Genomic DNA, 288,358 nt, shown 5'->3' on the forward strand with positions numbered 1-288,358 from the left:
TGTCCAGGCAAGTGAGTAGAGTAAAGATTCAGGGTGGATCTTGTTTTTACCCCAAAATTTCCCTACTTACACTCTTGTTTTACATGTCAAAAGCCTACCTGAGCAGAACTAGTTCAAGATAGGCCTTTTGTCCTCACTTCCCAACCTGGGGATGGTCTTAATGCTTAATAAAAATTGTGGTTCTTCTGGCAGGCAGCTAGGTCCACAAGACTGAAAGCTCAACAACCCTGAAAGCTCCCTAGCCACGCATGTTTTGCCTCTCAAGCTTGGCCTGTTTCATTTATTTATTTATTTTTGTTTTATTTGAGGGGGGTCACACCCAGCAGCACTCAGGGGTTACTACTGACTTTATGCTCAGAAATCACGCCTGCAGGCACAGGAGACCGACCATATGGGATGCCGGGATTCGAACCACCGACCTTCTGCATGCAGGGCAAATGCCTTACCTCCATGCTATCTCTCCGATCCCTTGGCCTGTTTTATTTTCTTCAGCAACCCAAATTTGTTTTTCTCAGGTTGGGATTATGGTATGTGTAGCCCAACAGGTGGTAGAATCCAACAGTTGGTTCAACTATTGCCAGTTCAAAGGGAACAAAACAGTGATCAAAAATAAAGTGATGAGCAGCGGGAGACCTGGAGAAATATCCCTCATGGACTCCACATGTGTGCATGTTAATGTATACATGTATGTTGTGTATATGGGGAGAGAGAGGAATGAACATCTACAGGTTATGAACATATAGACTTTCCTTCCATGGTGGGCCTGATTCTAACTACAGCGTTTATTTGAACTTCCTTAATGAAAACAACTACCCCTACTGTTCTCTGCATTTTCCAATAAAGAACTCATGATACAAAGAACTTGAGTAACTTGTCCACATACCTTGAAAGTTGCCAAAATGGGTTTTAAATATGAGAAGAAGAGAAGAAGGGCAGGTGACTAATAGTAAAACCACCTCTGTAAAGGTGAAAGGTGAGAGGTAGAGGTAGCCATGCTGAGGTAATGAAGAAAAAAACATACCAACAGCTTCAGGGACAGTTAAACACTACAGAAGTGGGTCAAAGCAAAACTGTTGAGGGGTTTAGCAGGCACCTGACCTGAGTTCAATCTCTACCACCCCAGATGGTCCCTAAGGCCTTCCAGGACTGATCTCTAAGCACAGAGCCAGAAGTAAGCCCTGACTACTTCTGGGTATGGCTCCTAAAAGAAACCATATATATATATATATATATATATATATATATATATATATATATATATATATCAACATTGGGCATTGGAAAGAAGCTATGGAGACCACTTTCCCATAATAAGATTCCCAACACTGTGAGTGCATGGACCCCACGGGTAGAAATTGGAGGACCAGCTTGCTCAGAGAACCGAGTTTTCATGCAGATAAGGACAACCAGACACAGAAGAGCCCTTCACTTTGTTTGGGAAGGGATGGACTTATGCAATGCAAAACTCAAAAAAAGTCTTTTCCATCCTAACAACCCTATTTCAATCAAGTCTGGGGCATCATCAGAATTTCTGTGTGTCCTTGGGGATGCAGATAAGGTAATGAATTATATATAGAGTCTTGAAGTACATTATACATTCTATATATTATATAAATGCATTGTAATAGGACAAGCTACCTAAATTTTCAGGCCCAGTATAAGATTAAAAAGCTGTCCAGAGCTTGTACATGGCCAATTTGGGTACATCCCCTAAATCCCATCTGGTCACCCAAGCACTGCAGGGATAAATTCCTGAGCTCAGAGCCAGGAGTAATCACTGAGCACTAAGGCCAAAGAGTAAAAAAATTATAAAATTATAAAAATTATAAAAATTCTTTGAAGTATAAAAGAGACTAAATTTGGTGATAAAGAGTGATAAAGATGTGGAGTGATCTTACAGATGGCACAGCTGTTGCCTTGTATGAATCAATCCAGGTTCAATCCTAGGCATTTCATATGTATCCCACCCCCTAAGTACTGCCAGGAGTAATTCCTGAGTGCAGAGCCAGGAGTAACCCCTAGGAATTACCAGGTGTGCCTCCCCCCCCTCAAAAAAAGAGTGGGAGACAGGAGAACCCTGACATGACTGAGCTAATGCCTGCAGGGGTGTGGCCTATGCATGTGATAATGAAGACTTGCTGGCATGTTTGAGGCTCATTATGGCAAATGGTAGATAAAGTCTAGCTGGGCACTTCTATTGTTCTGCTCCAAACTCTTGTACAGATTACAGTATTGCCATTAGCAATGGGAGGATTTCTGCAGGAAGGGGGCTAAGCATGATCCTTTGAGATGCTCTTCAAGTCAGTAATAGCATGATGCATGCATGTGCCAACCCTGGTGCATCTGGGACAGAGGATGTTCCCTGCAGCTGATGACTAGGAAAGAATAGGTCCCAGGCTGATGACCAAAGACACTCCAATTCTATTCTAACTATGCTTATATAGGAGAAAAGAAACTGGGATACATCCAGGATGGCAGGGCCTAGAACACCAGTGATGGACAGACAGGGACATGAAGAACCAGGAAGAAATTAAACAAACATTGGGGATTGGGAATGTTTGGGAGCAACACATAGGTCATAAAAATATCATTATCTCTCTTGACCAGAGTTCTCTGTGAAGGACGAGGGACGACCCAGAGCCACACCTGTGAGTGGCCTCTTATTATAGGGGATGTCACCCCTCTTTAAGCTATCCTGTCCTATCTCTGGAGTAGTGTGCCTCCAAGATTTCTGCATCAAGAAGAATCCATGGAGCAATGTCTCTACTACAGGGTCCCCTGAAAAGTTGTTCTGCAAGAGGTTCTGTCTGCCAAGTGGTTCAGAAACAGCTTCACAGGGGGACCCAACACATGAAGAGTGGTGGGATGTTTATAGACATTTGCACTCAGCCAATATGCATGCACTTCCGTCATGGCAGTGTTCACTGGGGACACACACTTTAGTTGTGCTGCCTATATCAGGCACAAGCCAATATTTGGTGATTGAGACACTCTTAGAGCTGCAGGGATCACAGTAAGTACATGTGGCAGCACTGGGGATACAACTCATAGCCTTTTGTTAGCAAGGAAAGCCCTTTGCCACCAAGATCTCACCCAAGCCCCAATATTCAGTTCTTGCTTAAGCCCAACTTGGGCTTGACTGGGCAGTGATTAGTGTTAACAAGAATCTGAAAAACAGAAGTCAAGATCAGGCATGAATGAGGCTTGAGGAACTGGTGGCTCAGTATTGTATTAATTATTAATTATATAGTCCTAGTGTAGTGGATGGTAAGACCTTTCTCAGCTCGGCCCAGCGCCTGCAGCCTCTTCAGGTCTGTAGGTAGCAGGGTAACCGAAGAAATGATCCACGCAGTCAGATGAAGCTTCAGGAGAAATCCAGCTTTATTACAAGGCTCTAATCACCATGTGCTTCTTTTTAACATGGCTTCTAAGCTAAGCAACGTCTTTCCTGCTGCTCTGCATCTATCCTGTGTCTGATCTCTCTCCCCTCTCTCCAAGCAACCCCTTCATGACCAACCACAGACCCCTCCCAGCTGGGGTGGGTCTCACCATCCAGGTGAGGTTAGCATATGGCATTGGGGAGAGCTAAATGCTCAGTACTGATTGGACACATAGCCTATAACCCATGTTGGACTCTAGACTGTGGGTGATAGTGACCTTCAGGCTCTCCTCACAAGTCTTGTGGTTAATTCTGCAAGCTGTAAACTTCATGTTTAACTCTGAAATACCCAAAGGTTCCATTGCAGTGGTTGTGGGTGGACTTTTTTTTTTTGGGAAACCAGTCAATTTCAGTGTTTTTGTTCCTTTCTGATGCTAAAAATACTCTAAAAATCTATAGCAAAGCCATTTTCATGGGCTTTATCTGTTCATCAAGAAACCACTAGCAGGAACTGTCCTTAACTTTCGTTTGTTTGTTTTCATTTGTTTGGGAGCCAGATCCAGTGATTCTCAAAAACCACTCCTGATTCAGTGTGCAGGGATCAGTCCTGATAGTGCTCAGGGTTGATCTGGTACCAGGGATCTAACCAGGCCACCCAGAGCCAAAGCCAGTAACTTGTCCGACCAATCTTAAATGCCACACCTGGTTTCCATTGTCATCAGGTTCCTAACACTTGAGAGATCTATGTACACATGTATGTGGACAATGCGGGAGGTGGGGTGTGGGTGAGGACGGTCCCAGAGGCTGAGCTCAGAGAACAGAAGAAGTCATACCCCCAACCCCAGCTCATTTCAATGCCTAAAGCAGCGCCCAAGTGCAACTGTACAGAGCCAGTGTGGAGAGGCCCAGAGTGGAGAGGGCTTGGCATGCACAGCCCTTAGCAGATGCCATCAGAGGCTGAGTTTGTTCCAGGGGGCGTGTGTTTGGAGAGGCTCAAGCCTCTGTGTGCAAACCCAGCCTGGCCGGCTCCCTCCCAGGGCCTCCAGGGGAAGTAGCAGGGAGAAGAACTGCCTGATTTACTGGGAGGAAGCCAAGAACAGCTCCCCAGACAACGGGCAGGGGGAAGGAGGGAGATGCCAGAGGGTGGGTCCGTGGCAATGGCAGCTCCTGGCAGAACATGTGATTACACCTTTCTGATTCTAACCACTGGGTGGATCCAGCAGCTTTGTCTGGCGGAGTCTCTTCCTCCCTTCCAGCCCTAGCCCGAGCTGAGTGCTGCAATTAGAGCCGAGCAGGGCAGAAATAGCTCTCTGGGTGCCGCGTTGTCCTAGGGGTTGGCATTAATCCAGATGAGATGGAAGAGGGTGGCCATGCCCCCTGCTGGCCACTCTCTCCAGGGTGCTGGTGATGTGGCTATTTATAGGCAGGCTCAGATCTCCGGTGATTACCTTTCAAATCTAGTGTGAGGCCTACTTTATGGAAATAACACCCGTTAGCTAATTGCTGGTTTCCTGGTGCATTTATTTTTTTTCTTCCATGTTCTCATCTCTAACCATCTCCCCATTCCCAGCCTCACTCTGTTTTGGTTCTTTTTCTAAGATCACTGGGAAGTAGCCCAGAGTCCCCTTTGGGGGTCTGTTGCAATGCCGACAGCTTCATGTGTGTTGGAGAAGGTGATTCTCTCAAGGGTGTCAAACTGGACCCTACAACCTTTGACCTCTGGACCATTGCTGGCTTATCTATTGTTTTGCTTAAAAGCCATCATAGCATCCCACGACACACTGCACCTTTGCCTCTCTGCCCTGGACACCACCTTAGATATCAAACAGCCAACCTGGTGACATTTCTCTATGACATCTCTCTGTCTATCCTGCTTTTGCTTAACCATTTCAGCAAGGATGAACTCTCCAATCTGGTGTCCCCCTGGCATCTGTCTGTCTAAACATTTCAGCAAAGATGTACTCCCCTTTCTTTGCCACTGCCTCATACTTGAAAACATTCTAATCCTTTTGGTTTGTTTGAAAACCACACCTGGCAATGCTCAGGGATCACTACTGGCTCTATGCTCAGAGACCATTCCTAGCAGGTTTCTAGTAGGGCTAAAAGTAGCTTGTGAGGTGTTTTGGGATAGAGCCAGGGTAGGTCACAAGTAAAGCAAACTCCCAACACCCTCATACTATCTCTCTAGCCCCAGATTTCTGACTCTCAGAAATCTCTCCTTTTGCTGTTATTTCTGGTTTTTTATTTGTTTGTTTGTTTGCTTGGGGACCATACCCAGAAATGCTCAGGAATTACTCCTGGATCTCTACTCAGGAAATACTCCTGGCAAAGCTTGGGGTCCATATGGATGGATGGATGCTGAGGATCCAGATCAGTTACTAAATGTAAGGCAAATACCATACCCTCTTTACTATCACTCCAACCCTGAAATCTCTCATTTTGAGCTGCACTTTGTCTCTGTGAATACAGGCACTTTAAAAAGGGTAAAAATAAGTTATATACCTTTCCCATGGGGAATGCTGTTGCCTTGTCAAGATAGCAAGTAAGGGTCAGGTCCATATTGGTTCCTGGTTCTTCCACAGCCCCCATGTCCTTCAACCCAGCAGGGGCCACTTGATCCCCAACCCTGGACTCGGTTTGTCTCCAGGATGCTCGGCCCAATCATGGCCTTAGGCACAGTGATTTAAGGAGCTCGAGCCCAACTGTGTGGGATTAAAAATCAATTTTTTCTCAATGTCAATCTGGATAATGTAGTTTTTTATTATATCTCTCTTCTGATTAAACCGGCTCCTACTTCTTTTGGTGATGATAATGGCTACATGGCTGTTCCAAGGGTTTGCCAAGAGCCCGAGAACAGGCAGCACATATGGCAGTCTCATCTCATCCTACCTTCTATTCTCTGAGTTAATGTTCAGATTCACGGCATGTGGATGAGGAGATAGAAGCCACAGATACGATGCATAATGACTTTCCAGGGCTCAACATGCCTGTACCCACAGGAGGTGAAGAGGCCTCCAGACCATTACACTCTGTCACTGCCCCATCCAGTCAATCTCCTGAAATGCCTCACTCTGGCTTTGCCTTGATTTCATGCCCTGTGTTCATCTCAGCACCTCCAGGAGAGCATACATCCTTCCTGGTTCCTAACATCCAGACCAAGTCCTATTGGACTCCCAGTCCTCCCCATGAGGGTGCCCCAGTTCTCTGTTTCTGACTCCCCAGCACGGTCTCTCTGCTAGTTCTCTTCCAGCCACTTTACCTATCTTTACTGTCCTCGACCACCTCCGTGCCCGGCTTGCTACTGGTGATAGTATTTTCACATTTTCTCCTCTTCATGACAAGAATGTTAGAGTTTCAAAGGAAGATCTTTCCTCATACTTCAGCTTTATTTTTTAAACCCAAGGATACTTGCTTGATCTATGGAAATCTCACTGGAAAACTTGGTTTTATCTCACACCTAAGAATATGGCTTGTATTGTGCCCAATCCCTCTACCTCCTGGACAGCTAGAAGGCAGGTATGTGTCAAATGTGATTCTCAGGAGGAAAAAATAAGAAATTCTGAGACTCTCCTAGAGGGAAGTCAGGTGTTCAGCTTTCCTTGGAGTCTATGAATCTGACCTATCAGTGATGGAGGGAGGGCCAGAGAGCTAATATAGGGAGAAGACACTGGCCTTGCATTCAGCTATCCCCATGTTATTTCCCAGTACCACAAAGGGTTCCCTAAACCCCATAAGGAGTGATTCCTGAGCACAAAGTCAGAAGTTAGCCCTGAGCATAGCAGAAGAAGGTAAGAAATAGAGTTGGAAAGATGGAAGGGACCCCCAGGGTGACACAGGTCAGTGCCTCTCTAAGGAAGCCTCATTCCAGGACCCTGCACATTTTCTCACAAGGATATATAAATCAGCTGCATCTGAAGGAAAGAAGAAGAGCCAATAAGCAGCAAACTCTCCCTGATTGTCTAGGTGCCCCCAATATCAGCTGGCCTGATTCTACATCTAGATTCCACTTGGTAGACAAAAAAAATATTTCTCTCTAGGATCTAATATTTTAAGGAACAAATAAAAAGTGACACCCAAAACATACAGCCCCCACATCAACCTCTGCCTAAGTTCCTCCTCCAGGCAGCCCCTGCACACCCGCCTCTCACCAGGACTGGCCTTGACCTTGGGTTCTTATAAGAGACGCTTGCCGTGGCATCCTGAATGACAGTGATAAAGGAAAAAAATTATTCGCGAGGGTGCCAATCACTGCAGCAGATCACTTGGGTGTGAGCATCCAGAAGGGGTGATTCGAAACTGTCTCTGACATTTAGAACGAGTGTTTACTTTGGTGGTAAATTTGATAGGGGTCACTTAGATGATCCCCATTAATCACCGGACTGAGAAATCCTAAAGATGGCAAAGTTCACAGGGTGGGAGGGGGGCAATTTTCAGGGACCCCTATAATAGTTGGGCCACGGAGCAGCCATGAAGAAGGAGTGCATTTTTCTGTTTATATGTCATTTTTAATTTAATTTTTGGTCTGGAGGGCCTCAAACAGCAGTGCTCAGGAGTTACTCCTGGCTTTGTGCTCAAGGATCAGGCTTGGAAGATCACTTGTGGTGCTGGGGATCGAACCCAGCACTACCGCGTACAGAGAAAGTTCCCTCCCTGATGTGCTATAGTCTCAATCCCTGGAGCATGCACTTGAGGCAGGAGAATGCAGCAGCTCTGTAGGACAGATACTTTCTAGAATCTCATTTTGGTGAGCAGATTTGTCCCTTTCTCTTTATTCCTTAAAGTGTGTGAGCTTAGAAATAAATCCCCCCTCCCTCCCTCTACAGTGAAGCAAAACAAAATTGGGAGCAGGTTCAAAGTAGAGTCAGAAAGGCAATTATGGAGCTGGCGGCAAGGGAGCCAATCCAGAGTAATTGGCAGTAGCCAGGGGCCCCTTGCCTCTGGCCTCAGCCCAGCCTATGGCAGGAGAGCAAAGCCTGGGTGGGCAGGACGGTGGCCAGCGGGTCATCAGGCTTTCCAGAGATTTGCTGATCTCCAGGGAAGGCCCTCAAGCAGGAAGCCCAGCTCACAGCTGATTTTTGTGAACAGGTTTTTCCCAAATCAGCAGCACACCGTCTGTCTGAGATACATCATCCCACTGGTTTCCTTTTTCTTTTCTTTTTTTTTTTAAATGACCCACTTTACTTTCCAGTGTAAATGTTGAGTACACCAATCTCAACCTTAGATAAGAATGGATCTAGTTATTTAAACCAAATTAAAGATCTCCAAGAAGAGTGAAAAGCCAGAGCAACCCATCATACTATATTCGGAGATATAGACACATCCAGTTTACAATTAGGAAGCAGATCCCAATTGAAAAGGCTTCCTCGCTTGGTGATTCTATCAGGAACTGCAAATGGGCTACTTTCTGCTGAGAAAAATTGACTGCCTGAGACTCCAGGGAGCCAGGAGTAGGGCCTGACCCATCTGGGCTGGTACTTGGCCCATCTGGCTGTGACTGGCTCAGAGGACAATCTTGTGATCCATGTCAGCCAATCAGTGAACTTCTTTGGGTATTTTAAGCTTAAATTGGGAGGATGTTTTTTTGTTTTTTGTTTTTTCCCTTGTATTGCAAAGATAGAACTCAGAGCTGCCCATGGCTATATCTCTTTCAAATAGAAAATCTGTAATGAAGACTAGAAATAGATATAAGCTGTGTTATAAGACTGAGAAAGGGAGTAATGGAGGGAGCGAGAAAGAGAGAACCGGAGTGGTTAAAAAAATTAAGTTCTAATGGTCTCCTTGGCCTTGGGTCTTGTCTCTGAGGTCAGTCTTGTCTTGCTTAAGCTGGCTTGTTTATTGAGTTAATGCATTCCCTAGTCTTCCTGGCATTTTCTCTTTCAGTTAACTTCTAAATCTTGGAATCCTCAATGTTGAGTCCCAAATCATTTTCCTGTCTTCATCTTTATGAGACCTTGGAGGTAACATCTGGTCCTGTGACTCCAAGTGACCATTTCTGCTGATATTGTCACTCAGGGATCAAGTCCTGACCTCTGTACCACATATCTGCTTACCTGTTTCCTGATGCTTCCAGGTTATCTGCTTGTCATTTTGAATGGGATAGTCCCAACATAGTCCTCCCCCAAGCCTTCCTCATCTCAGTAATGCTACTGCCAATTTCATTTTTTTTCAGTTATTTGGGTCAGGAATATAAGCATCCTCCTTGACTCATCTCTGTCTTACACCTCCAACATCCAATTCATCATCAAATCCTGCTGCTCTGCTTCTGACATAAATCTCCGGTTTGTCTTCTTCTTTTCATCACTTTTCTCAGCCTGGTCTCTCACAACAGTTCCCTAAATGACTGTCTTGCTTTTGCTCTTGACCATCCCTAATGCATTCTCCATCTGCACACGACACACAGAAAGTGCTCTTTATCTGAATGATATAATGTCACCTGCATGCCTAATGTCCTTGAGTAACTTCCATAATAGCTCCTAGAAGCCAAACTTCTTATCATACACTACAAGTCTCTGATCTGGCTCTAGTCCAGTTCTCCAGCTTATCTCCTTAATTAGGACTCATGTTTTGGGGGCTGTCAAACTTGTTCTCTGCCTCAGGGCCCTTGCACTTGCTTATCTCTACCCAGAATACCTCCATGGCTGTTTCCTTTTTATCACTTGACTATCCAGATCTAAGTTATATCTTATTCTTTGGCAACAATTCCTATGCTGTGTTATTTAAGTATCTTATCGTGATCTGATATGATCTTCTTTTTCATTCTTTAGATTCATCTTATTTTTTCTAGAATGCCTGCATCATAAAACCCTTGGTCTTATCTTTACACTACGTTGGCACTGAAAAAATTTTCCTGGCCAAGTGCACTCAATGAGTGTTTGCTGAATAAAAAAAAAAAAAAGAATATATATTTAAGAGTTTGGCTTCTGGCCCTGAGAAATAGCACAGCGGCGTTTGCCTTGCAAGCAGTCGATCCAGCACCAAAGGTGATTGGTTCGAATCCCGGTGTTCCATATGGTCCTCTGTGCCTGCCAGGAGCTATTTCTGAGCAGACAGCCAGGAGTAACCCCTGAGAACTGCCGGGTGTGGCCCAAAAACCAAAAAAAAAAAAAAAAAGAGTTTGGCTTCTCTCCTTTGCTAGTGTATTTTGAGATGCAATGTGCCCTCATAATGGGGCAGCAAAATCAATGATAGTAAGTTTAATAGGCATGGAACTTAATTGGTTGCAAAGCTGTAGTGGTTAGCAAGAACAATGATATTATTTATTGAGCATATACTACCAACCAGGTACAGAATTCCATTTTACATTGGTCTGATGTATTTCTCACAGAAACCTAAGATAGGTATCTTAATACTTTCAGTACTGAAAACTGAGACCCAGAGAGATTATAGGACTTGTTCAAGATTACCCAGCAGGTAAAATCGGTGAGTCTTAAACTTGAACTTGGGAGTTTTGACACCACTGTCAGTATTTACTCATGACATCACACTACCTCTCTAAGTAAATATAATAAAAGGGTATGAAAGACAAATATTTAACCAAGTCAACTCCTCACTTCTTATCCACTATGAGCTTTCAAAGATCTCTTGGTTGATAGAAATTTCACTGCTGAAACAATAGAATAAAACATGAGACAAAAAGCCCGTCACTGGGAAAATCTATGAAAATTAGTTTAACAAATAAAACATCAGAAGTCTAAAGTTCGGGCCTGGAGAGATAACACAGCGGCGTTTGCCTTGCAAGTAGCCGATCCAGGACCAAAGGTGGTTGGTTCGAATCCCGGTGTCCCATATGGTTCCCCGTGCCTGCCAGGAACTATTTCTGAGCAGATAGCCAGGAGTAACTCCTGAGCATCTCTGGGTGTGGCCCAAAAACAAAAAAAAAACAAAAAACAAAAAAAAAGAAGTCTAAAGTTCCTTACTAGACTCACATTTTGCTAGGGTGCAACTTTAGTTCTGCCTCAAAGGGAGCTGTGTCCCCTGTAGCAGGAACCCTGAGGTTCCTGGGGGGAGACATGTTTGTTCAGAGTCTTCCTCTTCTGCCATCTTGAGCCAACTCTGCAAGCCAGAGAAACTTTAGAAGAGATGAAATAACTTCTCCCTAGGCTGCTCCTGTGAGGCTGATATAGTGCAATTTGAGTAAGAAAGATTGTATTGTACACATATGAGTTGGCTCTACAGATAGTAGATACAGATAGTCTTCCCATCCAAGGAGCTTTTAATTTGGGGGTGAAGAGGCAATTGATTAATTGATAGAGGTAGAAGAAGAGCAGAGAGAAAGAAACGGAAACCAAGCTAGAGAAGAGAGCGTTTTAAGAAGTCAAGAAAAGATGGAAGGAGAAAAGAGAGAGAACTGGAAGAAAGGAACTAGTGGAGGAAGAGGGATGGAAAGAGAAAGGAGAAAAAGAGAGTGAATTGGGTATTCTTGACCTTGTCTGTATGAGTTGAAGTCTGTTGTGTATGTAAACATTTCCATGGGATTATTATGTTACTGACCCTACCCTGATCGGTGATTGTGCCCTACCCGAGAGTGTGACCTGGCATTCTGCTCCCACCATTGGGTGGTATCTGATCCCACCATTGGGTGGTACCTGATTCTGGGGCATAAAAGCAAGGGTCTGTGGAAGGCGAGGGGCTTTTTTCCTGTGGCCTATTCTTAGGCCTTTCGGCTTCGGCCTCTTTACGGAATAAAGAGCTGTTTTCTTCGGAAGCCTGACTGCCTTTTGGCTTTCTTCCTGCCACATTCACCTCAGAACCGCCGGCTGAACAGGGTAACAGATGCGTGGTCCGAGCTGGAGGAGAAAGGCCTCATCCTTCATCCCTCCATCAGTCAACCTCATCAGGGGCCGATTTGCAACAGAAGTCTGGGCTGATAACTGGGGTCCCTCTGCACCCTGGGATCTGTGTCCATCCCCTCTCAGGCTGCTGCCATCTTCACTGCAGCTCCCAAACTCTCAGCCTTGCCACACATTCTCGTGTCTGCTAACATGGGTGCAGCCCCTGCACTCCCTTTCCTGCTGCCAAGGTTCGAGGTCCTGGAGAATGACTGTCCCAGTGCCCAGCACATGATGGCTAATTGCCTTCCCAGCCAGGGAGACCCATCGGCCTGCTGCTGCTCTGGCATGATTTGGAATCTCGATGTTTCTCCTCAGCTCTGTCTCCCCTCAAGGTGTCCATTAGTTTATAATGGTCGCTCTTCATCACCGTCTCATTTATCCATGATCGGCTTCCTCAGGATTACTCTCACCTTTGAAACATTTCATGAGACCCTTTTTCCTTAACTCTCCTCCAAATATTAACTCAGCTAGGATTTTTGCCAAAATTATTTTCTCCCGGGCCGGGCAGTGGCGCTGGAGGTAAGGTGCCTGCCTTGCCTGCGCTAGCCTAGGACGGACCGCGGTTCGATCCCCCGGCGTCCCATATGGTCCCCCAAGAAGCCAGGAGCAACTTCTGAGCGCATAGCCAGGAGTAACCCCTGAGCGGCACAGGGTGTGGCCCAAAAACCAAAAAAAAAAAATTATTTTCTCCCAGCAGTCTTAACTCACACAGCCAGTTTTTCCTTCCTTCCTTCCTTCCTTCCTTCCTTCCTTCCTTCCTTCCTTCCTTCCTTCCTTCCTTCCTTCCTTCCTTCCTTCTTTCCTTCCTTCCTTCCTTTCTTCCTTCCTTCCTTCCTTCCTTCCTTCCTTCCTTCCTTCCTTCTTTCCTTCCTTCCTTCCTTTCTTCCTTCCTTCCTTCCTTCCTTCCTTCCTTCCTTCCTTCCTTCCTTCCTTCCTTCCTTCCTTCCTTCCTTCTTTCCTTCCTTCCTTCCTTCCTTCCTTCCTTCCTTCCTTCCTTCCTTCCTTCCTTCCTTCCTTCCTTCTTTGCTTCTTTTCTTTCTTCCTTCCTTTCTTTTATGTTTGTTTCTTTCATTCTTTTTTGGGGGGTTACATAATTCATCTCCATTTCTAGGACAGATGTTTCCTTCTCTTCTTATTAATTATCACAGATACCCAAATCAAACCGAAATATAAACTAACTTACTCTCTCTTCCTTATCAATAAGAATGAAAAAGGACAGCTATGGGCCCTTTCTGCTATGAGGAAAATCCCTGGGTAGAAAATAAAAATAAAAATAAAGACACTGAAATTACCCATTTATTTAATTACAAGGCACTTGCTTTCACAAGCCACATTTCCACTGCTGAGAAGATTCTGATTTGGCAACAAAAGGCAAAAAGCTATTTCGAGTGAGAGCGCCAAGGAGTCCGCGTTAGCAATGGCGGGCGAGAAGAGAGCCTGCAGGGAGACTTCAATGGCTTCTCCCTTGGTGGGAGGAACAACCAGGAGGTGGGGCCCAGGCAGAGAGGAGAGTGACACAGAGAGATGGATAAAGTACAGACAGGAAGATCAAGAGACAGAACAAAATGTTAGAAAGTGAGAGAGTCACACAAAGAAACTTAATCACAGAACCAGGGACGGAACCCAGAGCCCAGAAGGAGATGTGAGAAGAGATGATGGAAGAGACGAAAGGGCAAGGAGTAAAGGAAGAGACCAGGACAACTAGGGTTCACCTTGAATCCTCAAGGTCATTCACTAGCTGTCTTCTGTAACTGGGAAACCATGGCAGCCATTGAGAGCATTGCTTTCAGACTGTGACCGGCAGCTTCTGAATGTATACAGTGCCATTTGCCTTGGCAAAATTCAGAGCTGGAGAGAATAGGGAGTGGTAGTTGTTTGATAGTCTCCTACTGGAATAAAGTTTTATTTAAATAGGAATGTGGGGCCAGTGATGTAACTCAAGTGGTAGAGTACATGTCTGCTATGTGGGAGCCCCCAAGCTGGATCTCTATTTTCCCAGTACAGGGTGTGGCCTCGTAGCAGCTGAGTGATCCACTGGATCCAACATCAATGCATGTAAAGATGGAAATATATAGCAAACATGTATTCTCATTGCAAGATGAATGACTCAATGAAACATAAATGGAATCAAGATTGAAAGCTTTGGAATGGTCCAAAGTCCAACTGAGGTGAAAAAGCCAAATGAACATTAGTTTTGATTAGTTTTTATTTACTTATTATTGGCTTGAGGGCACACCCGAAGTGCTGAGGGTTTACTCCTGGCTCTGTGCTCAGGGAACATTCCTGGCAGGGTTTGCGGGACTATATGGGTTGCCAGGAATCAAACCCATGTCAGCCATATACAACACAAGTACCTTACAGTTGTGTTTTCAGTAGCATATGCCCCATACATTTACCACCATTTATCCATTTATTTTTACTGTGCCTTCTCCCCTAGACTTCCATATTGAATTTCTCAGACATCAATGTGTAAACATATAGACCTGGGCCCGGAATCAGCTATCCTGTTCTACCTCGAGCTGCTGTGAGTCTCTGATGATCACCTAAAATACCGTGGTTTAAATCTGATAATCTGGCATTACAGGATTTACTAGATTGTACAATGATTAAGGCACTTGTTTTACACATGGCTGACTCAGGTTTGATTCTAGGCACCCCACATTTCCCCTAAGCCCATCAGGAGTGACCCCCAAATGCAGGGCTAGGAGTAAGGCCTGAGCCCCACTAGGTGTAACCTCTCCAAAAATAATATCTGGAATGATTGTGTTAGAGTATGGAGAACCTCAAAGTTAGCTGGGATGGAATATCTCCTAACTCATGTGAAAGGTTCCTGTATATTCTGCTCAGGTATTGCCTATATGTATCAAGAGAAAACTCTGGCTAACATCATGGTTGCCAAGGAGGCTTGGCTGAAAAGTGTGTATTGAGGATGAATGTGTGCTCATTAGAAAAGTGCATGTCTAGCTAATTCAGTGTTGCTGGAAGCATGGGAGGAGAGATGGTGACCTATTTGAGACTTCAGGGCCTGGAAGACTGAACCTTATTTCAGAACCAGCTCAAGATGTGTGACTCTGACCTCTTCTTTTGCAGGCCTGTTCAGAGAGAAACTTGAAGAATGCTGCAGAGCTCACCAAAAGTAACCAGGTAAGCTTCAACCTCCTGGCTTCTGTGGAACTCGTGTTGTGTCTAAATGTGTTTCATTTCATGCTGGTGGAAGTCTAGAGGGAAATCAGAAAAGGCAAGTTTTGTTCATTTCCATGCATGTTAATATTGTACCTACTGGATGCCAGTCACTTGACACAAGGAGTTAATTAATGTATTATTATTTCTGTGAACACAAATTTCATAGATTCACCAGTAAAACTCTTGTGCTTCTGCATAGAGCTCTCTTTATTTCATCCTGAAAATCATATTCCAGTCAACTCTGTTCACTTTGCTACTGGACATCTCTGGAATGTTCTTTTATTTCCTTCTCTGTATGTTGTCATATATGTTCATTACATTACCAACAAGGAGCACAAAATTTGGCACAATTCTTATGGTATATTTGCAAGATGGTTAAGTTAAGAGGAGTTATATATAGTTAAATAGTAGTTCACTGGGTTGGTTCAAGAAAGGGGTCATGAGATATTTATTTTAATCTCTGAGGAGAGAGTTGGCCATTTCTTGATCTCAGTCGTGTCTGAGTTTTTCTAAGAATATCACTCTAGGTCATCACCTGATTCTTATTTTCAGCTTCTAAGCTACAAGGTGTTAGCTCCTAGATATAATATTGACCCCTTCCAGGATATTTGACATTAAAACTTGGTTCTGGAAGGTAAAAAGTATTCAAAGACTCAACAAATGAAGAGCAATGATAATAAACATGTGCTCAGAGCCTCAAAATTTTCACAAAGCTTCCCAGGTATTATTTGATTCTTACAATAAATTGAGATCTGAGAAGCTTAACAAACTGATCCACATTCTGCAGACAGAAGGAACAAAGACAGAAAACTAGGAAACCTTTGAAATCCAAATCATCCTTGGCCTTTTCTTCCCTAGCACTATGATTCCTTATGACTGTTAGAGAAATTGTAGGCACCAAACAAAAGTGTGAGCAGTTTGGGCATTGGGATGCATCTTCCCAGTACCAACCAAACTATTCCGTGGGGCTGATATCCTCATCTGCCTACCAGGAATCTTCCCTCAGAGAAAGATATGGCCACAACCCCACTTGAAAACCCCTTGGTGAAGTCCAGCCTGTGTTCAGTGAGGGAAGGAGGGTTCTGTGGCAGTCTTCTATCCTAGGGTCAGTCATGACATGACCAGAAGTTACAGGCAGAGAAAAAACAATGGCCATGTCAGACTTCCAGCCTAATTCAAAAAGAGGGGGTAATGCTGAATACTGATGGTTCAGAAACATGGGCATGGTTCTGGCAGTCTGTATGCATGAGAGGAGGGTGGATCCCCTTCAGGATGGCAATGCTCATATACTGAATGTCTTCAAACAAAGACTGGCAATGAGAACAGGAGAGATAGCTGAAGATGTAGTCTGGACTTGGAACTGCAGTCTAGAGGAGGCAGACTTGAATTCAAGTGGCAAGGGCCAGTGATTTCAGGGTAACCCTGATTTCCACATGCAAACTTCCAGGGAAGGAACGTAGGTAAGAGTACGCATGGTGAGGAGTAGTTTGATAAATATAAACCTCACAGTATGGCTCTGAAAGGGCGCTGCTCCCAGTATGACCTGTTAGCCAGCAGACGAGACAACAAAGGGGTTGAAAAGCTGAACCAGAGAAAAGGAAACCATTTCCATTGGTGACTGAGTTCCACACATTGGCTGCCTTATGCCTTTTCCCATGTTTTCTGCTAAGCCTGGCCCAGCTGACATATATCTCTCATTTCTAGCCATTCCTAGGTCCAACACTACTTATTTTTCTCTTCATCAGCTCCCCAGATGGACAAGGCAAGAAGCCTGCTGTCATTCAGCCTTCCCCCGCCTTGGGAAAGAAACTGCCATTGATTACAGACCCACCAAATTAAAGCTTCGGGAGACTTAAGTGAGCAATTATTATCAGCCTCAGAATTCAGGAAATTGTTTATCAGGCATCCTCTTGTGGTTACTGTGACAGCCTCCTGTGGTGCTCTCTCAGCTGTGCTGTGGAGCTGTGGGGCTCCTCCTCCTGGCAGTTGAATGGGTCCCTGAGTTTTCTGTATTTGCAGCCAAGATGGCATCCCTTCTTATGAGCCAGGAAGGACACCTTCATCCAGGCTCCTGGCTTAAGGCAGTCCTTAATGACATCAGTGTAAATGAAAATGTGCAGATGAGAGAATAGTTGATTGCAATCTCCTCCTTCAAAATGCACTCCCTGAATGGAATTCCTTAGTAATTCTGGGTAATGGTGGGACTATCCACGGGACTATCAAGTTCCCCCTAAACTATGGCTATACATGGACTAGATGGTGTATTTAATATGAGTATTCTTGTGGCATCTGTAGCCAAGTTTTTGAGTTTCCCTGGATGCACGCTTAGTGCATTCAAGCCTGGCCCTGAAGGTTGACTCCTTTGAGTACTCATGAGGTCCAATCACCATCAGATGGCCTGATTGGTGTGTCTGCTTTATTTCCAGTCTGATGGGTGTCCATTTTCTCAGGTGTTCATGGAATGTCACAGAATGCTCTAGAAGTGAAAAGTCACTTAGCTCAGCTAAGTGGGGCCCAGGTAAGACCTGCTACAGTGATTTTGGAAAAACACAGGGCAAGGTAAATGGGGGAAAGGTATTCCCAGAAAAGGAGCAATGAGTGTGAGAAAGAAGATATGAGGATGTTTTAGGTAACCCTGAGTAGAAATCTCTCAGGAGACTAGCTTGGAGAGAAGCTAGGAAAGTAGACAGGAAGCAGAAACTAAGGCACAGTTGGGAAGCAAGAATTCAGAGGACTGGAACCAGGAAGCAAGCTCAGCATATGGGCTCTATGTGAAGCTATAATTTGCAGCAGGAGCTGGGAAGAAGAACAGGGAGGGCATGAGGTATTCTGAGCCAGAATCCAAGCAGAAAATGGGTCTCACTGTGGAAAGGCACTTTTTAGAGCAAGAGAAATTTAGATATAGGTAATGAGGAAGGAACCAGCTCTAACTGAAATAGACAGAGAAAGAAAAGCCAGCTGGGGAGAGAGGGCTGTTGACAAACCAGAGTCTATGTGTCCTGCCAAGAACTACTGGGACTCAGAAAGGGAGGCTGAGCCATCAAAAGGCTGACTCAATTGAAATGCCCTTAAAATTTCTCAAGTCCAAATTCACATACAAATTAGCCCTTTTATTTTGTACTCAGGAACTTCTTGTCCCCAGCCTTCCTTGCCCACAAGCTCTTCTTCTGAATCTTGCTATACTAAGCCCTTCTCTCTCCCTTTCACATGCAACCTGAGAGACATCTATCTATGCTGGCTCTGGAACACCCTGTCTTGTTCTTCCTAGAGTTCCAAGCCCAGAAGCCTAAAACAAGATACAAACTTCTAGAAATCTTTCCTCAGAACTCCTTCCAACATTCCACCCTTGTTTGTTTGTGAAGGGAGGTACATAAGCTTCCATGCAGTGATCATCTGGCTCAATGGTAATCAACCTGACCTAGCTAGTTAAATGCTCAGGCTCAAAGTTTCTTGGCACTGTGCAATGAAATAGAATGAACTTGGAGCCCATGCATACCATACATGCTACCATATTTTCTGGCATATAAGACAACTGGGAGTATAAGACGACTCCCTAATTTTGCAGTTAAAACATAGATTTAGGCCTATATTCGCTGTATCAGACAGAATGTCCCTGTGCTGCAACTGTATGTACCACAGTGAGCCAATCACAACAAGCAAAGGTTCAAAGGTTATACTGTCATAGACGTCCTCTCTGACTCTGGCCAATCTGAGCTGGCTTTTTACAGTGTAGATTCAGGTCCAGAACATTGTCTAATTTGCATGCATAAAGAGCGTGCTTGGATTGGCTGAGTTAAAGAGGTGGTCCGAGCAGCCTTGCAGTGATTGGTGCAGGATCGAGTTGGAAAATTCGTTTTGTGGCAATATTCAGACAATTTTCATTTAGTGGCATATTGAAACATTTTTCGGGATATACTCAACGTATAAGACTTTTCAGTTGGCTTCTTTTTGTTTCAAAAGTCGTCTTATACGCCGGAAAATACGGTATTTCCCTAGCCCCCAGATCCTCTCCTTTTTACTTGATTTTTCCATCAACTCTAGTGAGAAGCACAGGATAAGCAGTTTACTAAATAGATTACCTTATTGTTTCTGATCCAGGAAAACAATAAAAGCTTAGCTTGTGGGCAAGGACTTTGTCTTATATATCTTTCTCTAGCTTGTGAATTATAGCAGGAGAGTAAAGATCCCCAGTACAATTGGATGTCTAATTAGCATTTGCAATACAATTATTAGAGCCCTACCCAGCCAAGTACAACCAGAGGCAAGTTGGAGCCACCAGGTATGGATAAAACAAGCAGATGGAAAAAAATCGAACTTGGGGATGTTTTTCAAATTCCAAGAGAATCATTTGGAATGTGGTATTTAGAGAGCTGTCATGTGGCTAAGGAATTTAAATTTTTTTCTTTCTTGTTTAGATATCAAGGTATCAATGCAGGACAGTTGGATAAAAGTTACAGGGAGAGATATTTGGTCTAATGGGAAGATGCTTTTTCAGAGCTATCCAGAGAGATGGAGCAGGGGTCATGAGACATGCACAGAGAAAGTTCTGGAACAAGAGAAGGGGTTTCAGAGGGTGGGCTTTTATTATTAAACTCTGTGATGAGGATGACAGTATTTCCTTCACAAAACTGATATCAGGGATAAATGAAATAATGTGTCAAGTGTTTAGCAGAATCCATTAATTGTAGTTCTCATTATTTTGAAATGACTTAATATAATCAGGACATTTACACACCATATGAGTAGGCATCAAGTTAGATATCTCTGAAGTCACACCCATCCCCAAATATTTATAATTGAAAGGTAATGCTTGCTTATTGGTAAACTTGATCTTTTAGAGATGCTATCTCTTCAGTGGAGGCCTGAATAGCTTCCATGTCCTAATGAATTTCAACTGTCATTTTGCAGTAGAGGATGGTAGGAAAAGGCAAGAATCACCAGAAATACCCAGGATCAAATAGAACTGATTTGTAGACAGGAGCAGAGGGTTGCTAAAATTTGGTTACAGGCAAAAAAAAAAAAAAAAAAAAAGAATTAAGTTGATTAAGTCAAAAACAGAGGAATGCAGACTGGCCAGATATAGATTTCAGAGCATCTAGAAATGAACTTACAGGTGGCCAATGATGAAAATCAGGAAAGCTGATCTAATAGAGTTAGCATTGATCACTAGGAATATTTTATTGTGTAGACTTTTAAATGGTTTATTTGGGGTGTTGTGGGGGAGAGCTGTTGGGCCATATCCAACTACTCAGAATACTCAGGGCTTACTCCTGGCTTTACAGTCAGGGCTCACTACTGGAAGAACTTGTGGGGCCATATGTGGTGCCATGAACCAAGCCTGGATTCACTATAAGCAAAACAAGCTCCCTGCCTGCTGTGCTACCTCTCTGGCCCAACAAAAATGTCTTGGGCTCTGGGAGATGCATGTGGTCACCAGCATGGTAGGGAGGGAGGCAGTAGAGAAGGTTGTGGCAAGTTGAACTTTGGCAGACATATCAAGAAATATAGCCATGCGTCCCATTCATTTTGGCTGTAAACTTGTTATAAATCCATACAATTTAATTTTTAAAGACACAGAGAAGAATGGGCCTGAAGGCCTCCCAGACTTACTCCTTCAACAAGATGGGCTCTTGGTTCCCCTTGTGTTGAGAGGTACTTTCCCATGACTGTGAAGAGGTCATGGTTTTCTTGATGCCCAGCTTCTGTCTTTCTTCTTCACAGGCAGTCACAGCCCTGTGCCTTTCTACAGGGGTTCCTGCATGGCTCTGGGGGCCCCGCCTCCTCCTCATCCCTCTGTTATTGCTTCTAGCTGTGGGGCTGTCCTCACTTCCCCCAGCCTGACCTTCATCTACTTTTGCATTGTAGAAGAGCAATGATCTTTAGAAAGGGTGTGACCGTGGACACTCTGAGACTGCAACTGGTGATATCCCATAAGTGGAATGGAACAGAGCTGTCACCATGATGATGATACAGAGATTACACAGTCCTGCTGTCCTTAGTCCAGCTCTCCCCCACATCCCCACAGGTCTCCCCTAGTCTCAAACCTACATACATGCCAGCCCCCCCCTCCAGCTCTGTAGAGCCATGTAGAATCTTGAAGTGTCCCTAAGCATTCTTGGGCACCGTGGTGAAAAGGGAGCTTGCTCCAGGAAGAGGGGACCTTGTTAACAGCATGTGCTTCCTTCCCCCCCTTCTTTCACTCTTTCTTTGAAGTGGAATCATTCTGTTGTCAGCGTCAGGAGGGTGAGCCCATTTGACTGAAGCGGTAATTTGACAAGACACATCTTCCCTGTCACTCAAACCCTGCACGGCATGCTTGGCATTGGCAGGCACCCGCTGCCACCTCCATCTCGGCTTTGTGCAACTCTCTGCCTTCCCCTGGAGATCCGCCTTCTTACAGATGAGGAAAGGAGAGAACCCACTTCATCTCAGGGGTCAGGAGGGCACACGCTCAAATCAGCAATGAGCCAGGGAGCTCCAGGGGCCCACTGGGATTTGGGGGCAAGGAGTGGAAGAGAAGGGGGTAGAACAGAATGTGTTCCTGAGGTTCCTTAAGCAAGTGGATGGCAGGATGTGAACAAAAGGCTGACATGGTGAGGGGTTAAAGCTGCTCTGAGACCCACCTGATGAATTCCTGTACTTGGACAATGGACCTTGATTTCTGCCCTAGGACTAGGGACAACACCACACCACAGGCTAAATGTGTGTCTAGAACTCCCAGTAGATCCAGGTTCTGTCCCTGTCACCACATGGTCACTGAGCTGCATTGTGTGGTCCCTCAAACTCAACCAAAAATCTTCTGCCCCAAGGAAAACTGTGAAGCTTTTGGGCCCTTAATGCTGACTGCTGAGACCTGGTCCCTTGCCCCTTACCCCCTGCCCCAGTTTGTCAAATTCCTGCCACTCTGGGAAACAGGCTTCTGCCCACATAGGGATGCTTTCTTACAAATCTGCTGATGAATATGAATTTAAAAAATTAAAACAATCCCTGGGGCCGGAGAGGTGGCCCTAGACTTGCAAGCGCTAGCGTAGGACAGACTGCAGTTTGATCCCCCGGTGTCCCATATGGTCCCCCCAAGCCAGGGACAATTTCTGAGTGCATAGCCAGGAGTAACCCCTGAGCATCAAATGGGTGTGGCCCAATACCAAAAAACAAAACAAAAAAAATTTAGAACAATCCCAATCCATGCTTAGCAATCCTCATGGGCAAGGCCTAAGACTTGGCCTATGAAGGAGATGGAGCAATCCTTCTTCAACTGTTACTGGCAAATCTCCTTTGTCTTCCCACCAGCACCTCAACCTGAGAGGTCCACCGATATAGTGTCGGTGGTGTGGTGTGGGTAGAGGGCTGTTTGGAACTGTGCACGCTCACAAGGGAAGGAAGAAACAGGAAGGGGTCTTGTATGTAGATGCTTGTTTGGAACAGTCACCCCTGCTCCATCTCTGTAAGTCCTGAGTCAACACACAGACAAAATCATCATGGCACCAATCCTCACAGGTTGCTCTCTGGGAGCCAGAGCTCCAACCTGCAGAATTCAGGATTCTGCTTGCTGGGGAGACATGCAAGATTTTTCTGGGTGTTTTCTCCTTCCAGGGGACTTAACAGTTCTGGTTCTCACTAACCTCCCTCAGGCTGGCCCTTGCCTATTCTCATGGGAAGAACCAGCTTCTGTCTCTTCTTGGCCCCTTGTGGAAAGGTGAATCTCTGTGCTGTGTCTGATGCTTCCAGAGTCCCCAGTGCAGGAATGGATGGTGGTTCAGAGCATTGCCTTAGATCAACCTCTTCCCAGTAGCTGCATTGCTGCCTCAAGGCCCAGGCTGTTCCATAAACTGGGCCAAGGTTGCAGAACCTCCAGCTAGGTCTAGGAGGGAAGATAGAGCCCAGATGACACAGACAATTTCATAGCCTGTTCTCTGGGTGAAGGGGCAGAGGCTGAACTTTGGAATCTGTTCATTTGGTGGACCCAAGATTGCTCCCAGACAGGGTCTCACCTGTGTAAGGTGAGTGCTCTGCCACTGAGTCACTCACAGTTTCTTGGATATGGGCAGTAGAATTCAGACACATACACAAAACAGCCTCTGGGTCTCTTCTGGAACTTGTCAGAGGTTTTATAGAAAGAGCAGAACATACTCAGCTGGCCCCACCTCAGATTACCATGTAAGCCTCTTTCACTGTCACACAGATCCTGGCATCCAGGGGCTATATCATGAATTGGATTGGGTCTTATAGTTGTCAGCAGTCCTTGATGTCATTAGCCATTTCTCATTTTATTTGGGGGCCATAGCAAGTGGTGCTTAGGGTTTTCTCTGGGTTCAGAGCTCAGGGGATCCTATGAGGTTTCAGAGATATAACCCGGGTAGGCCACATGCAAAGCAAGTGACTTACCCACCTTATCTACTGCAGGGTCTCTCCAGCCCTCAGCCCTTGTCTTAGCACATAGTGCTTCCCCCACTGGAGAACAGGGAGTGCTCATCTTAATTAGAGATGCTGGCTGCCCCCCCCCCCCCCATGACCTTGGCATTCACTAGTCTCCTTGCAGGACCCAGAGAGGTTTCTAACTCTCCCACCCCCTTGCTCCCTTCTTTTTCTTTTTACTTTCTTTTTTTTTTTTTCCTTAAATGTGCCCGTTGACAGTGTCATCTCTCAACTTGATAAACTTGTCAGAGGGAGCTCCAGGAAAGTGTGACATGGAGGTAGGAGTGATTGCTGAGTGTGCAGGGAGCAGAGGCCTGGCATTTGGGGAGGCTCCGGGACATTAGCCTGAGGGTAGGCAGCTGCTGTGGAGTGTTGCTGGCTCCTGGGCAGCAGACACCATCCCCCCCTGCTTGTGCAGGCTAGCTATCTGGGGTGGCGGGGGTGGCACAGGGTGGAAGGAAGCAAAGGGAGATCTTGGTTGGGAATGTGAAGGGAGATGTGGGTGGACAGAGCCACCGGGTGGGTAGATGTGTTCATGTGTGTTTGTGCTGGGGTCATGGGAGATGTGCTGTTAGCAGGTGCTCATGTCAGTGGGGAGGATGAAGGGCTAAATCGGGCTTCTCCAAGAACTCAGCAGTCACATGGATGTTTCCTCTTCCCAATTTCTTCTTGAAAGATCACCTCAGACACCCACCTATAGAACATGCTGGATACTTCCAGACTCACTCAGCACAGACAGTGAGAAAGCTGCTGTGAATTGTGTTGCAGAGGTTTCGGGGTGTAGCCAATTGATTCCTAAGGCCCCTGATGCCAACAGGGCAAAGTTAGAATTGGCAAATGCAGGAAATTGAAGCACCTCACTTTTGCCTGACCTGATTTCCTAGGGGCCAGGAAGAAACCTCATTAAATGGGGAATAGAATAAAAAAAAATCTGAATCTGAACAACTCGCTCTGCTCAATCTCCCTCAACCTCCATGTCCTGCCTGGACAGTGGGAGCTGGCAGTACAGAGGACCTGCCCCACTCTTCTGACTTCTGAATAAGTGTCCATGTGCCGTCCTAGGACTCTGTTAAGCCAGTGTCTTTCATCAAACGAGTGAAAGATATTTGTAAGAGGTGGAGAGATAGTACATGGGGTAGCAAGGTGCTTGCCATGTAGGTGACTGACCCCAGTTAGATCACTGGCACCACATATGATAATCCCCCAAATAACATGGGGAGAGCAGAGCAAGAAGAAGCTCTGAGTGATCCAAGAATAAAAGACACTTGTCAATCGCAAAGCTGTCAAAAAACAGAATGCTTGTTCCATCTCTTCCACTAGGATAGAAACTTCCACCCTTATTCCGGATCCTCTCATTGTACTAAGAACACACCCATCTTTGTTTTTCTCTCTGGCGGGAACAGACTGGCCCCTTGTTTAATGGAACCCCTGGTCTCTTTCCTGTAATACTGAACAGTGTCATGGATTCCTGCACTCGTGCTAGTGAGTGACTAGAACACATCTCTAGTGTTGCCTTGAGACCTCAAGGCCAAGCAATGCACCTCACCTGGGAAGTGCGATCACCGCTCAGTGGTGCCTCTGCCGAGAGTGTGATATTTATGTTATAAAATAGGATTGAGATCTAAAAATAAGGGAACTTGTCAGAGCTCAGGATTCACAATACCAGTGTGAATGACAGCACTGACAGCTACTGTGAGCAACCTGCCTTGTGTCCACATTTCCAAACTGGGAGGGAGGTCAAATGGACAAATTAGGTCCTTGCCAATAAACAAGGAATGCCACAACCATCTATCCATTTTACCTTTTTGGTATAAAAATGCTGCATCTGGGAAGTATAGTGTTACCAGCTACACCAAACTCACTGGCATGAGACTGCTCATTAGATCAATATATTAAAAAAAATTGATGGATCTCATATAAGCCCAATATTATCCCAAGATATCTGTCTTCCCATTGCACTTTTGTTGGGTCTGATCATCAATGTGGTGCCATTGGAAACTATAGGCAGGAAGCAGAGACCACCAGCCTTGTACCAGCTGTTTCTCAGTTCCCTAGACTGCAAAAATTAGAGGATCTACAAGAGGCCTTGGAAGGTCCCGAGCAGCTTTGACAGGTCTGAGTTTCCACATAACATCAGTCCACTGGTCTTCGTGACTGTGGAAAGTCCATGGCAGCCATGTTGGGTGTGGTAGCCTTTGTCTGGGAAGTTGGCACACAGAACAGATAACAACAGAGTTTAGTCTGGCCATGCTCTTCTTTTCCCTCAGGACTTTTCTTCTGAGGGAGTTAAATTGGACTGGTCAGTTTTGCTCATTCTCTTTTGTGTTTTTTTTTTATCCACATCTCCAGCAGAGATGTAGTTTTTCATTTATTTTCACGGCAGGTTTCAATCCTCCCCACCCTCCAGGTCCCCCTAAACAATATCCTCTACCCTTGTACCTCACTTAAAAAAAAAAAAAAAAAAACTTCCAATTGGCTTTACCTCCTTCAGTGTTTACATTTTTTTTTCTTGTGCCAGTCTCTGAAACCTAAATTTGGGGGTCAGCCCTCTTTGGTGGTTTCTCTTTACCACAAAGAAATCTCGGAGCTTTTTTCCATTTCAAAGTGCATGGGTTTTCCCCCCACCCAAAGGCTCTCACAGAGAAAGTGTTTCTGTCCCCCACCCCTTAGCAAAAAAAATGTATGTTTGTCCCCAGGAAAGAAGAGGTATTTTTTTTCCTGTGGAAATCTTCCTCATGCTGGTTCTAAAGCCACTCACATCTCTGTGTGAACCCTGTTCCCGCCCTGGTCTTTGTGAGGGAGAAGTGAAATCCGCACAAAAGTAGAAAGCAGAGAGATTGCTCCACCAGGCCGCCTGGCCGAGGCCTTCTGAGGGCTGCCGTAAGCCTGCAGACAGCTGTGCAGCTGGTACAGTAACAGGGCCCATTCCAGACGTGCTGGGACTCGCCAGCCAACAGGCTCCACCAACAGGCCAAATCAGCCCCAGATAATCAACAGAGAAGAAGTTAGGAATTTTATTTAATGTTTTAAACATGCATGGCAAGTCCTGAGAATCTGTATGATTTGGGGCTGGAAGGATGAGCCAGGGACAGAGGGATCATATTGACAAGAGGGATCACATTTACTTCTCTCCTTTCTTGATACTCTTGCTGTGAGTGTGCTCAGAGTACTTGTCTAGAGGTAATTAAAAAGTGCTTAGGGACTAGAGAGATAGTACAGTGGGTAGGGCACTTGCGTTGCATGCAGCCAACACCTGTTCAATCCCCTACATTAGTCTGGTTCCCTGAACATAGAGCCAGGAATAAGTCCTGAGCTGTACCCGCCAGTCAAAAGAAACTAGTTTATCTCACCTGAGTAGTCTGAGTTAGTGTCTGCATGCAAAGTTTGCCCAGAACTTTAAACTTCAGGAAGCCTGAATCTTTCTGATGTACAGGTTTTGTTGGTTTCTCGTTCTGTTTTCGTTTGTTTTTTTGCTTTTTGGGCCACACCTGGTGACGCTCAGGGGTTACTCCTGGCTATGCACTCAGAAATCACTCCTGATTTGGGGGACCATATGGGATGCCCATTGAACCACGGTCTGTCCTAGGTTAGCTGCCTGCAAGACAAACAAACGCCCTATCACTTGCGCCACTACTCTGGCCCTTGATGTACAGTGCTCAGGAAGGCTCCGGGAAACTCTCAGACATTTTCGGAGATCAGTTAGCCTCGGGTGACCTGGATTTTTCATGGACTCTGTTAGAAATCAAGGAGCCCTTTGGATTTTGTACAGTTCAGGCATTTAAAGGAAAACATGGGCTAATGGGCCACTGGGGGTTGGGGGGAGTAGAAGAACAGAAGAGCAGATGGCACAGTGTTCTGGGTGTCTCTTGAGTAACTCAAACCTTGGCAACTTTATTTTAAGTTGGTTTTCTCAGGGCCCTCGGGGCAGCCACCGAGGAGGACTGGCTGGCGGCCGCAACTCGGCACACACGTCCCTACAGCATTTTCCGTGCAAAGGCAGGTGGCTTCAGATCGACTGCAGGTTACGAAATGGAAAAAGCTCATTGTCGTGTGGGACTTTGCAGGGATCCAGGAGTAAATAATACTCTTCCTCTAGCTTTAGCCTGGTGCTATCTTAATTGCGATCTCTGGTGAGATTTGGAGTTATGCGTTTTTAACAAGCAAACCATAAAATAAGGTTTAATCTCCCCGGAGCCCCGGAGTTAATTTATCTGTCCACAGGCTAAGATCTTTTTAAAGGTTAAGAATGCTCCGGTTTCCTTTTGCGTGTCTCGGGCAGCTGGGATGCCTGCGGATGTCTCCTACAGGCTGGCGGCTAGAATCTGGCTTTCATCAGCACTAAAGACCCACCCTTAGGAACCCCTGCTATCCCCTGAGATCAAGGTGTGGAGCCCAGTAATCGCCAACTGTCTCTCATCCTGAGGCAGTGGGATTGCTATTCATCAGATCCTGGTCTATGACAGCACCCAGTCTGGACACTTTCTGGAAAAAGTAGGGGTGGAGTCTTTTTTTCTGCAGGTAGGAATGAGTGAAGGAGATGTGACTCTGCAGTTTCTTGGTGAGAAGACTGGCGAAAGGCTAGATCATCTGGTCTATCTACCAGGCATCTCGCTAAGGGTTCTTGAAGGACATTTGTGGAAGAGTCATGCCCAAATTAGTTGTTTGACTGCCTTTTCTCTCTAGATATTCATTCGCCCAGATGGAATTTTATGCTGCCTATATAAAAGCAAGTGTTTGGAGGTCAGGCCTTGGAGGAGAGGGATGAGTGATCTAAGCATGTGGAAATGTGTTCTCGGCTTCTGGCCGGGCAGGAGAAAATCATGACCAAGTTAAAGTAGGAGTAAGAAGCCCATTGCCTTGACGCCGCATCTTGCAGAGTAGATATGCCCAGTCCCTGGTTACTCAGCTCTGCCCGGAGCACTACCTTCCTCAAACCATCTATCCATCATCCTCTCTATCCAGAGATTTTTGTATTCTGGTTTTTTTTTTGTTTGTTTGTTTGCTTTTGGTTTTTGGGCCACACTCGGCGATGCTCAGGGGTTACTCCTGGCTGTCTGCTCAGAAATAGCTCCTGGCAGGCACGGGGGACCATATGGGACACCAGGATTCAAACCAACTACCTTTGGTCCTGGATTGGCTGCTTGCAAGGCAAACACCGCTGTGCTATCTCTCCGGGCCCTTGTATTCTTGATTTTAGTCACCATGATTTACAATAGCACTAATGTTTGGGTTCCATGTCTTCGACATTGCATCCCTCCCCAGAATGTCCACTTCCTTTCATCACTGATCAGGGTCCTCCCCCAACCTGTTTATGCCATTCCCATGTCACAGTCAGCTCAGATCTGTAAACCAGTTCTCAGTTTCTGTTGCCTTTGGCCATTTGTTATTCTCTTCCTATATTTTTTATATTCCACATATAAGAGATTATTCTGTATCTTTCTCTCTCCTTGACTGACCTTTCTTAGTGTGATATTATTATCCAGAATCCATCCATGCAACAGAAAATGGCACAACCCCATCTTTTCTCATAGCCGAGTAATTTTCCACGTGTTTATGGGCCAGTTTTTCTATCCAGTCCACTCTTCCTGGACACTTGGCCTATTTCCAGGTTTGGCTAGTGGCTAGTACTTGAACAGTGCTGCAGTAAAAATAGTGCAAATGTCTGAATAGGGTTTGGGGGCCTCTAGAATACGCTCCCAGAGTGGAATTGCTAAGTCACAAGGGAGCTCAGTTCTTTTGGAGTGTCTGCCCACCTTTCCCCTCAAACAGTTCAGAAACTGTTGTGAGACTTTTGTCAGATCTCTCCATTTGGAATCAAGCCTGGTGCTCTGGACAGTGTAGCTGCTTCTCAGAGAGTATAGTAGGCACCTCCTGCAGGAGTTCTAGGCCCAAGTGACTGCTCCTAACCAACTAGGAACCTTGGAACCCCTTGTCTCCCCACCCCCAACTCCAGCCAGTGCCTGGCATCTAGAAGGAGCCATTTTCTGAGCAATGCAGAAAGTACCAGCAATGAGACCAGTGTCTACAAGAAAGCCCAGTACCTTCCCCGCCCCTTCCGGTCTCTGTCACACCCCCCTCCAACTTTAGTTCAATTTCCTGAGTCTGTTTTCCCAAGGCAGGCCTCCAGTTCCTTCCTGAAACAGTCTCTGGCCACTGTAGTATTGGAGGGAGCCTGCAGCCTTCCTGTAAAGAGCCCCTTCTTCAAATGTCTCTTCCCTTTGCTTTGTTTCTGGAGCTATTGGGGAGCATACCCTGAGACTACAGGAGAAACAGCGATAATTCAAGAGCTGGCACGTGGCCAGCGCATCTGCCAGCAAGAGGTGGTAACAAAGACTATGACTGGTCTGTGATGGACCTTGGGGAAAACTTAGTGGTAAGTTCTGCAGAGAAACCAGAGGCTTCTGCCCTCTGTCAGGTCGTCCTCCTGAGATGATGTTTCTGGGCAGGGAAGGACCTAGAATAGACTCTTATTCTCACCCTATCCCTATCCGGAGAGAGCTTGAAAGCGGGATGCTGGGAAGGAGGGAAGTAGAGATCAGAACAGCAAGTGGGGGCTGAAAACCCTACTAGATCTTGCCAGGTCCTGGGAAGATAGTCCAGAGGTTAAGGCATTTGCCAGTTCATCCCTGGCACCCTCATATGGTCCCTTAGCACAGAATCAGAAATAGCCCCTATGGTTCAGACACGCTCCCATCCCAAAGGTTTCCCCAGACAAGTGAGAGTTTGGGGGCACAGAACTGACTTTCTCTGCCATCTCTCTGTGGCTGGTCATGCTCCACCTCCTCCTCCTTCCTTCTAATCCTCTCCTCAATGCTCATGGCTACTGCAAAAACAGAATCACAGTCTCGAGGTGATGAAGGCCATGAAACTATCCTTGGAAATTAGAATAGAGCAACCCATTATCCACCCACTGCTCTTTCACACAAAGGAGATCAAAGCTTGTTGTCATGAAAAAAAATTTTTTTTTCAATCTGCTGGGTTGGGGAAAATAGCTAGAAAGGCGAGGGTATGCGCCTGGCATTTGCCAAGCATCCCTGTGCTGCATGGATTCATGGGGGAACCCTGTGCGGCTCCAGTGGCCCCCAGTACTGCTGGGAGCCCCCCCCCCAAATCTGTACAAAGCTCATTGCCAAAGTCTCCAGTGAAGCTGATTAGTCTCCAAAGGGGTTGCTGGTCCCCTTATCCTGAAAGAAGTGGCCCCAGCACCCCTCAGATCCTTTCTGACACCAACAGCTCGAGCCCCTATTCCCCTTCCATACTCCACAGCCCACAAACCTGCTTGCACCTGAGTTGGAGGATATGAAATGCTTTCTCCTGCCTCCATTATCAGAGAGTTTTATTCTGACTGAAGTGAATGAACAATGCAAGGAGATACTCAGAGCTCTGGCGAAGGATGAACGGTTTTTCCTGTCCACAGAGCCGCACTTCAAAGTGTCCTGTGAAAATGTTCCACTTTAATTAGGGGAGGAAATTGCTGTGAAACGTAATTAATATAAAAAAAATAATTTCTATTCTGGAAACACAAGGAAGGGTGGCTTCTGAGCCGGGCTGGAGCTGATACTGACGATGTCCCTGGGACCAGCTCTGGTCCCCAGGCCATGGGGTGTGGTAAGGTCCAGGAGGAACCCAAAGGACACAGCAGGCTCCAGAGATCCCTGGGCCAGCCCTAACTCTATCTTTTGCCTGCAACCAGGTGAGGGTCTGGGATGGTTTCCGGGAGATGGCAGAAGAGAAACCTTTCTTCTTCTCTGGGAAGTGTTTGCAGAGAGAGGTGTGGAGAAGTTGGTTTCATCATTCACTTTCCTGGGGTCTTCATGGAAATACTCAGCTCCCATGCAAACGTTATCATGTTGTTGACCCTCCTGCCCACTGTTCTGGAAAGACTTCAGGGCTTAGGCATGAGACAGCCCGACTATTGCCCTCCGCACTGAACCCTGCCGGCCCCTTCTGCCTGCACCACGACAAAGTCCCTCTGCTCTCCCCACTCCACTCACTTCAGGCTCTCACCTTCTCACGGTTCTTCCCCCAGCCCATTCATACCCCTCCTTTGCCCAGACCCCTTTCCAGGCTTGCAATCCTGAGAACAGGCTCAAACGAGGGCCGCCTCGGTGCCCATTCTAGGTCCTTCCCCTTCACCACCGCTTTGTCCTTCAGCCTTGGCCTCACATCTTTCCCTGAAGCCTTATGCTGGCCCCCAACTGCCTCACTCCTGGGCCTCTCTCGTGTCTAGCTTTTGGTTGATAGTTTTGTTATTTATTCTGGGAAGATATCTGAGATTTCTGAGTTTATATACCACCACCACCACCGAGTTAAAGTCCCTGGTTAGGTGTGCACCTTAAAAACTGCACTTCTTTGTAATACACATCAAAAAATAGAATCAATTAATTCTTTAAGCAAATAGTGGTTGATATTTATCTTTACTCCTGTACTGTCACCCAGGCAGAAGCACAGACCAACTCTGCCTTAACACTGCTCTGAGCTGCCTGCTATTCCCAGCTACATGGGTCATTACATCACCTCACAAGTCACCAGACTCCAGTTATTAGCCCATTTTAAAGATGCAGAATATTTCTTTCTCTCTCTCTCTCTCTCTCTCTCTCTCTCTCTCTCTCTCTGTCTCTCTCTCACACACACACATACATACTAATGCACATGTCACACATCACACAGGATGTGGTAGTTAGTCTGGTTCTTTGGGCCTGTTTCATGAAATGTGCTGTTCTTTCAGGAAGGACATGTTGTTTATTAAAGAAGGGAGGAAGGAGTAGCAAGGAAGAAATAAAGGAATTATGGAATAAGAGTGGAGGAAAAATGAAAGAAAAAGAGAGAAAGAAAGAAGAAAGAAAGAAAGAAAGAAGAAAGAAAGAAAGAAAGAAAGAAAGAAAGAAAGAAAGAAAGAAAGAAAGAAAGAAAGAAAGAAAGAAAGAAAGAAAGAAAGAAAGAAAGAAAGAAAGAAAAAAGAGAAAGAAAAAGAAAGAAGGAAGGAAGGAAGGAGAGAGAGAAAGAAAGAAAGAAAGAAAGAAAGAGAGAGAGAGAGAAAGAAAGAAAGAAAGAAAGAAAGAAAGAAAGAAAGAAAGAAAGAAAGAAAGAAAGAGAAAGAAAGAGAGAAAGAGAGAGAGAGAGGGAGGGAGGGAGGGAGGGAGGGAGGGAGGAAGGGAGGGAGGAAGGGAGGAAGGGAGGAAGGGAGGAAGGAAGGAAGGAAGGAAGGAAGGAAGGAAGGAAGGAAGGAAGGAAGGAAGGAAGGAAGGAAGGAAGGAAGGAAGGAAGGAAGGAAGGAAGGACTCTTAGGAACTGCAGGTACCAGCTTGTCAGGAGACTCTGCTGCAAAGTCAAAGAATTTCATATGAGTATGGCATGGTGCTGATGGGGTAGAGTCAGAGGACCCTCATGAAGACCCTCAGAAGCCTCAGGCTGGTCTTGCAGAGTGACAAAAGGCAGTGGTTTAATGGGAAGGGGTGCTGCCAGGAATGGACCTGCAGGGTGGGCCCGAGCCTGCCGGTGGCTGAGCGGGCCCAAGGCTGAAGGACAGGCCTATAATTGACAGTATCTCTGTTGTCCTCCCGGAGCCAGGCCTGGAGCCAGAGGTCTCCCTGCCACAGCCAAGAAAAGCCTCTTAATTCCCGCGCGGAGCGCAAGACCGTCTGTTATCAGCCGCAGATGGGAGCCGGCGCCTCCCACTCCCTTGTGCTCACTGGGAACAGGCTTGGCAGGTGCACAAAACGGACAAGATGACAAGTGCTGTTAAACAGCTGCACGCAGGTGGTGGTAACACATGCTCCGGACCTTCGTTCCTTGGGCCCTGGGAGCTGCAGTGCACCAGGCGGGCCCTCCTCTCTCTCCCCTTGCAGGGGACTTGCTGCAGGATCCTTGGATGTCCTTTGGGGCTTGCCCAAAGCCTCGATTCTGCCACTCTTCCTGGAAGGGAGATAGACCTTTGCAGAAAAGCACCTTGGGTTGATTTCAAAACCAGCTTGCCACCCACTTGCCCACTCATAGTCTTTTATCTCTCGGTGGTTTCTCAAGTGTCCTGCACACTTGGATAGGCAATAAATGAGGTGAAACTTGCAGCCTCCCCAAAACACCAGACTGATGCCTTTAGGTTTCTTGTAAGAAGGAAGGGGAGAAGAGCAGTTTCTCCAGCCTCTTTCTCCACCCTCTAGGCATCAGGGCTTAAAGAAGGCAGTTTATGCCTTCCCCAACTCTGCTCACCCCATCTTGGAGGGCCTGGGTCTAGCAGAGATGGGTCCAGCAGGTCCTTGCCCTGCTTGGGAGGGAGTCCCCCAATTGCCAAGCCTCGGACTCCTGTGTTCTTACCTGGGGCTGGTGTCTTGGCAGCCTTTGCTTCCCTCACCCTTCCCCAAAGAAAAGAACTTCCACAGCGACTGGCTCCTTCCTTTCAAAGGAGCCGGAATCCTGTCAGCAGCTGCATATGCTCATGCTCCCAGCTGTAGGACTTACTATAATTTCATACAGTTCTGTCGGCAGATATTGAAAAGGCATCTGGAAAAATTGATAGCATATCAAGGCAACGAATTCATAAAAGTCTTTTTTTTTTAAATGTCCAGCCAGAGGTACCAGCGTGTGGTCCTTGCAGGCACTCATTCCAGGGCCCCAAAGGGCCTTTTCCTGATCTTAGAGCGCCCCCTTGGGAAAGGCAGGCTCTATTGCATCTGGCCATAGGCTTCTGAGCACCTGTGAGCTGGTGGTATGGGAAAGGTGATGGGGAGAGACAGGAGTGGAGGGGGAGCAGCGCAGGGTGGGAAAAAAATCAGCCTCTCAGAACCCCGGAGACACACAATCTAAGTATCTTCGTGTCTGTGTCTGACGCTCATCAAACTACTGAATATTCGTCCACAGAATCAAGGCCCTCCTCCCATTTACCAGAAAAGACATAGACCAAAGGATGCCCCAGGTAGCCATGAACTAAGGCCATGAACTCCTGCCCTCTAGAGTCACATCTTGCTCTTTGAGCCCAGAAAATAGAATAGAGCTTCTAAACTTGCACCCTGCTCTGCTCGGCCTGGGACAGCGTGTGTGAATTCTTTGTCACAGCTTCAAGAAGGAGACGTGATTCTATTCTGGGGAGACATGCAGGAGGACCCGGGGTGAGTTCTCCCTATCTGAAGTCAGGGCAGCTTGGAAGAAGAAAGTTCTCGGGGTGAGTGAGCAGTGGCTGGGATGGAGGCACGACCTCACCGTGGGGTGTGGAGCCAGTGGTTTCAGGCTCCTGGGCATTAGGAAAGTAAGTTCCCCAGAATAACTTTGCAGAATAGGAATAAGGACGTCTCTTTGAAAGGGTCTTAGAAACAAGCTCTAGCCTCCTAGCTGTCTTTAGTATGAGCTCGCCGGATGTGGCAGTAGAGATGGCAGGTGAGAGTGTTTGGAGGCCACCAGCAGGATCCTGAGCCCAGGGATGGCTCTTGGTTTTGTTCTGGGGGAACACCCCGTGATGTTCAGTGTTCACTACTGGTAAATTGTTGCAAGTCAGCCCCTGAAGAGGTTGACTGATGGAGGGATGGAGGATGAGGTCTTTCCCCTTCAATTCAGAGCACGCGTCTGCCACCCCGTCCAGCCGAGGGTTCTGAGGTGAAACGGCGGGTAAACAGCTCGCAGACAGTCAGGCTTGTGGAAATATTAGCTTTATTCAGTGGACAAGACTGAAGTCCAAAGACTCAGCACCAGTTCCAGCCAAAAACCTCTCGCCTTCCACAGAACCTTGTTTTTATCCCCCAGAATCAGGTACCACCCAATGGTGGGATCAGATACCACCCAATGGTGGAAGCAGAATCAGGTATCACCCTAGGGTGGGGGCAGAATGCCAGGTCACACCCTAGGATAGGGCACAATCACCGATCAGGGTAGGGTCAGTAACATAATAATCCCCTAAAATATTTACATACACAACAATAAATTTGTAGGACTATATGGGGTATGGGGCACTGAACCCAGCTGGGTTGTGTGCAAGCCAAATACCCTCCTCTCTGTACTATCTAGCCTCTCCTGGAGCCCCTTTGGAAGGGATCTGGGCAGGACAGAGGCAGAGGTGCACTGTGTGTGTTAAGACAGCTTGGCCAACATTTCCTTCCCTGGGGATGTTGCATGTGGGATTAATGCTGGTTCCCCTCTTTCATCTTTCAGGAAGTGCCTCAGAGGATTCACGATTCCCTTCCTCATGACTCTGTACCCCAGGGCCATTCCAGGCCACATCAAATTCACTTTGAATACTAGAGGTTACTGGATCTCTTGAAGGCTGGGAGGACAAAGAGGGCAGGTGTAGACTTCAGTGATGCTGTGAGGAAAAAGCAGGTATGATCTGGAGTTGATCTGGAGAAGGGAGCCTGGGGCCTCACTTTTGCTCCTCAAAGTGATGAACCCCTGTTTCTTTTCAGTGATGACCTTCATGAGCTAAATTAATCACCAGAGGAGTAGGGTAGAAAAGGCAGGGTTTTTTTCTGTACAGAGAGAGATTGGGGTACTTCTTCATAAGCCTTTACTGGGAAGTCAGGCCTAAGTTTAGTCAATTTTTTTTATTCTCTGCTGGGCCCAGAACCAAGGTGGCCCAAATCTCATTCGCATAAAACAGTGGTCACTCTGGAGGTGGAGTCATAACACAGTGAGTAGGGCATTTACCTTTTGTGTGGCTGACCTGGGTTCGATCCCCAGCATCTCATATGGTACCTGCAGCTGGTCAAAAGCAATTTCTGAAAGCAAAGCCAGGAGTAACCCCAGGTGTGGCAGCCAAACAAAACAAAATAACAACAAAAATACAGAGGCTACTCTGTTAGTGCCAAATGGGCATCTGGGCCCTTTAAAGAAGAAAATGCTGGACTGGAGCGATAGCATAGCAAGTAGGGCATTTATCTTGCATGTAGCAGACACAGGATCAATCCCCAGCATCCTACATGTTCCCCTGAGCACTGCCAGGTGTGATTCTGAGTGCAGAGCCAGGAATAATCCCTGAGTACCGCTAGGCATAGCCCAAAAACATAAAATAAAAAATAATTCAATAAAGAAGAAACTTATTTAAAGTTCTGGACACATGAAAATTTGTCACATATTCAATTGTCAAAAGCAAAACAATGAGTCTTGGGGATTGACAGCCAAGTACTGACTCTCAGTCAACGTCTCCTAAATAAAATTCCACATGAGAAATTCCTTTTAGAAGTAGGTTCTGTGGTGTTGTAAGCCATTGATCAATCAATTTTCTAAAAATAGTTAGACCTAGAATTTGTTTTAAATTTTATTTTATTTGATGGTAGGGGGATTGGGCCTTTCCGACTGTGCTCAGTCAGGGCTTATTCCTGGCTCTGTGCTCAGGGTTTACTCCTGCCGGTGCTTAGAGAACCATATATGATACTAAGAATCAAACATGAGTCACTATCATGCAAGACAAGTGGCTTACATCTGTATTGTCTCTCTGGCCCTAGGATTTACTATTATTATTATTATTATTATTTATTATTATTATTCTTTTGTTTTGGGGGCCACACCCAGTGACGCTCAGGGGTTATTCCTGGCTATGTGCTCAGAAATTGCTCCTTGTTACTCCACCCTGGATTTACGTGTAGCGACCTGAGACCCACCCATTTCTGGGAGGGGTCTTGGATACCGGATAATAGGTGTGACTTTACCTGCAAAGCCCGGCCCATTCCTGGGAGGGGTCTTGGAATAGGTAGATAAACCCGGAAGCCAAGGAATTAGGGGGCTTTTGCCTTTTGGCCCTGCTGGGCTCTCGGAGGGAGATGGCTGAAAAAGGATAAGACGCAGGGCAAGCCTAGAATGGCTGTATGCTTGAAAGGTTATGAGATAGGCCACACACACGTGGTGGCTAGGGCCTAAATAAAGATGATTCTTCCTGAAGCCTGCCTGTGAGTGAGTGATTTCACCTGGGCGACTCGCCGGCTGCATGGGGGTTGCTGAGCCACGTGGCCTGGGATGGCAGACAGAGAAATCCACCTCCATCCATCGCCATCCAGCCCCATCGTTAATTATTTAATACAACAGCTCCTGGCTTGAGGGACCATATGGGATGCCGGGGGATCAAACACTGTCCGTCCTAGGCTAGTGTGGGCAAGGCAGACACCTTATTGGCTTGCGCCACCACCACTCTGGCCCCCCTAGGATTTATTTTTTATCCTCCCAAGAATAGGAGACAATGGCAAAGCATCCTTATATCTTCCAGGTGATAACAGTCATGGAGAAATGCCACATTGCCCTTCTTGACTTGCCTGCCAGGAAGCTCCGTTCAGATTGACTTTTCATCACAATAAAGGGGTTCATTCTTTCTATGGCTAAAGGTTTATTAGCTCCCTAGTTCCTCAATCCTAAAAACTATTACTCTTAGGTGTCCTTTAGTTCAGCTGCTCAAGGCATTATTGGAAGGAGACAGCTGGTCTGAGAACCATCCGACACAGAAGACAATGTCACACACATTTATGGGCACAACTCCGAATATGCCAGACAAAGGGTTCATGGTGAGGAGTGGGAGGCCAGGACCCCATTAATATTTCCTTCAGAAAGAAGGGACAGCCATCTGCATTTGCCCCCCACGGCCACCCTCAGACGACACAGGGATGGAGGCCTCTTCTTGTCTCTTCTCATTTAATTGGTGAGAGAAAGTGGTGCCACTCATCAGTGCTCTAAGTTGGAGGGATTTAATTAGATCTAATGACCAGATAAATGGAGAATTCCGAGGAAGGACCTTTGAGGACTGAGCAGTGTGAAGAGGATTATGTTGTTGTATTTCTCGGCACTTGTCACTGTGGGGAGGAGGCCCCTGGCAGAGACCTACAGACATAGTTGGCTTAGGGGCTGGAAGAGGCTGAGGGGCACCACAGATTGTAAAAGAGACAGTGTCCAACACAAAAGCGAGTCAGCACTGGGGTGAGGGGCAGAGGGGATGTTCCATGGATATTTCCATGCACTGCCACTTTGTCTTCTCCTTGATCTGTTCTCTAGAGTTCTGTCTCCATCACCTCACGGAAACCCCTTCCCAGCCAGGGGCTCAGATGCACATCCTCAGGGGCCTGTCATTCAGTGTGAGATGCCTAGGGTTCTCTCCCCTCCAATACCACTGGGGAGATTCTGGCCCCAGAGGTAAAAGAGAGTGCATGGGTAGAGAGGGAATGCTACCAGTTGGGGACTGTACCAGTTTCTGACTCATTCCCCAATGCTGGTGAAAGAATTCTTCCCTGGAGAGAGCTTCGTACCTAGTGAGAAGAGGAAACATCAGTGACTTTATCCATGTCTACCCGGAATTTGGACAGAACCTCACCTCTGTGATACTGCTGATTTCTTTTCATGTTAGGGCCTGGTGTCTTGCATGACCTCCCAAAACACACAGAGTAGGAGATTATCCTCAAAGGTATCCATCCTTTCACCTATCCAGGAGAAAACTGAAAGCTGTGAGGGAAATGAACAACTGACCAAATTTCAGTCATTCTTGGAGATTTGACTCTTAATTTTTCCTTCTAGTGCCAAACATGACATCAGGCCCAGACACTAGCCACAGCACAACCCTGTCTAGGTTTCTTCCTAACCCGAGCCTGATCTGCTGAGACTTCGGTCTTAAACCTACGTTAACTTGCCTATGAAATAAGTTGGCTGGGGCAGAGTTTTGTAAAGATGGAAGCAGCCGCTGCTTTCCTCCCCCCCCCCCACTCCCCAGAGATCTAGTAATGCAGAAATTTGTGGGGAGCTTGGAGTCCTCCCCTCTTCCTTCTACCCCCCCAAGTCCTGCACTCAGTGATAAACAGCAGTAATGTGAATGTTAACTCTCTTTCTATGGCTTTCTACCCCTGGAGATGGATTTACATATGTGCTAAATGTATTTCACCAGTACCTAGAGCAGTATTTTATTTTAATGCCACTGGGTACCTGGTCTCAGCTCAGCCATTAAGAAAGCATTCCACACATGCCTGCACACACATACACTCACATGCACATGCACAATTCACCATAATTCTGGGAATGCGGCTGTAGCAGAAGACAGATGGGCACAACCCTGGCAGAAGGGCCCCTGCTTTCCAAGCATCTTGCTCTAATTCTCTGTAATGTTCTTCTGGATGCTCACAAGGTACCTTTCAGGATTCTCTCACCCCTTCACTCTTGGGGATGCCAATGAAAGAAAAGGTTAGGGTCCAAATGATTCAAATCATGGACTATGTTCTCTGTCTTTGAAGGTACAAATATGCTCACATGGGAGCCTTGTCCGCCAGCCCACTAGCTCCTGTGGCGTAGAAATCCTTCTTCCTGGCATAATAATTGTTAACTTTCAGCCAGTAATTACTGCTCATTTTGAACGGCTGGGACTTGGAGAGCATGGCCCGCGTACACTCGGGCTTTCTGATGAACAGATGATGTAAACTTCTGGTACCAGTAGAAAAAAAAGGATAATCTGGAACATGCTTGTATGGTCAGGGAACCTGGTGGCCACTCTGGCAGTTTGTTGCCCAGGCCTCGAGGATTGTAAAGGCCACCAGGGCCTGAAGTGCTGGGAGTAGCAGTGAGGTCTGGGACCAAATCTCTGGGCCTTCCCTATTGCCAGGCCCAGCTCTGCATTTTGAGCTTTCTTCATTATGCCTTTTATGGTTGTCTCAATAACATTTTCTTCTCTCCAGCTCACTTCATTATAAATACGTGTTAATCAAATATTTATGCTGCCAGTAGGCTTCTACCAATACCCCAAGTAGCAGTAAAGTTTGGGCATTGACAGCACTGAGGGGTGGATACCCATGTCCCCAACCCCCTTCTCTATGGACCCCATTAACACAGCACTACTATCCATGCATTATATTCCAAGAACTTATACTGAGGGTTTTTAAGTCAATTTTACCATTGAATTCTCATAGTAATTCTGAATTTGTTCTATGATAATACCCATTCTACCAATGAGAAAAATTGAGACTTAGGAAATGAATAAGCACCCACAGCCACTGGATTAGTTTATATCAGGCAGAAGGAAAGTGTAAGCCAAGTCCTTCTGAATCTCCACTACTCAAGACCACACAGACTGCTGAGCAATGTGTTGAGGCATATGCAGTGCTGGGGTACAGAGAGAGAAATGAGGAGTACCATGGAAGGAAGTTTGCCAGTTATTTTGAACAGTTGTACTGTGGGGGAGCATAGTAGTGGAAGAAAACATAGCCCATTCTTTCCTTCCCATTCTTCCACCCATTCACTCATAACTTCATTCAAACATTTAAGCAACTGTTCTGTGCTGGACTCAGGAAGTAGAAAATTAAGTAGCCTGTGGTCTCTCTACTCAGCAAACCCATAGTTCAGAGGGTGAGGGAGGTATCATGGAACTGAATGACCACAGGGGCCACCACTTGCAAGATGAGAGAGCTATTGACAGATATTCCAGGAGGCACATCTGGGCTGGTAGTAACTGGAAATGATAGGAACTAAGGCCATGGAATTTTATTTTAGTTGGGGGGGGGACTGACTATGAATATTGTTTGTGTGACCTTGAACCAATTCCATTCTTTAGAGCTCTACTCTCCTTATTAACAAAAGCATCAGTTAAATACTGTCACCAAATTCAAATGGTTGGGGAGTAATTTAACCCTAGACATGTATAGAAAAGCACATCATTTATCCTGATGGTAAGATCTGCTGATATGCCAATACAGTGGTGATTTCTATAGAGAACTCTGAAGTCGAGAACTCTGAAGTCTCTTGGAAATAAAAGAAAAACCAAGACAAACTATGTGCCAAACTGTGGCTAAGTCCAAATAGAGTAGAAGAAAGACAAGTTACTGCTAGCACTCTCTGAGAAATACTTTCATGCACAAGATGAAAATTAGTCCATTTTTAAAATTTGCTTTGGAGCCACAACTGGTTCTGTGCTCAGGGGCCATGCCCCGCAGTGCTCAAAGGACTTTGGTGGTGCCATGATGTGTCACAGCCACATAAAGCAAGTGACTTAACCTCTGTACTCTCTCGCCAGACTCCAAATCACCTGGTAAAGAAGGACTTGAAAAAGCATAGAGGAAAAGTGGTTGGGAGGAAGAATGAAGGAAAGGCAAGAGGATGGGAAAACCTAGGAAATATTGAAGTAGGCAAGACAAGGTTTGGAGCAAAGGAGGGAGATGGGAGGAGAGCAAGAAACTGAGGGGCTAAGGTTTTTCAGAGGACCAGCCAGTAAATCCCAGTGTCTGGAGCCAGAGAAAAAGATTTCAGGCTGGGTTGGGAACCTCCAGGGTCATACCTTACAGTGCTTGGAGGGACACCTGGGATGCATCCTACAATGCTTGGGGGACCAGGCGGGGCTGAGTCGCCTGACACATGCTAGGCATATGCTCTACCCTCTATACTATCTCCCAGTCCCCCAAACTGATCATTGTGAACAAACATGTATAGATCTAAGAGAGGCTACATGGTAGAGTGAGGCGCTCATGAACTTGGCCTAGAGAAAGGCTCCTGAAGGTAGAGATTCGAAGGATAATGAAGGACTGTCTTGGGGCCAGAGAGATAGCATGGAGGTAAAGCATTTGCCTTGCATACAGAAGGTCGGTGGTTCGAATCCCGGCATCCCATATGGTCCCCCGAGCCTGCCAGGAGCGATTTCTGAGCATAGAGCCAGGAGTAACCCCTGAGTGCTGCCGGGTGTGTCTCAAAAACCAAAAAAAAGGACTGGCTCAAGATGAACTCTGGAAAACTCTTACTTCGAGGAAGGCCAGAGGAAAGTCCAAGAAGACAGTGGAGGAACAATTTCTACCATGTCCCAGGGAAAAATCACTTCATCTTGTACAAGAACATCCCCAGGACCAGAAGGTGCCTACAAAGACCATTAGCGTGGAGGGTTTGCCAGGAAAAGAGAGGGGGGATTAGAAGGTAGGGAAGGATCAACCTGGAGCTGCGAGGGAAACAGAGACTGGAGAACATGGGGGTGGGCCAGGTGTCTCCATATGCAAGAGAAAGAGAAGATCCAGAGAACCTTCTGGAAGCAAAAATCTCAGAGGAGATAAGGGTCGGACATTCATGCGGAGCAGTTACCTTCAAAAAGAGAAAAGAAACCATTTCCTTTGAGAATGAAGGGGGGATCCACACCAGAGCCAGCTTTTATGTGGTGAGCAGGAGGGCGGCGCGGGCACTTCACAGTCTGGCTTTCATCTCCTGCTGGCCTGACGGGAGTGAGAAGGAAGCGGCCTTGGTTTGCATTGCGGAATCTTCACATTGTTATTACCGCCCTCCCGGCCCATCCTGGCTGAATGCGGGGGAAGCTGCCTCCTGAGATGAGGACAGCAGGGAGGAGTCGGGGTTTTCAGGGAAGAAAAGACATTACAACAGCCTCCCTGGTCTCCAAGTGATTCCAAAGGGTACCTTTTGCCAATGTGTTTTCAAATTTCCAAGCCTGTAGAAAAAAATCTCAGAAACTAGTATAATGACCATGGAGAGGCCTGTCACCCAGATCCACTAATTGCTGTCCTGCAGCTTTCTCTCTCTGCCTGTGATGTACATGGGCACACACGCCTCCTGCCCTGCCCTCCCTCCTCTCTCTCCTCCATCCCCCCTGCCTTCTGCCTTCTTCCCACCCTTCTGTCCTCCCTCTCTCCCTCCTTCCTTCCATCCTTCCTTCCCTTCTTTCCTACCTTCCTCCCTCCCTTCCTCTTTCCTTCTCTCCTTTCTCCCTCCCTTCCATCCTCGCTCCCTTCATATATCCGATTTCCTCCCCTTCTCCCTCTCCATTTTTTTTTTTTTTTTGGTTTTTGGGTCACACCTGCTCAGGGGTTTGGCTGTACGCTCAGAAATCGCTCCAGGGGACCATATGGGATGCCGGGATTCGAACCACCGTTCTTCTGCATGCAAAGCAAACACCCTACCTCCATATTTCTTCCATCCTTCTTTCTTTCCTTCCTCTCTTCCACCTCCCTCTTTAAGCCTATGTTCTTTCTCTTTGATGTGTAGAGTTGGTGATCATATCTACACATAGTATAGTTATAACTTCACAGCACCTAATAATAATCATTTATGGTATATACCCACAGCTAATACAACATTACATGTGATTTATATCTTGGTAACAAACAAAAATAAAAGTTGATGCCTACAGATATTTTGAAAGAGAGTTGCAGGTATCACATCTAAGCATATCTGCCCATGTATTTCCTAAGAACAAGGACTTGCTCCATTTGAATTCCAAGGCCATTGTTATAGAATAGATAACCCCAATGCACAAGTTACTATTAACATTTGGTATACTTTATTTAGGGCATGTGAAAGTTTCCCAATGATTCTTAAACTTAGGTTATAGCTTCCTCTTCTCCTATTTATGATCCATGCAGAGATTCACACAGCATTTGAGGTCTATCTTTTATCTGTGTGAGAAAAGAGAGAGAGAGAAACAGAGGCAGAAAGTGAATGTCTGCTGAACAGCGTTTGGACTCCTGACTCTTTAATGAGATCCATTTGTTCTCCTTTCCTTCCCTCCACCTTTCCTCCATTATCTTGTTTGCATGGTAGGGGTGAAAATCACAACACTATAGTAAGGAGAACTACTGGGTTGGTGAACATCTACTTTGTTTGAGTAATTATTATCATGTGTAAATGTATCAGGGTAGTAGCATGGTGGGGATTCAGAGTATGAAGAGGAAGGGGATGGAGCCTGGCATAGAAAGAAAATGACCATTTTAGATAGTAAAGAACCAATAAAGAGAATAATTAGAAATATGATTTGCTAATGGAAAAATATTAATTTGACTCCTATACTAGATTGAAAAGCTGATTTACCACATATTCAATAACAAGTAAAGCTATGCGAAGTTAATTTGAACTAAATTTTCAACACAAATATGCTCAATCTACAAGTTGCATAGCCAAAACTTCTCCCAGATTTAATTATTTAGAGTTGGTCTTGATGATGGGGTGTTTATTTATGGACCAAATCCAATTAAAGAATAAAGGCTCACTTAGCAAATTCTAATAGTGATTTAAGATATAAGAGCCTGAGAAACTAAATCTCCAAACTAGGTGTGACCTTAGTCATTTATTTGAAGGGATTCTTATTATCATATCTGTTTTGACTAGAATTCCAGAATCTATGTTTGTCTCAATATTTGAAGATTAATAGAAATGCTGGATTTATTCCTGTTGAGATGCACAAGTTAAACAAAATATCAGCATAAGGTAGAGCTGGGGACAGAACCCAGGGCCTCCTACATGCAAAGCAATAATTCAACCATTGACCTCCATGCCCATTTTCAATTCTCTGTCTTTGGTTGGAATTACAGGAACTCTTTCATGAGTTAGATCAAGTGTTCCAATAGCAACCAAATATGTCTGATGGAATATATGGAAGTGAAAAATTAATATTTATATACAATGAGTTTATTTGCTACAAGAGAATTTTTTTAGAACGGGGGGGGGGGTAAGGGACAAGGTTGCAAGAGATAATAGAAGTTTATTATCAAAGTGAAAAGCAAAAACACTTTTGTCCCAAACCTTCATTTCGCAGATGCCAAAATTGCCTGAATGAGACCCCAAGTTCATAAAGTTCCTTAACAGGAGCAAGAAGTATCAACTCTTCTTTTTTTTTGGTTTTTGGGCCACACCTGGCAGTGCTCAGGGGTTACTCCTGGCTGTCTGCTCAGAAATAGCTCCTGGCAGGCACGGGGGACCATATGGGACACCGGGATTCGAACCAACCACCTTTGGTCCTGGATCAGCTGCTTGCAAGGCAAACACCCTGTGCTATCTCTCCGGGCCTTCAACTCTTCTTTCTAACATAGCCAAGATTGGCTGAGAAGTAATTTTAGTGCTATGCCCATTTCCTGAGTTCCTAGTAATAGCGAATTGCAAGCAGGGAAACGAGAAAGGATTCTGATGTTGATTAACTCAAGGGGGTGACCGGAGTCCAAGCATGGATGGATTGTAGCATGAGTTAGGAGGTACAATCAGTAGCCTTCACTTACTGGGGGACATTTGCATGGAGGCATGAACAGGGGGCAGAGGAAAAATGGCATCGAGAGTGACATCCAGAATGAAGTCTGTTTCTCCACAGCAGCTCTGTCAAAAGGCAAGGCACGGTGGGATGGAAATAGTGCTGGAGGCAAGTACCAGTACATGACCTCCAACAGCCAAGAAGACCAAGTCTAGGCTTCCCTTGGGCTCTAAGGTCTGCCTGAAGCAGGGACCGGCAGGTTGAAGGAATACTGGGCCCTCCTGAGCCGCCTCTGCTCTAGGCAGACACCAGGGGTCAGTGCTTCCCTGGCATCTCTACCAGGAACCTGCAGGTTCATTACCAAGAGAATTTCCGGTACCCCACATGGCAGATTCATTTATGATAGCAGCATTTACAAGCAGTAATTATGGTGTATGGAAAATAATTATTCCCTCCTAAAATTGCTCTTTTAATTTTCTCTTATTTGTCCCACAGCAATTGTTAAGTAAGCCTCATTGCCTTGCAGTCTGCTTAGAGATGGGCATGAAACCACTCGGTGTCAGGCCCCTCCTGGCCTTACAGATGAGCTATAGGACAGAATGTCAGGGGGTCTCAGAACTCATTGGGCCAGCCCCCTCTCCGGAACAGCTCACAAAGATGCAAAGAAGAAACTCCCTTCACCCATGCCAGCACCATTCTGTGCTTCCAAAATCCACCTGGAGGGCCTAGCATTTCTCCAATGAAACCTATATCCTGCACTCCCAACCCCCGCCAATTGATCCAGCTTCTCCATCCTTAATACCCCCGGGGTTCCCTAAGAAAATTTTGTGGAAGGCCAACCTGGCTACTCAGGCTTTACTCCTGGTAGAATCACATCTGGTGGGGCTCAGAGGACCCTACCCTATGAGTGCCATCCCCTCCCCACCATTTTTTTAAACACATAAACTGCTGCTCTACTTCATTATCTATAGGCCAGTCTGTTCATGTGAGATTGTATTTACTTTGAAGATGAGAGACCTCCCCTCTATGTCACTAGTTTCTCATATTTCTGCACATGGAATGACTTCTTATATTCTTGTGAATCAAATGAATGAGTAAGTTTAAGAAGGATTGGATAGAAGGCATATGTGGCATCATCGAGTCAAATGCTGTCTCACTGACTTTATAAAAGAAGGAAAAGCTTTTAGTGAGATCTGTTGTACAGAAATGTAGGAGTCAGTCTCAGTCTGACTAAGTTAGTCCCTTCTTTTCAGAGACTTTTATCTAGGCACAGGAGGAGCTGAAAGTTCTCTCTTGTCCATGTCTTGAAAAATGGGAAATGCATTTCAGGATAAGCAGAGTGGGACTTCTGTCTTTCTCTTCCTTATAATCAAGTTCTAATCCCTGTTTGCTTCCAGAAGGCAAAAGGTCAGCAGGAACTTAAAGGGACATGGGAGTGAGTTTTTGCTTGGGGTTTCTTTGCAAATGGAGTTTTTTATGTATTTATTGTCTGTGCAAACAGCTACTACAAGCCAAGTGCTGTAAAGTTCTCTGTTGCTGTCAAGCTCAATTTATCAATGGAGTCACTTCATATTTTCCTTGTAGGATCATGTCGAGTCCCTTTGGCACCATTGTCTTAAAGTTAGATGATGGAATCAGGAATAAAACAGCATGAAAGCTACAATGGAGATGTTTGGCAGGTGAAGCATCCTAAGGAGAGCCCCGTGTGGTATTTCGATGAAGATTCCTTAGGGAGGCGATGGACCTTTGTGTTGAGGAGTTGGCAGGAGGTTGAATTGTTGGGTGCTCTGAATGTCAGGCAGAGAAATGTAGGCTGATGAGACAACTACTCATTATAGTTCCTAGTGCTGGTCATTGGGAAAATAGCTGATTTCTGCTTTTCTCTCTAACCACCGTTTAACTCTCCCTCTTCTAAAAAAGGTCACCAAAAAAGAAATGAAGCTTTTCCTTTATGTTGATTTCTGAATGACTCAGCTCTCCCTGCCTCTTCCAAAGAAAGAAAGGGAAGAAGTAGGATTGAGGGGCTGCACCCCAAAGCTAACTGCAGATTTCTAGGGTGATGTGGCCCCTTTGCAGAAGCACTTCATTGCAAAGGGAGGCACAAACTGGGAGATTCTAACCTCACCTCTTGAGAGAATAGATTTCTTGAGGATCAGGTTCCAGGGGAGAGGGGCAGGGATGAGAAACAACCCAAACCTTCCCCGTTCGAAGCATTGACATTTAATAAAGTGATTAGGCAGTGATATTAGATCATTTCTCAAGCTATCGTGCAGTGATTAATGTGAGTGGATGGAGGCCAGACTCTGTGAGGAGAGAAGGATGTTTGTTTGATTAAAAGTGTGTTTTTGGAGGGGGGCTGAAATTTCAGGGAAGCACTATCAGTACTTAGTTGGTCTTGGTCTCAGAATGGCCTTAACACTTTAACACCCCTCCTTTAGAGTGGGAGCATGAGAGGAAGAAGGAGATACTAGTACCCAGGTCATTTAATCAGGCTCAGCGATTTTTGGACTTTTTTCTATCAATGATCCCCTAGAACTGACTCAAATGCCAACAGGATTTCTGGATTTCTTCATCTTTCCTTGCACCCCAGGGATGGAGAGAACTCTCGGTGTCAAGCAGCCTTGTAGCTAAAGCCCTTTCTGCAGCCCTGTGCTGCTGAGAATGGAGAAGAGCCTGTAGCCTGGAGAGAGTTTATTCGGTAGATGGGTAGGTGGTGCCTGCAGTTGATCCCAGTCCAGTCCCCGGGACTACAGAAAAGAGGAAAATGAACAGCAGGTTCAGAATCAGCAGATGGAGAGATATTGAGGACCAAATTTGCAGCCCGCTGCCCCCAGGAGGGCACCTGATGAGAGAGCCACACCCCTATGTATTAACTCACTTCCTTTCACCACAACCCTGGACGTGAGTGCTGAAAATAAGAACGAACCAAGGTCCAAAGATAGTAAGTAACTGACCCAATATTATTGTAAAACAGGATCTGTATTATTTATCATTTAAAAACAAGGTCTGTGTGGGGCCAGAACCATAACACAGTGGGTAGGCTAACCCAGATTTGATCCCTGCCATCCCATATGTCTCCTGAGTCTGCCAGGTGTAGTTTCTGAGCATAGAGCCAGAAAAAATGCCCTAGGTGTAAACCCCCCCCCCAAAAAAAAAGACAGAGTCTTTAGGAAAACAATATATTGTTTATAGGTAATATAAATTATCTATAATTATATTATTTGTGTGTAATATGTATGATCTATAAATAGTACACATAACGTTTCTAGATTACAAGTAGCTAATCTTATTATCTTTTCCACATGCATTAATTTATTTAATCCTCACAACAACCTTAGTAATTTTTTAAGCTTATTACACTGTTTTGAAGATCATTGCTGTTTTACAGATTAAAGTGGGGCTCAGAGAACTAAGGTGTATTGCCCAATGTCAGAGCTAATGAGTCCAGTCAGAGGCACCTGAGTTCCTTGGGGCTTTGGAGAAGAAAAAAAATACAAAATAAGAGTAAATATTTATCTTGGATAAAAATTATCATAGAAAAGTTCACATTTTCAAAGTTTATATATAACTAACATAAAAGTCAGAAAATATTATTCTGTTAACTGCCTGACACATTTCTATCTTTCTCTTCTATTTTTTTAAGTTGGTCACTCTCTGTAGATACATGTGTTTTATTGTACCAAAGAGGACCTCCTAAAGAAAACAATATATATGTGTACTTGTACAGGAATTGAGTCTCACACTATTAATGGGAACTGACTAAGAATTCTAAGTGGTTAGTCCTTCACACTCCTGCTGCCAATTACAGGGTCAGTGGGGAGGTAGATGGAAAGAGGTGATGGCCAAAGACCCAGGGTGCACTGAAACCAATTTAGGAGTAGAGTGGAAATCCCATGAGATTAAAAACGAATATTGTATCTATTCTTTTGCTCCCTCTGCTATGGTAAGAAACCGGGACATTATAGATAATTCTTGACACAACATGTCTGGAGCAACTTGCCCCTTGAAGCTCATCACACATACCTTCCCAGGTGTTACCACAGGCCCATGGGCAGGTGGAGGCCTGGAAGGCTGCAGACATGGTGGATTCAGCAGATTCATGTTCACCTACTGAATGGCCCATGAGAATTCCCCATTGGCTCCTCCTCCTCAGATACACATGAAGAAATATCTTATGACATACTTTGTCCTATTGAAGCTGGCAAATGTCAAAGCAATATTCTATTTTTCATTAATGTTGGTTATATGGTCAATAAGTGGCAAATGTCAAAGCAATATCCCTTTTCCGTTGATGTTGGTTATATGGTCAATAAGTGGCAAATGTGTTGAGTGGGTTGTTGCATCAGACCTTTAGTTATAGCATCAGTTTGAGTTCTCTCTGGCTCGATTAGGTTTTAAAGTTTTTCTTGCTGTATAGTTCAAAATGTTTCACCCAAAATATGGCCACTGCATAGTTAAATTTTCAGTAGGTGCTTCCTCACTTCCTCTTTGATTACCTCTTTATATAAAATTGGGTTAGAAAAATTATAAAGATAGAACAGAAGTTACAGTGCACACCTCTCAGAACCACAAGATGTGAGCAGCAATGCATTTTCTGGCACTTGCATGTATCACTAATCAACATGACCCTATTCTTGGAGTTTCCCCCAGAGGTCTTTTGAGCACCATTTTGGTGACCCTTAAAAATATAGGGTGAAAGAAGCCATCTTAACTATTTGGATATATATGGACATGTATATCCAGTAGAATACTATTCAGCTATAAAAATATGAAATCTTGTCATTTGCAACAGCATAATGGAACTATAGGCAACTGGGCTATGTGAAATAAGTCAGAAAAAAAAGACAATTGCCAGATAATCTTATTAACTGATGGACTATGATGATATAAAGCCCGGGAAATGTAAAAATAGCCTAAAACCAGTCTCTGGGTTTAGAACACAAACTTGACATTGCCAGAATGGATGGAGAATAGAGGCAGAAAGAGAGGAAAGAGTGCCAGTGGGGGAGGGATTTGGGTATTTTAGGGAGGACTGCGTTAAAAATAACATTATCTTAATATATATTTAATATAATATCAATGTTTATATTTCAATTTAAATATATATATATAAATATATAGTACACATGTACATATTTGTGTATTTACTAAAATATTTGTGTGTTCAATGCTAGGGCTTCACCATAGCCTTGGACAGGGCCTAAGGAGATGAAGTATACTGAAGTTTTCTTCTCTAACACTATCTCAGATGTGACTCCCTAGCTCAAGCTCCTGCCCTGCATTCTGACTCACCAAGTAAAGAATCAGGATGAGAATTCAGGTATGACTCAAATCCAGGTGATTAAGGTATGCTATTAGGAATAACTATATATTCCAGTCTTCATGGCATTATATATTTTGGTAGGTCATTCACATCCCTTAAAATATCTTGCATTTTGCTTGAGCTAAAATTTTCCCCTTGAACTTCACCTCATAATCCTAATGTTACCAGAGAAAGTTCGTGAACATGTGAAAAAAAAAAAAGTGTGGATCCTAGTTTTAAGCAGGAAGTTGGACCATGGATTTCAAACTACCTGTCATTAGAATTTTTGTATATATTCCTTTCTTCCCCAGCAGCAAGATTTTGTTTAAGTGAAAATCATCTATCTAATGTTTATTTGTTTGCCAATTCAGCCCAGTGCAGACTCATTCAATATGAATTTATCATCAACCAAAAACTCTACTGAATAGGAGCCAGAGAGATAGCATGGAGATAGGGCATTTGCCTTGCATACAGAAGGATGGTGGTTCGAGTCCTGGCATCCCAGATGGTCCCCCAAACCTGCCAGGAGCGATTTTTGAGCGTAGAGCCAGGAGTAACCCCTGAGCTCTGCTAGGTGTGACCCACCACCACCAAAAAAATATTTACTGAATAAAAGAAGCACTGTTAATTGTAAACTCAAGTAGGTTGCCTCCACTTCCCTGCTGGGTTAAGATATGGAAACTGAATCCTGAAGGCTTAGTTGCTGGAAAAGATACACTTCTACCAGAACTCATGGTAAACATGAGGAAAGAAGCATAATGGTGGCAACCATATCTTCTACTGTTATTTACTGCTCTCTGCCAGGTACTTTACCAAAAGTTTCTCATTAAAATCTAAAACCAGGAACTGGATCCATAGCATGGTGAGGAGGGCTTTTGCCTTGCATGCTGTTGACCTGCGTTCAATCCCTGACATTCCATATGGTCTCCAGTCTGGCCCAGAATAATTTATGAGCTCAGAGCCAGGAGTATCCCCTGAGCACTGCTGGGTGTGGCCCCAAACTAAAACAACAACAACAACAACAATAATTTAATATGGCCCAGTACCTACACCCAAATAAATATGGCATTTCTATTACTACATTGTTTTATTAGCACCATCCGGTGGCAGCAAGAGAAGGCTACTTTAATACTCAATATCAAAGATACTCAGAACTTCCCAGTAAATTTTTACTACCACTACTGGCCACCTTTAATCAAGAAATGTCTTCTTGTATCCCCCCTCCTCCCCAGCGGATCATGGTCTCCATCCACCCACATTAATTACTTTAAAATGGCCTGAGAACTTATTTAATGTCACTGCTTAATCACTTTATTAAATGCCACTGCTTCTGAGGTGAATGTTTGTTTTTCTCTCATTTCTGGCATGTTCCATAGAGCTCTAATCTCAAAATCTCAGCTCTTTTCCCAAAGAACACTTGTTTCCCTCCAAACACCTTATTTGTCCCTCTTGCCCACCCCCAAAAAAAACAAAAGATGTAAATTAAGGTATATCAGAAAACTCATCCTTACAGATATATCTCCCCTTTTCTCCTACCATCTAAAATCCTATCAGAAAGTTAAAGCTATTGGATTCAGAATGTCCTTCTCCAAATTCATTCTTTATAAAACTAATTAACTTTTATATCACGATTCTTTTCCCTTTTTTGTTTATTTTGGGGCTGGGGGTCACACCCACTGCTGCTCCGGGTTTACTCCTGGCTTTATGCTCAGGAATATTCCTGACAGAACTCAGAGCATAGTATGAAGTGCCTGGGGATTAATCTGGAACCTGCTGCATGAAAGGCAAGTGCTTTAACCCCTGTACTGTGTCTCTTGACCCTAGATCATAAACTTTTATATTTAATCTTAGTTCTCTGTTCCATGAACAGAAAGAGGCTCAGTCAAAGTCTAGAAACTTGAGGAATAAGACGTTACTGAGACAAAATGGGCTAAGAAGCCAAACAAAGCGATTTCCACCTCCCACAGACAAGTGAGCAAAGCAAGTAGTGAACTAAAACCCAATTTACATTGACAGGGAGTGTCTGGCCTATCCCAAGAGAAGCTGTGGAAGGATCCAGAGCTGTAGAGTCAATTCAAGAAGAGCTTTCTTAGAGGGAACTGGTGTTTTTCATTATAGCTTGTATCATCGAAGAGATACAGAAAAATCAAATTCTACTGAGTGTTCCCTAGATACCGGGAAGTCTAGTTATTGGGAATGAATCCTGGCTTCCTTGGAAACCATTACTGGCTTTCTAGGGATGGAAAAATGGACCCTTATTGTTCATGAATGTCAAAGGCAGTTGGTTGGTGATAGGTTTGCTATATAGCCTTATGTCTAGAAAGATTCCGAGACCTCAGGCACAGCTGGAAAGAATTGGAATGAATGAACTAGGTCTCTCGTGCACAAGAGAGGAGAAGGTTGTGCAAGAATTCCAAGCTACTGACATACAGGTTTCTCCCCCAGGGCTGCCATAAGGTCAAGATCAATTCAGGGAGCGGACACTTAGACTCCCCACCTTTTGCTTTTAAGTCTGTCACCCTGAAATCTCCAACCTTACTGAAAATTGAAACTGATGTTTATTTCAAAGGCATCTGAAAAGTTCTCTGTCATCGACAAAGATGAAAATGGAAAGTAAGAAAAGTGATTTACTTATTAAGTAAATGTCAGGCTCTTTAATGCACATTTCTGTGCAGGGGGTTATTTTATTGTTAAAACAGATTTTTGAAAGAGTCGTTAAAAATAAAGATTTCAGGATATTTTATTTTTCTGTTGACATCCATTTTAAAAGAAGACTTTCTGTAGGCAGAAATAGGACTGACTGTTGAGAGAACTATACTTCTGCTTAAGGACTGAGAAAAATGGAATGAGGTCACATTTTAGAATCACTAGACTAAGTATGAGACTCCAATGAAGTAGAAATATTTAGGCCTTGTTTTTAAAGCCAAGGGTTGTCTATCTTTTTTTTTTTTTTTTAGTAATTTGATACACAGCCTGAGTACAATGATGTATGATTTCACACACACCCTTTTACAAGGAGCATGTCTCTGAGAGCTGAGGGTAGGAACCAGACCCACCAGAATATGTGAGTTTGGATTCTTCAATCTTCTGTTTTGTGGTCTCCTTCCATGACCTTTGGAATGGAAGCAGCTTTGCATCCTCCATGAAATAAGAAATGGAATTCACCAAGGTTACAGAGGGCAAGAAATACATTATGGGCCCCCAAAATGAAAGGAAATCTTTAGCTAGGGCCAGGGAGGAAATGGTGTTGGGTTGATTGGAGCATTCCAGGTAGGGGAGTCTGGAGGGGAGGACTGTCTCTAGATGGAAGAAGCCAGTTGAGGTAGACACAGACCAGATGGATCATTCTTAACCCCACTCTTGAATGTAAGGAGGGGTGCATTTTGGAGGAAGTTGTCTTATCATAAAACGTGGGGGGTTCAAATAGGTAATATTTTTTTTATTGTAACCCACATGGCATTTGAGGAAAGTAATCAGTCCAGTAGGCTACTGGAATAGGGTGTGATGAGTTTTTGTGTGGAGGGTTTGGGGTTCACCCAGTCGTACTCAGGGCTCATTCCTGGTGTGAGGCTGGGGGGGACAATAGGTGATGATTGGGATCAAGCTGGAGTCCACTGTGTGCAGGGAAATCCCCTTAAGCCCTATGCCATCTCAGTCCTTACCAGAATAGTTCGATCTCTGTCTAGAATGTGTGTGTATGTGTGTGATAATGAGAGAAGAAAAGGAGGGAGGGAGGGAGGGAGGGAGGGAGGGAGGAAGGAAGGAAGGAAGGAAGGAAGGAAGGAAGGAAGGAAGGAAGGAAGGAAGGAAGGAAGGAAGGAAGGAAGGAAGCAGGGAGAGAGGGAGGGAGGGAAGGAAGGAAGGAAGGAAGGAAGGAAGGAAGGAAGGAAGGAAGGAAGGAAGGAAGGAAGGAAGGGAGGAAGGGAGGAAGGAAGGAAGGAAGCAAGCAGGGAGGGAGGGAGGGAGGGAGGGAGGGAAGGAAGGAAGGGAGGAAGGGAGGAAGGGAGGAAGGGAGGGAGGAAGGAAGGAAGGAAGGAAGAAAGGAAGGAAGGAAGGAAGGAAGGAAGGGTGAGAGGAGAGAGAGAGAAAGAGAGAGAGGGAAGCAGACTAGCTCTCTGCAAAGCTAATATCAAAAGATGGCATTTGGTTTCTGGGCCATGATTGGAGACATTGAAATGTTGGTCTTTGGCTGTGAATAGAGCTCACACACATCCAGTCGATGCAGGCTACCTGGGTGCTTATCGATTTATCAAGCTGACTTTCCAATAAAAATAGAGACAGAGGAGGAAATAACAGAAATGAAATCAGGCAGCAATTGTAACAAGAGAAAAGAAAAAGTATGCCTGGGACTTCAGATGAAAATCCTGAGATGGACATGGGACGCCCTGTAGAGCATGACCTGGCCCTGAATACTGAAGAGAGCTGTTGGCCCTATGACTGCCTCTGCCACATACACACATGCTGTTCATGTTTCCATTTAAGTAAGCCATCTCTTGAGCCCCTACTCTTTAGAGCAGGGGTCCTCAAACTTTTTAAACAGGGGGCCAGTTCACTGTCCCTCAGACCACTGGAGGGTCTGACTATAGTAAAAACAAAACTTATGAACGAATTCTTATGCACACTGCATATATCTTACTTTGCAATGAAGAAACAAAAGATACAAATACAATATACGTGGCCCGCGGGCCATAGTTTGAGGACCACTGCTTTAGAGCAATGCATCTATGAAGATCACCAGCTTCCCACCTTCAATGTTTCACTGAAACCTCAATGCAATGGCAAAATACAATAGTAGGTCCATGGTTTATTTGAACCAACAGTGCAGCTAATGTCTAAAATAGGTGCACCAGCTTCGAAATGCAAAAGAGCTTCTCCACCATTAACAAAGGGTTACATTTCTCATCCATGCCATTAACAAAGGACCGTTTCCAATCCATGCCACTAATAAAGGGCCACTTTCTGAACCTGCTCATTGACCCTGATAACCATGCCTATTGCATATGACTTATTCCTTGCCTTCCCAGAATCCAGAAATTCAGGAGTTAATCTATCTGCAGAGGCTTTTCAGGGTTCCTGGAGCAGGGGAGTTCTCCTGCTCCAGCACCAAGACCAGATTCTACTAGCATTGATCCTTAGCACATGTGCCAGTTACATCTCCCAAGGATTCTTGCTTCTTTGCATTGTCACAATTCACACAGCTCTGGGTATCTGGGAGGGAGACTTTTGGTGTCCACCAGGATCCTAGAAATGGTGGCCAGGCTCTCATGGCAACCATGAACAAACTAGAAAGTGTAGACACTTGTATAAAGTCTCATGAGTACTAAAATGAGCAGATCACCAGAATCCATCTGGCCTCCCAGGCTCAATTTGGTACCATTGGTGTTGACTTCATGAGGCTATGTGATATGACAGCTTCCAGGGCACTTTGCCTCAGGAAGGATTGGGGATGGGAAGGTGGGCACAAATGAATGGAGGGGATCTGTGGAAATAAAGTCAGGAGTACCCAGAATGTGGTTCATTTTGGAATATTATCTCCATTTAATTGGAGGCTTATTAAAACTCACCAAACCATAATTGGGACAATAGTATAGCAAGTAGGGTGCTTGCCTTGCCCAGGGTCAACCCAATCGATCCCCAGAGCCCCATATGATTCCCTGAGCCCTGCCAGGAGTAATCCCAACAAACCCACCACAAGAATCAACAGTGATCATGTTGTTAATAAAAATGAGATCCTGCACTTATAGCATTTACTTTGTGACTGGTAAATAGCAACTCATTCATGTACTTAATGACCATGATCATCCCCTTTTTACAGAGAACTGAGACATAAAGAGGCTATTTTAAACTTCAAGGACAGAGCTAAGATTCCAACTCAGTCATTATGGCACCTGGGTAGTGCTCTTAGCCGTGATAGTGTTCAGCCTCATGTTTGGGCCAAAGGATCATGTTCCGCCCAATTAAAGATGACATTGCAAAATGGGTTTCCTGATTTAGTTGACAGTAAGAATTTTAATACACAACATCTCAGTAATATAAGGCTGAAACATTGGGATAGGCAGCACATTTTGAATGTAATTGCTTTTCAATGGAAGCTAAGAGAATTTGGCACCACGGTCTATATTATTGATGTTAATTTGACATTCACAGTTGCCAAATGTTATTCATACGGTGGGGGGGTGTTGTTGGTTTGTTTTGTTGTTTTTTTTTGCATATTTGCTATCCCCTTTATCAGAGAACAGTGCAGACAGAAGCACCATTTACTGAGTGGCCACCTTTGAACAATTTTGAAACTTAATGTCATTTGAAATTTATGATCGTGATTTGAAGGACAACTTGTAGCTGTATCCCATGATAGAATTATATGTGGCCCAACTTTATTATATAATAAAATCGGGGTTTATTGTCTCATTTTATAGACGTGTTTTTACATTCATTTTACACTGATGATGCTCATTAGAAAACACCTTTAAGATCCCTTACCATTCTTGACATTGTTACTCTTTTCTCCTGAAAACACATTTATAGCTGACTTTACAATAACCTCTTGTTTTTATTCTGCTCACCAGAAAAAGGAAGTCTACTGCCTGGTCTAGAGTCAGCCCTGGGAGCTTTTCTCTTTTCTACATTTTCCTCTTACCATGCTTCGCACTATTCCCAGCTTTGCACGTAACCCATCTGTGGCCATTTGCAAATGTGTATCTTTAGTCTTTCCTTTGGAGGCTGGAACACTCTCTCAAAAAGGTTACTAGAGAACTTTAGTTGGATGTCTTAAAAGCTTCTTCTCCTTTTTTATTTTCCTCCCTTTCCTCATCCTCCCTTCTTTTTTTCTTTAGCCTCCCTTCTTTCTTTTCTTTATCCACCTTTATTCCTTCATTCCTTCTTCCTTTCTTTGTTTTTGTTTTTTTTTCTGTACAAGGTTGAAATACAGAGCTTCATTCATCTTCCATTCCTTGTATTCTGGTTCCTTCAAAACCAGCAGCAGAAAAACTTGAGCACCCTCCCACTGACTTCTGCTTTCATTTCTGCTGTCTCTGCTTTTCTTGATTTAGATGCTTTGGTCCTCAGAGATTCTGTGGACACCTACACAATCCAAGATAATCTTCCCCAAGTCATGACCCATAACTTAATCACCCCTGGAAACTTTCTTTTCCCATATTCACAATATAGTCATCTATATTCATCACGTGTGAACATGTTTTTTTACCATAGGTACTACATTCCATAATGTTAAGGTGTATAGTAGCCATGAATACCACATCACCAATACTAGCAACTGGACCATGAACATCTTTTGGGACTATTATTTAACCTCTTATGGTAACTTTCTTAGAAGACCTTCTTCAGTAAATCTTTTAGTTGGCAATTCTCATTCTCACACCAGCAAAGTCCTGGGTACCCTGTCTACTTAGCATTAAACCTACCAAACTGTATCTGAACTGTGTAGTCTATTGTATCCCATTTGAGTGAGGGTTTATGGGTCTTATTTCTTCTGTTCACTGCTCCATCACCAGTGCCAGCTAAGTAGCCAGAATGTAATTCGTTTTACTTGTGTGTGAGGGAGAGGTCATGCTCAGCAATGGAAGAGTGAGTAGGATGAAGGAAAAGGTAATAATGAGAAATAAATTCACATTGGCAAGGAAGAGTAGTACAGACATGAAATGGGAGAGACCATTAGAACAAAGCTATGCTGTATTAGCATGAGTGTGTAAGGATATATACATCTATACCATTATATAAGTACATGTATTCTAGTGTATATATACATTTATGTTATACAAAAGTACTATTATGAATATGTACATATACTGTTATATATGCACAAATATACAAATAGATAGATATGTACACCTATACTATATACATACATACTATATACACACATGTATACTATTATACATGTAAACCATTATATATACACATACTATTATACATGTACATATATACTATTCTATATACAGACTCTTAAATACACACATTTATACTAGTATGCATACTGTTAGTTCGCCACAGCTATGCTACTTTATGCATATGAATGCATATATATATATATATATGTATATATATATATATGCATGCCTGAGTGTGAGCCCTAACTGGTGTCTCTAAGTGAATCTAAGAACAGTGGCACAACAATGCAATGGCGATAATATATGTCTGGATCATGGCTTCTAAATACTCATGCTGATACTTGGAAAAATGGCTAATTCTAAAACCCGGGCCTGAAAAATTCCAAATGAGCTTGGGATATATTGTCCTAAAAAATAAGGAATAGCTCAAAGTATGAGGAATATATGTTAAAAGAACACAAATGTCTACAAGAAGTAGGACCCAAAATCTAGGACAATTTGATTATCTAAATAATATGATGAAGGAATAACATCCCTTAAATTAAATGGAAAACATGCACCTTAATCCAAATTAATGAATTAAAATTTTGATGACAAATGGAGTATATTCATAGTTCCAAAGTGTCTTCCCAAAATTGCCTTACAAATGTATAAATGGAGAAAGAGCCACGGCACAAGGGAAAAGTATGATAAGTATTACCTTAGCCATATAAGATGAGAAAGGATCAAAACAGTGAGCCAAAGAGATAGTATACGAATAAGCCTGAGCACTTTTGGATGTGACCCTAACAACAAAACAAATAGAAACCAAAGTCAGTGTCACCCAATGACTTGTAATAAGACTGTAGCATAATCTCTGTGATATTCCTGAAAAATATGAGGCTTGAATCTAATAATGGAGAAGCATGAAAAACGGTAAATTGAAAGACACAGTGCAGAGTATCTATAAATGAGGGTCAAGACTGAGAATACAGTATGCTTACCAAAATTATAGAAGATTGTTGATAGTAGAAGTTGCCAAATACAGATTTTTTTTCAAGGACCCAGCAATCAAGTGTTGAGGTCCATAGTCTGCTAACACCAGAGTTGAAAATAATCATTATAGCAGGGAGTTTGGGTATAAAACATAATACTTATGTATTTTTAGTAAATATAGGGATAGGATTTTAATTATCAAAAATATTATTATTAGAGTTTTGTCAGTAAACTAAAGAAGTGAAATTTTGCTTGTCATGCTGGAGAAATGAAAACAGGGATGGAATTCACAACCCACACATGCAGGACACATACTCTGATCACTGAGCTACATCCCAGCTCCTAAGCATGAATACAGAAGCAATACTTAGACTGGGCCTTATTGAATGGCTCATATAGAACATTCTTGTAAGATTAAATGACTAAGTATAACAGGCCAAAGAACGAAAGCCCTTGGGGCAATACTAAAATCTTTGTATAATGTTTATTTCTCTGTGGTTTCTTCTCAATTTGTCCTTATTATATCTAGATTTTGTGTGTGATTCTAAAATCTTCTTTTGAATTTTGAAGTCTTTTCTTTTGAATATTGAATATTTCTGATTGAATATTGAATTTGTGGCTTTATTCTTATTGGATATCAAAAGTTACCCAAGAAAAGGAGTGAGTGCATGCATGGAATTATGTAGTCTAAATTCAGGCCCCAGCACCATGGACTCCCAATCTATCAATGTGTGACCTCAGAACCCTAGCAGTATCACTGGACCCAGTCACTGAACCTCCTATCCAGTTGGCTGAGTATCAGTATGTCTGGGAAACCTCCTTGGGCTTGCTGAGCATTTGGGGGAAAGAACCTACCCTCCAAAAATATTACCAAATAATATTTTTCTTAACAAGCTTTTGGTCTAAGTAAAAATCACGAAAATGTTAATAGATTTTTTTATTATTTATTTTTTCCTTTTTATTATTGGTTAGCATTTTATAGATAAAAATATTTTTAAACACTTAATGAAGTTTTAAACACTTAATTTGCTTAATATACATCTATGAATTCAATAACTATTAAGATGGTAACATCATATTTACTATTCTGTGTTGCTTTATTTAAATTAAATAATATATATTTATTTGTTAAAAAAGAATAACTTCTTGAAGTTACTCAATTTTCCTTAATTATTATGCTGTCAATCTATATCCTCTTTTAATGTATACAAAAGGCCCAGTATTCCAGTAGTCCAGTTTTTGTCAGCAAAAGGGTCAATATATATACATATATATGCATATATATAATATACAGAAAGGCCAATATATGTGTGTGTGCATGCATGCACTCTTTAGTTTATTTTGTAGGACCACCCTTGACAATGCTGAAAGTTTACTTCTGATGCAGGAGTAAGGCTCAGGAATAACTGCTGGTTGACTCTTCAGAGCATCTGGGGAGCCTGGGACTAAATCTGGGTCAACAGTATACAAGGCAAGCATCCTACCTGATATACTATTACTTCAACCCAACAGAGCCCATCTTTTCATATTCATTCTGGTACTTATTTTGTTCTCTCAGTTGGTTTAGAGTTCAAGAGAAAAGACCCGGGAAGGGATGTAGTTTAATGCCTTGAGGTCATGAGATGAATTATTAGAACAGCAGGAAAAAAAAGATAAAGAAGAATGCAAAGAAGGACATATAGGGGTGTCATTTAGTAGAGCCCCTCAAAGCCAAGACTATGTCTGTTTAGAATTTCCCCCTGACCAAGTGCAACCACATGCTCATGACGTAATCCATGCAAGTCTCAGTTCTTTCATCCATGAGATGAAAATAAATGGACATTCTACTTGGAATCCACCCACAATCCTCATTGGAGAGTGTAATTCCTTTCTTACACATCATGGACTTCCTTCTTTTTTTTTTTTTTTTTAAATATGAACGCTTCAACGAATTTGCGTGTCATCCTTGCGCAGGGGCCATGCTAATCTTCTCTGTATTGTTCCAATTTTAGTATATGTGCTGCCGAAGCGAGCACGGACTTCCTTCTTTTCTCTGGTTTTTTAAATAAAATTATTTTGCCTACCCCCAAATGAGGGAAATAGAGACTATTTCAAGATTTGTCTGGCAGAGTGTAAAAGTAACTGGCAGAGTGACTGGTGTATATTAAGTACACAATGTTTGCCTATTATACTTCATTTATAATTCAATATTGAAATTATACTTCATCCTTTAATTGCTAGCATTGTGATATTTTGTACAGAACTGCATTGGCTATTTCCTTTTAGTTCCCTTCTTTCAGTACTGATATTGGCTAATGCCTCCTCCCCAGTCTTTACTGAATCCATGGAAAGAGGGATTTGAGGCATTAGGTGATATTGGGGAAGATGGGTCTGAGCATTAGCGATGTCAGTGGAGATGGGATTGGAGTATTACTGATATCAACAGAGATGAGTTTGGGGCATTAGCTGATATCACTGCTAAAAGAACCAGTTTAAGAAGAAAAGCACAGCAGTAAAATTCTAGGGTCAAGGATCGAATTTGGACTATTGTCAGGCACACAGAAAATAAGAGAAATCCAATGGCATAAGGAAGAAACAAGTTTTACAGTGCGTGTGTGTTCCCGGAGCAAGTGCAAGAGTCGGGTCAATCAATACCTTGCAAATTGCCTGCACTCAGAGGTTGGCGGGTTATCGCTTGCCGAGAGAAAGGAATAAGCAGGTTTTAAAAGCACGTTTCCCAGGTACTCTAACGGACACAGGCTGTGTCCACATTGGGCCGCTTAGCTAAAGATCAAACAGATAGAGGCCGATATTTGTAACAAAGGACGACTGATCTTCAAAACGGTGCTTAAGTTCCTTTCCTGGTGGAGAGGCAGAAATTTTTGCAAAACTTAGAAGGAAGCAGTCTGAATGGAGATGAAGAGGGTGCTAAAGAGGATGAAGTAGACTGTCATCACCATCTAATGGACTTTTGGTGTCTGTGCATTCCCAATGGCCTTAACTCTTCACAACAATCCACTGAGATGGAAGCAAGCCTTCAACTCATGCATTGTCCTAATGAGGGCACTGGTCTGAGGGGGACTAAGTGGGTAGCCTATAGTCCTAGAGCTGACAGTTTGGGCCAGTTTCTCTCTAAACTTGCTATCAGAAAGGAAGAATATTTTGAGAAGAGATAAAAGAAAGTTGAATCAGGCAGGTAGCTAGGAGATCTCAGGAAATTAGTTTTAGAGAAGGAGTCAAACTAAGATGAGTTCTAAAAAAGTTGTTCTATTACCAGCCTGGAAAATTGTCCAAAGGCATAAATACTGGACCCCTATAAAAAAAGAAATAATAAATAATAAATAAATAAATAAGAATTTCAAAGAAGACCACCAAAGTTCATTCCCAGTAACACCATAGCAGCAGATTCTTAATTTGCATAGCCAACCCCAAGTGGGGCAGTTTGGGGAAAATGCTGTAAAACCAACATTGTAAAAACAAATAGTCCACAGATCCAGGCTGGAGTCGCCACTGATATTCTCTTGGATTGTGTAATTCCTTTATTTCATGGGGTTCTCTGCCCTGTAGAGAGGCCCACGTTCTATTTTTCCTCCCTTTCAGTCTGCTTCTCTCTCCCATCCACTTCCACCCAGGCTCCTACTGCTCGCCACCCTGATATCCTTTTGTAGTGTCATTCCAGAAACTAGCTTCAAAATTCTTCTGCAGAAAAAAAAATGCAGTGATCAAAGGAACCTCTCATCAGAGGTGAATTTTTAACACATCTGATCAGCTGAATAGTCCAAGAGAAACTTTGGTTCTTTGGAAACAGAGTAGAGCTCAGGCTCTTGTGTGGAAGACTATTCTAAAGATGCTAAGTTACTTAAGTGGTAATGTTGTGCTAGAAAAAATACAAGGACAAATGCAATGAAAAGAGGGGCCTTGTTGGCAAAGAAATACTCTCAGTGGGGAAGGATATCCACCAGCATGATCAGGCCAGCAGTTTTATGCCAGGCAGAGATGAAATGATGTCACAGTTTATACATGTTCTAGTTGGTTTTCAGAAAAGTCTTGCACAAGGGTGGACAGCAAGCATATACAGCTGAAAAATATTGAGCACATGTTATATGTACAAAAAATGGCAGAGAAATGTCAGAGAGGTGTCATTTTTAATGCTGTGTTGAATAAGGAGGCTATAGGTTGCAGTGGTCTCTAGTACCTGTACACTGACCACTGCTATTTTTTTGCTCTTCAGCAATTATTTTTTTATAATAATGATTTTTATTTTGACCAAAGTGTATTATATATCTTTCACAGTAATATTTTAGGTCCATATTGACATTGAATCAGGGGAATTCCCACCACCAAACTTGTCCTCCCCTCCACCCCCGTTCCCAGCATGTATCCCATATTCTCCTCCCTTACCTTCCAGGCTGCTATATTTTATCTGCTGAAACATTCTTTTGCAATTACTTTATTTAACACCATGGTTACAAGATTGTTTGATAATACAACTGTGGGGTTTTTTGCAGTTACAAAGTTGTGTACATGATTGCATTTCAATCATATAACATCCAACACCCTTCACCAGTGCATATTTCCCACCACCAACAATGTCCCCAATTTCCCTCCTGCCCTCCCTCACTTCCTGCCCTCAGCTTCAGACATTTTTCTTCTCTGACACTTTCTCTTTCTCTCCCTGTCTCTGTCTTTCTCCCCCTAATTCTATTTTATTTCCTTTTAAACACTATTTTCTGATGAAGAATCATGCATATCACTTTATCACCTTTCAGCACCCAGTTTTTGTCCAGAGTGGACATTTCCAACTATTATTGTCATAGTTGTTCTATCGCTGCCCTAACTGCATTTCCCCACTGTTTGTTGCAAGCTTCCTACCATGGACTGATTCTCCTAACCCTCATCTCTATTGCCTCTCGATATTATTACCAAAACTATCTCTTTTTTTATTCCCCACAAATACATGTGATAATATTAATGCTCTATGACTCATTCCACTTAGCATAATACTTGCCATAACTATCCATGTATAAGTACATTTTATATTTCCTAACAGCTATATAATATTCCACTGTGTAGATGTACCACAGTTTATTTAATCTACTCACCTGCTCTAGGGTGCTTGGGTTGTTTTCAGATTCTGGCTATTGTGAATAGTGCTATGATTAATATAGGATGGCAGAGGACTTTTCATGGGACAGAAAGAAACATTCTCAAAGTTCTTCCTTGTCCCAAAATAGAGCAAGAGAATGCAAAAAAGCAGCTTCTACCAGGGAGAGGTTGATACCACCCACAGCCTCAGACCTGTCTCTTCTACCTTTTCTTGACATCAGACAGTTCTTTCTAATTGGGAAGTCATGGATAAGATGTTGAAGGCTCCTTATTGCTCCCTGTAACCCTACATAGAAGGGACCTCAGGCCCTATAGGAACAGGTGCCCGTTATGCTAGGAGCAGGTGTCCCAGAGAAGCTGAAGCCTCTTCCTGCCTCACCAGCATATTTGGGAGATGATGTCATTATGAGGCTAAATAAAGCAGTCTTTGTACCAACTTGCAAGATTTCCTATAGCTCAAGGTAGCTTGAAAGATGAAACCATTTGCTGCCAAGTGAATTATGAGCCACCCACCTGACGCTGGTAAAACATTCTCTGAACCATGACTGGTGTCAGTACAATGAGTGCTTTGAAAATGTCCTAAACGGATATATAATTCACAGTGCTCAGACACTGTGGAGAAACAAGATGAATTATGTTTGCCCTGAAATTTGCTCATTACGGAAGTACAGTGTTTGGAAGGTGCATCTATAGATACACAGGAGAGTTTTAATGTTCTCAGAATTGATTGTGTCAGTTTGTATCATATGAAGGGGTCTATGTGAGAAGAATGAATTGGGGGGGCAAAATATAAATGATAAAAAATTATCAAATTAAAGAAAACCTGAAAAAAATCTAAATATTTAAGAAAGAATTGGCATAGATAATGTCTTTCAGAAATGATAGAAAGTCAAATTGTGTATATGTGTGTGCATGTGGGTATGGTGTGTGTGTGATTCCTGGGCCACAACTAGTGATCTTTGGGTCTTCTTCTAGCTTGGGGGTCATTCCAATGGTGCTCATGGGTCACTCCCATACAGTACCAGGGATCCAACCTGGGCCTCCTGTATGCAAAGCATAGACTTCATTACTGAGCTCTCGTATAATATAAATATTCAAAGGGCTTTATTAGCGAAAGAAAACTTTAAGTGAGAAAGCAAATTACTAGCTGTAAAGCCAACTTCAAAAAGAAGAATGGGATGGGAGTGGGGAGAAAATAGCACAGGAGTTAGAGTGCATATTCAGCATATTGCTGCAGCATTGCTGGGTGTGACCCTGGAGATGCATGAGCACCATTGGATATGCTGCTTGCCCATTTGACTGTATATATCATATACACATATATGATATATATCAGACTCCTTAAAATATTTTCCTTGCCTAAGATAGAATTAGGGTTCTGTTTAGTGTCAACTAAAGTTCAGATGTTGGGACATGTTTAGTTTTTCAAGAAAATCACCAATTTTATAAGAGGAGAAAGACATGCACGATCAGATGAGGAACATGCAGTGAATATACATAATCATGCATGTGCATAAAAAGCAGACATGTCATCAGGAATATGCTAGTGAGAGGAAAGTTAACTAGGTCAAGGAGGGATTCATGGATCAATACTGTCAACAAGGGGTCCTTCTTAGTACAAGGGCCTCTCTTCTCATTCAGAAGGCCCAGTCTTGTGTCTTTTGTTGCTGATGGGAAGCACAAAGAAACAGTAGCCACCTCAAGCGTTATGGCTTTCCCACTTGGACCATCTTCTACCCACCAGGGAAGTGTTTAGGGTGGTTGGGACTCATCACGTCTGCAGGTAAGGGGCAAACACTTACTTTTTATTTGTTTGGGGGCTACAGTGGTGACACTTAGAGGTTACTCCTGGCTCTACACTCAGGAATCACTCCTGGAGGTGTCCACGGGACCATATGAGATACCAGGGATCAAACCCACATGCAAGGCAAGTGTCCTCCCCTCTATGCCATTGCTCTGACCCCGGGAGTGGGGGGGGCAGGCTTTTAGACAGATCGAGACCATAGAATCACCTGCAAAGTGTGGCACTATACTACCAGCCTCACAAGACAGCCATCAAACAGCATCTGATCACTTGAGCTACATGGCTAGAGTTTCTACCCCCAGTTTTCAGGAAGTTGAGTCTCAGGCAGGAAGGGACTTCGTTTTTTACAGGAAAAGGAAAGTTAGTACAATTTCTCTGTCCTGATGGCCCAGCTTTGTTATCTACTCTTGCCAAAAAGAATTTTAAGAAAGAAAAAGAAACACATTATGAGGAAGGCAGGGAAGGAAGAGAGGGAGAGCAGGAAGGAGGGAGAGAGAGGGGGGAGGGAGGGAGAGAGAGGAAAGAGAGAGAGAGATCCCAGCAAGTGAAAGAAGTACTGAGATGCAGGGATCACTCCATTTGATTTTGCAAAATTAGTTTTTTTTGGGGGCCACAACTGGCTTGGAGAACCATATGGGATGCCAGGGGATCATCCTACATTAGCACGTGCAAGGCAAACACCCTACTGCTTGCGCCACCATGCCAGCCCCCAAAGTTTGTTTTATTGGTTTTTCTCAAACAATTCTGTCCTGGATACTTAACATGCAGCTCATAATTGAGTGCTAGGGCACTGTCGATGGGAGAGGACCCAGTGGTTCTCTTTCCTGTTCTCATGAGGGTCTTTTGTTCCTGCCCTTTTCTCTTACTATTGGAATCTCTTCTACCTGTCCTCAGTCTTCAAGGAGGGGACCAGTCCTCCTGACCGCCGTGACTAGGCATAAGGGACTGGAAGCCAGATAACTTCTATTTTAGATCATATATTAGATTTATTAGTTCCTGAAACTCATTGCCAAAGGCTCCCAATCTGACAACCTTCCTTAGATCAAAGCCATAAGAGTGTAAAAATTTCCTGCCCTAAGAAGGATCATTATAGCCTCAGGATAGTTTGATTTTGCTTTGGTAACCTTAGAGTTCGTTTTAGAGAGGACAGAAGGGACACAATGTAGTAAATATTTTTGTTTGTTTGTTTTGTTTTTTGTTTTGGGCTACACCCAGTGACACTCAGGGGTTACTCCTGGCTATGTGCTCAGAAATCGCTCCTGACTTGGGGGACCATATGGGATGCTGGGGGATCGAACCGCAGTCCATCCTAGGCTAGCGCGGGCAAGGGGTAAGATGCCTTACCCCTTGCGCCACTGCTCCAACCCCCTCATTTGATAAGTAGTTCAATTCAAAGCCAATTCTTAAGCCCAGATGGTTATGTTTTTAAGGTACTTCTATAAAGCACCAAAGCACCAAATAAATCCTGATGTTATTTAAATTATCTAGAGTATATTTAAAAGAAATTAGAGAATGGACTGACATGAACTCATGCCTCTACTTGCTGGCTTAAATCTTCTTAGGTGTGTCACAAAAGATATTGTTGAAAGATACATATTCCTGGGAGGACTGTAAAACACAAATGCCCCCAAATCAAGAGGAATTCAGGAGGGATCTAAGATACATATGGGGCTGGATTCACAAGAGATGGCATTGTCCACAAAAAAAAGAATAAATAGGAAGAATGGAAATTAACTTCTTGGGAACTTCATGTTCCCAAGAAGGACATCTGGCCAAGCATCTAGGTGATTAAATATATTTTCAATGTCCAGGTGGATTGACTCCATAAGATAATGACACCCCTATGTCCACTTATCCCAAATGCAGCCAATATAACACTAAGTTCATGCTAAACCTAGTACCATGGAGCTAGGGAGATAGTATACGGGTTCAGGCACTTGCCTTACACATAACTTGACTCCCACTTTGATTGCTGGCACTGTATAACTAGGAATGATCCCTGAACACAAACACATTTAGAAGAAAGCCAGGTGTGACCAAAAAATTAAATTAATATTTTTATTATATATATAAGTCCTTTATTAAATTTTTTGCTTCAACTTAGGTTACAAATGTATTTTCAAACAGCAAGAGTTTAAATTTTTTTCTTTTTTTTTGATTTTTTTTTATTGTGACTGAAGTTCATTTACACAGAATTATTTACGATACATAGTGACAATGAATGAAGGGCATTCCCACCACCAATGTTATCCCTCCCTCCACTCTTGTTCCCAGCATGTCTCCCACATCTCCCTCCTATACCCCCCAGAATCCTACTGCAAATGGTCTCCGCCTTACAGCTTGTTATAGGTTGGGTATCTATTCTGTTTGGTGTTCCAGTCTGGTCATTTTTTATTTACACTACGTGTTCATATGACTGGTCCTGGTATCATTCTTTTTCCCCCTCAGTTTATGAGGCTGAATGATTCAAGTTATGCTATTCTGTTAGAGATAAAAAAGGTTAAGGGAAAGAGAAGAAAAAACTTGGTATCAACTATTAAAATAGAAAGAAAAAAATCACCGAATAATATCCACAAAAGTGAAAAAGAAGGAAAAAAGTGAAGAAAAAAGAGAAGTGAGATAATATCAAAAAACAAACAAAAAAATAAAGCAAAACCAAAACCAGAAAAAAGTGGTGCAGTGGCAGGGCTTGGGTGTTACCCCAACCTTTTTTTTTTTTTTTTTGTTTAGGCACAGTAAGTATTGGGGAAGGAAGGAAAATTCCCATGGCTTAAGAGATTCAGGGTTTCTCCACTCTTGAAGCATATTGTCATGGGAACAACCACTGGATCCATACCTTCTCATTGCCATATCCCAGGGTTTTGTGTGTGTGTGTGTGTGTGTGTGTGTGTGTGTGTGTGTGTGTGTGTGGTGTCCAGGAACCTTTCCCTCTTGGTTGTGGGATGATAAAATAAGACCACTGTAGCATGCAATCTTGGTATTTGCACAGGTCCTAGGAAAAGGCCTAGGATAGAGTCTTTAGGGTTCTAGAGGTACTGTTCCAACATTGTTGGTGTGTTCCATTTTTTGTATCATGTGCTCCATGTTTTTGCTCGTTCCCTAAGCCAAAGTCTGGGAAATTATGGTTCCAATGGTTCTGCTCAGTCTCTGTTGTCAGAATTGGGCCACTGCACTAAGAAATCTTGATTTTTGTAGAAGACCTGGGTTATAGCCTAGGGTAGGGTTTTCCTTGATGGTCTCAAGGTACGTTCTGCCCAGTCACGGTTGTCAGTCAGTTTTCTGTAGTTAGCGCTCTTATTTTTCATAGTTCAAAGGACGATACATCTTTTGATTTCCACTTAGTGTTAGGTGATGTGATAGGACCTCCTGGGTCTTAGGTAAAGTTGTCATTTCCCTCGCTGTCCTCATTGACATATTAACACTGGCACAAGTATATCTCCCAACAGAACTTAGTTCCTGGTGTTTCAGGGGGTGGTTTCAGTTCTACGTCTGGGATCTGGGATTTGAGAATGAACTAACACTGTCCAATCTCGTGGAGAACTAAGTTGTATCCACATGACATATGTCCAGGGATGGGAGGCACCCTTGTATAAAAAGTTGTGAATTCTTATCCTTAGAAGATAAGATCTTGAGTCCATGATTTTCCCGTATTTACTGTGCCTATACAAAAACATATGGTGTCCTTTTGTATTGCTGGTGCTATTCTGGGTAAGGATGACAGGCTACACAGTACAGTATCTGTGGTGTGGTCTGAGCTTTTTTCCCAGGCAAGACATTTTCTTAGATTTTGTACAAAACAGCACCAAAAACTGGTGAGGGTAGAGAAAAAAAAATATATATATATATTGAGAGAGAGAGAGAGAATATAGATGAAATTGAAATATAAAAAAAGAAAGGAAATTGAGAAAAATAAGGGAAAAAAAGGTATTTGAAGAAAGAAAGTAAAGGGGGGAGGCTATCTGTATGGTTTAGGAATACATATCTTAAGATACATTATTATAAAAGGTATTAAGCTTACATAGGCAATATAGGTCTCCCAATTAGGTCTCTGAGATATTCTTGTGGGGGAGAAATTAATAATAATTTTTTAATAATAAAAATTAAATAAATTAATTATAAATAAGTGGGACTGTGGGTTGCCCGGGGTAAAGCAATGTATTAAATGTCTGGTCAGCCCCTAAGAAGAAACTTGTGCTTTCCCAAATAGCTATCTCACCTCTTTGAAAGAAGCCTATTATGTCAATACTCTCAAGCACCTGAAGTGGGATTGTTGGACCCCCAAAACCCCAACATTCACTGAAAATAGAATAGAGAAATGTTTGTCCAAGACAAGCATGCAGCAAGGAGCACCTGACTTCATGGAAATTCTGACAAATAAACAAAAGCCCAGCACTGAGCGCCACATCCCAGCCCTAGGAAAACAGCTGATGAGAACAAAAAGAAAATTCTGGCTTGAATTTCTTTGTTGTCAAACTGCATGTGTTCATTAATTTAAAATAGCATCACGGCATGAAAAGAAAGGAAGAAAAAGGGACTTTATCCATACACATATTTCCCCCAATTTATGCCAAGTCCACGCAGAGAAAGTTGTGATGAGCTGCTGCCACCAGGAAGGGCTTCCCCCCCCCCCCACCCGGTGTGACCCGGAAGGAATTCTCAGCAGAGGGGAAATGTGCATGAAACTAACAAGGTCTAGTGGACACCTGGGTATGTCTGTCACTCTGGTGTAGCAAGGACATGTATATTTGGAACTCAGGAGGGGGATATCTCGAAGGCAGAAATCCTTCTTGGTGCCAAGAAGTGAAAATTCAGAGCGTACGATGTTTTTGTGATGTGAACTCTTGGTTCACTTACTGCGGTCAGTTGGTGTCTTCCTGTCAGCCCAGCAAAGAACATGGAAATGAGGAAAGGGATGCAGGGTTTTGTACTTCCCAAAGGAATTTTTTCCCTCATGCCTGACTCAAAACCTCTGTGAAATCATTTCCTCCTCAACCATGCCTAATTTAATTCCAGAATATGACATTTTATGGATTCAGGGATCCTTCTTTACCACTCTGCGCCTGCATATGTACATGAAGTCCACTACAAGTGTCCAGTTCTACCCTTTACTAAACAGTTATCCCCCTTTTTATCAATACAGTTGAAAGAGGTAAGAAAGAATATCAATCAATTAAAAAAGGGAATGAGCCTTAATCCCATATATACTAGGGGTGGAGAAGCCCTGTATCTCCTAGTACCAGTGGTTGGCAACCTTTTTTTTCAACTGAGCCAAATCTCGCCAAAATCACGATTGAAATTTATTTTGAGAGCCACACAGGGCGCGCACTGACAGAAGCTAGGAGCAGAGTCCTGACTCCTTGAGCGGCCGTCTGGCACACAAAAGAGCCAAATAAAAGTGTAAACAGCTGCAGGTTGCCGACCACTGTAACCTAGGCCAAAGGAATTCCCGCTATAATATCCCCAATAGTTACTGTTGCAAGTCAGCCCCTGAAGAGGTTGACTGATGGAGGGATGGAGGATGAGGCCTTTCTCTTCCAGCTCGAAGCACGCGTCTGCCACCCTGTCTAGCCGACGGTTCTGAGGTGAAACGACGGGTAAACAGCTCGCAGACAGTCAGGCTTGTAGAACTATTAGCGTTATTTGGTGGACAAGACTGAAGTCCAAAGACTCAGCCTCAGTTCCAGCAAAAAAGCCCCGGCCTTCCACAGACCCTTGTTTTTATCCCCCAGAATCAGGTACCACCCAATGGTGGGATCAGATACCACCCAATGGTGGAAGCAGAATCAGGTACTACCCTAGGGTGGGGGCAGAATGCCAGGTCACACCCTAGGGTAGGGCACAATCACCAATCAGTTTAGGGTGAGTAATATAGTAATCCCCTAAAATATTTACATACACAACAATGTTACTGTGTCTATGCAGGGGGGGGAAAGAAAATAAAGCACAAAATAATCATTTTACACACATATATATTTATTGACTGATCGATTTTTTTTGACATCTTTATTTTGGTGTAGATATTGAAGTTGATATCTCCAATTTTGTTTTATTTTATTTTATCTTTCTCTTTCTTTTTGCATTCCGGCATGGTTTGATTTCAGAACCGAGACTATTGTGTGGTGCCTGTCTTTATTGCTTTTATTGCACTGGATATTTAATTTGATATTTCTTTCTGTATTGTTGTGGTGTTTCAATTATCTTTTTCAACCTCTCAAAATGAGGTTGAAAGCCTCTAGAAGAGCTCCACCCATTTTCAGCTTATTTGATTTTTTTCTTATCTTTTTTACCCCATTCTATTGCTTTCTTTCCTTCAAACAAAACCACATAACTCGAATTATCTAGCTCCACCTCTCAAATAGAGGGGGAAACAAGGGAGGGTAACAGGACCAAACAGATATATGATCACTAATAGTAAGCCAGACAAAGAGGGGACCACCTACTCTAGCAGCCTGGGGGATGAAGATGGGGGATACGAGTTGCAGGAAGGGAACGGGGATGGAGGAGGACAAATTTGGTGATGGGTATTCCCCTGATTCAATGTTAATATGTACCTAAAATACTACTGTGAAAGATATGTAAGCCAATATGATCAAAATAAAAATAAAAAAAAATTAGTTAAAAAAAGAAAAAAAAGATTATTACAAATTAAAAAAAGGATGGGGTTGAGAATAATATGGCACTTAGAACTTTAATTGTTAAAGTTTTATAAAGACTAGTTGATGAATAGTTTGAACAACTGAAAACAAGATTTTTCTCAGTTCTAGAATCTAGAAGTTCAAGATCAAATTGGTGGTGGTCATTTCTTCTGAAGCTGCCTCTCCTCTCTGATGTGGCGCCTTGTCTGTCACATGGTCCCCCCCCCCCATCAGAATCCCAGTCTCTTCTTATAAGGAGAACAACCAGAACTGCTGAAAATAGACTCATTCAATGGATTTGAATAGAATCAAACTAGAGAAACAGTTCTAGAAACCCCAGAATTGATTCAGAAAAGACTTGGAATTGCCACCATCTGTGGGGTAGGGAGTGAGGCTGAAAATCCAGAAAGACGTTGTTTGAGCTCAGAGACAATTTTCTGGGAGAATCCCCACAATTCGATGGTCCATCTTTTTTTCCATATAGTTTTAAGAGGGGGTCCCCACACATGCATTAAGGAGGAAAGCCTGCTTTCACTGGTTTAAGTGTAAATGCTCACAGAAACATCAAGAATAATGTTTGCTGCGTTCCATGGCTTAGCCAAATGGTCATATAAAATGAACCAACAGTTGACCTGATAGGTTTGACATATTTAGAGTCTTAGTCTTCTAATGTAGACGGTAGGAAAAAATTGTGAAAGTACATTTAAAAGCCAACCAGTAATGATCAACACTATCTGGATAACAAATGAAAGTATGATCATTGTCTACACTAGGTGAGTCCATGTACAGACATGATGCCAGTATGGAGAGCGGTAAAATGATGCTCCCTTTCTGCTTCCCAAAATAGTCATATTTTAATCCTCAGATCTTGTGGCTCTGTTAATTTCTTCATGACAAAAGAACTTGTGATCAGTGATGATGTTAGGACTCGACAAATGGTTTAGGTGAGCATCATGCAATCACAAGATATTATAAGAGAGAGGGGTAGGCAGGCTAGTACTAGAACAGCCCCCAGAAAAGGCTCATACTAGAGAGGACACAGCAACACTGATTTTGGAGCATGGAGTCCCAAGAAGGGAGATTTGAGGTCTCACAATCTGGACAACACACACACACACACACACACACACACACACATATATATATATATATATATATATATATATATATATATGTACACACACACACACATATATATATATATATATATACACACACACAACCTCTGCCCCAGACTCTCAGGAAGGAAGTACCCTGCTTGCACCTTGACTTCAGGCCTTCAGAGTGCAAGGTAAGGAACTAGTGTTGATTTATGGCACTAGTATATGCAAATGGATTGCAGCAACAATAAGAAACAAATGTGCCTGGAAATACAAAATCCTGAGTAATGAGTTAGATAATATCTGTGAAAGCAGAAAGAACTGAATTGGAGAAGATACAGGCCAAGTGAAGCAAGGAGCCCAGGTGCTTGCAATATAGGTAACAGTGTAGGCAGGAAAAGAGGGAAATTAGCTTTATTGGGATGCTTAATATGAATTTTGGTTACAGATCATGACTAACTCTGGATATTCCTGGATAAATAAAAAAGTATATATTAATGGTTGTAGAGTTATAGTGGTAATGGGGAGTAGGATTTATTCAAATTCTTATTTGGGGGAAGAACATTCTCTGAATATTTGTCTATTCCATTGATCTGGGGGTCTGTCTTTATTCCAATACCATGTTCTTTTAGTGACTATGCTTTGTAGTACAATTTAAAATTGAGTAAGGTGATGCCACCCATCATCTTTTTCCTAAGAGTTGCTTTAGCTATTTGTGGGTGTTTATTGTTCCAAATGAGTTTCAGGAGTGTTTGACTCATTTCTTTAAAGAATGTCATAGGTATGCTTAGAGGAATTGCATGAAATCTGTACAAAGTAAATCTGTACAAAACTTTGAGAATATTGTCATTTTAATGATGTCAATCCTCCCAACCCATGAACAGGGTATATGTCTCCATTTCCTTGTGTCTTCTTATTTCTTAAAGTAGTATTTTGTAGTTTTCTTTGCAGAGGTCCTTCAGTTCTTTAGTTAAGTTGACTCCAAGGTATTTGAGTTTGTGTGGCACTAATGTGAATGGGGTTGTTTTCTTACTGTCCATTTTTTCCTCTATCATTATTGGTGTACAAGGCCATTTTTTTTTGTTTTGTTTTTCGGGCCACACCCATTTGATGCTCAGGGGTTACTCCTGGCTAAGCACTCAGAACTTGCCCCTGGCTTGGGGGTACCATATGGGACGCTGGGGGATCGAACCACAGTCCTTCCTTGGCTAGTGCTTACAAGGCAGACACCTTACCTCTAGTGCCACCTCGCTGGCTCTGAAGGCCATTAATTTTTGCATGTTAATTTTGTAGCTTGCCACTTTGCTATATGAATCTAGTTTTTCCAGTTTTATTTTGGTAAAGTCCTTAGGATTTTCTATATATAATATCATGTCATCTGCAAACAGTGAGCGCTTGACTTCTTTCTTTCCCATCTGGATGCCCTTGATACCTTTTTCTTGTATAACTGTTATGGCAAGTACTTCTAGTACTATGTTGAATAGGAGTGGTGAGAGGGGGCAACCTAGTCTTGCACCAGATTTTAGAGAAAAGGCTTTGAGTTTATCTCCAGTGAGAATAATATTTTCCATTGGCTTACGGTAAATAGCCTTGACTATATTTGAGAAAAGTTACTTCCATTTCCATCTTGTTGCGTTATTATCATGAATGGATGTTAAACTTTATCAAATGCTTTCTCTGCATCTATTGATATGATCATATGGTTTCTATTTTTCCTTTTGTTGATATGATGTATTGTGTTGATTGATTTATGTATGTTAAACCATCTTTGCATTCCTGGAATGAAGCCTGCTTGGTCATGATATATGGCCTTCTTGATGAGGCATGGAGCCTGTTTGCCAGTATTTTGTTGAGGATTTGCATCTCTGTTCATCAGGGATATTGATCTGTAGTTTTATTTTTGGGGCAGCATCTCTGTCTGGTTTTGGTATCAGAGTGATGTTAGCTTCATAAAAACTATTTGGGAGTGTTTTTGTTTTTCAACTTCCTGAAAGAGCTTGAAAAGGATTGGTAGTATTTCCTCTTGAGAGGTTTGAAAGAATTCATTAGTGAGTTTATCTGGACCTTGAGTTTTGTTTTTAGAATACTTTTGATTACCATTTTAATTTCCTCAATAGTGATGGGACTAATTAGATATGCTAGATCATCCTGATTCAACCATGGAAGATGATAGGAGTCCAAGAATTTATCCATTTCTCCAGGTTATCATGTTTTGTGGCACAGAGTTTTTCAAAGTAGTCTCTGATTACCCTTTGGATCTCTCTGTATTATCTGTAGTGATCTCCCCGAATTTATTCAAATTCTTGAGAAGTTCTGTTTTTAGTAAGGTTCAGTAAGTCTATGAAGAACCACCTCCCTCAAGTGCCAAGGAGGGAATAAATCTATAAACTCTAGGGTGAAGGAATTAATCAAAGGTACAAGAGAGAAACTATAAACCAGTTCTGGAGCAAAGTTGACTTTGGGAAAAGAACAGCATGAAGTGTACTTCCTATTTTTGTGTTGTGAGTTGGAAAATGTCTGGGTTAATTCTCTCCATCCCCATAGAAACCTCCCATTCTGAAATGAACCTGTACGAAGTCTATAATTAATCCCATGACAATATACTCCAAGGGTGGAGAAACCCTGTAGCTCTTAGGCCAAGAAAATTCAATTTCAAATGACCTCAATATTTACTGTGCCTGTGCAGGAGGGAAAAAAAGCACAAAACAATTTTTCTATTTTTCTCCTTTTATTTTATTTGTCTATCTAATTTTTGTTGATTTCTTTGTTTTGGCGTGGTTATTGAAGTTTTTGTCTCCATTTATATTTATATATTTCTTTTATTCCTTTCTTTTTTTTTTTTTTTTTTTTTGGTTTTTGGGCCACACCGGTAACGCTCAGGGGTTACTCCTGGCTATGCGCTCAGAAGTCGCTCCTGGCTTGGGGGACCATATGGGACGCCGGGGGATCGAACCGCGGTCCGTCTCCTAGGCTAGCGCAGGTAAGGCAGGCACCTTACCTCCAGCGCCACCGCCCGGCCCCTCTTTTCTTTCTTTATGTGCTCTGCCATGTTTTTATCTCAAGATCATGGCTTTTATGTGGTGCTTACCTTTATTGTTGGAGTGCTCACTAGATGTTTTATTTGACACTTCTTTTTGTACTGTTGGGGTGATTCACCTTTTTCCCCTTCATCTCTCAAACCGATGATGAGAGCCTCTAGAAGGACTCCGCCATATTTGATTTTTACCCTAGTTTATTACCTTTCTCTTCTTCAAACAAACCATGTAACTTGATCTATCTAGTCCCGCCTTCCAGTTACAGAAGGAAATAAGGGAGCTACCAAGACCAAACAGGTGTAAGACCATTAAGTAGCAACAATTCGGTGATGGGAATCCCCCTGATATTAAGTTAACATATACCTAAAATATTATTGTCAACAAGAGCTTGCTTTACATGCAAAAATTGGAGGTGGTGGGAGGACAACTTTGGTGGTGGGAATTCCCCTGATTCAATATCAATATGTACTTAAAATATTACTGTGAAAGATATGTAAACCACTTTGGTCAAAATAAAAATTATTATTAAAAAAAAAAAGAAACCTCCCATTCTGATCTGATGAGCCAGGAATAGTAGTTTGTAGTATCACTGGATAGTAAGAGGAAAATCCTGGGAAATTGGGGCCAGAGCCATATTACAGTGGGTAACATACCTGTTTTGCACACAATCAACCAGGGTTAAATCCTCAGACTCCCATATGGTGCCCTATCTGTAGGGATCTCTGTGTGAAGATCCAGGAATAAGCCCTGAGCATCTCTAGGTGTGTTCACCCCCAAAAAACAAACTCCTTGAAATGAGATGGGAAAAATTCCAGATGCTCTGTGAGTTTCCAATCAAATCTCTGGCTATCCCCAAACCTCACCTGTGCAGGGCAGATTTCTGGCTGCCTAGCAAAGGAAAAGATTAAAAGAACATTTTGAAAGCAAACTGAGAAACTGATACTCTGCATGAAAAGTCAACAATGATAAATGACAGCCAATTTCTTCTTGGAAATAATAGTGAACGGCAAATAAGAATAATATCTCTTGAATGCTTAGGGAAAGCAGCTGTCAACCTAGAATCCTCTGTGCTAGAAAATACCCTTTAGGAATGAAGGTAAAATCCAGCTCATGCAGATCAAACTAAGTACAAACATTTGTTGTCAGTACATGTGTTATGCAAGTAACATAGTAAACCAGCCCGCTAGGTGATTAGGATGCATGCTAGCTTGAAAGATGCTGATCCAGATGGTAACCAAGGGCCACGTTCAGGTTAGCAGAGATCTTTGTTTTTTTCCTTGCGCTGGAAGTTCTCTATTCACAGATTTAACATCTGATCGGGAACTGCTGCTGACTATGCTAGACATCCATTATTGTTTATGACTTGGGAGCCACACCTGACAGTGTGCTCAGGTATTGCTCTTGGCGAGCTAGGGGTCCATGTGGGGTACCAGAGACCTAATCTGTGTTGACTATGTGCCAAGCAAGCGCTTTACCTGCTGTACTATTTCTCCAAGACCTCCCATATTGCTAGGACGGACAAAACACCTTATGGAACCTGGACACAGGATTATAGTACAAATGCATGGCACGATATTTTTCTCTGACCTCTTTCTAAAACTTGGCTTTGTTGTAATCCCTGAGAATCCAGCGTTTTGAACATAGATTTATTAGGAAATAGCAGTTGGTGCAGGAAACATGATCTAGAGCTTATGCTAAAAGCATCTGTGATTCTTCTCATGGAATTTTCTTGGTTTAATTCTTCCTGCAAGTAGCTCAGCAGGCAGGCTGGTGGGCAGGCCAGGACAGAGGGATGGAAGAAGCAAATCAAGATTAGCTGGTTGCTCTCCAGGGGCAAGTAAGTCCTGAGATCCTGAGATGAGGATGAAGGGAAACATGTTGGAGGGCTTTGTCTGGAGGGCCTCATGGAGGACTGTGACATTCCTGCAGGAGCAGCTAAACTGAGTCACGAAGAGATGGTAAATGGGCGAGTAGCTATCTTCCTGAGTAGGGGTAATTAATACTTGTGTTTCCAAGATCTGTGTATGGCAAATCATTAATCAGATGATAAAACACTGGTGGAAAAGAGTGCAATGAGAGATGTTTACGTTCAGTATTTCAGAGGCAGATGCTAACATGAGCTATTGACTCTTTGCTTCTCTTGGAGCAGCAGTAAATGCAGTGATTTCCATTACAGTATATTGACGCTCTGTGGCTACACACTGGGCCTAACAGGGTGGAAGTGCCTTCACCCTGCACTTGACTCTAATTTAGAAGTGGGTGGTTATGACAGTATACAAGGCAAGATGGTGAGACAGTCATGGTCTGGTTTAGGGATCATAATAAGGAACAAAATCTCACATTTAAGCTTTGTCCTTTGCATGACCTTGATTTTGACTTTAACTCTTTGAACTTCAGGTCCTTCATCAGTTCATCAGTTGAGAAACAACTAGTCTCCACTCATAGAATATGATGGCTTTTGTCTTCTCCAATCAATGGGACATATTATTTGACTTTTTCCCCCAGAATAAATATCAGCAATTCTTTAGTCTCTGTTTTTTTTCTCATCTATAAAAAATTTAGTACTAAATTCTTCTATGACAGCTTGGAAGGTCTTATAATACCAGCCAGGACAATGTTTTGAACACAAGTGACTTAGTGTCAAACAGCAGACAGTATGAGCCTGGAGGAGTGCTATTGTGCCTGTGATTCTGCAAGAGCTTCCTTCTTTCTTACTTGCTTATCACAAGATTCAGTGCTTATCTTTACATTGGAAGAAAAACTCATAGTATTCTTTCTTTAAAATTATTTTTATTTAAAAAAAACATACCTTACAATGTTACTAATAGTTGACTTTTATGCATCTAATATTTCAACACCAATCTCTCCACCAGTGTCAACTCCCAACACCAGTACTCCCAAACTTCATCATCCCCCAAATCTAGCCTACCCCCTTAATAGACACATTATGAAGTTCAGTAATTGCAGCTTAGATCTCATGTTTTCAGCGTGTTTTGAGTCTGTACTCTGGATTTATAACATACCACTCTCATGTTTTCTATATTAATATTTGTTCTGGCTGTTTATATCGTTTTTGCTACTCTTGATTTCACAAAGCTAAGAAATATTTTGTTCTTTGGAACATAAAGGGTGTGATTTCATTAAAAAGCCATGTGTAAATCTGACTCCTTTATGAAGAGACTCATATTTGGGGATTTTTCAGACATCCTCAGAATTTTTAAATGTGTGAAAATAAGACTCCCTTCGTGTGGGTGTGCACATTTTCCTTCTGAATCCTTCAGGAAATTTTGTGATATAAGTTTTTCTTGAATTCTTCTCCTTTTGTGCAAATAGATTCTTTTGGTCTGCACCTCATTTTTCTAACTCTATGCTTTTCACACATGGAATCTTAGCATTTATGAGTGCTTCTCTCTCTTCCTCTCTTACTTCCTCCTACTCTCTTCCTTCCCCTTCTCCCCTTCTCTCCCTATCTTCCTTGCATTGCAAACTGTCCTCCTTTATCTCTTCCTTTCTTTTCTTTTCTTCTATCCCTTTCTCCTTCAATTTTTTTTCCAGGAGAAATTTGCAGTCCTTCTGTAAAGTTTCAGCATTCCCATGCATGGCTAGAATGTTACCATATCTGTACACAGGATACTATCTGATAGATTTCACAACTGATATCCAACAATTGCCTTTTTTCAAAATTTTGGTTTAAGACCAAACTTTCCGGTTTCCATTTGCTTGCCAAATAAGTATTTTAAAACAGCCCCTTCTTTCCTCTTTTTATGAGGTGACAAGACAGTGACCCAAAATAGATGTCTCAGCACACTCTGCTCAGCTATATGACTTTTTTGTTCAGGGTATCGGTGGTGGAGATTTTAGGTGATGCTCTATATTGTTTATGGTCCTACTGTTCATGGCCATGTCACCCACAAGCTGAGAGCAGAGCATGGATCCACTGTCTTTCCGGGCATCCCTGCTGAGCCATGGCACTTATTCCTGGAGCCGTGAGTCTTTTCAGGGATGTGTGATGAACAAAAAGGAGCAGAGGGACTACTCGGGCCCTGGGCTTAGAGTTAGTTAGCCCTGAAGTAACCTGGGCTTCATACAACTACTGCCTCTGGGAAAAACTTTCTCAGGGATGTCTCTCCCTCCTCTCCTGGACATGGGCTTGCCATTGTAGCACCTATGTGGTCCTTTCCCACAGAGGTTCCAGTCAGACTCTGGTCTGGGAAAGGGCTTCCTGCATGAGCTGCAGCCATGACAATTCCTGGGAACTGCATTGGCAAGTTCTGCTGACCTTGAAGTCTTGCTGGTAAACGTTAAGAACATGAATTTTCCCATAAATCATTTTGATTTTCCTTCTTGAAAAAAATCTCCTCTTTATTCTAAGAACAGCTCAAGTCCAGCTTTCTGACAGTCCTCTTCCTCTTTGATATATTTCTAGGGTACCTTTATTCTGTTCACCTTCTTCCTACTTCCGAGGTCCTTTTCCATGCTCCAACCCATTTCGGTTCTACAACGCACACAATATGATGAGGCAAAAATCATCTCTAAATAAATAGACATAAGTACCAAGCTCAGCAGGGGGGGAAGATGGACTTGGTTACCATTTTCCATCCCAAAAGGGACCCACCTAGGAAGCTCACAAAAAGCTCAGGAGTTAGCTAAGCAGATAGCCTCAGCTGAATCCTGCCATTCACAACCCTCCACCTCAGGATCAGCCCCCACCCCTATTCACAGAACCACTAAACCCCTGCCAGGGGTGAGAATTTCTGAGGGGATGGCGAGCCTGAGGTGACTGGTACCTGAAAGAGCAAGCCCAACCTGCTTTCACTACAGGGTACACTGTGTCTACTCACCTGCTCCCAAACTGGAAACCGTCTCTACTTTACCAGGGAAGGGGAGGAGAAGGGAGGTTTTAAAAGGGACTATAAGGGAGAAAAGGGAAGAGGAAGAAAGAGGAAAGGAAGGCAGGAAATCCTTTAACAGAACATCCCACCACTCTTAATATTCTTGGTGAGACCCCTGAAAAGAATAAGCACAGCCCTGCTCAAACCTGGATGTGTTAAAAATAGTCACATATTGGGGCTAGAGAGATATCATGGAGTAAGGCATTTGCCTTGCATGCAGAAGGACAGTGGTTCGAATTCCAGCATCCCATATGGTCCCCTGAGCTTGCCAGGAGCGATTTCTGAGCATAGAGCCAGGAGAAATCCCTGAGCAACAGTGACGAAAGAAAGGAAAGAAAGAAAGAAAGAAAGAAAGAAAGAAAGAAAGAAAGAAAGAAAGAAAGAAAGAAAGAAAGAAAGAAAGAAAGAAAGAAAGAAAGAAAGAAAGAAAGAAAGAAAGAAAGAAAGAAAGAAAGAAAGAAAGAAAGAAAGAAAGAAAGAGAGAGAGAGAAAGAAACAAAGAAAGAAAGAAAGAAAGAAAGAAAGAAAAAGAAAGAGAAAGAAAGAAAGAAAGAAAAAGAAAGAGAGAGAGAAAGAAAGAAAGAAAAAGAAAGAGAGAGAGAAAGAAAGAAAGAAAGAAAAAGAGAGAGAGAATGAAAGAAAGAAAGAAAGAAAGAAAGAAAGAAAGAAAGAAAGAAAGAAAGAAAGAAAGAAAGAAAGAAAGAAAGAAAGAAAGAAAGAAAGAAAGAAAGAAAGAAAGAAAGAAAGAAAGAAAGAAAGAAAGAAAGAAAGAAAGAGCGAAGGAAGGAAGGAACTTTATCTTGTCCTCTTTCTTTGCATCCTTGTTATCATAATTAAAAATTAAAAAATTTATAAAGAAAGAAAAAGAAAGAAAGAAAGAAAGAAAGAAAAAGAAAGAAAGAAAGAAAGAGAGAGAGAAAGAGAGAAAGAAAGAAGAAAAGAAAAAAGAATGGAGAGGGAGAAGGGGAGGAAATCGGACATATGAAGGAAAGGAGGATGGAAGGGAGGGAGAAAGGAGAGAAGGAAAGAGTAAGGGAGGGGAAGGAAGGAAAGTCCCATGTCCTGGGGCTAGAGCGATACTACAGCAGGACGGCTCTGGACTTGCACTCAGCCAACATGGGTTTGATCCCGGCATCCCATATGGTCCCCAGGAGAGACTCCTGAACAGAGAGATAAGAATAATCCCTGAGCTTCACCAGGTGTGGTGACCCTAAAATAAGTAGTCATATGTGAGTCACATCTATTTTCTAATTTTATAGCGCTATATATATATAAAGATAAGATTAACTGAACTTTACTCCTGACTATGCACACAGAATCTGTTTCCTAGGGCAGATATTTCTTTGTTTATATACAGTAATTTCTTTTTTTTTTTCGGGTCACACCCTTTTGATGCTCAGGGGTTACTCCTGGCTACACGCTCAGAAATTGCCCCTGGCTTGGGGGTTCCATATGGGACGCCGGGGGATTGAACCGAGGTCCTTTCCTTGGTTAGCGCTTGCAAGGCAGACACCTTACCTCTAGCGCCACCTCGCCAGCCCCTACAGTAATCTATTTAAGCACTATAGTTACAGAAATGTTCATAGTTGGGTTTCAGTCATAGAATGTATACCGCCCTTTACCAGTGCAACTTTCTCATCACCAATGTCCCCCTTTCCCTTCCTACACCCAATCCCTTGTCTATCTTTGGAGCAGGCAATTCACTTCTTTTTCTCTTTACTTTCTTTTCTTTCTGACACTGTGGTTTGCACTATTGTTAATGAGGGGGCACCATGTATATCACTTTTTTTCCCTTTCAGCACCCAGTTCTTGTCCAGAGTGATCAGTTCCAACTGTCATTGTCATGGAATATCATTCTCTACTCTAATTGCACTCACTGCTTCCTACCATGGAATAGTCCTCCTGGCCCTCATCTCCATTGTTTCTGAGCAGGGCTATTCTATGCCTATCCCTCTTCCTCTGATTCATCACACTCGGCATAATCATCTCCATAACCTTCTTTATAGGCCAGCCATGCTGACCCATCCCACCTCCTAAAAGAACTAGCAAAAGGCAGGGTCTCCACACCCAGGATTCCAGGGGTGTGTATCAGAGATTCTTTCCTCAGAGGAATAAGAACATAAACCATCAAGAAAAAGCCAGAGATTCTCTCACTGCTATCTAGTCTAGGGGGAGCAGCCATCTCAGTGGTGGGCTCATATGGACACATCTGAGGAGGAGAGAAGGATGACAATAAAACCAAGCAAGTGACTGGAAGTGGCACGTGAGTAGGAGCTGACAGAGGGGAATCATGGGGAAGTCTACAGGGCTCTGCACATGGTCCAAAGTACCTTGTAGAAAGGAAGAGGACAGTAGGCCTTGAACCCTAAAGGCTCAAGCTCCCAAGCCTCCTGTGCTGTCACAGGCATCCCTCATCAGGAAAGTTGCAGAGTCATTGGGGGGGGCAGAATGGGGCAAGGGATCCCTCACAGACTCTGCCCCAATGTGTCACATTCACTGTACTGCATTGCTTGGGTTTGCACACAGAAATGGGGGGTTCTCAGGGAGAGGGGTGGGGAATAGTAGTGTTATCCGAGGGCAGGGGAGATGCCTGCATCGTGGACTCTTTCTTCACATCTTCTTCAGAGAGGCCCCCAGCAGAGAGAGCAAGGCCAGCATGGGACTTGAGAAGAGACACGTGACACTTAGCCATGGCCTGAGACCTTGGTCCCCATGGCCACCAGAGCAGGCCAAGCCCCTGGGCCATGTAGTGGTATGAAATGAAAATGTTGTGAAGTAGATTTAGCTTCCATCCCTATAGTTAAAGCTCTAACTAGAAACACTAAAAACAGAAGCTTGACTATATTATCTATTGTAAACTAATAATAAAAAATATCAGAGCTCTGTGCTTACTAATGTAGGGGAGCAAGTTTCACTGTGAACCGGAAAGGCTGGGGCTGATTGCTTGTCTTTTCCCATAAAGACTCCATGGTCCGTTTCTTGAACCTCCATATAACTGATAAGCAAGGAGATAAACTTTCATTCCGGTATAACTACCTGCCAATTTAAAACAAATAATGAAAACTCCAGAGGGTGGGGAAAGGGCAAAGCATTTCCAAGCCAATGGCATTTTATTGTCCTTGAGCTTGCTTTTTACATAAATATATCATGTTATTTCAAATGTTCCAAATAGGATTTGTGACATATAGTGCTAGTCTGATGTACAGAGCATGTTTCACGGAAATTCTACCAAGTTTACCCTTCAAATCATGAATTTTAGATGACCTAGAGCAGAGAAGGATGCCAATAATGGATGTGTTTGTCTCCCTGAACCCAGGGGTGCTGGATGCTCACATTCTTTCTCACTTTATTTTGACTATTCACACAAACATAGAACTACAGTATTGAATTACAGATATCATCTAGGGTTAGCAGTGATTAATATTTTTCCTGTTTTCCACAGATTTTTCTTTTGTTTGTACTGAAGAATGTAGGGTAAATGTTAGGCCAATAGCATTTGACCTTCAAATATGTATATATGCCACATTTTTAAAACAATATCTTTATTTTTAGCACCATGCTTACAAACATGTTTGTAGTTGGGTTTCAGTTACAAAAATGAACACTTCCCCTTCACCAGTGTGACATTCCCACCACCAATGCCCACCAATTCACTCCTCCTCTAACCCACTTTTGGAAAATGACATTTCTGACATGAGGACATGCCATTGTCATTCTAAGATTTGCCATTATTATGTAATAAAATTACGGTAATTCTTTTACTTCTATCCAATGCCCCAGTTCATATTTAAAATTGATCAGTTGCCCCCTGAGGCATTGTTTACAAATTCAAATGAGGACCCAATAGGTGATCGCATATTCAAATTATTAAACTTACATATCTTTATTTCACACAGCTTTTGCTGAAGTATGATTCACATACACAAGCTACAACATGTAAGGACCACAATTGAGTTTGGTCACATGCCTATAGCTGAAGTCATGGGCACAATCAAGGTCATAAACATCCCCATCACCCCTCAGAGTTCACTTGTATCCCCTTGGGTTGGGTTGATTATGTTTTTGTATGTGTGGTAATAATACCCAATAGATCTACTGTCAGAATTTTTTTAAGTTATGCTACAGTATTATTAATGAAGATGCCTTTAGTCTCAATGTTATGTTTTCTTCTATGTACCTTATAGTTTCAGGACTGATAAGAATATCTTTAATACATTTTGATTTGACCTTGCTCATGGTGTTAAAGAGAGATCTGAGTTCACTTTTTTTTTAATGTGCTGACCAGTTGTCCCAACACCACTTTTGAAGAGTCTTTCTTTGCTTTATTTTGTGTTTCTTGTCCCTCAATAAAAGATTTATTTTTATGTCTGAGGGTTATTCTCTGAATACTCAAGTCTATTCCATTGATCTAAGGGTTTATCTTTATTTCAATACCAGGCTGTTTTAATGACTATTGCTTTATAATACAACTTAAAGTTGGGAAAGTGAGGCCTCCCATCTTCTTTTTCCTAAGGATTGTTTGAGCTATTTGTGGGCATTCATTGTTTCAAATGAATTTCAGGAGTGTTTTATCCTCTTCTTTGAAAAATGTCCTGGGTATCCTTAGAGGGATTGTATTAAATCTGTATTATGCTTCGGGGAGTATTGCCGTTTTCATTATGTTAATCCTCCCAATCCATGAACTGGGTATATGACTCCATTTCCTTGTGTCCTCTTTTATTTCTGGAAGCAGTGTTTTGTAGTTTTCCTTGTACAGGTTTTTCACCACTTAAGTTGACTTCAAGATACTTGAGTTTCTGAGGGACCATTGTAAATGGGATTTTTATTAGTTTCTGGGCCACTTCTGGCTACACTCAGAGATTACTCCTGGCTCTGTGCTCAGAAATTATTCTGGCCAGCTTGGGGGACCATATGGGATGCTAGGGATTGAACCCAATCAGCCATGTGTCAAGCAAATGCCCTTCAGGATTGGTTTTTTTTAATGTCTATTTTTTCTCTATCATTATTTGTATATAAAAAGTCCATGGATATTTTTGTGTTAATGTTCAGCCTGCCATTGATTTACAAATCTATTGTTTCTAGAAGCTTTTTGGTAGTGTCTTTAGGATTTTCTAAATATAGTATCAGGTCATCTGAAAACAGTGAGAGCTTGACCTGAAATTTGCGCAATACAGAAGTACAGTGTTTGGATGGCACATCTATAGATACACAGGAGAGTTATAATGTTCTCAGAATTTATTATGTCAGTTTGTATCATATGAAGGGTTCTATGTGAGAAGAATGAATTTTGGGGCAAAATATAAATGATAAAGTAATGATAAAATTAAAGAAAACTTGAAAAATCTAAATATTCAAGGAAGAATTGGCATAGATAGTATCTTTCACAAATGATAGAAACAGTCCAATTGTGTGTATGTGTGTATAAATGTGTATATAATTCCTGGGCCACACTAGTGATCTTTGGGTCTTGTATTACATTGAGTATGGTATGTTTAACTTGGTATGTTCAATCATGCTTGCAGCTCCAAAATGAATCCTACTTGGTCATGGTGTATGACCTATTTGATGAGACATTGGATCCTATTTGCTAGAATTTTGTGGAGAATCTTTGCATCTGGGTTCATCAAGGATATTTTTGTGGCATCTCTGTCTTATTTTGGTATTAGGGTGATATAAGCTTCATAAAACTATTTGTGAGTGTTTCTGTTTCTTCAATTTCCTAGAAAAGCCTGAGAAGGATTGGCTTTAGGTGCTGTTAAAAATAATTAACTAGTGAACCCATTTGGGCCTGGGCTTTTGTTTTTGGGAAGCCTTTTGATTACTATTTCAATTTCTTCAATATTATGTGTCTGTTAGGACATTCCAGATCATCTTAGTTCAACTTTGGGAGGTTATAGGAGTCCAAGAAGTTATTCATTTCTTTTAGGTTCTCTTGTTTTGTGACATAAAATTTCATTTAGGTTATTTATTCAATTTTTATGAGATTTAAACTTTTAAGCAATTGGGACTGGAGTGGTGGCACAAGCAGTTAGGCATCTGCCTTGCTTGCACTAGCCTGGGATGAACTGTGCGGTTTGATCCCCCAGAATCCCATATGGTCCCCCAAGCCAGGAGCAATTTCTGAGTGCATAGCAGGACTTATCCCTGAGTGTCACTGGGTGTGGCCCAAAAAATAAACAAAAAAATAAGTAATTAAGCCAACATATTGCCTATTGATTTGCTAACAATAAGATTCTTCAAGCCCAAAGTTATTGAAATCATTAGGAGTTTCATTAGTGACTGTTGTCACAAGGACCAACTAACACAGAAATATGGTGAACTCAAGTATCATGTACCTGCCCTGTCTGGGACACCACCAAATGACAATGGCCAAATACCAGTTTTCTCTGATCATGGAAGAGGGATCCTGGCAGGATTGTCCAGGAGATGGTTCAGGTCATCTTAGTAAGATCACCTGTCTCCTCTCCTCTTCCAACTCCATGTTCAATCATGCCCTGTTAGTAGTTTGAAACTAGACATGCAGGGGAAAATTTTTTAGAGAATTTAGATAATTTTTCTCTATTTCTTGACTATAATAGGAATTAATAGATATTTTGTGTGAGTTATTTATTTTTGTGTTGTAATCAATCTAACACTTACATAACTGTTGAATGTTGAAATTTTTAAGCAATAACTATATTTTTTTATTTGGTAAAAGACATGACATAAAATTTACCATTTTAACCATTTCAGGTAATACAAATTTATATCAAGCATATTCTCTTGTTCTTATCATCACCACTGTTGGTGGTGTCAGGTTCTGAGGTTAGAGACCCTGGTTTCTGTGCATATCCTATATCAAAGTCAAGATGATGTGGAACTTCATTTTAAAAAATATTTTGAAAAATCTCTCTGCCAATGTTTATTACCACCAATAGTATACAAATATCCTATGGGGACCAATCCCAGCTGTACAGGCTCAAAGCTGGGAGGCCAGAGAGTATTAAGAAATAAGAAAAATCATGGGGTGATGGTGCTCAGAGGTTACTCCTGGCTCTGAGCTCAGAAATCACTCCTGTCAGGGTTGGGAACAATATGGGATGCTGGAGAACAAGCCCAGGTCAGTAGTATGCAAGGTAAATGCCCACTCAGCTGTATATCACTCTGGCCCCTCATATTAGCAACTTTAGGGGTCTGGGGGAGACTTCACCTGGCAGTGCTCAGGGGTTACCTTTGGCTGTACAATTAGAAGTTACTCCTGGCAGACTCCAGGGACCATGTAGGATGCTGAGATCAATCCTGGGTTGATTACATGCAAGGCAAAAGCCCTATCCATTGTGCTATCACTCTGGTCCACATATTAACAAATTTAAAATATTCAGTAGCATTAAAAATAAAAGAATTGTTGTCAACAGATATCTATAAATTTATCTTGCAACACCAAATCTCTACACCATTAAACATGTTCCTGCTCCTACCCCAATCCTTGATAAGCATTTTCATCATTTCGACCACTTCTAGATACTTTTTGTTTTGTTTGTTTTGGGTAACATCCGCAGTGCTCAGGGGTTACTCCTGGCTCTTCGCTCAGAAATCGCTCCTGGCAGGCTCGGGGGACCATATGGGATGCCGGGATTCCAACCACCGTCTGTCTGCATTTAAGGCAAATGCCCTACCGATGAGCTATCTCTCTGGCCCCCACTTCTAGTTGCTTTTAAAGAATGGAGTCATATAATGTTTGTCCCTTAGTGTCTTTCTGACAGATATAAAGCATAATGTTCTTCTATAACAGGGAAAGAGAATTCCTTCTTTTTAAGACTATTTATCTTTGGTATGCCTATGCTACATTATTTGTTTGCTTGTGGTGGACATTCAAGTTGCTTCTATATGAGGAGCTTTTTTGTTTTAATTGGTTTGAGAACCACTACTAGAGCCTCTGTGCTCAGAGTTTACTCCTGGAAGTGCTCAAGGAACCTTAGCTGGTGCTTAGCTGGTATGTCAGGAAAGTTCCTTAGCCATTGTACTATCTCTCTGGTTCTTTATTTCCATTTCTTAGCTGTTGTGAAAAATATTGAAATGAATAAAAAAGTGTAATAAAAAGTGTATATATTTCTTTAAGATCCTGGTTTTGTTTAATTTTAATAGATTTTGGTTTGTGGAGTTTTTTATATAAAGCCAGCAGCAGGATTATTGGATCATATAATAATCCAATTTTTAATTTTTTTCTGGAGGAAGCTTCATTCTCATAGAGACAGTCTTTACATTCTTCCCAACAGTGCTTATGGAATCACCTTCCCTACATGCTCATCATGTTGGTGTTTTGCTATTTTCTTTCTTTTTCATGTTTTAACTTGCACAAAATTTTAGTTTTTATAATAATTTTTATTTTGACCAAAGTGAATTATAAATCATTCACAGTAAAATGTTGAATCAGGGGCATTTCCACCACCAATGTTGTCCTCCCTCTTCCCTGGTTCCCAACATGCATCCCATATCCTCCTCCTTTGCTCCCCAGGCTGCTAGTATAAGTGGTCCCCTCTGTTTCTAGCTTGTTGTAGATTGGGTATCGACCCTATTGTCGTTGGCTTTGGATTTGGTACCTAAGTCTGATCATTTTTTATTTCTACTCAATGTTCATACGACTGTTTGGTCTTGGTAACCTCCATTATTTCCCTCTCAGTTTGTGAGGCAGAACAAGATGGTTCAAGTTATGTGGTTCTGTTTGAAGGAAAGAAGAAAAAAGGGGGGGGGCAAAAATCAAACAAGCAAAAAAATGGGAGGAGTCCTTCTTGAGGCTATAAATATCTGTTTAAGAGAAGAAAGGGAAAAAGGAAGAAAAACATAGCAACAATACTATTAAAAAAATCTAACTAAAAACCCGAAAAGCACCACAACAGTAAACACAACAACCAAACAATAATCCCAGTCCCCCCCAAAAAAAAAAAAAAAAAAAAAAAAAAAACAGAGCTCAAAAACATAAATCAAAAACAAAGCAAACAAAACAGAAAAACAAAACCAAAAACAATAACAATAAAATTTAATTTGTCCACAGTAAATATTGGGGAGATTAGAAAGGGAATTCCCTTGGCCTAAGAGATACAGGGTTTCTCCACCCTTGAATATACTGTCATGGGCATAACTCCAGGTTCCTTACCTGTTCGTTTACTCTCCCCTAGGTCCTTTTGTGGTGTCTGGAAGCTATCCACTCAGTCATGGATGATGAGATCAGGCTTCTGTAACTAGAGGTCTTGGTATTTACACAGGTCATAGGATGGAGCCTAGGTTATTTTCTGTCCTTAGGAAAGTGATTGCTTTGATGGGTGTGAGATAGTACCTCATTGTAGCTTTGATTTTCATTTACCTAGTGATTAATGATGCTGAGAATATTTTCATGTGAATTGTCTATTTGTATAGTTCCTTTGGAGAAATAGCTACTCAAGCTACTTGTCTAGTTTGAATCAGGCAATTATGAATTGTACACATTCCTTATATCCTAGATACCAACCATTTGTCAAGTTCACCATACATAATTATTTTCTTCTGCACTGTAGTTTGTTTTTCACTATGTTGACATTATCTAAGATATGTATAAGTTTCTTTAAGGTTGGTCTTTATTTTATTTTGTTGCTGATGTCAGTGTCATAGCATTACTAAATACAATATCCTAAAGATTTTCTCCTGTTTCATTCTAAGTTTGATCATTTTAAAATTTAGGAATTTCTTCTGGTTAGACATTTAATTCACTTTTAAATAATTTTTGTACATGGTATATCATGTAAGTCCAGCTTCATTCTTTTGCTCTTGGATAATAAGTTTTTACCAAGTTTGTTCTTGAACAAGTTTGTTTTTACCAAGTTTGTTCTTGAACAAACAATACATTCCTCAGTAAGGCCTTAACACCCTCAGTGAAAACAATTAGGAGGGGTTATTTCTATATGTCCTATCCTCTTTCATTGGTTTATATCTTTATGACAGGAGGGGTTATTTCTATATGTCCTATCCTCTTTCATTGGTTTATATCTTTATGACAGTTCTATACCATTTTAATTATTGTTACTTTTTAATATCATTTTGAAGCCAGGCAGGCTGAGTTCCTCAATATTTTTTTGAAGATTGTTTTGGAGTGTGGAGGCTGGAGAAATAGTATAGTGGAGATGGCTTTTGCTTCCCACACTAACCCATGTTCAATCCCCACCACCCAATATGGTCCATGATGCCTTCCCAAAAGTGATCCTTGGGCACAGAGCCAGAAGTAAGATATGGTCCTCAAAAATAAAAAGCAAAAGCAACAAAAATGCTTTTCTTGAATATTCAAGATCCATTGAGATTTCCTACACAAGGCCCAATCCAAATGGATTAAAGACCTTGATATCAGACCCAAAACCATAAGGCATATAGAACAGCACATAGGTAAAATACTTCAAGATATTTAGATTAAAGGCATCTTCAAAGAAGTAGCATCTTTCTCTAAATACGTGGAAGTAGGAATAAACAAATGGAACTATATTAAGTGAAGAAGCTTCTGTACCTCAATGAAATAGTAAGTGATGAGGATACAAAGGCCACCCACAGAATGGGAGAAACTAGTCACCTAATACCTATCAGATAAGGGGCTAATGATCAAAGATATACAAGGTACTTAGGAACTTAACAAGAAAATCTAACCCCATCAAAAAATGGTAGAAGAAAAGAACAGACACTTCCTCATAAAAGAACTACAAATGGCCAAAAGGCACATGAAAAAAATGTTTCACATCACTAATCACAAATGCAAATCAGAACAACAATGAGGACCATCTCATGCCACAGAAACGGGCACAAATCACAAAGAACAGGAACAATTAGTGCTGGCAGGGATGTGGGGAGAAAGGAACTTTCATTCACCGCTGGTGGGAATGCCATCTAGTCCAGCCTTTATGAAAAACAATATGAAGATTCCTCAAAAAACTGGAAATTGAGCTCCCATATGATCCATATATATACATATATATATATGATATCCAGATATATATCCCACTCTTGGGGGATATACACAACTCAAAAATGTCTTATGCACATCAATATTCATCACAGTGCTATTTACAATAGCCAGACTCTGGAAACAACCAAGATGCTATTCAACAGATGAATGGCTAAAGAAACTGTGGTACATATACAAATAGTCTCACTCATCTATGGGTTTTAAGAAAAATAAAAGACATTACTGTAATAATACCCAGAGACAATAGAGAAGAGGGTTGGAAGGACCTGCTCACAATACAAAGCTGACCACAAGAGTGGTGAGTGAAGTTAGAGAAATAATTACACTGACAGCTATCATGACAATGAGTGGTGAAGGCAGTTAAACAAATTACACGAACAACTATCATGACAATGGTAGTTGGCGAGAGAAATAGAATGCCTGTCTTGAATACAGGCAGTGGGGTGGAGGAGGAGGAAGATGGAAGGCATGGGTGGTGGAAGGTTGCACTGGTGAAGGGAGGTGTTCTTTTATGTAACTGAAACCCAACTACAAATATGTTTGTAATCAGGGCGCTTAAATAAAAATATTATTTTAAAAAATTTAAAGAAACACCTGCCATTAAAATTTTGAAAAGATTGAATTGTTGGGGCTGGAGTGGTAGTGCAGGGTATAAGGCAGGGGTCTCAAACTCGCGGCCCGCGGGCTGTTTGCAGCCCTCCGTACAACATTTTGTGGCCCTGCCCTAGAGGAATCTTTTTTTGTTTTGTTTTGTTTTAGTTGTTTGGGTCACACCCCGCAATGTTCAAGGCTTATTACTGACTTTGCACTCAAGGATCACCCCGACTTTGCCTCCTGCGGCCCCCAGGTAAATTGAGTTTGAGACCCCTGGTGTAAAGCCTTGCACACGCTAGCCTAGGTAGGACCGTGGTTCGATTCCCGGCATCCCATATGGTCCCACAAGCCAGGAACGATTTCTGAGTGCATAGTCAGGAATAACACCTGAGTGTCACCAGGTATGGCCGAAAAACAAAACAAGACAAAGAAAAGATTGAATTGTAAATTTAATTTACATTGTAAATACAATTTACAATTTAATTGTAAAATTGCTATGGGTGGTACAAATATTTAAACTTTTACATTGAGTAGAATATTTTTCTACTTAATCTATCTTTGATGTTACAAGTAATTTTATCCTTTTTTAAAGCTATGGAAAATGTGATTATTTTTTTAAAATTTCCTTTCTATACTTGGTCATTGTTAGTGTATAGAGACACAATATCTGAGTGTTGATTTTTTGAACCCTAGAGTTTTGCTAAATCTGTTAGTCCAAATAAATTTTGTGATTTTGTGTGCATGTGCTTCTTTTTGTGTGTATGGAATCTTTTGATTTTCTAAATATAAGTTTAAACTATCTGGATACAGTTAATTCTACTGCTCACTTTACTATGTGTATGCCTTTCCCTCCTTAATTTCTCTGACTAGAACATCCGATGCTATATTTTAATACTAAGAGTGCTAAAAGTTCTTGTTTCTGATTGTAAAAGTAAAGCTTTAAGCATTTCCCTGTCAAATAGAATATTAGCTATTGATTTTTCACAGATGAATTTTTATTCTGAGGCAAATTATTTCTCTTTCTAGGATATTAAATGATTCTATTATTAAAAAGCATTATGTTTTGTCAAATGATTTTATGCATGGGTTAAAATGATCATGTGATCTGTCATTTTGTTAGTGGTGCATTATATTAATTTGTTATACATTAAACTACTTAATTTCCAAATATAAGTCTGACTTAGTCATAAATTGACTTAAAATATACTTGTTGAAATAGTTTTTTGTTTTGTTTTGTTTTTTTGTGGTTTTTGGGTCACACCCGGCAGTGCTCAGGGGTTATTCCTGGCTCCAGGCTCAGAAATTGCACCTGGCAGGCACGGGGGACCATATGAGACACCAGGATTTGAACCAATGACCTCCTGCATGAAAGGCAAATGCCTTACCTCCATGCTATCTCTCCGGCCCCTAAATAAACTTTATTATTATTTTTTGTTTTGTTTTTCAGACCACACTCGTTTGATGCTCAGGGGTTACTCCTGACTAAGTGCTCAGAAATTGCCCCTGGCTTGGGGGGACCATATGGGACGCCGGGGGATCGAACCGCTATCGCAATCTTTCCTTGGCTAGCGCTTGCAAGGCAGACACCTTACCTCTAGCGCCACCTCACCGGCCATTGAAATAGTTTTTAAGAATAAGATACTGGGCTAGAGCAATAACACAGCAGGGAGGGCATTGCCTTGCATATAGCTGACCCCATTTCGATCTCTGGCATCCTATATGATCTCCAGGCCTGCCAGGAGTAATTTCTGAGTGCAGAGCTAGGAGTAACCCCTGTGTGTTGCTGGGTGCGGACCAGAAACAAAAAAAGGAAAGAAAAAGAAAGGGAGGGAGGGGAAAAGGGAGGGAGGGAAGGGGGAAACAGGGAGGGAGGGAGAGAGGGAGGGAGGGAGGGAGGGAGGGAGAGAAGGAGGGAGAGAAGAAGGGAGGGAGAAAGGGAGATAAAAGAAAGATGAGTAGGATTCTTTTCTGTGACCAGAGTGTATACCCTCAGGGTCATGGCATAGAGGATTTTTAAAAATTAAGTACAGGTAGCCTGAAGACATTTGTTGCAAAACTTAGGAGCAATTTATGGGTTTGTTTTATTAGTTTTTAAAATTTGAGATAACAGTAGTTTGCATCATTGGTGCCATACATGTGTAATCTGTGGAAATGTTTCCTGGTCACAGGGCCATGAGAGGCCAGGGACTGAACTCAGGGCCCCAAACATGCAAAGCTCCTCCATGCCTCTTTTTCCCATTTTTAAATGAACTTATTATTTTCTTGTTCAGTTTTAAGAGTTCTTTATAACTTAGATTGGGGGGGGGGAATTCGGGCCACACCCATTTGATGCACAGGGGTTACTCCTGGCTAAGTGCTCAGAAGTTTCCCCTGGCTTGGGGAGACCATATAGGACACCAGGGGATTGAACCACGGTCCTTCCTTGGCTAGCGCTTGCAAGGCAGACACCTTACCTTTAGCGCCACCTCGCCGGCCCCTATAACGTAGATTTTTACCCCTTACATGTATGATGTGGAAATATTTCTCCCATACATTAGGATACCTTTTTGTTTCACAGGTAGATTATTTTATTGTGCAGAATTTTTTAAATTTCATGTGCCATTTATTTATTTTTTTATTTTGCACATTTTCAGCTGAGGTCTACTCAAAAATGTTGCCAAAGCCAATGTCATTGAGTGTTTTGTTTTGTTTTACTTTTTATTTTTATTTTTTTTTTTTGGTTTTTGGTTTTTGGGCCACACCCGGCAGTGCTCAGGGGTTACTCCTGGCTGTCTGCTCAGAAATAGCTCCTGGCAGGCATGGGGGACCATATGGGACACCGGGATTCGAACCCACCACCTTAGGTCCTGGATCGGCTGCTTGCAAGGCAAACACCATTGTGCTATCTCTCCGGGCCCTTGTTTTACTTTTGTATGTTCATTATGGTCTTACATTGCAATCTAATCCATTTCAAATTTTTGTTTTTAGTGTAAGATAGTAGTTGTTTTATTCTTATGTAAATTTTGTCATTTACTCAGCACCATTTTTTTAGAGAAAATGTCTCCAATATATGTTTTCATCTTCTTCATCAAACATTAACCGCCCATATGTAGACTTATTTCTGGGATCTCAGTTCAATTACGTTGAACCATATGTCTATTTTTGTTCCAGTATAATATTGTTTGGATTAGTGTATCTTTGTAATATGTTTGAAGCTGAAGCAGTTGAGGCTTTCCATTTTGGTTTTGGTTTTGGTTTTTACTCAGAATTTTTAGCTACATAGGGTTTCTTGCTTTATACAATTTTAGTATTGTTTATTCTAACTTATTCAATTTCACTGGAGTTTTTAAATAAGAATTACACTGAATCTATGATGCTTTGGTAGAATTGTTTATTTTTATTGGATGGGGGCACTGTCATTGATACCCAGCTAGTATCAAGGCTTGAACTCAATGAGATCAAGGCTAGTATCAAGGCTTGAACTCGACGAGTACAGGACTAGTGTTTAAATATTCAGTTTTGGGGACTAGAGAGACAGCATGGAGGTAGGGCATTTGCCTTGCATGCAGAGGATGGGGGTTCAAATCCAGGCATTCCATATGATCCCCCAAGCCTGCCAGGAGGGATTTCTGAGCGGAGAGCCAGGAGTAATCCCTGAGTGCTGCTGGGTGTGACCCAAAAACCAAAAATAAAATAAAATAATATTCTGTTTCATTCAGGCCAGTGGTGATTGGCAGTCAGTGGTCCTCAAAGCACTCCAGTTGGCAGTGGTTGGGAGACTCTGGGTTCTGGAATTCGAGCTCATATACTTATGCAGAGCATGTGCCTGTCTCCCTGGCCCTTACAATAGCTTCTCTTCTTCCTTCTTTCTTGTAGTTTAAATAACATGCTTACAGTAGTGTTAACTTCTATTGTTTTGGTGAAGTCAGTGCACCTTTCACCACCAGAAAGTGCTGAAGACTTTCCTCTACTGTTTCTGTATCACCCTCATCTGTCTCTTCCTGCCCTGCCCAGATCTGACTTCCCTTGGTTATGTTTTTATGTTCAAAGACCAAGAGTGTGTCCTCATTGGATAGTGTCCATTCCCTTATTTTGTCTTTCTATATAACACAGAGGATTATCCAATATTCATTCTTCTTTCCATGACTTATATCACATAACTTGATGTCTTCCAGTTCCATCCAACTTGCAGCAAATTCCAAAAGTTAATCCTTTCTTAAAACCTTATATTAGTATCCCATTGTGCCTATATACCAATCTGTTAGACATTTAGGTTGTTTCCATATATGATAGGCAATTTTAATAGTGTTCATTCTTCTAGTTTATGTACACATAAGATCTCTTTCTTTCAACAATATAAAGGTCTTTCACCTCCCTTAAGTTTATTCCTGGGTGCTTCATATGTAAATAACTGTATATGGAGTAGTTTGATTACTTAAATTGCTTCTATTATTTTATCAATGCAAGATAGAAGTTTGCAGGAAAGCAAGGCTCATGTGCACTGATATTTTTAGTCTGTCACCTTATTAGTAATTTTTAGTTGTAATCTCTAGGATTTTCTATATATATTAGTGCTCCATCCTCCAAACAGTGAGTTTTTATTACTACTTTTTATTACTGCATTTTATTACTATATATTGCTACTTTTATTACAGCTTGTCTAGTTTAAATCATTTATTTCTCTTTTAATATGAGTTGTTTTACGCTGTGCCTAATTTCTCTGACTAGAATGTCCAATACTACATTGAACAATAATAGCAAAAATATATTGTAATTTTGTCTTATGCCTAAGATACCTAATACCTTGGAAAAGCTGTTAGTCTCTTGTCATTGTACATGATTTTAGCTGTGAATTTGTCATAAAGGACTTCAACATATTTAGGAATGTAACTCCTGTCACAATTTTCCTGGTCATTTTTATTATAAATATTGAATATCTTCAAGTACTGTATAGATATGATTATATTTTTCTGTTGATGTATACTTCATTTTTTGTTTTGCATATGTTGGTACCATTGTTGCCTTCGTAAAACAAAACCCACCTATCAGATTGTATATTCATTTAATTCTTTTACTATATTGTTAAATTTGGTGTGCTGAGATTTTTGTTGGGGATTTTTAAATCTAAGTTTATTAAGGAATATTGGTCTGGAGTTTTTCATTTTTTAATGTCCTTGTCTGTTTTTGGCATGAAAATAATGTTGGATACATACAGTGAATTTGACTACATTTTCTCCTCAATTTTTTTGTTACAAGAGTTTGAGAATGATCAACTCCAGACATTTTTGAGTGTAGAACTCACTAGTGAAGCGTTTTTGATTCTGGGCTTTTGTTTTGGGAAGATTTTTGTTTTATAACTGAAATTCATTGCTTATAATTGGTCTACTTAAATATTTTAATTTCTCCCAGATTCAATCTCAGAGGGTTGTAGAACTCTAAGAATCTTTTCATATCTTGTATTTTTTCTAATGTATTGGTAGATATGATGCTTTTCACATGCTGTTGAATTTGACATTCTAGCATTTTGCTTATGACTTTGCATCAGTATTTATTAGGGATACTTGTCTACAGTCCACTTTTTTTGTGTTTTCTAGTGTGGGTATAGCTTTTCTATGAACTACTCCTGCTTCATAGAATAAGTTCCCTCCTCTTTGGAATGGTTTGAAAAGGACAGGTGTCTTATTTAAATGTTTGGTATAATTCACCAGTAAAATTATCTGGTCCTAGTCTTTTCTTTGTTGGGAGGTTGATTACTGCTTCAACATCTCCACTGAATAAAGTTATGTCTTTTCATATTTATTCTTGATTCAGTCATAGCAGATTGTATGTTTCTAGGAACTTATCATTTTTTCTAGCATGTCTAGCTTGATGAATGATTGTTTGTAGCAGTCTCAACAATCTTTTTTGTTCCTATAATGTCAGTTGTATTTCCAATTCTAACTTTAAGTGTTGGATTAGAAGAGTAAAAAAGAGCTTTATTTATTAGTATTTTTTTTGTCTTTTCAAAATAAACCAACTCTTCGTTTTATTGATTCTTTTCTTTGTTTTTGACTTGGGTTACAGCCAGTGATTCTCCTGGCTCTGCATTCAAGAATCACTCCTAGCTGTGAACTATATGAAAATCCAGGGACAAAACCTGGGTTAGTGGTGTGCAAAGCAAGCAGCTGCCTACTGCATTATGGCTCTGACCCAGTTTTCTTGATTCTTAATTTGGGGGTGGGGTGGGGTGGGATTTGGCCACACTCTTCAGTATAAAGGAGTTGTTACTCCTGGCTCTGCTCTTAGAAATCACTCTTGGTAGTGCTGAAGGACCATCCACTTTTTAAATTTTATTGTATTGAACCATTGTGATTTACAGAATTTTTCAGAGTTGAATTTTAGGTATTCACTAAATCAAGTTGACCACCAGTGTTGACCTTCCTCCACCAATGTTCCTAGAGTGCATCCTATATCATGACCACTGCCCCCTTATCCTGCCAGTATAACAAGCCCATTTTAAGTTTAGATTGCTATAACTTAGGTCTCTTGATTCTATTGTTGACTTTGAATTGGATATTTAGTTCTGTCCTTTTCTTCTCCACCAATGCACCTGAGACCACTTGGCACTGGACCCTATCTTTTCCTTTTTTCCTTCTTAATTTTATAGAAAATGCAGAAATATGAGGTAAAGCAAGATAATTCATGTCCAGGGTTCTATAAAAAAAAGTAGGAGCTTCTATCTAAAAGATAAAAAAAAAGGAGTGGCATTTTTTTGTATAGGCACAGCAAAAGTTGGAGAAAATAAAAAAAGAAAATCCTTGGTCTAAAAACAGGGTGTCCTAATCCATGAAGCATCCTGCCTTAAGACCAAATATAGGTTCTGGGCATACTAAATTGTCTAATCCCAAAGTCTTTTATCATGATCCCAGGAAAACTTCTCAATCACGGTTGTCATAGTCAGGCTTCTGTAATTAGAGATCTTGGGTTTCACACAGATTCTATATCAAAGTAAAGATGTCATGGAGCATCTTCTGATTTCATCTCACCATAAGATGGCGATGCACACACAATGATTATATCTAATACAGAGCAAAAGATGGGAACCACCTATAGATAGGACTAGACTATGGTCCACTTAGCATAGGATTAACTACACCTAATCCCTCACCTTATACAGGAATGTATGATGAGGCTGGTAACAGAGGAGTGGTGCATGAAGGGAAAAAAGTGTCTTATTATAAATTGCCCTTTTTTTAAGAAATACTATTAAGAGCAATGCCTCTTTAATTTCATCTTACACAGGAACAAAAAAATTTACTAAAAAGGCAAATAAAGAAGGCTGTGGAAGGCTTGGACCAAAGTAGTACATGATTGGAGATCTAAACCTGGACCCCCAGACATAGATTTAAAATGGTGAATTTACAGCATATTAAATATAATTAAAATCTTGCTCACAATTCAGGCTGAGCAGGATTCTAAAATCAAGTAAAGATTAACCACATTAAACATCAGTCTTAGGTCACGTAGTTAATATAGACAATCACAGAGTGCCATTGTTTAGAAACAGTAAGATTAAATCGGATTCTTGACGAGGTCAGCATGCTTAGAAAATTGTTAATAATGTGTTGAAATGAGGAACCTGTAAATTAATGTATTTTGATTTTTTGCCAATATCCTGCTTTTAGATGTATACATAACCTAGAAAAATAAATGCAGTTGCTCTGTAGCAGAGGCTCAAGCCAAAGCTCTTAGCCACTTTCCAGAAAAAAAAAAAAAAAGATGGCGATGCAGGGAAACCTGCCCTGAAAACAAGTTGTTGCTATTTCCAAGTCATCAAGGTGTCATATGAAGCTACTCTGAAGCAAGTCAGTGCCAGGGCAGCATTAGGGTCTTCCCTGGTAGAAGTTCTTCTATTCCTGGTGTTGGTGCAGAAAACTGTGCTGGCTCTAACTATGCTATCCAAGTTTTAGGGGTAAATGGCCAATATCCAATTGACTGAAGCCTATATCAAGTCAAATGACAAATGACAATGACTATAATAAATGTTCAGGGTTGAAAGGTTCTCCCCCCACAATATAAAATTTATGAGTTCCTATCCATATAGGCAAGAACTTCTTTCTATATATAAGATATCCCCATTTTAATGTGCCTATCCAAAAAAAAAAAAAAACAATGCCACATGATACTGCTATTGTGCATATGGGGGCTAAAATTAACAAGTTAAACAATCCCTATAACCTGTTTTTAACATAAACTCAGAATCCAAGAGAAACTTATCTACTGGAATTTCCTACTAAACAAATTCAAAAAAGGATGGGGAAAACTACTACATAAGAATATACACAATAGGAATTACACCTATAAAGAAAACACAACTAAAAAAATATGGGAAGAAAATATACATTTCCCTTTTAAGTATTTTGAAATAGTTTGGGAGGAGGATAAAATCCGGAGCACAGCTTTAGCCCTCGACCTGGTCTTGTGGAGTCTGAAAGTGTCTCCAGCAGTCACAGAGCTGGAAATGTACTCAAGCCAAGGGTCTCTCAAAAGCCGAATCTGGTGGTGAACAATGGTCCACAGAAAAGGGAGGTGGGAGAAAAGGGGCCACCAAGAGCAAATCAGCAGCTGCAGCAGCAGCAACACAACAGCTTCTTCCCAGGCCGAGGCAAGGTGGGCTGGAAGATTGTCCTTTCACTTTCAGAGCCAGCTAACATTTGAGTGGGGTGAGGGAAACGTTCCAGTTCCTGAGGAGTTAAGAACTGATTGTAAAAAGGGTTAAATGGAGGAAAATAACAAAGCAGTGGTGAGAGTGAAAGTAGAGAAAAGGATTTGTAAAGTGACAAGAGGAGGGGACTAAGGAAGGGTTATATATAACATGGGGAAGGATTATATACAACATAGACAGACACTATGTACATTACAGTCGGACATTAGACAGACATAGGTGTGGCCACCACACACTTTCAGACACACACAGAGACAGATAATACAGATCAATGTGTAGGTTGCACTTGAAAAACTGACCCAGTGGAACAGGTCAGAATGCTTAAAACATATAAAGCCATCAATTCAGATAGAAAGGTTTTCCATTTTCTAGGCAAATCATCATTGGTGAGGATAAACGGTACTGAAGACAAACTTCCTGGGTTAGATTATGCATAGAGAATTCTTAAACAATCATAATTTTTAAGTCCAGAATACTAAGCAATAATATAATGAGCACTGTAAAAGGAGTATACACAATGAAGTATTGTTTAATGGGTCTTGACATCCAGATTCCTTTCCTGAAAGCAAACTGAAAGCATGGACATTATGATATAATAGTAACCTTGCTTTAATTGAAATTAAATTGCAACAACATAATGAATGAGCACTGTAGCAAGAGTCGATGGCATGTAGCAAGAGTCTATTCCAATGTTATCTGTGTCCATAAACATTAGGTCATATTGGCAGGAATAATTAAACAGAAAATGAATAGATTAGAATATTTGTCAAGACACTATCATGAAGAATATTGTATTTTGAATCTAAAATAATATAGCACTGTAATGTAAAAAGAGGGCAACGATCTATATCTCCAGAAACTACTGAGAACAAAAATATTAATTAATATTATTTGTCTTTGGTATGCCATAGCAGTTTGTAACAGAAAGTATTGCTTTGCTTTAGGGACTTTCCCTAGACATTTTTAATACTTGCTAACTAACTTACACTCTAAACAGGTTTAGCCGGGATAACATTGGGCTATTGAACTTTACCAGGTATAGATCCCTTTCATATAAGCTTATCGTTTTTATTGCCCCCTTCCAAAAACCAAACCTTAGTAAGTTATTTACTTGTTATAAGCCCCTAGATTTAAAAAAAAAAACTGTTCTCTCAGGAAAAGGAAACTTGATAGGAATACTTGGCTTCTTGCTAAACTCTTAATTCACATCAGTATGACACATAGGGCTTAGCTAGAGAGGAACTACTTTGAGATGTGGAAACTTACCTTCCTTTTATTCTCTGGGCTCCTAACTCTAAGTATCTATTTATAGGTATGTAAACCACCTAGAGCCATGTGAATTGTTTTGAATATCAAACAGTGCACACATAAGTTTCTGTTAACAAGTGATGTGTTTTACTTTGCAAAGAAACAAAATGTGAGCATTTTACTTCATATCTGTGACTGGCATTATACTTCATTAAAAATCCTAATCTGGACATTAAACTTTGAACATTGTTCTCCCACATATACATTGTGTGATCTCTTATTTCTTCATATTTTGCTGCCCGTGCATTCACTCTCCTTGAGGGAACTCAAAGAAGTTCTCTAAAGCAACTGGACCCAAAAGCTAGTCTGCAGTATTTGGGTCTAATCTCAAGGTCTTTAATCCACTTTGAATTGACTTTTGTATAAGGTGTGAGATATACCTCAATCTTTAATTTCTTACACATGGTGATCCAATTGTCCCAAAACCATTTGTTGAAGAAACTGTCTGTTCCATTTCAAATTCTTGGCTCCTGTGTCAAAGATTAGTTGACCATATACTTGGGAAGGTTGTCACTGGATATTCTATTCTCACCCATTGGTCTGAAAAATCTTTCTTTGTTTCAATACCATGCTGTTTTGATCACTATGTCTTTGTAGTAGAGCTTCAAATTAGGTAATGAGATGCCTTCTAGTTTTTGTTTTTCAATGTTGATTTGGCTATCCTAGTTCTTTTATGGTTACACATGAACTTTATAATTTATTGTTCTAAATATTTAAAAACTGTCTGAATTTGAATAGGGATGGCATTAAATCTATATATGTAGTTTAGTTAAGATGGTCATTTGATGATATTTATTCTTCCAATTCATGAACATGAATGTTCTTTCATTTCCCTAGGTCTTCTTCAATTTCCTTCTGAAGTGTTTTTGAAGTTTTCTTAATATAGGTATCTTTCCTCCCTTATTAAGTTAATTCCAAGTACTTGATAGTTTTGGACCCTATTTTATATGAGATAGACACTTTGATATCTTTCTCCTCAGAGTTATTATTTGTATAAAGGAATGCAACTGTCATTGTGTATTGACTTTGTAGCCAGCCACTTTACTGTATGGTTTATTGTTTATAGGAGTTTTTTTGTTATTAGACCATTATTTATTTAAAATAATATCCTAAACCATTACAAAAATAAATCAAATATTGCTTCTATTTTTCAAGTGGCAGTCTTTATCATAGAAAATAGAAAGAACATTTTAAAAACTAAACATTACATTGAAGTTATACCAAATTTTAACAGTGACTCGTTTTCGTTTTACAAATTTTCAACCTTCATTGCAATGTACAGGTGTGCAACAAAAGTGTATGCATATAATCATAGACACCCATTTTTATATGGGAATGTTACTCATTAAATACACACAAACCCTAGCCAAGAAGGCTGTTGTGCTCTAAAAGTGACACCACTGGGCCAATTTTGTACAAAATACAAAAAACAGGGTATAATGAGAAACATTTCACATTTCATTTACCATTTCAGTTATAAGAAATAATTGCATCTTAAGAAGGAAAATCAGTTTAATTTTTCTAGATAAATATTAGGTCTTAGTCTACACTAAATTATGACAGGTTTAAAAAGCCTTAGTCAATAAAAATATAGTTAACCTCAAATATTCTCAATAAACTATATGAACTTCAGGATAAACATCATTGTTTTACATATAATTATTTTTAGTAGGAAGGGGGTTATTAATTTAGAGTAGATTCTCAAATTTTCTGTGGACTCCTTAGGGTCTTCAATGTATATCATCATGCCATCTGCAAATAGAGATAGTTTGACTTCCTGTTTTCCGATTTGGATTCCTTTGATTTCCTTCTCCTGTCTGATTGCTATTGCTATGACTTCTAATACTAGGTTGAATAAGAGTGGGGATGGTGGACCTCCTTTTCTAGTGCCTGACCTTAATGGAAATGCTTTCAGTTTTTCACCACTAAAAACAATGTTGGTTGTGAGATTTTTACTGTTACTATCTTGAGGAAGGTTCCTTGAACACCTATTTTGCTGAGGATTTTCATGATGAATGGTGTTGGATTTTGTCAAATTATTTCTCTACAGCAATTGATATGATAATGTTGTCTTATTCTTCCTTGTACTGATTTGGTGTATGATGTTGATAAATTTGAATATATTAAACCATCCTTGCATCTCTGGGATGAATCCCATGTGGTCATGATGTATAATCATTTTGATTTCTTGTTGGATTTGGTTTGCTAATATTTTGTTAAGGACTTTTGCATCCATGTTCATTAGTGATACTGGTCTGCAGTTTTCTTTCTTGGTGGTATCTTTGTCAGCTTTGGGAATGAGTGTGATATTAGCTTCAGAGAAAGTATTAAGAAAGATTCCCCTCTTTTTGATGTTTTGGAATAGTCTAAGGATCAATGGTAGTAACTCTTCTCTGTATGATTGATAAAATTCACCTGTAAACCCATCTGATCCTGGGCTTTTATTCTTGGGGAGTTTCTTAATTACTGTTTTAATTTTCTTACTTGTGATTGGCTGTTTAGGCTTTCTAATTCCTCTTCATTCAGTATCAGGAGATCATATTTTTCCAGAAATCTGTTCATTTCTTCTATGTTCTCTAGCTTAACTGAGTTCAATTGTTCATAATAAGCTCTCATGATGTCTTGGATTTCTTGGTGTTCTGTTGTATACTTTCCTCTTTCATTTCTGGTCTTATGTATTTGCGTATTTTCCCTTTTTTCCTTGTGAGTCTTGCCAGAGATTTGTTTGCCTATCTTGTTTATTTTTCAAAAATACCAGCTCCTGGTCTCAGTAATTCTTTGTATTGTTTTCTATATTGTTGATTTCCACTTGGATTTTTATAAGTCCTTTACTTCTGCTTGTGTTTGGGTTCCTTTGGTGTTAGTTTTCCAGATACTTAAGGCATACCTTTAGGTTGTTGGTTTTGTCTTTTTCTTCTTTCCTAATGTAGGCCTGTATTGCTATGAGTTTCTCCCTAATTATCGCTTTTGCTGAGTCTCATAGATTTTGGCAATCTGTTTCTTCACTACCATTCCTCTCCAGGAATCTCTTTATTTCTTCCTTGATTTCCTCATTTATTCAGCTGTTGTTCCATCTCCAAGTGTTAGATTTTCTCCACATCTTTTTCTTACAATCTTAATCTCTGTGGCATTGTTGTCTGATAGGGTGTTTGGTATAATTATTATATTTGGGACTTTATTTAATTTATACTTGTGTCCTAAAATGTGGTCTGTCCTAGAGAAGGTTTCATGTGTACTTGAAAGAATGTGTATTCAGCATTTTGAGGATAAAAGGCCCTATATAGATTCAATTGTCCTAGTTCTTCTAGTTTCTCATTTAGGGTTCTTATGTCTTTGCTAGTTGTGTTCTGCCTAGTGAATCTGTTTAGAAGAGATTATGGAAAACCGGCGGGCTTTCGCAGAAGCCAGCTGCCCTGTTTGGGACATCAGGCAGGGAAAAGCCACGAATCTGCACCTGCCCAGTGGAGTCCAACTGTGAGTGCTCCTTGTAAATGTTTCTCTACTGTCCTCTTGCGTGAAACTCTTGGGAGTGGGGCAAAAGACGCTCCAGAAATCTGCTCTCCCAGACGCCATTTCCAGGGCGGGTCTCCAGAACGTGAAAACCGGCGGGCTTTCGCAGAAGCCAGCTGCCCCGTTTGGGACATCAGGCAGGGAAAAGCCATGAATCTGCACCTGCCCAGTGGAGCCCAACTGTGAGTGCTCCTTGTAAATGTTTCTCTACTGTCCTCTTGCGTGAAACTCTTGGGAGTGGGGCAAAAGATGCTCCAGAAATCTGCTCTCCCAGACGCCATTTCCAGGGCGGGTCTCCAGAACGTGAAAACCGGTGGGCTTTCGCAGAAGCCAGCTGCCCCGTTTGGGACATCAGGCAGGGAAAAGCCACGAATCTGCACCTGCCCAGTGGAGCCCAACTGTGAGTGCTCCTTGTAAATGTTTCCCTACTGTCCTCTTGCGTGAAACTCTTGAGAGTGGGGCAAAAGACGCTCCAGCAGAGCACGGCCGCTCTGCTTCGCTACGCGGCCGTGCGCTCTTTCTAAGAAAAGAACACCATCGTAACAAGAAGAAAAAATCACACTAAGAACTGAGCTATAACACAGAAGCAAGCATTCCTCTTCGGACTGTCTTCTCCGTTGAATGCTTGGGCCTAAGATTTGATCCAGTGTGAGGCTTCACCCACGGAGGACTCCCCTCCCTTAGAGACAAGTCAGCCCATCCAGAAAGGGCGGAGCCAGAGAAGTGTGCTGCCTACATCATATAGCCAATGAATACCACCACAACACGTAGAAAAACCCAAAATACAAGTGTGACAATGGGGAAACAACGCAGGCCAGCATCAGACATAGAGAATGAAGAGGACAATTCTGATGACCAGATAATGGCCAACCAACTAATCAACCTCTCAGATAAGGACTTTAGACTAGCAATATGGAATATGTTCAAAGAACTCAAAGAAACCATGAATCGAGTTGAACAGAACACTAATAAGAACCAAGAAAATATGAAGACAGAAATCACAAAACTCCAAACTGAAATAACATATCAATTAACAGGCCTGAAAAAGTCAGTAAACGAAGTGAATGACAAAATGGATAAGCTCTGGGACAGGGTATCAGAAGTATTTCAAAGGAAATAGTGCCCAGGATACAAGAGCCACCCACTGAGTGGGAGAAACTATTCACCCAATACCCATCAGATAAGGGGCTAATCTCCAAAATATACAAGGCACTGACAGAACTTTACAAGAAAAAAAACATCTAATCCCATCAAAAAATGGGGAGAAGAAATGAACAGACATTTTGACAAAAAAGAAATACAAATGGCCAAAAGACACATGAAAAAGTGCTCCACATCACTAATCATCAGGGAGATGCAAATCAAAACAACGATGAGATACCACCTCACACCACAGAGAATGGCACACATCACAAAGAATGAGAATAAACTGTGTTGGCGGGGATGTGGAGAGAAAGGAACTCTTATCCACTGCTGGTGGGAATGCCGTCTAGTTCAACCTTTATGGAAAGCGATATGGAGATTCCTCCAAAAACTGGAAATTGAGCTCCCATATGATCCAGCTATACCACTCCTAGGAATATACCCTAAGAACACAAAAATACAGTACAAAAACCCCTTCCTTACACCCATATTCATTGCAGCACTATTTACCATAGCAAGACTCTGGAAACAACCAAGATGCCCTTCAACAGATGAATGGCTAAAGAAACTGTGGTACATATACACAATGGAATATTATGCAGCTGTCAGGAGAGATGAAGTCATGAAATTTTCCTATACATGGATGTACACGGAATCTATTATGTTGAGTGAAATAAGCCAGAGAGAGAGAGAGAAACACAGAATGGTCTCACTCATTTATGGGTTTTAAGAAAAATGAAAGACATTCTTGCAATAATAATTTTTAGACACAAAAGAGAAAAGAGCTGGAAGTTCCAGCTCACCACAGGAAGCTCACCACAAAGAGTGATGAGTTTAACTAGAGAAATAACTACATTCTGAACTTTCCTAATAATGAGAATGTATGAGGGAAATGGAGAGCCTGTTTAAAGTACAGGCAGGGGTTAGGTGGGGAGGAGGGAGACTTGGGACATTGGTGGTGGGAATGTTGCACTGGTGATGGGTGACGTTCTTTACATGACTGAAACCCAAACACAATCATGTATGTAATCAAGGTGTTTAAATAAAATTAAAAAAAAAGCTTTTATCAGTACCAAAATTCTATTTCATGTTTATCTTTTCAATAAACCTGTTCTTAACATCCAAAAAAAAAAAAAAAGAAGAGATTATGGCATGTTGAAATCTCCCACTACTATCACGTTTTCATCCATCTATTTCTCTAGGTTTATACATAAAAGCCTTACATATTTTTCTGATTCTACATTTGGTGCATAAATATTGATCAGAGTTAGTACTTCCTGGTCTATTGTTCCCCTAATCAATAAGAAGAGTCCATATTTGTCTTTAAGTATTTTCATGAGGTTGAATGCAATTTGGTCTGAGATATATATGGCTGACCCATTTTTTCCAGTGGTTTGTATAATTGTTTTCCATCCTTTTACTCTGAGCCTGTGTCTATCCTGAACTTTTAATTATATTTCCTGCAGGCAGCAGGTGTCCATTTTATTTCCTAATTCAACCACTACTCTTTTCTTTTTGATGGGAGATTTCAGTTTATTGACATTTAAGAAAACTATTAACAGAAAGAGCTTTTGTGCCATTCTATTGTGTTAGGGTTGTTGTTACAATTTGGTTTATGTGATTGATCTTTGAGTAATTCGTTTAGAGTCAGTTTGGTTAGTGTGAATATTGTGAGTTCTTTTTTTTTTTGCCCAAGAATGTTTTTTTGTTGTTTTTGTTTTTTCTTTTCTCTTTTTCCTCACTCGTATGCAAATAAGAATTTTGCTGGGTAGTGGACTCTAGCTTGAAAGATTCTTTCATTCAGCAGTTTGAATATGCTACTCCACTCTTTTCTTGCCTGGATTGTTTCAAATGGAAGATCTGGTTTAATTTTTAAGATCTTTCCTTAATTCTTTTTTTTTCTTTTTGTGGTTTTTGGGTCACATTCAGCAGTACTCAGGGGTTACTCTCAGATCTGCACTCAGAAATCACTTTTGAAGGCTCAGGGGGCCATATGGATGCTGGGGAGAGAAACCAGTTCCATCTCAGATCAGAAGCGTGTAAGGCAAATGCACTATTACTGTGCTATCACTCCAGCTCCCTTCTCTTTATTCTTGAGGTTTTCCTTCTCCCTTACTGTTATAAAGAGTTCATCTCTCTTTGTTTTCTGCCATCTGGATTGCTATATGTCTTAGTGTTGTTCTGTTAAGGTCTACTTTTTTTTTGGCACTCTTTTTGCCTCTTGGATTTGTACAGCAGCCTCTTTTCAGAGAATGGGAAAGTTCTCAGCTATTGTCTCCCTCTCTATTTGTTCTTCCCCTTTCCCTTTCTCCAACCCTTCTGGTTTTTCTATAATTCAGAGAGTATTTGTTTTGTCTTTGTCCATTAAATACCTTACAGTTTCTTCCAATGTTTTGTCTCTCCTTTCTTTTTCGACTTCCTTATCATTGCTGGCTTGTAATTTGTATTCAAGGTTTTTTATGTAAGTATCTACCTGTGTGATTCTGCTACTATGGCTTCCTAACATGTTTTTTGTTCCTTCAGTTCCATTTGTATGGATTATATAATCTTCTGAAATAATTCTTCTTTGAGTTGATTGAATTGTTCATCTATAGATTTCTTATTTTGCAAGCTAGTGAGTCCTTGATTTCTATTGTTAAAATATTAAGTGTTGATTTTAAGTTCTCATCTATAAGGCTCAAACATTTTGGTGGACTTGGAAGTTTGCCAGGATTTCTCTCCATATTACCAACTGCAGGTGTCTTCCTTAGTTTCCCCATTGTTCTTATCACTTGGTGGGTTGGAATTCAGGAATGTCAGGGTGTTTAAGAAAGTTATTTATTAAACAATTTGTATAAAAGGTGGCTAGAGGTATATGTACTTTAGAGGTCATTTTCCTAAACAAACAAGGTTATCTAAGTATGATAAAACATATTGCAAACAAATTCATTGGTTTGTTCAGCTGGGTTTTGAGCTGTATATTTTCTAAGAGAAAGACGCACTAGATTCAATCTGCTTGGAACTACATGATATAATTTGAAATATCTTCCACAAGGTTTGGGAAAAGGACGGTTGATGGGAGGGGCAGGAAGGTCCATGTATCCATCATACACAGACCTGAAATGGCTGCAGAAGGCAGGCATCAGGACTGGTGGTGAAACCCAGAAGGAGGTTGAGAGAAAGCCCTGCAGGCAGCACCTGCTGCATTTGATGGGAGGGACTGGACCAATTCTACTTTTATGAGAGACCTATAATAGCCCAATTCATTGAGAAAATAGAATAAAATTTAGTAGGAGCTGTTGGAGTAAGGGAAAAGCAGGAAATATTGTTTAGGGGAGTAGAGTTTGTGTTTGGGATGATGAACCACTTCTGGGCTTGAATATTATGATAGTTGCATGTCATTGTAAAAGCAATTATGGGCACCAAAAAGATTTTTTTCTTTTTTTAGATGAGAAAGAGAGGGAGGGAAAGAGGGAGGGAGAGGGAAATATTGGGAGGGGGAGAGGGAAGGAGAGAGAAAGGGAGAAAGAAAAGAGTAAGAGGGAGAGAGGGAGAGAGGAAGAGGGAGAAGGGAAAGGAGAAATAATGGGTGGTTGAACTTTTTCTAATAATATTGGAAGAGAAAGAACAAAGTTACTACTTGTAAGCAAAACGTTTTTAACTTTTTTTAGTTTTTTTTTGTGGTGGTGGGGGGGACACCTGGCAATGCTCAGGGGTAACTCCTGCCACTGCGCTCAAAAATCACTCTTGACTCAGTGGACCATATATGGGATGCCAGGAATTAAATCAGCCTTAGTCCAGGGACAGCCACATACAAGGCAAAAGTCTACCGCTGTGCTACCACTCCGGCCTCAGAGTTTTTAAGTTTTTATGCAAAAGCCAAATCCAAATGGTTGGCAAATTATAAAAGAAAATTGTTACTTTACAATAACCTCAAACATCAGCTCTGACTTCAAAGTAAAAATATACATTTTTCACAATTTTTATAAGCAGTTAATCCACTGACACAGTGTGAAATCTCCCATGAAGTAGATGTTTTCTTTCCAAATAGCAATTTATATGTTGTGCTTTATACATACAGTGGAACTATTGGGAAAAGGGGTCTTCACTCCAACCTAACATTTATTTTCTGTGTTATTTTTCCCTGGTGATAAAATTTGCATTGGGTATTTTTTTCTGACAACAAATTATTTCTGAAACAACTTCTTGATTTTTCTCCCTCTCTTTCCTTTATTATTACTATATGAATAATATTGGTATAAATATATTAATTAATAATTAATACTATATTATATCTTTCCTTTTATTCACTAGTTCTACCTTCCTCTCTTTAGAAAATAAACAGAGTTTATTATATATCAATTTAACAGATTATGTTAAAGGGATTAAAATTTTTTTTCTGAATTATTTTTTCTAAAGTGGGGATAGATTTAATTTTCTTCAGGTGCTTTCATCATGGCATCCTCGTGTTGTTCCCCTTGACTCCAGGCCATTCAACTCTGAGACTCAAATTATGAGGGAATGGTGGCATGAACAGCAGGACTCTACTTGGCTGAAGACTACACTGACATCTTGATGAGCCATAAATCTAACATCACTGACCCATGATAGCAGATGGAATGTGGTTTAAAATGGGAGCCACACATTTGTTTTGTATGTGTGTGAGAGACAGAATTACATTCTCAGGCTATATTCTCTCATAAACCCCTTAAGTATTTCATTATTGTACCCAGAATGGAACATAATATTCTCTGTGTGGTCTGATTAGGGCAGAAAAGGGGAGGGCCAATCTCTTTACTCTGAGACCCATGATGGAAGTAACCTTGACGATACCCACTAGCTTATACTCATAAACTAGACTTATAGCAAGCTCTTATCCAGATAATGTCAGGCCATCTTTAAATTTCACCACCTGAAAATGATATATTCTTAGTCCTTTAGCTACATTGTTGGGATTTGGGGTATAGATTTAGTAATTAAGGTATAAGTTTAGGATCATTCATATCTGGTTTATAAGAGACTTGAAAAAAATAGCTTTTCTAAGAAACCACCTAATTTTATCAGAAATTACTGTCTGATTTTTAGGAAGGATAACACAGGATGTTAAAGAACTGTCTTTAGTATAAAAAGTTGAGCATGGAGGATGGTTGGTTGCTATGCAAAGAAGGGATCTGTATTTTCTACAACTGTGAACTTTATGGCCGGGTTCCTGATTAATTAAATCCAAGTTCACCACAGGTTTTGGCAAACTTCTTTGCCAATAGAGAGCTTCTCAATACACACACATATATATTTGTGAAATACATAAATATGAGGGCAATGTGTAACTGTATATACTTCACAAAAAGCTACAGTGAAAGTCACTTTCTTTCCAAAATTAACTTTAATTTCAATATAGCAGGAATATCGCTTTTATGAGTATGATGACTTTGCATTGACACTAAAAATAATGAAATAAAATACCCCCCCAAAAAACCCCACTAAATTGCTGGGTCATAGAACTTGAACAGTGTAATTTGACTGAAACACTAGAAACATCCAGAAGTTTCCTAATTTTCCTAATTCCATAGCTCATCTGAGATGGCTCACATAGCACCAATACCCAATTATTAGCCTTAAAGGAATAAATTTCTAGTTTCAATGCCAAGTACTTGTATAATTTTAAAAATAGGCTGCTAAAATTAAGGGTTTCCTGAACTTTTATGTCTGACTCTAAATGAAAATTGATTAAAATCAATAGGAAATAATTTCCAACAATAAAATACCTCTTTTAAACCCAAAATAATTGATATTCTTTGTCATGGGAAATGGGAGGTTGAAATGGTTAATGCCATAAGAAAAATCTTATAATAAGACTTTCCTTTAAATGGATAAAATATAAACAGGGCATACATGATAAGACCTTACTAAAGGTAACGTTTATCATCATTTAATTCCCCATGTTAGACCTTACATGGAAAAATAACTCAATTGGTTTTTGAATTATAATTTTTGAGTCAAAGATACATCTGCAGAGCCAGAGTAGAGAAAGCAGGGTGCTTGCCTTGATGTAGCCAGCCCAGGTTTGAGCCCCACCATCCCATATGACCATCTGAGTCTGTCAGGAGTGATCCTTGAGCACAGTACACAGTAAGGAGTAAGCCCTGAGCACTGTTGGGTGTGCCCCCCCAAACAAAACAAAACATCTTCCCCGGTATTTATGAGTGAACCCCAACTACAAACATGTTTGTAACCATGGTGCTTAAATAAAGATACTATTAGGAAAAGAAAACTTGAAAATAAGACCTGAAACAAATCAAATCAAATAAAAATAAATCAAATAAAATCGAACTATATGACAACACTTCCAAATAAAAAGAATCATTGATTTATAGGGCCAAACCATCATTAACCTTTCTCAAAATATTTTCTAGGAAAGATTGAGCAAGAGAGATAGTACAGGGATTCAGAATTTTGCCTTATATACAGCCAACCCCAATTTGATCCTCAGTACCAAGTGGTTTCTCAAACGTCACTGAGAATATCATTTGGGACACCCCCACAAAATGGGGGGAAGATTTCTTTTTAAAAAATTTAAGTACCAATTAGCTAAATTGATAACAACTAAGACTATGGCCAGAGTGGGGAGATAAATTTCTAGTTAGTCAGCAAATGCAGTATTATAAATGAAATACTTGCTCTCGGTAAATAAATACTGTGTTACAAATGACATGGAAACAGATTAAATCTATTGTTTTACACATATATATATCACAGAATCAAGAATAGAACTAAGAAGGGACTCTCAGATTAAACTTGTGATAAATGACTTGCAGTGCATGCAAGAGACCTCAGGTTTTCCCTAAATTTAATTTAAAAAATTGTGAAATAGAGCTCAGAAATAGAACAGAATCACAAGCTAAAGTGATAGAACAGTGGTAGGGCATTTGCCTTGCATGCAGCCAACCCAGGATGGACCTGGATTAGATACCTAACATCCCACATGGTCCCCCAAGCTTGCCAGAAGTGACTTCTATGTGCAGAGCCAGGAATAACTTATGAGGACCACCGGATGTGTCCCCCCCCAAATAGAACAGAATTATATATGAAACCAACCCTTCTAGTGTATCCACGTCTTTACCTATGAAGTGACTGGAAATTCTACTGCCATGCAGAGCAAACATTAAAAATGAACACTTGGAATAGATTATAACAAAGAATGTAGAGTAAAATCAGGACTTGTGATTGTCACAAAAATAATCCACCTAAAAGACAGTATTTGACCAAAAAGCTTTCTAATTCAACAGTTACTAAAAACCTTCTAGGCGTTAGGCATGTGCTAAGCCTATTAGGAAATAATGGTATCCCTCAGTAATGTTCTGTTGTACAAAGAAAACCATGTGTCCATGCAACCTCCTCTCTCCCTCACTCACTGTATTCCAGCCTTGTTGGACCCTTTCCTGGTTCCTTGAACAGTGCTTTTTTTTTTATTTAACCAACTTTATTACATACATGATTGTATTTGGGTTTCAGTCATGTAGAGAACACCACCCATCACCAGTGCAACGTTCCCATCACCAATGTCCCAAATATCCCTCCTCCACACCCAATCCCCACTGGTACTCTAGACAGGCTTTCTATTTCCCTTGTACATTCTCATTATTAGGATAGTTCAAAACATAGTTATTTCTCTATCTAAACTCACCCCTGTTTGCAGTGAGCTTCATGAGGTGAGCTGTAACTTCCAACTCTTTTCTCTTTTGTGTCTGAAAATTATTATTGCAAGAATGTCTTTCATTTTTCTTAAAACCCATAAATGAGTGAGACCATTCTGCGTCTTTCTCTCTCTCTCTCTCTCTGACTTATTTCACTTAGCATAATAGATTCCATGTACCATACAGTCCAGGACACTTTTCAAATGTAAAATGATTGAAAACAACTGCAGAACATTCCAGGATATTAGTATCTCCAATCCTATTTTCTGTCTTGGGAATAATATTTTCTCCCCAAACTTCACATGGCTCACTTTCTCATTTTATTCAGGTTACTACTTGTTCTCACATTGTGTCCACCGCAAACTTTTTTTTTTGCTTTTTTTTTGGGGGGGGGCACACCCAGTGACACTCAGGGGCTACTCCTGAGGTTAGCTGCATGCAAGACAAATGCCCTACTACTTGTGCCACTGCTCCAGTCCCTCCACCACAGACTTTAACTAGCCAATTACTCAAATAGTATTCACCATCACTTTTTTTTTTGGTTTTTGGGGCCACACCCATTTGATGCTCAGGGGTTACTCCTGGCTAAGCGCTCAGAAATTGCCCCTGGCTTGGGGGACCATTTGGGACGCTGGGGGATCGAACTGCGGTCCTTCCTTGGCTAGCACTTACAAGGCAGACACCTTACCTCTAGCGCCACCTCACTGGCCCTCATCATCACTTTCTAATCCTTCCTTCAGGTGACATTTTTGGTATGGTGGGGTGGGAACAAGAGGGTTATTCCCAATTGGGCTATATTTAATGCTCAGGCTCTGAATTCAGGAATTACTCCTGGCAGTGTACAAGGGGCCACATGCAATGTCAGGAATCTAATCTGTGTCATCCACATGCAAGTCAAATACCCTCCCCCACTGTACTATCACTCCAATCCTTCTTCTGGAGACTTTCTAACAAACCCATTTGTTCATTACCTTTCTTCCCCCACTAGAATGTGAAATTCCAAACACCTAGTGCTATCTAAGCTATAAAGTGTTAATTACCATATATACTTGAGTAGAACCAAGTTTTTCTGGTAAAAATGTGTGCCAAAAAAAAAAAAACCGAACCCGGCTTATACTCAGGTCATATAGGTAGGCGACTGAACTATATGCCACTGAACTACTTAACCCACAATATTCTGCACTTTGTATGAGACCTACAGCAGTAATGATGATATCTGCAAACTCAGTGATGATGACAATGTCTATGCTGATACCTTCACATCAGATACACCTGAAGCTCTGTTTGGCTATGTAGATGAGGAGGAGGAGGAATCCAGTTTTGAAGGATTTTAACCTTTGTGATTTAGCTTGATTACCTGTTAAGCTACAGTTTTCTGCACTCTATTTAAAGTTTGAAAGTTATTGTTGCTTGCTAACCATTTTTCTTTAGCAATAAATATTGAAAAACATTTAGCCTACTAATTCCTCAATTATTATAATTGTTTTGGGTGTATATTTTTATTTTTGAAATTTACCAGTGGCTGCTGCATTTTCCATGCTACTTATAGTCGAGTCACTAAGTTTTCCCAGTTTTTAGGGTAAAATTAGAGCTCGGATAATACTCAAGTATATAGGTACTTACAAATTCAATTGCAGGAAATAGCTATCTATTGGAGAGTTTGGAATTTCACAAAGAATATAACAATAGTTTGGAAACTTAATAGGATGATAAATACTACAATAGGGAAAGAACAGAATGAAAGGGAAGAGTATCAAATTAAAAAATTCTAACACCAGACTTGTGAAAGGTTAGAATGGAGAGAGTCTGGGATATCGTCTTTCGTTATGTTTCCAGAAGACCCGTTCAGTTGCAATTGCCTCAGTCAGGACTCTGGAATTGGAGGTCATGATTGTTATGCAGGACGTAAACCAAACCCTAGACTAGGGCTTTCTTGTTGGTCCCAGAATACATACTGCCTGGTCATGGTTCTATCAGCCGGTCATCTGTAGATCACGTTCTTGGCTTTTGCACAGCCCATAGTGTGGTAAGTCTTCCGATTTTGTTTTATCATTAGTTGCTAAGGTAGGATAACCTGTTCTTATGTCCATTTGTTCCCAATTTCCTCGTTGTCAGGATATCATATTAGAACTGGCACATGTTGGAGATCGAGTAGTATTCAAGGATGTCCCAGATGAACTTTGGTTCCTGTAGCTGTTGTGAAGAACTATGTTGATTCTATGTCTGGGTTTCAGGATTCAAGTCTGAACAGTAGGTGTATAATCTTCTGGTGTCTAAGTTGGATCCACATGACATATTTTCAAGGTGGGAGATTCCCCTGTATTGTAAATAAGTATGAATTCTTATCCCTAGTAGATAAGAGCTTGTTTATATACGTGGGATTTCCCCTTTTTTAGTGTGCCTTTGCAGGAAGAAATGGTGCTTCATTATATTGCCAGTGCATTTGGGAGTGAAAAGAACAGAGAAACAAGTCACACACCCAAAAAACATAAAAATAGAAATAAAAAATATATATTTGCTCACATATGTATAGTGAAAAATGATTTTAAGTAAAATGAAATAAAGAATAAAGAGGTAGTGTTATACAGGTCTTATACTTATGATGGAAGTATAGGTTTCCCCATTGCCTTTTGAGATTTTCTTTTGGGGTGTGGGTTCCCAGGAACCTTTTCATCACACACCCTGCCCTTCCTGAGATTGGTACAAGATTTGAGGGGTGGTCTTGTGTAAAGTTCTTGCATTGGGAGTCCTTTTAGGGCTAAGTCTGGTATCCAGCAACAGTCCACGTTAGGATAAGTTGGTAGGGAGAGCCACACAGCATGAGTTAGTAGGGGTGTGGGTTGTCTTTTCCTGCCGGGGACGAGGTGTGGGTTTGAGTGGATGTCCCTTCGCTCGGGTGCTGGGTACTGGTTTGTTGGGGTAGGAGGTCAGTCTTGGTGCCTAATAGATTAAGAACTGAGGGTGAAGAGTTTTAATAAGTTGGAAAATCTGGATATCCCAGACTCCATCCGAGCTTCAGCACAAGGGCCAAGACCACTAGCCACAGAAGACAGATTAAAATGACATCGAGGAAACAGAACTTCTAAAATCACAAAGAAAGTCTTCATCATAAGTTCCACTCCTTGACCCGTGCACAGACTGAGACCTCTAGATTTAGAGGTCTGTCTTTATCATCCAGATCGAAGCAGAAGTCTTCCATATGGCACAAAAACACCAAGGGGAAAGTAAATGAACGTGAAAGGAGTCTATAGATAATCTCATGACAGTATATTCCAAGGGTAGAGAAACCCTGTATCTCTTAGGCCAAGGGGATTCCCGTTACAAATGACCCCAATATTTACTGTGCCTATGCAAGGGGGGGGGAGAGACAAAAAAAAAACACTAAATAATCCTTCTTTTTTATTTTTTTATTTTTTATTTTTTTATTTTTTATTATTTTTTATCTAGATTTTGTCGATTTCTTTGTTTGGGGGTAAATATTGAAGTAGTTGTTCATTTTTTAATTATATATTTACTTTTTCTTTCTTCTTTTCTCTTCTTCCTCTTTGCGCCTTGTCATATTTCCTATCTCAAGACCATGGCAACTATGTGGTGCATATTTTTAGTGCTGCAGTGCTCACTGGATATCTTATTTGATTCCTCTTTTTGAACTGTTGTGGTGTTTCACTTTCTTCATTTCCCCATCCTCCCTCAAACCAAGGATGAGAGCCTCTAGAATGACTCTGCTCATAGTCGATGTAGTCGATTTTTACCCCTTTATATTACCTTTCTCTTCCTCAAACAAAACCACATTACTTGAACTTTCTAGTCCCGCCTCCCAATTAGAGGGGGCCAGTAATGGAGGCACCAAGACCAAACAGTTAAAAGACCAATAAGTAATAAACTAGACACAGAAGGGACCACGATTCTAGCAGCCCCTTGGGGGGAGAGTGGAGGATATGGGAGGCAGGATGGGAGCGGTTGTGGGAGGACAATTCGGTGGTGGAAATTCCCCTGATTCAATGTAAATATGTACCTGGAATATTACTGTGAACGATATGTAAGCCACTATAATTAAAATAAAAATTATATTAAAAAAAGAATGGAGAGAGAGTTCATATTTTATCCTTAAAGAAACTGGATCATGTCAGAAGTTTTAAGCAGCTGCCTTTTAGAAACATTAGTCTGAGTAGTGTGGAAAATAAGCTGGAGGAAATAAGACTGAGAAAAAGAGACCAGTCTGGAGAATAATGCAAAAACCTAATTGGGGTGTGATCATCTTTCTAATGGCTGGATTTGAGAACTGTTTGGTAGGTGCATATCATGGGATTTGGTTTTGCCCATAAGGTTCATTTGATGCAAAGTTTGAATCTGAATAATGATACTGTTCACCACCCTCTTTTTCTGAGCAACATCTAATAGGATTAATGTTCCATAATTAGTGGGATTAGAAGTCCATAAACTGTATTCTAGATAATACCAATCTGTAAAACACAGTTGAATCTGGCAGTACTACAAAGTAGAGAAAACTACAGGTATATGTCAAATGCTTAATCTGTTACATTCCTTTTAGAAAGTAGTTCATGACAAATAAAAAAAATCACACTGACTGTAGGACCACTGACTGGCCAGCTCAACTGACTCTGAGCCTGGGTGGACCAAGTCACTGATGATCAAGAGCCTGATTAGGAAAAGATGGTAGATGGAGCCTGGTCTGAACCTTTCTGGTTTGAACTTGTCTGAAGCTTGGTCTGACCCCACCATCCTCTTTGGATCTCAATCTTTAAACTTTCTTTTACCCATCAAAAAGTTTCTGTTATTCCTTTCTAAGATAGGATACATTGATATTCATGGTGGCCATGTGAGCCAGAGCCTCATAGAGAACAGGTGGCAACTTTAGACAGTAAAAGGCTTCTTGGTCTAAATATTCAAATATGGGCACAGTGCAGTATTTTGGAGAGTCTAGTCCGGCCACATTTGATGCTGACATAGGAGGTGCCACTGGAAAACTGGCCCATGAGATCACCTTGTCATAGCCTTGGTTGATGGTCCTAGAGAGGGCCAATGCTCCTTCACTGTGATAGATGAGCAAGATAAAGGGAAGCTGATAAGGTAGATAGGTTGGTTCCATTGTAGAAATCTCATCTCTTGAGACATTGACCCTCAAAACTTGGGAGGATATCCTGGCCTTCAGGAAGCCCCCTGCCATATTCCTTTCTGGTTCAAGATGTCCAGCTGGTCGCCCCTGCATAATGTATCTCAGGGATGGAGCATGGTGCTTGTGCTATGTGTAACACTGGTTGTGGAGCTGATGTAGAGGAAAGGTCGGGGTGGGATCAGCTGGTCTAGTTCCTCCACAATCTTTCTAATTCTTGGCTCAGAAAAATTAGGCTCGTTTAGTGAAAATGCTGGCTCTAGTAACTTCTCAGTGGCTAAGGACTTTCTGACAATGTTCTATTGGTTCAGCGTGATGGAGCTTTATTCCAACTAAACAAGAACTAAAGTATCGTGTGGAAAGAGATATATTACCAAATAAAATGGATTCTGTTCCATATAAATTGCTATTCCTAGTTTTAAAAAAATGGATTATAATTGGTTTTCCATCCCAGGATTTGATTTTCATTGAGTATTACTTCCTCTGCTGCATGTACAGCATTTCTTTCGGAATAATTTAATAATTTAATAATTACCTAACTGAAATGAGTACATTTTATTACAAGGTTGGACTTTTAGATATTTGCCTTTGCCACATCCTCTCTTGACTTACTTTTCTTTACAAAACTTATAGCTAGGATCAGTGAGCTAGTATAATGGGTAAGGCACATGCCTTGCACAAACAACTTACCTGGGTTCAATCCCCACCACCATATGGTCTTCTGAGCCGATCAAAGATGGTCCCTGATTGTACAGATAGAAGTAAGCCTTGAACACCATCGAGTGTGACCAAAGCCAAACAAATAAAAAATCATAGCCAGATTACAAACAATAGGAAAAATAGCTAATTAAGAGATATAACACCTGACCTAATCTTTTGTCCAGGTAAATATATCAGCATTGTAAACAGCTAAACACATATTCCATATGACTATGACTAAATATCTGAGTAATTTTGCTAAGGAATGTGACACAGTATGAAAATTTAGTTTTACAATATATTTGACAATTAAGAATTGAAGATATGGTCCAGAGAGATAATGCATCAGTAGGCCACTTGCCTTGCACACAGCCGAATAGGACAGGTGACGGTTCAAATCCCAGCAACCCATATGGTCCCCTGAGAGCCTGCCAGGAGCAATTTCTGAGCACAAAGTCAAGAATTACCCCTGAGCACCACTGGGTGTGACAAAAAAATAGAATATTTGTGCTTTTATTATCTTATCCCCTAATAGATGATCTTGTACTTCTATCCCTAGGTATTTGCCATCAATTATAATAAAAAATTGGAACATAACTAATAGAATATAAAATGAAAATATATATATTATCCAATATCAGTTATATACTTATTTTATACACTCTATGGGCTTTTACAAAATAAAAATAATGATTATTAAAATTATATGAGATTTAGATTGTTTTTATATATAGTATTAGCTATAAATAGCAAGGGAATCTATTATGCTGAGTGAAATAAGTCAGAGAGAGAAAGATGCAGAATGGTCTCACTCATTTATGGGTTTTAAGAAAAATAAAAAATATTTTTGCAGTAATTTTTAAAGACAAAAGAGAGGAGGGCTGGAAGTTCCAGCTCACCTCATGAAGCTCACCTCAAAGAGTAATGAGCTTAGTTAGAGAAATAACTACACTGAGAATTATCCTAAGAATGAGAATGTATGAGAGAAATAGAAAGCCTGTGTAGAATACAGGCAGGGGTGGGGTGGGGAGGAGGGAGAATTGGGACATTGGTGATGAGAATGATGCACTGGTGATGGGGGGTGTTCTTTACATGACAGAAACCCAGCCACAATCATGTTTGTAATCAAGGTGTTTAAATAAAATATTATTTAAAAAAAAGCAATGGAACTTCATTTTCAGTTTGATTACTAGAAAAATATAAATATGGAAGAAAAATGAATGGACATAATAAAGATAGCATAGAACCATTGGTAACTGAAGGGATCCTTACGTGTCTTAAATTTCAGGGCTGTGATTTAATTCTTGGCATATTACCTCACTTCAGCACTGCACTACCTGGAGGGGTCCTGGCCCCCAAGCACCACCAACTGACTTCTGATTGATGACGGGTAATTTGGGCTCATCAAGCGAAAGGGTTGTGTGTGTTTCCATGACAAAATTTACTTTTTAATAATTTGGGTAAAATGATAAAGCATTGTGATTAAAACTTTGTAAATTTGAGATGAAAATAGACATTGTTTGAATTATATTTTATATTATATTTTAATTTGTATTATTATATTTTATTTATATTCATTTATATTTTATATGATATTTTATTATACTATTATAATTTTATATTATATTTTAATTATGATTAATAGGTTGTACATATCTAAAGCTTTTGGTACTCTCAGATATTTATTTTACTAATATCTGCTTTTCAGAATAATCCTATGGTCTTTTTCCATTTTTTATATCTTTATTTAAGCACAATGATTACAAACATGTTTGTAATTGGGCTTCAGTTATAAAAAAGAACACCCCGAGGCCGGGCAGTGGCGCTAGAGGTAAGGTGCCTGCCTTGCCTGCTCTAGCCTTGGATGGACCGCGGTTCAATCCCCCGGCATCCCATATGGTCCCCCAAGCCAAGAGTGACTTCTGAGCGCATAGCCAGAAGTAACCCCTGAGCATCGCCAGGTGTGGCCCAAAAAACAAAACAAAACAAAAGAACACCCCCCCCTTCACCAGTGCAACATTCCCACCACCAATGCTCTCATCTCCGTCCTCCCCCACCACCTGCCTGTATCTGAGACAGGCATTCTATTTCTCTTACTCACTACCATTGTCATGATAGTTTTTAGTATAGTTATTTATTTTTATTGTATTAATGACTTTATTGGAGATCTATAATTTCCACAAATATACTTACTACTGAGTTTTTATCTTCTTTCTTTTTTCTTTCTTTACATTTTTTAGGTTTTTTTTTCTATTTTCTTACTTTTTTTCAATAACTTTGCTTTCCCTTATCCTTCTTTTTCTTTTTAAATAATATTCTTATTTAAGCATCATGATTACAAACATGTTTGTAGTTGGGTTTCAGTCATAAAAAGAACATCACCTTCCCTAGTGCAAAATTCATAAAGAGTTCCCCTCTTTATGGTAAGCTTCATATCATAGGCTGGTTCTTCCAGCCCTCATCTCTATTGTCTCTGGGTATTATTAAAATAATGTTTTTTATTTTTCTAAAAATCCTACAGATGAATGAGACGATTCTGTGTCTATCTCTCTCCCTCTTACCTATTTCACTCAGCATAATAGTCTCCATGTCCATTAATGTATAGGAAAATTCCATGATTTCATTTTTCCTGATGGCTGCAGCATTTTCTTTAGCCATTCATGTGTTATCGGGCATCTGGATTGTTTCCAGATTCTGGCTATTGTAAATAACGCTGAAATATATATATATATATATATATATATATATATATATATATACATATATATGCAGAAGGCACTTTTTGTCTTGTGTTTTTGTGTTCCCAGGGTGTATCTCTAGGAGTGATATAGCTGGATCATATAGGAGCTCAATTTCTAGTTTTTTGAGGAATCTCCATATTGTTTTTCATAAAGGCTGGACTAGAAGGCATTCCACCCAGCAGTAAATAAGAGTTCCTTTCTCTCCACTTCCCCACTAGCATTGGTTGTTCTTTTTTAGGTGTGAGATGTGTGGCAGTGTATGTGGCATGAGACGGTACCTCATTGTTGTTTTTATTTGCATCTCCCTGATGATTAGTGATATGGAGCATTTTTACATGTGCCTTTTGGCCATCTATATCTCTTCTTTAAGGAAGTGTCTGTTCATTTTTTTCTCCATTTTTTAATGGGGTTAGCTGCTTTTTTTCTTAAGTTCTATCAGTACCATGTATATCTTAGATATTAGCCCTTATCTGATGGGTATCAGATGAATAGTTTCTCCCACTCTGTGGGTGGCCTTTCTATCCTCATCACCATTTCCTTTGAGGTACAGAAGCTTCTCAGCTTAATATGGTTCCATCTGTTTATCTCTGCTTCCAACTGTTTAGACAATGGTGTTTCCTCCTTGAAGATGCTTTTTTGTTGTTGTTGTTTGTTTTGGGGTCACACCCAGTGGTGCTTAGTGGTTACTCCTGGCTCTCTGCTCAGAAATCATTCCTGGCAGGCATGGGGGACCATAAGGGATGCCGGGATTTGAACCAACTTTGGTTCTGGGTCTGCTGCTTGCAGGGCAAACACCCTACCACTGTGCTATCTCTCTGGCCCCCTGAAGATGCCTTTGATCTCAACTTCATGGAGTGTTTTTACCTACGTGTTCTTCAATATAGCTATGGTACTGGGTCTGATATCAAGATCTTTAATCCATTTGGATTTGACCTTTGTGCCTGGTGTTAGAATGGAGATCCAAGTTTGCTGTTTTGCATGTGGCTGACCAGTCATACAGTACCACTTGTTGAAGAGGCTTTTCTTACTTCATTTTAGATTTCTTGCCCCTTTATCAAAGAGTAATTGATTTTATGTCTGGGAAACATTCTCTGAATACTCAAGTCTATTCCTCGATCAAAGGGTCTGTCTTTATTCCAATACCATGTTGTTTTAATGGCTATTGCTTTGTAGTACAATTTAAAGTTGGGGAAAGTGCTGCCTCCCATCTTCTTTTTCTAAGGGTTGATATAACTATTTATGGGTGTGTATTTCCAAATGAACTTCAGAAATATTTGATCTATTTCTTTGAGGAATGTCAAGGATATCCTTAGAGCAGGGGTCTCAAACTCACAGCCCGGGGACCATTTGTAGCCCTTGTAACAACATTTTGTGGCCCTGCCCTAGAGGAATCTTTTTTTATTTGTTTTGTTTTGCTTTAGTTGTTTGGGTCACACCCCCCAATGTTCAAGGCTTACTACTGACTTTGGACTCAAGGATCATCCTGACTTTGCCTCCTGCAGCCCCCAGGTAAATTGAATCTGAGAACCCTGCGAGGAATTGCATTAAATCTGTATAATGCTTTGGGGAGTATGGCCATTTTAATGATGTTAATCCTGATGGATGTCAACAGGGTATGTGTCTCCATTTTCTTGTGTGCTCTTTTATTTATTGAAGCAGGGTTTGTAGTTTTCTTTGTATAGGCTCTTTACCTCTTTAGTTGTTGACTCCAAGGTATTTGAGTTTGTGTAGCACTAATGTGAATGGGATTGTCTTTATGTCCATTTCTTCTCTATCATTATTTTTACATAAGAAAGCTATTATTATTTTTGTGTTAATTTTGTAGCCTGCCACTTTGCTATATGAATCTATTGTTTCTAGAAGCTTTTTGATAGAGTCTTAGGGTTTTTTTTGAAATATAGTAACATGTCATCTGCAAACAGTGACAGCTTGACTTCTTCCTTTCATATATGGATGCCCTTGATATCTTTTTCTTGCCTAATTGCTATGGCAAGTACTTCCAGTCTTAGGTTAAACAAGAGTGGTGAGAGGAGGTGGCCTTGTCTTTTACCAGATTTTAGAGGAACAGCTTTCAGTTTATCTCCGTTGAGTATAATATTTACCATTGGCTTGTAGTAAATGGCCTTGACTATATAGAGATTAGTTCCTTCTATTTTCTTCCTGTTGAGAGTTTTTTTATGAGTGGGTATTGGACATTATCAAATGCTTTCTCTGCATCTATTCAGATGATCATATAATTTTTATTTTTTTCTTTTGTTTATATGGTGTATTATATTGATTGATTTGCATATGTTAAACCATCATTGCATCTCTAGAATGAAACTTAATTGGTCATGATATGTGACCTTCTTGATGAGGCATTAGATCCTTTTTGGTAGGATTTTGTTGAGGATCTTTGTCAGGGATATTGTCTGTAGTTTTCTTTTTTGCAGCATCTGTTTGCTTTTGATATCAGGATGATGTGAGCTTCATAAAAACTAGTTGGGAGTGCTTCTGTTTCTTCAATTTCCTAGAAGACCCTGAAAAAAATTGGTAGTAGTTCCTCTTCAAAGGTTTGAAAGAATTCATTAGTGAATCCATCTAGGCCTGGGCTTTTGCTTTTGGGAAGACTTTTGATTGCCATTTTAATTTCCTCAATGGTGATGGGGATGTTTAGATATGGTAGATTATCCTGGTTCAACTATGGAAGACTATTAATCCAAGAAGTTATACATTCTGTTGATATAAATTCTTTAATAATATCTTAAGGTTTAGTATTTACATAGGATCTGTACAAAAACCAGGATCTCTAACTACAGAAACCTGACTGAAACAACCGTGATTGTAAAGAACTTCTACTGGGACCACAAAAAAAATTCTTTAGAGATAGACAACTTCGTATGCCTGGGGTCTGGAGTTGGTCTTATGTCAGGATGTTTCATGATAATACCAGTCTCCCTGTTTTTAGTGCAAAAGTTTTTCCTTTCTATCTTCCCCATATTTTACTGTGCCTATGCAAAATGAACAAACAAAACTGCCCCCACACACGTGGCTTTTTTATTTTTTTATCTCATCTTTTAAATTGGGCTCCCGTCTTTTTCATATAACCTTGGGACACAGATTACTTCATTTTACCACATATTCCCACATTTTTCTATAAAACTAAGACAAAGGAATAAAGAAAGACTGGGAGCCAAGGGCTAAGTATTCTCGGATGCATTGGTGGGGAAATAAATAAAGACAGAACTAAATAGCCAAGCCAAAGTCAATGATAATAGAATCAAGGGACCGCAACGTTAACAATCTAAACTTAAAGGAACCTGTTATACTAGCAGGTCAGGGGGCAAAGGGTGGTGGTAGAGAATGCACTCTGGTCTGTTGGGGAACGAAGGTTGACACTAGTGGTGGGAAGGGCCCTGACTCATTGTAGATCTGAAATTTAACTCCAAAGAAGTCTGTAGATCACAGTTGTTTCAATGAAATAAAATTTACGAAAACAAATTAAAAAAAAGATTTAATCTTCAGAGTTTTCAGGAAATAGATGATTTCATTGCTTGACATTATTAGAAGTAGTTTGTTGTTGGGTTTTTTGATAGTTTTTTGGTTGTTTTGTTTTGTTTTGGCTTCTGGGCCACACCTGGTAGTAGCATTCAGGTGTTACTCCTGGCTTTGCACTTAAAAATTACTCCTGGTAACTTTTCTGCCCAAGACAGCCAAGAAGACACCATTGAACACAATCTCCAAGGCCCAAACCCTGAGAGCCATTATAAAAGACTGCTGCCTTGCTCCCTGTATGCTTTTCTGCCCAAGACAACCAAGAAGATGCATCAAACATAATCTCCTGGGCCCAAACCCGGTAAGGACCCCACCCAATAAGGTGGAGCCAGAGGAGCGCAGCTGCTGAACTCCAACATAGCACATAGTACAAACCACTACACAAGTATTGCAATGGGAAAACAATGCATGGCAACACCATGCATAGAGAATAAAGATGACCTCAAAAGCTTCTCAGATAAGAAGTTTAGAGTATTAATATGGATGCTCAAAGAACTCAAAGTAAGCATAGATCAAGCTCAACAGACCATGATGATGGAACTCAGAAAACTCCAAACTCAAATAACAGATCTGAAAAACTCAGTATATGAAATGAAAACCTTAATAGAAAGCCTTTTCAAGGGAGTAACAGCAGCTGTTACTGTCAGTGAGCCAGAGGATGAGAAGCAGATCAATTCCATACAGCAGAAGAGATTGGGAAAGATCCTTAAAGCAAATGATCAGACAATGAACAATCTACTCAAAAAATGTGAACAGATGAAAATAGAAGTCTTTGACAAACTCAACAGAAACAACATAGGAATCATTGGAGTCCCAGAGACTCGAGAAGAGAATATTAAGAAGAGTTGGAGGAAGTGTGAGAAAAAGAAGAGGAAAAGGAGGAAGAAGAAGAAGAAGAAGAAGAAGAAGAAGAAGAAGGAGGAGGAGGAGGAGGAGGAGGAGGAGGAGGAGGAGGAGGAGAAGAAGAAGAAGAAGAAGAAGAAGAAGAAGAAGAAGAAGAAGAAGAAGAAGAAGAAGAAGAAGAAGAAGAAGAAGAAGAAGAAAAGGAGAAAGGGGAAGAATAAAAAGAAAAAGGAAGAAGAGGGAGGAAAAAGTGGAGGGGGAAAAAGAAAAATAGGAAGAGGAAGAAAAAGAAAAGAAAGAAGAGAAGGAAGAAGGAAACGAAGAGAAGAAAAAGGAAACAAGAGGAAGAAGGGGAAGAAGAAGAGGAAGAAGAAAAGGAAGAAGGAGAAAGAAAAAGAAGAAGTAGAAGAGGAGGAAAAAGAAGAGAAAGAAGAGGAGGAAGAAGAGAAAGAAGAAAAAGAATAAAAAAATAAAAGGAACTGAAGATTTATTTTTTAATTTCTTTTCTTATAATAGTGTCTTTGTTTAAGCACCATGATTATAAACGTGTATGTAGTTGGATTTCAATTAAAAATAAAAACTAAAGGGCCCGGAGAGATAGCACAGTGGTGTTTGCCTTGCAAGCAGCCAATCCAGAACCTAAGGTGGTTGGTTCGAATCCCAGTGTCCCATATGGTCCCCCGTGCCTGCCAGGAGCTATTTCTGAGCAGAGAGCCAGGAGTAACCCCTGAGCACCGCTGGGTGTGGCCCAAAAACCAAAATAAATAAATAAATAAATAAATAAATAAATAAATAAAAATACATTATTCCTGGTAGGCTTGGGGAACCATATGGAGAACCATATGGAATGTTGGGGATCAAAACTGGGTCAGCTGCATGCAAGGCAAATGTTCTACCAGCTATTCCATTGCTCCAGCCCCTCATAGTATTATTTATTTTTGTTTTGTTTTGTTTTGTTTTGGGTCTCAGCCAGTGACACTCAGGGGTTACTCCTGGCTATGCATTCAGAAATCACTCCTGGGGACCATATGGGATGTCAGCCGTGTGCAAAATAAAACGCCCTACCACTGCACTATCACTCCAGCCACCCTCATAGTACTTTTTAAATGAACTAAATTTAACAGTGAAATCACTAAAAAAAAAAAAAAATGCTCTCCCAATCTTCTTTTTGTTTTCTTTTGTTTGGGGCCACAATCTTCAGCGTTCAGGAACTAATCCCAGTTTAGGTTGAGAGTTGCTCCCAAAGGTGCTCTGAGAGATGGGGTTGTGCCAGGGATCCAGCTTAGTCCTCCTGCATGCAAGGGACACACCTTTCTTTGATCAATTTCCCTGGCCTTATCCTTCTACTCCTTCTCATCTAAAGCTGTTTATTTTTTTAATCTTTCTAATTATTCATCATATTGCTTGGGGAACCATATGGAGAACCATATGGAATGTTGGGGATCAAAACTGGGTCAGCTGCATGCAAGGCAAATGTTCTACCAGCTATTCCATTGCTCCAGCCCCTCATAGTATTATTTATTTTTGTTTTGTTTTGTTTTGTTTTGGGTCTCAGCCAGTGACACTCAGGGGTTACTCCTGGCTATGCATTCAGAAATCACTCCTGGGGACCATATGGGATGTCAGCCGTGTGCAAAATAAAACGCCCTACCACTGCACTATCACTCCAGCCACCCTCATAGTACTTTTTAAATGAACTAAATTTAACAGTGAAATCACTAAAAAAAAAAATGCTCTCCCAATCTTCTTTTTGTTTTCTTTTGTTTGGGGCCACAATCTTCAGCGTTCAGGAACTAATCCCAGTTTAGGTTGAGAGTTGCTCCCAAAGGTGCTCTGAGAGATGGGGTTGTGCCAGGGATCCAGCTTAGTCCTCCTGCATGCAAGGGACACACCTTTCTTTGATCAATCTCCCTGGCCTTATCCTTCTACTCCTTCTCATCTAAAGCTGTTTATTTTTTTAATCTTTCTAATTATTCATCATATTGCTATATCTCCTGTGTTTGGAATTGGGGTGGGGATTTGGAGGTTAGGACACGTCCTGCAGTGTTCAGGTGATCATTTGATGCTGGGAACGGGCTAGATGCAAACCCTGTACTATGCCTTTTGAGATCTCTCTCCACCCTTTGTAGTTAATCTACCTCATTTAGACAAATAGATACCAAGGCTATTTTATTAATTATTAATGTGATTGAGTTCACTTCCTTCTCAGATCTGGAGAGAGAGCACAGGGATTAAGATGACGACCTTACACACACCAGGTTCAGTCCTGGAGGGCCGGCCCTAAGCACATCGAAGTGTGGTCCTGGTCTCCCCACACACAAGCATCTCTAGGATGTCCTACATCCTCAGGTCCCTACGTTGGCCAAGTTGGCTAAGAGTTTTTGGAGCAACCACAAGCCCCCAAACTCTCTGAGCACTGCTTGAGAGTACACCTCCCTCCCAAAGACTCTTTCTTCAGTTTAACTGATCTCAATAATAATAATAATAATAATAATAATAATAATCTTAGTGTAACTATTACCAATAAATTATGAAAGGAAGAGATCCAATTATTTTCAGTTTAATGTGTTTATGTAGCCAGAAAGACCAATTTGGTGAGATGGAGAAACAAATCATCTCATTACAATACAGTGAAGAATTGGCAAGATAGTTAGATTAAATCAAACTCCAAAGATAACCAAGAGTTTTTCATAGCAGTGACCTAGGACAATGAAGAATGGCTTTATGATTGGCTGGAAGATAACTTCAAGGACAGGAGCACAGCCTTTATGTGAGGGTGTCCTGGGTTCAGGCACCTCAGTATTTCTTGACCACTTTCTCAATAGGTGTAGGGGGAACCAAAACAAAAACAGGAAGTTGTAAGAATGGCTTCTTAGGATAGAATAGAAATGAATATTTTATGGTTGCAATTTCCATTTGAGACAATGTAAAAATTTTTGGAAACAGCACGGTGGCTGAGCAATGTTATAAATGTGATTATTTTTTCCATTTCTTTTTAAAAAACTAAATAAATAAAATGGAAGAGAAAAAAAGAAAGAAGAAAAAGTTCAGTAACAAGTATATTTGTGAAAATTATTGTATCTCTAGTAAAGTTATTAATACAATAGCAGAAGGTTTAGTAAGCTTTGTTTTTTTAAAGATAAGAGATATAAAATGCTGGCCCAGAGAGATAGCACAGTGGCATTTGCCTTGTGAGCAGCCGATCCAGGACCAAAGGTGGTTGGTTCGAATCCCGGTGTCCCATATGGTCCCCCCGTGCCTGCCAGGAGCTATTTCTGAGCAGACAGCCAGGAGTAACCCCTGAGCACCGCCGGGTGTGACCCAAAAACAAAAAAAAAAAAAAGAGAGATATAAAATGCAACAAAAAAGGTGTGTGTGTGGGGGGGTGGGTGTGGGTGTGGGGGGGTGGTAGTTATCGTTTGCATAGGCACAGCAAAATATGGGAGAAATAGAAGGGAAAAACCTTTGGCCTACAAACAGGGAGACCTTACCTTACCCATGAAGTATTCTGGCAAAAGACCAACTCCAGGCTCCAGACATACTAGGTTGTCCAACCCCAAAGTCGTTCTTTGTGGTCCCAGTAAAAGGTCTTGTTGTGGCTGTCAGGTTTCTGTAGTTAGAGATACTGGTTTTTGTACAGATTCTATGTCAAAGTCAGAGTGATGTGGAGTGTCTTCTGGTTTCATCTCACCATTAGGTGGCAATGCAGAGAACCCTGCTCTGGAAGCAGGTTTTTACTGTTACTAAGTCGTCAGGGTGTCATAAGAACCCTCTTTAGAGTAAGTCGATGCCAGGGCAGCAGTAGGGAATTCTGTGGTAGAAGTTTGATTCCTGGTGTAAAAAGCTGTGGTTGTTTCCATAGATGGTATTCAAGGTTCAGGGGTGAATGGTCAATGTCCAATCTTCTGAAGCCTAAGCCAAGTTTCTAAAATGCCATTAATTAAATACAATTATATAAGCTTAAAGTGATTAAAGTGGATTTTTTCCATTTTTATTAACCACCATGGCTAATAAACTTTATTCAATTAATAAATTAATTAAAGTAAATAAATTAATTATTAAATAAAAGAAATTAATTAAATTAATAAACTTTATTAAACACCATGGTTTACATAGTTTCTCATAATACTTTTGTTTCTGGGATCCTAGGTTCCAATACTAATATTGCCACCAGTGTAACCTTCCCGCCATCATTGTCCCCCAATTCTCACCCATCCCCAAGTGGAAATGTTTTTATAGACGTATAGCCATAGTTTTGAAACATTACTGGAGTCAAAAATCCAATAAGCCTTATACTTAATAGGATGGTTTATTGTATCTGAATAAAGCTTATCAATATAATAGTCATGTTAAAAACTATTATCTTTTTATTTTAGTTGAGGTAGCCTGGCTGTGGTAGTATCACTGTACCTCACCTCTGTACTTGTGTCATTTCTTTTTTTTTTTTTTTTTTTTTGGTTTTTGGGCCACACCCATTTGACGCTCAGGGGTTACTCCTAGCTATGCACTCAGAAATCGCCCCTGGCTTGGGGGGACCATATGAGATGCCGGGGAATCGAACTGCGGTCCATCCTACGCTAGCGCTTGCAAGGTAGACACCTTACCTCTAGCACCACCTTCCTGGCCCCACTTGTGTCATTTCTAATCAGACTCTTCTTTCCTCCTCTCTTCACAGCTTGCTAACCACAGTTCTGTAATCAAAATTCAAAGGTTTGTTATGATTTGATGTAGTCATTTCACCTGTTTTATTTATATCCCACATATAAGTAAAATTATACAGTGTGTATCTTCCTGTGACATTTCACTGAATATGATATCCTCTGGCTTCATCCAGACACTAGTAAAAGACAAGGTTTCAGCTTTTTTGACAGCTGTATATTCAATAAAGTTTTTTTTTTTTTTAGAAAGGGTGGCCATACAGAATGATTTCACTGGTCTCTGAAGATCAAAGGAAGATCACATATAGCAAAGAGTGGAAAGGAGTATAGGCAGAGATGTTTTTGACACTAAGCTTTTTATCTTTAAGAAGAAAAACAAAAGGGGTCAGAGCGGTGATGCATCTGTAGAGTGTTTGCCTTGCATGTGGCCGACCTAAGACTCACTACAATTTGATCCCCGGGCATCCCATATGGTCCTTCAAGCATATGTTCTATCACTTGACCTATCTCCCCAATACTATTATGTAGTTCTAAATTAAGTTACATATATATATATGTATATATATATATATTACTACCTTTGTCTCTAACTTTACAAGTTACTTTACAAGCAATTTCTGAGCTTCTGAGCACAGAGCCAGAAGTAACCCCTGAGTGTCACAGGTTGTGGCCCAAAAGGCAAAAACATAATAATAATAATAATTGCATTCATCTTTGTCAAATGTGGGCATAAGTAGGAGTCAATTAAATTTCCCCACAAGAATAATTCTTTGAAGGTTTGAAAAAATTGTGCCTGACATGAGCTATTATTGGTAAGTGAGCAAACATCCCCATTAATTTATCAATGGAAATTTGTATCTGATGATGCCCTCAGCCAATTTCATCTGCCTCTGTTCTCTATTAATACCTCTTGGTTTGGGGTGGATTTGTTATCAATTCAGCCATCTTGTATCTTGATTTGAGAATTGAGTCAGTTTACACTCAAAGTGATAATTGATAGGCATAAACTTGTGTGCATTTTTATTTGTTTTTTTTTTTACTATTTGCAGTTCTGAGTCCTGCTTTTCTTTTTCCTCTTTTAGTTTTATGATTTATTACTATATGGTTTATATTATTTTAGCTAGTGGTATTCTGAGATATGTTTTTCTCACTTTTACATCTCTTTTGGTTGCTATCTATTTTTGCTTTGTGGTTATCATAAGGCTTACATATATCAACCTATATTTATATTAGTATTTTAGGATGATAATCTTTTAAGTTTGAACACATTCTAAAACTCCCAACTGTTAAAATTGCATTTGGTCTCTATTTCTGCAACTTCCGTGGGAGTCCCCCGACCCGCGGGGGTGTGGAGATGAAAGTTGCTAGTTATTAGTGGGTTCACTCGAGCAGAACCGACCTGTAAAGAAGAACTAGAGAAATTAGTAACAGAAGCCTTCAAGACAACGCATGCTGTTCAAAAAGGAAAGTTTATTGTTGGGGGATCAGCTTTTAAGGGCTGAAACACGTCAGGGGTGTTACAAATTTTACACCAATCACAGTTACAAGCATTCATTAGCATAAACTGGGGCAGGTAGTAGGGAGGGGCAAAGAGGTAGACCTGAGCACGTTTTACTAAAAGGCATAAGATTCAAACAGAGTTCTTAATAATGTTTGCTAACACAAAGGCAAACTCTATATTTTTCTTTCTGGCTGGATATATTGGGCTGCTCTGAATTACTTTATTTTTGTCTATTTCCTTTGTTCTCAAGGCATGGGCCTTTTGGTCACGTGGGTGACCAGATTAGGAATTACTGAGGTGTCCTATGTCCCAGGTTTCATCAGCTAGGCTTCCCACAGTTCCCCCTTTCCTGTAAATAATAAAAGAAGAAGAGCAAGGTGGGTGGAGTAGCCTGTCTTAGGTCGTTTGGTGGGCTTCCAGTACTGGACATGGCAACAAGAGACCAAATTAAAAGTTTTTGCGCGCAAAACATTAGGAATGCCATGTTTGCACCCAGACACCGGCACCAAGCTATCCCCGTCATGGGCATCTCCACAGCCAGGAGCAGAGCAAGCAGGGGCGTTTAGCCAGATACTCAAAACTCCTTAAAGCTTAGAGGTATATCCAAGGCTTCAAGTTCTTCGGGGTGCATTTAGGAGAGCCACTGATATTGGACCTATACTGAACCTTAGGGCAATCTCAGTAACCGGATTTTTAACAAACTTGTGAGGCGACAGAATGCCTTGGGGCCAAAGGAAAAATTAGCAAAAAGCCAATGAAAGGACCGAATTAGGTAGCAGCTTAGACAGCCAGGATGAGGTAGAGGACCAATTTTTATATCAGGACTCATCTTAATCCCTCTGTCTATTTCTATTCTCTAGACTGTCTTCCACAAGTTTAATGCTATCTTTAGCTAAGCCAAGTTTATTTTAAAAAGCAACATTTTTCTCTGAGGATGACACAAATTTCCCCCTCCCTCAAAAAAAGTCAAATTTAAACCACGGCAGTTTTTCTGCTCTAATACTGCTAGGGATTCAACAGTTAAGTAGTGTAAACTTTTTCTAAGTTTGTAAACATTTTTAACAACAGTTATAAGGCATTAACAGATTCTAGAGTATGAACCAATGAATAAATTTTTGTGCTTACACCAGTAACACCCAGGCCTCTCAATAAGGCTGGGGTGGAGGCAATGTTTGTTTTTATACTGCAGCGGGAGAGAGACAAGGTTATTTTTAAAAGGTAATAAGGCAATTTTTGATTTAACAGTCAATTTAGGCATTAAAACAACCAAAACACAGTAGTCCTAGGACTAAAGAAACAAATGTAAAACAATGGGGGAGATAAACCAGTGAAACAGGCAAAAAACGTTAAATTGGGGGCAATTATGAACTGAAAGGAGAAATCAACGACAAGAATTTGATTACAATTTTCAATAGGGGGAATCATATTGGGTACCAAGGAGCAAAGTTCAAGTTCCACCAGTAGTTTAAGTTAAGCCACGTTGTTGAAGCTTCATACCGCATCGCAGAAGGTTGGTGTCATTGGTGAAGTAAGGCAGGTCAAGGCAGCAATTTAGGCCGGTGAGGTGGGTGAATAGCAGGTACCGAAGGCGTCTGGGCGGAGGCGTTGATCATGACAAGGATGAGCTGAGAAGAGGAGGGGGGTCCGGAGGACAGCATGGGCTGGAAGGGTGAGGAAGCAGGCAGAGTTCTGAAGAGCTTAGGGCATGGGAGAGGTTGAGCTGACATCGCCAGGGGAGTTGGCTATGTTTCCGGCACCATAAAAGGGGAAGGGAAGGAACCAGAGGTGTTGTCATCGTCTTGCAAGGGAGAGTCAAGTGGAGCAAACAAATTAACGAAGCCTTGGTTCGAAGGGGGTGGTTGGAGGCAGCCAGGCAGAGTACCAAATTCAGCATTGTCAAAGATGGAGTCAGTTAGAAACAGGTTCGCAGGAATGGCAATAGCAGGAGGGGTGACAGGCTTTTTTGAAGTGAATGAGGACAGGACTGCGGGAAGCTGCAGGAAGTTTGTCTATAAGAAAACAGCTTGGCAGGAGGCAAAATGATTATTTTTGAATGCCACAGGAATGCCTTGTGACTTTTGCCAGACTTTAGCACTTTAAAAAATTTTATAATTAATGATAGCCTATTGTTCAAAAACCTTTAAACTGAACTTAAATGATTTTTCTTAAACTTATTAGTTATCATTTTAAAGCTAGATGCTTCTTTTTCTAGCCACATTTGGCCTTATTCTATTGGCCTTAACTATACAAAGCAGAAAGTTGGGTGATTGTAAAGTCCAAAAATTCTCCAGGAAAAAATTATTCCTGATGGCCATTTGAGAAATTTGGGATTTACCATCTCCTACTTTTTCTGCCATGCTGATAGGACAAAGCTAGCTTATCACAGGATTTTTAGCAGGATTTTACAGTTTGTTAGATGACCAGACTAAGCCAGGTTAAAAAAAATTAATTGAAATTTCAAAAATGGATAATGCTTTAAAAATTGTATTTATCATGAAATGCAAAAATAACAAATAAACAGAACAAACAACACGAAACACAACATTGTGGCCACTTTCACGCATAACACACACACATGAACAGACAAGAGGATTTATTCAAAATTTGCATTAGAAAAATTAACAAGCGCTTTTAAATATTTAGCCGGCATGTTTGTAAAAAATTGTTAACGTAGCTGGAGTGGAACTGCTGAAAATAAATTTTAAGGTTTAGCTTTAACACAAAACATTTTTTAAACAATTTTAATTTGAAGTTTAAAACATGAAGGAAAATGTTAGCAGTTAAAAATTTTGTTAAGTGAAATGGTTAGGGAAGCACTGTAGAAGAAGTTTTCACTCTGAAGTATGATATTATTTGCTGAAAATGAACAGGTTTGTTATAAATTGGTTTTACAGTAGAATAGTAAGACAGCTGTAATAAAGTGTTAAAATTTTTATGATTAAACACAAGAGTATGAACTATGATTATTAAAGGTATAAAAAACTGACTTTAAAAAACAACTGTTTTTACTTTGAAGACTTTTAAGTGAATAATTTGTAAAGATTATATACCAAATTAGGAAGGTTAAACACATTATTTTCACCTTATTTTTTAAATACCTTAAGAATTAAAATAAATTTTCTAATAGAAATATAAAAAGACTCAGATTTTAATACCTGTGTGTATGATTAAATTTTTAAAACACCAAAAAGTTTTTCTTTTTTTTTTTTTGTTTTTGGGTTACACGTGGCAGCGCTTAGGAGTTACTCCTGGCTTTATGCTCAGAAATAGCTCCTGGCAGGCCTGGGGGACCATATGGGACACCGGGATTCCAACCAACCACCTTTGGTCCTGGATTAGCTGCTTGCAAGGCAGACGCCGCTGTGCTATCTTTCCAGGCCTGCTGTATAAATTTTTAAAACACCAAAAGGTTTCTTTTTGGAGGTTGCCTCTAAGAATATATTGCAGGTATTATTAGCATTTTGAAAGGATAGCTATTTATGAATGAGGCGCTCTGGGGAGCTTTGGATCTGGGGCTGCTGTGAGAAGGCTGGCTGCGGTGGATTGTGCCGGCTGATCCCCGTGGCCGGCTGGAATGCAATATGTTTCGGGGCCCGGGGCACCACATTGAAAGCAGGTTTTCCCTTTGTTTTGGCCTTGAAAGGCAACAAGGGCTTTGGCGATCTTATGAACAAAGGGGTCTGCCTCGCGGCAAAGATTTATGGTATCATGCAAGGACTTTTCTTTCAGGTTGTTCCTAAGGATACTTTTACAGGTATCATTAGCATTTTCAAAGGCTAATTGTTTCACTAGAGTACTATCAGCGTCTGTGGCGGTGACGCCCAGGACACGCTCCACAGCCTCTGAAAGGCGGGCAATGAAAGAATTGTATGGTTCGTCTGGGCCCTGCACTATTTGAGAGAGCGGGGCGGTAGAGGTACCAGCCCGGGGAAGGGACTTTCAAGCTCATAGGGCAGCGAGAGCCGTGTTTGCAAGCAAGCTTCTAGGGAGTTTACACTGTTCTTTAAGAACGTGATATGGGGGTATTCCTGCTATGCGGGCATAAAGGTCATCATTTCCTGCAGCAATACCCTGACATCTTAATAGGAAATCAGCTTCCCAAGAAACATAAACATCATTTTTCAAAGCAGTTCTAACAATATCTCGCCACTCGGCTGGCAGAACAGCGCCGCCGCCACCGATGGATTTAAGGCAAGACAAGGTGTATGGAGCATGTAGGCCATAAGAGGTGACTGCAGTAAAAAGTTCTTTGAGGTTTTTTCTGTCGAGGGCCTTGTATTGCCGCAGTTGCCGTCTGATAGGGACTTCAGGAATGTTAGGGGGTTCTGCTTGATCGGGACTATGGTCTAGGGAGCCATTGTCGGGCTGGGCTGGGTGTTGGGGGGCTCTGGCAGCTGGAATTGGAGCTGCTGAAGTGGCAGCAGCAGCAGCTGCGGCTGCTTCTTGCCTGGCCTGCGCCCTCGTGCGGGGTCTGCCAAGGGGTAAAGAGGGGAGTTCACCCTCCTCCTCCCAGTTCTCCCCGTCCGGGCCATGGACGGGGAACAAAAATTGTGGAGATGATGGATCTGTAGCTTGAAGCTGGGCAATTTGCTGTCTGAGCTGCCGAATCTCTATCAATAAAGGATTATCGGGTTCTGGAAGAGGCATTTTTATGGGTGCGGGCAAATCAAACAGGGGGGGCTGTGAGGGAAGAGAGGTTGCATTCCCATGGTAGGGATCAGTTTTATCCTGCAACTCACTTTCTTCCTCTGAGTCCTGCTTCTCCTCAGGGGGCTCTGAGGCTGCCGCTTGCAGAGAGGGATAAAGAGTTTTCTGCATAAGAGAAGAAGGCTCCTGGGGGGGAGAAAGAAAATCAATATGCAAAAATGAGCTGGAGCGGGAACTGGGGTGTGAGCATTGTTTGGAGGCGTGCTCCAAATGCTCCTGGGCATCTTTCACAATTTGCAAGCTCTTAGGGTCAAAAGCAGATTTTACTATGATGCTTTTGAGGAGATCCAAAAATTTCAACAAGTTTCTTTAACTTTTAATCTTCCTACTTCTTAGTTCCTCTTGTATATAATAATTTTTCGCCCCTTTACTCGGGCTGGTCCCCATTTTTACTCTGGGACTGTAATGGGGTGGCGGTTTTTACCTAGGCATTAGACTACTAAATTACGTTGCTTTAATTTATTTTACCTGACGTAATTCAGCTCCGGACTCGTCGCACTCTGCCACCCGATCAGATTCTGTAACTCGAGCTCCCACGTGGGCGCCACTCTGCAACTTCCGTGGGAGTCCCCCGACCCGCGGGGGTGTGGAGATGAAAGTTGCTAGTTATTAGTGGGTTCACTCGAGCAGAACCGACCTGTAAAGAAGAACTAGAGAAATTAGTAACAGAAGCCTTCAAGACAACGCATGCTGTTCAAAAAGGAAAGTTTATTGTTGGGGGATCAGCTTTTAAGGGCTGAAACACGTCAGGGGTGTTACAAATTTTACACCAATCACAGTTACAAGCATTCATTAGCATAAACTGGGGCAGGTAGTAGGGAGGGGCAAAGAGGTAGACCTGAGCACGTTTTACTAAAAGGCATAAGATTCAAACAGAGTTCTTAATAATGTTTGCTAACACAAAGGCAAACTCTATATTTTTCTTTCTGGCTGGATATATTGGGCTGCTCTGAATTACTTTATTTTTGTCTATTTCCTTTGTTCTCAAGGCATGGGCCTTTTGGTCACGTGGGTGACCAGATTAGGAATTACTGAGGTGTCCTATGTCCCAGGTTTCATCAGCTAGGCTCCCCACATATTTCTACTTCTCTTTACTTGGTGTTGTAATGCTCAGGGGTCTGGACAGGACTTGGCCCACCCATGTGGCATGGTGGTGCTTGGGGTCTTCAGGAACACAACCAGTGAGCCTTGGGGAGTTTTTTTTTGCCAGGAATCAAATTCAGGGTTTTGCACATGTAAGCATATGCTGTATCACTTGACCTATCTCCCCAGCCCTATTATATAGTTCTAAATTAAGTTATTATATATACATATATATATAATTACCTTTTGTCTCTAACTTTACAAGTGATCCTCATATTCTTTATTTTCACCATTGATAATTGTTTCGTAAAAGGCTTATTTAATGATGATGAACACCAGGTTTTATTTATCTAGGAAACTTTTTCTCCTTCAGTTCACTGCTTCACATTGGAAAAAAAACTTTTAAGATTATTCTTACAGAATTTTGACTATTTCATGCTATTCCTTCCTGGAAGCAAAGTTTCTGGCTGGAGAATCTAACAATCTTGTGGTGTTGACATGGGAGAAAGGTTAGGGGCCTTGGACCTCCTTATATCTTACTAGTTGTTTTTATTTAAGATTTTCTTTGCCTCTCATTTTTGACACATTAATTATAATTTTTTTAGGTTCATCTTATTTGGCATCCTGTAGGCTCTCTGCATCTAGGCAACTGTTTACTTCCTCAAATTAGTGATGCTTTTACCTCTTATTTCTTCAAAGGCATTTTCTGCCCTTCTTATTCTTCTGTAACCTCCATCATTCAAATGTTGATCTGTCTGATGTTGTCCCCTTGATACCTGAAACTAGCTGTGTTATTTTTATTCTTTGTACTGGCTTTGATGGGGTGAATTTGAATGTCCTGTCTTTTTATTTTCTCAACATTTTTCCCCTCCTAGCTTCATCTTGTCTGCTCTAGTGAGATTCAGTATCATGTTCATTAGCTCTGTGACTTCTGTTTGGTAATTTGTTACGCTTTGAAGTTCTCATATTTTTATACAACCTTCCCTGTCCTGCCCCCAAATCATTAAGCATCGTTATGAACTCTATTTTGTTTGATCTGGAATTTACTGTTCTTTCAGAAGACCATTTTTCTTATTGGGCTTGGCTTGGTTTCTGTATATTAGATGAGCAAATAGATAACTCTCACCCCTCCCTCTCTCTTCCCCTCTTTCACTGTGGCCTTGTACTGGAGGTGAACCAACTTCTTGGTTTTCTGTGAAAACTCTGAGCTGCTCCAAGCACTCTACCTTACCTTGAAGAATTCTTAAAGGTAAGTCTACCTCACCTTTAAGAGTATTATGGGTATGCCACCCCCTGTCAGTGAGACAAAGGGGGTGAAGTGTGCGGTCAGTACCTTCATTCCACTGATTGAAGCCAGAGAATCACACAGTTATCTTAAGAGTGCAAACAGATGCAGTCCTGTGGCAGCACATGCACAACCCAGAATGGGCACCAAACCAGTTTATCTGAATGTGAGCCCTTGGGCATGAGTGATAAAAGGTGTGGACTCACCATCAAGGTATGAGTTCCTTTCTGGGATATACTGGCAAGTGGTAGCAAAGCCCTGGGAGCCAGTTCACTAACATAGCCATAGGCTCTGGTGAGTTCATCCTAAAGGGTGTGTCTGGACAGTGTTAGCACTGTCTTAGTGGCAAAATCTCCTGAAACATGCTTCCAGGGGTACCTTTTGAGCAACAGTGTCCACAGGCACCAGTGCTCAACAAGTAAAAGCACATTTCCGAGAGCTAGTGGTATTTCTGGAATAGAGCAGAAAAGAGCATGAAGCAGGCACTCCACTGCCAAGGTCCTTGCAATAGTTCCATTGGGCCCTGAATGGATTTTAAAAAAATTAGGAGACTACCCATCAGGCTTCCTTCAAAGAAAATCTGAGCCCATGGATCTGTGCCCACAATTCTGAAAAATTGTCCCTAGGTCCAGGCCTGAGAAATTCATACTAAGTGTGAGCCCTGATTTCTACCAAGCCTCTGGCAACAGCTGCAGAAATAAAACTTGCAGACAAGGCAGACTTTCCATTCTGAGAACAGCCACATACTGGAGAGAGGTAAACAGGGATGGAGGGAGCACCAAAAATGGCCTCACAGACCTCCAACTCTTGAGGGCACCCCAATACCTCTAGAAATATATGGGAACAGAAATCCGTCCCTCATTTTCAGAAAGTGTTTTCTGTCTCTCTGTACAATGTCAAGGGATGATAATTGGGCAAGATCTTGGCCAACTAATTTCTGTGTTTTCCTGGAGCTTAAAACCCCCTTACTGTTGCCACAGACCAAATATGTACTCTGAGCTGGAGCAGCAAAACTTGGGGCATCAGAGGCATGTAAAAGTTGCTGTCTGAAAGCTGGCGCTTTGGAGTGTAGCTGAGGGAGACCATGAAATAAGTATCTACCACAGATAAAATATTGAAAAGCACAGTCTGGCTTTACCAGGTCAAAGAATAAGGACAAAGATTGTGCCTGTTTAGAGGATAAAGACAACACCCACAGACCAGAAATATGGCAGCTGCCACCATCTTTGGCAAAATGAGGTTGAGTGTGGAACTGGTGGAGATGATTACACTAGCCTGTGCTTTTCACCTGCCCCCCCCGCACCCCAGCCAATGCTTTAAAATACACAAAAGAATTTTACATACAATTGAGCACTTTCAAAATGACTGTTTCTGCCCTGAACCCTAGGACAGTAGGTCCACACACCAGCACATTAGAAATGGCCTCTTCATTTTTCTATAGACTTCTGGGTCTGTGGACTGATGCTCCTTTGGTTTTCAAAGTCAGACATTTGGGGACTCTTCTTACAGGTATTAATCTTAGAAGTTAGGATGCCTCATGTGGAGATATGAAGCCTACCTTCTTAGGGAGAAGCACTGGGTTAGGGTTGCCTGGTTGGGGGTAGTGTTAATGATGAAACTGTTCTGCTCTCTCCTGCCCACCTTGATCAGTCCTTTTGTGGCTATCAATATAAAGAAGTTGTAGGTCATTTTTAGAGGAAAGTATTTCCAAAGTTCAGTTAGATTGTATGTTCCTTTGGGAGGAAGTGAGTTCACCATCTTCCTAAGTTACCTTGTTGCAGGCTACTTCCCCTAAAGTGTTTAAAATATGAAGAGCTCAGTAATAATCCCTTTAAAGAAAACTATAGATTCTCAACAAAGACATTCTGAACTTTTTTTTTTTGGCTTTTGGGTCACACCCAGCAGCACTCAGAGGCTACTTCTGGCTCTACGCTCAGAAATTGCCCCTGGCAGGCTCGGGGGACCATATGGGATGCCAGGGTTTGAACCACTGTCCTTCTGCATGCAAGGCAAACACCCTACCTCCATGCTATCTTTCTGGCCCCATTCTGAACATTTTAAAAGAATTTTTATATATGCTTGACATAGATTTCCAGAGCAAGAGTTTTTATCTAATTTTGGAGGACTAATATATTATTGAGTTTGTTAAGTCAAAATTAATTTCCCAGCACTGGGTCCTAAATAATTAGGGTGGGGGGGATTCTGAAGTTAAACACTTGGAAATTATTTCCTAATGGTCAATGGTCATCCATCTGACTAGAATTGCATGTCGGCAATTCTTAGCACCTGCTCTCTTCAGAGAACTCGGTAGATTAGTGTAGACAATAAAGGTTTTGTCTTCCAACATAGATAGTGATCACGTACTATAATCAAGCTATAATCAAGAGCACTGATTTCTTTCTCTTTCAATTTTTTAATCGAATCACTGTGAATTACAAATGTCAAGATTATTCATGGTTAAATTTCAGGTGTTCAATGTTCTAGTGCCAATCCCTATAGCAATGTCCATTTCCTTCCATCAATGTTCCCTATTTCCCTCCCTCGTCCCAAAGTTCCCAGTTTGCCTCTATGTCAAACCACTCTTATCTTTTTCTTTCTTCCTTTCAGACACAGTTGTTTGCAGTGCTGTTGCTGGTAGGGGACCGTGCATATCACTTCACCATTTTTTAGCACCCCATCCTTCTCTAGAGTGACCCCTTCCTTTCACCATTGTCAGATTGCCCCTTCCCTGACCTGATCTCCTGCTCTTTGTTTTTGTTCCTTTGAGAATTTATTTCCCAGCTATGTTTCTTTATACTCTGCATATGGAGAAGATCATCCCATGTCTGTACCTCTCCTATGACTTCACTCAGCACAATACTCTCCAGATCTGCCCATGGAATAGCAAATAAGAGCATTGATTTATGATTACTGGTGTCAACTATATGACTCTAGATTAAGTTATTTCCTCTTTGAAAAGATCTAATCTTCTCTACACTTGGAACATATGTGTTGAAATTAATAGAATAAGAGGCAGGAGCAACAGTATAGTGGATAGTGAATCTATTTTGCATGCAGCACATCCCAGTCCAGTCTTTGTAAGTCCAAATGGTTCTGTAGCCTGCAAGGAGTAATTCCTGAGAGTAGAGCCAAGAGTAACCCCGAAAAACTGCCTGCTGTGACCCAAAAACAAACAAAGATAATTTCATTTCAGATATATGCCTTCTATTTTTTAACTTTTATTTTTGTAATAATATCTTTATTTAAGCACCATGATTACAAACATGTTTGTAGTTGGGTTTCAGTCATAAAAAAAGCACTCCTTTTCACCAGTGCAACTTCCCACCACCAATGTACCCCATCTTCCTCCTCCCTCACCCCCTGCCTGTCTTCGAGACAGGCATTCTATTTCTCTCACTCACTACCATTGACATGGTAGGTATTAGTGTAGTTATTTCCTCTAACTGTACTTACCACAAAGCTTCATATCGTGGGCTGGTCCTCCAGCCCTCGTCTCTATTGTCTCTGAATATTATTACAATAATGTCTTTTAGTTTTACTTAAATCCCACAGATGAGTAAAACTATTCTGTGTCTATCTCTCTCACTCTGATTTATTTCACTCAGCATAATATTTTCCAAGTCCATTCATGTATAGGAAAATGTTATGACTTCATCTTTTCTGATGTCTGCATAATATTCCATTTTGTATATGTACCACAGTTTCTTTAGCCACTAGCCACTCATTTATTGTAAGGCATCTGTTGTTTCCAGATTCTGGCTATTGTAAATAACACTGCAATCAATATAGGTGCACAGAAGACATTTTTAATTGTAGTTCTGTGTTCTTAGGGTATATATTTAGGAGTGGAATAGCTGGATCGTATGGGAGCTCAATTTCTAGTTTTTTGAAGAATCTCCATATTGTTTTCCTGAGATAAAAAAGTAAATTTAAAAAAGGAAAAAAAAGGTATTTGAAGAAAGCAAGTGATGGGAGAGGCTATCTGTATGTTTAGGAATACATATCTTAAGATGCATTATTATAAAAGTATTAAGCTTACATAGGCATTATAGGACTCCCAATTAGGTCTTCTGAGATACTCTTGTGGGGAGTGAAAGCCAAGGCACTTTTTCGTATCACAGACCTTGGTCTAGAGTTTGAGATATGATTTGTGGCATTTCAGAGTCCTGTAGTGTCCTTGAACTGGGGGTTTTGCTGAAGCTGATTCTGGTATCATGCAACAGTCCACGATTTAATGGGGTGAGAGGGGCCACAAAGCTTGAGTCAGCAGGCATGTTGGTTGTGCTTTCTTGCCGAGACACGAGATGGGGGATCGAGAGGGTGTCTTCCATTGAGGAGCTGGATGGTGGTCTGTGGGGGCAGGAGGTCGGTCTTGGTGCCTAACGAGTTAAGAACTGAAGGTAAAGAGGGTTAAATAAGGGGAAGATAACAAATCTGGGTTGGGAGATGAGGGAGTAGAAGGGTCTCTGAGTGGCGGAGAGGCAATATATAAGAGGGGCTATATAGATTGTATAGATGAATTGTTTATGGATAAGGCTTGGCAGTTAGAGAGGACCACTGTATAGAAAGTAACGTTCACATATACACTGGCTTCAGAGATCTATTTGAGTGCTATCCTCCATATATAGAATATTCCATTTGCTTTCCTATAAATAGTCAAGAATTAGAATATTTTTGAATGATGTTAAAAAGGGTATTTGCCACGCGGGTGCAAATGTGCCTGTGCGCTTTTGAAAATGGTTATCAGTAAGAAAAGACACCACTGCAGGGGGTCTGGTATGGATAAGATAATTTTTCCTTTGGCTAGCTGTCCTGGCATGTGGGGTCTCTGAGCTCAGCTCTCGTCTCTGCAGTTTGTGGATGCATAGGGGTGGAGTTTTCTCCCCACCCATCTCCCCAGGGCCCAGGTTACCAAATCTGGCTGTGAAGGCCATTCTGGCATGGGGAGATCTGGTCCCCTGGACTAAGTGGTCAGTCTGGGGGGTCTTTGGCAGGCTGTTCAGCCCAGTGCCCACAACATACCAGAACAAGAGGAACTGAACTCCTGGCATATGGGGTCTCTGAGCCCAGCTCTCGCCTCTGCAGTTTGTGGATGCATAGGGATGGAGTTTACCTCCCCATCCATCCCCCCAGGGCCCAGGTTACCAGATCTGGCTGTGAAGGCCATTCTGGCGTGGGGGAATCTGGTCCCCCGGTATTATTTTTCTGAAAGGCTGATGGAATGGCATTTTCACCAGCAGTAAATGAAAGTTCTTTCTCCCCACAGTCCTGCCAGCACTGATTGTTCTTGTTCTTTGTGATGTGTGCCAGTGTCTGTGGTGTGAGATGGTACCTCATTGTTGTTTTGATTTGCATCTCTCTGATGATTAGTGATGTAGAGCATTTTTTATGTGTTTTTGACCATTTCTAGTTCTTCTTTGAGGAAGTGTTTGTTCATTTCTTCTACCATTTTTTGATGGGGTTAGATTTTATTCTTGTTAAGTTCTGTAAGTACATTGTATACCTTCGGTATTATCCCCTTATCTGATAGATATTGGGTGACTAGTTTCTCCCATTCTGTGGGTGGCCTTTGTATTCTAGTCCTATTTCCTTTGAGGTGCACAAATTTCTCAGTTTAATGTATCTCTGCTTTCACCTGTTTAGACAGTGGTATTTCCTCCTCGAAGATTCCTTTAGTCTCAATGTTTTACATAGTTTTACCTCCATGTTGTTCTATATACCATATGGTTTCAGGCCTGATACCAAGTCTTTAATCCATTTGGATTTGACCTTTGTGCATGGTGTTAGATGTAGGATTTAGTTCACTTTTTTGCAAGTGGCTGATCAGTTGTGCCAACACCACTTGTTGAAGAGGTTTTCCTTGCTCCATTTTGCATTTATTGCCCCTTTATGAAGAATAACCAATTGTATATCTGGGGTACAATCTCTGAATACTCAAGTCTATTCCATTTATCTGAAGGCCTGTCTTTATTTCAATACCATGCTGTTTTAATGACTAGTGCTTTGTAATACAATTTAAAGTTGTGGAAAGTTCTGCCTCCCATCTTCTTTTTTTTTTCCTAAGGGTTGCTCTAACTATTCATGGATATGTATTGTTCAAATGAATTTCAGGATTTTACCCACTTCTTTGAAGAACATCATGGATATCCATAGGAAATTGCATTATATCTATACAATGCTTTGGGGAGTATTTCCATTTTAATGATGTTAATCCTCCCAATCTATGAACAGGGTATGTGTCTTCATTTTCTTGTATACTATTTTATTTCTTGAAGCAGGGTTTTGTAGTTTTCTTTTTATAGGTTCTTCACCTCTTTAGTTGTTGACTCCAAGGTATTTGAGTTTGTATGGCACTAATGTGAATGGGATTGCTTTTTTAATGTTCATTTCTTCTCTATCTTATTGGTGTATAAGAAAGCCATTATTATTTGTGTGTTAATTTTGTAGCCTGCCAGTTTGCTATATAAATATATTGTTTCTAGAAGCTTTTTGGTAGAGTCTTTAGGGTTTTCTAAATGTAGTAACATGTCAACTGCAAAGTGACAGCTTGGCTTCTTCCTTTCTTATCTGGATGCCTTTAATACCTTTTTCTTGCTTAATTACTATGACAAGTACTTCCAGTACTATGCTAAATAGGAGTGGTGAGAGGGACCATCTTTGTATTGTATAAGATTTTAGAGGAAAGGCTTTCAATTTATCTTCACTGAGTATAATATTTGCCATTGGCTTGTGGTAAATGGCACAATGACTTTAATGAAGAAACTTCCGTTTACACTGAGAAGACATGACAACAACAATGACCTGCTCTACAGGACATGGTTCTCTCTATTGCCCCTTAAGTGTGAGGTGAAACGAGAGGATGCTCTGCACCATCCTGACTGCAATATGGGATATGCAGACACCAGGATCTTTAATACAGAAGCATGATACCAACAACAGAGACTATGTGAGGAATGGAGATGTATTGCCACTACAGATGATGACTTGAATTGGACAAACTAGTTTGCCTAGAGCCTAGAGTCAGTCCTGTGCCAGAAAACTTCAGGGGTAGGGTCTCCTTGTATTTAGACCATAATTTTTCTTTCCATGTCCCTTATGTTTTGGTGGGCCTATGCAAACAAATGCCACTTTAATACCATTTTTTACTATATTCCCTTGACTCCAATCCTTAAGAAAAACAACCCACTAAAACTTTTGAGGTTAACTTAAACTAGTAAGCATGTGCATGGAACTAGATAAATGTACTTTGCCCTCAATGTTTAAGGAGTTACATAAGTCTAATGTCTCTAGATTATATGGTGTGCTGCTAAGAAATAATATGTACTACAACTGGGGATTTGAGGGACAAAGTAATTGTATTGTACATGGGTTCAGTTTTGTTTTTCTTAATGTTCTTTGGCTGAAAGTTCAAGGCTGGGATATCATCGATGGGACTACCGAGAATCCTGTTTATGGGTGATTGGGCTTCCACTGTAACTTTACCCTGTCCTATTTCTTTGCATCTTTGTTGTCATAATTAAAATAAAAAAAAATTCGGTTCAACCACTCCCACAGGCCTACTTCTGAGACACTATGTAATCAGTTGGCTTTCTTGCCTGAAGCTCCTATATTAATGAGTAATGTTTTACAAAATAAAACTCATGTTACCTTTAAAAAAAAAAGTTCCTTCCATCTTATTGAGAGGTTTTATCATGAACAGTTGTTGGACCTTATTAAATGTTTTCTCTGCATCTATTGATATGATCATATAGTTTTTATTTTTCTTTTGTTGATATGGTCTATTGTGTTGATTGATTTTCATATGTTAAACCAGTCTTGCATCTCTGGAAAGAAATCCACTTGCTCATGGTATATGACCTTCTTGACGAGGCTTTGGATCCTATTTGCTAGGCTTTGGATCCTATTTGCTAGGATTTTGTTGAGGATCTTTGCATCTGTGTTTATCAGATATATTGGTCTGTAGTTTTATTTATTTTGCAGCATCTCTGTCTGCTTTTGGTAGCAGGGTGATGTTAGCTTCATAAAAACTATTTGGGAGTGTTTCTGTTTCTTCAATTTCCTGGAAGAACCTGAAGAATATTGGCATTAGGTCCTTTTGAGAGGCTTGAAAGAATTCATTAGTGAATCCATCTGGGCCTGGGCTATTGTTTCTGGGAAGACTTTTGATTGTCATTTTAATTTCCTCAATAATGGTGGGTCTGTTTAAATATGCTCAATCATCCTGGTACAGCCATGGAAGATTATAAGACTCCAAGAATTTGTCTATATCTTTCAGGTTCTCTTGTTTTGTGGCATAGAGTTTCTCAAAGTAATCTCTGATTACCCTTTGAATCTCTGTACTATCTGCAGTGATATCCTTTTCATTCTAATTCAATTTATTAAGTTTCCGTCTCTCCCTATCTTTCAATGTTTTACTAGTGGTTTATTGATCTTGTTGACTTTTTCAAAGAACCAACTTTTGCTTTCATTGATCTTTTGACTTGTTCTTTGGACTTCCATTTCATTGATTTCTGCTCTCAGTTTTGTTATTTCCTTTTGCCTACCTATTTTTGGTTCATTTTGTTGATCACTTTCTAATTTTATAAGTTGGGTCATTAAGTTATTTATGTAGGCCCCTTCTTCCTTCCTGATGTGTGCTTGTAAAGCTATAAATTTTTCTCTTTTGCCATGTCTCACAAATTCTGATAATTTGTGTCTTCATTCTCATTTATTTCTGGGAATCTTTTGATTTTCTCTTTGATTTCACTCGGACCCACTGTTTGTTCAGTAATGAGCTGTTTAATTTCCAGGTATTTAAGTTTTTCCTCTGTGGCTGATTGTAGTTTACTTCTAATTTCAGTGAATTATAATATAAAAAGGTAGTTTGTACAATTTCTATCCTCTTGATTTTATGGAGATATGCTTATGGCCAGCATGTAGTCTATCCTGAAGAATGACTTGTGTGCATTTGATAAGAACATATATCAAGTTTTCTAAGGATGGATTACCATATATATGTATATAGACATATAGATAAATATATAGATATAAACTAGTTCACTTTCTTCCACTTCTCCTTTTAGAGCTAGTATATTCTTGTTAGGTTTCATTCTGATTGACCTTTCAAGGGTGCAATAGGGTGGTGTTGAGGTCTCCCACTATTATTGTAATGCTATTTATGTCTTCTTTCAGGTTTATCAAGAATTGTTTTAAGTGTTTTGCTGATCCCTCATTGGGTGTGTTTTTGTTTTAGAGTGTGATTTCTTCCTATTGCACATATACCTTGATTATTATAAAATGTCCATCTTTGTCCCTTATAACATTTTTTTATTTTTATTTTTTATTTTTTTTTAATTTTATTTTAATTATGACAACAAAGATGCAAAGAAAGAGGACAGGGTAAAGTTACAGTGGAAGCCCAATCACCCATAAACAGAATTCTCGGTAGTCCCATCGATGATATCCCAGCCTTGAACTTTCAGCCAAAGAACATTAAGAAAAACAAAACTGAACCCATGTACAGTACAATTACTTTGTCCCTCAAATCCCCAGTTGTAGTACATATTATTTCTTAGCAGCACACAATATAATCTAAAGGCATTAGACTTATGTAACTCCTTAAACATTGAGGGCAAAGTACATTTCTCTAGTTCCATGCACATGCTTACTAGTTTAAGTTAACCTCAAAAGTTTTAGTGGGTTGTTTTTCTTAAGGATTGGAGTCAAGGGAATATAGTAAAAAAACGGTATTAAAGTGGCATTTGTTTGCATAGGCCCACCAAAACATAAGGGACATGGAAAGAAAAATTATGGTCTAAATACAAGGAGACCCTACCCCTGAAGTTTCCTGGCACAGGACTGACTCTAGGCTCCAGGCAAACTAGTTTGTCCAATTCAAGTCATCGTCTGTAGTGGCAATACACCTCCATTCCTCACATAGTCTCTGTTGTTGGTATCATGCTTCTGTATTAAAGATCCTGGAGTCTGCATATCCCATATTGCAGTCAGGATGGTGCAGAGCATCCTCTCGTTTCACCTCACACTTAAGGGGCAATAGAGAGAACCATGTCCTGTAGAGCAGGTCATTGTTGTTGTCAAGTCTTCTCAGTGTAAACGGAAGTCTCTTTTTAGGAGGTCAATGTCAGACCCTTGGTAGTGTCTTTCCTGGTAGAGGACTGCTTCCAGCTGTTGCTATATAAGACCTTGGATGTTTCGTAGATAGCTTGCCTGGTTCTGGCGTGAATGGAGGATGCCCATTCTTCTGAGGCCTGTGCCAGGTCATTATATCAATGTTCAGGGTGTAAGGTACATTGTACTGAGATTTATTAGATAAGAACTTATCTGTATGTATGGTGTTTTCCCATTTTAATGTGTCTATGCAAACAAGGATCAATGCCATGAAGCGTTATTGGTGCATCTGGAGGCAATAGGAACAAGACCAGCAATTTCCATGACATAGTTCAATCATAGGCATCAAACTGAGGGACAGTTCCACCAACAACCCTTACTGAACTGCTTACAAAGAAAAGACAAGATGAAAAGTGGATAGAAACATCATGGTAGAAGAATATATAAAGAGTTATATCAGTTAAAGAAAATACCCATAAAATATACAAAAGATATATGTGTTCAATATGTGTTCAATTTGCGTCCTTCTAAATAGTTCTAGGATTTGTTAGATCTACTGTATGTCTTAGGTCAGAGATTAGAACTGTGTGTTACTGAAGTTAAGAAGGGTAAATCTGGGGTACTGATGGTTGGGAGGAGCATATGTTCGCGCGGGGGCTAGCGCCCCCGTGCGGTTTGCAAAATGTAGACTGGTATGAAATTGCCAGTGACAGCCTGAGTATAGCTGAGCAGCTATCTGCCACCCACCAGATCAAACTCCACACCCTCAGCCCCACCCTAGGCCAGTCTCCAGACAGACCCGGCCTGGGAGTGGGGAAAACCCAGGGTGCCCCGTCAGCTCCTTCCAGGAACCCACCTGGAGATCCGGAGGAATGGGGGAGAGGGGGGTCGGGTGACCCAGGTCCGGGCCCCCCTACCCTAGACCGGGCCAACAGGCCGCTGGCACATGCGGAGCCTGCCAGCTGCCCACCCGTGCCGGCTAAAAATCCTGCTCCAGGAAGGGAGAGAGACTCTCCCAAGCCTGAAGGACAGGGATTTGAGCCCCACCCCTAGGCCAGGGTCTGGGCCCGGCCTGGGAGTGGGGAAAACCCAGGGTACCCCATCAGTTCCTTCCAGGAACCCACCTGGAGATCCGGAGGAATGGGGGAGAGGGGGGTCGGGTGACCCAGGTCCGGGCCCCCCTACCCTAGGCCGGGCCAACAGGCCACTGGCACATGCGGAGGCCTGCCAGCTGCCCACCCGTGCCGGCTCCCCCTTATAACATTTTTAAGTCTAAAGTTTGTGTCAACTGATATTAATATGGCTACTCCAGCTTTTATAAGGGAGTTGTTTGCTTGGATGATTGTCCTTTGATTTTGAGTATGTTTGTTTTGACTATTCAGATGAGTTTCTTGTAGGCAGTAGAATGTTGGAGTCAGGGTTTTGATCCATTTTGCCACTCTATGTCTCTTAACTAGTGCATTTAGTCCATTGACATTGAGAGAGGTAATTGTCATGGGATTTAGTGTTATCTTTGTATAGAAGTTTGGTGTGCTCTTGGTCTGTCTTGTCTTAAAGTAGAACTTTCCGTTTGTCTTTGAAGTTTAGTTTGAGGTTTGTAAAGTTTCTGGGCTGTTGTTTGTCTGTGGAGTTATGTATGCTTTCTTCAAACCTGAATGTGAATCTGGCTGAGTGAAGTATTCTAAGCAAAACATTTTTTTATTGAATTTTGTCACTATATCCCATTACTGCTTTCAGGCCTTGAGGGTCTCTTGTGACAGATCATACTGTAAATCCTGAGGATCCTCATTTGAATGTAATTTCCCTTTTGAGCTTGCTGCTTTCAGTTTTTTATCCCTATTAGATATGCCTCCTAAGTTATTATAATCATATATAACTGGATCCCTTTTTCCAATTTTAGGCTATATGGAAACTCATTCCTGTTTAGTAGGCAAATCTAGAAATAATTGAATTCAATTATTTAGCAAGTTATTTCATGTTTAGCACACATAGATCTGATGAGTACCTGGGATAAATATCTATTTTCAGATCTTGGTAAATTCCTCACCTACCCCTCATCTAACATCTGTCTTAGGAAATTGGGTAATAATTTCTTTATATTTCAAACATGCCTTGATTCTTTGTTGTTGTCTAGTTTGGGGGCACACCTGATAATGCTCAGGAGATAAATTATGTGGTGACAGGGATCAATTATGGTCAGCCACATGCAAGGCAAGTAACTTACCTCTTGTACTATCTATCCCTGCTTCAATATTTTTGACAAGAAATTGGAATACAAAGGAGGTACTGGAGGCAATAGTCATGTAAATTTATTATAGTGAGGGGCTAAGTGTATTTGTGTGAATATTTCTTCACATTTCCAATCTCTTATATCCCTTATATCCAATATATTCCTTATATCCTTATATTCTAATCCCTTATATCTAAGTGACTAGAGTTTTCAAGTTAAGGTAGAAAATGATGTGGACAGAAATGATTGTTGATTTGGTTTGATTCAAAATTCAGTACAAATGGTTTGAACCTGCATCTTAGTTGTCATGTGTGTGAATATTTGTGTAGGCACAACCACAATAAGGATATATTGGTTCCATTGTCCCATAGATTAGACACTCACAATTCTACTCTCACTCCTCATCCAGCCCCTAGCAACCCCTGGTTGATTCTCCTCCACATCTGTAGTTTCAGAAATGTCTTATAAATAGACTCACAGTATGTAGTCTTTTGACACCTGCTTCTTTCTATCACAGTACTATATGCATCATTTGATTTGATTGTTGAACAATATTTCTCTGTCTGGCTGTGCCATTTACTCACTGAAGAATATTTGGACTGTATCCAGTGTTGGGCAATGAAGAATAATGCTGCTGCAAGCATTCATCTCTAGATGTGTCAATATAAGTTTTCATTTCTATAGCAATGATTTATAATCTGCGATGGTTTTGCCCCAAAGATAACCATTGGCAAAGTCTAGAGAACATGCTGAATTGTCAGAGCTAACGCAGGGCACTTGGATGGAAGAAGGAAGTATTTCTGACATGTTGGAGGGAGCATCTTGTGGATAGAAGTCAAGATTTATTGTTCCACAGTGCAGAGGGGTGTAGCTCCCCATAACATAAGTTAAAGCCCCAAATGTCCATTGATTCACAGCTGAGTGATTTTCTCTACAGTAAATTCCTGGGAATGGGGACTGTTAATGTCTAATTGTTAATGTCTATGTTTAACTTTAGAAGAAACTGCCAACTATTTCCCAGAGTTGGATATGTTATTTGAGATTTCACCAGCAATGGGAGTTTCAACTATTTTTGTCAACAGCTGAGATTGTCTGGGTTTACTTTCATTTTTTTTTTTTGCCTTTCTAATTGGCATATAGGGATGACTCAGCAGATTTTTGATTCATGTTCTATTAACCAAAAAAGTATGAATCATCTTTTTCATTTGTTTATTAGTCATTCATATCTTCTCTTTGGTGAAGGATCTATTTAAATCTTTTGCCCGGTACTTTGTTACATTATTTGATTTTCTGATGTTGAGTATGGAATATTCTTTCTTGATGATGTTGGATGTATGATTTCCATGTATTGTCTCCCATTTTGTACTTTTATCTCTTCACTGTCAAGTGAATTTTAATTTAGTTTTAATTTAATGTAATTTTAATTTTGATAAGGTCTCATTTTTCATGTCCACATTATTAATATTTGCAACCTTTGGTTAATCATAGGCCACAAAAATACCTTTCTTTACAATTTTGTACTCTCACATTTTAGATCAGAGCTATGATCCATGTTCACTTGTGTATCAATTGTGAAATTTAGTTTGATAATAATTTTATCGCCACATAAATGCTTGCTCCAATAAGGTAGTGGGTAAAAGTACATCACCTCTTCAAGGAATTCTTATCAAATGATCATTTTTGTATTTACATTCCTGGACTTCCCACCCTGATCTACTCGAATTTGTAGCCCTTAATAGTTCCATATAGAATTTTAAGTACTATAAACTTACAGTAAGTCCTGAAATTGTATAGTGTGAACTTCAACTTGATTCTGTTTTTGTTTCGATCTGGTTTTGGGACGGGGGATTTGGGGCCATACCCCGCTGTGCTCAGGGCTTACTCCTGACTCTGTGCTCAGGGATTATTCCTGGTGGAGTACAAGGGATCCATATGGGGTGTTAGGACCAAATATGGTACATCCTGTTTTTATTATTTTTTAATTAACAGGCATGCAGGAAAAAAGAAGAAAAAAACTGTACAGAGACTATGCGAGCATCAGAACCAGATTCAGCTGCTACAGGGACTTTGAGTATATCAAAGAGAAATTTAAATTACAATCAACTAGCTAAGCATCCTAGTGGAAAACAGTGGGAAGCATTCAGAAATAAAGGGGTAAAATAAGCTGAAATATGGAAACTCTAAGGAAAAATTCAAAAAAAAAAAAGAATACCTTTAATTCAGTCATCTGAATACAGACCAAGAAAAAACAAGGAGCTTGAACATAGGTTAGTTAAAACTTCCATCATAAGCAAAGATTTAAACAAAAACAAGACTTTGGAACACACACAAAAAGTAATAACATACCCATAATGCAAACATCAGAAGGGCAAGCAGAGAAAGGACTAGAAGAAATAACTGAGATGATGGCTGTAAATTTCCAAAAATGAATAATCGAAGATCCAGGAAGCACAGAGCACTTCAACATTGATAAGAAAATTCCACGTCCTGTAATGCAATTTCCGGCTACAGACAACCATGCTAGAAACCAGAGGGTGGAAAAATTATCTTCCCTAGTAAATAATAATGGTATTTGGTTTCTAGTCTACAAAACCTGTTACCATGCCAAGTTGTATGTCAAATGGAAGTTAATAAATGGTGAAGGTGTAATTAAGATTCCGAACCAACTAACTCTAAAAGGAAGATTATTCTGAGTTTCCAGATGGGGCAAGAATAATTATGTAAGAGCCCTCCAAAGCAAGAGAAGAGAGAACCAGACAGATGGCAACGGGAGAAGGGGTGAGCTCAATGCTGCTGAATTAGAAGGGGAAAGGGGAGCCAAAGAAAGCAGACAGCTTCTAGAAACTGCCAAAGCCAAGAAACTAATTCTGCCCTAGGGGATTCCAAAGGCTACGTACTCACTAATACTTCATTTTAGCTCTAAAAAATGCCTTTTGAATTAGTATGAATTTTTTTTACAGTATATTAGTTGCGTTTATAGGCATTCTAACAAATTTGAGTGAAAGTTTTTTTGAATTACATAAAGATGCTGTGGTTCATGATAAAGGAACATTTATAAAGTGAACTGTCATCTGGCAATGTAATTCAGTTGAGTCCCAAAGTGTAAATGGGCTTTTGAACTCCCAATATAATATATTTGTATTGGTTAAGCCACTGTGTTTCTGTTGATTTATTACAATAGGAATGCATTAGTTTGTATTAGAAAACTAGCCATATTTGCTATCAAAATATTTGTTAATTTTGCTATTAATTCTAATATCTATATAATTTTAGGGTTTACAGTTTAATCCCTTGTAAATTGTGGAGTATTTTTCCTGGAGTTTTTCATATGCTGAATAGTCTTGGCTTATATCCTCTATCTTTTCAACATATAATCTGAGATTCCGGCTCTTCTTTAAACCTGAAAGAGGAAAATTATTTTTTGTTGTTAAACTGGAAAACTAATCTAGATAAAGCCACAGTTCCACAGTTCCCGTCCACATTTATGGGGGTGGGCGGTGGCTTTTGTTCCAAAGTTTGTTCAATTCTCAATTTCTTGACTCAGATCTCTCCTTATGTGTGAAATCTGGGGGCCATTCTGGGATGTGACTCAACCTGTAACTCATTTCCAACTTGATATGCTACTAGAGGAATGTCAATGCAAGTTCTGCTTGTTTTTGAACCTACAAGCATATCCACTACTCTATGGAATAGCAATTTTTTGCTTTATCTTCTCCTCAGTTCCTCCAATCTAACCTTAGCTCTAGGGTCCAATTTTTTTCCATCCTTTCACCAGAAAAAATGGGTCCAAGGCTTCCCAACTTGAGAACCCCCACATTTGCTATCCTATCTTTTCTGTAACATCCAAAACCAAGCAGAAACATTTGCATGAAATTTGACAAGGGTAAACTGAGCAATATGCTAGATAAATAATTCATTAGTCATTTTAGTTTGGGGACATATATGGTGGTAGTCAGGTAGTTACATGCTCAGTGCTCCAGACCATGCCTGGTGGTGCTGAGGAATTGTATATGATGCTGAGAATTAAACCCTAGGCCTCCAGCCTACAAAGCATATACTCTAACCCATGATCTATCTATCTCTCTATATACCTATATCTATATCTATCTATATATCTATATATAGATATTTCACCAAGATTATAAAAACACTTAAGGAGCATGTTATGTGGATAAGGTTTCATGTGTAAGCAAATCTTTATCATAAAACAGAAGAATACTAGTGGATTTTTGACATCATTGTTTTAAATCATTGTATGCTCTGGTATAGATTCTAGAAATAATAGGAAATCTCATGTCTCCTTTATTTGACTTTTCCCAATAGTAACCTTTTGTAAGACCATGGCAAACATCTCACAGCCAGCCTATGACACAGATTCAGAATATTGGCAGCCTTATAAGGCATCCTCAAGTGGCCCCATTAAGCAACACCAACTTTGCTCACCCCTTAGCCCCTGGCAATCACTTCTTTATTCCCCATTTGATAACTCTGCCATTTCAACTATATTATGAAATTGAATCACATACTATCTGTCATAAATAACAAGCACCAAAAAAGAATTCTGTGCCAGTCACTTAAACCTTGGCAGATAGAGATCATTTAAAACCATAGCAGGACCTGAAAGATAGCACCACTGATAAAGCACTTGTTTCACATGCAGCTGACCCAGGTTTGATCCCCAGATCCTGTATGGTCCCCCAACAGGAGTGATATCTTGGTGAACAGCCAGGAGTAGTTCTTGCACATAGCTGGGTATAGACCCTAAATAAAATAGTAATAGAAGAAGCTAAAAGTATTTAATATTTGATCATACTTTGATCTCAGTGTCTCATTCTTTGAACAAACCTTTTCAATGGCACACTCTCTATGGTTCTAAAGATGTATAAAAGTATACACACACACTCCCAATATGAAGGATAAATGGATTTAATGTTTATGTGTTTAATAAGTATGAAATATCTTATATAAGTTGTATATCCTATAGATTTGTTTCATCTGTTTTCTACACAAAGATGCTACACTGTGTTTTGGGGACCACCTTCATTGCCGAAAGTCTAGAGTACCCCTTGTAGACTTCTGAGTTTTCCCTGGGCTAGTAGTACCAGCAACACCTCCAGTACTAAATCTCTATTCTTGAGCCCTCTAGCCCTTGAAGAACATTGAGAGAAGCCACGTGGCATTGTATCTTTGTCCCCAAGTCCAGTATCACCCCCCCCTTTTCTTTTTTCATATTTGCTTCCTCCCTAAAGAATTCAGATGTATTCTAGGGTCTTCATCTTTTAATTTAAAAAAGTGACACTTCTATTTAGCCCTCATCCCCACCCAATTCAGAAGCTCAGAAATTCTCTCTAGTTTCTCTGCTCACTTCTCTCCTACTCTTGGTTTGTTCTGTTCCTCAGAGTTGCATCCTTAGCTTCTTTTTATTGTTCTTCCTGATAGCTCACCCAAGGAAATGTCACAGGTCTCCCCCATCTCTTGAGCTGCTGGTTATGTTCAGATGCTTTTAAAATATGTTTTTCCTGAAGACAGTATTTGTATTGAAGCAATATCTCTATTAGACTGAACTGAACACACCTTCAAGAGAGACAATGTCTAATCTCTCTTTCCTTCCAATGCTATTTTCCAGATCTGGGTAGTTTCCAGCATTCCATGGGTGTAACCCAAAACAGTTCCTACCAAAAATTGTCGATTCTTACCCAAACTCAGTGAGTACTTTGTCGAATTCTAACTCCAATGTATTGATGTTTCTCCATCCTCATGAATTATGTATTATTTCATATCATCCCTGCCTTGTACTAGATAGAACTTGATTACTTAATATGTATTAGGCACCAAAACAGGTGCCAATTATGTGCCACAATATGCCAATAATAAAATGCAGATAAAACTGGTTTCTGTAGCCCTGAGCAGCTGTGTGTTCTGCTGCAGAGCAACCAAACCTATGAAGAAGCAAAGAGTGGATGATATTCTAGAAATTAAAGTCATTTCTCCAAGTACAAAAGAGAAAAAATCAAAGGGAGGAAGCTGGAGAAATGGAACTGACAGAATCCAGAGTTAAGGCTTAAGAGGACCACTCTTTACTGGTTCAAGTTGTTGGACAAATGCCTTAGATTTGGGCTATTTATTTAGAGCTGGGAATATGTATTAGACGAAGATGAGAGAGAGAGGGAAAGAGAGAAAAAGAGAGAGAGATACAGAGAGAGAGAGAGAAACTAGCTTCAAATTTACCAGGACCTTGAATGGCTGAACTGAGGAGCCTGTGCTCATTAATGCTCTCATCTGTGTGAAAACATTTTTTTTAAATCAGTACCAGATGAGGATGAAAGCAGCCTTTTTTCTTTTTGGAAAGATTAGCTTTATGTTAAGTAGAAGAGTAGAAAGTAGAAGCAAGATTAATTAAGACTACAGAGAAGAGAAACCAAATGAAACACCACCCAAACTACGAAAAGAATAAGAAAAATCCTCTGATGAAGGCAGAGAATGAAAAGCAATTTAATTGAAGTCTTGGGTTGGAGCAAACTTTAAAGTAGAAAGATTAACTGGCCAAATACTAAATGTGGGATGATAAAATAATAGTTTATACATATGTATATATGTATACATACATATATGTGTACGTTCAAAGGTATTTATGCTAAATAGAGAACCCTTTCATTCACTTCTGCTGTTAAGATGACATGCTTGCAACTTTTTGATTCTTGCCTTGGCAAAGACAAGTGGTCACAGTCACAGTGACCTTTTCTGGAATTGGAAGTCAAGTAAATGACCCCTGAAAACTAAAATCCACACCACAGCAGTCATTTTTGAGCTATGGTGTTTGGAAAGATGGGTGTCCTGGAAGAAAGGACACAGAACAAATCATCACAGTGAAGCCAGACAAATAGGTTTTGCTTTGTATGCCCTGGATACTCCTTAGTACCATGCAGAATGGGATTATTTCTATACAGCTGATATCTCTCGACTTTTCTGAGTTCCATTATATGTTCTATTAGACTTCAGCAACAAATGGCCTCTCCAGTTGAACTGATGGAAGTTCCCTGGTTCTTGGTCCGTTCTTCAGAAGAGTCAGGGATCCTGTGGGCATGGCTGGGTTTCAGCAGCTGCTTCTAGAAACACTGCTTTTTCCTGGCACCCTTCATTGACACTGGTCTCTACAGCTCTTCTGGCACACAGACCCATATATACCCACATATATACCCACATGGCATTCTCTGATGCCCTTGTTCCCTCATCGTTTCTGCCTCTCAAGGTTTTTTTCCAACCTCTGTTTTCATTTTTAGGCAAATAGTTTCCTTCTCAAGTATTAAATATCCTCATTTACACTGAAACTTTGCCAAAAAGAGCAATGGTAATTGTGAATGGGCTGGGATTTATTTTAGTTCTTTAAACCTAGAGTCCCTGACGTAAGTAACAAAGCACTAAATGGTGTCCTTTCTCACACACATTTTTCCCCCAGAATCGCCATTTGAGAAACCACATCAAATCCTATTTCAGAGTACACACACACACACACACACACACACACAAACACACACACAAACACACACACACAAACACACACACACACACCATTCTTAGAGCTTGATGCGGACTATGATATTTTATTTTCTAGTTATTCTATTGCATTCAACCCCATTCTGTTCCAGTTTTTATGCACCAATAAGATAATTTTACTAGCCACTCCAAGATTGCAATGCACTATTTGAAACTCACCAGCCAATCTAGATCTCCCTCTCCTAGCTCTGCTCTTAAGCCTGCAGTTAAGAGGTAGGAAGTTCCGCACTTTCCCATCATATCCTTGTGTTCTCTCTCAGGAATCAGAAAATGCAAATTCTTGGATCAGAGCAGTTTTTTGTCTTTGTTTCAAGAAAGGAACTTCCCTAGAGAGCTTCATTGGTCAGAAATCTGAAATGCCACTTGTGACCACAGTCTACTCAAGGAAATCACACGAACCTGTCTTTTAGTGAACACTGTTCCATTTACTCCATAGAGACAAAGGTCAAGAGGAAGTGACCTAGTCTACTGCAGAGTGGGCATTAATAAACATATCCTGTGGCTCCCTTTGCCTATGTCTCTCACACTCACAGGCAGTTCCAGTACCTACTGCCTCTGCCTCTGTTTGGTTGTTGCCACACAGCGTGGGTCACTTCCATATTAAAGAAGTATCAGAAAACTTAGAGAAAAGGGGAAAGAGAGCCCTTGTTCATGCTCCTGAATGCCTGGGAATTGAGTTGGCTGGTTCCTCACAACATTTGGAGCGCATTCTTTGTCAATCCCTTCTTTTGCTTTGAACAGCTACTTTCATGAAGCCCACCAGTGGTCTAAATGAAATTAAATGCCAACAAGAATAACCACAGGTCTAAATCTCTCTGTACATCGCATCTGCCACAGGGTGGGAGAGAATCTGGAAGAGACAATTCTGTGATGGGGGTGGGTGTCATTATTACTAAAGGCAGTACAGAGACACAGTACAGCTGTCCACCAGATGGCCTCTCACCATCTTGGGCACCAGTTTTGCTCATGAAGCTACATGTGTAAAAATAGAGAGATAACAAGAGTAGCTGTATCGAGCTATAACTACATCAGATATATGACACACATATAGACATGTAGATTTCTAGAGACATAAATCTGGATATAGATAAATGTACATATTTCATCTGTAGTGTATTTATATACACATAACAGTGTTAGATCAATTCCTCTGGTCACATCTCCATAAAGTTGGTGCACACATCCACATATACACCAACAGTAGATAATATCTAAGAAAATGTATTGAAAGAAAGGAACTATAGACCAACCAATTTTTCCTCAGCCCTTAAAAGAAATGTCCCTATCTACTGCTTTGTCCTATGGTATTATGACTATTAGATAGTGTGTCCCAGGGTCTTAAGATGAACCCTGAAAGTCTAATTTCCCCATGTGGAATGAAATGAAATCTTCTACAAATCCTTAATGGTAAATTTGTGCTCCATGCTGCAATGATTCTGACCCTTAGTTATTTGTATAGTAAAGTAAAGGTCTGTGTATCCTTCAAATATATCATTCATGGTTTTCACACTGATTATTGAGTTGATTAAGGCAGATACTACTGGTCCGCATAGAATAAAAAGATGAGACTTAAAGAGAGGCCACCAAACTGGTCTGAGGTCACTACATGAACAATTGAGCAGAAGCTATTCTCTACTCCTCAACCCACATGGGTGGGCCTGCTGCCCATACGGATGAACCAGAGGTTCCAAATATGACTCATAGTCCTTAAAACTGCTGAGAGGAAACAAATATAAGAAAGAACAGATTAGGGGCCAGAGCAATAGTACAGTGGTAGGGCATTTGCCTTGCATGTGACCAATCTAGGATGGACCTTGGTTTGATCCCTCAGCATCCAATGTGGTCCCCCGAGCCAGGATCAATTTCTTTTTTTTTTAATATATGTTTTATTTTGACATTATTAGCTTACATATCTTTCACAGTAGTATTTTAGGTACATATTAACATTGAATCAGGGGAATTCCCATCACCTTATTTGTCCTCCCTCCACCCCTGTTCCCATCTTAGCTTCCCATCTCCCCCACTCTCACCCCTGGGCTGTTAGAATAAGTGGACCCCTCTGTGTCTAGTTTACTACTTAGTGATCATATATCTGTTTGGTCCTGGTACCCTCCCTTATTTCCCCTTCTATTTGAGAGGCGGAACTAGATAGTTCAAGTTATGTGGTTTGTTTGAAGGGAAGAAAAGCAATAAAATGGGGTAAAAATCAAATAAGCCGAAAATGGACAGAGTCCTAGAGGCTTTCAACCTCAGTTTGAGAGAGGACAGAAAAAAGGAAATTGACACACCACAATACAAAAAGAAATATCAAATAAAATAACCAGTGAGTACTACAGCAATAAAGGCAAGCACCACTCAAAAGTCTCAGTCCTGAAATAAAACCATGCCAAAACACACAAAAAAGAGAAAGAAAAAAGTAAAATAAAATTGGATACATCAACTTCAATATCTACACCAAAAGAAAGAAGTAAAAAAAATAGTTAAATAGATAAAAAGGTTATTTTGTGCCCCCCTCCCCTGCATAGGCACAGTAAATATTAGGGGCATTAGAGAGGGAATTCCCTTCACCTAGGAGATACAGGGATTCTCCACCCTTGAAGTATACTGTCATAGGATTACCTATGTAGACCTATATAGACTACTTGCGTGTTCATTTTCTCACAAAAGCTTGGTGCTTTTGTGGTGTATGGAAGTCTTCTGCTTCGTCATGGGTGGTAAAATCAGACCTCTGTATCTAGAGATCTTGGTGTCTGCACAGGTCAAGGAATGGAGTTTATGATGAAGGCTTTCTTTGTGGTTCTAGCAGTTCTGTTCCTTCAGTGTCGTTTTAATCTGTTTTCTGTAGTTGGTGGTCTTGGTCATTGCACTGCTCCTAGGATGGAGCCTGGGATAGTCTTTTCCTTATGTTTCCAGAAGACCCGTTCAGTTGCGATTGTCTCAGTCAGACCTCTGGAACTAGTGATCTTTGTTGTACAGCTCGTAGACTGAAACCTAGGCTAGAGCTTTTTTATTGGTCCCAGGATGCGTACTGTCCAGTCATGGCTGTAACAACCAGTCATCTGTAGATAGCGATCTTGGTTTTTGCACACATCAAGATGTGACATGTCTTCTGAGTTTGTCTTATCGTTGGCTGGTGAGGTAGGACAACCTGATCTTAGATCAAGTTGTTCCTATTTCCTAGTTGTCCAGATATCATTATAGAACTGGCACATGTTTGTGTCAGTGATAATGGTGCCCCGAGGGGATTTGGTTCGCCAGGAGCAATTTCTAAGCACATAGCCAGGAGTAGCTCCTGAGCATCACAGGGTGTGGCCAAAAAAAAAAGAAAGAAAGAAAAGAAAAGAACAGATTATTGTTATGTAAGCCATGTAGTCTTGACTTGTGCTTTTCGTATTATAACACTATTTTGGCAAATGAGGAAGGTTTGTGTAAAGCCATATTTAGGGTGGGGCAGGGGTCAAAAGTGGCCTGTTTTCCTATCATGTTCATGTTCTTCAATGACTTCTATGGGGAATTAAAGCTATTTAATTGTTAAGTAATTTTAGGAATTTTTGTTTTTCTAAACAAACATTCCACAGGGGAAGTGCAACATTGGTGTGATTTTTTTTTAATTTTTTATTTAAACAAATTTATTACATACATGATTGTGTTTGAGTTTCAGTCATGTAAAGAACACCACCCACCACCAGTGCAACATTCCCATCACCAATGTCCCAAATATCCCTTCTCCCCACCCAACCCCCACCCGTACTCTAGACAGGCTTTCTATTTCCCTCGTACATTCTCATTATTAGGATAGTTCAAAACTTAGTTATTTCTCTAACTAAACTCATCCCTGTTGCGGTGAGCTTCATGAGGTGAGCTGTAACTGCCAGCTCTTTTCTCTTTTGTGTCTGAAAGTTATTATTGCAAGAATGTCTTTCATTTTTCTTAAAACCCAAAGATGAGTGAGACCATTCTGCATCTTTCTCTCTCTCTCTCTGATTTATTTCACTCATCATAATAGATTCCATGTACATCCATGTATAGGAAAATTTCATGACTTCATCTCTTTTGACGGCTGCATAATATTCCATTGTGTATATGTACCACAGTTTTTTTAGCCATTTGTCTGTTGAAGGGTATCTTGGCTGTTTCCAGAGTCTTGCTATGGTAAATAGTGCTGCAATGAATATAGGTGTAAGGAAGGGATTTTTGTATTGTATTTTTGTGTTCCTAGGGTATATTTCTAGGAGTGGTATAGCTGGATCATATGGGAGCTCGATTTCCAATTTTTGGAGGAATCTCCATATCGCTTTCCATAAAGGTTGAACTAGACGGCATTCCCACCAGCAGTGGATAAGAGTTCCTTTCTCTCCACATCCCCGTCAACACTGCTTGTTCTCATTCTTTGTGATGTGTGCCAGTCTCTTGGGTGTGAGGTGGTACCTCATGGTTGTTTTGATTTGCATCTCTCTGATGAGTAGTGATGTGGAGCATTTTTTTCATGTGTCTTTTGGCCATTTGTATTTCTTCTTTGTCAAAGTGTCTGTACATTTCTTCTCTTTATTTTTTGATGGGATTAGATTTTTTTCTTGTAAATTTCTGTCAGTGCCTTGTATATTTTGGAGATTAGCCTCATGTCTGATGGGTATTGGGTGAATAGTTTCTCCCACTCAGTGGGGGGCTCTTGTTTCCTGGGTGCTATTTCTTTTGAGGTGCAGAAGCTTCTCAGGTGTGATTTTTTTTAAAGATAAAAGACTGCTCAAGAGGAGCCGGAGAGATAGCATGGAAGTATGGCATTTGCCTTGCATGCAGAAGGACAGTGGTTCAAATCCCGGCATCCCATAGGGTCCCCCGAGCCTACCAGGAGCGATTTCTGAGCGTAGAGCCAGGAGTAGCCCCTGAGCACTGCCAGATGTGACCCAAAAAAAAAAAAAAGACTGCTCAGGAATTTTAATTCCATCAGAATATATATATTAGTTTATTCTGTTTGGAGAATGCATGAGTGGAGAAGTTTGAGTTAAACTAAACTGACTCCCCGGTATACCATATACCCCAAGGAACTTATGCTATGTGCGTGTGGCCAGATAAGCCTAGGAAAAGGTTGTCCTGACCTCATCAGTCCAAATATCCAGACTGAGAATAGTATAGGAAGAAGAAAACCTTTAGTCTAGGCATGACCTCTAAGAACCCACTCCTGATTATTTGACCTGAAGTAGGCAGTCAAGTTTTAGGAAACCACACAAACTAGTGTTCGGTAAGTATTCTACACCATCCCAAAGCTAAAGACTGAAGATGCCCATTAAAAACCTGTGGTGAGGGCCCATCAAGAGACCCTCCACAGGAGCAGAGGCCCTGATAAGACTCTAACTGAAGACCATCAGAATCCAGTCATTTCCCTTAGCAACAGCCTAGCAAGGACTCTTATCTGTACTAACAGTAAGTACCAAGCAAGTTATATTATCTTGGAAGAGGCCTAAATATTCAGCTTCCCCAAGCAGCTTAGAGCCCTCCTTTATGGAGTCACACATTACATCTGCATCTAGAAGTACAATTTTTCTTTATAGGAAAATATATCTCTGGCCCACTTCCTCCCCTTCTCATATATGTGTGTGTGTGTGTGTGTGTGTGTGTATAAACAGTGAACAGTTTTATTCTGCTGATCTCCAGGGTCTCCTAACCCTTTCCCTTTTATCTTCCTCACCTCTTACCACCTTTTCCCTCTCTTCCTTTCCCTCCGAACAGTTAGGCTGAAGCATAACCTATTTCAGCTTAAAACTCCAGGTTTCCTTAAAGTCTGAGTAGTTTGAATCAACTCCCACTCTACTACTAAGATCAAGTGGGTCTCAGGGCCAACTTAATAGTTGTCTTTATGAGCTAGTAGGACTTTCGGGGTCTGCCTCTTTAAGGAGTTTAGTTGTGGGCACTCACTATCCCAATAGCAGCATAGAAGATTAGGCCAGAGTAAGGTGGTACTGTTTGTATTGCAGCCACCTCCTTCTACTCTGGGTCTTACTTTTGTACCAGCACACACCCATTAGGAATGACTTATTGGTGGGAAGAATCCCTCTATACAGAAGACTACAGAAGACTCCCTCTGTAACTTCTTTATACAGGAAGACCTAGCAGATCTACTTCTACCTGTAACATGGTCGATTAACAGCTCCAAATTCTAAGGTCCAATGAATAGATGATTTCTCTATAACACGTTCTCCAGTGTCAGCTTTCTTACAAGTTAGCTGCGATTTGGGGGTGGGGCCAGGCAGCAGAGTAGTTTCTTCATTGGCTTTTTCTAATGTCCCCATTTGTTCAGATCCCAGCCTAGAAAAGGGAAGGCATTCGAAGTCCTTCAACAAAACCTTGAGTTTGCTTGGGGACCATGTGTCCACATTGAGCTTCTTGTTCGCCTGCTCATTCACTGCTGAAAACTTGACAAGTGAGAAAGCATTCACCTTCACTGTATAGATGAGAAATTCAGTCAAATAAGATGTGTTGCTGGTCCTTGTAAAGCACGTGTGTAGACTGGTGTGTAAACCAAAAGGAAATGTGTGCCAAAGGAGCTAGCTCCCAAGTCAAAGCTGGCCTGTAGGCTGCTTGCATAAATAAAGCTTTTCTTGAACGACCACAACACTCATTTGCTTCCATGTTGCCTATTGCTGCTCTTCTCTCTCAATAGCAGGATTGAATAATTGCGATAGATCCAATGATCTCTGAGTCTAAAATGTTGTTTATCTGGCTTTTGACAGGCAAGATTTGACAAAGACCTGTGGTACAGTCTAAGAATTAATGAGATTAGTAAGAATCAAAATATATGTACTGTGAAAAGAAAAGGGGATTGTAGAAGAGGAAGTATGGACAATGCCAAGCAGCATTATGTGGGTGTAGCTCTGATCATCTAAAGTGGTATAAGGCGGATGGAGGAGAGATAAACTGAGGTCTCTAGACAAGCTCTTAAAATTAAACAGGAGAGGACCAGAAGGATAGTACAGGATGTAAAGCACTTGCCTTGCCTGTGCTCAACCCTGGATTCAATCCCTAGCACCTCATAAGGGCCTCCAAACTCTACCAGGATTGATCCCTGATCACAGAGCCAGCCCTGAGAACTGCCAGGTATGGCTCTATCTATCATCAAAACCTAACAAAATAAAGTACACAGAGGAGAAATTTGGGGTGGGAAGGAGGGTTCAGCATTTAAGGAACTGCCAGAATGTTGTGTATGTAAACATTTCCATGGGATTATTATGTTACTGATCCTACCTTGATCTGTGATTGTGCCCTACCCTAGGGTGTGACCTGACATTCTGCTCCCACCCTAGGGTGGTTCCTGATTCTGATGTACAAAAGCAAGGGTCTGTGGAAGGTAAAGAGGCTTTTTTCCTGGGGCTGATTCTGGGGCTTTTGGCTTCATTGTATCCACGGAATAAATGCGGTTTTCTTCAGAAGCCTGACTGCCTGTTAGCTTTCTACCCACCGCATTCACCTCAGAACCACCAGCTGCACAGGGTAACAGATGTGTGGTCCGAGCTGGAGGAGAAAGGTCTCATCCTCCATCCCTCCATCAGTCAACCCCATCAAGGACTGTATTGCAACACCAGAATATTTTTCCAAAATGGTCACATGTTTTTATGTTCCCACAGGCAATATATGAGAGCCCCATGTCTTGACATGTTCTGTTATACTTGTTATTACCTGTTATACTCCTTAGCCCTTTCGGCAAATGTGAAGTAGTTTCTCACTTGATTTGATTTCTATCTCCCTCATGACTGGTGTTGAGAACCTTTTCATAAACCTATTAGCCTTTCGTTCATTTTTAATATCTATTTAGACTCTCTCTGTTCATTTTAAAATTGAGTTTCTTTTAATTATTAAGTTGTAAAAGTATTTCATATGTTCTAAGAATAGATCCACAGTTGGATAAGTGATTTGAAAATACTTTCTTCCATTTAGTGGGTAGTATTTTTTTAATGGTGTCCTTTAAAAAGAGACAGATAGTACATCAGGTAGACCATTTTCCTTGCTTACTGACAACCTTGGTTTAATCCCCAGCACACTATATGATACCCCCAAACCTGCCAAGAGTAAACTCTGAGCACCACTGAGTGTGGCCCAAAAACAAAATAAAAATAATGATGTCCTTTGAAACACCAAATTCTTCTTTCTATTTCAGTAAAATATAATCTCTCCCACTCATTCTCTTCTCTCTCTCTTTCTCTCTCTCTCTCTCTCGCTCATCATCATCATCACATCTAAGAGTGCTTTGTCAAACCAAAAGGTCACAAAGACTTACTAGAATACTTCATATATATATATAATATATATTTATTTAAACATCTTGCTTACAAATATGATTGTGATTAGGTTTCAGTCATGTAAAGAACACCCCCTTCACCAGTGCAACATTCCCACCACCAATGTCCCAAATCTTCCTCCATCCCACCCCACCCCCACCTGTACAGGCTTTCCAGTTCCCTCATTTATTCACATGGTTATGATAGTTCTCAGTGTAATTTCTTTAACTTCATTCACCACTCTTTGTGATGAGCTTCATGAAGTGAGCTGGAAATTTCAGCCCTCCTGTCTTTGTCTCTGAGGATTGTTGCAAAAATGACTTTTATTTTTCTTAAGAATACTTCTTTTTAAGAGTTTTAATCTCACATAGAGGGCTACATTCATTTCCATATACTTTGTGAGACCATGGTTAGCTAGTTAAGCTTACGAATATCTAATTGTTTAGGTACCGTTTGTCAGGAGAATATTGAGACTAATCTCTGCTTATTGTACGGGTTTGGTCCCCTCACCAAAAGTTTATTTCTGGAATCTGGATTTCCTTCAACTGGCCAGTAAATTTATCTTTATGACAGCATTACTTAGGTTTGATTACTGTTACTTTGCAGATTTTGAACTGAGAGATAGGAATTCTTTGACCTTAATTTTGTTTATATTTGCAAGATTGTTTTGGCTTTGCTGGGTCTGTTGAATTTCCAAATGAATTTTAGGGCCACCTTGTTCATTTCTGGGAAAGGGGTAGGAAACTATGCAGAAATTTGACAGAATTTACATAGAACACAGATCAATTTTGGAAATTGTCATCTCATCATTATTAAATCCTCTGAGCATAATTGTGGGGCTTCTCTCTGTTTATTACATCTTCTTTGTCTCTATTGCAACTATGCTTTATAATTCTTTTTTAAATATAATTTTTATTTTGAACATATTGGCTTACATATTGTTGACAATAATATTTTAGGTACATATTTACATAAAATCAAGGGGATTCCCATCAATGATTTGTCCTCCCTACACCTCCGTTTTCGTTCTACCTCCCAAATCCTCCTCCCTCACCCCCGGGGCTGCTAGAAAATGTGGTCCCCTCTGTACCAGGTTTACTACTTAGTAGTCTTGCACCTGTTTGGTCTTGGTGCCTCCCTTATTTCCTTCTCTAACTGGGAGGCAGGACTAGATAGTTCAAGTTATGTGGTTTTGTTTGAAGAAGAGAAAAGTAATAAACTGGGGTAAAAGTCTAATACGTCCTCTTTTCTACTGAGCCTGCCTAGACTCCAAGGACTATAACCTCTTCAGGACCCACACCCGGTAAGATGTCCCCACCCAATGCACGTGGGGCCAATTCCTGCCGTTGTGATTGGGTACCCAGAGACTTATAAAGCATGGCGGCCATGCTCTCTGCCTCTTTTCTGCTGAGCCTGCCTAGACTCCAAGGACTATAACCTCTTCAGGACCCACACCCGGTAAGATGTCCCCACCCAGCGCAAGTGGGACCAATTCCTGCTGTGTGATTGGGTACCCAGACACTTATAAAGCATGGCGGCCATGCTCTCTGCCTCTTTTCTGCTGAGCCTGCCTAGACACTCCAAAATTTATAATCTCTCCAGGACGCACACCCGAAACGCGGCCACTCCGCTTCACTTCACGGCCACACTTATCTTGTAACCCCTGAATTCCATTTCTGCACATTTTAAGAAGCAATCTACAGCCTTGTTAATGGAGTAATTTTGCAGTACACCCCCATATTTACAGAAATCAAGATGGCTCCTCTAATAATCTAAAAAGTAGGAAACAAATAGGTATCCTCTCAAATAAGAAGCTTAGAGTAGTATTATGGAAAATGTTCAGGGAGCTCAAAAAAAAGCATCGATAAAGTTGACTGGAGCAAAATTAAGCACAAGAAGATTTGTCAACTGAAATTAGAAATTTTCACACTGAACTAACAGATCAGAAAAACTGAGCTTACAGGGGCCCTTATCCCTAGCCTGAGGAGTGCTGGGAGGCGTGGCAGGCCCCCAGCCATGCTTGTCTTTTTCCCCTGACTACAGGCCTTCCCTGGGTGCCAGCTCAGATGGCCAGAAGTGGGTTCAGGTGGACTCTTAGTGGTCCTCAGGCTTCCCCCCTCCCTCCGTACTCCAGGGAGGAGGTGCATGGGGAGGAGGGCAGGCAGACATCTGGCTTCTGGTTTCCTCTTTGATTCTGGAGACCAGCTCTTGCCAGGTATAGGGTTTGGGGAGGCCCTATACCAGAGCCTTTCTCCCTAGCCTGGGCAGTGCTGGGAGGCTTGGTAGGCCCCCAGCCATCCTTGTCTTTTTCCCCTGACTCCAGGCCTTCCCTGGGTGCCAGCTCAGATGGCCAGAAGTGGGTTCAGGTGGACTCTTAGTGGTCTTCAGGTTCCCCCCTCCCTCTGTACTCCAGGGGGAAGGTGCATGGGGAGCAGGGCGGGCAGACATCTGGCTTCCAGTTTCCTCTTTGATTCTGGAGACCAGCTCTTGCCAGGTATGGGGATTGGGGAGGCCCCATACCAGAGCCTTTCTCCCTAGCCTGGGCAGTGCTGGGAGGCTTGGTAGGCCCCCAGCCATCCTTGTCTTTTTCCCCTGACTCCAGGCCTTCCCTGGGTGCCAGCTCAGATGGCCAGAAGTGGGTTCAGGTGGACTCTTAGTGGTCCTCAGGTTCCCCCCTCCCTCTGTACTCCAGAGGGGAGGTGCATGGGGAGGAGGGCAGGCAGATATCTGGCTTCCAGTTTCCTCTTTGATTCTGAAGACCAGCTCTTGCCAGGTATAGGGTTTGGGGAGGCCCCATACCAGAGCCTTTCTCCCTAGCCTGGGCAGTGCTGGGAGGCTTGGTAGGCCCCCAGCCATCTTTGTCTTTTTCCCCTGACTCCAGGCCTTCCCTGGTTGCCAGCTCAGATGGCCAGAAGTGGGTTCAGGTGGACTCTTAGTGGTCTTCAGGCTTCCCCCTCCTTCTGTACTCCAGGAGGGGAGGTGCATGGGGAGGAGGGCGGGCAGACATTTGGCTTCCGGTTTCCTCCTTGATTCTGGAGACCAGCTCTTGCCAGGTATAGGATTTTTCTCCCCTGGATTTCAGTCTTTCCCTGGGCACCGGTCTAGGTGGACTCCATAGGGGTCAACAGGCTTTCTCCCCTATCTCTCCCTCCACTAATGGGAATGCACTCTGGGGGGCGGGCAGGCTGTTCTAGCACTGGTTTATGTTGGGACAGTCAGTGGAAATTTTTTCTCTTTGTTTTCATATTGATAGTATTGTGTGCATATATTCTATACATCCATAATATCCATCTTGTATTGGGACCTTGATACTGCCCTACAAAGCTCATTTCTAATATTTTACTGCCTCAGTCCCAACCCTTACTTCCCCCATCCTCCCATGTAGGTGCAGCTAATGACATGAAGCTCACCACATAGAGTGATAAGTGCAGTTAGAGAAATAACTACACTGAAAACTATCATAACAATGTGAATGAATGAGAGGAGAAAAAAAAGCCTGTCTTGAGTACAGGTGTGGGTGGGGTGGGAAGTAGGTAGATCTGGGAAATTGGTGGTGGAAATCCTGCACTGGTGAAGGGGGGTGTTCTTTACATGACTGTAATCATACAACTACAATTATATTTGTAATCACGGTGTTTAAATAAAGATAATTTAAAAAATTCAACCTTCCTTGAAATTGCCAAGTTAAACTAGGCCGTGCTTCCCAGCAGAGTAAGTCTGCACATGTTCTGTGAAAAAATGCACCACTAAGGAGAACCAGGGAATGGCTTATGCCTTGGGTATTTGGGCAAGGCATGACCAAATAAAATTGTGGCCACACTGCCTGTGATCCTGGCCACACACACAAAAAAAGTTTAATATGCTGAAAATGGGCGGGATCCTTCTAGAGGCTCTCATCATCGGCTTGAGAGACGAAGGAGAAAAATAAGGTGTAACACCCCAACATTACAAAAAGAAGTGTCAAATATCCAGTGAGCACTCCAACAATAACAACGATAAGCACCACAAAAATAGCCATGGTCTTGAGATAAAAAAAAATAGCAGGGCATATAAAAAAAGAAAAGAAAAGAAGGAAAAAACATAAATGTAAACGGGGACAACAACTTCAATAACCACACCAAAACAAGGAAATTGACAAGAAGTAGATACATAAATAAAAATAAAAATAATAAAAAATAAGTATTTAAAAATAATATATATAAAAAATAAAAATGTTTTGTGCTTTTTGCCTTTTTTTCCCTCCTGCAATGGCACAGTAAATATTGGGGTCATTCAAAAAGGAATTCACTTGACCTAAGAGATATGGGGTTTCTCCACCCTTGGAGTATATTGTCATGGGATTAACTATAGACTCCATTCAGATTCATTTGCTCTCCCCTTGGTGCTTTCGTGGTGTTTGGAAGGCTTCTGCTCCTTCCTGGGTGATAAAATCAGACCTCTGTATCTAGAGATCTCAATATCTGCACAGGTCCAGGAGTGGGATTTATGATGAAGTCTTTCTGTGTCGTTCTAGAAGTTCTGTTCCCTCAGAGTCATTTTAAACCATCTTCTGTGGGTGGTGGTCTTGTTCTTTGCACTGATCCTAGGATGGAACCTAGGATAGCGTCTTGCATTGTGTTTCCAGAAGCCCCATTCCATTGCAATTGTCTCAGCCAGACCTTTGGAACTGGGGATCATGGTTGTTGTGCAGGTCGTAATTCAAACCCTAGACTGGGGCTTTTTTATTGGTCCCAAGATATATACAGTTCAGTCATGGTTCTAGCAGCCAGTCATCTATAAATCGCGATCTTGGCTTTTGGACTGACCAAAGGGTTACAAGTCTTCTGATTTTTGTCTTATCGTTAGCTGGTGAGGTAGGATAACCTGCTCTTAGGTCAAGTTGTTCCCATTTTCCTCGTTGTCAGGATATCATATTAGAGCTGGCACTTGTTGGTGGCCCAGCAGTATTAAGGATGTCCCGGTTGGGATTTGTTTCCTGTAGCTGTTGTGAAGAACTTTGTCGTTTCTATGTCTGGGATCCAGGGTTCAAGGATGGATGGATGGTATCTAATCACCTGGGGTCTAAATTGGGTCCGCATGACATATTTTCAAAGTGGGAGATATCCCTGTATTGTAAACAAGTATGGGTTCTTATCCCTAGTAGATAAGAGCTCGTTTTTATATGTAGGATTTCCTCTTTTATTAGTGTGCCTTTGCAGGGAGGAATGGTGCTACATTATATTGTAGGTGCATTTGGGGGTGGACAGAGAAGAAAACAGAAACAGGTCACACACCCAAAAAAGATAAAAATAGGAATACAAATATATGTGCTCACCTATGTATATGTAGAACAAACATTTTTTTAAAAAATGAATTAACAAAGTAATTAAAGGAACAAAGTGATGCAAGAGACTACTTTACTTTTGGGGATAAGCAGGTAAGGAGGTGGTGTAATACAGGTCTTATACTTATGTTGAAAGTTTAGGTTTCCCCATTGTCTTTTGAAATTTTCTTGTGGTGTGTGGGTTCCCAGGCACCTTTCCATCACAGCCCCTGACCTTCTTGAGATTGGTAAAGATTTGCGGCAGGGAGGTCTTGGAAGAGTTCTTGCATTGGGGATACTTTTAGAGCTAAGTCCGGTTTCAAGTAACAGTCCACGTTATGGGGAGTTGGTAGGAAGGGCCACGCAGCCTGAGTCCGCAAGGGAGTTGGTTGCCTTTTCTTGCAGGGGACGAGGTGTGGGTTTGATTGGGTGTCCCTTTTCTCGGGTGCTGGATACTGGTTCATTGGGGTAGGAGGTCAGTCTTGATGCCTAATGGATTAAGAACTGAGAGTGAAGAGTTTTAATACGGTGGGAGGTCTGGATGGGATTGAAGGGTGAAGGGATAGTTGGATTTCCAAAGGGGGAAAAGGGAAAGTATATGAAAGAGGTAGGAAGGAAGGAAAGAGAAAATATATTAGAAAGAAAGGGAGAAGAGGAAAGAAAAAAGTAAAAGAGAAGAAAGGTATAGAAAAGAAAAAATAAAAAAGAAAGTAATGAGAAGAGAGGAGAAAATAGCAAGTGAAATGCTAGTTTGCTTGAATGTGTTCGATGAGTAGGGCCTGTAGTATAAGTTTGTACATCACAGTTGCTGCTTCGGTGGTCTGACTGGTCACGTGCTTCAAATCCTAAAAGAATGTATAACCTAGAGATAAAGTGTATGTTAAAGAATTTTCTCAGGACATTCTCATAGTGCAAGCTGGGTATGGTATCTCGTGTGACTGGGCCCCAAGATGCCATCTTAGTTTGTCCACCCTTTGTATCCAAAAACTCCTGTGTATAGAAAAGCTGAGAGGTTATTTTAAATATAGTAAGATTAAGGCATTAAAACATAGTGTTCTGAGATGTTTCCATTGGAGTCAGTGATTTTCCATGGTGTTCTTTACCTGTGATCCTGTATAAGATCCCTAAGGGATTATTATGGGCCTTTGTATTAGAAGACTGATTACATTCCTGTTCTCTCAATGCTGCTGTTTCTGCTGTTCCTGGTTTCTTTGTGGTATAATGTTTTGTCAAGAGTTTGTGTTGCTCCTTTTTCTTGTGTTTTGGACCCTACTCCCGAGGATATGTTGACTATTACAGTGTTTGAAGTTTCTACCCTGTTAAACCCTGTTATTTGGTTGTTGAGTATTAGTTGTCTATAAGGTGTATGTTCTAGGTGCTTCAGAATAGTGCTATCATTCTGTGTTTATCTTTCGTCTTCTGACTTACTTCGTTTAACATAATATGTTCTAGGTCCATCCATGTTGCTGCAAAGTCTGTGATTGTATCATTTCTGACTGCCATGTAGTATTCCATTGTGTATAGATACCACATCTTGATGATCCATTCATCTATTTTTGGGCATCGAGTTTGGTTCCAGGACTTGGCTATTATACTGAGTGCTGCGATAAATAGTGGGGTGCACACATACTTTGGAATGAATGTCCTTCCAACTTGGGGGTAGATACCTAGGAGAGCAATTGTTGGGTCAAATGGCAGCTCAATTCTGAGTTCTTTGAGCACTCTCCAGACTGTTCTCCATAGGTGTAGGACTAAGGGGCATTCCCACCAGCAGTGGATGACAGTGCCTTTCATACCACATCACCGCCAACAGATTGTTCCCATTATTTTTGATGTGAGCCATCCTCACTGGTATAAGGTGGTACCTCATTGTTGTCTTGATTTGGATCTCCCTGATGATGAGTGAAGGTGAGCATGTTTTCATGTGTTTGTTGGCCATCCTTCTGTCTTCCTCAGAGAAGTGTCTATTCATTTCATCTCCCCATTTTTATGGCTTTATTTGGTTTTGGGAGGCTCAGCTTTCTGAGTGCTTTGTATGTTCTAGATATCAGCCCTTTATCTGATATGTCGAGTGAAAAGATTTTTTCCCATTCTGTTAACTGTCTTTTTGTGTTAAGTAAGGTTTCTTTCGCCATGTAGAAGCTTTTTATTTTGATGTAGTCCCATCTGTTTATGTTTGATGCTAAAGTTCTTGCCATTGGTGCTCCATCCTCGGAGACCTTTTTGATATATAGGTCTTCGAGTGTTCTGCCTATTTTATTCTAGATCAATTTTATAGTTTCGGGTCTGATTTCAAGGTCTTTGATCCATTTTGAGTTGACTTTTGTATAAGGAGTGAGGTATGGATCAATTTTCACTTTCGTACATGTGGTTTTCCAGTTATACCAATACCATTTGTTGAATAGACTTTCTTTGTTCCATTTCAAGTTCTTGCCTCTTTTATCAAATATTAGTTGGCTGTATATCTGGGGGTTTATGTCTGGGAATTCTGTTCTGAACTGTAGCAGGACAGCCCCTGAAGAGGTTGACTGATGGAGGGATGGAGAATGAGGCCCTTTTCTTCCAGCTCGGAGTACGCGTCTGCCACCCTGTCTAGCCCATGGTTCTGAGGTGAAACGGCGGGTTAACAGCTCGTAGACAATCAGGCTCGTGGAAATATTTGCTTTATTCGGATGGACAAAACTGAAGTCCAAAGACTCAGATTCAGTTCCAGCCAGCAAAAAGCCCCCGGCCTTCCACAGACTCCTGTTTTTATACTCCAGAATCAGGTCCCACCCAATGGTGGGATCAGATACCAACCAATGGTGAAAGCAGAATCAGGTCCTACCCTAGGGTGGGGGCAGAATGCCAGGTCACACCCTAGGGTAGGGCACAATCACCTAATCAGTTTAGGGTGAGCAACATAGTAATCCCCCAAAATATTTACATACACAACAATTCCCCCTTTTGTTTTTAGTAAACAAACAATATTGTCTACAATTATTAAAAGAAAAATTAGTCAATAATAAAAGAGCAGCTGTTTGCATAAGCGCATCACAGGAAAATGTAAAGAAAAACTTCTAACCTAAGCACAGGGTATCTAAAACCAGAAACATGTATCAAGGAATCAACTACAAGCTCCTGAGAAGATGAATCTAAGACGTACATAGATCTTTCGAAGAGACACCAGAAAGGTTGTGTAGCAGGCAAGAAGAAACCTCATTAATAATAACCTAAGTAGAGGTTTCAACACAGTCCCCAGGAGGCAAATTGCCTGCTACCATTGTGGAAAACAGGGACATATCAAAAGAAATTGTCATCTCCTTATAAATTCAGCTCCTCAAGAACACACATACCAGATGCAGGGAAACGCCCACAGGGCCTCCCCCCAGGCCCTTCCAAATCAGGGGCAAAGTTCACAGACAATAATCCTACCAAGCCCAGCCCAAGAAAATTCATCACGATAAGGGAATTAATCCACTCCACTTCAAGAAGTGCCGGATTAGACATATTATGCCCAGAGGACATTACAATTTACCAAGGAGCATGCCCTTACATGTTAGAAACTGGCATTGTAGGCCCGCCACCCCCAGATACTATGGGTTTGATTCTTGGCAGAAGTTCCCTCAACATAAAGGGTATATCAGTAATCACTGGTGTCATTGACTCAGATTCCATGGGAGAAATCATTGTAGTTATTACTGTACCAGTTACATGGACCTTTAAAAAAGGAGAAGCGATTGCCCAGATAGTAATAGTGCCTTATGTCAAATTTGGGACTTCAGATAAGACTAGAATTGGAGGTTTTGGAAGCACAGATCCGGATGCTGCTCAAAACCCAATCGTGGCTCTGGTTACTAAATGTAAAGATGAACACCCAATGATCAAACTTCACTTGGAAGGCAAACCCTTTGATGGAATGATAGATACGGGTGCTCAGGGTACCGTAATTTCTGATAAAGAATGGCCAGAAAATTGGCCTCTTCAGGAAATCCCGTATTCCCTAGAAAGAATAGGAGGCCTGAGTTCCTGTCTGTTGAGTACGAGAACTATACTATTTTACGGCCCAGAAAATCAAAAAGCAATAATCAGACCTCACGTGAGCCCATTTTCACCATCCCTGTGGGGCCGTGACCTACACAAACAGTGGAAAGCAGAGTTCCATATCCCATTAGCTCCAGAAGAGCCCAAACCTTCTTTTGATTTAAAAACCAAAAATTTTTAGTAGGGGCCACTACCGTAAAAACACCAGCACCAATAAAAATAAAATGGAAATCTGATGAACCAATTTGGACAGGTCAGTGGCCCCTTAAAACTGATAAATTAAAGGTGCTGACAGAATTAGTGGAGGAACAGCTAAGTTTAGGACATATTGAACCATCTTTTTCTCAATGGAATTCACCTATATTTACTATAAAAAAGAAATCCGGTAAATGGAGACTTTTGATGGATCTTAGAGCTATAAATTTATCCATGATACCTATGGGCAAACTGCAGACTGGTTTCCCATCACCTGTAGTTATTCCAAAGGAATGGCCACTAATTATAATTGATCTGAAAGACTGCTTCTACCATATTCCTATCCACCCAGATGATAAAAAACGTTTTGCATTCTCAGTTCCTTCTCTCAATAATACCCATCCCTGCAGACGTTTCCAATGGACTGTTCTCCCCCAAGGCATGCTGAATTCCCCAACCATGTGTCAGTTTTTTGTCGATAAGGTTTTGAGCCCTGCTCGTGAAAAATTTCCTCAAGCCATGATATTTCATTATACAGATATCTTGCTCACAATGAACAATGAAACAGATTTACAGGAATTATACTCTTATGTTACTGACTGTTTACAAACATCAGGACTGAAAATAGCTTTAGAAAAATACAGATAATGCCACCGTATCAATATTTGGGTTTTATTTTGGACCGGACGTCTATACGTCCACAAAAATTTTCTATCAAAAAAGAAAACCTCAGAACGCTTAATGATTTTCAGAGACTTTTAGGTGACGTAAATTGGCTCCGCCCTGCACTAGGAATCCCAAATGCAGAGTTATCTAATCTGTTTAAAACGTTGGAGGGTGATCCTGCTTTAGATAGCCCGAGAAATTTAACAACAGCTGCCAAAAATGAATTGGACATCTTCTTGAGCAGATTACAAAAATCGTTTCTCTCAAGATTCATCCCAGGAGAAAAGGTATTACTGTTAATCTTCCCTACTATAGAAACCCCCACAGGGGCCTTGATGCAACAGTCAGGACCTTTGGAATGGGTGTATTTACATAACAAACAACCTCGCTCAGTTGTCCCCTACTTGCAACTGATTTCAGAGATTATTATCAAGGCAAGACTCAGATGTATAACTTTACTAGGTTTTGACCCAGATATAATAGTTTTGCCAGTACCAAAAAAGGAAATTGAGTCAATATTGCCAATTAATGAATCTCTACAAAGGGCCCTCTCAGATTTCACAGGAGAAATATCCTCCCATTATCCAGCAGGAAAAATTTGGGACTTTTTAAAGAAAACTCAGTTTGTTATTTCTTCAATTGTTCGGGATTCCCCTATCCCCAATGCCAAGGTTTTTTAAATGGAAAAGGAGGAATAACTGGAGACAACATTAATATGACCATAGATACCAAATATAAATCTGCACAGAAAGTTGAATTAGCAACGTTAATTTACCTATTAGAAAATGTATCTGAAGCCATGAATATAGTTTCTGATTCTTTGTATGTGGTAAATTTATGTCATGTGATAGCCACTGCATCACTTAATGCTAATAACCCGATCATACAGGACTTACTTAAACAATTACAGCAGCTTCTTCAAAAACGAACTGAGCCCATCTTCATCACGCATATTAGAGCCCACTCAGGTCTTCCAGGACCTATGGCTCAAGGAAATAAAACTGCTGACTTGCTAGCAATGCCTATATTTAAATCACCTGTAGAGGAACATTCAGCCCTACACACAAATGCTCGCCGTTTACATGTGAATTACCAAATTCCATGGAGGCAAGCTAGAGAAATTGTAGAAAACTGCAACGTATGTGCACCGTTAACAAAAAAGACTCACATAGCAGGAGCAAACCCAAGAGGCTTACAATCAAACGAACTTTGGCAAATGGATATAACTCAAACAGATTTATTTCCAAGGAAACCTTATCTTCATGTTGTGGTGACACTTATTCTCGGTTTATGTGGGCAATTCCCATGTCTTCTCAAAAATCTAAGGCTGCTTGTAGTTTTCTTTTACAATGTTTCTCTGTGATGGGTATTCCATATTCTATAAAAAACTGATAATGGGCCAGCCTATGTTAGCAAAACTTTTGAATTTTTTTGTAAGGAATGGCAGATAAGACATCTCAGAGGAATTCCTTACAATTGTAGGGGACAGGCCATTGTAGAAAGGACTCACAGAACCCTTAAAACTCAATTGCAAAAAAATAGAAAAAGAGGTTTACCACCAACGGATTTGCTATCTTTGACTCTTATCACACTAAATTACTTTAACTTACCCCAAGGGGAAAGTTACACTGCAGCGGAAAGACATTTTAAAGAAGATATTCAGAGACAAGAAACAACCCATAAACCTATTTGGATCAAGGAGGATGAAAAATGGATAGCTGGATATCTTCTCCTAAGAGGAAGGGGTTATGCCTATGTTTCTATAAATGACAACCCTCCCAAGAAATTTTGGGTTCCATTATGCCTTGTTAGAAATCGGGCTAGCACAAATGATCAGGTTCAGACTACAAACTCCCCTTCAGAGAAAAAACAGAATACTTCAGACACTAACAGCAGTAATATTACTGAGGTCTCTGGGGCAGGGAACGATTTAGCTGTCACACACCATACAATGAATGAGACTGATGGTAGTGATAAACCCTTACACTCCGAGATGCAAAAGGAAAGACAGGAACCTGTCTTAACTGGGCTCCAAAATATAGAAAACTCTTGCTACATGAACTCAATATTGCAATGCTTGTATAATATTTCAGACTTAACTCAGTATTTTTATAAAGATCATTATAAAAAGGATATTAACAAGAAAAATCCGATGGGGCATGAAGGTAAATTAGCCGAAGAATTTGGTCGGCTCATCAAAACCATGGGAAATGGATTTCATAGATATATTAACCCTGAAAGCTTCAAAGTAACAATTGGTTTACTTAATGACCAGTTTGCTGGACACAATCAGCAGGATCCTCACGAACTACTGATGTTCCTAATAGAGGGATTACATCAGGACTTGCTTACTGTAAATCTAATGACAGACAAAACTACACATCTCATGGGAAATGAAAATTATGAACAATTTAGTCCAGAACACCAAAAGGCTCATAAATCTATTATTTATGATCTCTTTCAAGGACAATTCAAATCTATACTCCAGTGTCTCACTTGCCACCAAAAGTCTGAAGTTTATGAGACATTTGTTCATTTGTCTTTGGCTGTTACATCTACAGATAAATGTACATTACAGGAATGCCTCTCTGAATTTTTTAAAGAAGAAGAATTAAGAAATGACAACAAAGTTCTGTGCAACAGTTGCAAAAATAGAAGGGATTTTTCAAAGAAAACGTACTTATGGAAACTGCCACCAGTACTTATAATACACTTGAAACGTTTTGCTTTTGATGGCAAACAAATAAAAAAATTGCATACTTATGTAGATTTTCCTTTAGAAGACCTCAATTTAGAGGAATTCACTTCAGAGAATAAAAGCAAGAATAAGAAATACAACTTATCATCGGTGTCAAACCATTATGGTAAAGTTCACTATGGGCACTGTACTTCATACTGTAAAATTGCTGCAAAACAACACTGGATCAATTTTGATGACAAGAAGATCAAAAAAGTCCCTAATACATTGGTGAAATCCACAGACTCCTGTTTTTATACTCCAGAATCTGATCTCACCCAATGGTGGGATCAGATACCAACCAATGGTGAAAGCAGAATCAGGTCCTACCCTAGGGTGGGGGAAGAATGCCAGGTCACACCCTAGGGTAGGGCACAATCACCTAATCAGTTTAGGGTGAGCAACATAGTAATCCCCCAAAATATTTACATACACAACACTGAACCACTGGTCTGAGATCCTGTCTCTGTTCTAGTATCATGCTGTTTTGATCACTATGGCTTTATAGTATAGTTTCAAGTTAGGTAAGGAGATGCCACCCAGCTTCTGATTTTTCAGTATGTGTTTGGCTATCCTGGGTCTTTTGTGGTTCCATATGAATTTTGTGATTGATTGTTCTAATTCTTTAAAGAATGATGTCTAAATTTGGATTGAGATTGCATTAAATCTATACAGTAGTTTGGGTAGGATAGTCATTTTGATTATGTTAATTCTACCTATCCATGAGCATGGGATGTTCTTCCATTTCTTAAGATCCTCTTCAATTTCTTTCTGGAGTGTTTTAAAGTTTCCCTGGTACAGATCTTTCACTTCCCTTGTAAGGTTGATTCCTAGGTACCTTATTTTTTATACTATTTTAAATGGAATTGTATTTTTGATCTCTCTCTCTCTCCTTGACTTCGTTGTTTGTATATAGAAACACTACTGTCTTTTGTGTACTGACTTTGTATTCAGCCACTTTACTGTATTGGTTAATTGTTTCTAGGAGTTTTACTGTGCACTCTTTAGGGTTTTCAATGTATATCATCATATCGTCTGCAAATAGAGATAGTTTGAGTTCCTCTTTCCCAATTTGGATTCCTTTAATTCCCTTCTCTTGTCGGATTGCTATTACTAGGACTTCTAAGGTTATATTGAATAAGAGTGGAGAGAGTGGACAGCCTTGCCTAGTTCCTGACCTTAGTGGGAATACTTCTAGCTTCTCTCCATTAAGTATAATGTTGGCTGTAGGCTTTTCATAGATAGCTGTAACTATCTTGAGGAAGGTTCCTTCTAACCCTATTTTGCTGAGTGTCTTTAACATGAAAGGGTGTTGGATTTTGTCAAAAGCCTTCTCTGCATCGATTGATATGATCATGTGGTTTTTGTCTTTCATGTTGTTGATGTGATGTATAATGTTGATTGATTTGCGTATGTTGAACCAACCTTGCATTCCTGGTATAAAACTCACTTGGTCATGATGTATGATTTTTTTTTTTTTTTTGGTTTTTGGTTTTTGGGCCACATGGGTTACTCCTGGCTGTCTGTTCAGAAATAGCTCCAGGGGGCCGGGCGGTGGCACTAGAGATAAGGTGCCTGCCTTGCCTGCGCTAGCCTTGGATGGACCGCAGTTCGATCCCCCGGTTTCCCATATGGTCGCCCAAGCCAGGAGCGACTTCTGAGCACATAGCCAGGAGTAACCCCTGAGCATCACTGGGTGTGGCCCCCCAAAAAAAATGAAAGAAAGAAATAGCTCCTGGCAGGCACGGGGGACCATATGGGACACCGGGATTTGACACAACCACCTTTGGTCCTGGATCAGCTGCTTGCAAGGCAAATGCCGCTGTGCTATTTCTCCGGGCCCTGATGTATGATCTTTTTGATGAAGTGCTGGACTCGGTTTGCTAAGATTTTGTTGAGTATCTTTGCATCTATGTTCATTAGTGAGATTGGTCTATAGTTTTCTTTCTTGGTGGTTTCTTTGCCATCTTTGGGGATGAGTGTGATATTAGCCTCATAAAAGGAGTTGGGGAGGATTCCTGTTTTTTCAATGGTATGGAAGAGCCTATGGAAAAGTGGTAGTAAGTCTTCTCGGAATGTTTGTTAGAATTCACCTGTAAATCCATAAGGACCTGGACTTTTGTTCTTAGGGAGTTTCTTAATTACATCTTCAATTTTCTCTGAGGTGATTGTCTGTTTAGGCTTTCTAGTTCTTCCTTTTCTGATCTCGTAAGATGGTATTTTTCCAAGAATCTGTCGATTTCTACTGGGTTTTCTAGCCTAGCTGAGTATAGTTGTTCATAATATGATCTCATGATATGTTGTATTTCTTAGGGTTCTGTTGTAATCTCTCCCCTTTCATTTATGGTCTTACTGATTTGGGTGTTTTCCCTATCCTTTTTTGGTGAGTTTTGCCAGTGGTTTGTCTATCTTGTTTATTTTTTCGAAAAAACAAATCCTGGTCTCATTGGTTTTTTGTAATGTTTTCTTAGTTTCTATGTTGTTTATTTCTGCACTGGTTTTTATTATTTCTTGCCTTCTGGTTGTGGTTGGATTTCTCTGCTGCTGTTGTTCCAATTCCTTGAGGTGATACTTTAAACTGTTGATTTTGTCATTTTCCTGTTTCTTGATATAGGCCTGTATTGCTATGAGTTTCCCCCTAATTACTGCTTTTGCTGTGTCCCACAAATTTTGACAAGTTGTCTCTTCATTATCATTTGTCTCAAGGAATTTTTTTATTTCTTCCTTGAGTTGCTCTTTGATCCAGCTGTTGTTGAGCAGCATGTTGTTTAATCTCCAGGTATTAGTTTCTCTCCATTGCTTCTCTTGACGTCAATTTTGACCTCTGTTGCATAGTGATCTGAAAGGGTACTTCTAATGATCTTTACCTTTGTGGTCTTATATAGGTTGTCTTTGTATCCTAAGACATGGTCTATTCTGGAGAAGGTTCCATGTGGGCTTGAGAAGAATGTGTATTCTGCTTTCTGGGGAAGGAGGGCTCTATATAGGTCTATTAGCCCTAAATCTTCTAATTTTTCATTTAGAGCTCTATTTCTTTGCTATTTTTCTGTTTGGTGGATCTGTCCAGTGGTGATAGTGGAGTATTGAGGTCCCCTACTATTATCACGTTTCCCTTCATGTGTTTCTCCAGGTTTGCAAGCAGTCGCCTCACATATTTTGCTGGCTCTACATTAGGTGCATAGATATTGACCAGGGTTAGTACTTCTTGATCTAATGTTCCCCTGATCAGTAAGTAGTGACCCTCTTTGTCTCTGATCACTTTCTTGAGGTTGAATGCAATTTGGTCTAATATAAGAATGACTGTCCCTGCTCTTTTTTGATTTCCATTGGCCTGAATAATTACTTTCCATCCTTTTATTCTAAGCCTGTGTTTATCCTGTAGTTGTAGGTGTGTTTCTTAAGGACAGCAGAAGTCCGGTTTATTTTTCCTAATCCAGTTCTCTACTATGTGTCTTTTAATTGAAAAGTTTAGTCCATTAACATTTAGGGAGATTATTGACAGAGATGATTGTTGTGCAGTTGTGTTGTGTAGGGTGGTTTTTGTTACAATCAGGGGTTTGGATTGTGTAATTCATCTCTGAGTAGGTCGCTTAGGATTGGCTTTGTTTGCACAAATAGTTCAAGTTTGTTCTTATTTGAGAATGTTTTTAGTTTGTCCTCCCATATGAATGATAGTTTTTCTGGGTATTGGACCCTAGGTTGGAAATTTCTTTCATTCAGTCGTTTAAATATGTCATTCCACTGTCTTCTTGCTTGAACTATTTCAAATGGGAGATCTGGTTTGATTCTTATGTCCCTTCCTTTGTACTTGAGGTTTTTTTCTCCCTTATTGCTTTAAGGAGTTTATCTTTCTCTTTGTTTTTTGCCATTTGGATTACTATATGTCTTGGTGTTGGTTTATTAGGGTCTATTTTATTAGGGACTCTCTTCACTCCCTGGATTTGCACTGAAGTTTCTTTCCAGAGGGTGGGAAAGTTCTCTGCTATTATATCTCTGACTACTTGTTCCCCCACTTCTGGTATACCAACAATTCTTAGATTGTTTCTTTTGTCCTTGTTCATTAGATACTGGACTTTTTCTTCCAGTGCTTTGCCTTTTATTTCTTTGTTGGTTTCTTGGTCATTTTTTGTTTGCAGTTTTCCTTCGAGTTCTTCAATGTGCTTCTCCAACTCTGTGTTTCTGCTCATAAGGCTTGTTACTTTGTCTTTTAATTCCTTCAATTCTTTTTGTATGGAATCTCTCATGTTCTTTAACATTTCTTTTTTAATTTGGCTGATTTGTTCATCCATAGATTTCTTATACTCGGTAGCTAGCGTTTCTTTCATTTCTTTTATCAATTCTTGCATTTCCTTCTTCATGGCTGATTTTAGGTCTCCTTCCCATGGATCTGTGCGTTTTGGTGGACTTGGAAACTTGCTAGGGTTTATCTTTGTATCTCCAGATATTAGGATTCTCCTTGATTTACCCATATTTCTTTGCATTTATTGGTGTGGTTTGGAGTGCTGTGCCTTCTAAATTCAGCCTGCTTTGGTCCCCTGTGGCGTGGGGATGGGTCCCCTCCCTGAGCGTGGTTCTAGAGGGGGTTGTTGTTTGGGCTTGCTGAGGTTTGGCTCCTCCTGTGCTCTTGATGTGGCCTGATTCGTTGCTTTTCCCTTTTGTTGTCAGCTAGTGCAGGTCCTCTCCTGGGCACAATGGTGGAGGGCGCTGTTGAGCCTAGCTCCTTCACCCTCCCTCCCCTATCTGGAAGTCAGCCCTCCTTCTGTGGGTCTGGTCAATTTCCTTCTCCTTATTCCTGCCAGCCGGTGCAGTTCTACTCCTGGCCACAATGGCCACAATGGTTGAGAGCGCTATTGAGCCTAGCTTTCTATCCTCCCTCCCCTTTCTGGAAGTCAATGGAGCTCTGCTCCCTCCTAGCCTCAGCAAAAAAATTTCCCGTAGTCAAACCCACCCAGTAACTGCCCTCAGCCCTTGGGGAGTCTCAGGTCCACTCTGGGGCTCAGGGGGTTAGGCTGCTCTAGGTTAGCCAATGGTCCAGGTGGCAGGCCCAATCTCACCCAGTCTATTGGTCCTAGCCCATCCCAGTGGCGCAGAGTGGGTCAGGTGCAGGGCTCTCCTCACCCGGTCTGTACTCAGCTCAGGCTCAGGGGCGTGGGGTGCGGTGGTGAGAAGCCTGTCTCAGGCTCCCACGTGGAGAGTGTGGAGGTGCCGGGGAAAACACTCATCTGTGTCTATGCTTTATAATTCTGAGTATATACTATTTGCAATTAACTTCATGAAATATTTTATGATTCTGGGGTCAAAGATATTTAATCTCTCTCTTTTTTTTTTTTTTGTTTTTGTTTTTGTTTGGGCCACATTGGTGATGCTCAGGGCTCACTCCTTGCTCTACACTCAGAAATTACTCCCGGCAGTTTTTAGGAGACCACATGGGATGCCAGAGATTGAACCAGAATTGGCCATATGCAAAGCAAGCACCCTATTTCTGTAATATCTCTCTAGCCCATCTTTTAATGCTATCTTAAAATGAGTCGCTTCCTTGAGTGTTAGATTGTTTTCTGAAAATTTACAGAGATGGAAATTCCGTTTATATATTGACTCTCTACCTTATTCTTCACCAACTGCTAGGGTTTTTCTTTCTTTCTTTTATCAATTGGGGTAATTATGGTTTACCATACTTGGAAATTTCCACATTATTGTTTCATACTTGGAATGCGGCTTCCCGCTCTGAGTCTTAAAGTGCCAATTACCTTGCTGACTCTGTCCCAGAGTCCCTTTTCCTCCTCTTTCCCTCCCTTAGCTACCTCCCTCAGCTGCACTGTGTGTAGTATCTCAGGACTAGCTTCCACTGGGAACTATCTAATCCCTTGCTTTATTTCTTTGAGCTCCACATACAAACAAGAACATCATGCTCATGATTTTCTAGGAGAACCAGCATGCCACCTACAAAGAGAGTTTTAGCTCTTTCTTAACTATTAGGATACCTCCTTTGTCTTTTCTTATTCATGTGAAAATTCAACAGATCCAGAATAGTCAAAACAGGATGTCTACTCATTCTTCCTAAAACCTCTTATTTGATGCCACACAGTAATGGTGGGAGCAGGCAACCCTGCTTTATTCCTGAATTTAAGTAAGTGTTCTCTCTTTCATACCAATTACCCTGTTAACTGTGGTTTTTCATGGTTGTCCTTTATAAAATTAGGGACTTTTCTTACATGCCTGGGATGTTGCATGTTTGAATCATGGGTATTAAATTTTGTTAATGCTTTTTTGTCTGTTGACAGAATTCATTTAGATTGTGTCTTTGATTCTATTAAGTTGTATTACATTGCTTTATGCGGGTTAAAACTCACCTAGCATTCTTAGGATAAGTCCTGTGTGGAAAGGGCACATAATCCTTTTTACTAATTAGTTTGCCAAAAATTTGGTTGAAAAACATTTGTCAGAACTCATAATTTTCTTGTAATATCTTTGGTTTCCATCTGAGTGATTCCAGGTGTGAATGAGTCTGAAAAAGAATGAGTTATACTGGGCTTGACTGAGTGAGTCTGCAATGTTTCCCCCTCTTCTACTTTGTTGAAATTTTGTGAATAATTGGTGTTAATTTTTCTACAACAAGTCTACAGTGAAGTCATTTAGGTCTCAGTTTTTCTTTAAGATTTTTTTTAATTTTTTTTTTAATTTTTGGGTCACACCCGGCAGCACTCAGGGGTTACTCCTGACTCTACGCTCAGAAATTGCTCCGGGCAGGCTTCAGGACCATACAGGATGCCGGGATTTGAACCACCATCCTTCTGAAAGCAAGGCAAATGCCCTACCTCCATGCTGTCTCTCCGGCCCTTCTTTGAAGCATTTTAAATTGCAACTTTGTCTTCTCACTTGCTATAGGTAATACAGATTTTTTTGTTTGTTCAGCCAGTTTTTGGTATTTTCTGTCTGAGAAATTGCTATTTTTTCTAACTTATAAATAAGGCTGTTGAAACACATTTGCTCATTGTGTTACCTTATTTTTATTTATTTACCACTAATAGTGATTTCCCTACTTGCCCTCATTTTCTTCATTGACATATTTTTTTCATGGACAGTCTAATTAAAGGGTTATGCTGTGCTCTTTCTAAGAACTCCCTCTTCCTTTTCATTTTCATTGATTTCTCTCTACTGACTTTCTAGTTATAATTTCTTATCTTAAATTTATAGTTACTCTCTCTTCACTAAGTTTTTTTTTTATTTCTGTTTTATTTGTTTGAAGGCCACACCCAGTGAATCTCAAGGATCACTCCTAGCTATACCTAGGGAACCATATTGGATTCTGGAAATAGAACCTGGGTCAGTTACATGTAAGGCAAATGCCCTACTTGATCTCTCCATTCCCCCAAATTCTGTTTTCTTTTTCCATTGTCTTAAGTGGTTTCCTTGGGGCAAATATATATGTATCCAACCCAGGTTCCCAAACTTGATAGGCACACACCCTCGGCCTTGCCCCCAACTCATGTCCTCTACTTGACATATAGCCAGGTACAACCATTCCTCAAAGCACTATCTTATCTGCAGCCCATATGCTTTGGGATATTATTCCTTTGTTTTTATTACTCTTAAAGTATATTCAACTTTTTTTGTGCTTTCTTTGACATTATTACATATATATTGTTTCACTTCCACTCACGTTGCGCATTTTGCAAATTTGTTCTGATCTCTAATCTTATTTTGTGCAGTTAGAGAAAATAATTTAAATTATTTCACTTCAAAAAAAATATGAGCTTGTGTTGCAGCACTCTGCATGTTCTATTCCAAAGAACATTCTGCATACTTAGAAAGAATGTGTAGGCTGCTGTAGCTGAATGCAAAGTTCTATATCTGTTAGTTTAGGTCTAGTTGTTATGTAATGTAAGTTTATTAGTGCTGATCTTCTGTCTAGGGTTCATTATTAAGGTTGTGATATTGAAGTCTCTGACTAATACTGTCTATTACTTCTTTGATTCTTTTTTGGTTGTTGTTTTGGGTGTCTGTAGTGAGATTGATAAATTTTTCTAATTGCTACATGTCCCTTATAAATACTCTTATTAGAAGATGTTTACCTCTAATGTTCATTTTAATATTTATTTTATCTAAAATAGTTTCTTTGATTTTCTTAATACTTAAAATTAATGATATATTCTTTCCTATACTTTTTCTTACATGCTATTTGTGTTATTAAAAATAGCATGTCTTGTTGACATCAATAATTGGATCTCACTATACTAACTCACCTGACCTCTATTTTTGGTTGAATGAAATATTACTTTTAATGCTGTCATTGGAAGAGATGTATTTTTGGTCAATCTGCACTTTTTCTTGTCCTTCTGTTCTTCCTTTACTGTTATTTTTTATTAAATATTTTTCCCAATCCTTCAGTTCTCAAGGCTTCCTCCTATCTTTGAGCTCAGGAATCACTCCTAGTTGGGGTCAAGGGATCATATGGTGTGCCAGAGATCAAATCCAGATCAGTCAAGTGCAAGTCAAACACACTATCACTGTACTATATTTTCTGGCACTCTAAATTAATAATTTCTCATGTATTTTTTATTTCTTTACTGGTATTGTCTACATGTTTAATTTTGTAATGACTGTAACATTTACCACATCTTATAAATTCTCACTGCAATAGTTACATGTGTGTGAATTCCAATTATTGTTTGGATAACTTACTTTTGACTGAAGAATTCCCCTTCCTACTTTTGTAAGACAGGTCTATGAGCCATAGATTATGTTTTATTTTATCCAGAAATAGACTTTTTTCCCCTTGGCTATGTTTTTAAAAGGAGTTTGCTGGATGAGATGAAATGCTGGGTTTTCCTCTGTGCTTTTGCCTCCACAGTCTCTGGTGGGAACCAGAATGAACATGCTCCTTCTCTCCTCCCCCTTTGCAGATGCAGTGATTGCGATGGCTCCTTCAGGAATAGGACTGTGGCCTTCTTATACACACCAGGGGTCACACAGAGACCTTTGCCCCTACTATCAGAGCACAGATCCTGTGCTCTGATAGTAGGGGTTTGCTTCTGCAGTTGCCAGGATCACACCCGTGCCATAGAATTCGGGGTTATCACCAGCACTTGCCCCAAGGGACCACCAACATGCCCCTAACTTGCAGGGTTGCCATTTTTCTTCAACTGTCAAACTAGTCCCTGTGCCCCAATCTCAGATATCCTCTATTCTCTGAGCATATGTATATAACCACATAGATAATAATTGAAAGGTTTTGACAATTAAATCTAACCTCTTGGCCCCCTCTGAGCTAGTTTCTGTTCCTTTTTCCTGTTCCATGAAGGTTGGGGTATATCACATTTTTCTGCTTCCTCATCTAGCTCCTGATTCTTATAAGAAACTAGGATATTCCAGAAACAGGTCATCGTAGTAACTCTATGTGCTGATCCTCTTCCCACCCACAGAGCTCCATGCTGTCTGCTAGTTTCAGGGCTTCGAGGAATAATTTTAATAAAGGCTATTTCCCTGAGAAATAGTTTTGTGTGAGTGTGTGTTTAACCATATCTGGAAGTCCTCAGGGCTTCCTCCTAACTCTGAGTTCAGGTTCCTCACCAAAGTGTAACCCTGGGCCTGGGCACAGCCACCGAAGCATTTCTATCTTTATCAAGACTTCTGGATTAGCCAATACTGATCTCTGGCTCACACAGTTGACACCTGCCAGCATGCTACCCAGCTGGGGCCTCTAATACATAATGACTTCCTTTTAACTGAGTCCATTTTCAGAGACAGTGAGAAGGGCTCTTTGTTTGGTTTGGTTTGGTTTTGGAGCCACACTCAGTGATGCTCAGGGGATACTCCTGGCTCTGCACTCAGGAATCACTCCTGAGGGGATCATATGGGACACTGAGGATTGAACCCAAGTCAGCTGCATGCAAGGTAGGCGCCCTACCTGTTGTCCTCTCTCTCCAGCCCTAACAAGGGCTCTTATTTGCTGCCTCTCCCCAAATCTGGCTCTGATGAACCTGCTGACCTGTGATCTAGCTTGTTGCCCTGGAGAAAGTATCTGGCCTGTCATCTGCTCCAGGTGAAGTTCTTTCTGCAGCAATCCTCGGAGTCTTCTGTCCTTCCCATCTGCCCTGCCCAAACTTCTCCTGCAGCTTTTTTACTTAGAACAAGGGCAATGGTGCTGATATCAGCATTCCACTCTAGCTTTTTGGATGGGAGAAGGAAGATGCCCAATAAGTGCTTAAGTGTCCCAGTGCCACCTCCTAATGATTCTTGACCAACCAATTGGTGGTTCCATGCTCTAGCCCTGAGGTGCCAGGAATTACCTGAACTGCCCAGCAGTGCTCGGGGTCTCCACAGCTGACCCCAGCAAGGTTCCAAGGACCATGTGATACTGGGAATCAAACCTGTTGACCCCTATACTCTCTCTCCAGACTCTGTGAGAAGCCTAGCTTTCCCTTAGCTTTATTGGGTTTCTCCTAGCAAGTAAACTGGAATGTGGATGATCTTGTAATAATGTCCTTGGTCTGCCAAACCTGTAAGAGTTTCAGCCCCCTAAGTAGGGAAAGAGAGCCACACATATTTTTAGCCATTCTTGCTTCTAGAATATGGAGCTGAAAGGACAAAAAAATGCCTTTGGTTTCACTCTGTAGGAATAAAAGCTTTCCATAAGGGCTGGAAGAGCAAGGCTCTGGATCTTGTCTGGCTCTACCTGATAAGGGCACTGTGAAGAAGACAAAAGGATTCCATGTCTCAGAGGCAGTCGATTTCTGCTATTCCTACCAGAATATATGGGAGCTTTGAAAAGTGCTTAATAATTTGGGGCGGGAGTGATAGCACAGCGGGTAGGATGTTTGCCTTGCATGTGGCTGATCGGGGACCATCCTTTGTTCAATTCCCAGCATCTCATATAGTCCTCTGAGCCTGCCAGGAGCATTTTCTGAGTGTAGAGCCAGAAGTAACCCCTGTTAGTGGTGAGAATGTTGCACTGGTGAAGAGTGTTCTTTTTGTGACTAAAACCCAACTACAGTCATGCTTGTAATCACAATGTTTAAAAAATACAGTAATTAATTAATTAAATTAAAAAGATTAGAGTATGTATAGTAGGGAAAGCTCCCAAAACACCAAGTTCCTAAATTGACCTAAATTTTATACAGTTCTAAACATACAAAAATAAATATGGAATTTTTTTTCAAAATGAGGTGCCTCCACATTTTTTATTTTTCATTTTGCTTTGCCTATTCAAGGTCTCTTTCCACCCCCAAAAGCACCGGCAATATAATGTAGCACCATTTCCCCCTGCAAAGACACACTAAAAAAAGGGGAAATCTTATGTATAAAAACGAGCTCTTATCTACTAGGGATAAGAACTCATACTTGTTTACAATACAGGGACATCTCCCACCCTGAAAATATGTCATGTGGACCCAACTTAGACACCAGGTGATTAGACATCATTCATCCAGCCTTGAATCCTGGATCCCAGGCATAGAAATGAAACAGTTCTTCACGACAGTTACAGGAAACAAATCCCATCTGGGACATCCTTATTACTGCTGGGACACATCAAGTGCCAGCTCTAAAGTGATATCCTGACAACAAGGAAAATGGAAACAACTTGACCTAAGAGCAGGTTATCCTACCCCACTAGCTAACGATAAGACAAAATCAGAAGACTTGTCACCCTTTGGTCTGTCCAAAAGCCAAGATTGCGACCTACAGATGACTGGCTGATAGAACCATGACCCTACTGTATGTATCCTGGTCCCAATAAAAAAAAGCCCTAGTCTAGAGTTTGAGCTATGCCTGCACAATAACTATGATATCCAGTTCCAAAGGTCTGTCTGAGAAAATTGCAATGGAATGGGTCTTCTGGAATCATCCTAGGATCAACGCAAAGACCAAGACCACCAACCAAAGAAGACAGATTAAAATGACACTGAGGGAGAAGAATTTCTAGAACCACAAAGAAAGACTTCATAATAAGTTTCACCCCTTGACTTGTGTAGATACCGAGATCTTTAGATACAGAGGTCTGACTTTATCACCCAGGATGGAGCAGAAGTCTTCCAAACAGCACGAAAGCACCAAGGGGAGAGTAAATGAACCTGTACGGAGTCTATAGTTAATCCCATGACAATATTCTCCAAGGGTGGAAAAATCCTGTAGCTCTTAGGCCGAGGGAATTCCTCTTCGAATGACCCCAAGATTTACTGTGCCTGTGCAGGAGGGAAAGAAAAAAAAGGCACAAAACCATTTTTCTCCTTTTTTTATCTATCTAGTTTTTGTCGATTTCATTGTTTTGATGTGGTTGTTGAACTTGTTGTCTTCATTTATATTTATATTTATATATTTATTTTCTTCCTTTCTTTTCTTTCTTTATGTGCTCTGCCATGTTTTTATTTCAAGGTCATGGCTTTTATGTGGTGCTTACCTTTATTGTTGGAGTGCTCATTGGATGTTTTATTTTTGTATTGTTGGGGTGATTCACCTTTCTCCCCTTCGTCTCTCAAACCGATGATGAGAGCCTCTAGAAGGACTCCGCCATTTCTGACGTATTTGATTGTTACCCCAGTTTATTACTTTTCTCTCCTTCAAACAAAACCATGTAACTTTATCTATCTAGTCCCGCCTCCAAGTTAAAGGAGGAAATAAGAGAGCTACCAAGACCAAACAGGTGTAAGACCACTAAATAACAAGTTAGGCACAGAGGAGACCACGTATTCTTTTTTTTTTTTATTTAAACACCTTGATTACATACATGATTGTGTTTGGGTTTCAGTCATAAAAGGAACACCACCCATCACCAGTGCAACATTCCCATCACCCAAGTCCCAAATCTCCCTCCTCCCCACCCAACCCCCGCCTGTACCCTAAACAGGCTCTACATTTCCCTCATACATTCTCAATATCAGGACAGTTCAAAATGTAGTTATTTCTAACTAAACTCATCACTCTTTGTGGTGAGCTTCCTGAGGTGAGCTGGAACTTCCAGCTCTTTTCTCTTTTGTGTCTGAAATTTATTATTGCAAGAATGTCTTTCATTTTTCTTAAAACCCATAGATGAGTGAGACCATTCTGCGTTTTTCTCTCTCTCTCTGACTTATTTCACTCAGCATAATAGATTCTGTGTACATCCATGTATAGGAAAATTTCATGACTTCATCCCTCCTGACAGCTGCATAATATTCCATTGTGTATATGTACCACAGTTTCTTTAGCCATTCGTCTGTTGAAGGGCATCTTGGTTGTTTCCAGAGTCTTGCTATGGTAAATAGTGCTGCAATGAATATAGGTGTAAGGAAGGGATTTTTGTATTGTATTTTTGTGTTCCTAGGGTATATTCCTAGGAGTGGTATAGCTGGATCGTATGGGAGCTCGATTTCCAGTTTTTGGAGGAATCTCCATATTGCTTTCCATAAAGGTTGAACTAGACGGCATTCCCACCAGCAGTGGATAAGGGTTCCTTTCTCTCCACATCCCCGCCAGCACTGTTTGTTCTCATTCTTTGTGATGTGTGCCATTCTCTGTGGTGTGAGGTGGTATCTCATTGTTGTTTTGATTTGCATCTCTCTGATGATTAGTGATGTGGAGCATTTCTTCATGTGTCTTTTGGCCATTTGTATTTCTTCTTTGTCAAAGTGTCTGTTCATTTCTTCTCCCCATTTTTTGATGGGATTAGATGTTTTTTTCTTGTAAATTTCTGTCAGTGCCTTGTATATTTTGGAGATTAGCCCTTTGTCTGAGAGACCACGTATTCTTGCAGCCCTGGGAATGAGGGAGGAAGATACAGGAGGTAGGATGGGAACGGATGTGTAGGGAGAACAATCCGGTAATGGGAATCCCCCTGATATTAAGTTAACATGTACCTAAAATATTATTGTCAACAATATGTAAGCCACTATGATCAAAATAAAAATTATATTAAATAAAAAAAGAAAAACAACCCACTTAAACTTTTGAGGTTAACTTAAATGAATATGCATGTGCATGGAAATGTAAAAAAGTACTTTGCCTTCGATGTTTAAGGAGTTACATAAGTTTTATGTCTTTAGATTGCTTTGTGTGCTGCTAAGAAATATTATGTACTACAATCTGGGGACTTGAGGGACAAAGTAATTGTACATGGGTTCTGTTTTATTTTTCTTAATGTTCTTTGGCTGAAAGTTCAAAGTTAAGATATCAGCAATGGGACTACTGAGAATTCTGTTTATGGGTGATTGTCCTTCCACTGTAACTTTACCCTGTCCTCTTTCTTTGCATCTTTGTTCTCATAATTAAAAATGAAAGATTTAAAAAATAGGGGAGGATGGCGGGTAAAAATAAATAAATAAATAAATAAATAAATAAATAAATAAATAAATAAAATAATGTCTTCTTTAAAAAAAAAAGTAACTCCTGAGTTCCTGAGTGCTGCTGGGTATGGCCCAAAAAAAGAAAAATGCTTCATCAGGCCCAGGATGCCCATCAGATCATCTCCAAGACTCTAATTTTTCTACTTGTGACCACTTATGAGGGTCTCCTTGGAAAATGGGTTGGCGGAGCCCATGAAGTACTGTTGTGGAACTTGTTACTGGAACTATTCTAGCTAATATTTTCATGTCTGAGCTGAAAGTGAGCTATGCCTGCTGCCTTTTCTCAGTGTCATGAAGCTAAAGGGTGCTAAGAACAGCCCTAAGACCTGGTTAAGTCCAAACGTCCACTTAGATGGACCTTGCTTTCTCTCCAGTACCTACTTCAACATTTGGTTGAGAACCAGAGCTCTGAAATGGACCATTCTGGTCATTTCCTCCTGTCATTTCAGGGGTACTCCTATTCTAGAATTCATCCCATGATCGTTTGATTTTACAGCTCCACTATACAGGATAAGGACATTATAATGATTGCATTCACTTAGCGAAGTTTCCTCTTCCCCTCCCACCTCTGCCAGAATTAATTCTGTTTTTAATCTGTGCCCTTTCTTAAGGTGGAGAAGTCTTGAAAGGTATCTGACAGAAGAAAGTGGAGGGTTGTGTTTCCCAGCTGGGAGCATGCAGACGCCCACTTATTGTAGGATTTGCTTTGTCACAAAGGAGAGGCCCCTCAATAGAGCATGCCTGCTTCTGAGCCATGCCACAGTACCCAGCTCGCCAGAGTTCTGAAGCTTAGGACTAAAAAAGTCTTTAAAGGCACAAAAATATCTGCAAAATCAGGTAAGTTGGAGGAGTGATAGCAATCTGGGACACTATAATTTTTCAGCCCTGTATACTCACCAGGAATCTTGAGCAGGTGGTACTCTAGAGGGAGAGATTAAAAACTGAGAGAGAATTTTAGAAGAGAAGCAGTATTCATTTATGAAATCTCACTGGAAGAACATGAAATTCCAGCAATGGCAGAAATTAAGTTGTAAAAGGAATGGGGGAGAAGAAGGCCTAAAGTTTTAAGAAAAGTTGAGTTTTAAAATCTTTTCCAGTGGGAGAGGTACTTGCAATGCTGGCAAGACAAAAAAGGAACACAGGGCAATGGGTATTGTCCTAAGAAAGGTGGAAAATCAAGTTAGAGTTAAAGGGCCCCAGGGTGAGTAATCACTGGATTAGGTGCCTGCTAAGATGTTGTGTCCATAATTTTGTGTCTAAAGCAAGAGGACAGAGAACCTGTGAGGGCATTGCTGGCCTGGTTATTTTGCCTAGATGCAAGCAAACCTGTATATTCCACTCTTTGCTGTTGGTATCTCTCAGCATGGTAATAGATAAGAATCTAGCAGTTCCAAGAATGAAAAGGAATCAGGAAGCATAAACATCTCACGTGAGTCTATGTGAGTCTATGCTTTGTTGCACCGCTCATGCTTGCTTTTCTACTGATTCTTCTAGGATCTTAACCATGGTAACGAATGTGACAAGTCACAAGTCCCTGTTGATACTCCTGTTTCTAGCAGCCTCCTGGATCACTTACACAGTGTATCAGAAGTCCATCAAGGTAGCCACTGTTTTCTTACCTTGTTTAACAAAGTCTATGTGTGTTTGGTCTGGAGAGATAACACAATAGATGGGGCACTTACCTTGCATTTACTGACCCAGGTTCAATCTCAGGCATTCCATACAGTCCCCTGAGCCTGCCAGGAAGATTTCTGAGTGCAGAGCCAGGAGTAACCACTGAGCTCAACTGAGTGTCATACACACACACACACACACACACACACACACACACACACACACACACAAATAATAAAGGTATGTGTGCATAGGTTTGGAGACCACACTGATAGTGCTTAAGCTATACTACTGCGTATGCCTGAGGGGAGCAGGTGGATTCCAGTCCTACAAAAGTAGATTTTTATATTTCAATTTATTTAGGAGAGTCTAAGTGATCATATCAATAGATTATAGTTGGGGACACAACTTAACTACAGCTTATATCCTCTTTAAGATCCAAAAGACTTTATCATTTAGAAAGGGGAGTAGTTTGAGCCATAACGAGTTGTACTCAGAGGACCATATGGGGACCCAAGAATAGAACCTTGGCCAAATATTTACAAGACAATCAACCACCTTACAGGCTGTACTATTTCTCTAGCCATACTTTATTGCCTTTACTTGGAGGAGGCAGTTTGGACCATACCTGTCAGTTCTCAGGGATCATTCCTGGGGTCCCCGATGACTATGTGTGGCACCAAGGATGGAACCTGGGTTAGTTGTGTCCTCTATCTCCAGCTCTACTTTATTTTCCTTCTACAGTAGGAAGAGGATAGTAGAGTATGGCCTCATGTGCACATTTTTTGTTTGTTCCTCCTCCTCTCTCAGTGATTCCCTTGTCTCTTCACCTGTAGAAAATTGTAGAAAAAAATTGTAGAAAAAAATCTCCAAAATACTTTGGAGATTATATAGTTCAATTTATGTCCTTTTTGTTTTGTTTTGGGTCACACCCAGCAGCACTCAGGAGTTACTCCTGGCTCTACACTCAGAAATTGCTCCTGGCAGCTCAGGGGACCATATGGGATGCTGGGATTCAAACCACCATCCTTCTGCATGCAAGGCAAACATCTCACCTCCATGCTATTTCTCTGGCCCCTTATGACCTTTTTTTAAAGCAATTAATGATTTTTTATCTTAAAGATATTCTTTTGCTCTCTATCATTAGGTTACTTACATAAATATTTGGCTTAATTTCTTTTGCAAGATGGTTTGTTTTCTTATTTTGAGAAACCAACAATATAGCATAGCAACCATGATTTATTCTGCCCCTCTTCTTAAAACTTTTTTTTTTTGGTTTTTGGGCCACACCCAGCGATGCTCAGGGGTTACTCCTGGCTGTCTGCTCAGAAATAGCTCCTGGCAGGCACGGGAGACCATATGGGACACCGGGATTCGAACCAACCACCTTTGGTCCTGGAACGGCTGCTTGCAAGGCAAACGCCGCTGTGCTATCTCTCCGGGCCCTCTTCTTAAAACTTTTAAAGGTTGATTTAGACATTTAACTTTTTGATTTATATATTTATACTATATATTTTTCACTTCTCAAACAATAGAGAATAGCAAACACTTCATATGTTTTCCATGCTTTTGTAGACATTATTATATTAATCCTCACAATAAAATAAGAAGGGATTTGAATTTCTGACCCAATCGGAGATGAGGTGAATAGGGATCTAAAATATAAGGAGTAGAGTAGCCTGTAAAAAAAGTCAGGCTTCAGTATCCATAAGTGAGCTCCCCCAAAAGGCTGAAATTCTCAATTACTGTTCAGTGTACTTCTAGACAACTTCACAGCATATCTGAAGACCTCTAACAGAAGTTCACTACATTTGCCCATTATTTATATTTCTAAGATCTTCCACAAATAATCAGTTGCAATGACACATAAGCTTTGTAGAACTCTGACCAAAAGAAAGCTGAACATAATCAATAAATGTCCAAATGATGAGAATAGGTAAACTACAAAAAAGAAAAAAGTAGTAAAAACAGGTAGGAATAGACTTTTGAGATGAGATAGAGTCAAAACATTTTAAGAAAACATTTAGTTGGGGCCAATGAGACAGCATGGAGGTAAGGCATTTGCCTTGCATGCAGAAGGACAATGGTTCGAATCCCAGTATCCCATATGGTCCCCCGAGCCCTCCAGGAGTGATTTCTGAGCGTAGAACCAGAAGTAACCCCTGAGCACTGCCAGGTGTGACCCAAAAATAAAAAAAAATGTAGCATTGGTGTGGTAGAGTTTTCAATAGTTTTATTTTGTGGCTATGATTCTGAGGACTGAACCAGGGTAGGAATACTTTCTACCACTGATTTATCTCCCCAACCCTAATGACACTGCCTTTTTAAAAAAGAAAATACCAATAGAGAACAATTCAAAAGACAAACAGTAGTTATCAATGGTTGGCAAGACTCTGACTGGTTAGCCTCTAGTGTTTTGTCATTCTCTATTTTATGAGTTTTAAAAAAATGAATATTTTGATAAATCTATGTTCTTGGTTATCTTCTAAGTTATCAATCTTAGAAAACTTTTTCCATCTGAAAAACACTTTATAGCACAAAATATTTAATCAAAACATAATAGATAAAATAGATAAAAAAGAAAGATCACTATTTGGGGGGTCTATATGTGGTGACAAGAATAGAATTTGGGCTGGCCTTACCTGTTGTACAATATCTCTTGTCCAATAAAAATGTTCTACAGTTTTTTTAAAAAAATGTACTGTGGGCACCAACTGTACAGTGAGAATGGCATGTGCCTTGAGCATGGTCAACTCAGGTTTGATCCCAAACATCCCATATGGTCATCCAAGCACTACCAGGAGTAATCCCTGAGCACTTTTGAGTTCTAGCAGTAAAGTACAAATAGACTAATAAGAATCAGTTCTCTGAGCTGCATGTCAAGCATCTTTTCTTATCTAATTTTCACAGTGGTGCAGAGAGACCCGCTTCATAGTCACTACCTCACCACTGGGACCAGCAGCGTCTGAACCAAGAATCCAGAGGATTGTGACGGACCTGAACCAGTTCATCCCACCCCGGCCCTTCACTCATGTCAGCTCCACCACCAGTGCCACACAGAGCACAGCCACCATCCTCCACCCTCGAGACACATACTGCAGGGGTGACTGGCTGGAGGTCCTGATCCAGGCGAAAGACCACTTGGGGCACAGGAAGAAATATGGCGGGGACTTCCTGAGGGCAAGGATGTCTTCCCCAGACCTGAGGGCTGGTGCCTCAGGAGAGGTGACTGATTTCCACAATGGTACCTACCTCGTTAGCTTCTCTCTGTTCTGGGAGGGTAAAATCTCCCTGTCTGTCCGGCTCATCCACCCCAGCGAAGGGGTATCAGCCCTCTGGAGGGCCAGGAACCAAGGCTATGACAAGGTGATTTTCATGGGCCAGTTTGTCAGTGGGACCACCTATGTCAGCACTGAATGTGGCTTCGCTCTAAACTCAAGTGCTGAAGTGTGTGAATACCTGGATGTCCGAGACCACGAAGCCTTCTACTGCGTAAGGCCTCCGGGCCTGCCATGTGCAGCACTTACCCATATGTATTCCAAGAACAAAGATGTTTCCTACCTCAGCAAACAAGAAAAGAGCCTCTTTGAGTGGTAAGTATCTCTGTAGATTCACTGGACCAATGATTGGGCTCTTCCGCCCCAAATGAAAGTGCAACTTCAACTTTGGAACTCAAATAATTCATTTGGGGACAGTGCCAACTCTCCAAGCAGCCCTTAAACTTTTGTGGTATTTAATTCTCATTGAAATGAAAAAACAAAAGCACTGAAAATTATGAAGATTACATAAAATACATATACATATACAAAGTGTGATAATTAACTAGTTTCTACTGAATGCCTTTGGTTTTCATGCATCTAAAAATCGAAAAAATAAACCAAATATCCTGTCAAGGTCACCTCTACATGTATGTGCCCTAACATATTTTTCCTGTTTCACAAACCTTTTTAAGTATCTGTGTTAATAGTCCAAAAAATTAAAGTGTGCTAAGTGGTCTGAAACTATGAGTATAGTTGTTACTTATTACCAAGAAATAACTGATTAATCATGTGACTTCTTATAAGTCCTGAGCTTTCAAACCATCTTTAGATTCATTTCTATTCTGTCTTTTTCAGGTCCAATGTAGGGGTAGAAATTATGGACAGTTTCCCCACTATCATTGTCTCCACATGCAACCGTAAGTTTACCTTATGTTCTGTTCTACCTGCTGACTGTCTAAGGACCACAAAATCATGTGGTCCATTCCAGCACATACATGTATTCTTCATGTCAGCCTATCTCCTTTATTATTAGGTCCTTGGATGATGCTATAAATATTTTAATGACCCTGGGTAAAAAATAAAAGTTTCCCCCATTCTTTGTCTAAATCCACCTAAAAGCATCCCTAGGACCATCTCCCATTTGTCCCTACTTCTATTTGTGTTCTGCTCCACAGGCTTGCCTTTAGTGTTCAAATACCCAAAAAATACACGATATCACTAACTTGCTTTAATAGCTAAAACTCTCATCAATAGATCAACTTAAGAGGCAATAGATTACCAGCTCTTCTCACACAGTCTCCAAATTTCCTCCCCAAGTCTCTCTTGTTCATCTTTCTACCATCAGTACACTGCACAACAGAATGACCCCATGAGTTCACTCCAACTCTCTCCCTTTTGGTCTTTGCTGTCCTTCAACTCATTTTAACATAACATTACACCTCGACCTTCATGTTTATTTTCTCTATCAAAAATGATGTAAGGCACTTTGCTTTGCATGTAGCCAACCCATTTTACCTACAGCACTTCAGGGCCCAAGAAACACTATATTCTTGTGCCCATACTTTAAACCACCCACTCGGCTAAAAATCAATGCAAGAGGCTCTCAGGCCTCACGAGCACTACTTGGGATATACACACTCCTACACCAAGAATGTTTTAATGATTTAAGACAAGAGATTGTGTATCTTTCTAAATTCAGGGTTAATAGCCTTGTTACTAATAATTGCCTTTATTCCCATTAAATTTTTTAAATATGTCTAAAGGTATAGTGGTATTTTATTTTGTTTTGGGGCACACCTGGCAATACTTAGAGATCTGTTCAGGCAGGCAAGGGCTGAGGGAACCATATCTGGTGCCAGGGATCAAACACAAGTTAGCCACATGCATGCAAGACAAGCACCCTACCTGCTGCCCTATCATTACAGCCCTTAAAAATACAATTTTCAGCCAAAACTTTTAGAAGTTCTCTACCATAAACTATTAAAATATTAAACTACCTTTTTGGCATCCCCAAGTCTGTCTTGGATTTCTCTCCATGCTAGCTAGCTTGGTTTTTTGGATTCCCAGTCTTTTCATCAGTGACTAGCCAATCAGTTAACCCCAGTGCATCGCAGACCTCCAGGATTTAACTCCATCCTACACAGACATATTCACTCCCTTCACCAAAAGTGACTTTTTTTTATCACTTCCTGCATTGAATCAAAGGAATAGTTGCATTTAAGACACTGAATTGAGTCTTACAAGCCTGGGGATAAAGTGGTCTAAGATGACAGGATTATTGCATTTTCATTACTAAGAAATGGTGGCTTTGTTTTCAGGAAAAGGCAAGTAAACCTTCCAATTTCACCCAGATGACCCATTTCCCTCCTTAGAAGAAAACATGCTCTCATATCATTAATGAGAATCATTCAGAAAATTTAGAGCAGAGAAGAATTAACTGGAAAACTATTCCATTAAAAGCATGTTTCATGAAAGCTTTTCTATCAGCCTTTCACAAGGACATTTAGGAAACACCATGGGTTCTGGAAATAAGCTGATGAATAACCAGTTTTCTCATGGCGGTTCTTTGGTAGGGAAAGTAGTTCCAGTGAAAGAAAAATGCAAATTTGGAATGGCAGCCACAATTCCCAGTGGGCATGTCTGGAAAGACGCATGGAATCCTGTGTCCTGCAATCTAGCCCCAGTCGAAATGAGAAAATGCTTGAAAGGCAAGCTCCTTCTCCTACTGGGTGATTCCACCATCCGCCAATGGATTGAGCACTTCATAAGCAACATGAAAAGTAGGTACCATCTACATATTCATGACCCTTCCATAAACTTGCTTTGCTTAGTCTTTTTTTTTTCCATTTCAAAAGGACAGAGGTTTATGTAAAACACCTCTTCTCCCTCCTAAAACATCAAAACAGCTCACGCGAACCTTTTTCATCTTCCAGACACCTAATCTAATGAAAGGCTATAGGAAAAACCTTATTGTACCTTGATCCTTGTAAAATCCACACTTCCATATTTACCCTCTGTGCTCAGAAAATCAGATAAGACTGAATGTAATGAAAGATATTCTATTGTTCACCTTTCTACGCAACTGGCATTCTGGTGAAGGGTGTGGTTCTGGATTAAGAAGGCTTGAGATCAAAATATGACTTTCCCACTTTCAAGCTAGGTGACCGTGGGCAATTTATATAACCATCATGTCCTTCAAATTCTTTTTTGTTGTTGTTTTGGTTTGGTTTTTGGGTCACACCCAGCAGTGCTCAGGGGTTACTCCTGGCTCTATGCTCAGAAATCGCTCCTAGCAAGCTCAGGGGACCATATGGGATGCCAGGATTCGAACCACCATCCTTCTGCATGCAAGGCAAATGCCTTACCTCCATGCTATCTCTCCAGCCCCCTCTATTTTTCTTTTGGTTTTTTGGATCACACCCAGCAGCACTCAGGGGTTACTCCTGGCTCTATGCTCAGAAATCGCTCCTGGCAGGTTGGGGGGGGGGGAACCATATGGGATGCTGGGATTCAAACCACCGTCCTTCTGCATGCAAGGCAAATGTCTTACCTCCATGCTATCTCTCCAGCCCCTTTCCTCAAGTTCTTAATCTGTAGAAAGAAAATGAAGCAGTACCACCTGATAAAATGAGGCAATAGATAACATGCATTAATTCAATATGCTATGTAGTAAGTTTTTTTGGTGAACTCGTATCATTGCATGAAAAGACAAATGGCAGAAGCGAGGTGGCAATTTGGTGGACAGGAAAGTAGTTCAGCTGTCAGGGGCACATGTTTTCCATGCACTGGGATCCAAGTTCAAACTCCAGCACCACGTGGCCCCCTAAGAAGTGCTTTGAAGATAAACACCCCCAAAATTTTGGTTTTGGGGTCTAATAGTCCTAGACTATGCCACTTGGTAGACATGATCTTAGGTGTGTTACTTGTTTCCTCTGCCTCTGCCTTATTTTTTTTCCAGCCAACACTAATAAGAACAGAAGGCGGTTGGGTAGTTATAAGATTAGATAGGACAAGGTACATAGGCACATTAGGAAGTACCTGATAAACAATGGATAGTGCAGTGTAGTGCAGTGGTTACCATGAGTTAATGTCAACAATTGGGGCTAGAATCCTAGTCCAGATGTGCTTTGGAAAAGGAAACTGAAATGTGGTCGGAGCAAAAGGAAGAAACTCTGTCATTTTTCTCCAACACTCCAGCCACTCTATTTTCAAAATCTCACTCACTTAAGACTTTAAGTTTAATCTTTTATGGCCTGTATGTATTTTATCTATACCCTTTTCAATGAATTTTATTCTGAAATTCTAACCACAAAGAAGTTCACCTGATAGTCTAGTGGGGATCCAGTTAATAAAATGGGACATGGGCCATAAAAATAGGATAGTAGGTATGACACTTGTCTGGCATGGATTTGAACCAAGTTCAAACACAAGTATCCTCTAGGCTCAGCCAAGACTTAGGAGTGATCCCTGATCCATAAATAAGCTCTGAGCACTGCCATATGGAACTCACAAACTAAAAGTAATAATAAGAAAATGTTTCCTTTTGTTTTGTTCAACCTATCTTAAAGCTTCTAGAAACGAGCTATTTAATCTTGAGCAAATTGTTGCAACTCTTGGTTTGGTTTGTGTGTATACATAAAGAGAATGAACCTTGAGATAAATGAATAAATCTACATAAATGCATTGTAAAATCTGAGTCACTCAAATAATGAATAGGTATTAGAGACACTGAACTTGGCACCATTTCATATTTAGGTAAAAGAAATACAGACATGCAGAACTTAATTCCGGGTTTGAGGGATCTTGGCGTAGTAGGATATAGAGGTTTTCTTGTTTAATAGGATGATAGAGTATCCACTATTACCTTTTTGTTTGAACTAGCTTAGTCTACATTTTACAAGATAAGACCTGCAGTGACTGTATTACTTTATTCTTCAATGAAATGATCTTGGCTTTTATCACACCCAATTCATTGGATTCTACAGGGCTTACATAAGCTAATTGCATCACACTTTTTGTTGTTCAAATAATGATCACATTTATTCATTTAACCACTTAAGAAATCAACCATGATTGGTTAAATTTAGTTATAAATACCAGATCTTGCATTCTGTCTTTATGATCCTTGTAACGTTACTCTCTTTTCCTCTTGTCATCAGCACTCAAGTCAGTGGATTTGCATGAATCTGGGAAACTGAGAAACCAACTTGCTGTTGACTTGGATGGGAATATCAAGATTCGTTGGCAAAAACACAGTTACCCCTTGATCGGCTCACTGATCTATTCAGTCAAAGAGATGGAGTACATTGCTCGCACCATTGACAGAACTGGGGGAGGCAAAAATACCATCATTGTGATTTCTCTGGGTCAACATTTCCGGCCCTTCCCCATTGATGTTTTTATTCGAAGGGCCCTCAATATCCACAGAGCTGTCCAGCGCCTTCTCCTAAGGAGCCCAGACACTCGAGTATTCATAAAAGCAGAAAATATCAGGGACCTGAACTCTGACGTGGAGAGATTTGCTGACTTCCATGGTTACATCAATTATCTTGCCATAAAGGACATTTTTCAGGATCTCAATGTGGGCTTCATTGATGCCTGGGATATTACAATTGCATATGGCACAAATAATGTCCACCCACCTTCCTTTGTGGTTAAAAATCAGATTTCTCTATTTTTAAACTATATTTGCTAGATAGCACACATCTTTGAACTTTACTTACTTAGCTTAAACCACTGAAGTGTCTGCTATCATTCAAATGCTGCACTTGTTCTGAGCCTCCAATGGTCATGAAACTGGACAATAGTGGAGCCATAATCCACTTATTCTATCAAATCAACTATTTCTAATGAGGGCATCCACTTAACTTTGCTTTTTTAGGATGTCATGTGTGTTTTGGGCCACACGTGGCAGTGCTCAGGGATCAAACCCAGGTCAGCTGTGTGTAAGGCGAAGTATCCTACCTGCTGTACTATCTCTCTAGTCCTCAAATAAAATATTTTTCTTTTCACAAAAGAGTATCTTTCTTGATCAGCATTTTGCCCCTCATTACAGATAATAAGTCAATACTTAATAGGTACAAATTCTCTAGTAGAAGAAAATTCAGAGCAATGAAATCACTATGAAATAATGTTCTTCTAAAAAGTCATCCCATTTCCACCTCTAAAGACAAGCTTCCAATGACTTCCAAGCAAGGGAGAACTGTGTGACAATCATTCTATTGCTTGGAGGAGCAAAAGAATTCCAAGAAAAGCACCACCTGAGATACTTAAAATTCCAACTTTCCTCTCCACACTCAGGAATGGCTCCTGATGCGCAGAGCAAATCTGATTCCTTAGTAATTCTCCTTCAAGATACAAGGTAACACAAAGAAAGACATCATGCTCATCAATCATAGAATTCCATAATTCACTTGTAGACTGGAGTTTTATGATTTTGAAGAAGTCTTGTTTTCTGGGCTCAGTTTCCTCAAAAGACGGTTAGGCTAAGATGAGTGATTTTCCAACCTCGTGTTGGGCTGGAAGCCTAAAGTGCTATTTCTGACTTTACCTTCGAGGGATGGAGTTAGAGGCACCAGTGGGCAGAGCTTGTTCATTTTGTCAATGGTGCCTCCAACTATCAATCTATTTCATTCATATATGGGTACTAGATTCTTGAGAAAATCTCACTACTTAAAACATGTTTAGAAAGTATTATGTAGAAAGCCAATATTTGTGGCTATAATTTGTGGCACAGTAATTCACATTTTCATCACTATTCCTTGTGCTGAATATGCCTTTCAATCACTTGATCCCCAAAGTGATTGATTTGTGCATTTCAGCTGCCTATGGTAATAGAATTGTTAAGTAATATAGCATCAAATTCCTCCTTAATGTTTTTCTTTATACTATGCCCCCAGAGACCACTAAGCCCTGACTTGCTCTTCCTAAAGGTAGGAATAAACCATAACAAGAAGAACATGTTTGAATGTATTCACTTTCATCAGAGCAAGGAAAAACCAGCCTTTGGCTTACTAACCCATAAACTATAGTTCATTCAATGCACAGTATCAGCTCAGATGAGTTTACACCATACCAAAACTGCTATAATCATCAGGAATTCGGGGATACAAAAGAACAAGGCATCAAACCACTTACATTGTCACTGAAAGGGGAAAACTATGTGAATGTAAAATAATTCCAAACTGCTATAAGCATACACCAGGGCAGGTGATGGAGGTGACTGGTTGAAGCAATTACAGAATCTCAAAGGAGGAGACATTCCAAGTGAGATCAAAACAAAAAAAGAATTGGCAGGTGTAAAACCCCTGAGAGGTGCTAGAGTTTAGTTTATTTAAAGATGAGAACACCTAGGTAATCATCAAGCCTGGAGTCATGTCAAGGAGAGAAACAAGGAGGGGTAAAAGTTAAGCAGACAGGGGCTGGATCACAAATGCCTTGGAATTTGTGGCAGGGCATTTAAATGTTACCCTAATTACATAGGAAAGTAATAGGCAGATGGAGAGTGGAAGGGGGAAGTAATAGATTAGTGGAAGGGGAGCGGGAGAATGAAAGGAGAGGCGAGTTAACTTAACTCAGGTCCTACCATGAACTGATGCAGTTACTAAGGTGAGAATGATCAAGAGCTTCAAAGCCATACAAGACTGGAACAGCGTATTTTCTATTAATAAGGTGACTTTCCTTTCTATTTCTCAATGGTGATGGAGATCTTAAAGAGGAATATAATTTTGAAGTATATTGAAATTACAATCAAAATGTTGTTGTTTTAGTGGAAGGCAGAAAATAAAGAGACAAATTTGCCCTAGATGAGGGAGCATAAACTCAGATGAGAGAGTGCGTTTGGGATGGTTATTCTCAGAAGTTAGCTCTCTCAAGGGAAGAGTCAGGTGAAGGATTGTTAGGTTTTTAACAACAACACTGTTATAAACAGGTAACCATGGCCCCATTTATAAGGTTCCTCATATCATTATTTCCTGTGTGAGATGATTATCTAACATGTAGGTGCCAAGTAAAACTTCTCCCAACAAAAAAGAGGAAAGTCAGAATGACTGGCACAGAGATGTTTGGTCAGATTCTTTTTTGTTGGTTTGTGTTTGTCTGTTTGGGGGCCACATTCAGCAATGCTCAGGAGTAACTCCTGGCTTTGTGTTCAGCAATCACTTCTGGCAGGCTCAGGGGACTCTAAGGGATGCCTGGGATTGAACCCAGGTCAACCACATGAAAGACAAGTGCTCTCCCTGCTGTCTAGTCCCTGTGCAGATTCTTTTTTCTTTAATTATAGTTTATGTAACATGGTTATAATAGTGCTAATGTTTACAGTTTGTATGGACAGATACTGCACCTCACCAAAATGCCCATCACCCTTCACTGCACTCAGGACAAATTTTGTTCAAAATGGATAAAAGTCTTTATTTTCCCCCTAGAAATAGAGTAAACTATTTCTGAGAACTTTTCCTGAAAAAAAAAGAACATGTGTTGAATTCCAAATAGGTTACCATTGCACCCCTCCTTCTCTGGCAAATGTCAAAGGAGTATTTATAACCACACATGGTAGGCAGAACAATGAATATATCCTAGGTATTGCACTAGATACTAAGGATATAGCACACTCTGCATGGCCCTGGCTAGGAGGGTGAGCTCCCAAGTATCTAGCATTGCCAGGGCATATTTTGCATCATCTCCCATAGATGTGGCCGCCTGTAAAGATAAGAGAGATGAGGCTTAGGAGCTAGCTCGGTGACTTAGAGCAGATCTGCTTTGCAAGCCACAGGTTGCAAATGTGATTCCCAATCGATCCACTGAATATCCCAGCATAATAGCCAGTAAGGCAATGCGACCATCTCTGCTGACTGAGCTAGAAGCTCTGCATTTGCTACTACCCAGCATGACTTGCCATTTCCAGCCAAGTTACCATAAGAATCTTTTGAGTACCACACCTAAAGGGATGAGCCCCTTATTGAGCACCACAAAGATGTACAAACCAAAAAGGTGGAGTTTTGAGAAGCATGTTTGTGAGCACAATACACAGAACATACAAACCACAGCTAATGATTGTGACTCCCGGTAAACATGTTGCAAGGACCACAACTTTGCAATCCCAGACAATCAACATGACTACAGATATGGGCACTGCAGCCTAATGTGTGTTTGACTCCACTCACTAACACACAATGAAGGGAAGGGGATTAAAAAAGAGAGAAAAAGGATTGGGGCCAGAAAGATAATACAGTTGAGATGGTTATTGTCTTTCGTGCATGGGTTCGGTCTCTGGCTACCATATGGTCTGCCAAGTCCCACCAGGAGTAAACCCTAAGTACAGCCAAGTACAGATTCAAACTCAATAAAAGAGAAAGTGGGACACATAATAAAAGACCTATAATTGGCTGTACTCTAATTTCAAGGTAAGGTGGGCTCTGTAGTGATATCCATGCAGGTGGTTCCTGGTTGGAACTTTGCAAAAACAAAGAAGAGTAAGATTTGGTTATTGCTCCCAGAATAGAAATAGTCCAACCAAAAACAAATAAATACATAAATAGTCCAACCAAGGAGATAAACTCATCTAGAGAGAATTTATAGATGATGCCAGGGGGCTGCCAGCATGGGTTAAATGTCCCTCTCACACTAAAAGATACTCTCAAATGGCCCTTAGATGAATTTTTACATTCAGAACATAAAGTACATGCTAACTTTCAATTTGTAGGCCATGCTCTTCTTTTTAAGAAATTCCTAGGGATAAGAGTATATGGAGGGGCCAGAGCGGTGACACAGTGGAAGGGCTTTTGCCTTGCATGCATCTGACCTAGGACAAACTGCAGTTCAATCCCCTGGCATCCCATCCCAAGCCAGGAGCAATTTCTGAGCATATAGCCAGGAGTAACTCCTGAGCATCACTGGGTGTGGCCCAAAATAAAAAATAATAATAATAAAAAGGATAATACGAAGAGCTCGGTTGCCTTGCACATTGCCAACCTGGATTCTATTTTCAGCATCCCACATGATTGCCTAAGCACCATGATTAATTTCTGAGTGCAGAGCTAGGAGTAACCCCTGAGCATCACCAGGTATGTCCAGAAAACAAAAACAAATTCTTCATAGCTTTCTCCATTCAAAGGGTTCTCAGTCATCCTTCAAACCCCCAAACATTCTTCAAACATTAATATCCTCACCCACTCCTTCCTCTGCACTATCATGCCACTGTTTTCACATGGTTCTAGTGTTCCAAGGTGCCAATAATTCTATATAGTGATATGAGAGGTAACAGTGAAAATAAAAACATGTTTCATGATAATGCCTGTACCATTATCACAATGAAGCAACACCAATCTTCAGGTTTGTCCAAGTTTACTATTATAGGCAATTAATGGAATGAAGACCTATAATTGGCTGTACTCTAATTTCAAGATAGGTTGGGCTCTGCAGAGATATTCATGCAGGTGGTTCCTGGTTGGAACATGTGATTCATGAATCACATGTGAATAAATTAGAGCTTAGTTGTTACTCTTGGGGACAAAAAAATATAAGATAAAAATTCTCAGAATAAAGAAGTAATGACAAAAAAAATATAACTCCATCATACTTTCCCTTCATTTCACAATACTCCTAGCTCCAGTATCTCTTTCCTGGAGAACTGAACTTTCTCCACATTATGTTCAACAGCAAATATCCAACATATCTAACCATGTGAATCTGCCTCTCTCTCTGTATTCTATTTGTTCATCACAGCACCTGTATAAGTGATCCAACCTAGAGTCTACAAAATGTTTTTGTTTTTATCCCTCCTATCAATGACTTCGTATCAACTGAAAGATGATTGTACACTTTAAAACACAGCCATGCACACAAGGCTTCAGCTTCTTGGTACTGTCTTTACTACAATATGAAAAGAATCAATCCAAGAACAGATCCAAGAGTTGGGAACACAGCTCAGAGGACTGGAGTGCATGAGAAGGCCTCGGGTTTGATCCCCAACACCAGGTGGCCTCCAAAACCTTATAAGGTGTCACCCAAAAAAGCCAAAAAAGGAAAGAGGACAGTGGATTCAAGATGGTTAGAGCACTTGATAGCATTATTTGAACTCTCAAATATGTCATTAAGTTTCCTTTGAGCTGGCATAGAAATCACAGCTGGAAAAGTCTCAGACAATACACTTCTGTAAACTTGCCTCTCAGGATAATTCTAAATAGCAGCTTACAAATGTGCTGTCATTCCAAACCATGGGAAAGTGGCAGCATTTAAACAGTCACAGGGTGTATATTCAAACCAAAGAGAATTTTCTGGATCTCCTAATGGGAAATAATGGGGACTGGTGACAAAGGGAAAAATGAATTCATGGTTGGAATCACTCAGGACAAAGGCAGGTGATGGAGAGATTGCAAATTAAGTTGCCAAGGTGGAGACTATGCGGAACCAGCCAACACTGGCCAGGAGGAAATTACAACAGCAAATTGCCCTAAACATAGCCAAAACACTTGAAGAGCAGGTCCCAGTTTTCTAAGGCAGTGTCACCAGCCTTTGTCATAGGTCACCTTTTATGTTTGTTGGTATACTATGAGATGTTTTTAAATTTAATCTAGCCTGACTTGTTTGTTTCTACATTGTCAACTTTGCTGGTGCTAAAAAGTCCCCAAAGTCATCATACCTACACACCTACATATGAAACCTAGGAGTTACATAGTTTTATGGCTTAAATTCAAAGATTTAGGGCCAGAGAAACAGTACAGCAGGTTGTCACTTTCCTTACATGTAGCTGACCTGAATTCAATTTCCAGCACCCTATGTGGTCCTTTGAGTCCCACTAGGATCCCTGAGAACAGAACCAGGAAGGAATAAGCCTCAGTAGTGTATGGTCTAAAACCCAAAACAAAAACAAAAAGTGATTGATAAAATAAACCTTATTAAGGACATTCTATCCAGTTACAATATCATTCAGACTCGAAGGAATGATACAGAGACAGGCAATAGCTTAGGGAATTCATAGCCTTGAAACCAGTTTTGCAAGGACCGTTAAAGAAATTTCTTTATAAAACAACATAGTAAAATAAAAGGAAATTCTCAGGGCTGGAGCTATAGCATAGTGGTAGGGCTTTTGCCTTGCATGCAGCTGACCCAGGACGAACCTGAGTTCAAACCCCAGCATCCCATATGGTCCCCTGAACCAGGAGCGATTTCTGAGTGCATAGCCAGGAGTAAACCCTGAGCATCACTGGGTGTGGCCCCAAAACCAAAATAATTGAATAAATAAATAAATGAATGAAATACTCAAAGTCTAAAAGAAAATTCTCTTAGCATTTTGCCATTGAGTATGACCCCAACTCAAGGCATATTTGCTTACCCTCTACTAAGTTAAGAAAGTCTTCTTATGGGGCCAGAGAGATAGCATGAAGGTAGGGCATTTGCCTTGCATGCAGAAGGACAGTGGTTTCTATCCCGGCATCCCATATGGTCTCCCCAGCCTGCCAGGAGCGATTTCTGAGCGTAGAGCCAGGAGTAACCCCTGAGCGCTGCCGGGTGTGACCCAAAAACCAAAAAAAAAAGAAAGTCTGTTTATTCCTAACTTGTTAAGGGTTTTATACATTTTCAATAATTAGTGTCTCCCCTATACTGAATGTGCCATCTCTAGTCAGGTAACTTTTATATGGTCCCCTGAGCCAGAAGTGATTTCTGAGCATGTAGATAGGAGTAGACCCTGAGCATCACTAGGTGTGACCCAAAATACCAAAAAAAAAAAAAAAAGTCAGGACCATATGGGATATCTGAGTTCAAACCTAGGTCCATCCTGGACAGCCACACTCAAGGTAAACGCCCTACTGCTGTGCTATCACTCCAGCCCCTCAGGTGACTTTTTAACTATACTGATTTTAATTGTAATATCTTATTATTGCAGATACTTACGCATTTATCTATAATATTTTCTAACCTAAACCCAATATTCCATCTTTTAGATAAAACACACTTATTTTTACTTTTATAGGCATCATCAGATTTTCCCTTAAAATTATAATTATCCTATCTTCTTTTTTTATTTTTGGGGTCACACCCAATAATGCTCGGGGGTTACTCCTGGCTATGTGCTCAGAAGTCGCTCCTGGCTTGGGGGACCATGTGGGATGCCGGGAGATCGAACCGCAGTCCATCCTAGGCTAGCGCTGGTAAGGCAGACACCTTACCTCTAGCGCCACCACACAGGCCCCCTATCTTCTTTCTTACTGAATTATATATTTTAAGTATATTAGGATAGAATTACTCAGACTATTAATTTCTTATCTTATTAACTGTAGAAAAGAAAAGCACCATTTTTTTTAAAAAAAAAAAGTAAACCAACTTACTGATTTATAACTCTGTGGAGTTTCAGGAATTTCTGCTTTATTCATCTCTACATGTGTAGGTGTCACCAATTCAACAATAATCTCTCTTGGTTAGTATAGAATAAAAATATAAAGTCCACGTGTTGGATGAGGCTGCCTCAGACACTGTGTTTCTAAGCCCTCAGATGGACGGGTCTGATGAAGCAGGGTAGTAGCTATGGAGAAATAACACACAGTAGTCAGAAAAAATATCCATTGGAGTCAGCTTGCTTTATTTTCTCATGGCTTTTCTCTGCCATGTGCAGCTTTCCTCTGAGCCACGTTTGCCTAACTTGTCTTTTCTCTCCTGAGCTCTCTCTCTCTCTCTCTCTCTCTCTCTCTCTCTCTCTCTCTCTCTCTCTCTCTCTCTCTCTCTCTCTCTCTCTCTGCTACCTATCCCATGTCTTTTTTTTCTTTTTTTACTTTGTAGAACTATATTTATTGGTTGAAAAAATGAAGCTGTTAACATGAAGTTGCATTTTTTGATGAACTCTGTCTCTGGCTCTCAGGCAGACTCTTTCTTTATTATCCCCAGCCTTATAATCTGGGTGTGATTTTACATTCCAAAAAAAAAGTGGTAGGGAAATATGAAGTTGGGGGAAGCGCCTTTGTTAGGCTTTTACCTAGGTTCACTTTGTAGGTTAGGACAGCACAACAGATAAAGTGCTTGCTTTACATATAGCTGACTTGGGTCAGATCTCCAGCTTTGTTTGGGGATCATATATGGCTATGCTTAGGGCTTACTCCTAACTCTGCACTCAGGGATCACTTCTTATGGTGCTCAGGGGACTATATGGGATGTCAGGTATCAAACCTGGGTCAGTCATGTGCAAAGCAAATGCTCTACCTGGGTCGTTCTATTTTTATAGAAAATGATTTGAGAATTTTGATAAAGATTGCACTGAATCTTTACATTGTTTTGATTTCTATGGACATTTTAACAATGTTTTAATCAAAGAATATGTAATATTTTCCATGACCTTTTAATCAAAAATACAATTTTTTATCAGTGTCTTGGATTTCTAGCCTTCATAACTATAAGAAATCAAATTCTGTTTTTTATACCACCTTAATAAAATATTACAGAGCAGAGTGATAACTGTAGCGACAGAAACATTTTATATAGTAGTATGTTCTATGTTATCTTCCAAAGTGAAAGTTTATCTGGGGTCCTCTTGGAGTGGGGCAAGCAGTCTCCCCCCATGTCCCTGAAAGCCTTAGCAGCCAGACCCACTTCACCACATAAAAGGCCCAGCTTTACAAGTAATCTCAGAAGAGATGCCAAATCAAACCAATGAAACTCACAGGTACACTGTTCTTTAGAATGAAAACTCTTGGGCTCTCAGAAAGGGGTCAGTTGAAATCCCTGGCCTGCCAAAGCCCTGGCAACTGCACCCACACCTCACAGCTGCTGTCATACAAACAGCCTAATTTTACTACAACGTGGCTAATCTCTGAAGAGACACTACGCCTCAGAAAAGGAAACTCCCATCTATACAAATCTATACAAATCTTGGAGCACACGGTGTCATACGTGACTGTGCAACACCTCCAAATTCAACAAAACTGGCAGCATGTAGGAGCACAGCAAATCAGATCAAAGTGTAACATAGAAGCCAACTAAGCACAACAAGCAAAAACAGTAACCCATGAAGACTCAATTAGCAGCAAACAGTTTAGCAAATCCTCATACAATGACGTTATTAATCCCATTGTGAGATATAACAATTTTATAAACTTTATTTTACTAAACTATTTGATAGTTCACTATAAATATTGAGATATATGAAATAAGGAATATAAATTCTTTACTTATTATTTTTTATAACAGCAATATCAATTATTTTATTCCAAAAGGGCAGACTTGGAGAGTAGGCAGGAAACTGGGGATAATGATGAAAGAGGTCAGACTGATGATAGGATTTGTCTTGAATACTGAATACATGTAATAATTGTATTATGAGCAATTTTGTAAAGCATGGTGTTTAAATAAAGTTTTAAAAAATAAAGTTTCGGGGTGTCAGAGAGGTAGTAGGGGACTTGCCTTGCACATGCCCAACCCTAATTTCATCTTCACACTGTAATTGGTTCTCTTAAGCATTGCCAGGACTGATTTTTAAATACAGGCTAGGAGTTAACCCTGGTCATTGTGGTATGGTCCAAATCTACCTCCACCCAAAAAAAGCACATGTTGTGTGATTTTTTTATAATATTTTATATGTGAGAAAACAATGGGAACAGAAAACAGACTAGTGATGCCCAAATTAGGACTGGAGAGAGAGAAGGATGGATATGACTATACTGGAGATAGGCAGGTGATAAAATAGTTCTCCATCTTGGTTCCTGTGTACCTACACAAATCTACACATGTGTTTATGTGAGAGAGAACCACAGACATGAATGAAATAGTGTCAAATTCTTGGTTTTGATATTGTACTGTAATTAGTTATGTTCTAATCAGGGGAAAACAAGATGAAGAACAACTTGTTTCTTTTTGAAACTTCCTGAGAATCTATGATTATTTCTAAGAGGAAGTTTTGACTACCTCAATCCTATTTATTTTTAAATAATTATTCCTTAGCTTACACAAAAACAAAATAAAAACAAAGTGGTATGGTTTAAAGTGAGGAGAAAAAACTACGCAAGTTGCAGCAAGAAGAGGAAGCAAAAGCAAATTCAAGACCAAAAATAAAAGGAGGGGAAGCACTAGTGGTGGGAATGTTGCACTGGTGAAGGTCATTCTGTGAATGACTGAAACACAACTATAATCGTGTTTGTAACCATGGTGCTTAAATTAAGAGTTTATATACATAGGGCCCGAAGAGATAGCACAGCGGCATTTGCCTTGCAAGCAGCCAATCCAGGACCAAAGGTGGTTGGTTCGAATCCCGGTGTCCCATATGGTCCCCCATGCCTGCTAGGAGCTATTTTTGAGCAGACAGCCAGGAGTAATCCCTGAACACCACCAGGTGTGGCCCAAACCCCCCCCCCAGAAAAGTTTATATATATAAAAGATTCTAAATAACAGGGAATGGTATGTCTTATTTTTTGTAGATAATGAAGGTTTTAATAATGGCCCAAACTTTTTCAAACTTTATGAACTGTCTAAATAATTACAGAAGTCCATTGACCTTCAGCATAAGAAACCAGAAGGAAATTACATAATCATAGCCATTTGTTTAAGACTAGTGATTAAGGGTGCTGGAGAGATATAGTACAGCAGGTAGAGCTCGCCTTGCTCAAAGCTGACCAAGTTTGAATCCTAGAACCCCAAATAATCCCCCCCAAGCACTGTCAGGAGTGATTTCTGAGTACTACTAGGTATGGTTCCCCCCCAACATTTTAGTTTTATAAATGAATGTTGTAAGACAATTATAATATTGAATTATTAGGAGAATGTTTGAAAAACTGACATAAACACCAGTTAAAACACAATAAGAAAGGAGACCTTTAAGGTAAATTTGGTGATAATACAGTATGGAAATACAGTATGGAAAGCACTTGCCTTGATCAGCACTAGGTGTGGTCCTAACACTTAAAAAGAAATCAATATAAAGAGATAAGATTTAAAATTTGAAAAAAAAAAAAAAAGAACCTACTCCACAGAAAAACAGTATGTGCTCCACCCACTGCCTGTCCTATGAAAGCATATAATCCTTCTCCTTTTATTAGAAGTCAGAGGAACCTCCCAGTTCCCTGTGTGGTATCCTCCAATATGTGGTTCGTTATTTGGAGTCATCTTGAAATCCAGGTTTCCAGGCAAAGTCTGAAAAATCATGGAAATTTCACCCTGTGACGCTGACCCATCTAAGGATTGAGGTTTCTGGCAGCTTCCCAGGAAAGAGAAATTTCTTTCCGGAAATTTTCTCCAGTTGGGAGAACTTTGGAACTATATCAGCAGCTATTTGTACTCCGTGTTGACTCCACAAATGTATGCCCCAAGATACTAGTAAATCAAGAGAGACTGAGCACATGATCCTCAGCCACATCTCAAAAAAGAAAAACAAGATCTCTGCCAGAGCAAGCAGAGGGACTTCTCCAACTACACTGGAAAAGTGACTAAACTCGTGAGTACATCAGACTGGGGACGAGGGGACAGCTGCATTTCCAACCCTGCTGATGATCACAGCAGGAGTAGCCAGAGAAGTTAGACTGTTGCTGCCAAGATCTCTGAAGCAAGTGAAGAAGGAAAGTGGACAGGGATCTGAGTTAAAATTGTGGGAATCAAACAAAAGTCAAGAGCAAGGTTCTTGTCCTGTCTCCAGTCAAGAAAAGGGCTGAGTTAAGTCAGGTTTGCACTGGGCTGCAACCCAAAGATATTTTTCTAATAGCTAAACAGCAAAAGGACCCAATGCTCCTGGGGGAACAGCATAGAAACTAGTGACTCGGGCAGGTTGCTAAAGGAAAAAGTTACTTCAGGAACTATTGGACTGTGGGTGGTTTTCACCTAGTTTCTTGGGTTACATTGTGGGGATATTTCATTGCTCCAACTTGGGGAGAATCAAAGGTGCTAATGAGTTATTCTGGAAAGGACTCTGTAGAGATGGATCTGAAGTTGGGGACTGACTAGAGACTAGATCTGGGCAGAGGGGTGGCATAGCCTCTTCCAAAGTCAGAGGAGTAGAAAGAGGATTTTTTCCATCTGTGTCTGTGGAATGAGTGTATCTTTCTAGACACCTCATGAGTTCGCTTTTCTTCGACATACAAAGTTATGCAATATAAATATGTGATATTCTAGACACCTCATGAGTTTGCTTTTCATCGACATACAAAGTTGTGCAATATAAATATGTGATATTGTAGACACCTCATGAGTTTGCTTTTCTTTGACATACAAAGTTGTACAATATAAATATGTGATATAAATAGCACTCTGAGGAGCTGGGCACAGATCTGTAAATGCCATTGCTTAAACAGCTGCTTTGAGCCCCACGTTAAGGTCCACTGCAATTTCCTTAACCATTTCATAATAATATGCAATAAAGTATGACAAAAATCCTATCATTGTACACAGTGGCTATACAAGCAATGAAAGCTAAATTACATACATGGTTCTTTTTTTATTTTTGGTTTGATTTGGTCAAAACTACTACATGTGACACTATAACATGAACACTGAGCTTTCTCCCTGACCCTATAATTCTTTAGGCATCTGACCCAGATGTCTTTCATGATAGAAATAAACTTGGACACAGTCAAGAGTGCTTTAAACCACAAACTGCACGTTGCTCTCCAAAATGATTAAATTCATATGTAATCTTGCTCCCAGTGTCCCAGAAAAATGCATACATATGCACTACAAAGATCAGGATGTGATTCATTGGCACTGATTGGTATTCATTGGTCCATGAGAAAGGCCTGGCTTTGAGCCTCACCACTGCAAAAGAGAAATGAAAGTGCAATCTATAGGGGCTAGAGCAACAGCACAGCAGGGAAGGTGTTTACACACAGCCAACCAGGGTCCAATTCCCAGTATTCCAACTCTGCCAGAAGTGAATTCTGAGCACAGAGCCAGGAGTAATGCCTGAGCACCACTGGGTATGCCCCCCTCCAAAAAGAAAATGCAATACAGGGCTGGAGAGGTAGCATGGAGGTAAGGCGTTTGCCTTTCATGCAGAAGAATGGTGGTTCAAATCCTGGCATCCCATATGGTCCCCTGTGCCTGCCAGGGGCGATTTCTGAGCATAGAGCCAGGAGTAACCCCTGAGAGCTTCTGGGTGTGACCCAAAAAAAAAAAAAAAAAAAAAAAAAAAAAAAAAAAGAAAGAAAAAAAAAGAAAATACAATACATATTATAAACGCATTGTACTTAAGCTACCAAGGAGGGGCCCGAGCAATGGCACAGTGGTAAGGCATTTGCCTTGCACGGACCACGGTTCGATCCCTCACTGTCCCATATGGTCCCCCAAGCCAAGAGCAATTTCTGAGTACATAGCCAGGAGTAACCCCTGAGTGTCACTGGGTAGTCCAAAAAGCGGGGGAAAAAAAGCTACCAAGGAAAAGTAGTTCTCTTTAATCTCTGAAGGCTATCCATATTACATTATTGTGTTAATCTGCCGCATTTAAAGATTGATGAGAAAAGTAACCCACCCTCTTCCACAAAATTGTGTCTATCTCCTCAGGCATAGCCATTTGTTCATATTCATGAACTCTGCACTTAAAATGAATGCTTTTTTATTGTACATGAATCAGATCTCAATTTAGAGTTTAAAAATTAAAAAAAAAAAAACTGCTGTAATTCTCAAGCAATAACTCAGTAGTACCTGCAACAGGAAGCAGGTGATTAAGGACGGTCAACTGAAGAAATCAGATGCCCAACGGCTGTTAAAAACTAAAAGCCAAAACCCTCCCACAATGCAATGGATCAGACTAACAAGGAGCATCTCTCTCTCCTGAGACACTTTCAGGTGCTGCCTTCAGTTATGCCAGAAGTCAGATCTCCACCTGGGTCATTTCCCAGGGATCTTAACCTGAGGTCAGATTTCCCCCCTCATCCAAGAGTCTATCAAAATCTATGACCTTCAATTGATAAAAAAATAATGCAGCTGTATTTTCCCTCACTTCTAAATGAAATAACCCTTTTCTCTTCACTTTTAAATAGGGGCACATCGTAGTGGCACTGACAGTATCTGTGACTTCGACATGAACAAGAATTGGATATTATCATTACACAATTTTAAAATATCACCCACATTGAACATTACTTTAAAATTGTGCTGAGAGAGAAGAAAAATGTCTGCCCCTGAGACCATCAGGGAGAGGGCAGGAGGGAAACTGGGGCACTGGTGGTAGAAAATGTGCACTGGCGAAGGCTGTTGGACATTGTATGACTTAAACTAAATCATGAACAACTTCGTAATTGTGTATCTCATGGTGGCTCAATTATTTACTTATTAAAATTGTTCTGAATAAATTAAAAATGAAAAAACTGTTCTGGACCGGAGATATGACATGGAGGTAGGGTGTTTGCTTTGCATGCATCCCATATGGTCCCTCAAGCCTGCCAGGAGCGATTTCTGAGCATAGAGCCAGGAGTAACTCCTGAGTGCTGCCGGGTGTGACCCCAAAAAAAAAATTATTCTGGGAGCGACTGAAATGATAGTCCAGTGGGTAGGGCACTTGCCTTGCAAGCAGCTAATACCAATATGGTCCCCAGAGCCAGCCAAGATTGATCCCTAAGCATATAGCCAGGAGTAAGCCCTGAGCCAACTGGTGGGGCCCCAAAACCTCCCCACCCCACATCCACACACACTTTCTCAAATTCCTGTTTGTCAAGTAGTTAGGCACATTGGTGAAGGGTGTGATGATGGAACTGTGTACATGAGAAAAAATATTAACACTATTGTAAATGTCAATCACAATAACAAAAGATATGTGGTAAGGTAACAACAAAGGTACAAATATAGCACATGGGAGAACTAATCCACACAACTGAATTGGTGAGAGAAGGGGTTCAAAAGGGAGAGATGAGACGTTAGGGTCCTAAGAGGAGGGAGGGAGGTACAGACATTGATGAAGAGTTGGTATTATATGCACAGGAACTATTCATTAATAGTATTGCAAATCACAAAACCTCAATCAACTAAATAAAAAAGTAAAACAGAAAAAGTTAGATTCTCAATGTCCTGGGTGACTCTACATTGTGCACTAAACAAGGAGCTGGGATCCCAGCTCATCCTAAACAAATAGTGCTTCTTACCCAAGGAAAATGCCAAGGTCCTGGAGTGTCTTGTAAGTCTCACGAGTACATTCATACAGAAGCAACAGTGCACGGGAGTCCTATTTTGTCTTTGTTCAGGGTCCACGGAAAGAAAATTCCTCCTCTGAGTCCCAGGAGTGAGAAATAAAACTTCATGGAGGGAAATGTGCACTGGTGAAGAGATGGGTACTGGACACTGTATAGTAACTAGATCATGAAAAATTTTGCAATTTTATCTCATGAAGATTCAATTAAAATGTTATTTAAATTAAACAAAAATATTAAAGTAAAACAACAACAAACATTGAGCTCTCCTTGAGCACCACTTGGTCCTTTCTGGTCAAACTGGGCCACTTTGCACAAAAAAGTCACTATAAAACATTAAACCCAGCTACTATGCCTGGTGGTTGTGTTAATTTAAAAAAAATCTGGTGGGGCCGGAGCAGAGGCACAGTGATAGGGCATTTGCCTTGATGCTGCTGACCTAGGACAGACCGCAGTTCGATACCCCAATGCTCCATATGGTCCCCCAAACCAGGAGTGATTTCTGAGGGCAGAGCCAGAAGTAAAACCTGAGCATCACAGGGTATGACCCAAAAACCAGAAAGAAAAAAAAATTGGTTTCTCAACTATATTTTTAAAAAAACCCTCGGGCATTTAAAATGTTAATCACTATACTTCAAGATAAAAGATACCTTATTGTGGGGCCGGAGAGATAGCATGGAGGTAAGGCGTTTACCTTTCATGCAGGAGGTCATCGGTTCGAATCCCGGCATCCCATATGGTCCCCCGTGCCTGCCAGGAGCAATTTCTGAGCATGGAGCCAGGAAAAACCCCTGAGCACTGCCGGGTGTGACCCAAAAACCACAAAAAAAAAAAAAAAAGATACCTTATTGTAAAAAATAATATTTCCACGTGACGATATAGTTTATGGATACATTTTCATGCTGCTTCAAGTATACATTCCCACTCTACAGATTGATTCAAAGTGCTAATATGCTTCCATTTGGATCTCTTGCATCCTGAGAACTCAATACAGGCAGACAGACAGACACACACACACACACACACACACACACACACACACGCGCACACACACACACACACACACACACAATAGTAACCATGGTTCTGCAGTCTGAGTCCATAGATGGTTTCATTTTGTTTTGTCTATTTCCTCCTTTGTGTCTCTATACCCCATAAATGTTGGGTCAGACGGTCTTTGTCTTCCTCCTGACTTAGCTTGACACCCTCCACATTCATCCATGTTGCTGTCCCTTGTACTTCCATATACCACATTTTGCCCTTCTCAGCAGTTGAGCTGTTTTCAGGTCTTGCAAGATTCTTGCAAATGTGCTATAGTGAACATAAGGGTGCATTTTTCATTCCTGTGTGCATTCTTTAGGGCTTGACAATCTTGTTAATTCTCTCAAAAACAGTTCCTGCTTTCATTTAGTCTGAACAATTTTATTGATTCCTGTTGGTTTACTGGTCCTACCCTGATCAGTATTCATACTCCACCCTAGGGTGTGATCTGGTGATGGGATGTTGGATTATTCTCTATTTGGTATTCCTTTTTCACCTTAGAGTAGAGCATGATTTTTGTCAATAAAAGCAGGAATCTGAGGAAGGTGAGACTCATTCTTCAGTCTTCTTTCATGAGCTGTGTTTTTCCTTAGGAAAGCTTGGGTGGTTGAATTCCTTGCTTGAGCACTGGATTTCCTGAACCCATTCTTTGTTTTTGTTTGTTTGTTTGTTTGTTTGTTTTTTTAATTTAAACACCATGATTACAAACAAGACTGTAGTTGGGTTTTGGTCACAAAAAGAACACCCACCTTCACCAGTAAAATATTCCCACCACCAATTCACCCCTTATTCCTCCACCCACACCCTCTGCCTATATTCGACACAGGCATTCTACTTCTCTCACTCATTAATATTGTCATGGTAGTTGTTAGTGTTCTAACTGCACTCACCCCTCCTTGAGGTGAGCTTCATATAGAGAGCCAGTCCTTCTGGCCCTCATTTCTGGACATTATTACAATAAAGTCTCTTCTTTTTCTTAAAACCCATAGATAAGTGGGTATCTCTCCCTCCCTCTCACTTATTTCACTCAGCATAATAGATTTCATGTGCATCCATGTATAGGAAAATTTCATGACTTCATCTTTCCTGGTGTCTGGCTATTGTAAATAGTGCTGTAATGAATATAAGAGTGAGGAAGGGATTTTTGTATTTCGTTTTTGTGTTCCTAGGGTATATCTCTAGGAGTGATATAGCTGGATCATATGGGAGCTCAATTTCCAGTTTTTTGAGGAATCTCCATATTGTTTTCCATAAAGGCTGGACTAGGCAGCATTCCTACCAGCAGTGAATGAAAGCTCCTTTCTCCCCACATCCTCACTGGCACTTATTGTTCTTGGTCTTTGTAATGTGTACCAATCTCTGTGGCGTGAGATGGTACCTCATTTTTGTTTTGATTTACATCTCCCTGATAATTAGTGATGTGGAGCTTTTTTTCATGTTCCTTTTGGCCATTTGTAATTCTTTGAGAAATTGTCTGTTTATTTCTTCTTCTCATTTTTTGATTGGGTTAGATTTTTTTTTCTTGTAAAATTCTGTCAGTAACTTGTATATCTTAGATATTAATTAGCCCCTTGTCTGACGAGTATTGGGTGAATAGTTTCTCCCAGTCTCTGGGTTGCTTTTGTATCCTAGGCACTATTTCCTTTGAGGTGCAAAAGCTTCTCAGCTTAATATAGTCCCACCTGTTTATCTCTGTTTCCACTTGTATGGAGAGTGCTCTTTCGGTCTTGAAGATGCCTTTAGTCTTAATGTCATGGAGTGTTTTACCTATGTGTTGTTCAGTATACCTTATAGTTTTGGATCTGATATCCATGTCTTTAATCCATTTGGATTTGAACTTTGTGCATGGTGTTAGGTGGAGGTCTGAGTTTGCTTTTTTTTTTTTTTTTTTTGCAAGCGGCTGACCAATTGCTCCAACACCACTTGTTAAAGAGGCTTTCCTTGCTCTATTTTGCATTTCTTGCCCCTTAATCAAAGATAACTTGATTGTATATCTGGGGCACATTCTCTGAATACTCAAGTCTATTCCACTGATCTGAAGGTCTGTTTTAACAATTTAAAGTTCAGAAAAGTGATGCCTCCCATATTCCTTTTCCCAAGGGTTGCCCTAGCTATTCTTGGATGTTTATTGTTCCAGATGAATTTCAGGAGTGTTTGATCCAAGTCTTTGAAGAAGGTCATTAGGGATTTCATTAAATCTGTATAATGCCCTGGGGAGTATTGCCATTTTAATGATATTAATCCTCCCAATCCATGAGCAGGGTATATGCCTCCATTTCTGCATGTCCTCTTTTATTTCTTGAAGCAGCCTTTTGTAGTTTTCTTTGTATAAGTCCTTCACATCTTTAGTTAACTCCAAGATATTTCAGTTTGTGTGGCTCTAATGTAAATGGGATATTTTATATCCATTTCTTCTCTATCATTATTGGTGTATAAAAAGGCCATTGATTTTTGTGTGTTAATTTTGTATCCTGCCATTTTGTTATATGAGTCTAATGTTCCTAGAAGTTTTTTGGTAGAGTCTTTAGGGTTTTCTAAATATAGTATCATGTCATCTGCAAACAGTGAGAGCCTGACTTCTTCCTTTTTTATTTGGATGCCCTTGATATCTTTTTCTTGCCTAATCACTATGGCAAGAACTTTCGGCACTATGTTGAATAGTGGTGAGAGAGGGCAGCCTTGTCTTATACTGGATTTTAGAGGAAAGGTTTTTAGTTTATCTCCATTGAGAATAGTATTTGCCATTGGCTTGTGGTAGGTTGCCTCTTCTATATTGAGAAAATTTCCAGTTCCTTCTATTCCCATCTTGATGAAAGTTTTTTTTTTATCAAGAATGAGTATTGGACCTTATCAAATGCTTTCTCTGCATCTATTGATATGATCATATAGTTTTTATTTTTCTTTTTGTTGTTTTGGTGTATTATGTTCATTGATTTACAGGTGTTAAACCATCCTTGCATTTTGGGGATGAAACCTACTTGATCGTGATGAATGACTTTCTTGATGAGACATTGGATCCTATTTGCCAGAATTTTGTTGAGGATCTTTACATCTGTGTTCATCAGGGATATTGGTCTGTAGTTTTCTTTTTTGCAGCATCTCTGTCTGGTTTTGGTATCAAGGTGATTTTAGCTTTGTAAAAACTGTTTTGGAGTATTCCTGATTCCTCAATTTTCCTGAAAGAGCCTGCAAAGGATTGGTAGAAATTCCTATTGAAAGGTTTGAAAGAATTCGTTAGTGAATCCATCTGAACCTGGGCTTTTATTTTTGGAAAGACTCTTGATGACCATTTTAATTTACTCAGTAGTGATGTGTCTGTTTATAAATGCAATATCATCCTGGTTTAACCATGGAATATTATAATAGTCCAAGAATTTATACATTTCCTCCAGGTTTTCATGTTAGAGTTTCTCAAATTAGTCTCTGATTACCCTTTGAATCTCTGCAGTATCTATGGTGATCTCCCCCTTTTCATTCCTAATCCGATGTATTAGATTTCTCTCTCTCCGTTTCTTTGTGAATTTTGCCAGTATAAACCCATTCTTGTACCTCTTCACTATGTAGATTATTTCCTGCATCAACGTTTGCTTCCAGGCCTCCATCTCACCAGATCCTCATTTTGGCCTAGGTTCCACTAACAGATTCCTTTATTATTGATTTCTGCTCTCAGTTTTATTATTTCCTTCCTATACTTAGAATGTTTTTGTGCCTCTTTTGCAAATTGTGAAGCTCAAGGTTTACTTGAGCTTTGCCTTGTTTTTTTAATATAAGCCTCAGAACTGCTTTTCCTCAGAACTCATAGGTTCTGATAGTTTGTCCTTAGTCTCAATGGTTTTAAGAACTTTTTTTCTTTCTTTGATTTCCTCTTTGACTCAATGGTTTTTTTTAAAAAGTATACTGCTCATAGGGCTGGAGAGATGTTACAGCAGGTAAGGCACTTGCCTTGTACATGGTAGACCTGAGTTGAATCTCCACCACCCCCTATGGTCCTACCTGGAATAATTCCTGAGTGTAGAGCCGGGAGTAATCTCTCAGCATCTCCAAGTGTGGTTAAAAATATATATGCTACTTAGTTCAGTTTCCAAATGTTAGAGATTTTTGTGTCCTCCTCTAGGTAGTTAATTTCTATCTCATGACATTGTGGTCCAAAAATATACTTCATATAATTTCCATTTTCATGACTTTATAGATACTTGGTATAGTATTTTTCTATCATATTTCTACAAGTTTATTGTTTCTTTGTTCAGTAGATATCTTTTTCAGATCATTAAACATTTGGATCTTTAGACTGTTGTTATAAAGTTGTCTTATTATTGGGTTATTTTTCTCCAAAAATTCTGATGTAGGGGCAGAAGCAGTGGCACTAGAGGTAAGGCATCTGACTTGCAAGCATTAGCCTATGACGGACAGCACTTCAATTCCCCAGCATACCATATGGCCCCCCAACCCAAGAGTGATTTCTGAGCGCATAGCCAGGAGTAACCCCTGAGTGTCAACAGGTGTGGCCCAAAAACAAACAAAAAAAATTCTGATGTAGTTGAGTATTATCTTTCTGGACTTTTATCTCTTATCCAGTGAATTCCTTAATTTCCTACTTCTGGTTCTGTGTCACTCGCAGGCATTTGGACGAGATGCTTATGTCTCCAGGGCATCTCCCCTGGCTGGAAGTGGGTTTGGGAAACACCTTGAGTAATGCCTGCTCAGTCTGTGCACGGGACTTCTCTCTCCCACAACTTAAACTTTGTGTGTCACAACATGTGACCTGAATATCAACTGGGAACAGAAGCACTGGTTTCCCACTGGGTCCAGGAGTGGTGTGGGGGCAGAGGTCATCTGGAATGGAAAGGGGTACCCTGAGGAAGTGAGATGGCTAACTTGCTGGGTGCACTCCTTTGCAGCCAGACCAGAGTTCCATTAAGTTCTGGGAAGCATCTTTGCCTTACTTTGTCAATGCAGTTGAATCACTGGAAACATCCCTGAGTCAATACCATGCAGAACTTCAATTCTTCTTAATGTCTCTGATGGATTCAGGTGTAACATGTTTAACCTATTTTGAATTTGCTTTTGTGAATGGTATAAGGTTGTTCAATAATGCCACGTTGCATGGAACTAACAAGTTTTCTTTCCATTACCATTTGTTAAGAAGGTATTTTTTTTCTTCTATACTAATGACTCCTCATCATAAAGTAACTGTTTAGGGGAGAGAGAGAGAGAGAGAGAGAGAGAGAGAGAGAGAGAGAGAGAGAGAGAGAGAGAGAGAGAGGAAAGAGAGAGAGTACAAGGGGATAAAGTGCTTCCTTTGCGAACAGCCAGCTTTAATTTAATCTCTGGTGCCTTATTTGAGGCCCTGAGCAGAAAGTCAGAGTAATCTCTGCATATAGCCAAATGTGACCCCAATCCCCTAAAAAAATAATAATGACTCTCCAGATACAAGTGTTTATCTCTAGGCTCTCAATTTTATTCCATTGGTCTTAGGGTTTGCTTTAGTTCCAGCATAACACCTGTTTTGATTGCTGCTTCTTTGATGTGTGTGTTATGTGAGTGAGTGAGTGTGTGTGTGTGTGTGTGTGTGTGTGTGTGTGTGTGTGTGTGTGTGTGTGTGTGTAAAGCAAGATAACTTTTATTGAAACTTATTTAGAAAGATGTGAGGGGAGAGCAAGGGAGAAATGTGTGTTCAAAAAAGAACACAATCTTCTTCACAGACCCTGAGATCAGTGGAATAGGCTTGAATACTCAGAGAATGTTCCTCAGACATACAATAACCTAGTTTTTGATAAAGGAGCAAGAAATCCTAATGGAGTAAGGAAAGCGTCTTCAACTAGTGGTGTTAGCACAACTTGTTAGCCACTTGCAAAAAAGTGGACTCTGACCCCAGCTAACACCATGTACAAAGGTCAAATCCAAATCGATTAAAGACCTTGATATCAGACCTGAAACCATAAGGTATACAGAACACATAGGTAAAACACTCCATGACATTGAGACTAAAGGCATCTTTAAGAAGGAAACAGCACTCTCCAAACAAGTGGAAGCAGAGGTAAACAGATGGGAACATATTAAGCTGAGAAGCTTCTGTACCTCAAAAGAAATAGTGCCCAGGATACAAGAGCCACCCACTGAGTGGGGGAAACTATTCACCCAATACCCATCAGATAAGAGGCTAATATTCAAAATATACAAGGCACTGATGGAACTTTACAAGAAAAAAACATCTAATCCCATCAAAAAACGGGGAGAAGAAATGAACAGACACTTTGCCAAAGAAGAAAAGGCACATGAAAAAATGCTTCACATCTCAAATCATCAGAGAGATGCAAATCAAAACAACTATGAGGTACCCCCTTACACCACAGAGATCTGCACACATCACAAAGAATGAGAACAAGCAGTGCTAGCGGGGATGTGGAGAGAAAGGAACTCTTATCCACTGCTGGTGGGAATGCCGAGTAGTCCAACCTTAATGAACAGTGATATGGAGATTCCTCCAAAAACTGGAAATTGAGCTCCCATACGATCCTAGGGATATACCCTAGGAACACAAAAACACAACACAAAAATCCCTTCCTCACACCCTCACACCTATATTCATTGCAGCACTATTTACCATAGAAAGACTCAGGAAAAAACCAAGATGCCCTTCAACAGATGAATAGCTAAAGAGACTGTGGTACATATACACAATGGAAAATTATGCAGTCATCAGGAGAAATGAAGTCATGAAATTTTCCTATACATGAATGTACATGGAATCTATTATGCTGAGTGAAATAAGTCAGAGGGAAGGAGATAGACGCAGAATAGTCTCCCTTATCTATGGGTTTTAAGAAAAATAAAAGACATTTTTATAATAATTCCCAGAGTCAAAAGAGAGGAAGCCTGGAAGGTCCAGCTCACAACATGAAGCTCACCAAAAAGAATGATGAGTGCAGTTAGAGAAATAACTACATTGAGAACTATCATAACAATGTGAATGAATGAAAGATGCAGAAAGCCTGTCTCGAGTGCAGGAGGGAGTGGGGAGGAGTGAGATTTGGGACATTGGTGATAGGAATGTTGCACCGGTGAAGGGGGGGGTGTTCTTTACATGACTGAAACCCAACTACAATCATATTTGTAATCAAGGTTTTTAAGCAAATATATTAATTAAAAAATAAAATAAAATAATAATGAATTACAATCTCACACAACAGAGACTGGCACACATCTCAAAGAACAAGAACAATTGATGCTGGCAGGAATGTGGAAAGAAAGGAACTCTCATTTACTGCTGGTGGGAATGCTGTCTCATCCAGCCTTTATGAAAACAATATGGAGATTTCTCAAAAGACTGGAAATTGAGCTCCCATATGATCCAGCTAGACCACTCCTAGGGAAATACAAAAATGTCTTACACCTATATTCATTGCAGTGCTATTTACAGTGCTAGACTCTGGAAACAAATAAGATGCCCTTCAACAGATGAATGGGTAAAGAAACTGTGGTACATATACACAATGGAATATTATGCAGCCATCAGGGGAGATAAGGTCATAATAGTCTCACTCACTCATGGGTTTTAAGAAAAACAAAAGATATTATTGTAATAATACCAGAGATCATATAATACAAAGATCAGGACTGGAAGGACTGGCTCTCGATATAAAACTCACCACATAGAATGGTGAATTTATTTATTTATTTATTTATTTGTGGTTTTTGGGTCACACCCGGCAGTTATTTCTGGCTCCACACTCAGAAATTGCTCCTTGCAGGCACAGGGGACCATATGGGATGCCAGGATTCAAACCGATGACCTCCTGCATGAAAGGCAAACGCCTTACCTCCATGCTATCTCTACGGCCCCTAGAATGGTGAATTTAATTAGAGAGATGACTATACTATCATGACAATGTTAATAAGTGAGAGAAGTAGAATGCCTGTCTAGAATACAAGCAAGGGATAGGGAAGAATGGAGAAGGGCTCATTGGTGGAGGGAAGGTTGAACTTGTTAAGGAGGGTGTTCTTTTTATGACTAAAATCCAACTACAATCATTTATGTAATTATATATAAAATTAATTAATGTAATGTAATTATATATTATCATTATATATGATGTATATAATTATATATCATGTAATTAATGTAATTATATGTAAAAAATAAAAAATAATTAAAAAAGATCTGTGTAAGTGCTCATAGTTCCAACAAAAGCAAACATTTTAAAATATGTATATTGCTGACACTTGTGATACCAACTATTTTGTAGGTGAAAAATCAGACGATATTTCATAATTCATATGCTACAAAAGTTAATTGAAAGGGTCAGGCACTACCATGTTGGGTGGGGAAGAAGTGTGAAATTAAGTAGTCATGAGACTGATTTCATCCTTGATTAATCATGTTAATGGTTCACTTTAAGATGTGGAATTTCTGTGGATGCATATTGAATTTGGTTTAAAAATCAGGACTGAAACGCCTGTCATTTAAATATGCCTTGTGGATACCATGTTAGGCATTGGCCATACAGTGCTGCAATACATATTATACCAATTCTTTAGCATTTGGGTAGTCAGACACTATTTGAGATGGAAGCAGTAGATAACATCCGATTGTTACTCTTGGTTCTGTGCTCAAGGATCATTTCTGCATTGTTCAGAAAACTATATGGTGCCAGGGATTGAACTGGGGTCAGCCACATACAGAAAAGCCTGTTTCCAAATTTCACACCTGGTATTCAGCTATCTATAGATTTTGTTTCTTATCTCCCTTCCCAGTTAGTATGAAAAATGCCCCCTTAAATTGTTTGGTAAACAATTGTTCTACCTCTTCCCTGAAAGACAGGTTGATGAAGTAATTCTCTGCTTCTCATTTTCCTTGTGATACATGCTCTTTGGAGAGCAAAGCTACTCCAAAGAGAGCATAGATAAGTGGTATTTGACTCCTCTTTACAGGTTCTGGAAGGAGGAAAATAGTATTCCTTCAATAGAGATGAGTAGCCAGCAGGCAAGCAAAGGATGGAGGAATGCACTGTTGGTTAGTAGAGAAAATGGAGGTGGTTTGAGAGGATGGACTAAGTTTGGAGCACAGTACAGATTGAAAATAAAGTAGAGAACAGAGAGATTCACTTCTCATACAGTTCCCTAACAGTTCCTCTCTCCTAGGGTGCTCCTGATGGCCTCGTGCATGCTATTTAAAAAACTGTTACTGCTGTTAATGTCTTTTTCCATGGTCTCCTGGATAATTCTGAAAATTTCCCAGAACTCCACAAAGGTAGGAAGACTTCCTCTTCAGAGGAAGCCAAGTCTCTCCTCTGCTCAATCTGCTCAGCCACAAACTCCTTCTCCTTTACCAACCAACTCTGCTGGCTCTTCTTCCTCTTCTCTTTTCTCCAAGGTGCTAACACTGTCTCTCCCCATTCCTTCATTTTTTCCTCATCTGCAATTCATTCTAATCAGGAGCCCACACCTCCACACCTTCAAAGTGCATGTGTGACTTAGCCATGGAAATAGTTTCCTATTTTGTCTTTTTTCTTTGTCTACAATTTCTTTTTCCATGTACAAAGTTACTCTGTTGAGTTAATTATGGGGGTGCCCCTGATGAAGGGGATTGGATATACAGCTATGGAGTGATCCCTATCCTTGAGCCAGTGGGCATGTGCCTACCCTCTTTACCCACATCTCAGGCTTCATACAGATACAATTATTATGATTATATTATTACTTGTAAGTATTGAAGTTATCTATTTCTTTTGTGTAAATTGAGATTTTATTATATTTTCCAGAGATACAGACAAATTTTTTTCTTGGTTTTTGGGTCACATCCAGCAACACTCAGAGGTTACTCCTGGCTCTGTGCTCAGAAATTGCCCCTGGCTCAGAAGACAATATGAGATGCTGGGAATCAAACCAGGGTCCGTCCTGTGTTGGCCACATACAAGGCAAACGTCCTACCACTGAGCTATCCCTCCGGTCCTGCAAAACAATTTTTATCTGGAATTTTATATGCACTGCTAATTGTCCATCATATTATTTGTATGATTATATCTAATTATTACATGTATATAATTATAATTTTGTATAATTTATTATCTACTCTGTTACTATTATAATTACATTATAATTATATAGTTATATGTAATAATTATATCATAGTTATTCTGAGAGTTTGTTGACATTGTCGTTGAATTCTTTTGTTTATACTTTACATATATTCGAATGAATGAGGGAATTGTGGCCACCAATCTTTAAACATTATTATGAAATATCTCTTATGGCAGTGGTTCTCAAACTTTTTAAACAGGGGCTAGTTCACTGTCCCTCAAACCAGACTATAGTAAAAACAAAAACTATGAACAAATTCCAATGTACACTACATATATCTTATTTTGAAGTGAAGAAACAAAATGGAACAAATGCAATATGTGGCCCACGGGCCATAGTTTGAGGACTACTGTTAAGAGTGTTGTTTGTTGGGGCCGGAGAGATAGCGCAGCGGTTTGCCTTAAAAGCAGCCGACCCAGGACCTAAGGTGGTTGGTTCGAATCCCGGCGTCCCACATGGTCCCCCGTGCCTGCCAAGAGCTATTTCTGAGCAGATAGCCAGGAGTAACCCCTGAGCACCGCCGGGTGTGTCCAGAGTGTTGCTTGTCAGGCTTTTTTTTCTGTGTGTAGTATCTTAGAGGAAATTGGCAATCCTGGGAATGGAACCCAAGACATTGTGCTGAATGGTCAGTGCTCTACTTCTGAGCCACATTCCTGGCCCATTGTGAAGCTCTAAAAAACATACTGCAGGGCCAGAAAGATAGATAATACAGTGGGTAAGGTGTTTGCTTTGCACCTGGCTGATCCAGGTTTGATTCCCAGTACTACATATAGTCCCCTGAGCCCACCAGGAATGATTCCTAAGTACAGAACTAGAAGTAAGCCCTGAGCTGGTACCACCAAATATGGCCCAAAAAATAAAATAAAAATTTTAAGTACTTCCAAAACAATTGATGCATTTAAAAAAATGGTGTGAAGAGATGAACAAAAACTTTGTCAAGAAGCCATACTAATGGCCAACAGATATATGAAACAAATGCTTTGCTTCACTCACCATCAAGGAAGTGCAAACTAAAACAACAATGAGTTTCACCTCAGATGAGCCACTGAATCTGGTACATATCACAAAGAACAAAAACAACCACAAAGAACAAAAACAATACGACATAGGACAAAAGGAACCCTCGTTCACAGCTCAAGGGAATGTTGACTGATTCCATCTCTACTGAAAACAACATGGTTGCTTTTCAAAACACAAAGTATTCAGCTTGTATATGACTCAGCAATTTTACGTCTTAGCACTGATCCCAGGGTCCACAAACTCTTCTGAAAAGACATTTGCACTCCTATGTTCATCACAACACTCCATAATAGCCAAAATATGAAAACAACCCAAGTACCCAAGAACAGATGACTGAATAAAGAAAGATACTGCTGTAAGATTACTTGAAAAGATAAAATCATGAAATGTGTTACAACATTGATGGGTCTTGGGAATATCAAATAATTGAAGACAGAAGAAAGACAGTAGCAAAATGATATCTTTCATACATGAGATAGAAAGAAACCTAACAAGGGAACAATAAGTGGCCAAAGGTAAAAGAACTTCAGAGTTGCTTTTTGTGATTACATGGTAGGGACATGGGCCTGGGTGGGGTCTTGGGAGGACGACCATCTGGTGGAGGTTACAGTGTTAGAACCTCTCGTGTTCATTCTATGCATGAATTTTATCATTAACAATACCGTAAGTTGCAGTGCCTACAATTTTTAATTAAAAAAAAACATCCTACTAGTTAAAGTTTCTATGATCAGGACTACAGTCTGAGAAGGCACCTTTTTTTTAAAGGACAGTTATTTCTACCAATAAGGTTGAAATACTAAATTATGACATACCCATAAATGACTATCAGGAGTTACTTTACATATGTCTCCTGTGTTCTTTCATTTGGTGCCCATATTCAATTGATATTAAATATCCTTAATCCTTTGATGTTTATATAATGTCCATCTGTGTCTTTTATTACTGTTTTTATTGTTTGCAGTCTCTTCTGATATAAGTATGGCTGTCTCCTTTTCAATCTACTGCTATCTGTTTCCAGTCTTTTACTTTGAACCTGTATTTATCCTGAGTTCAAGTGTGTCTTTTTTAAATTGTGGAATTTTAAGGGACCATAGATATAGTAAAGAGGGTAGAGTTCTTGCCTTGCACATGGCCAACCCAGGTTTGATCACAGGCACCCCATGTTGTTCCCTGAGCCCATGAGCCCTGAGAACTGTTCATTTTTTGTGAACAGTTTATTTTGATAAAAAGAAACAGTGGAATATTAGATTTAGTTGTCAATTCCTCCATTCCCTGCTATACCTTTTCAAGTCATTGGTATTAAGTAAAATAACTTAAATTAAGAACTTGTTTTATCCTCTATGGATTTTGGATGTTTCTTTTCTTTTTTTTTCTTTTTTTCGAATTCTGGATGTTTCTAATGTTAGTCTTTGTTTCTTTGGCTTTTATTATGTGAGGCCCTTTAAAGTATCTTGCAGTGCTAGTTTAGTGACTATAGCAAACAGCTGCTGTTTGTGAAAGAAATTGTACACACCTCAAATGTGAATAACAACCTAGCTTGATGAAGTATTCTCATGTGGAGGCTCATTTCACACAGTGTTTGGCTATAACATACCATCATTTCTAGCCTGTAAGGTTTCATCTGAAAGATCTGCAGTGGTCTAAGGGACCACTCTGGTAGGTAATATGTGCTTTGCTCTTTTTTTTGTTTTTGTTTTGGTTTTGGTTTTTGGGCCACACCTGGTGATGCTCAGGGGTTACTCCTGGCTATGCACTCAGAAATCGTTCCTGGTTTGGGGAACCATATGGGACACTGAGATTAAATCAAGGTCCGTCCTGGATCAGTCTCGTGCAAGGCAAATGCCCTACCGCTACACTATTGCTCAGCCCCTTTATTTGTTTTGGTTTTGGTTTTGTGCTTTGCTCTTGACGCTCTTACAGTCACATTCTTATATTTGGCTCTTGCCATTTTTATTATGTCTTGTTTATGTTTATTCTGTTTAAGACCCTTTGAGCTTCCTTGATCTAAAATGTATGAATCTATCTTTATTTTTTCAAAATAATTTTTTTTTCTTTTATACAAAAAGACAACAAATTACATTTCAGAGAATACTGTTTTAGGTTATGAGATTCCCATCAGAGCAGTTTCGAAATACATGTTTACACAGTCTGAAGTGTACCAGGGCAGTCCACTAAAATCGGGGCCAGCCAGGCTGTCTCATGTGCAGTCTCACATTACATGACAAAGTAATGCAGCATTCTACAGTTTAGGGTGAGGTGGACTTGCATTTTGTTCTGAACATTCAAATCTGGTTAAAACAAACCACCATCATCATCACGACCAAATTCTAAAAACAACACATCAGTGCACTTTGAGAAGAAGCATCTGGCAGCAATATTTTCTGCTCTTATCAATGAATTTCAGCACAGACTCTACACTGCCCAAAGTGTGACTATTTTTACTTTTTAATCAATGGTGCTTTGCTGTCTAAGATTGGCAAGTGGACAATGCAGTGTGTAACTACAAAGAGAACAGCACGGTAGAATATCAGTTAAATACTTTTCATAACATTTATATCAGAGAAATCTTGCCAAAATAAAAACTGTTATACAGACATGATCCCCCCCCCATTTGGATAGGGAAAGGATCATAGATCTATCATTTTGGAAAATTATCCAGAGGAGCCTGAATATGAGTCCTTGCTGAGTTTTTTTTTTTTTTTTGAGTTCCACTGGGAGGATCTATTTCTCTTTCTTTTAACAGCCCTTGCACTATAGTTGACCATACACACCACTTTATTCAATTAAACATTCCCTTAGGATATGAATGTTCTGTAACTCACTGCTCCTCTAAAGCACTCACTGAACATTACTGTCCACTTAGTCCATGGAAGTGAATAAGTCAACATACAGACCAAAATTTCTCCTTGGGCCGAGGCTATTGAGGAGTGTGATCCTTGAGGAGCACATATGCCAGCACCACAATTAAAAAAGTGTCACCCTCGGGGCCGGAGAGATAGCATGAAGGTAAGGCATTTGCCTTTCATGCAGAAGATCATTGGTTCGAATCCTGGCATCCCATATGGTCCCCCAAGCCTGCCAGGCGTGATTTCTGAGTATGGAGCCAAGAGTGACCCCTGAGCTCTGCCGGGTGTGACCCAAAACCCAAAAACCAAAAAACAAAAAGTGTCACCCTCAGGGAGAAAGCACAACTTGAAAATGATCCCCATTAAGCATCACATCTAAATGCGCAAATAGTGTGTATAATCCTGTTTTCACAACAGCAGATGTGAGGGAAGGTAGAAAAAATCAGTTAATAAATGTCTACGTATTAACAGAAATCTCTTCAATCATTATATCTTCCAGGAGTGGCAAACAAGTTCGACACAAAGAGCCAAAATTTTAAACTGTGAGAGTCAGAGAGCCACACCACGCAGTGACCTGCCAAAAAACCAAACACACACAAAAGCATATAATTTTAACAATATTATCTATTCAACACATATTGCATTTTGCCAGTTTGAGTGAGGGTCAAAATCCTGCAGTCAGTGATGGTGAGGGTGTGCTGTGTCCTCCACACTAAGAACTCACGGCAAGAGGGGACAAAACATATGACACACGGGTCCCCTGGTTGCGGGCCCATGCAGTTGTTTCCGAGGGATGGGAGAGGGGAGGACGCAGCCTGGGGGAGGGACTCCACACTCGGAGATCTCTCCTCAGAGGTCCCTCCTCAGAAGCAGCAGAACAAAATCCAAACTTGGCAAAGAGCCACAGTATATAAAATAATGATAGGAGACAAAGAGCCGCATTCATTTTGGCCGGGAGCCACATGCGGCTCGAGAGCCATGTGTTCGCTACCCCTGATATATTCAATAGCTAGATTGTATTTTCAAAGTATCCTTAAATGTAAATAAAATAGCTTTTTGGGCGCTGGAGATAGCTCAAAAGCTGGAGGACAAGTCTTGTATATGTGATACCCTAAGTTTGTCCCCAGCACATGTTCCCCTTTCCCCTCAAGCACCACACTTCTGAGGAAGCCCTCCCACTTCCTGCCATATAAAATTTCCTTCAACAAAGTTCTTTTCTTTTTTTTTTTTTTTTTTTTTTTTGGTTTTTGGATCACACTCATCAGCGCTCAAGGGTTACTCCTGGCTCTACGCTCAGAAATCACTCCTGGCAAGCTCCGGGGACCATATGGGGTGCTGAGACTCGAATCACCGTCCTTATGCATGCAAGGCAAATGCCTTGCCTCCATGCTATCTCTCCGGCCCCAACAAAGTTCTTTTCCTGTAGATTAATTTATTCTCTATTTCTAGACAGTTAGGAGTTTTAATAATAAAATTGATTTTGGATGATTATTGACAAGTATCAAATATCAAAAGACATGTCATCATCTTTCTGGATCAATATTATTGGCATGACACATACTCATCCAGAGGCCATCTAAGGAAGATGTCTCAAAATGAATATTTAAACTGAATCGATATCTTGTGTGATGCTGATTCAAATATGGAGCTTTAAACATTTTTAACTTGATAACATCCCTTATAAAGTCTGTTAAGTAAAATTCAAAGAGAGTGAGGATAACCGTATCAGAGCAAAATGGGAAAGAAATTCAATCAGAAAATTCAGAGATGAGTGTAGAGAATGTTCAAAAGTATTGTGATGCGATATGAATGAGGGTCTATCTAATCATCCTAATATATATACTCATTGGAAGAATATTCTGCTCAAGCTAAGTAGCATATTAAACAATTTGTTGCATGGGAAGAAACCTAAGGAAGTGATACATTCAGCACTGAGTCTAACACAGGACTGAAATCCTAAAATATCAAGTATTTTTATTTTATTTTGTTTCCTGGGCCATAAATGGTGGTGCTCAGGAAATGCTCCCAACTAGTTTGGGGGTCATTCGTAGTAGTGGTTGAGGACCAGTCAGTGCTCAGCATCCCATCTGGAACTTTCATAATCAAAACCTATGTTCTGGTCCTATAAATCATCTATCTGGCTCAATGATCAAGTCTTTTATATAAAGAAAGAAAGCAAATATCCACTCTACTTTTTATAGTTTAGTAAACAATGCATCCATCATCAAGTGTACTTTGACTGTTAACAAGCAAATATATATCAATTCATTTTTCCATGTGTTAAAACATTCAAGTATACTATTTAAAAAAGGCAATAAACTTTCTGAAGTTATTTAAAGGCAAGAGAAGCAACTCAGGAGAGACACAACAGGAATAGGGTCTAACAGATTTCCCGAGGCATTGGACTTAAAGATCTCTGAATGAGATTGAAAAGTCACCAGGCTTCTTCACAGACATGCTTTTCATCCATGACACTGACTTTGGAGCAAGACACCTAATACACAATTTATAATCAACCTAAATTTTAGCAGCAGTTTCTGCTAACAAAAAGTTCTTTTTCAGATATGTCAACAATTGTATTAAATATTTTGCTGGCCTCTTATTTGGTGCATTTATGTTTAGAAGAGTGATTTCTTCCTGCTGTACATATCCCTTGATTAATACAAAATGTCCATATTTGTGCCTTACAACTTTTCTGAGTATAAACTTTGCATCATCTGATATTAGTATGGCCACTCCAGCTTTTTAATGAGTGTTGTTTGCTTGGATGATTTTCCTCCAGCCTTTTATTTTGAGTCTATGTTTGTTTTGACTTTTCAGGTGTGTTTCTTGTAGGCAACAGAAGGTTGGATTGAGTTTTTTGATCCATTTAGCCACTCTGTGTCTCTTAACTGGTGCATTTAGTCCATTGACACTGAGAGAAAGAATTGTCATGGGATTTACTGCCATCTTTGTTTTGAAGTTTGGTGTGTCTTTTGTCAGTCTTGTCTTAAAGTAGATCTTTCAGTTTTTCTTTTAAGGCTGCTTTTGAGTCTGTAAAGTTTCTCAGCTGTTGTTTATCTGTGAATCCATGTATTCTTCCTTCAAACCTGAAAGTGAGTTTGGCTGGGTGCAGTATTCTAGGCGAAGCATTTATTTCATTGAGTTTTGTCACTATGTCCCACCACTACCTTCTGGCTTTGAGTGTTTCTTGTGACAGGTCTGCTGTAAATCTCAAGAATACTCCCTTTAATGTAATTTCCCTTTTTGATCTTGCTGCTTTAAGAATTCTGTCTCTATCTGTGGATTCATCATTGTGACTAGGATGTGTCTTGGTGTGTTTTTCCTGGGGTCTCTTTTAGTTGGTACTCTTCGGGCATGTAGGATTTGATCACATGTATTCTTTAGCTCTGGTAGTTTCTCTTTAATGATATTCTTTATTTTTTCTTTTTTTTTATTGTAAGAATTTATTCAAGAGACAAAATTGATTAACGTAATGAGGTAAACTAACATAACATAATATAGTAACATAACATAACATATAATTGATATAATAATAATAATAATACAGGTAAGTCAAAGAAAGTTTCTGATTAAAAACACAATTTTTCCCATAAGGGCTTACATATCTTTCACAGTAGTATTTTAGGTACATAATAACATTGAATCAGGGGAATACCCATCACCAAATATGTCCTCCCCCCATTCCAGTTCCCTTTCTACAACCCATATACCCCACCATCACCCCCCGGGCTTCTAGAGTAGGTGGACCCCTCTTTGTCTGGCTTACTATTAGTGATCACATATCTGTTTGGTTCTGGAACCCTTCCTTGTTTCTCCCTCTATTTAAAAGGCAGAACTAGATAAATCGAGGTATGTGGTTTTGTTTGAAGGAAAGAAAAGCAATAGATTGGGGATGAAAAAAGAGGATAAAAAAATAATAAAGAAGTCAAAAGTCAAATACGCTGAAAATGGGCGGAGTCCCTCTAGAGGCTTCCAACCTCAGTTTGAGAGAGGATGTGAAAAAGGTAATTGAAACACCACAACAACAATACAGAAAGAAATATTGAATTAAATAACCATTGAGCACTACAGCAATAAAGACAGGCACCACACAATAGTCTCGGTTCTGAAACCAAATCATGCTCGAGTGCAAAAAGAAAGAGAAAGACAAGACAAAATAAAATAATATTGGAGACATCAACTGTAATCTCCACACCAAAATAAAGACGTCAAAAAAATTGATCAATCGATAAATAAACATGTGGAAAAATAATTGTTTTGTTCTTTTTTTTTTCTTTTTCCCCCTGCATAGGCACAGTAACTATTGGGGATATTGTAGAGGGAATTCCCTTGACTTAGGAGATACCCTAAGTATACTGTCATGGGATTAACTCTAGACTCCTTGCATGCTCATTTACTCTCCCATTGTTGCTTTCGTGGTGTATGGAAGACTTCTGCTTTGTCTTGAATGGTAAAATCAGACCTCTGTATCTAGAGATCTTGGTGGCTGTGCAACTCAGGGAATGGAGCTTATGAAGTCTTTCTTTGTCGTTCTAGCAGTTATGCTTCTTCAGTGTCATTTTAATCCACCTTCTGTAGTTGGTGTTCTTGGTCGTTATGTTGCTCCTAGAATGGAGCCTGAGATAAAGTCTTTCGTTATGTTTCCGGAAGACCTGTTCAGTTGCTGTTGTCTCAGTCAGACTTCTGGAATTGTAGCTCTTGTTTGTTGAACAGATTGTAGACCAAAAGCTAGGCTAGAGCTTTTTGTTGCTGTTGTTGTTGTTGGTCCCTGGATGCATACTGTCCAGTCTTGGTTGCAACAACCAGTCGTCTGTATATAGCGATCTTGGCTTTTGCACAGATCAAAGGGTGACATGTCTTCTGATTTTGTCTTATCGATAGCTGATGAGGAAGGACAACTTGCTCTTAGATCAAGTTGTTCCCATTTCCTCATTGTCAGGTTATCAATTTAGAACTGGCACATGTTGGTGTCAGAGCAGCATTGTAAATGCCCTGGAGGGGATTTGGTTCCTGGAGCTGTTGTGGAGAACGCTGTCGTTTCTATGTCTGGGATCCAGGAGTTAAGGCTGAACGGTCAATGTCTAGTTCCCTGGAGCCTAGGTGGTTTCCACATGACCTACATTCAGGGTGGGAGATGTCCCTGTGTTGTAAACAAGTATGAGTTCTTATCCCTAGTAGATAAGAGCTTGTTTTTATACATACAATTTTCCCTTTGTTTAATATGTCTTTGCAGGAGAAAGTGGTGCTACATTATATTGCTGGTGGATTTAGGGGGTGGAGAGAAAAGAAAGCAGACTCCCAACAAAAACTAAGAATATATATGCTCACACATATCTAAAGGAAAAAAGTTTCTTAAAAAAAAAAAAGAAGATTAAATAAAAGACGTAATTAAAGGGATAAAGTGGGCCAGGGGAGATAGCATGGAGACCAGGCGTCTGTCCTTCCGGTAGAAGGGCAGTGGCTCAGAACCTGGCATTCCAAATGGTCCCCCATTCCCTCCAGGGATGTTCTTCAAGCATAGAACTAGGAGCACTCTCCGAGCACTGCCAGGAGTGGCTCAGAACCCGGCATCCCCGTGCCCACCAGGAATGTTCTCCAAGCATAGAGCCAGGAGCACCTGCCGAGTGCTGCCAGGAGTGACCCAAAAGAAGCAAAAACAAATCAAATCAAATTAAAAAAACTAAAACAAGATGAAACAAACAAAAGAAACTAACAAGAATAAAAAAGAAGAGAAAAAAGAAAAAGGGGAAAAAGTGATACAGGAGATCACTTTACATTTGGGGAGAAAAGGATAAGAGGTAGTGTTATATAGGTCTATACTTATGATGAAAGAATAGGGTTCCCCCTTGTCTTTTGATATTTCCTTGTGAGGTGTGGGGTCCAGGCAGGGAGGTCTTGGGTAGAGTTCTTGCAGTGGGGGTCCTTTGGAGCTAGTTCCGGTATCAAGCCACAGTCCACATTAGGGAAAGATAATTAGGAGGGCCACACTGCATGAGTCTGTCAGGGTGATGGTTGTATTTTCTTGCCGGGAACAAGGTGAGAGCTTGAGTGGGTGTCTCTTCACTTGGGTAGTGGGTACTGGCTCGTTGTTGTAGGAGGTCTTTCTTGGTGCCTAATGGATTAAGAGCTGAGGGTGAAGAGTTATAGTGTGGTGGGGATATCGGGGGTGGGATTGAGGGGTGAAGGAATAGTCAGATTTCTGGAGGAAGGAGAGGGGATAGTATATGGGAGGGGTCATATAGGGTATAAGAATTGGTTGTTTGTGGTTTAGGTTTGTCCCTTAAGGAGCATTCCTATCTCTGTGTGCTCCTGCACACATATAAACATATAGAAGTTAGGCTAGGTGTATATTAATGTAGAGAGGTGTGGAGTGCAAGAGGTGCGCTGTGTACTATGTATAATATTTGTAAGGAAAGGAAACTAATAGACCAACTTTTCGTGTCTTGAGTACTGACCATTATGTTAGTGAGGTCTATCTATATAAGTGTTTACCCTTTTCAGTTTTGTCCACAACACCCTATATGTCAGCTTTCCTTTCCTATAGAGGAGGTAACCATGTGGTTTTTATTTGACATAGATTGAGTTGATGATAGTGAGGACGAGAAGGTAGAAGAAGAGGGAGACAAGAAGAGAGAATAGGAAAAACAAGACAAAACAAAACAAACCAACAATCAAACACCAAAAACAACAAAAATACGAAGTAATGAGAAGAGAGGCTATAAGAGCAAGGGCATGTTAGTTTGATTGAAAGGGTTTGATGCTTGGGCCCTGTGGTAAAAATCTGTAGGTCTCGTTTGTTGCTTTGGTGATCTGGCTGGTCCTGTGCTTCAGTTCCTAAAAGAAAGCATAATCTAGAGATAAAGGGTATGTTAAAGAGTTTTATCTGGCCATTTTCATGCTTCAAGCAGAGTATGGTGCCTCGTGTGACTGAGTACCAAGGTACCATCATAGGATGTTCACACTTTGTATCCAGGAACCCCTATGAACAGAAAAACTGAGAGGTTATTTTAAATGTGGTAAGGTTAAGGCATTCAAATATAATGTTTTGAAGTGTTTCCATTGGACTCAGTAAGTTCCCGTCATAATCTTCACCTGTAATTCTGTATATGATCCCTAGTAAATTATTATGGGCCTTTGTAGTAAAACGATAATTACATACCTGTTCTCTCTATGCTGCTGTTTCTGTTGTTGCTTGTTTCTTTATGATATAATGTGTATATCCTGGAGATTTTCTTCCTGGGTCTCTGGGACTCCAATGATTCTTAAGTTGTTTCTGTTGAGCTTATCAAAGACTTATATTGTCATCTGTTCACATTCTTTGACTAATTTTTCCATTGTCTAATCATTTGCTTTAAAGCTTTTTTCCAATCTCTTCTGCTGTATGGAGTTGTTATGCATTGCATCTTCCAGCTCAATAATTCTATCTTCAGCTGCTGTTACCCTGTTGGAGAGGTTTTCCATTGATTCTTTCAATTTGTCTACTGAGCTTTTCAGACCTGTTATTTAACCTGTTATTTCAGTTTGGAGTTTTCTGATGTCTGTCTTCATATTTTCTTGGTTCTTATTGGTGTTCTATTCAACTACTATCTATGCTTTCTTTGAGTTCTTTGAACATCCTCCATATTTCTTCTCTAAACTCCATATCTGAGAGACTAACTAGTTGGTTGGCCGTTTTCAGGTCATCAGAGTTGCCATCTTCATTCTCCATGTCTGGCGCTGGCCTGTGTTGTTTCCTCGTTGTCACACTTGTATTGTGGGTTTTTCAACGTGTTGTGGTATTCATTGGCAAAATGATGTACACGGCCACACTCCTCTGGCTCCACCCTTTCTGGGCGGGTCGACTTGCCTCCAAGGAAGGAGAGCCCTCCGTGGATGAAGCCATACATAGGATCAAATCTTGGGCCCAAGCACGCAGCAGAGAAGACAGTCCAGAGAGAGATGCTGGGCTTCAGAGATCCAGCACAGTTCCTAGTGTGATTTTTTTTCTGCGTGTTGTGGTGTGATTCATTCATTAGAAAGAGCGCACGGCTGGAGCAGCCATGCTCTTCTGGAGCCTCTAGGAAAGTGATTTTGCTGCGCCCTTTTTGGCCCACTCAGGAGAGGTTCCAGACACAGGACAGTAGAAGAAAAACATGCACAGGCGACATTCACAGTCTCTCCCAGTTGGTAACCACTCGGGTAGGGGCATATTCCTCCAGCCTGAGGTCACAGACAGAGGACCTGCCTTTCCACCATGAATCTATCTTTAGATTGGACATTGTTTCTGTTAGAATTTTTCTCACTTAAGTTTTTCCCCATTCTCTTTCCTTTTCTTTGGGAAATTCTAGAATTAAAAACTATTGCATTTGGGGCTGAAATGATAGCACAGTGGTAGGGCAATTGCCTTTTCCACAACTGACCCAGGACAAACTGGGGTTTGATCACCAGCATCTAATATGGTCCCCTGAGCCTGCCACGAGCAGTTTCTGAGTGCAGAGCTAGGAGTAACCCCTGAGCACCACCAGGTGTGGCCCAAAAACTAAATACGTATTAGCTCTTAAAGCTGAAACCTAAGGGTCATTCTCTGATGTTTTCTTCATTTTCTTGGTAAGGTTTTGAGCCATATCCCACAGTGTACAGGACTTACACCTGGTTTTATCCTCAGGAATCATTCTTGACTATGCTCAGAATCCATACACAGTGCCAGTGATTGAAGACATTTTGGCCACACACTAAACCTGATTCTCTTCTCTCTCTCTTTTTATTCTCTCTCATTATCCCCTTCTTCCACCTCTCTCCCTCTGTATCTCTCTCTGAGATCCCTCTTTATTTTTAATTTATTTTTCCTATTTTTTGGAGCAGAGATTGTTTAATACATCTTGGTCTTCATGCATACTGATTTGTTCTTCTGCTGCTACTTCCCTTTGTTTCTTCTAATATGCTCTTCAGTTCAGTCATTTCTGATTGAAGTTTTTTTATATACTATCTCTTTCCTTGTTGGGCTTCTCCTTTATTTTCTTCAGTTCAGTGGACAGCTTATTCATAGTTACCTCTGAATTCCTCAGCAGGAAAATCAGAGCACTCTTGAGAGCTTGGGGTCCCACCCAGACTTTGATTATCACCCATTAATGTGGGTAAATTCCTCAAGTCTGCTGCAATGTATACAGTCATGGTGAAGGTTCAGTTCTGTACAAGCCTGGTTTGCATTGTCTCATTTTCATTCATGTCTAAAGCTTATAGGGTCCACGGGAACCCTTTATATAGCCCCTGAGGCTTTACACAAGCTGCTATTTTACCAAAATTTCACTCATTTGGACCCACTTGGCTACTGATGCTAAAGCATGCCCAGTTTTCTTGCACCATCTTGTAGACCTAGAGTCCCATGAATGTCCCTATGTTTGGATTTCATGACTTCATGTATTAGGAAACATCCACTTCTCAATTCTGGTCATGCCTGTTCTCCGGCAAAATGTTTGATGGCACCACCAGGACCAGCATGTGAAGGGGAGGAAATGGCCTTACTACCTATGCAGTCACTGATATCATTCAACTCTCTGTATCTCTGGCCCAGGGAATCGGATTCCCACTCTGACATGGAACAGGAACCCACTGTTGTCAATCAGTACTCAATTCTGGGCAGGCATTCCCCTCTCTTGTCTCAGCAGAACCACCCCAGGCCAAAAAGTATGGCTCAGCAGACAGAAGCCAGGCACATTCCTCAGCAAACCACAGTTATAGTTTCAAATGGGGAACATGAGGCATGCTTTTCCCCAGAACTGCTTTTGCTATTCAGGATACAAATAAGCTTCATGGTTATTTATCCTAGGACTGTAAATAATCTGATTGGAATTTTGATATGATTTACGTGGGATGGGTAATGCAGCTTTAGGCAATATGACATTTTAATGATGTGTGTCTTCTTTATTTTTTTAACAATGTCTTTGAGTTTTCAATGAGTAAGTCTATCACTACTTTGTAATAAAGAAAACTGACAAATAAGCGGAACAGAACAGGTGATGACTAGAATCCAGGTGGTAAATGGCGGTGGTTTAACCCACAAAAACCTGAGAAGGAAAAGACAAACATGAAGAGAATAAAGGTATAATGCCAAATTTAGTGATGACTGAATATATGATATAGAAGGGGGGAAAGTTAATACCCAAAAGTATTTTTTGGACAATGAGATTTGGAGTCAACAACTTAATCTTTTCTTTTCCTTTCTTTCTTTCATTTTCTTTTTTTTTCTTTTTTTTTTTTTTGGTTTTGGGGCCACACTCTGTGGTATTCAGAGGTTACTCCTCAGAATCACTCAGTTCAGAGTGCAGATGCCCTACCTGTCGTACTATCATTCTGGCCCAACAACTTAATCTTAATCTACAACTGTTCATACATTTGCTAAAATAAAGAGAAACATTTACAGTCTATGAAAAATCATCATGGCTGTAAGAAATAATATAGTGAGTCAATGTAAAAAGCCCACAGTAAAAAATGACATGACAAGGTCCATTTCCTAGCCTCTCCCATTCCTTGTCATTTCAGCTTTGGCCTACTTATATCTCCTGTGACTGCAACATTTCAGAGAAGACCTCAGTCTCCCCTGCACTGAACACATGTATTCCACCAGCAAAGCCTGAGCAGTCCTCAGACTCCTCTTCACTGAACACATGGATTCCACCAGCAGAACCTAAGCTGACTATCCAGAGGATCATAGAGGACCTGAACCAGTTCATCCCACCCCGGCCCTTCACCCACATCAGCTCCACCACCAGTGCCAGACACAGCACAGCCACCATCCTCCATCCTCGAGACACATACTGTACAGGTGACTGGCTGGAGGTTCTGATCCAGGCGAGGGACCTCTTAGGGCACGGGAAGAAATATGGTGGGGACTTCCTGAGGGCCAGGATACACTCCCCAGCCTTGAAGGCGGGTGCCTCAGGAGAAGTGACAGATTTCAACAATGGCACCTACCTCATCAGATTCCCTCTGTTTTGGGAGGGTACAATCTTCCTTTCTGTCCTACTCATCCACCCTAGCGAAGGAGTGTCGGCTCTCTGGAGGGCCAGGAACCAAGGCTATGACAAGATTATTTTCACGGGCAAATTTATTCATGGAACCTCCCATGTCCTGGCTGAATGTGGCTTCACTCTGAACTCAAGTGCTGAGCTGTGTCAGCACCTGGACACTCGAGAGCATGAAACTTTCTACTGTGTGAAGCAGCCTCATGTTCCATGTGAGGCTCTGACCCACATGATGACCGATAATCGAGACATTTCCTACCTTACTGCAAAGGAACAAAGCCTTTTCCACAAGTAAGTTGGCCTTTCAGAGATGAGCAGGCTGAGGGTGCTGCCTGCTCGATGTGACCCTTCCAGATGCCTCTAACACTCATGTGCTGGAACTTCAGCGATCTCTGCTCTGACTTCCGCCATTAGGCGAACTCTCTGCCACAGTGCCCACACTTCTCCACAGAGGCCAGTATTCTCACATTCTATCATGTCCTTTCTTCTAGACCTCACCTGATACCAGGAACATACTCAGCAGGCTGTACATCAGAAGAGAATCAGTGGGGGCCCGGAGAGATAGCACAGCGGCGTTTGCCTTGCAAGCAGCCGATCCAGGACTAAAGGTGGTTGGTTCGAATCCCAGCATCCCATATGGTCCCCCGTGCCTGCCAGGAGCTATTTCTGAGCAGACAGCCAGGAGTAACCCCTGAGCACTGCCAGGTGTGACCCAAAAAACCAAAAAAATAAAAAAGAAGAGAATCAGTGGCCAGTTCTCTCTCTGCTCTCTCTCTGCTCTCCACATCACATTCAGTAGATCTGACCCTTAAATATATTTTGTTTTCTTCCATTTCTCCCCACACCTAGAGCTGGAATTGTACTTGAAAGCACTTCACCCAGATCAGGTCTGTCTCACCATTCCTTCCTTCATTTATCTACTCTATACACTGCAGCCTGATTCATCTTCCCCAAAGCCAACTCCTAAAATCAGACATTCCTAGTAGGAGTTCTCAGGATGGGAACATTCTTCATATGTCCCAAGCTTTGGGGTAGATGGACAGGGGTATGTCCATCTGCAGACTGGGGTATGTTTAGCCTTCTCTGGTCAGTGATGCCTGTGTGCATGTCTTTCTCATTTTTAATCTCCAAATTCAATTTATCCTCTAAATTGGAAAGTGCTGCATTATATGTACTGCACAACCAAGTGTCTCTTCATGAGCCACAAGGAGAACCGCAAAAGGTCAATTATGTGCCATATACCCATCTAAAACCACCTACCAGTTTCAATTTTAGATCTTTTAATCATTTCCTGTTTTTTTTTTCTCTCTTTTGCTTTCTCTCTCCTGACCCCCTCTCCCTCTCTCCTCTTCTCCTTTCTCTCTTCCTCTTCCCCTTTCTTTTCCCCTCTCTCTCCCTCTCTTCTCTATCTTCCTCTCTCTCTTTCTCACTCTCTTTTTTCTCTCTTTCCTCCCGCCCTCCCTCCCTTCAACTAAGATCTAGTTTATTCCTGAAGTTCAGTTTACCTAAGTTTGGCATGAGGGTTTTCTTGACTAGGTTCTCAACAGTCTATCATTTCTTCATCCATTTTCAAATCACAAAGTTTTCCCTTTTCAAACCACACACACACACACACACACACACACACACACACACACACATATGAAATGAGGGATCTGGAAGTTAGCACAGCAGTTTACAGCACTTATTAACAGCACTAGTCAATTCAAACATCAGTATTTCCCACATACACAAGACATTCCTGCTACTCAGTTGTTGGGATCCTGGTGAGCAAATGCCCTGGAAGACAGCTCAGTGGTTTCAAAGGCTCCACATGCCAAAAAGATAGCTCAGAGAGCTAAGATATATTCTTCACCTGAGGAAGCCCAGGCTCAACCTCCAGCACCGCATGCAAGAAATCATCCCTGAACACTATACAGTATCGATTGTCACAAAGGAGAAGGTCTGTGATAACCATGAGGCATTTAACTTAATCTTAGGCGGTACCACAAGTCTCCAGGTGATTCAAAAGCTCCAAAATCTGGGATACCAGGAGAGGGGTGACAATGCTGGGAAAACAAACTGTGGGTAGCAGAAATGGGATAGATAGAACTTACAGAAGTCTTTTTCCTGTTTTACTGAGAAAATGCTGATATGTGTCACTGTATAAATTCAAGGCATTCCATTTTATATACACTGATTTAGAACTATAAACAGACATAGATGAATTATAGATAGAGAGATAGATATAAATATAAATAGAGATATATACATGGAATGGTTACCACAAAAGAGTCCATTCATATCTCCCTTCTCAAATAGATTCAATATTAAAAAATAAAATTGTGACCTGGTGAAGAACACTCTTAAGATTTACCCACTGAAATGTCTTATATTCATATCACAGAGTTAGCTGTAGTCCTCAGTTTGTTCGTTATCTTTCACTTCCAAGTGTGTCCACACTGACTACTTTCCTCCAATCATCCTTCCTATACCACATTGATTTATTTTTCTATAAATGTTTAAGGCTACATATAAATAAAGTCATAACTACCTTTCTATCTGTGTAACCTGGTAGAACGCCTTCAAAGTCCAGCCAATTTATAGCAGGATTTCCTCGTTTTTATGACTGAATTCAGTATTTCTGTGTATGTCTCCATCTTTGTCCATTCATCGAAAGGTTCTTAAGTCAGCCAAGAAATATCATGCTGTGTTTCAAAGCAGACTTTTTTTTTGGGGGGGGGGGCACACCTGGTGAAACTCAGGAGTTACTCTTGGCAATGCACTCAGAAATTGCTCCTGGCTTGGGGGACCATATGGGATGCCAGAGGATCGAACTGCAGTCCGTCCTGGGTCAGCCAGGTGCAAGGCAAAAGCCCTACCACTGCACCATCGCTCTGGCCCCTCAAAGCAGATTTTAATCCATTTTAATCTGGTCATTATTGATAAGTTACAAACTTATTGTCATTTTTCTCATTGCTTCTAATCCTCCTTTAATATGTTTTGATGCTCTTTGGTATTATGTTTTGTTATATTTACTATTCTTCAGTGTGCTCTTGTTATTAGTATATAACTTTCCTTTGAGGTTATGATGAGGCACACATAAAATCATAAATTTACAATAGCCTATTTCATACTGATAATGTTAGGCAACAGGAGGTAGTACAGGGGTCAAGGTTCAATCCCTGGCACCATATGCCCAGTCAGATGGCTATTTGTTGCAGAGACTGCCCCCCCTAAAAAGAAATGTCAACAGAATTTATTAATATCTCTCGCCCCTCACGTTTTATCATTGTTCCTGGAATTTGTGTTTATATTGTGCAACTAAAAACGTTCTGCAGTTGAGGTGATTATTTATCACATTATGGGGGGGTCACACCCAGCGGTTCTCAAGGGTTACTCCTGGCTGTCTGCTCAGAAATAGCTCCTGGCAGGCACGGGGGACCGTATGGGACTCCGGGATTCAAACCAACCACCTTTGGTCCTGGATCGGCTGCTTGCGAGGCAAACACCGCTGTGCTATCTCTCCGGGCCCTATCATACATTGTTTTTAATCTTTATGACTAAACCCATTATCAATGTCACTTTTATGCTTTTATGATGTTTTGTGTTTTTACTTTCAACTCAACAAAATCACTTTAGAATTTCTTATAAGGTAAATCTGGTGAGAATGAACCCCTCCAACATTTGTTTGTTTGGTAACATCTTGATACTTCTTTCATTTAAGGAGAACAGATAAGCTAACATAAAAGTCTTGGTTGGCAATGGTTTTCATTCAATATTTTATATGTGACCCAATTATCTTCTGACCTGAAAAGATCATTGATGCAACTGCCAGTTAAATCATGGGGAGTCCCCTTGTTTACATTTGGATTATCTTTTCTCTTGATGTTAAAAGTGTTTGTCTTGGCATTAGGCAATTATCATGGAGGTAAGTGTTCATTCATCTTGGGGTTTAATTCACCTTGAAGCTTAACCTCACACATCAGGTTGTACATGTTTCTTCCCAGGTTGAAGAAGCTTTCAACAATGTTGCTGTGAAAAACACTTGCTGCTCCTTCCTTTTTCTCTTTCTGTAATCCCCAGTGAGTTGTTTCTTTGTTACTTTAAGTCTCCAGGGATTTCTTTAACACTCTTTTGGGGGGGAGGGCATATCTGGGGGGTGTTCAGGGGTTAATGCTAGCTCTCTTCTCAGGAATCAAAACTCCTGGTAGGCTCAGGGGGCCATATGGGATGCGGGGAATCAAACCCATGTCAGCAGTATGTAAGGCCTACCCGCTATGTTATCACTCCAGCCCCACAAATTCTTAATTTTTCTTTTTGTTCCTCTGTTAGCTTCAAATATACTATGTTCCAGGCCACTGCTTATTCTACATGAGCTTATAGAAATCTTAGATTCAGTTGATAGAATCAAAATCAATTCCATTTCTCTAAAGTCCTCTACTAGGATTTTTTTGTGTGTGATCCTTGACTCCTTATTTTAATACTGATACGTCTGAGTAATGGGCTTCACTTTCAGATAATATAGACTTGCTTAGGCAGAAACAATTCAGTCTGAATTCTTGAATCTATCTGCTGGCCACCTTTATGATCGGTCTTGGGTAAGACTCCTAGAGAGGAAAGGTGCTCTTTGCTGAACTAGGTCAGGATATAGGGTGGGCTCAATGGTTGTCTGGATTCTTTTTCCTGTTTTACTGAGAGATCGTGTGGTTTTACGATCTGGGTAATACATAAGGCTAAGAATTAGCTGCTCTGTTTTAATGGAGTAACAGGCCTCAACCCAGATCATGTCAAATTCAGTGTTTAAGGATAGATTTAGACATGAGTATGCTCCCACTTTCCTGACTGATGAGAACCCTGGTTCTGCCCTGCAGAAAAGAAGACACAAGCTGTGCTCTCCATCCACTCACCACAGCTTTCTGAGTGCTCTGGCAGGGTTCCCTGGTCTGGTGGGCTGTATTCAGACCTCTAGCCTGGACAAAGCAGAAGAAGCAATTTTCAAACCAAAATCTCTTTCTGACCTCTATTGGAACCAGTCTTCAGGTTCCCTCGTCAACAAGACACTAGCTCTGCTTACCTTTTTCAGGGCTTGGTCACTGCTAGACCCTCGCAGCACCTGTGAAGAGCGGAAGCTGCCAGATCAGCTGGAGCTTCAGGGGCAGGGCCTGCCTGTTATCAGCAGCATTGGAGGCCTCTTTGGTGTTGTCTGTGCTCTGAGAATAGTCATTTATCCTGCCTCTTATTAAAGATATCTCTTGGTCACTGGAACCAGAAGACACTCTCTCCAGCAGATGGAGTTAGTTCTCAGCCCCTTCCGTGGTCATGCATTCAACAGGTCAAGAACCAACAACAAAAAAAAATCCTTGTCTGAGGAACCCAACAGGCAATGAATACCTGCCATGTTTCCAGCTCAGAGCATGTCCTGATATAATTAGAGAGCTAACTGGAATCTTGGGCAGGGTACAGACAAGTTATTCTGTCATGATCCCATGAGTAGCATGTTCCATCCCTTCTCTGTCCCCTTCCCCATCAATCACATTCCCAGGAGCAGAGCCTGGCAGACAGCCTATCAAGATCAAATAAGTAGGTTATCCCACTGGGTCCATGCTTCCCTTACCCTACCAGGACCCCATACCATGGAGCATGTGGGCCTGACGAGGGTAACATAAAGTTGCGCCTCATGTCCTGCTCTACCGTATCTCTGAGCTCCGAGGAGGTTAAGCATCATCTTCCTGTTCAAAGGTCCTCAAAGTGGAATCTGTTTTAAAATGGTTACTGTCCTCTTGTATATAAGTCAGGAATACATTCCAGATCTTGTCAAGTTATCTGAGCTCTATGATCTGACTCCATTTAGCAGCAAGTAATAACTTGTGGATGTCTGTTCTGTCCCTTTATCTCCAGTGATTCCTGTCACACAATCTCCTATGAGCCACTCACCATCCCTCTGCCCAAAATCCAAAGTAGGAATGTTCATCTCTTCCCTGGACAATCCAGAACAAGCACATCATAGAATCAAGTACTGCAGATCAGTGGAACCAGGGTTCCCCTTTCCCCACTCACTATGCCCCTTTTCTGTCTATCACCCGCTTACATACCCCCTTATATACACAGGTGTCAAACTTTGAGCCATCCAAAGGAAAAGAAAGTGCTTTGAAGTTGTCATCATTTCTTGAGGGGAAAGCAGCATCTACATTTATTCATGCAGCAGATTGAACATGACTTACTGCCAAACACTGTGACAGATATTAGGGTTACAGCAATGGATGGAGTGATAATAGTACCTTCCTTCACAAGGCAACTTTCTAAGTTAAGCAGCAGGAAAACATGACAGGACCAGGATTTATAGGAAAGCATAAGCCAGGGGGATAAGTGGTTTCTGAATGTCCTATTCAGAATCCCAAACCCCTTAGGTAAGTGATGGTGAAGACAATGTGTGTTTTAAAGAGTATTGCAGTTTAATTAGGGTGCTCTGGAAATTGTATTGAATTTATGGATGGGATAAAACTGAAACAGTATGTCCAATTAGCAGCTCATAGTAATCCAAGAAAAGGATTTGAACTTGAGAGTTATAAAGCAGGATGAGGCAAGATTTGTGAATTAAATACTCTGAAACTCTGGTTCCAGAATATTTGGGGTGGCAGGCAGCAGATGAGAAGAACTTCATGGATCTTGGGGCTCTCAGGTGAAGGAGGGGATAGAGTCTCCTAAAACTCCTCATTCATATCCAGTGATTGATATAAGGAAATGTTATCATATATTTTTCAGTTATAGGGAAATAATTTATGTCTTTATTCTGAAGCAAATGTCTCTTATTCCCTGAATGTCTAGGCACTATAAGACTAATTTACTAATTTACTGTCCTGTATTTGAAGGTCCAATGTGGGAGTGGAGCTGCTGGGACAATTTACACCCATTGACATCTCCAAATGTAAAAGTAAGTCTGTTCCACCCTGAGCATGAGCCTCTCATCACAAGAGTATTCACCTGTGAGGACATGCTACTCCTGAACCACAATTCCTACCAGGTCTCTTAGATACCAAAAAAATCAATTCAAGGAAATAATTTTGGCCAGAATGATAGCATAGTGTTTTGCCTTGCATGCAACCAGCCTAGATTTAATATCCCTAGTATCCCAAGTATCCCAGATAGTCCCTTGAGCAGCCCCAGGAGTAATTTCTGAGCACAGAGCCAGGAGGAAACCCTGAACGCTGCCAGGTGTGGCCCCAAAACAAAACAAGAATATCAAGTTTTGTTTATAAGTGATTTCATCTCAATGTGTCCAGAAGAAAGAATTAGTGTTCCTGGCCCAGAGAGATAGCACAGCGGCGTTTGCCTTGCAAGCAGCCGATCCAGGACCAAAGGTGGTTGGTTCGAATCCCGGTGTCCCATATGGTCCCCCTTGCCTGCCAGGAGCTATTTCTGAGCAGACAGCCAGGAGTAACCCCTGAGCACCGCCGGGTGTGGCCCAAAATCCAAAAAAAAAAAAAAAAAGAATTAGTGTTCCTATATTTGTTTGGGTTTGATCCATACCTGATGTGCTCAGGAATCACTGGTAGTGGTGCCAGGGGACAATATGCAGTTTCAGGGATCCAACCCAGGCCACTTGCATGCAAGTCAAGCATCCCTTTCTATATCTCTATATCTCTGTATTAGTCTCTCTGTTCCATATCAAATATTCAAATAGATAGACAAATGGAGATCCAGTGAAAGTCTCTGAGACATGCCCACAATTTTTGAATAAAAAAAATTTTTTTAACTGGGGCTGGAGTAATAGCACAGCGGTAGGGCATTCACCTTGCACGTGGCTGACCCAGGTAGGACCTGGGTTCAAGTCAAGCATCCCATATGGTCTGCCAAGCCAGGAGCAATTTCTGAACACATAGCCAGGAGTAACTCCTGAGCATCACCGGGTGTGGTGCCCCCCCAAAAAATAAACAACATTTTTTAACTTTCCCAAATTTTATGGACATGACTTACTAATCTTGACTTGATGTGACTTAACAATTTTGTGTGAAGCTTCCATTTTGTTCAACCTGCTTTGGCAGAACACGCCAGACCCTGTGGCTTTGGAAAAAAGAATGCAGATGATCTGGGCCTGGAAAATCCTCTCCATAAATCCTCTGGGTTTTCTAGCCACAGTTTCAGAGATGGCTTTAATGGGTGACAGAGCTTCATAGAGACTGAGAGGTACAACTCAGCCAGGTGACCATCTAGAGAATGTTCCTGCCTCACTCAAGGAAGAAATCCCCAGTAAGAAACTGAACAGAGCTGGGAGGAATCAGAGCATCCCTGCAATTGGACAGCACAGTGAGGAGGAGAGGAGTAGAGGGGTTTGGAAGGAGCAAAGTATCACAACGGAAACCCAGACTAGAGGAGCTTAGGGGCTCCACACAGCCCGGAACCCCAACAAGACACCCAACCCCAGTTTGATTCCTGGGAATGCATATGGTCTCACGAGGAGTAAGCCTTTGGCACAGCTGGGTATAGACCAAAAGCCAAAATAAGAAACAGAACAGAATCTGGAAGAAGGCAAGAGTGGGGTTCTTTCTGAAGCTCATCCTTGCCTTCAACGTGGACTTGGTATTGGTGCCATAAGGGCGGCTTTTATACAAAGATGCTGAGGCTCAGGTTGGGGATGGCAGAGGATAGTGGAGTCACACCCACGAAATGGGCCACACCCCTAAAGTTCACCTCTGCAACATCTCTTGTTCCCCTGGTGCCAGAGTGACCAGCAGGAACTGAAAATGAATACATAGCACCACCTGCTGGCACTGTCCAAGATACTCTATACTTGGTGATTTGCTAGCCATATATTTTAAACCTCAAAGTCAGGGATAATTTAAAACATTGTCTGAAACTCAACTATGAATAACTTCAGAAAGAAAGAAAGAAAGAAAGAAAGAAAGAAAGAAAGAAAGAAAGAAAGAAAGAAAGAAAGAAAGAAAGAAAGAAAGAAAGAAAGAAAGAAAGAAAGAAAGAAAAGAAAGAAAGAAAGAAAGAAAGAAAGAAAGAAAGAAAGAAAGAAAGAAAGAAAGAAAGAAAGAAAGAAAAGAAAGAAAGAAAGAAAGAAAGAAAGAAAGAAAGAAAGAAAGAAAGAAAGAAAGAAAGAAAGAAAGAAAGAAAGAAAGAAAGAAAGAAAGAAAGAAAGAAAGAAAGAAAGAAAGAAAGAAAGAAAGAAAGAAAGAAAGAAAGAAAGAAAGAAAGAAAGAAAGAAAGGAAAACTTTGTAGTTTTTTTTTCCAATCTTCCTAATGAACATGGAGGCAAAAATCCTTAACAAAATCTTAAACCAACCAAACAAAATCAAACCAAATCCAACTACACATCATAAAGATTATATATTATAAGCAAGTGGGTTTCATCCCAGGGATGCAAGGATAGTTATACATATACATAAATAAAAATACATAAATCAACATTATACACCACATCAGTAAAAGAAAGGATAAGAACCAAATGCAGGGGCCAGCGAGGTGGTGCTAGAGGTAAGGTGTCTGCCTTGCAAGCGCTAGCCAAGGAAAGATCCCGACGCCGGTTCGATCCCCCGGCGTCCCATATGGTCCCCCCAAGCCAGGGGCAATTTCTGAGAGCTTAGCCAGGAGTAACCCCTGAGCATCAAACGGGTGTGGCCTGAAAAACCGAAAAAAAAAAAAAAAAAGAACCAAATGAAGAGAAAGCATTTGACAAAATCCAACACTTATTCATGATGAAAACCCTCAGCAAAATATATGTACAAGGAACCTTCCTCCCTCAAAATAGTAACAGCTATCTATAAAAATCCCACATCCAACTTTACTCTTTTTTTTTTTTCTGGTTTTTGGGTCACACCCGGCAGTGCTCAGGGGTTACTCCTGGCTCCATGCTCAGAAATTGCTCCTGGCAGGCACAGGGGACCATATGGGATGCCGGGATTTGAACGGATGACCTTCTGCATGAAAGGCAAGCGCCTTACCTCCATGCTATCTCTCCGGCCCCCCAACTTTACTCTTAATGGTGAAAAACTGAAAGCATTTCCACTTAGGTCAGGCATTAGGCAAGGATGTCCATTATTGCCACCCTTATTCAACATAGTATTAGACATTCTAGCAATAACAATCTGAAAAGAGAAGGAAATCAAAGGAATCCAAATCGGAAAAGATGGAGTCAAACTATCTCCATTTGTAAATGGCATGATGATATACATTAAAGACCTAAAGATTCCACAGTAAAGCTCCTAGAAACAATAAACCATACAGTAAAGTGACTGGCTACAAAGTCAACACACAAAAGACATTTGCATTCCTATACAAATAACGACGTAGGGGAGAAAGATATCAAAGTGTCTATCCCATTTAAAATAGGGTCCAAAATTATCTAGTACCTAGGAATCAACCTAACAAGAGAGGTGAGAGATCTATATCAAGAAAACTTCAAAGCACTTTAGAAAGAAATTGAAGACGACTTAAGGAAATGGAAGAACATTCCAGGCTCATGGATCGAAGAATCACTATCATCAAAATGACCATCTTACCTAAACTACTATGTAGATTCAGTGCAATCTGTTTAGATTTAGATAAAATTCTTCAAGGACTTAGATTAGAACAATCAATTATAAAGTTCTCGTGGAACCATAAAAGATCTAGGATAGCAACATCAGTACTAAAAAACAAGAAACTGGGAGGCATCTCATTACCTAAGTTGAAGCTCTACTACAAAGCCATAGAGATCAAAACAGCACTGGATTGGGGGAAAAAAAGAGACTTTCAGACCAGAGGGTCAGAATAGAATATCCAGTGACAAAACCCCAAGTATATAGTCAACTAATCTTTGACAAAGGAGCCAAGAATTTGAAATGGAACAAAGGTAGTCTCTTCAACAAATGGTATTGAAACAATTGGATAACCACATGTAAGAAATTAAAGATTGATTCATATTTCTCTTCTTACATAACAAAAGTCAATTAAAAGTGGATTAAATACCTTGAGATTAGACCCAAATTTATAAAGTTCATTGAGGAAAACATAGGCAGAACACTCCAAGACTTAGACCTCAAAGAAGTCTCTGATGATCAGATGTCAATGGCAAGAGCTGTAGCATCAAACCTAAATAAATGAGACTACAGCAAAAAAAAGTTTCTGTATGGCAAAAAAAAACACAGGATAAAATAAGAAGACAGATAACTGAATAGGAGAAAATTATTCACTCAACACAACAGATAAAACTTTGATATCTAGGATATATAAAGTACTCACAAAGGTTAATTCTAAAAGCTCCATCAAAAAATGGGGAGAAGAAATGAACAGTTCTCTGAGAAAAACCAAGAGATGGCCAGCAAGCACTTGAAAAGATGTTCATCATCACTTATCATCAGGAAAATCCAAATCAAAACAACAATGAGATATCACCTTACACCTGTGAGGATGACATATATCAAAAATACTGGGAACAATCTCTGTTGGCAGGGATGTGGTGAGAAAGGAACTGTCCTCCATTGCTAGTGAAAATGTTGCCTAATCCCTATGAAAAACAGTGTGAAGGGTTCTCACTAAACTAAAAATTAAGCTTCTATATGACCCATCAGTCCCCCTTTTGGGTATCTATCCCCAGGACACAAAAAAATTTCATCCGAAAGAATGTATGCACACTGCTATTTACAATACCTAAAACTTGGAATCAACCTAGATGTCCTACAACAGACAAGTGGATCATGAATATGTGGAATGTAAGTACAATTGAATACTACCTAGCTGTAAGTAATGATGCAATCATGAAATTGGCAGCATCATAGATGTAACTAGAATATAAAATTTAAACGAAGTAAGCCAGAAGAAGGATAACTACTCTAAAGTTAAGTCAGCTATAATGGAATATCATTCAGTTATGAAAAAGAATCAAATTTGTGTGTAACCTGGTTGGATCCAGACGGCATAATGGTAAGTTAAATAGTATAGAAAAATACAAATATAAAATATCACTTATATGTGGCATACAAACATTAAAAAAAGAACAAGATGATAGATACAGATAAGCAGAAAGGTTGCAAGAGATGTAATGGGAGTGAGAGAAATTACTTCCGAAAAACAAAAGGTTTCCACTTATAGCATAATCCCATCTTCAGGGTCAATTTCCCTCTACCAGTGGTCCAGTTTCCCTTCTGCCCACCCTCAAGCCTGCCACCTTGACAAGCACTTTATAAAGTTTTCATGTTTTCCATGTTGTTAAGCCTTTGGCTTGAATACAGAGCTATCCTGCTTCCCCACATTATCAATATACCCAATATCTCTCACCCCATTTCTTTCCTTTCTCATCTTCCTTCCATCCTTGATTTATTTCCTCCTCTGTCCTCCTTCTCCCTATACTCTGGATCTGCATACTTGAACGAATATATAAAATAGATCTTTTTTAAATTTTTATTGTGGTAAAAGTGAATTACAAATCTTTCACAGTAATATTTAAGGCACATAGTGACAATGAATGAGGGGCATTCCCACCACCAGTGTTGTCCTCCCTCCTTCCCTGTTCTGAGCATGCATCCCTCATCTTCCTCCTTTACCACTCGTAATGCTAGTGGAACTGTTCCCCACTTGTACAGTTTGTTGTAGATTGGGTATCAATTCTGTTGTCATTGACTTTGGATTTAGTATTCAAGTCTGATCATTTTTTATTTCCACCAAATGAACATATGACTGTTTGGTCTTGGTACTATGGGGGTGGGAGAAAAGGCAATTGAAAAAGAGAAAAACTAGGAGGAGTCCATCTAGGTGTTATAAATATCCATTAAAAAGAAGAAAGAGAAGGGACCAGAAAAATAGCATGGAGGTAGGATGTTTGCCTTGCATGCAGAAGGATGGTGGTTTGAATCCCAGCATCCCCATATGGTCCCCAAGCCTGCCAGGAGTGATTTCTGAGTGTAGAGCCAGGAGTAACCCCTGAGCACTGCTGGGTGTGACCCAAAAAACAAAAGCAAAGAAGAAGAAGAAGAAGAAGAAGAAGAAGAAGAAGAAGAAGAAGAAGAAGAAGAAGAAGAAGAAGAAGAAGAAGAAGAAGAAGAAGAAGAAGAAGAGAAGGAGGAGGACGAGGAGGATGAGGAGGAGGGAGGGAGGGAAAAAAGAAGAAAAGGGTAACAAACCAACACAAAAACAAAAAATAATAAGGGAATAACAACAAAAGTACAAAAAGAATAAACCAAAACCCAAAACCATCAGCTACGGAAAGAAAAAAAAAAGACCAGCAACTTCTAAAAAAGAGTTGTGTTTCTTCTTCTTCTTTTGTTGTTGTTGTTGTGTTATTGTGTAGGCATGGTAAATATCAGGGAAATTCCCTTGGCCTAAGAGATACAGGGTTTCTTCATCCAAAACCCAAAACCATCAGCTACGGAAAAAAAATAAATAAATAAAGACCAGCAACTTCTAAAAAAGGGTTGTGTTTTTTCTTCTTTTGTTGTTGTTGTTGTTGTTGTTGTTGTGTTATTGTATAGGCATGGGAAATTCCCTTGGCCTAAGAGATACAGGGTTTCTTCATCCTAGAAACATACTGCCTTGGGAACAACTACAGGCTCTGTACTCACTCATTTACAACACCCCAAGGTCTTTTTATCATGCCGGGAAACTTTCCACTCAGATGTGGGTGATGACATTCCGCCTCTGTAGCTGGAGCTCTTGTTATTTGCGTAGGTCAGAAGATGAAGGCTAGGAGAGAGTTTTTCTTTATGGTTCTAAGAGTTCTGTTCCATTACTGTTGTTGTGATCAGTCTTCTGTAACTAGTGGTCTTGGTTTTTGTTCAGATTCTAGGACAGAGCCTAGGGTATAGTCTTTCAGCATGGTTCCAGAATTTCTGCTCTGTCACAGTTGTCAAAGTCAGACCTCTGGAATTAGGGATCTTGGTTTTTGTACAAATTCTAGGCCAAGGCCTAGGCTAGGAACTTCCTCATTGGTCCCTCGATAAGTTATGTCCACCATGTTTGTCAAAGTAAATAGTAATTTTGGTTTTTGCTTAGGGCAAAGGATGATCTTACTAGTGCTAGTCGCCTGAAAGATTTCCATAACCTGTAAGGTAGCGAATACAAACTGGGCTTAGTTATGAGCACAACTGAAGGCATACACAGTTCCATGAGCACTATGGCCAAGTGAAGGTGGGAGCACTACTTCCCGAGCTGTGGTGTCCTGGGAGCACCATAGCCAGTACATGTGCAACTTCAGCTTATTGCAAAGAGCATCAAGAACAGGGTGTGTGGGACACTTTTAAAGAATGATAGAAATAAAAAGGATTCCTCAAGCTATGTATTTTAAACTATTTGTAGCCATGCATCTATTACCGCTTTAAATTAGGACTAGTGAAGGATTTAACAAAGGTTAAGGCACTTGCCTTGCAAGCGGCTGTCCTTCCTCTGGTCCCTGATACTGCATAGGGTCTACTAATCCCCAGGAATGATCTCTAAGTAAGGAATAAGCCAGGAGCACATCTGGGTATGGCCACAATATAAATACTAGTAATATTCCTATGAAAAATTATAGGGAGGAAATCGCATTATAGCTCTTTATGGAAAGGCACAGGTATAGACAAGCCAGTCAATACTGATGGCAAAGACAATGATAGCAGGTGAGTGAACAGATCAGAGAGAAAATTAATTATGAGGCATCAAAATGACTCAAAATATCTCAGGAGAAAGAGCAACTCTTTCAAGCTCTTTCATATTCTTCAAGCATATTTCTCTCTTGCTTGTCTCTATACTTCTTTGTTTCTACTTCTTTATTTATTTATTCTTTATTTATACTTCTTTATTTCTACTCTGAAGAAGCCTGTGAAAGAAGAAGGGAAGTGGGGAGAGAAGGGGGAAGCCTTAAGGAGATAATCCCAAATGCTCTGATGGAGAACAGCAGGAGAAGGGGAGGATATGAATATTACCCCAAATAATATTACTTTTCCAAAGTGGAGGATACTTCTCCCCAGGGAGAGAGGAACTACCTGGAGATCTTTTTTGTTTGCTTCAAGAGGCACCACAAATTGATTTTTTTTCTGCAAAGAAGGTAGTAGGACAGATTTGAGAACCTGAGTCAGAGGAAGAGAGACATCAACAGAGACTGGTCAAAGATAGAAGGCACAAATGTTTCACTTGTACCAAACAAGCACTCACACGCTCTATCTCTGTTCCCAGACAGGCAGAAGATGAAAAAGAAATGCCACATTGGCATGGAGGTCCCTATGTCCAGTGGCTATGCTTTGGAAGACAGGTGGGTGACAACATTCTGTGAGCAGATTCAATTTGATGCCACTAAGATGACTAATTGTTTGAAAGGAAAACTTGTTTACCTTCTGGGAGATTCTACCCTGCGTCAATGGATCTACTACTTTCATGGAATCATAAAAAGTAGGTGCATTTTCCCTTCTTCTGGGAATCTGGGCTGACTCTGGAGTACTTTCACAGAAGGCTCTAGTCCCTCAGCTTAGATTTATTGAGTTGTACCTTACTTAGCTTTCTAGATTTGAGCCCTTTCTCTTAGAACAATTAAACCCTTTTTTCATATGAAGTATTTTTCCCCCACTGGTGAATTTACATTTCAGTTGACCTTTCATACAGAGGAGCAGGTACATTACTTGGAATTTTCCCCCTAAAAAATAATCTAGTTGGAGGGAGAGAGATGGCTAGAGAACATATACTGCATACAAGAGCCCCAAGTTTGTTCCCTGAGCACTGAATAGGGATCCCCATCCCTTCTCCCAGCACAAATAGGGGACAAAGAAAACAAAAAGGCCTAGGTGAGTGAGTATTTATAATGTTAAGTTATTCTTTTTTTTTTTACACTAGCAGTGGGGGGAGGAAGAGTGGGAGAGGGGTAGGAGAAGGAGAAAAAGGAGGAGGAAGAGGGAGAGAGGAAGGGAGGAGAATGAGGAGGAGAAAGGGAAGGGGGAGAAGAAGAAGGAGAAGAAGGAAGAGGTGGACGAGGAGGTGGAGAGGGAGAAGAAGGAGGAGACAGAGGAAGAGGAGGAAGAGAGGGAGGAGGGGGGAGGAAGTAAGTTATTCTTTTTTTTTTTTTTTTTTGGTTTTTGGGTCACACCCGGCAGTGCTCAGGGGTTATTCCTGGCTCCAGGCTCAGAAATTGCTCCTGGCAGGCACGGGGGACCATATGGGGCGCCGGGATTCGAACCGATGACCTCCTGCATGAAAGGCAAACGCCTTACCTCCATGCTATCTCTCCGGCCCCAAGTTATTCTTTTTAATAAAATTATTTCTTTAATTGAATTACCATGCAATACAAAATTGCTCATTACTTTCTTTTTTTAATTTAAGTCATTTTAAAAAATGCATTACATAGTTGACATAACTGATAATTATACATTTTTAGAAAGACCAAAAGCAACATGTTTTTTTTAAAAGTAGAAAATTGAAAGGAACACTAAAGATATGGAAGAGAAAGGAAAGTATTTTTGAAAACTATTGACTCACATTGAATTCATGAAGCACCAGCAGAAAGTTTAGTAAGTTCTTTGAAAAAAAAAAAAAAGAGTTAGGGCCCGGAGAGATAGCACAGCTGCGTTTGCCTTGCAAGCAGCCGATCCAGGACCAAAGGTGCTTGGTTCGAATCCCAGTGTCCCATATGGTCCCCCGTGCCTGCCAGGAGCTATTTCTGAGCAGACAGCCAGGAGTAACCCCTGAGCACCGCCGGGTGTGGCCCAAAAAAAACAAAAAAAAACAAAAACAAAAAAAACAACAACAAAAAAAAGAGTTAAAAAAAACACAGCAATAATGGGGTAAGAGTGGCAAGTGTTGTTAATCATACAATGCCCAATGCCTTTCACCAGTGCACATGTCCCACCACTAATGGCCCTAGTTTCGCTCTTTCCCTCCCACTGCCTGCCTCTATGGCAGATATTTTTCTTCTCCCACTCCACTCCCTCTCTTCCCTTCCCCATCTCACCCCTAGCTATGTGGTTTGCAATGCTTTTATGATGATTATCATATATATATACTTTCCCTCCTTTTGGCATCTAGTTCTTGTCCAGAATGACCCTTTTCCAGCTATCATCATCATCATAGTGCTTTCTTCACTGCCCTCACTTCTCTCTCCTGCTATTTATGACAAGCTTCCTATCATGAACTCATCCTCCTGGCCCTCATCTATTGTCTTTGGGAATTATTATCATACTTTAAAAAATAATAACCAGGGCCCGGAGAGATAGCACAGCGGTGCTTGCCTTGCAAGCAGCCGATACAGAACCTAAGGTGGTTGGTTCGAATCCCGGTGTCCCATATGGTCCCCCGTGCCTACCAAGAGCTATTTCTGAGCAGACAGCCAGGAGTAACCCCTGAGCACCACCGGGTGTGACCCAAAAACCAAAATAAATAAATAAATAAATAAATAAATAAATAAATAAATAAATAAATAAATAAATAAATAATAACCGGGGCCAGGCGGTGGCGCTAAAGGTAAGGTGCCTGCCTTGCCTGCGCTAGCCTTGGACGGACCGCGGTTCGATCCCCCGGTGTCCCATATGGTCCCCCAAGCCAGGAGCAACTTCTGAGCACATAGCCAGGAGTAACCCCTGAGCGTTACCGGGTGTGGCCCAAAAACCAAAAAATAAATAAATAAATAAATAAATAAATAAATAAATAAATAAATAAATAAATAATAACCATTTCTTTCTAACAAAATCATTAATTTTTTAATCAGCCCTAAAACTGTTTGATCTTCATGGAAGTGGCAGTTTCAAGAAACATCAACTTCTGGATGTAGACAGGCACATTCAGATTCAGTGGATAAAGCACAGTTACCCTTTCGTCACTCGGGATTTCTACTCTGTGATGGATGAAGCACATATTGGCCAGGAAATTGACCGGATTTCTGGTGACAAGAGCACGGCCATCGTCATCACCATTGGCCAACACTTCCGGCCCTTTCCCATTGACATTTTCATTCGCAGGGCCATCAGCATCCAAAATGCTATCAAGCGGCTGTTCTTAAGAAGCCCAGACACAAAGGTGATTCTAAAGACAGAAAACATCAGGGAGATGCATATACAAACAGAGCAGTTTGGAGACTTCCACGGTTACATTCAGTATCTCATCATGAAAGACCTTTTCAAAGACCTCAACGTGGGTGTCATAGATGCCTGGGACATGACCATTGCCTACGGCACAAACAATATTCACCCACCTGACCAAGTGATTGCAAGCCAGATTAACATGTTCCTAAACTATATTTGCTAAAGTGAAACCATTCAAGAATTCCCAGGGACCAATTTCCACAGGTAACCCTCCTTGTATACTCAGAGACATTTTATTTATGTTATAGATTAAGATCATCGAATTTCAAACAATCTGTCTACCCTAGAAGGGCCCTGAAGAACAAAGGCAGCCAATGTGATGTGAAAAGCCAGTAAAATCCCTAAAAATCTCAGGTTTCAAGCTTGTTCGTGTGGACAAGAGCTGTTTTGATTCTTTCAGCAAGTTTGATTTCTGTCACTCATGGCTGGAAGCCTACCTGATAACGTAGTTGGGTGAAATGATAAATGTGTGAGCCCAGGAAGTTCTGAATGAGTCATCTCACTTTCCATAAAGAACAAGAGAGTAAAAATGCTTTTAGCTTTGCAGTTTTCTTTCTCTGTCACAAATATTCAGCCCTGCTACTCATGGTGAAAGCGACCATTGGCATTGAGCAGTGAGTAAGGACAGGCCTGTTTACACATATCTGTGGGCAAGGTGTAGTAGAGTGATAGTACAGCAGGAAGGAAGTGATAGTACAGATGACCAGATTCAATCCCTGGCATTCCAATTGATCCCAGGAGTACCATCAGGAGTAATTCCTGAGTGCAGAGCCAGGAGTAACTCCTGAGAATTACAGGGTGTGACCCAAAAGAGAGAGACAGAGAGAACAGAAATTTTGGTGATCAGTCCACTGTGACAATGATAGCTGGCACTGATCACTCTGGACAAGAAGTAGGTGCTAAAAGGGGATAAAGTAATATGCATGGAACCTCTTTATTAGCAACAGTGTAAACCACAGTATCAAAAAAGAATGATCAAAATAGATAAGCAGACCCAGTGACTTTCAAACTCTTGTCTCCCATGGACCAGCCAAGTGCCTGAACCAGTGGATGAAAACCCAGTGAAGCAGATTCTAGAATGGGAACAGCATGACATCCCTGCAGAGTAGGGGTATAAATCTCTGTATATGCAACCCTAATGCCATGACACTTTGGTTATTGGAACCAAAGTCTTTATAATTTTTACTATTAATAAAACATGAAAGATGGTGGCAGTGTGCATAAAACCTTGAAGGGATAACTCAGTGAATTCTCAATACCAAAGGAAGAGAGAGACAGAGAGAGAGAGAGAGAGAGAGAGAGAGAAATAAAATGCCTACACCAGAGGCAGGAGGGGAAGGGTAGATGAAGGAAAATGGAGGACATTGGTAGTAGGCAATGTGCACTGGTGAAGGGTGGTGTACATTCTATGACTGAAACTCAACCATGAACAATTTTGTAACCAAAATGAATGAAGAATTAAATTAAATTAAATTAAAGAATAAAAAAGAAAAAGAAAAAAACTTGGAGCCAATATGCAATTTTAGTGATACAGAGAATTACAAGATATAAAACATGGTTTCTCTGAAATAATAAACATTTAAGATAAAAAGAAGAAAAAGAGTATCAATGAAGTATGAAAGAATTCTACAATTTTATACAAAAAAAGATAAATGAATAATGAACAAATTTACATAACAGAAAATAGATTAAGCCTCAAAATAGTAAATAATAAATAGTAAAAAGTCAAAAAAAATATAAGATGTCCTGGTTATCTAACTTTTTTTTTAAACTAAAATCTAAAAGGACGGGGCCAGAACAATAGCATTGCAGTTGGATATTTTCATTGCATGCTGCTGACCTGGGACCAACCCAGGTCCAATCCTCAGCATTCCATATAATCCCCCCGAGTTGCTAGGAGCGATTTCTGAATGCAGAGCCAGGAGTAACCCCTGAGTGCTGCTGGGTGTAGCCTCAAAATAAACAATAGGGAAAAAAAGAAACCTAAAGGCCAAAGACAAACATTTAGAAGGTAACAACACAAACTCAATATACAATTGACCATTCCCTTAGTAATAATAGATAAGCAGACCCAGTGACTTTCAACCTTTTGTCTTCTGTGGACCAGCCAAGGGCATAAAATAGTGGATGAAAGCCCAGTGAAGCAGATTCTAGAATGAGAACAGCAATGGCATCCCTGCAGAGTAGGGGTATACATCTCAGTATATGCAACCCTAGCGCCATGACACTTTGGTTATTGTAACCAAGATCTTTATAATTTTTACGACTAGTAAAACATGTAAGATGGTGGCAATGTACAGAAAAATTGAAGGGACAACTCAGTGAACTTTCAATTCCACTAGACAACTGAACTGAAAAAAAAAAATAAAAAACTACTACTTCTCCTGTGTCAACACATGTGATTAACCAAAACCTGAGACTAAAGAGATCTACTCCATCAATTCGATCAAATTGTAACAGGTTGTGTGTGAAACTCTGATCACAGGGCTAAGGGAATTCCAAGAGCCAGGAGCACTCAAGACACTGATACAAAGACATTTCAGAGCATTCTTTGCCAGATGCTCTGGTACTAAAGAGCATCTAACAGGGCAGAGGACAGAACTTTTGGAGTAGGGTAGAAAGAGTACAGTGCAGAGAGCATTTGTCTTGCACCCAGGCACCCCATACCACTGCAATCCAATCACTGCAAGAAGTAAACCCTGAGCACCACCAGGTGTAGGCAGGGGGAGCAAAGCACAACGAAACAAACAAAAAGAAAAGCAAAACTCCTAAGGCCTGAGAAATAGGCACTGAAGAACAACAGGGAGGGAGCCTTTCAGTAATGCTCCAGAGATAATCAGATATCCAGATGAAAAATGCACTGCATTATTATACTAAATAGCCAACCACACATCCTAGTGAACTACTATGTGAAAAGCATAGCAATGAACCTTAAAAAGTTTGTTCACAGGGTGGAGTGATAGTACAGTGAGGAAGGCACTTGCCATACATGTGGCTGATCTGGGTTTAAATCTCAGCATCCCATATGATCCCCCTCCAATGCCAGGAGCGATTGCCAAGTGCAGAGCCTGGAGTCACTCCTGAGCATTGATGGGTGTGGTCCAAGAACAAAACAAAACAAAACAAAGAGTTGGCTCACTTGACCTAAATCAAGAGCCATTTTGAGAAAACCTTCCCCAACTCTATCATGTCCATATGCAATCTTAGTGCACATGGCTGGGCCTCTTAACCACCTCCGGGACACCATGATCAGTGAGAAGCGTCTAGCTGCTTTGGGAAGGTCACGTTTCCATAGAAACCTCTGAAGTTTTGGTTTGTGGTGGCGAAGATGAACCCAAAGGAAGGTTTCCCTCAGAGGCATGTGCTCTGCCCCTGAGCCGCATTCCTGAACCGAATGTGGATCTGACCAGTAAGAGGCACAGTTTAGAAACCAGCTCAGAGTGTCAGCTTAATGCTTTATGTCCACAGAATGAACAATACAGCTGAAGATCACATACGAAAATATCTCCATTACATCAAGTTTTTGTTTGGTTTTGGATCACACCTGGTAATGCTCAAGGGTTTCTCTGGCTCTCTACTCAGGATTCACTCTTAGTGGTGCCCAGGGCCCATATGTAGATCAAACCCAGGTTGGCCATCTGAAATGCACTACCCATTGTATTATTTCTCCTGCTCCACATCAAGTTTCTTTAAAATATGCATTTTTTTTCTTTTACAATTTCAAAAGCACTCAAGTAAGTTTTAGTACATTAAAATCAGGAATATTTTTAATCAAACTATGCAATTTTAGAGAATAAGCCAATAAAAGGAAAATAAACCAAGAAGCATAAAAAAGCATTTGCAATACATTGGGTAAAGAATTCTCTTTTCTTGGTACTCAGATTAATAACTTAAAATTCATTTTTCTGACTGATAAAATGAACTACATAAAAATATGTTACATGTCTCCCAAAAACAATAAGCAAAGACAATAAAATGACAAGTAGAAAATCATTTCTAACTTATATCTTCAACAATAAACTAGCATGCCTATTAAACAGAGCTCTTAAACTTATTAAACTAAAATAGAAGAGGCCAGAAAGATAGAACAGCAGCTAAAGCACTTACTTTGCAACCAGCGAACCCAGATCTGGGCCTTGACACCTCATACAGTCCCTCAAACCTGCCAGGAGAGATTTCTGAGTGCAGTGCTAGGAGTAAGCCCTAAGCCCACAGTGTTTGGGAGTGTAGTCCCCCCCCAAAAAAAAAAAAAAAAATCATCGGGGCCAGAGAGATAGCATAAAGGTAAGGCATTCACCTTGCATGCAGAAGGATGGTGGTTGGAATCCTGGCATCCCAGTCTCATAAGGTCCCCCGAGCCTGCCAAGAGCAATTTCTGAGTGTAGAGCCAGGAGTAGTCCCCAAGCGCTGCCAGGTATGACCCAAAAAAACAAAACCAAAAAAAAAAAAATCATCAAATAATAATAATAATAACCTAAAAAGCAACCCAAATTGTTTTAAATAGTAAAGTGAACAAATAAGAAAAAATTATAATGGACCTTAGCACAGAAAAATTAATATTTAAGTCATACTCCTTTCTCTTATAACAAGATGCCAAAAACGTAAAAATGTGAAAACATACAGTTTCAAAGAGATGGGGGGAGAGACAGGATTCTCAAACATAGCTGCTGTGGACCCACATTGGTACAGCTCCTGTAAAAGGAAGAAGGGAAATATTTAAAAAAAAAAAAACAAAATTTCCCTTTGACCTCGCACTGTAAGATACCAGCAATATAGGAAGTGACCTTTCACAAGATTAGTCCCTGGTGCACTATTTATAATGGCAACAGAGTGAACAGCAAACCAAATGCACATGGGGCCAGAGTGATAGTACAAAGAGTGGAGTATTTGTCTGGCACATTCATTTTCTTCAGGCATCCCATATGGTCTCCTGAACCTGCCTAAAGAAATTACTGAGCACAGAGCCAGGAGTAACCCTTAGCACCACTGGGAATGGCCTGAAAACAAAACAAAACCAAAATACACATCAAGAGAACATCCATCTGGGGCCCGAGAGATAGCATGGAGGTAGGGTGTTTGCCTTGCATGCAGAAGGACGGTGGTTCAAATTTCGGCATCCCATATGGTCCCCCGAGACTGCCAGGAGCGATTTCTGAGTGTAGAGCCAGGAATAAATCTGAGCGCTACCGGGTGTGACCAAAAAAACAAACAAAAACAAAACAAAACAAAACAAGAGAACATCAAAAATGTATTGCCACAGGAAAATCCAGTTCCACTATGAAGGATTAAGAGCATTTTCATACTCCATGATGCTCTAGAGTCCATGATTAACACAGAAAAGCAATGGGTGCTAATCTAGTTCGAATGATAAACAGAGGATATTTGTCAGTGTGTATTCTGACGTACTCGACAGCAAAAAAAAACTTCAAAATTTTAAGAAAATGCTATCCACAAACACCAGTGAGAGTCTGTAGAAGGGACAGGAATACAAACAAACTTCACATAAATGGCTTGTTAGATTTGGGAAACCATGTGCATAATTTACAAGTGAAAAAAGGAATTTTGAAAAACAACACACTGAGTAGCAATCAAGCTGATGACATCAAACACTTTCTCTCTGTTTAAGAAATTTAAAAACAGTTTTGGAGGCTGGAAAGAGAGCTGAGCAAGTGCTTTGTGCACAAGATGCCAGATTCTTAGCATTAGTAGAACTAGTCCCAGGACAGTGCTGGGTATTAATCAAATACCACTCAGAAAAAAAAAAAAGTCACTGAATTTTGGATAGACATATGTAGCAGAATGTAATCTAAGGATAAATGGAGTTGAACAGTGTCCCTAAGCATCACATTTTAGCCTTCTACATTTTTTACTATTATTATTTTTTTTTTTTTGCTTTGAGGGGAGCCATACCTGTCTGTCTGTTCTCAAGGGTTACTCTCCTGGTTATGTACTCAAAAATTATTCCTGGCCATGCATAGGGACCATATGGGATGCTGGAGGTCAAACTTGGGCCCATACAAGGCAAGCACTGCTTTGGCCCTAAATTAATATTATTATTCATGATTATTGTAGGGGTGCAATTTCACAGCTCTTTAGAAATATATGTGATCACACCACATCTACCATCAAAGTACCAATGTCATTTCACCACCCTCTGTTAATCTCAGTTCTGTAGTCTGAGTTCAAAGGTTTCATTTTTGTCAGTTCCTTTGCTTTGTTTCTCTAAATTCCAAATAGAAGTGAGCTGATCTGGTTTTTTTCCCCCTTTTGACATATTTCATGATTAATTTCAGAAAAGCTAGATTTTTTCCAACACAAAAATATTAATTTCAAAAGATCTATGCACATCAATATTTATGGCAACTCTCAGTACAATTGCCAGGACACAGGTGCAACCCAGCTGTCCAACAAATGAATAAGCAAGAAGTCAGGGTACCTGGACACAATGAAGCCACAGGAAAAAAAAAGTTATGCAGTTTGTAGCAAGTTGGATGGGACTCAGTGAATGAACTAAGTCCATGGCAGAAGAGCAAGTCCAGGGTGAACTTGTCCCACACCGATCTGTGGTATATTGAGAAATCAAAGTGATGGACAGTATCACTCCATAATAAACCTTGTCCTGGGTTACAGACTTGAGTGTGCCAGGTTTGGGGAGAGGGTAGAAAAAAGGGGGAGCACTCCTAGAAATAGAAAGTGGAGGATCTGAAGCACATAGGTGGAGCTAAGAGAGAACAAAGTACTCACTAAAATCCTAACGGTCAATGGAAACAAATGGGGGAGGAATGGGAGGGAAGGCATGTCAGATCAGAGATGATATAGGGGTGAGGAGGTGCCAGGGGTCATGGGGGTGTTCATGGGCACTTTTGTGAAGATAGTGTGCAGTAACTTTGCAACTCTATTACCTAGACTATAGTGATTTTTTTTGTTTGTTTTAGTTTTGGGGTCACAACAGCAGCTATATTCAAGACTTACTCCTGGCTCAAGGATCACTCTTGGCAGGGTTCATGAGACATTACAGGGAACTAGAAATCAAACCCTGATCAAGTTGTACTATCTCTCTAGCCCCATAAAATTGTTTGTCAAAATATCCTCTTTTTTTTTGGGGGGGGGGCCACACCTGGTGACCCTCAGGGGTTACTCCTGGATATGGTCTCAGAAATCACTCCTGGCTTGAGGGACCATATGGGATGCGGGGGGATGAAACCGCAGTCCGTCTTAGGCTAGCGCGGGCAAGGAAGACGCCTTACCACTTGCACCACTGCTCCAGCCCCCAAGATATCCTCTTATAATTAGTAGTAGTGCCCTGTATATAGAAAAATATCTTATCAATTTATCTGTCAATGGCACATTTTGTACATCTCAACTATGAAACTAGTGCTTTGATGAACATAGGTTAGCACATTTTTTTTGCAGGTTTTGTTTGTTTGTTCATTTTCTTGGAGAGATACCAGAGTGAAATTGCTGAATATATTTCTTTTTAATAGTTTGAGAACTTTTGGGGCTGGAGCGGTGGCACAAGCAGTAGGGCATTTGCCTTGCACATGGCTAACCTAGGACAGACCGGTTCGGTCCCCCTGCATCCCATATGGTCCCCAAGTCAGGTACATAGCCAGGAGTAATCCCTGAGTGTCACCAGGTGTGGCCCAAAAAACCAAAAACCAAAAAAAAAAAATGCTCTTTTACATGTGGGGGGGAGAGGACGCCAATTTACATTCTAACCAACACTTTATGAAGGCATTTTGTTTGTTGTTGCTGTGTGGGGTTTGGGCCCAAAGCCTCACACATGCATAGAACATGCTCTACAGGGGTTGAGGGGACAGCACTCTGGCTCAAAGATTCCCCTTTCTCCACAATACACCCTCAACAATCATTAATTATTCTGGACCTTTTGGTGTAGGGCATTTTTACAGGTGTGGTGTGATGTTTCAGGGTTTATCCCTTATTTGTCTTAAAGAAAATAATCTTTAAGAGCTAATAGGAATTTTGCAGTAGGTTCATTTGATGGGATAAAGTGAATCATTTTATTAGTCATACTAATAAATGATGTTTAGTGAAAATACAGTGAATCAGGGGCCAAAGAGAAAGCATAAAGGTAAGGCGTTTGCCTTTCATGCAGAAGGTCATTGGTTCGAATTCTGGAATCCCATATGGTCCCCAGAGCCTGCCAGGAGCAATTTCTGAGCATAGAGCCAGGAGTAACCCCTGAGTGCTGCTGGGTGTGACCCAAAAACTAAAAAAAAATAAAAATAAAAATACAGTGAATCAGTGAGGTTGTTCACAAAAACATATTTTGAAATAAAATCTGCACAAGTTCATAATTCATTAATTCATTTCCACTGAGAAGACCCAGAAGCAATGACCCATTAGCAGAAATCACCCTGAGCTCCCATATGAACCATGGTCTTGAAGACTTCTCACTAAAAAGGTGCTGAGAAACTTTGGCTAAAAGACTGATTCCAGAACATGTAGGGCTCAGAATGAGTTGGGGCATCTTAAAATGCAAGAAAGTAAGATCTGGACTGGAGAGGTACAGCAAATAGGGCACTTGCTTTGCACATGGTTGATCCCAGTTCAATCTCTGGCAGCACAACAGACCCCTGAGCACCACCAGGAGTGATCCCTGAGCACAGAGCCAGGAATTAGCTTTAAGTCTCTCCAGATTTAGACCCCCAAAACAAATAACAACAACAACAACAATAGCAGTATCTAGGGAGGGGAATTCAAAGGAGCAGGAGCCCATGGGCTGTGGTAGAAGATCATTATATTGGAGGCTAATATAGTAAAAATACTTTGACAAGATATAAAATTGTCTCCCTAAGACATATATAGTCATTTAAACTTACATCACACTGCAAAAACAGTGGATTTTTTTAAGTTTTCAAAGACAAATTGAGTTGTCACAGACACAGCGACTAACACAAAAAGATCTCTTCATTGAGCACAGCAATTTCAGAAAGAAGTGATAGAAGAAATAGAAGAATAACCTGGGGAGGGTGGTCCCTAAAAAGACTAAAGCCCCAATGCAGTTCAATCCCCAGCACTCAATGGCTCACCATCCCCTCATTCTACCTTGGCCCCACAGTGCTGATGGGTCTCAACCATCATTAACCAAAGTTTAACACTCCCTCTGAAGGGCATAATGGCCTTGAGGCCTCAGAATCATATAGGAGGCCCCCTGAAAAAGTACTGTAGGTTGAAATACACTGGACATGTCATATGATAACAGAGAGAACCAGCCTTAAGGGACAAAGAAACTCCTTTTGGGGCTTTGGGAGATAACTCGGGGATTAATTCCATGGTCTGGCAATAGGCAATCAAGGGGAAGCATATCAACACTTATCCTCTTTCCTGTTAAACTAAATTTTATGGAAACCAATATCTTTAAAAGATGAAATCAAGTTCTTTGCAGAAGAACTCTAGCTAATAAAGGTGGGAAAGAATTGAATTAAAAAGATATCATTTCAAAATGTCTAATTCACAGGGAAGGTATCATGTTCAGTAATGGCAGTCAGAGGGGGAAGGACACATAACTGATAATCTCACTAATCTGTGGTACATGGAGAACCAGACAAGGAAATGAAGGATCAACTGATGGAAAAAACTCTTGGCGTTGAGGTGCAGAATGAAGAATGTCAGTTAATAAGGCAGTGGGGATGATGGAAATGGGGATGGACCCACAATTACTGAGATACACTGGCCAAGTGTTTTAAAAACCTGGTGGTATCCAAACGTCCAAACAGTAAGCATCATAAATATTATAAACACGAAAGAGACACAAACTAGAGACACTAGGAGGTGACTGAAAATCATGAGACATGGTGGAGGGAGGTTGACTCTGGTGGCGGCTATAAATTTGGAACATTCTAGGCCTGAAACTCGTTTATTAGCAGTATTGTGATCATGATACCTAAATAAGAAAAAAAATATGTTTTAACATTTAACTGGGTATGGACCCAAGGGGAGGAAAACCTAAAGTTTTAATTGAATTAGGACAACCTATTAATAAGTGAAAATCTCAGGTAATGTTCCTATGGCTGTAAGCAAGTGATCAATTCTACTAATCCAGGTCAGCTCTATGCTAATAATAGCAGAACAATTGTCACTAAATAACCTGAGATATGGTCAAAGTACATATGGGCATCTATGAAGTACCTTGTGCATTACTTTCCCCCTTAGATCACTTAGTCCAGTGACCCTAAAATCTATAGACTTGGATCTACACCCTTGCTTTGCATCAGTCAACTCCCCTGAGATCTTTAAACCCAGCATGCTAAAGTTTAAAAAAAAATACCACTGCTAAAATTTTTCCCCTTTTCCTATATATCTTTTTCCTTTCTATCTTTTGAGCCCATTTCATGGCCAGTCTGTCTCTTTGATCCTATATTCCCCTTCTTGGTCAGTGGCATGAGCATTAAACTACTTATCAGAGCTGAATAATAGTAATAAAGCCAATGCATTCCACAGTGACTAGCAACTATTCTGTACCTATGGGCTAGTCAATTTAGATACCAGGCAGAAAGGCCCAGTCTACCATCTCGAGAAAAGCAAACAGAGAGAGTCCTGCTGGGTGCAATATAGTCCAAGTTCAGGCAGGGACAGCTAGTGAACAGGCAGGAAAGCAAATGAAGAAGCTGGAAGGATTTGAAGGGAAGTTTAGTTTGAGCACTCACATGAAGTCAGGCTGACTCAGAGTAGAATGAATGGTGTGTGTGTGTGTGTATGTATGTGTGTGGGTGTGTGTGTAGCAGACGCCACATAGAAGAAGAATGTTCATATTGAGAATTAGGAAAATTTAAAGACAGGAAACAGTTAAGAGGAAGCCATGGGGAGAAAGACAGCACCAAAATGGCAAAACAATTTATATACTATGCCCAGAAATTGGAATTGTACCCAGAAAACAATGGAGAGTGATCACATGCTACAGATATACTAATAGCATTAAATATAAGATTTCATTAGATTTGTGTCTTAGAAACAAAGGGACTCAGAACTGCAGCCAATAAGGTATCAGTGGAAATACTATCGAGTCTAATGTCAGACTTCAATTCAAATTCTGCCTCTTTATTTTGTTCAGTGAAGATTTCATTCCTTAACTCCAGTTTCTCTCCAGTGTTAAAGTCGGTGCATTAAATAAGATCTCATACAAAATAAATTGCCTGCCTACTTCTTAGACAGCATCTTTCCATAAACCAATTATTAGATGTTTACCATAGCATATAAATTATGGACATGAATACAAGAGAAATGTAATGTTATGAAAGATGAGACTGGGATGAGAAAGTCAAAAATAATGAATTTCTTATTTGAGTTGTGAAGTAGTGTAGGTTCCTTGATCCAAATCAGATAACGGGTTTTGGGGGCTGGACCATGCAGGAACTGAGGTTTGAAGGAATGTGTCCAATTTGAAAGTCATTGGTCTCTGACTGTTGGTTGAAGTGAAACCATTAGTATTCTCTACCAATTCCAGTAGGGCATCCTCTCTCCTATTCTTAGCACTGAGCCTCTTGACACATCATTCCTGCTAATGAGAAGAAATCAAACTCCTATTGACCATTCAAAGCCCAGTTTGATTTTCACTTTTTATGTGTTTCTTATCCCTATAACCCAGGAAGATTTCAACTGTGTTTCTCTACATACTCTAGCTTATAAGGATGTGTATACAGCTGGACAATATGGAGCTGAGGAGCCCCAACAGTAATATGTAAAATCAATATACAACCTTTGGAAGAGGCAGGGTTGGGGCCACACCAATAATACTTACAGCATGTTACTTCAGGCTCTGGGCTCAAGGATCAATCCTGGACACACTCAATGGACTTTATGTGGTGCTGGAATTTGATTCAGGTTCAGCCACATGCTAGCCCTTTCCCCTATACAATCTACAGCTTCAGCATAGGAATTTTGACTCCACCAACATTTTACTAATAGCCTGCTATGGACCAGAATCATATCCACAATAGTTCACAAATTTTGCATGTTATGTGTATCACATGTTATATTCTTAGAATAAAGTGGGCCAGAGAGTGGAGCCAGAATGATAGCACAGTGGGTAGGTCATTTGCCTTTCACATGGCCAACTCGGATTTGATCCCAGACATCCCATATGTTTTGCCAAGCCTTCCAGGAGTAACTTCTGAGTGCAGAACCAGGAGTAACCCTGGAGCATTCCTGGGTGTGGCCCTGAAACAAAACAACAACAAAAACAAAGTGGGCTAGGTTAGGAAGAAAGGAAAATCTTGAGGACAGAGAAATTGTACATAGCTTAGGAACATGCCTTGTATGCTGCTGACCTGGGCTGGATCCCAGGTACCGTAAGGTCCCTGAGAAGTATTGCTATGCCTTTTCCAGTTTCCCTCCAAAAAACAAAGGTCAAAAATGTTGAGAAAATACACCTACATGTGGTATAGCATTGCAATAACTTGTTTATGCCCCATTTTCAAACAAATCTGCCTTCCATGGTGAGAGCATCCACCCTGCAGTGAGAGGCTATGAGTCCAAGCCCTAAGCAGGTTTCAGCACCCAGTGCCTTCTGGTTGCAGTGTGGGGCAGCAAGGCATGTGCAAACAAGCACACATCAAGGCTGTGGCCATGTGTGACAACTACAGCAACTGTGTACTAGCATGCATGAGCCTGAAATGGCCTGGTGAGCATAAGTCAGAGTGCAGCTCGAATGAGTCAAATTTGTAAGCATAGTCATGACCAAGCATGGGCACAGCTCTAGCTTCACATCAGGATGCAAATCAAAGGATTCTGACATCTCAGGCATCAACACAGAAGACCCCTCTCAAACTTATAATTTTAAAATACACTAACATAGTCACAAAGGAAAAAAAATTCCAAAAAAAAAGGTGACTTTTTCAGTCTTTAAAGATGAGGATAGAGTCAAAGAGATAATACAGCAGGTAGAACACTTGCCTTGCATGAGGCCAACCTGGCATCTCATATGGTCCCGCTAGCCTCACTAAAAGTGATCCCTGCCCCCTATGATAATGATAGCTGCAAATGATCACTCTGGACAAGAACCAGGTGCAAAAGGGGAAGGAAGTGATAGGCATGACAATGTGCAAACCATTCAGTAACAAAATTCAAACCATTGTCAAAAGGGCAGGGAGGAAAAGAAATGGAGAGAGAAAGAAAGAGAAGGAAAATATCTGCCACAGAGAGGTAGGCAGGGGAGAGGACAGAAGAAAAACTGGGCACATTGATGGCAGGAAATGTGCTTGGTGAAGGATGTTGGACATTGTACATACTGAAACTCAATTGTAAACAACTTTGTAACTGTGAAAACAACCAACTATATTAGAAAACTATATTATATAAACATATATATTATATATAAAACAACTATATTAGGACTATATTAAAACACTTGTAACTAGTGTTTAATTAAAAAAAAGAATCACCATGTTTAAACCAAGCCAGCTTCATAAACCCACTCTTTTCTTGAACAAGGCGTAAAATGAGCCATAAAAGATTATGGTAATATCAGCCCACATAGCACAAACCTGGACATCTCAAGAGAGAGTGAGCCAAGCTCCCACCCTGCCAAAGCCATGTATGCTGCTTCCATCACCCAGAATCACCATTTCCCCAATGGCCCTGCCTCATCTGTGATTCTCTACAATTCCCCACAAGGATGCCAATCTGACCACACTTCAGGTATGCCATATGCTGGGTTGATATCGCCAGGGATCTTTTTTTTTGAGTGAGTGTGGGCACCCTCCTCCATATCTTCCTTCCTTCTGGGAAAGCCAGGCAGCTGTAACCCTGCCACAAACACAGTCACCAAGTTCAAACTGGGCTTTCTTCCAGGAGGTCCTGCAGCTGAGCATATGCCCCTAAAATTTATAGTATTGTAACTTTGAATATCTGAACTTCATTTGTTTGATGCTGTCATCCCTAAAGGAACACCCCAATTTGACAGGCTAGACATATAACAAGAGCTTACTAAACCTTCTTCCAATGTATTAATGACTTCATTGGTGAAACAATAATTTTCACAAAGGAATTTACTTCTTTATTTTTTATTTTGCTTTCTTTTTTTATTTCCTTTTCCTTCCATTGTTATTTTTTGCATTTTATTTAATAAATTTGCTTTGATTTATCTGGAAATAAATGTATTATGATTAACTATGTCAACTATGTAATGCATTTTTCTTAAAATAAAAATAAATGTGTGATCCCTGGGCATAGAGCCAGAAGTAAGCCCTGAGCACAGCTGGATACAACCCCCAAGTAAAAACAACAACAACAAAAATAAATGAAGGTTTTCCTAATTCAAATGGTCTTGCATGGGGCTGGAGAGATAGCATGGAGGTAAGGCGTTTGCCTTGCATGCAGAAGGTCAGTGGTTCAAATCCCGGCATCCCATATGGTCCCCTGAGCCAGCCAGGAGCGATTTCTGAGCGTAGAGCCAGGAGTAACCCCTGAACACTGCCGGGTGTGACCCAAAAAAAAAACAAACAAAAAAAACAATGTTCTTGCGCATGACTCTAGCTATGAGTGCTCCAGTTTATGAACAACTCTGGAGCAGCCCCACCCAGACTGAAGGGCAGAGTCAATACTCAGGACCTGTGGAACCTGGAGAGGAGACTGAGGTCAGGGATTACAGTCACTCTTGCCACAGTTCCTACTCTGGAAACCTCGATTGTGCTCAGGCCAGCACTTGGTGTTGAAAGTGGTGTCGCTGAAAGGGTGACACAAAGGAGCTGAGCAGCACCTTGAGAATAAGACTGGAGTGGGAAGAGTATGCACTACAAAACCACCTTTCCTAATAGCACCTGGCCCTCAAGTAAGGTACTCAAGTGCCTGTACAGTGACACCTTCATTCTCATATTGGTTTATTCAGTTTTGATTTGTAAAGGGGTGTGGCATGGGACCATTCCTGGATACACTCAGAGTTGACACCTGGTTCTACTTTCATAGGTCACTCCTGGAATTGCTCAGAGGACTGTACTGGGGTGCCAAGATTGAGCCTAGGTAGAACACATGCACCAGTAGGCAAGCTGCTGTTCACATAAAGAACTCTCTGACCCTTTAGCTTCACAATCTCACCATCTTCCCCACCACTCAGCCAGTGCTTGGTTATGCAAATAACTTAGGAAAGGAAGCAGTTCTGGGCCACACAGTGAAAACACTGGCTGGTCCTTTGCCGTTGAGTTACTCAGTCTAGCATCTCCAGAAGAAAGATCCTGGGCCTCCAACCAGCCTCATCATTTCCCATCATCCACAGGAGGCCTTGGGTGCACCTGGGAAGCAGCTGGGCAGCCTTAGCTCATCACCTCTGTCTGTAGACTAGCAAACCTGCAGTGCTACCTGCAAGAAGATTCCCTGTGGCTTCTATTTTAGCCTGCCTCTTGGTGATGTCCCACAGCCACTGCTGCCTCCTATTATTCTCTGAACTGTAATCCTGGAGGTTTAGGAAATGGGCATGAATAGGAAGCTATGCCTTCATGTCATTCTATTGGGGGGGGGGGGGGATATCAAACTCTGCAGTGATCAGAGTTTACTCCTGGCTCTGCACCCAGGAATCATTCCTGGCAGTGTTCAAGAAACCATAAGAAATGCAGGGGATTAAACCCTGTATTCAAGGCAAGTGCCTTAAGAGCCCCTAAAGCTCTTGGTTTGTTTGCTTTGGGTCACACCCTGAGTGCTCAGGTGTTACACTTACCTTTACACTCATATTACTCTTGGCAAATTGGGGGGACTTTAATGGATGCTGGGGATCAAACCCAGGTTGGCCACATGTGAGGCAAATACACTGTCCATTGTGCTATCACTTCAGCCCCTTCATGCCTTTTTTGATTCAGCCATTAGTAGCCAGAACCAATCAGGATCTTCAGCCTGTAAATGTGCCAGAACATGATTATTCCCAGCTTCACAAGCATCTCGCCTGACATCATCTACAAAGCTGGTTGCTGGTCCACTTAGACTCTTTAGGACTCTCTTTCGTTGCTTTTGCCTCTTAGGATCTCTGATAACTTTTTTCTACTATTGAAGTGTATCTCCTAGTAATCCTTTCAAAGCACAACCCTGATAACCCATTTTAGGTTTTTCAATAAGATATCTGAAGAAGGGCCGGGCGGTGGCGCTAAAGGTAAGGTGCCTGCCTTGCCTGCGCTAGCCTTGGACGGACTGCGATTCGATCCCCCGGTGTCCCATATGGTCCCCCAAGCCAGGAGCAACTTCTGAGCACATAGCCAGGAGTAACCCCTGAGCATTACCGGGTGTGGCCCAAAAATAAAAAAAAATAAAAAAAAAAAAAGATATCTGAAGAAGGCCAGAGCAGTGGCACAGCAGTAAGGTGTCTACCTTGTGCGTGCTAGCCTAGGGCAGACCTAGGTTCAATCCCCCGATGTCCCATATGGTTTCCCAAGCCAGGAGCGATTTCTGAGTACATAGCCAGGAGTAACCCCTGAGCATCACCGGGTATGGCCCAAAAACCAAAAAAAAGAAAAAAAATGTGGAGAGCTTGCTAGCATATTGTGCACTTGCCTATGCCTTGAGTAAAAACAAACCATTTTTACCAATGTCTCTTAACCTCCTCCCAGTGGAGGCTCCTGTGTCACCTGTTTTCCTGCCCCTCAACCTTGCCCCATCCTACTGGTCGGCCCCTCATCTTCATGTGGTAGCCCCAGATCAGAAAACACCTTTCTCTTCTCACTCAAGTTATTTATCTTGGCAGCCTTGGGCTCATTATTTGGGAGAGTGCATGTTTATGTCCCCTTATTCCTCCATTACCCTCACTCACTCCCCACTAACACTATGGACACCCACGCTTTCCCTTTTCCTTCCCACCAAAATATCTTTTGGTTTAATCAAGCATTATCAGGTACATTTGTTTCTATTGCTGCCTTAACATTCTCACAAACCAGTGCCTTAAGTCAAATACATACCTGGCATCCTGTAGGACAGAAGTCAAGGTCAATCTCTCTGGCTTGAGTCAGGGTGTGATCTGGGCTAGATCCCCTGAGGATCTGGGCAAGTGAGTGTCTTTCTGCTGGCCCAGAAGTTCTCCCTACATGGGGTCCCCTCCTACCCCCCTCAGGGAAGCCTGGGGCTGCTTTGCTGGGGTTGCTCTGGCACTCACTCACTCCTCTTTTATGAGTCTCACGATTACCTGGGGCTCAGCCAAACCATTATTCAGATCAAGCCCTGCCTCCAACACTGTGAGCTCTTATCCCAGTCAATTAATACAGATCCTGAGAATGAGATGCTCTGTGGATGTCTTGGAGTGAGGGAGTGGGCACCATTTCACCTGTTACCTCTAGGATAATATTTCTCAGCGATGACTCACATGCTATAGACCTTGATTCATGTTTCACCTATACTTTTATTTGTTGGTAATAGTGATCGTTGCTACATTTTCTATGAAGACATGAGTCTTTCCTTCATTCTATATTCAAATAATAAAACTCAAATGTTCCAAATTGGGTAAACTGTTCATTCCTATGAAGATTAATATTTTTATGTCACCTTAGCTTAGCCATGCTACCCAAGCACTCTGGTAAAATATCCTTCTAACTATGTCTTAAGTCAGTACTCTTATCAACACAGATTGCTCTTGTTAATATGAGTGAGTTCATTCTATACAATTAACTGAATGTTAATAGAAAAAGACTAACTTTCCCAAAGATGTGGAGACTTGCTGGAACCCAGCAACTATCCCCAAGGGTCAGAGATTTCAAAATTCATTTAGCCTACAGCCCCCTTTTCAGGATAAAAAGAATCATTCAGTGCTGAGTGCTGCCCTGGAAATCCACCATTTTTAAGTGAAAAAAAAAAGTTACAAAAGGTTCTTTTACATTTCAGAGAAGGGGGAGATGAAGCCTCATTCCCCACCCTTTCTCCCTAGGTAACTTGACCTTACCTGCAAGATCCCGCCCATTCCTGGGAGGGGTCTTGGAAAAGGTAGATAAAGCCCAGGGGATTCGGCCCTTTTTGGGTCTCTGCCCTTTTGGTCTTTGGCCAGCATGGAGGTGAAAGGGAAGATGACTGAAAGGAGTTAAGATGCAGGGCTAACGAAGAATGGCTGTGCTTGAAAGGTTATGATATAAGCCACACATGTGGTGAATAAGGCATGAATAAAGCTGATGCTTCCTGTTGCCTGTCTCTGGATGAGTCTGATTCTGCCGTTCACCTAAACCTGGTACCTGCCAGCTGAATGGGGGTTGTGGAGCCACGTGGCCTGGGATGGCAGAGAAGAATCCTTCCATCCATCCTTCACCATCCAGTCCCATCGTTAACTAATTAATGCAACAAACAGGAACTCCCAAACCATACCAGAGATACTCCCACCATTCCAGTGGCTCCAGTAGCTGAATTCCACTTTGGGTAACACTATTGTTCATTCTGGATCTTTGTAGCTTTAGGTGTCAGTTTCTTTTTTTCTTTTTCTTTTTCTTTTTTTTTTTTTTTTTTTTTTTTTTGGTTTTTGAAGCACATTTAGTGACACTCAGAGGTTACTCTTGGCTTTATACTCAGGAATTACTGCCTGCGGGGTTGCAGTGGAGGAGGCACCATATGAGATGCCAGGGATTGAACCCAAGTTGACTGTATTCAAGGCAAGTGCTTTCCCTGCTGTACTATCACTCCACCCCTTTCTTCAGCAAGTTTCTTCAACACGGTACTTTCACTCACTCGAATACATGTGTCTATATGAAGTTTCCTCAAGGGAAATCATATCTAATTCTTCATCTGACTCTTGGACACTTCCATCTTCTGATGGTTAAAGGAGTAATGAGTAATTAAGTAATAAGTTGTTCCACTAGACATAGACCATTCCTGGAAGCTACAAGTCATTTTGTATTCTCACTTCCAACTGCACATCAAACAAATTTCAGTTATTTCTAGTTTCAACTATTTGCTTTTGATCCTTACCAGCACCATATCTAGCTCTTATGACCTCTTCTATTAAAAATGTAGCAGATCAACTTCAGCTAAATATAAATGGCAAAATCTTATGAACCTAAATTTCTAAATTCATTTAAGTAGAATATAGCCAAAATCAAACCTGTATAAATTGTGGTTGGAAAAAAGAATTTGAATATTATAAACTAAGTGGCTGGAGAGGTAGTACAGCAGTTAAGATACATGTCTTACAAATGTAGCTGACCCAGATTTGATCCCCAGCACCCTATATATTCCCTGAGTCCACAAGAATAATCCCTGAGCACAGAGCATATCAAGACTCCTAAACAGAAGACTAAAAATAAGTATTTTTAACTTTTTAAAGGGAATGCAAAAATAACATGTACACACAAGAATGCAATTCCTTGGTGGTCCCTGAGTTTTTCTGGATATGGCTGGCCCCTTAAAAATAAAATTTTATGGGCCCAGAGAGATAGCACAGCGGCGTTTGCCTTGCAAGCAGCCGATCCAGGACCAAAGGTGGTTGGTTCGAATCCCGGTGTCCCATATGGTTCCCCGTGCCTGCCAGGAGCTATTTCTGAGCAGACAGCCAGGAGTAACCCCTGAGCAACGCTGGGTGTGGCCCAAAAACCAAAAATAAAATAAAATAAAATGTTATTATAAAAGGTAAACTTCAGGGCCCGGAGAGATAGCACAGCGGCGTTTGCCTTGCAAGCAGCCGATCCAGGACCAAAGGTGGTTGGTTCGAATCCCGGTGTCCCATATGGTCCCCCGTGCCTGCCAGGAGCTATTTCTGAGCAGACAGCCAGGAGTAACCCCTGAGCACCGCCGGGTGTGGTCCAAAAACCAAAAAAAAAAAAAAAAGGTAAACTTCATTAAAATGAAAAATATTCTCTAAAATTAGCTCTAAATAGAAGACCACAGACTAGATTTACAATTCCCAAATCTGGCAAAGATACTATATCTAGTATTTTTGAAGGACTTCTACCACTCAGCAAAAAGACAAATAAGGTGTTTTGTACTTTTTTTTTTTTTTTTTGGTTTTTCGGCCACACCCAGCGTTGCTCAGGGGTTACTCCTGGCTGTCTGCTCAGAAATAGCTCCTGGCAGGCACGGGGGACCCTATGGGACACCGGGATTCGAACCAACCACCTTTGGTCCTGGATCGGCTGCTTGCAAGGCAAACGCCGCTGTGCTATCTCTCCAGGCCCTGTACTTTTTATTTGTCTAGCAAAAGTAGTGTTTTCTGTCAAATAAAAATAATGCATAAAAATAGTAAGACTGACAATAACAATTATTCATCCAGGATATGGGATCAAGACTCTAAGAATGGGGGTCATAATGAGCATTTCTGGATGGATGGGATAATGGAAAATCACTAGGAAAGAGTTTGGCAATTTCTTACAAAATTAAATACAATCTACACCCCTGACTTAGCAATTTCACTGAATTGTTTTTATCAACAAGAAATGAAAACATGTTCACAAAAACAACTTTTATAGCAATGTCCAAGCAGCTTTAGTTATGATAACCCCAAGCTGGAAATATCCCAAAATGCATCCAGAAGAAATAGAATAAACAAAGTGTAGAGTCATCAAACAATGGGAATTTTTAAAGCCCAGCAATTAAAAATAATGAATTGCTGATATAGACAACACAGTTTAATCTGAGTGCATTTTCTGGGGGAAAAGAAATCAAATGCAAGATGGTACAG

At 40.7% G+C, this 288,358-nt stretch overlaps 2 protein-coding genes and 1 non-coding gene across 3 annotated transcripts; 2 read left to right on the forward strand and 1 right to left on the reverse strand.

Annotated features, from left to right (window-relative positions):
• Positions 1 to 61,722: 61,722 nt before the first annotated feature.
• On the reverse strand, positions 61,723 to 61,830 carry LOC126016986 (U6 spliceosomal RNA). The gene has a single exon (XR_007498666.1). It is a non-coding gene; the product is annotated as a U6 spliceosomal RNA (small nuclear RNA).
• Positions 61,831 to 89,424: 27,594 nt separating this feature from the next.
• LOC126016137 (NXPE family member 4-like) lies at positions 89,425 to 208,626 on the forward strand. Its single transcript, XM_049778680.1, has 7 exons — positions 89,425 to 89,481; positions 198,436 to 198,661; positions 199,319 to 199,424; positions 202,349 to 203,031; positions 203,554 to 203,615; positions 205,272 to 205,478; positions 207,858 to 208,626. The coding sequence occupies exons 3-7, from the start codon at positions 199,329 to 199,331 to the stop codon at positions 208,391 to 208,393; spliced, it is 1,584 nt and encodes a 527-aa protein (XP_049634637.1). The 5' UTR covers positions 89,425 to 89,481; positions 198,436 to 198,661; positions 199,319 to 199,328; the 3' UTR covers positions 208,394 to 208,626.
• A 40,563-nt stretch (positions 208,627 to 249,189) lies between these two features.
• LOC126015828 (NXPE family member 1-like) lies at positions 249,190 to 268,096 on the forward strand. Its single transcript, XM_049778408.1, has 5 exons — positions 249,190 to 249,195; positions 249,293 to 250,065; positions 256,626 to 256,687; positions 264,887 to 265,099; positions 267,402 to 268,096. Exons 1-5 carry the CDS (start codon positions 249,190 to 249,192, stop codon positions 267,935 to 267,937), a joined length of 1,590 nt encoding a protein of 529 aa, XP_049634365.1. The 3' UTR covers positions 267,938 to 268,096.
• Positions 268,097 to 288,358: the final 20,262 nt, after the last annotated feature.

This window comes from Suncus etruscus, chromosome 8 (assembly GCF_024139225.1).
Source record: "Suncus etruscus isolate mSunEtr1 chromosome 8, mSunEtr1.pri.cur, whole genome shotgun sequence".
Lineage (NCBI taxonomy): Eukaryota > Metazoa > Chordata > Mammalia > Eulipotyphla > Soricidae > Suncus > Suncus etruscus.

Bases quoted from the DNA above. Each gene is read 5' to 3' on its own strand.
- LOC126016137 (XM_049778680.1), top strand. From the start codon at position 199,329: ATGGTAACGAATGTGACAAGTCACAAGTCCCTGTTGATACTCCTGTTT. The intron at 199,425-202,348 runs GTAGCCACTGTT...TAATTTTCACAG, and splicing joins TGTATCAGAAGTCCATCAAG to TGGTGCAGAGAGACCCGCTT. The intron at 203,616-205,271 runs GTAAGTTTACCT...GTTCTTTGGTAG, and splicing joins CATTGTCTCCACATGCAACC to GGAAAGTAGTTCCAGTGAAA.
- LOC126015828 (XM_049778408.1), top strand. The intron at 250,066-256,625 runs GTAAGTTGGCCT...CTGTATTTGAAG, and splicing joins GAACAAAGCCTTTTCCACAA to GTCCAATGTGGGAGTGGAGC. The intron at 256,688-264,886 runs GTAAGTCTGTTC...CTCTGTTCCCAG, and splicing joins TGACATCTCCAAATGTAAAA to ACAGGCAGAAGATGAAAAAG.